The sequence below is a fragment of the Pongo pygmaeus genome, chromosome 3 (assembly GCF_028885625.2).
Source record: "Pongo pygmaeus isolate AG05252 chromosome 3, NHGRI_mPonPyg2-v2.0_pri, whole genome shotgun sequence".
Taxonomy (NCBI): domain Eukaryota; kingdom Metazoa; phylum Chordata; class Mammalia; order Primates; family Hominidae; genus Pongo; species Pongo pygmaeus.
In genome coordinates this window covers 151,037,450-151,325,807 of record NC_072376.2, presented here as the reverse complement: position 1 = coordinate 151,325,807, position 288,358 = coordinate 151,037,450, and the positions used below count along the sequence as shown (strand labels likewise).

Sequence of the window (288,358 nt, the reverse complement as noted above, 5' to 3'; positions counted from 1 at the left end):
AATGCTCTCCCTCCCCTTGGCCCCCAGCCTCCGACAGGCCCCGATGTGTGATGTTCCCCTCCGTGTGTCCATGTGTTCTCATTGTTCAGTTCCAACTTATGAGTGAGAACATGCAGTGTTTGGTTTTCTGTTCCTGTGCTAGTTTGCTGAGAATGATGGTTTCCAGCTTTATCCATGTCCCTGCAAAGGACACAAACTCATTCTTTTTTATAGCTGCACAGTATTCCATGGTGTATATGTGCCACATTTTCTTTATCCAGTCTATCATCGATGAGCATTTGGGTTGGTTCCAAATCTTTGCTATTGTAAATAGTGCTGCAATAAACATACATGTGCACATGTCTTTATAGCAGAATGATTTATAATCCTTTGGGTATATAGCCAGTAATGGGATTGCTGGTCAAATGGTAGTTCTGGTTCTAGATCCTTGAGGAATCGCTACACTGTCTTCCACAATGGTTGAACTAATCTGCACTTCCACCAACAGTGTAAAAGTGTTCCTATTTCTCCACAGCCTTGCCAGCATTTGTTATTTCCTGACTTTTTAATAATCGCCATTCTAACTGGCATGTGATGGTATCTCATTGTGGTTTTGATTTGCATTTATCTAATGACCAGTGATGATAAGCTTTTTTTCATATGTTTCTTGGCCACATAAATGTCTTCTTTTGAAAAGTGTCTGTTCATATCCTTTGCCCACTTTTTGATGGGGTTTTTTTTTTCTTATAATTTTTTAAAGTTTCTTTTAGACTCTGGATATTAAATCTTTGTTAGATGGATAGATTGCAAAAAATTTCTCCCATTCTGTAGGTTGCCTGTTCACTTTGATGATAGTTTCACAATTGCTACAAAGACAATAAAATTCTTAGAAATACAACTTACAAGGGGTGTGAAGGACCTCTTCAAGGAGAACTATAAACCACTGCTCAAGGAAATAAGAGAGGACACAAACAAATGGAAAAACATCCCATGCTTATGGATAGGAAGAGTCAATATCATGAAAATGGCCATACTGCCCAAAGTAATTTATAGATTCCATGCTATTCCCATCAAGTTACCTTTGACTTTCTTTGCAAAATTAGAAAAAACAACTTTAAATTTCATATGGAACCAAAAAAGAGCCTGTATAGTCAAGACAATCCTTAGCAAAAACAACGAAGCTGGAGGCATCATGCTACCTGACTTCAGACTATATTACAAGGCGACAGTAACCAAAACAGCATGGTACTAGTACCAAAACAGATATATAGACCAATGGAACAGAACAGAGGCCTCAGAAATAATGTCACACATCTACAACCAACTGATCTTTGACAAACCTGACAAAAACAAGCAATGGGGAAAGGATTCCCTATTTAATACATGGTGCTGGGAAAACTGGCTAGCCATATGCAGAAAACTGATACTGGATCCCTTCCTTACACCTTATACAAAAATTAACTCAAGATGGATTAAAGACTTAAATGTAAAACCTAAAACCATAAGAACCCTAGAAGAAAACCTAGGCAATACCATTCAGGACATAGGCATGGGCAAAGACTTCATGACTAAAACACCAAAAGTAATTGCAACGAAACCAAAATTGACAAATGGGATCTAATTAAACTAAAGAGCTTCCACACAGCAAAAGAAACTATCATCAGACTGTGAATTAGTTTATATATAATTTAGAGAAATTAGTTATTCTTTTTGGGCTTTAATTTTAAATCTTGAAAATTGGGGATGGTGTTCAATGATTTTAAATGCCTTTAAAATGTCATAACACCTTATGCAAATATTAATATAGTGGTCAGGAAACTGATCTCTCTCTACATATGTATATATCTATACATCATTCATATAATGAATATGTGAATAAATCCCAAGTGGAACTAATAACATTATTGCTACCTTGGGGTGCACTTAAAAAGAAAGCATTTTTCTTGCTTTTTCTTTTGTAATAGGTATTTAGATGTGTTTACATATGAAAGCAAAAATATATTTTCTATGGGCAACTTGCTTGATTTGTTAGGAATACTTAATCTAAGTTTAATTTTTTGTACAGAAGTTTTGGTATACCTACACTAGTCTACTTTGCAGACATTTATATTAATATTATAAAGAGATTATGTAAAAATCATATTAATACTTCTTTTAATCTTCATTTTTGTTGCCTAGATGGTTGTCTATATTCTCTATAAGTCTTTCTTAATTTAAAATTTAATGGTTGGCTGATTCAATCACAGAAATTTTTAAATGTTCATGAAAAACATATTTATCCTTGTTGCCATAGTTCAAGGACCTTTCTTCTTCTTGCATAATATGTTATCACAACAGTCTTGGGCCTTATTTCTTTTTATGCTCCCAAGGGTTTTTTATTTTCTTCTTCTTTTTAAAAATCATTTAAACAATACTTTCTCATCCTAAGACAACAAAGCCTACCCACTATTTTCTCCAACTTTCTTTCTAATGTAGTGTTCAAATGCCAATTTAGGTACGACTAATACTTGTAAAGCACTCACTATGTTACATATACTTTTCCAAGTTTATCACTTTTATTAAATACTTGTGAGGGAGGTACATTATCATCATCTCCTCTCCACTTCATAGATAAGAATGAAGCTCCAAGGGGTTAAATAATGTACATAGAGTCACATAATATTGAATGGGTGAGCTAGGATTCCAAGCCCAGCAGTGCACCTCCAAAACCATGCTCTGAACCACTAACCCACAGTGGTTCTTACTGTGTGAGGGACTGTCTACACTTAATGGATATTGACCTGCTATGCTAATGGAACTGAACATCAAGACCTGAAAATCTTGGCAAGGCTCTCCTGCATAAGGGGTTTTTTGGAAGTTTTCTCTTTGGTCATTGAGTAACTGTGCTTTATGTGTATGTGTGTGTACTAAAAGTAGAGAAAATGTTAATCCTATGAGCTCTGCTTAGTTTTCTGACATTATAGAAATCTGCAAATAAATCAAGCACCAACAGATCTGAGTTTTCCAAGATATTAAGTCATAAGAATAACCACATTTTTATCTTGCCTCTCCACTCATCCTTCACTCAGGCTTTGGAGTACCTTATTGAATGCTTCCAAGGGTTCATGGAAATTCAGGTTAAGAACAGGCCAGTTTTTCATCTTTCCAGTTTTCACCTCAACTAGAGGAGGTGCCATTCCCATGATAGAGGTGAGCTGCCCTGCATGTGACGTTTCCAGGGAGAAAGGTTTTAAAGAAAAGCAAATTTTCAGCTGATGCCAGTAAGTGTTCTGCAAATAGGGATTGTCAAGCTTCAGATAAAGATTGTTTTGTTCTGGACTATTGAGCCTTTGCAGTCTGTGTCCTAAGTAAAGCTGGAAGCATGGTAGCTCTTCTCTTCAATGACCTCCCCCCATGTGCTTCCCAGCGCTGCTTACCTGGACATGAAGTGATCAAAATCAGAAGCTGCCTCTGCCTTCCAAGAGAGGAGAAACTGGGCAAAGGACAGGGAATTAATGCAGGCAAAGTGAGATCCTACACCTTTGTGGGACTTTTTTTTTTTTTTTATTGGGGCTGAAAGAAAGGAAGATGAAGAAAATTGTGCTCTGAAAATCATATCACAGAATCTTTTGCACATTTGCTCTACTTTTGAATCGGCTAGTGGAATGGAAGAAATGGGATCCTGGGCACAATTATAGCTATCCAGGATTTAATAGTACAGGTATTTTCCCATGTTGGTCAGAAATTTATTCTCATCATTAATTCAGCTTTTATTTTTGACAAGTGCCCAAAGCCCCCATTATTCCTTTAGCAGTCAGTCACTTAACATCTGTTGAGTACCTACTATGAACACACCCTTGAAGGAGACTAATGAAGTTTTCTAGTGTTTATGTTGCTCCCAAACTATAGGCTAATGTGCATGTTCACGTTCTTAACTATGTCTAAAGCCCTAACACTTGTCTTTCCTTGGGGTGTTCACTCACATCTATGTAATAAGTGAAATAAAAGGTACATAAAAGTAAAGCTATGTTAGGATCAATCTTGTGACACAGTGTATGATGTTACCATAAGTATGTGCTTTATACCTCATTATTCACAGTTTCTAGGGACTAGGAAATACCTATGCTAAGGAAGACAGACATTAAACAATTGAGGGACATTAAAAAATCCAAATTAATAAACACTTCTCTGGCACCCACTGTCTGCCAAATATTATGCTAGATTCTGGGCATGCAAAAGTGAATATGTCCCTCCCTCACAGAGTTTATCATCTACCAAAGAAGCTCACATGCTAGTTTTGTATGAACTAATTCTAGTATCTTCATAATAGTGTCTTTATTATTTTTTATTTCAATAGCTTTTGGGGTACATGTGTTTTTTTGTAACATGGATGAATTATATAGTGGTGAATTCTGAGATTTTAGTGTTCCCGTCACCTGAGTAGTAAACATTGTACTTAATGTGTAGTTTTTTTTATCCCTAGCCCCCCTCCCACCCTCCTCCTTCTGTGTCTGTAAAGTCTATTATATCACTCTGTATGTCTTTGTGTACTCATAGCTTAGCTCCCACTTATGAGTGAGAACACAGGATTTTTGGTTTTCCACTCCCGTGTTACTTCATTTGGAATAATGGTCTCCAGCTCCATCCAAGTTGCTGCAAAAGACATTATGTTGTTCCTTTTAATGGCTGAGTAGTGTTCCATGGTGTATATATACCACATTTTCTTTATCCACTCATTATAACTGTCTTTATTAAAACAGTTGTGCCACATGCAGGGTTAGGGATATTACTATATAACAATAAGGGGTAAAAATTAAAATATTGGGATCCAAAAGGCACCAAGGGCACTATACCTCCCTGTGACATCTGCCATCCTGCTAACGTGCACTGATGTGCATGTGGCTGGCTTGTGAGTCATTTTCTGTTACTTCCTCACAGATTTCCTTTCAAACCATGTTCTTAGAGAGGCTGCTTTTCCAGCCACATCCTGACCTTGAATGAAGTCTTTGTAATGAGCTGAATTCCCTCCTTTAACCTGTAAAACAATCTTAAGGTCCATTTATGAAGAACAGAGTCCTCATTGTTCCGAGTCCCACCAATGATATGAAGTTTTTTAAATGGCCAATGAAAAGCTGGAAACTTCTTAGGAGCCCTTGGTAATCCTGTGCCCTTTCCTTTAGCTAGATTCTCATGAGGTAGAGAGGATCTGGGTTGTATCTACTAACGGAACTTATGCTAAGGTTACTTCAGAGGTATACCTGGGTGTGGTCCACAGCTAACTACTTGGAATTGCAACTCTTATTCATTAAGGCAAGAACCAGAAATCAAACTCTCTTGATGACACTTGGTGGAAAGTCAATTCACCCAGGAAAACTCAGGGACAAACCAACTACTCTCAGATTAAGGAAGTGGAGAAGAAACTACAAAGCTTCCATACAGCATAGGCTATGAAAGTTTGCAAGTATCTCATATTGCACTAGAGTCTGTAAGATGATTGGAACACCCATCCATACATAGGCATAAAACAATATTCTTTTGAATAACAAAATACTTTGGTTTCAATATTTGATAGAGGCAGTTAATGTGAACAGGAAGATGATGTGTTTCAGGATGTTTACTTATTGCAAACACACATTTAAATCAACATTCCCACCCAGGATTCACTGTGTATATGGGTTCAGGTGCATTTTGCTTATGGTGTTGAAAAATTAGTCAAAAATTACATTGTCAAAAAGTGGTGAAATTCCATACATTTGGACTATCCATTTCAAGGCCTGCTTCTAACATAGAATAAGCATTTGTGAGCTATTTTAGTGTGGTAGAAATAGAATTATAATCCAGAATTCTGCACTTTTATTCTGAAAGAAAAATATCCTAAGCTCTGCTAGTTGAAAATAACTTGTTGTATAGTTCCATGTGTCAGATCTTCTTCAATTACACAGCTGCAGATTATACCTTAGTTCTCCAGAGATGCTATACAGGTTTTGCTGCACAAACAGACTTGCCACGGAGACTGCAATTACCCTGCCTTTTGAGATTTATAGCATATTACTCAATTTTAAGAAATACAAGCAATTTTCAAATATTTTAAATATTTACTATTTCACATGTAATTAATAACTATAGTACCTCAGCCTTAATTAAATTACAGCTTCTGGTATCATTTTATATTGAAGGCTTTGGTATCTTTATGGATTAATAGCATAAGCTAGGGTACAAAATTCTTGAATTTTATAGTAGTAAATTATAGCTAGCTTGCTTTGTACCTGGAGATGTGTTTCAGTTTTCTTTACTTATATAATTCATGCATTTCTTCTTGACCCACTTTATATTCTTGTCCTTTTAGGTTGCAGGGTTATAATTAAGGATTACTTGGAGGCCAGATTCTTTGTTCTTTTGCCTGTCTGGCTGTTACTTTGTTTGAAGAATACAATGTTCTCATCATTCCTAGTCTTACCAAGTATATAATTCAGTCCTTGTCTTTGCAAGCCCCATTGCTGTTTTCTGTTAACCTCTAGGATCATTTGGCAGTGGTGCAGGGAATATAAAGCACTCTTCCAATTGCGACCCATCTTCTAGCAGGGAGACTCACAATCTAAACTCCATGACAGACTATTTGCGACCTTAAAACAGAATCAAAATAGTCTTTGTTTACCTGTATTTGGAAATATATTTTGGACTGTACATATAATATTCTCATTGCCCCAAGCACACAATTTGGACAGAGTCTTGCATTCCTCTTCCAGAATTTTAAAGTTATATAAAAGTTGTAGTGGCTGCATAGTCATTTTGAAATCTGCCAGTCAAAAATCATTCACATCTGTGTTTCATGAGTGTGGGGCCAAGCTAGGATGGAGAGATATTATCTTCATCATTTCAAGTTCTGAATTTTATATGCAGGTTACAGATAAAGTCATAAGGACAAATAATGTTAACCCATCATTACCACTTATGGTCCACAGCATTTTCTGTTGCATGGACTTAAGTTTCAGGTTATGTACTTACTATAAATAAGAAGAGGATAAGAGCTAACATTTACACGGCATTTCCCAAACATTAATTAATTCAGCAGCAAAATAAATATATCTTGTGACAGAAAGCTGCCCAAATTTTATAACTAAATTATTTATTACTTGGGAAATGTTTTAGTTGTGTGGCGATCAGATAAGCAGAAAAAAAGAGACTGCAACACAAGGTGTTCTTATTGTTCATGTTTGCACTGAGATAATTTGATGGGCCTAACTGTTCATAGGAAATACACCTGGTAGTTTAACTTACTCCAGTGATAGTTACACAGCAGTAGGCACACAATGACTAGCCTTATAATACTGTTTAAATAAGTTGCAAATAACAAGTCAAGAAAACTATAAATAAAGCATTAGTTAGAGGTAAACAAGTTAGAAATGTGGATGAATCTGAGAGTAGGGATTTGCTGAGAAAGGATAAATGATAAGTGTATTTGTTTCCCAGGGCAGCTGTATCAAATTCCCACAAACTCAGTGGACTCAAACAACACAGATTTATCATCTTACCATTCTGGAGGTCAGAAGTCTGCAGTGGGTCTCACTGGGACAAAATCAAGGTATTGGCTTGACTATATTCTTTTCTGAAGGTTCTAGGGAAAAATGTGATTTTTTTTTTTTCCAGCTTTGAAGCCTGCCTATGTTCTTCCATTTCTGGCTCCCTTCCATTTTCAAATTCAGCAAAGGCTGTTCAAGTCTCACATTGTATCACCATGACACTGACTCTTCGGCCTCCCTCTTTCAAGTTTAAGGGCCTTTTTATTACATTGGGCCCACCTGAATAAATCCAGGATACGACCCCTATTTTTAGCTGGTTAGCAACCTAATTTCACGTGCAACCTTAATTCCCTTTGCTAGGTATCCTAACATATTTAGTTTCCAGGATTAGAACATAGACATCTTTGTGGGACCCTTATTCTGCTTATCACAGGAAGGTAATATGATACAGTGATGTGATATAGCAGAGCGCCCACCTCGTAAAGTCAGGACTGGCTCTAACTTGATAAGTATAAGGACCACCTTGATCCAAGCCACAGCTCATGCCTCTGGAGTTTCTACTATAATACAGCTAGAGAGAATTACCCGTCAGAAACCTGAACATCGTCCTCACAGCCTCTCTTTCCCATCACCTACATCTGATTTTGTTATCAAGATCTGTTAATTTTGCCTCTTAAATATCTCCTGAAATTCTTCCCTTTGTTGCATTTCTTACCTTATCTTCTTAGCTCAGGTTCTCATCAACTTTCACCGGAACAATTGCATTTATCTCCCAGCAGGTGTTTCTGTTTAAAGTCTGAAGTTAGCCCATCTCTATTTCCCACATAAGTATCAAGGTGGGCTTTCTAAAACACAAGGCTGTTTATGTTATTTTCCTTTAATAATCACGTAACGGCTCCCCAACCTTCATAGGAGAGATTCTCATCTTGAAAGAATCACAATCTTTCTAAAAAGGCATTTTGAGCTACTGAAATGTAAATTTTCACTTACCTAGCCCAAGTTTCTAAGATGTTGCTTTAGGGATCATACCCCTTCCACCTCATTGATCAACCATTTGAATACCATTGTGTAAGTATCTGGTACACAAATAAGCACAACTGTTAGATACAGAGTGATTTTTTTTCTCTCCATGGTCCCTTAATGCTTTGCTCTATGAGGCTAGTTTTTTCTCTGCTCTTGATGAAAACTCCACCATACCACTGACCTTTGTAATTAATCTTAGGTAACACAAAGTCATGGGATCATCAAATATATATAGCTGGGGAGAATTACACAAGGAGAAACCCAAGCATAATATTCAAAACCCTGTCTTCCTCACTACCTACATGAAATATGTTCATCAAAAGCCTTCAGTTATGCCTCTTAGACATCTCTTGGATTTGTCTAGTTTCATATTACAGGTAAAATGTCCAACTGCACTCAGATTACAGCTATTGTTCTTTTCCTAACTAAGGCCGACTGGTAGCAAAGCTTGCAGTTGGGGAAGTGAATGTGATCAGCCTTTTCGTTTTGGACAAGCTCTTCTCTCAAGTTGCAAAGTGTGGTTTCTAATTGTTTTAAGTGTAGTGGAGGAAGTGATATGTGGGCTAGAAATATCCTACTTGACAGGTATATTCAAAAGTTGATTTCATACTCTCAGGACATGGCTGAAGTTAAAAGCCTTCTTCTTCTTGGGTGCTGAAATTGTGTTTCTCTTTAGAAGCCTCAACACTGGGACTTCTAAAGAGTACATGTAGATGTCGAGCGCTCATCTACATTTCCCTTGATGCAGGTCATATACTTTTCTCTGACTCTAGGAATGCTGTATTTTAAGCATCGTTGTGCTGAGGCCTGTTTGCCCCTATGGGTGACCCTGTAATAAAGGAGTTCACATGTAGCCCAAATCTAGTTACGGCAAACACTCTTGCATGCTTTGTGTCAACCAAAGTTGGGAGTCAGGCAACTGAAATATGCTGCCTCCCCTTCCTTCCTCCTGCTTGGAACAGCTAACCAGCCCCACTCTGCTTTTTGAATTTTTCCTGTGGGAATCAGACTTCAATCCACTGTGTCACTCCAACAGCAAGGACACCTACCAAGCTCTCGGTCAAAGCTCTCTCATTAGGGTTGAGGTGAGAGGTGAACAGATCCTTTCCCTTGGAGCTGGTGTTTCTCACAGCAGACTAACCCATGAGTAGCTCTTTCTAGAGTCCCCACTAATTCTCTCCAGAACTGCTGTATAAACTCTTATATTCTTAACATGCGTGAGAGGTTTAAGTCTCTAATAAGTACTCTTGTTAGTTTTCACTTGGTGTGATGGTTAATATTATGAGTTAACTTGTCTGGGCTACAGGTGCCCAGATATTTGGTCAAACATTCTAGGTGTTCCTGTGTGGGTGTTCTGCAATGAGATCAGCACTGAAAACAATAGGCGGAGGAAAGCAGACTGCCCTCCCTAATGTGGATGGGTTCATCCAGTCAGTGGGAGGTCTAAATAGAACAAAAACACCAACCCTCCCCTGTGTAAGACAGAATTCCTCCTGCCTTGCTTCCTTTGAAACTGGGACATCAGCTTTTTCTTGCCTTTAGACTCAAACTGAAACATTAGTTCTTCTTGGATCTCGAGCCTGCTGGCTCTTGCACAGGCGCTCCACCTTCAGCTCTCCTGCATCTCCAGCTTGCTGGCTCTGTCTCTATCCACACACACATCCTATTGGTTCTGTTTTTCTGAAGAATCCTGACTTGGTGATCTATTCCGCAACTCATTTTGGTTTCTAATACTTGTTGCCATATATTCACAGCCAAATTTCCACTTAAACATCCTGCTACACGTCTCACATGTAATGAAAAATGTATCTGATTGGAGTGTATTGTGCATGTGGACAGTATAGATGAAGAAAAAAGATAAAAAACCCTTTCTAAATCTACACTGTCAAATACAGTAGTCATGAGTCATGTTGGCTATCTACATTTAAATTTAAAACAATTTAAATAAAATTTAAAAAAAATTGGGTTACTCTGTGGCACAAGACACATTTCAAATTCTCAATAGTTGCATGTGGCTAGTGGCTACCATACTGCACGGCACAGACATGTTGTCAGTGGGCCAGTTAAGGTTCCTGATTTCACCACACAAAGGAATTTGAGAGTGAGTCCAAATAAAAGTAGACAAAGGAAGCCAGGTGTGGTGACTCACACCTGTAATCCCAGCATTTTGGGAGGCCGAGGTGGGTGGATCACCTGAGACCAGGATTTCGAGACCAGCCTGACCAACATGGAGATAGCCCATCTCTACTAAAAATACAAAAATTAGCCGGGCGTGGTGGTGCATACCTGTAATCTCAGCTACTCAGGAGGCTGAGGCAGGAGAATCACTTGAACCCAGGAGGCAGAGGTTGCGGTGAGCAGAGATCGCACCATTGCACTCCAGCCTGGGCAAAAAGAGTGAAACTCTGTCTCAAAAAAGTAAAAAATAAAAAATAAATAAAGGAGTTTATTGGAAAGTAAAAGTGCACTCTGACAGCTGATCAGAGCAGGCTGCTCAAAAGTGAGACAGCACCAACTGATGCTGGGGAAACTCCTTTTATGACAGTCTTACATGATTTTCATGAAGGGATGGGAATGGGCATTGTTGCTTTGCATGTTGTGGGTGGTCTTCTGGACACATGCGCTATTGCTGCCATCCTAATACATATATCGCATGCCTCCTTAGCATCTTAATTCTCTACACAGCAGTGTTTCTAACTATTATGATGAGCATAAGTTAGCCCAAAGACACTGATCATGGGCTTCTGTGCTTGCAAAAATTTGGAGACTTTCTCCCCTTCTCTTTTACCAGCTTGTGGCAGGATATTCTAACCATGAGCCCAGGATGTGGTTTGTGCACTGTTGGGTGGTTTGTTCCTCTTTAAGAGAGGCTATGACCACCTTATCTAACCCACCTCAGACATAGAAGATTTCCCTCATTGCAGAATGTTCTATTTGGCAGCATTACTAGATATGTCCAAGTGCATTAGAAAGTACACCAGGCCCTTCCTTCTTCTGACCAAATCATCATTATTCTCTAGCTTACATCTTCATCTAGGCATACAGAAGAATTTGCCACTTTTTAAACTTCACCCAGGTTGCTTCCTGTCTCTGAAATGCACTTTCTTCGTTTTTCTTCTTCTTGCTCAGCTTCTTATTTCACTGAAGTGTCCTTTACACTGTGGAAATTTCCTTCTTTCCGGGAAGAATGAGATAGTTGCCTTTGCTCTTCTAATGCCCTGTCTATTCTTCTATGGTTGTGCTTATTTATTATTACATTACATTTTTATTGATCATGTCTTTTCCTGGGTGTTCACTGGGTTCTGAGCTTCTTTAAGACAGGTACTGTTGCTGACATGTACAGCTCCTGCCACAATATCTGGCCTGAAGAAGACAATCAGCATATTCTTAAATGACTTAGCCAGTGGCAAAGACCCCCACTGGATTAAAAACCACCATGGATTAAAAACCACCATGGGATGCATCTACTTCTGGATCAACCGGGAATCTGTTTCTAATATAATTTCCCCTAAAGTCCATGATTATTCTATTATATTCCCCTATATTATTTAATTCATGATATAGTGTTAGGGGTTGAATTGTGTATTCTCAAAATTCATATGTTAAAGCTCTAACTTCCAGTACCTCAGACTGACTGTATTTGGAGAGTCTTTAAAAAGATGATTAAGTTAAAATGGGGCCATTAGGGTGGATCCCAACTCCAATCTAACTGGTGTACTTACAAAAAAAGGACATCTGGATACACAGAGAGATGCCAGGGATATACGTGCAGAGGAAAAAACCACGTGAAAACACTGCAAGAGGTGGCCAAGGAGAGAGGCCACAGAAGAAGCCACCCTGCTGCTACCTGGTCGCAGCCCTCCAGCCTCCAGGACTGTGAGAAAATACATTTCTGCCGTACAAGCCACTCAGCTTTTGATATTTTGTTATGGTATTCCTACAAAACTATATGCATAGGAATATATCTGATACAGTCAAGTAATTTTTCAAAATATTAGTATGTATATTAAGATAACATATTTTAAAAATAGAATAATTTTATAAAATTTTAGTACTCAAGAAAATTATTTAACAAAACTATTCTGGTATTTTTTGTGATCTGATGTAATATGTTACAAAGAACATCAACTCTTCCTGGGTCTTGGGCCTCCTAACTTTTGGATAGGAACTATATAACTCATATGTACACATTTCTATATTCAACACTGTAACTAGTATCTATTGCACATGTAAACAATGCATTAAGTGAATTGGTGGCATTAAGTGAATGTTGTACTGAGTATACACATTTTTCCTTTCTTTTTAACGAGCTGGAGAAAAGTGAAAAATGTTGGGTTCCTGTGATAGGATTACCTAAATAGCCCCGGTATTTGTGTATACCCAATGTCCAAGCTCCCCAGATTGCCTCAAGATAAGCTAAATTTTAGAAAATTTTTTTGGTTAACTATTTCTTCTGTTTATTGGCAATGTGTATTTTATTTGTGCTAATTAACTGCCTAGTGTACTTTGTCCATCTTTCTTTTTTTTAATTTTTAATTTTATTTTACTTTAAGTTCCAGAATACATGTTTATTTAAGCAAAAAAAAAAAAAAAAAAAAAAGCAAATCCAAAAGACATATTTTTACTTCTGAAAACCTATAGGTATAACTGATTTTTACCCATGCTAGTCATTCTGAAGATTTCTGTAACTTCTAGTGAGAAAGTGTTGGGATCTTTTCTAAAATTGTGGTCCTCATTTTCTACCACCTAATGCAGAAATAACCACTGTTAGGAAGAGTTCTTTGGCTATCTAATTCAGTTGCTTATAGAGGGGCTTCTAAAAGTCCCAGAAATCAGTCACAATAGTTTTCTATCTTGGGAAAAGCTCACAGTTGCTTTATAATAACATGCAGAGGCTATCATATTGGGACACAAACCTGAATTCTCTATTTCTCGGCTTTTGATATAAAGAGCTATATTGAGTTCATTCACCCTGTGGGCTTGCCATTCTATGAGTCTACATGATTGAATTTTCTGTTCCATTGATCTGGTGTGGAAAGATGCTGGTAGGAGTCTGGCATAATCACCGAAAGACTGTCCTGAAATTTATATTTTATTACCTTCTTTTTCTATGTCTGGTAACCACCAAATAGCCACCCTAAAGACTGCTTGCTTTCTATACATTTCTATTCACAGTGGAGGAATATATGGACTGAGTGAGGTGTATGTTTACAAACATATATATATGCTTGTCTGTGTATGTGTGTGTATATATATAATTGCATGTATATTTATTTTTAGAGGCATATATCATAAAACACATAACTTATAGTTTTTATACTACAGACTCAAACTCATGTAAAGAAGGAGTTGCTTTACATTTGAGTTCATTATCTTATTCCATCCTCACAGAGACTTTATGAAGTAGATACTAGTAATATCTAAGTAATATTCTGGATCCAAGGTCACTGTAAAATCAGGCTGACTGCAATTAAAACAATTCTCTATGGCTTAGCCTGACAAAGGTTAATACTCAACTGCAAATACTAATGCTGAATTTCTAGTTGGACAGCTTGGCTCCGAGAGGCTAGATCTGGGCCCCTTCCATTAAGTGACTTTGCCCTTTCTAAAACTTTCACCTCCAGTTGCACGGACTAAAGAGAGTGGGTTTGGAAAATTTCTTGGAATATTTTAGGAGCATGGTGTGAAAGAGGCTTCTATCACTTCTGGCTGCATTCCAGGGCTTGCTGTCAGTCATATGGCCAACTCAGCTGCAAGGGAGCCTGGGAAGTAGAGAGACACACACTGTTATGTGCACACTCTAGTAGTTCCTGGGCCTCTCATGCAGTCAGTAAGTAGAAAATCCCCAGAGACTATAAAACCTACATAAGATAACATGTCTGGCAGATTACTTTGAAATCCTGTAGGTGCTTTAGTACAATTCAAGAATATTTCCAAACTTCTTCCTGGAACTTTTTGTTTATCAATTTGTAGATCTTAAGGTATTTCATATAAATATAAATTATATATATATATATATATATTTTTTTTTTTTGAGATGGAATTTCACTCTTTTCGCCCAGGCTGGAGTGCAATGGCGTGATCTCGGCTCACTGCAACCTCCGCCTCCTGGGTTCAAGTGATTCTCCTGCCTCAGACTCCCTAGTAGCTGGGAGTACAGGTGTGTGCCACCAGGCCTGGCTAATTTTTGTATTTTCAGTAGAGACGGGGTTTCACCACATTGGCCAGGCTGGTCTCAAACTCCTGACCTCAGGTGATCCACCTGCCTTGGCCTCCCAAAGTGCTGGGATTACAGGCGTGAGCCACCGTGCCCGGCCGGTATTTCATAATTTTGCTGAGACAGCAATAATCAAAAAAACAAATGTAACCTTGGCTATCAAAATCTTCAAGGGTCCCCAGTCTTGAAATCGAGAACAACCTTTAATCATGAAGTCAATAGTTAATTGTGCTTTTATAAGATGCAGTTTAACTGATGAGGATAAACGAGCTATGAATGTATTTATTGGTGTTCAAAGCAATGTTGGTATCACCATGAATTTTTTGGTAAGAAGTTCATGGAAGTTGTTTATTTGCTATACTAATGCAGGGACTAAAAACTGTAATACTCCTGCTGAGTATATCACTGACTAGACCACGAATACCTGACACTAGATTTTATGCTTTATTTATTTATTTATTTTTGATAGGGTCTCACTCTGCTGCCCAGGCTGGAGTGCAGTGGCACAATCATAGGTCACTGCAACCTCCAACTCTCGGGCTCAAATCATCTTTCTTCCCTAGTGGCTAGGACTACAGGTGTCTGCCACCATGCCCAACTAAGTTTTTGGTTTTTTTTGCAGAGACAGGGTCTCACTATGTTGCCCAGGCTGGTCTCAAACTCCTGGCCTCAAGCAATCAACTCCCAAAGGGTTGCGATTACAAGTGTGAGCCACTGGGCCTGGTCCAGGTTTCATATTTTAAATATTGCCTTTATTTTCCTAGTGAATACCATACACTTTCAATTATTGCACTTGTTACTGGTAATTTACAGAGGACCATCACATTTCACATTACCAGTAACTTGAAAAATTATCAGATTTATAGCAAGTAAAGCATATCATATCTGTCCCAATTGGTGGTAGAAGTGACTGGGATTTTGTTGTTGTTGTTTGGTTTTATTTTTGTGGGAGGTTTTCTGGTAAAAACTAGAAATCCTGCTAGACAAATTCTGAAAGAGCTGCTCTTGACTGTGGTATTAATCTTGGTATTATTGTTTTTGCTGTGTAATCTTGGGCAAATTATTCTAACTCTGCAAGCCTCAATTTCTTCATCTATAAATTGAGGATGAAAATATCAACCTTTTCTGGAAAGGTTCCTGTAAGATAATACAGTTAAAGGACTTAGTATGGTTAACTGACATATTGTTCCTCCAAATGTTAACTCTAATAGTAATAAAAACAATCGTTGTGTTATTACTATTATCTTGGTCCCAATTTATTTTTCTTTAAAATGGAGACAATAAGATCTGCACTGCCATGAGAAGTAAATGAGCTATATAAAAAATGTGAGATACGCAATAGTCAACCAATTGAAATTGTTTCACTATCCCTTTCTAGCCAGAACAGAACCCAGACTTCTCTCTACATTAGGTTACAGGACCTTTGACACTGATCTGGTAGGTCCTTTAGGCTCATTAACAATCCTTTAGATTCTGAATGTTAAAGACTATTTTTGTAAATTTTCGGTGTTGAATGCGAGATACTTGGTGTTTAGTATTTCTTTGATCAATTTCCACAACTTTCTCCATTTGTGAGTTACTGAGTTGGTTGTATCTGTTATAAACCACTCAAATTGTGAATAAATGGATTATCCAGAAGGCAGTATAGACTCTTCATGTGTTTACATGGAGTTAGGTTTAGCTGACCCTAAAGCTATGACTTCTCTACTTCTAGAGATAGATTTGCTTCTTGTTTTTTATTGCTTGTACATAGAAGATCTATTGTCTGAGAGCCATATATACAAATAGGTTCTAATTTGTTGAGAATCTTAGATTTTCTCTGTACTGTATTCAAATTTAGCATTCATGTTATGCTGCCCTGGGTAATGGCCATTGCCATTGCCTAGGGATATAATTAATAAGCATTCAATCATTTGACAACAGTATTAGACACCCAAGTCAGCAGACTATCAATTACAGCAAGTCACAGGACTACAGGCATTGACAGTTCCTATATCAATTTTAAATCTTCAAAAAGAAGATTTAACTAATGATTTGAAGTAAAGAAAAGAAGTAATGCCTTGGGGAAAATGTTTTCAGACCTTCTGAATTTAAATATAGTTAATGCAATAGTAAACTGATTTTCCCTTCAGAATTGGTGGTGTTTTCTACTGAACTGCTGGTTTTGCAGCACTAGATTAAATTGAAATCTTCAACCGTACTGAATAAAGAAGTAGAGGATCTGAGTAAGTTCAGCTGCATCTCTGCTTTATTCTTGGAGTAGAGACTGCTCTTGAAAGCAATTCCTGCTGCCTTGACAATTTCCCTTTCTCTTTTGGATTATGGAAATCACTACTACAGTAGACTTGTTATTCTTGTTCTGCATTGCAGTCTTTCTCCCCATCTGTGTTTCTTTCTTAATTAGAATTATCTGCCATCTCTCACTACTAAAAGTTAGGTAAAAGTCATGATTCTCCAGGCTTCTAAGCAGCAACATGATCAGTAAGACCAGCTTCTGGCAGGAAAATGAAATTATTTTTAATGTTAAACAAGGTAACTGCAGGATTCCACCTGCAGCCCAAGTATCACTGGGAACTGATAAAAGATGAAGTCAAGATATTACTCTCTGATCAAATGGATTGCCTTTCAACATAGCTTTTTGAAAAGAATCTCATCCCAAAAGCCACACAGCTGTAAGCCCAAGAGGTAGTAAGAAATGAGCCGCTTACAGGAATTGGAGATTAGCAGAGCCTCATTAGGGATCCAGGCAGGGTAAGCCACAGAGAGGCAGCTGTATTTTTCTGTGGATGGGCCTGAACCTTGGAACAGATGCATTTTGGGGAAATGCAATTTTATTTTGGGCCACATTTGCCTAAGGAATAAAATGTTCCAAGAGACTCCAAATACCATTTCAGGGAATTTTAATGTGCTAACCTAAATTAGCTAACTTATTGGGAAAGAGGCTCTGTTCATATTTACTGAGATGTCCAGCCTCAACTCTCAGAAGTGTCTGGAGGAGATGTGTATTACTGTAGTGAACTGGGAAGTTGTGGAAGGCTGGATGAATGAGGGCAATCTGGGGAAGATTACATCATGATTCATATCTCTCAGGTCAGGCTGATGCTTACTCTCCTTAAATTGCTACAGTGCAGGAATCAGCATGGTTGTGCCCTTGTAAAGTGAATGAAGACATGCAGAACTATTAATTTTCAAAGGGCTTTCATTTTCTCAACATAAAGACTAGCTTCCTAGGCCAAAATTATGGTCTCTTAACCACATGAAGACCCGTGCTTTCCTTAGTAAAGGCAGTATTTAAGGAATGTTGACGAAGGTTCATGTCATGTGCTTGTGTTTATTTTGCAAAACATCAATTTAAATATATAGAGCAGTAATATCTGTCCTAAGCAGTATGCACATAGCCCTCATGAACGTCATTTTGCAACCTTACAAGAACATTCCTTCTATGGATCAATAATACACTTGGAGAGATGATTTTGATTCAAGTCATTTTCTTGCCTTTGGTTCCTCCTTTTCCAATGTGGTTCAAAGGTACTGCAGCAATGTTGTTAATTACACACACACCCACACACACCACACACATCGACACCCACACCCACACACACTCAGAGTCAGTGAGAAAGTCTATGGGTAATCTTGACCTGCAGTGCACTTCTTTCATTCCCTGTAAAAGTTGCCAGGTGATCATACACAGCAGGAAAACATTAGAATGTGTAAATTGTAGAGAAAATCCACAGGGTAATCATTAACCTCAGGCAAGCAGCAGGCCTGTCCCTCACATTCTCACATGCAATGCTGATGGAACAGGTGGCGTAAGGCAGTTACTGCCATGGTGGGAAGTGGGGAGCACATCTTAGAAGAAACCGTGGTCTGTAATTATTTGGGAGCTGACAGTTGCTGAACAACTTCTCTAACGATACCTGACGCACGTCTTAATGCTTTACTCAAGCAGAAAGTAAACTACTTTACAACCAGAGTAAGCACCATAACTCACTGCCAGCTTCCTATTTCATAATTCCTGGTGTCAGGTTATGGGTGGAACATGCCAGGACTCTGTATTTATGGTTAATTCTTTAAAAAGTATTTAAATTCTTGAAATAAGTCTTCATGTATAGGTGTAATCACTACTTTTTGGATTATGGTAGTTAGGGAGGAGAAGTGATGGGGAGACTTCTAGCCTTAGAAGAATTTGGAGTCCCTCAGAAAAGTGCCCTATAAATTCAAAGGATAATCATCTGGGTCATTTTTGTCATTATTTCCATCTAAACAAGTTTCTAGATGTATGGTTGAACATTAAAATAATCTTGTGGAATGTAGTTCTTGGAGCCATGAGAAATATGGGCAGACCCTGGGAAGAAATAGCGTCCTATTGGCGATGTCTTCAGGGCTTGCTGACTCAGAAATTTTCCAAATGCAGAGCACAGGAAAGCTGTGCCAGGTCCAAGAACCCTCTTCACTTTGCGCAACTGCTTCCTCATATATTTGTACCATCTGGTTGAATGTGATTACTGTGACTACTGAGGAAAATAATACCCCAAATTATCCACTCAGCTTCAGTTGGCAGAACAGAGAAACAAAGCATAAAGAAAATTTGCATTATTTCATTGAGATTACATGTATCAATGCAAGGTGATATGGTTTGGCTGTGTCCCCACATGTTGTGGGAGGGACCTGCTGGAAGGTAATTGAATCATGGGGGCAGGTCTTTCCCAGGCTGTTCTTGTGATAGTGAATAAGTCTTACAAGAGCTGATGGTTTTAAAAAGGGGAATTTCCCTGCACAAGCTCTCTTCTCTTGTCTGCCACCATGTAAGACATGCCTTTCACCTTCCACCATGACTGACAGGCCTCCCCAGCCATGTGGAACTGAAAAGTCCATTACCACCTCTTTTTCTTCCCAGTCTCAGGTATGTATCAGCAGCATGAAAACTGATGAATACAGTAAATTGGTACCAGTAGAGTGGGGCACTGCTGTGTGAAGCCCTTGGTGCCCTGCATCCCAGCTGCTCTAGCTGTGACTAAAAGGGGCCAAGGTATAGCTCAAGCTGTTGCTTCAGAGGGTGGAAACCCCAAACCTTGGCAGCTTCTATTGGTGTTGAGCCTGCAGGTGCACAGAAGTCAAGAATTAAGGTTTGGGAACCTCCGCCTAGATATCAGATGTACAGAAACGCCTGGATGCCCAGGCAGAAGTCTGCTGCAGGGGCAGGCCCTCATGGAGAGCCTCTGCTAGGGCAGCACAGAAGGGAAATGTGGGTTTGGAGTCCCCACACAGAATCCCTACTGAGGCACTACCTAGTGGAGCTGTGAGAAGAGGGCCACCATTCTCCAGACCCCAGAATGGTAGATCCACCGACAGCTTGCACTGTGTGCCTGGAAAAGCCACAGACACTCAATGCCAGCCTGCGAAAAAAGCCAGGAGGGGGGCTATGCCCTGCAAAGCTACAGAGGTGGAGCTGCCCAAGGCCGTGGGAGCCCACCTCTTGCATTAGCGTGACCTGGATGTGAGACATGGAGTCAAAGGAGATCATTTTGGAGCTTTAAGATGCGACTGCCCCACTGGATTTTGGACTTGCATGGGGCCTGTAGCCCCTTTGTTTTGGCCAATTTCTCCCATTTGGAATGGCTGTATTTACCAAATGCCTGTACCCCCATTGTATCTAGGAAGTAACTAACTTGCTTTTGGTTTTACAGGCTTGTAGGTGCAAGGGACTTGCCTTGTCTTGGATGAGACTTTGGACTATAGACTTTTGAGTTAATGCTGAAATGAGTTAAGACTTTGGGGAACTGTTGGGAAGGCATGATTGGTTTTGAAATGTGAAGACATGAGATTTGGGTGGGGCCAGGGACAGGATGATATGGTTTGGCTGTGTCCCCACCAAATCTTATCTTGAATTCCCATGTGTTGTGGGAGTAATGCAGTGGGAGGTAATTGAATTATGGGGGCAGGGCTTTCCTGTGCTCTTCTTCTGATAGTAAATAAGTCTCATGAGATCTGGTGGTTTTACAAAGGGGAGTTTCCCTGCACAAGCTCTCTTCTCTTTTCTGCTGCCATGTGAGATGTGCATTTCACCTTCTGCCATGATTGTGAGGCCTCCCCATCCATGTGGAACTGTGAGTCCATTAAACCTCTTTTTCTTCCCAGTCTTGGGTATGTCTTTATCAGCAGCATGAAAACTGAGTAATACAGAAGGAGAACATCTCATTCAGAAGACTACCTTGATAAACCTTAGGGATGAGGAGGATAAACTGTGGTCAGTGTGTTTTAGTAGCCAAAGGTCTTGGCTAAATTGTATTCTCAGGATGGCAGGAGCTGTTTGAGGCTCTTTTTGTTTGCTGAACATGACTGGAATGTGTTTGAATATAAAAAATGTGCAATAGGTGCTGAGGTAGTAAATTGACTCCTCATGTAAAGGAAAGTGAGAAATTTCTGAGGAAAACCTGGGGGAGAGGAGAAAAGGATCCAAAGTCAAGATATTGCAGTAAGAAAGTGAAAAGTCAAAAGAAAAAAAAAATCTTCCATGGAGGTTTAGCTGAAGAGGGGTTTTAGAGGCAAGAATATCTGAGAAATTTTAAATTATTTGATATAGGGTGCAAAATGTTAACCTTCTTCTCCATTTTCTTTATGCAAATGTTAGAAAATCTGTCAGAGGCATTTAAACCAGAGCAACTCCATGTTGAATAGGGGCTAGGTAAAATAAGGCTAAGACCCCCCTCGGCTGCATTGCCAGATAGATAAGGCATTCTTAGCCACAGGATGAGATAGGAGGTCAGCACAAGATACAGATCATGAAGACCTTGCTGATAAAACAGTTTGCAGTAAAGAAGCCGGCTAAAACCTACTGAAACCAAGATGGCTACTTGAGTGACCTCTGGTCGTCCTCACTGTTATACTTTGACCTGCGACATGACAGTTTAGAAATGCCATGACAATGTCAGGAATTTACTTACATGGTCTAAAAAGAGAGGCATGAATAATTCACCCCTTGTTTAGCATATAATCAAGAAATAACCATAAAAATCATCAACCAGCTGCCCTCGTGGCTGCTCTATTTCTGGAGTAGCCGTTATTTTATTCCTTTACTCTCTTAATAAACTTGCTTTCACTTTACTCTATGGACTCACCGCAAATTCTTTCTTGAGCAAGATCCAAGAACTCTCTCTTGGGGTCTGGATCAGGACCCCTTTCTGGTGACAAATCTACATTTCACACTTATGGGTGTGTGTGTGTGTGTGTGTGTGTGTATTCCATAGGACCACTCAGAGAAGTAACAAGTTCTGCACCCAAGTTCTCTCAGAGAGAGCAAAAAGTGCGTTTACTGATCACCTCAGTATCAAGAAGATTAGGAAAAGGCTAACCTAATTCTTTCAGTTACTGGAGAGAAATCAAACCAAAGCAAGTTATAGGGGGCAGGGAGGATACTAACTTTGGCCTGAGAAAGAAAATGCCTAAGTGCAATTAAAATGAAAGACCCTGAAGGAAACGAAAAAGATAATAAAATTATTTTAATTATCATTATTGTAATTATTTTTAAATAGAGTTGAAGATTTCCACATTGCTAAATTGTTCCAATGTTGTTACTATTTTCTTTTCTAAGCCTCTACTGATTATCTTAATAATTAATACATCTGAACTCAGAACTCTCCTTTTATCCCTCTAGAGATTTGATTTTAGAGTTGAAATAACAATCTTGGTGCTATCATGATTTGCCAACTCAAACAAAATGAGAAGAGATCAAATACATAATGGCCAAGTAGGATATGTGGAGGTGTTTATTGAGTTGCATCACATTCTGGTTTTCTGTTGATGTTCTTCCTTTTGTTTGTTTTTGAAGACTAGGAGACCACTCGGCTCATCTGACAGAGGCAGCCTGTGGATCAGCAAATCCTAGGAGCTAAAAGGAACTTAGAGATTATCACCTTCTCAATCCATGCTGGAGACTTATCTGTTCTCTCACAGTCTAAAATAGAGATTTAGCACTGACTTAAATTATTTAGGGGTTCACAAGGCTGATAGTTAAATTTTCTGAACCTCTGAATTATTGAAACATTTTTAGGTAAGCCAAAGGATGTTCACTAAAATTATTTTCTGTTGTCTCCAGAGGCCCAAAGTTGGAGAACAAAACATTCTCAGCCGTGGAGCTAGACTTGCAAAGGGGGTGATCCTAAATTTGACCTGCCTGCATTAGTTATCACACATTCACAGGCATCTATAAAAGGCCAGGGTTGAAAGCCTTCTAGAAAGACATTTCTTTGGGGAACATTTTCTGTGTCACTGGGATAAGGGGAGAAGAAGGTACTTTCCACCCCACTCTAAGTGAGAAACCTTCAAGGAAGAATCAGGCTAAAACCGTGAAATAACGTTTTGGTCAAGCTCTTGATGTGCAAAGATGTGATACTTGAGTTACTCTTGGTCTAATAGGAGAGGCTGTGGCTGGAGCTGTGCTTTGCTGGTGTCAAAAGGAAGAAAAATGACTTTGAGAGTGAGCTATAGAATGAGCTGCACTTGCTCCAGCTGTAGGCAAATGCATGTCCTCACTATTATCTAGATTTGAATCGCACCGAAAGGAATTGGCTGTAGGTCAGCTTGAAAAGGATTCCACCCAAAAGGACTGCCTGAAGGGACAAGGAGAGCACAGCAGAGGGACCCAGCAGAAGCCCAGATTAGTCCTAAGCAGCTGGCTGGAGGAGCCATCTTGCCCAGGTTGACCGGCAGTGGAGGAATACCCAGTAGAAGAGTTTGTAGGAATCTGCAGAAACACTGTTGAGAAACACTGTCAACAAAAAAGCCCTGAAAGTAACTAAACCAACCACATACAACTGAGCCCCTTTTGCCTAGTCTTCTCTCACTACCTGGGTCTGACCTGGGAGCAATCAAAGAGTAGCTAGGGAGCGAGGGGAAGAAGTGGAGCTGGGAAGAGAGAGGAGGCCAATCTCTCATGCTCTTCAGATTTCCAGCCAGATACAGGGGAAGGGAGAAGCTTCAAATAGGGTAAGATTCAAAGCTTTTTATATTATTGGGTGGCGCTTTGAAAAGTACTGAAATGAGACTGTTCTTGTGACTAAATGTGGGCAGAGAGGCTTGTCCTAGATGCCAATAAATGATGGGGAAAGAGAAACACCCTAGGGGTGTATATGAAAGGTCAGAGGGCAAAACCTTGCTTGCTTGCTTTTTCTTTACCTCTCTTTCTTTCCCTCCCTTCCTTCCTCCCTCCCTCCCTTCTTTCCTTCCTCCCTCCCTCCCTTCCTTCGTTCCTTTCCTTTCCCTTTCCCTTTCCCTTTTTCTTTTTCTCTTTCTTTCTTTCTTTTTCTTTCTTTCTCTCTCTTTCTTTCTCTTTCTCTTTCCTTCCCCTTCCTTCATTCCTTCCTCTTTCTCTCTCTCTTTCTTCCTTTTTTCTTTCTCTCTCTCTCTTATTCACTCACTCTCTTGCTCTTCCTTTTTGTATCCTACTGAGTCCAACTGATTCAATAAATTAGTTATAGTTAAACTGATAGCAATTGATTTTCTTTTTCTTCAGCTTTGGTTTTATTTCTGTCTCTGAAAACACACATAAATCATTTATTCATTTACTAAATTCAACACCTTCAAAGATTTGAAAATAGCATTAATGGGACCCCTGAAATTCTTGATATTCAAGGTCCAAAATCCTCTGATTCCTTTGCCATTTTTCATTTAACTGTATTTTCATCCTACATCTGGTCACCATTCTCCCCTGTCATTCTAGGTTTATATCACTCCTCTTAAAACTGAGGCTTTTCGAGCCTGCATCGCCAAGTCAATCCTAAGCCAAAAGAACAAAGCTGGAGGCATCACGCTACCTGACTTCAAACTATACTGCAAGGCTACAGTAACCAAAACAGCATGATACTGGTACCAAAACAGAGATATAGATCAATGGAACAGAACAGAGCCCTCAGAAATAATGCCGCATATCTACAACTATCCGGTCTTTGACAGACCTGAGAAAAACAAGCGATGGGGAAAGGATTCCCTATTTAATAAATGGTGCTGGGAAAACTGGCTAGCCATATGTAGAAAGCTGAAACTGGATCCCTTCCTTACACCTTATACAAAAATTAATTCAAGATGGATTAAAGACTTAAACGTTAGAACTAAAACCATAAAAACCCTAGAAGAAAACCTAGGCATTACCATTCAGGACATAGGCATGGGCAAGGACTTCATGTCTAAAACACCAAAAGCAATGGCAACAAAAGCCAAAATTGACAAATGGGATCTGCACAGCAAAAGAAACTACCATCAGAGTGAACAGGCAACCTACAAAATGGGAGAAAATTTTCGCAACCTACTCATCTGACAAAGGGCTAATATCCAGAATCTACAATGAACTCAAACAAATTTACAAGAAAAAAACAACCCCATCAAAAAGTGGGCAAAGGACATGAACAGACGCTTCTCAAAAGAAGACATTTATGCAGCCAACAGACACATGAAAACATGCTTATCATCACTGGCCATCAGAGAAATGCAAATCAAAACCACAGTGAGATACCATCTCACACCAGCTAGAATGGAAGTCATTAAAAAGTCAGGAAACAACAGGTGCTGGAGAGGATGTGGAGAAATAGGAACACTTTTACACTGTTGGTGGGACTGGAAACTAGTTCAACCATTGTGGAAGTCAGTGTGGTGATTCCTCAGGGATCTAGAACTAGAAATACCATTTGACCCAGTCATCTCATTACTGGGTATATACCCAAAGGACTATAAACCATGCTGCTATAAAGACACATGCACACGTATGTTTATTGCGGCACTATTCACAATAGCAAAGACTTGGAACCAACCCAAATGTCCAACAATGATAGACTGGATTAAGAAAATGTGGCACATATACACCATGGAATACTATGCAGCCATAAAAAATGATGAGTTCATGTCCTTTGTAGGGACAGGATGAAATTGGAGGTCATCATTCTCAGTAAACTATCGCAAGGACAAAAAACCAAACACCACATATTCTCACTCATAGGTGGGAATTGAACAATGAGAACACATGGACAGAGGAAGGGGAACATCACACTCTGGGGACTGTTGCGGGGTGGGGGGAGGGGGGAGGGATAGCATTAGGAGATATACCTAATGCTAAATGACGAGTTAATGGGTGCAGCACACCAGCATGGCACATGTATACATATGTAACTAACCTGCACATTGTACACATGTACCCTGAAACTTGAAGTATAATAATAATAAAAGAAAAAAAAAACTGAGGCTTTTCTTACGAATGCACTCTGAGCATAGTGAGGCTGTTCCTGCCATAGATCCTGTCAGGCCACACTGCATAGTGATCATAAAACTCTATAATGCATCAGGACCAACCAGGAATAGTTAGCTTAATAGTTATGAGAACATAAAAGTTAAAAGTATAATTTTCAAATAAATTGGTGCTAAAGATTCAAATTTGAATCAGACGTTGCCAATACGGTATGATTTGATTGTTAACATTATGCAAAAAGTGTTTTTCTATACTGGCACCTAAAATGCTAGTGAATTATTTTGTTTTTCACTGACCAGATGTAGAACATTGGAAAAGTCCCTTAAGATTACAATGCACTTTTTTTCCAAAGGGGAACTAGATGAGAATGAATTAAATTCCTCATTTATTGAGTGAGTATTATATATAAGGCACTACTGTATCATATAATTAGCTCGATTTGTTCTTGAAACTAGTCCACAAGTGAGAGGCAAGCTAGACAAATGTCCAGCTAACACTGGTACAGAACAAATTGAAATAAGATAAAAGAATTCAAGCACCATGAAGGTATATATTGGCTCTTAAAAAATATTTGTTGAAAAATTGGATGAATAAGCCACCACACACAATGAAACCCAAGGAAGAAGAATTTGCGTCCTTTCCTGTTTTATAACGCAGTGATTTTTGTACTGGTCCCCCTTTTAAAGAGTTTCTTCCCTTTGTCTGGTATTATTTAGAAATTTAAATATTCCTAAGATGTAACTTATTAGACACATAACACTTTTTTTGTAAATGAATTATTGTGGCAGTCACAGAGAGCTGAAGAATACAAAGCATCTTGCTGTCAGGGAAGAACAGACAAGAAAAGGGGGAAAATAAGGTTTACAAAAGGTGACTGTGGACAGACAGGAGTGCCAACTCTATTCCCTTCTCAAATATCCTAAGGTTATTCATTCAGTCCCACATACCTGAACCCTGAATTGCTTGGAGTGTTTGTTCCTCAAGCACTGTATTTGTTTTGAAATTTCATTGTAAGTCACAGAAAGTTTGGGATAATGAAGCTGGAGCTGAGATCAAAGTTTGAAAATTTTTATTCATAAAATGGAAACTAAACAGAGCCTGTTGGTAGCAGATTCTGTGCGAGAATGGAAGGTCTCTAAGAGCCAGACATTTGACTGGGGTGAAATAAAGGAGAATGTCACAGCTGGGTTTTCCCCAAAACCCTTTGTAATTCTAACCACATAGGTGTAACAGGAAGTCACTGATGCTGGTCTGAATTGCACGGAAGTACTAAGTAGCGAATAATGTGAGCTGATATGGTTGAGTAAAGCACACATTAGGGAATCAATTTAAGTCTAGCATGTAACTGGAGGGGTTGAGATTGAGGAGGACTGCTATTGTACATGTATGTAAAATATTTTTAATAGTACGAAATAGCATTTTGACTCAATGGTTTGGACATACGCAATTACATAAGCTCAAATAAAGTTATAGTAGTATATTGGCAGGAAAAAGAAAAGATGTTATCTGATGAAATTTAAAAAGGATAAAGTAACTATTATTCCTCTTCTCTTAAGAGGAGTTCACATAGCTCTTGGCATGTAATGGATGGAAATTATGATCAATGGGACCATGAGCTATGCAGTGGGTGGTAGTGCATGTTATAGGGATGTGATCATGAACATTCCACATCTCAAGAATGATTGCAAATTGTTCTCATTTAATCTTAGCTTTTATGTGTGCAGCTAATTATTTTCCTGTAAGAAATAGGTGCTAAGAAAGTTAGTTGTCTGCATGAGTCATGTGCAGTAAAACCACTTTCTCCTTTTTACCTTTTATCATTTTAAATGTATTCAACATTTCTTAACACAATTATTGCATTCTTTAAGTTTTTTAGCCTTCCATGTTTGCTATTTTATGCTTGTTTTTGGTCATTTTATTCTCATCTGAATTCACCTGCAAAACAATTTGGTGAAGGATATCAAATTGGTCTGGTGCGGTGGCTCACGCCTGTAATCCCAGCACTTTGGGAGGCCGAGGTGAGCAGATCACGAGGTCAGGAGATAGAGACCATCCTGGCTAACACGGTGAAACCCCGTCTCTACTAAAAATACAAAAAATTAGCCGTGCATGGTGGCGGGCGTCTGTAGTCCCAGCTACTCGGGAGGCTGAGGCAGGAGAATGGCATGAACCCGGGAGGCGGAGCTTGCAGTGAGCCAAGATCGCGCCACTGCACTCCAGACTGGGCGACAGAGCAAGACTCCATCTCAAAAAAAAAAAAAAAAACAAAGATATCAAATTAACCACTTTTATTATGTATCTCCAAAAATTATCTGGAGAGATAGCTATTTATACTACAGCCTAATTTTAGTTTTCTGAATGACTTATTTATTTCAGTGATTATGCTTTTGGGTTGATTACTCATGGTCACACTATATATTAATGAGCCAATAATAGCATATGACTTGTAATAAAGCTCATCTGGCTTCCCTCACCAAGAAAACAACAGAGAAGATAGAAGAAAACAACACAGAAGAAAGAAGAAGTAATGTATGCTTCTTATTTTAACCCTTAAGAATAAAATTTCTGATTATAGATGTGGTTGGTATGCATTTGCTTTAATAGAACTATTGTCATTCTACTCTCACAATTATGTATGTAAATAAATATGGAGCTATTTCAGCTTAAGTCTTGACTGAGGCCCTAATATAATAGATGCTAACAATACCCGTCTTCCAAAAGGAGGTGCTGTTAATTGCATTTTAATAAAACTGATGAAAAATGTGATGAAAAAATACTTATTGCATTTAAAAAGCCTGTAATAGTTAGTCTGTAGTCCCTCAAGAAGACTCCAGAAATTAACAATTGGAAACATACAATTCCAATCTTGGAAAATGATCATGAAAAGAGCCTTAAACCAGAAAGTGAAAATCCCTCAAGTTTAATGACATTGTAGATCTTCTAGAAGTATTCTTTTCCTTTCTTGGGTGAAAGGTGATTATTTGAATTTCTAATAAAAACTCACCGAAGTCAGAGAGGAATAATGCCTCAGGTGTCAGCTTGAGGGTCCAGTGGCAGTAGAGCACAGGGCTGCCATTGGGTTGGTCGACATATGTGATGGATGAAATTGTGAGAGTCAAGATAAGAGACAAAGACACATAGGAAAAAAATGGACACGTGATGGCAGAAGCAGAGGTTGGCATGATGCACCTGTAAGGCAAGGAATGCCGACAAGCACCAGAAGCTAGGGGAGGCAAAGATTCTCCCCTACAGGGTTCAGAGGGAGCATGGCCCTGACATCCTCTTGATTTTGGATTACCAGACTCCAGAACCATGAGACAATAAATAACTTTCCGTTGTTTGAAGCCACCCAGTTTGTGCTACTTTGTTACAGCAGCCCTAGGAAAGTAATACAGAATGTAGTTAGGCTCCAAGTGATATAAAACATAGGAGGTTTTCTTTGGTCAGATTGTGAGATATATGAGAGGAAGAAATAGTGCTCGAGGGTCATTTCAGATCTCCTTCAAATGGACTACTTGGCGGTACAAGGAAAACTCAACAAAAAGGTGTTGAAAGTATACAGCTAGATACCCAAGAAGAGAAGAGTTCTGACTAATGCTCTAGGTAGTGCTTCCATTGAGGGCTGCTAGTTAAAGATTTTCATGATTTTCTCAGAACTTCAAGTATAATAAAATAATAAAAAAAAACGATTTTCATGATTTTCTATGATGAGGTTTTCCCAAGAACCCATGAATATTTTCATAAGAGGAAGGATCTGCTTTAAACCTCAACACAACCATATCAGGGCCCAAGTAAAAACTCTCCTGCCTTTTTGTGTACTTTACATCCTCTGTTTAGATCCTGGAGAGGTAACAAATCCACAGTAGCAAGCTGAAGGAGGAGATGCTGAAGCACAAAGAGGATAAAAGGGAAGAAGGCAATCAATTCCTTCTCTCTTCCCACACTGTAGGTGGTCAATGTTAATCAGGAGTGAAGCTTTAACACTGAATTATATCCAGGGTTGGTATTACATTGGGCAGAACATACTCAGTGTTCCAGAATAGCTTGGGAGAGTAAAGACTTCTTACTTTTTTGAGTTTGACCAGAAAAATCATGGGACCTTCCCTAGATTCCGTATAAACTGGGGATGTGGGAGGCAGTGAAGGGTGGAATAATCACCTGTGAATTGATATGTAAAGGCAGATTTGATAAATGAATAAAATTATTTTCCATTCCACCTTATGAGTCTTGTTCATTCAAAATATTAGAAACACTAAACATTTTATACAAAAAGCTCCTTTTAGACATTATTTTATTCTATTCTTATGAGAGGCCTATGAAGTGCACAGATACTGTTGATGAATAGAAAGAGGTGTGGACAGACTTGCACACACTTTGACATGGGGATATTATTCCTCTCTGATTTCAGTCATAGTGATTATAGGTATTTTCTCCTTGCCATTAGTAAACATGTTATCTTTGAAAATGTTAGATTTTTTATTAGAAATTCAAATAATCACCTTTCATCCAAGAAAGGAAAAAAACACTTCTAGAAGATCTACAATGTCATTAAACTTGAGGGATTCTCACTTTCTGGTTTAAGGTTCTTTTTGTGATCATTTTCTAAGATTGGAATTGTATGTTTCTGATTAATTTTTGGAGTCCTCTTGAGCGAATACAAACTACCAACTACCACATGCTTTTTAAATGCGGTATTTTTTTCATCACAGTTTTAATCAGCATTATTGAAATGCAATTGACAGCACATATTGAAAACGTACAATTTGATGAATCTTGACATAGACAGTCATCTTTGAAACCATCATCACAATAATAAACATAGCCATTAATTTTCAAAAATTTTCTCATGCCCCTTTGTAATCTCCTCCCCACCCCCAAACACAACACTTCTCTCTGTGAGAAGGTTTTTTAAATTTCAGCTTTCATTTCTTTAGTATATATGAGGCTATATACTAAAGTATATGAGACTATGCAAGCTATTTCTTCTTCAGTAAGTGTTGTTTGTTTTTCAAGGAAATTGTTCATTTTGTCTGTCATCAAATTTATTACCATAAGGTTATTAATAATATCCCTTTATAATTCTTTTAATATCTGTACAATCTGTAATGATGTCACCTCTCTCATTTCAGATATTAGTAATTTCTGTGTTTTCTCTTTTTTTGTGATCAGTGTGGTTAGTAGTTTATTGATTTTATTGATCAATAATAACCGCATTTTGGTTTTCATAATTTATGTTCTTCGTTGTTTCTTTGTTTACTATTTTCTTAATTTTCACTCTGATCTTTGTTATTTCCCTTTCTATACTTAAAGACTTAATTTTCTTTTCTTTTTTTTAAGGTGAAACCTAAGACCTTTCTTCTTTTCTAATGTAGGCATATTCATGCTATAAGTTTCTCTCATACATTTCTTTGGCCATATTTGACAATTTTTGATATGTGTATTTTCATTTTCATTTATTACAAAATACTTTCTAACTTTACTTTGATTTCTTCTTTGATCAATAGGTTATTTAGTAGAGGGTTATTCAGTTTCCAAATATTTGGGGATTTTCTAGGGATCTTTCTGTTTTTGATTTTGAATTTAATTTTATTGTGGCCAGAAACAATACGTGGTATGATTTGAACCTTTTTTAGTTCTGTCAGTCTGTTCTCTTCCTACACCATGACCTGCAAATTCACTTTAGGAAGTGAGCTGGAGCATGGGAGGCATTGTTTCCCACATTTTAGCGATCACTGTCCTTTGTTGCCTGATGGCCAATGTCTTAAGCACTGTTGTTTTCTATATTTGGTTCAGATTTTCAGTTGTTTCAGGTAGGAAGGTAAATCTGGTCCCTGCTGCTCTATCTTGTTTAGAAGCACAAGTTTATATTTAGGTGAAATGTTATTTTTATGTGCTTTCAGTGAAGCTGCTATATAGGAATTCTTGATTCAGGTCTGTGTTTGTAAACAAAACAGTGGCAAAGTAACAGGAAGAATCCATAGAAAGTGGGCAAAGTATATGCTTGGTTATCGTCTGCCAGGAGGAGTCTGGAGTTTGGGGAAAAAAAGACATAGTGAGATTTACCAAGTGTACAAAATCAGACCGCAAAATGGTTAATAATAATAATTAGACTTCTAAGGACACCATGAATACAAGACTGTAGTTGATTGCAGAAATACAGTAATATAATAGGCAAGCTCAAATGGAGACAAAGGAAGCCTAGGGTTCTAGTTTTTGCATGGACACTGTGAGATATTGGCAAGTGACCTAACCCATCTAAGTATTATTATTACAAATAACATGGTGAATTGGAATTAGATTTCTGGACAGCATTCACAGAAATTCTGATCTAACAAATTTGAAGTGGGGCCTTCAAATCTCTATTTTTGTTAAGTTTTATACAGGTTATATTGATGCAAAACTAGTTTGGGAGTCTGCTGATAAGATGAGCTCTTACATGGCTTTTCAGCCCTAGCCTTACCCATATTTAACTTTTAGTAATGATAATACTAGCTAGCGTTTGTTGGACACTGCATATGTACTGTCTTGGGTGCCTTACATACATGTCCTCTAGTCCCCTAGTCTTACATAGCAGATCTTATTATCCTCATTTTCTGAAAGAAGATTGATATTTCTTTTTTAGGATGGCCTAGGAATGTGCCCAAGGCCACATATAGAGTCTGCCTAAAAACATAAATTTTATTTGTGACCTGGCACCAAAACTGTGCTTTTTCTATTTAATCATGTTACCTATCAAAAGACTAGTCTGTATATCCTTAATTTTTTAATATTATTGGTTCATGTCAGTCCAGTTTGTCAAAAGTAAAATATTATTTTGTAAGAAAGGGTCTTAAATATTGTAGAGAAGCATAAACAGAAGTGTTCTACAGATAATGGAAAAATAATTTAAAAATACTAGTACTTTATTGAACACTTATTTACACTAGGCTAAGGGCTGTATTACATTATTTATTTCAGTGATTTTTATGTGTTTCTTGGGGACAATTTCTATATATTATCTATATATGTCCATTATCTATATATTATAAATCGAATGTATTGACTTAAGCCCTTTATAATACCTTTAAAATATGATACTTCATGTCCATAGATGTCCATTATCTATATATTATAAATCAAATGAATGTATTGACTTAAGCCCTTTATAATACCTTTAAAATATGATACTTCATGTCCATAGGTAATTTATATGTGCTTACTATTTTCATGTATATCTTCCCTTTGAGCCTCTTCCACTTATCATCTCTTTATTTTTTTTCTATTAGTTTCTTTCATTCTATTGTCATTTTTTCCCTTTTTATAATTCAAGGCAGTGCTTAAGAGAAGTCCCCTCTATGTGTTTTTTTCTTGTTTTCAATTTTAAAACACTTGATATTGTTATTTCATATCAGAAATGGGTAGAGACATTCATACCATCCAGGTGTGAAGAAATTGAGAGAAAGTTATATGGATCAGGCATAAAGACATTGCTGTGAACCCTGCGATTCAGGTGAAATAGAAAATATTTATATTTCAGAAGTTTTACCAAGATTTGAAGGAAGAATAAAACTAATAAAAATGAAAACTTTTTATGTCCTGGCCAGATCTTTCATAAATATTTGTAATATTTATTTGTAAAGTACTTTGAGTATTTGGGGCAATGCTTTGGATTGAGGTCACCGATTTAAATTCTGTCCATTCCCTCTCTTTCCTACCAGTTGCCTTTGTCTCCCCTCTCCCTCTATTTAATTGGAGCTTTTCCCAAACTTGAGCTGATCTGAATGGAGTTACAAAGTGAAATTAACTAATTCCCCTGAAAGAAGTAGGGGTAGCAATACTTTAGAAAGCTTATTAATTCCTCTTTTCACTCTGCCTCCCTGCTCTGCTCTCAGACCTCACTTGGAACCCCTGGAGAAGGAAAATTAACAAGCCCCCTGAAGCTGAACCACTACAGCCTTTCAAGGGAATTGGCTAATTTCACTTTGCTGCTCCATTTGGAGCAGCTGGGGGTACTGGTCTTGAGGGAAATAATAGGACCTAGTGCTTGACATCCTTTACATTTTTAAATAAAATTCTACTAAGTTTTCTCAACAAACTAAAAAATGGTGTTCACCATATGCCTACATCACTGGTTTATATACTGAAACAAGCTATTCATACATCTTCCTCTACTTTCATTTCTTAATCCCGTTCGAACCTTCCAAATTCTTTTTGATCCCTGATACTAAATAACTTCTTTCCTAATGTCCAATGATTGTGTTTATCAGTAAGCAACAAATAGTTAAGTCATTTCTTTTTCTAGTGGAGTTCTGACTAGAATGCCCTCTGCCCCCACTTCCTTTTCAGAATCCAAGATACTTTCTTTGGTCCTTGTTTAGGATATTCAGTCCTGGTCTTTTAAAGCAGAAGTATTCTACATCATGCCTATTTCTATGCTTCACCCAGAGAGCATCACAGAAAAAATCAGATGGCCCCTGGTAGCTCTTGCAATCCTCTCATTCCTAAATTCTGTTAATGCTTCTGTAACATGACCACACTTTCAAATTTACAACCCATTCTTTTTCTAGGTTAACAAATTCATAGGACATTAACAGTTCCACACTGTACTCTGGGGGCATTTTAGCATTAATCTCTTTACATTCTGAGCCTTACCCATTTGAGTCTTCTCAGTTCCTCTCAAAGATATTTTAATGATGGAGCTTCATCTTTTGCCCTATGGTGACTAAATTTCTTCAGTTCCCATTTGTGTAGAAGTTTCATAAAAATCCTGCTCATAGTCTGAAATGAATTGCTTTTTGTAGAATGGCCCTTCAAGTAGTTCCAGACTAATGAGAGCAAACAAGATGGACTTGCAAAAGTTAACATTCAAAAATATATAATGTTTAAAGTAACTATCATATCACCCACAGGCACTCTGGACAATCAGAGGTAGATGCTTCTTTTTGATATTAATCACATATATTTCTGTGGATCATCAATTGCTGTTGCATGCTTTTGTGTTGTGAATGTATTAAAAAGTATTCTTTTTGAAAATAATGGAAAACTCCAGTTTTGACATCAGAGCCTCTGACAAGTGAATCTGTTCTCATTATCTCAACGTCTATCTTGGCTTGTAAAAATCCTGCGGGTTTATGATGCATCACGGTATCCTTCACTACCTCCTCTTGTTCTTAAACATAAAGCTGCCACTTATGCTAGAACAAGCTTGATAAAATTGTCTTATAGATCCAATCCATTTAAAGGGAACATTGCTGCCGACACTAACATCCTTTTGCCGCAGCTCTTCTCTGCCTGAGTTAGAATATTATGCTCGAGAGTTAGAAGGATGAAGTGCAGATATACTATATGCACAAAATTACCACTCACTCCTAAAGGGTTAGAGCCTTAAATATCAAGATATTCATTCTAATATGAACAGAGAAAAAGTGCTGTTTTTGCACTTTCTTAAATGAGGCCATAGACTTCAACCATCTACTATACTATCCTTAGTAAGTGGACAATAAGAAGAATAATAAACCGTGGTTCATTTTAGATGTTAACCCACATCCAAATACCTGAATGACCTTCTCTCAAAGCTGTTTTAAATAAATGGTGTATAAAATACACACCAAGAGAGTCATAACTGGCCAAGGTGATATTCGAGGCCTTATGGGAGGTACTCATTTCAAAAATTCCATGGTCTGTCACCTCTAATGATCTTTGGCTCTTCATTTAGCTGAGAGTTGGCTTTTTAATGAACAAATGCCCTAAGCAGTCTAGATGGCATTCTTATTATGGTCATATATTTTGGAAGTGTGATGGGGAAGAAATTGATATAAGAAAAAGGTGTCAGAGAAGGAAAAGAATACCCGAGAAATGGAGGGCATACATGTCCCCAACAAAGTGATAATAAATGTGGTGGGGTGGCAATGCCTGTGGTGGTGAATGCCGGCTGATGAATGAAGCCTCATATTTTGTACCCCCAAAATTTAAGGATTCTGGATGTATCCAAGTGTTTGTTGTATATAAGTCTGATAGGCACAGTCTAGCCCATAATCAGTGTGCATGTATTTTTTTTATATTATAGAAATTTGGATGTTCCCTGGGGTTATAAAATAATTCTGGGGTCTTCTGAGGTATTCCAGGGAGTGTGGGACCAAGTAAACTGCCCCTAAACCTCTTGGAATGTCTTGAATTCTTGTAGTTAAGAAAGGAAGAGGAAAAACTGTATAAATAATTTGCCAGATTTCCACTAGTTATCTTGGCCTGAGAATTGTCCCCTTGGAGGTAGTCCTGGTGGAGTTTAGAGCACCCTTTTTTTTCCAACCTCAACAGTCTCAGAAGCTTCTGGACCATAATGGAATCCTGTTAAGAGTTAAATATAAGTATCTCAGCCAGTGTCATGGGCTTCTAAATCAGGCAACAAGAGGATATTCAAGTATCATTACCTCTAACTCAATTAACCTGGGTCATGAAGCTCAGGGACATTTGATTATCTTCGGTGATTGATTGTGGCTCCTAAATGGCTCTATTCTATATGGAAGCAACTGTTCCTTACATTTGAAACAAAATATTTGAAACTAAGGTTTATATTAGCTCCTGTAAGCACACTTGCAAAATTATATTTGATAAATCTTTGGGTTTTGAAGCCACGTACCATTTTAAAGCATATTGTGTCAAATGACATGGTTCCAGTTATACCTGGAGGAATTATTGGCTTTTTGTCATCAAACAAAGATATTTGCTTTTGTACTATATAGGGACTCTGGACTAATCAAGAAGCACAAATGACATGTAATAATTGCTTTAATATAATTCTATGTGACTTACTTGTCACCCATGTATAGAGTAGACTTGCGTGTATATTTTCAGCATATTAAACTTGCTTCCAGTATCTTTTAGATTTTTTTTAAATTGCAGAATGTTTTTATTAATTTAGATGACTGGGAGCTAAAGAAAGGTAGCTTCTGGAAATTCCTTTCCGTATATAAGTCTCTAGATTCAAATAGTATTTATCAAGTTAATGTTATATATCAACTTCAGAACCTTGCCATTTCATTTATTTACAGTGAGACATGAGTAGATAGAAATAGCCATATACTTTGTTTTTCATTCTGATATGTGTTTAAAACCTGATGTCAGAAAGATGAAATCAGTTTCTGACAAGGGTATTGACCAGGGTATCTGTAATTCACAAGTGATGAGAAGGGAAGAGTTAATGGGATTTTTTAATATGCTGAATAGGGCTTTTCTGCTGAATAGCACTACATTGTCTGAGAGAAACAGCTCTTGAATATTAAAAGAGAAGCCTTTGGTCTTGTCCTGTTGCCATGGAAGGAGAGAAAGTGATTTTAGAAAAACAAACAGGAAAAGTCTTGAAGAAATTAGATAGATTTGAAAACAATTTGCCTGGTGGTATTCCTTTTGCCCAAACTGTATATATGTGTAGGAGGAGGACAGGGCAAATAATGCATCCTTCCATTGTTTTGAAGACAGAGTAAAGCTCTATTGCTGTCCTTGAGACAGTGCAGGATGGGGGTGCTAAGGCAGGATGAAACTAGTATGTAGCTAGTATACACATTGGGACTGTCCTTTCGTTGGGCATTCGTAGGTGCACTTACTGCACCACCTTAGAGGCAGCACAAGCTACTTTTTGCTTTTACGTGGCCATATTTTTGTCATAGGAAAGTAAATTTTAAAAATTATTTTATCTCCATGGATTGGAAATCTTTCTTTATGTTATGCTCCATTAAAAAATAAAAACAAGTTCAAAGTCTCAGTGCTTTACAACAGTAACAGTTTATTTCCTACTCTGTCAATGTAGGTTCTAGGAGAGCTGTGGGTCTGCCTCACATATCTTCCTTATTTGGTGATTGAGACTGGAGGAAAGAGCCTTATCTTAGTCTTGTGGCAAAAGGAAAGAATAGTGACAGAGCCATGAGATGGCTCTTGAAGCCATCTACCCAGAGGCAGCAGATATCACTTTTACTCACATTGCATTGGCCATAGCAATTTACATGGCCAAGTGTGATGTAAATGACCTCCTCAGATCATGGAGTATGCCTTTCCCAAAGAGAAGCATTTCAAGTCACATGTCAACAGATAGAGGCATATAATCTTCTTTTAGGAAGGAGAATGAAAATACATAATTGAGATAAATAATGCCATCCTCATCACCCTTGATAGGTTTTGAAGGCTTATGGAAATAAAATGTGATACATTGGAGGCTGTAGATCTTGCTTCTTAAGTGTATAAGGAGATGGGCTAGCAGTGATTCCCATGGTTTAGAGTTCCTGAGGATCACCTAAATAAGTTGTTAAAAATGTAGGTTCTCTCAGCCCAATGCTCATCATTCATCATTCAAAGAGTAGACAAAGAAATTATTTTATACACACACACACACACACACACACACACACCATGGGATACTATTCAGTCATAAAAATGAATGAAATAATGGCATTTGAAGCAACCTGGTTGGAACTGAAGACCGTTACTCTAAGTGAAGTAACTCAGGAATGGAAAACCAAACATCACATGTTCTCACTTACAAGTGGGAGCTAAGCTATGAGGATGCAAAGGCATAAGAATGATACAATGTACTTTGGGGACTCGAGGGAAAGGGTGGGAGGGGGTGAGAGATAAAAGACTACACATTGGGTACAGGGTACACTGCTTGGGTGATGGTTGTACCATAATCTTAGAAATCACCACTAGAGAACCTAGTCATGTAACCAAATACCACATGTTCCCAAAACCCCATTGGAAAAAAAAAGAAATAAAAGGAGGAAAAATTTAAAACAAAACAGTCCTGTTCTAGAAGAAGGAATATGAAGCATAACTAAACTAGTGCTTACGCATGAACATTTGGGTGATAAAATTACAAAGAAAATAAAGACTTGATTACCATAAAGATCAGGACTGTGATTACTTTTGAAAAGAGGGAAGGGACTGTGATTAGGATAGATGGATGGAAAAATTATATTTTTTAAACCTAGCTGTGGTTATAAGGGTATTTGATTTGTTTTATGTAGTCTTCTATATCTGTTAGATTTTACAAAAAAAATTTTTTTTAAACACTGAGAAAAAAACAGCAGGTTCTCTGACACAAGACAAGGATGCTCTCGCTCACCACTTCTATTCAACATCGTATTGGAAGTCTAAGCTAGAGCAATAAGGCAAGACAAAGAAATAAAGCGCATCCAAATAAGAAGAGAGGAAGTCAAACTATCCCTGTTAGTAGACGACATGATGCTATATCTATAAAACTCCATAGTCTTCAGCTGATAAACAATTTCACCAAAGTTTCATGACACAAATTCGATGTACTAAAATCACTAGCATTCTTATACACCAACAACAGCCAAACTGAGAACTAATTCAGGAAGGCAATTCCATTCACAACTGACAACTGCCATAAAAAAAAAATACCTAGGACTACAGATAACCATGGAGATAAAAGGTCTCTACAATAAGAATTACAAAACACTGTCAAATAAATCAGAGGAGACACAAACAAATGGAAAAACATCCCATGCTCGTGGATAGGAAGAATCAATATCCTTAAAATGGCCATACTGCCCAAAGCAATTTATAGATTCAATGCTATTCTTATCAAACTACCAACAACATTCTTCAGAGAACTAGAAAAAAAATTTTAATTCATATGGAACCAAAAAAGAACCCTAATAGCCAATGCAATCCTAAGCAAGAAGAACAAAGCTGGATGCATCACACTACCTGACTTCAAACTATACTACAGGGCTACAGTAACCAGAACAGCATGATACTGGTACAAAAACAGGCACATAGACCAATGGAGCAGAATAGAGAGCCCCAAAACAAGGCCACAGATCTACAGCCATCTGATTTTCAACAAAGCTGGCAAAAACAAGCGATGGAGAAAAGACTCCATATTCAATAAATGGTGCTGGGATAACTGGCTAGCCATATGCAGAAAATTGAAACTGGATCCCTTCCTTAAACCATATGCAAAAATTCACTCAAGATGGATTAAAGACTTAAATGTAAAACCCAAAACTCTAAAAACCCTAGTGTCTTCTAGGGTTTTCTTATAGTTTCTTCTAGATTTTCTTATCTAGGCAATACCAATCAGGACACAAGCATGGGCAAAGATTTCATGACAAAGGCACCAAAAGCAATCCCAACAAAAGCAAAAATTTAAAAATGGGATCTAATTAAATTTAAGAGCTTCTGCACAGGAAGAGAAACTGTTAACAAACAGACAACCTACAGAATGGGAAGAAAATACTTGTAAACTATGCATCTGACAAAGGTCTAATATCCAGCATCTATAAGGAACTAAGACAAATTTACCAAAGAAAAACAACCCCATTAAAAAGTGGGCAAAGGATATGAACAGACACTTTTTTTTTTTTAATAAAAAACACACATGTGGTCAACAAGCACTGAAAAAAGGCTCAATATCACTGATCATTAGAGAAATGCAAATCAAAACCACCTCACACAAGTCAGAATGCTGTTGATAAAAAGTCAAAAAGTTACTGTTGCTGACAAGGTTACAGAGAAAAGGAAACACTTGTACACTGTTGGTGGGAATGTAAGTTACTTTCTTTAACCATTGTGGAAAGCAGTATGGTGATTTCTCAAAGGGCTAAAATCATTCTACCGTAAAGACACATGCACATGAATGTTTTTTTTTTTTTTTTTTTTCTTTTTGAGGTGGAGTCTTGCTTCATCACCAGGCTGGAGTGCAGTGGCGCAATCTTGGCTCACTGCAACCTCTGCTTCCCGGGTTCAAGAAATTCTACTGCCTCAGCCTCCAGAGTAGCTGGGACTACAAGCACACACCACCATGCCCAGCTAACTTTTGTATTTTTAGTAGAGACGGGGTTTCACCATGTTGGCCAGGATGGTCTCAATTTCTTGACCTCGTGATCCACCCGCCTCGGCCTCCCAAAGTGCTGGGATTACAGGTGTGAGCCGCTGCGCCCGGTCACGAATGTTTATTTAAGCATGATTCACAGCAGCAAAAATACAGAATCAACCTAAATGCTCATCAGTGACAGATTGGATAAAGAAAATGTGGTAGATATACACCATGGAATATGACGCAGCTATAAAAAAAACAACAACAACAAGATCATGTGTTTTTGTGGGAACATGGACGGAGCTGGAGGCTATTTGCCTTAGCAAACTAACAGAGGAACAGAAAACCAAATACTACATGTTCTCACTTATAAGTGAGAGATAATGATGAGAACTCATGAACATAAAGGGAACAACAGACACTGGGGTCTGCTTGAGCATGGAGGGTTGAAGGAGGGAGAGGAGCAGAAAAAGTAACTATTGGGTACTAGGCTTAATATATGGGTGATGAAATAATCTGTACAACAAACCCCTGTGACATGCATGAGCTTACCTATATAACAAACCTTCACATGTACCCCTGAAACTAAAATAAAAGTTATAAAAATGCAGATTCTCAATATCACCTCTCTTCCATCTCACCCCGACTCTCACTTCTAATATGGTAGTTTGCACTGAGGTCCAGGAATCTGCATTTGAAGAAGTTTCTTGGCAACAGTTTCTGAAACACTGATCCAGATAAGCTCTGTCTTCAGTCATGTGGTTGTGCTGTAAGAAAAATAGTATCCAGAGAAATAGTTTCTATGAATTCCCAATCCTCAGCTTTCAATATTTCATAGTCCATATATTTTGGTATCCATTTTATTCTTCTCTCTTCTCACTCATGGTAAAAGGAGAATAGAAAAGTAACACAAGTCCAGATATGTTATAAAAGAGGATTAATATTATCAAGAGGGGAGTTTATTTGTCCTCCTGTAAACATTCTACCCTAGAGAATTAGAAACACACTGGGGAGTAGATTCCTTCCAAAGACCGTAAGATCAGTTATCTGTGCATTCGTTTTCACCGTTTCAGGATGCAAAGTAATCAAAAAAGACAACCTCTCTGGTCTCAAGCCAGCTGGGACACTACCAGGATGTGACTGGAATTCTTTAAGGAGGACAGATAGGTATCAAAGGAGAAAAGAAGAAGAAGGGGAGGAAGAAGAGGAGGAGGGGGAGGAAAGAGGAGGAGGAGAAAGGGGCAGCGAAGGGAGATGGGGAGGAACAATGTAGAACAGTTCTCTGGGTGGCCTTGGACCAGCCCTATTGTCCTCCCTTTTCTCATTTCTAGTTCTCAAGAACAGCTGTAGAATGTTCTGGGAATGCAACATTCTGAGATAAGGAGGGCTGGCTGGAACAGCCTGAGCTGTGTTCTGGGACCCCGCTTTACTGAAATAAGATAACCTTCAATATTTTAGCCCAGCAAATCTCATTGCCCCACGGCATAAAACCCAGGGTGAGAGGCTTTCTGGGGTCCCTCAGCTGATACAAGTGGGGTATGCATGGAGGGCACTCCATCTATCCTGGATGCCCTTGCATCCAGGAGCCTTGCAGACTGGCTTACAATTTCTTGAGCCTTGCAGACTGGCTTACAATGTGTCACAGGCTTCTGTTGTCTTGCTGCCTATCTGTAAGTAGTAAAAAGTCTCTTCATGCAGCTTGTTGTATGCACAGGTGTTTTCTCTCACTGGACTCAAACAAGTTGGTAACCAGCGCACAGTGAACCAGCTTCACAGCAAGAGGAGAAGGAATTCCAGGTAGATCGACCTTCTATTCCTCTGGGTATAACTGTGATCCGCTGTGAGGAATATTATTATATTATTTTTGGCAGTGGGCCACACTGGTACACCATTTGGGATGTGGTTGGGGGTAGGCTTAGAAATTCAGAGTGGAGCATAGTATTAAACTTATGTTAAGAATCAGGATGGGAATTGTCTACTATTTTGATTCTATTAATACCAGGAACCTGAAGATAACAGGACCTTGCCATGCCAGTTACTATTTCTCATTGTAGTGTTTCTTCTGAGCAGTAACTCTAAGGAATTGGCCAAGCATCACCTTGTTCCTTGTGCTGGGAGGGAGAGGGGCTGGGAGGGAGAGAGCAATGGCATTCCTGCTGTGAGGAAAGGGGCAGAAGCATCAACTCCCTTGCATTGTTGTCTTACGTGGAAAGTATTCTGTTTCCTACTTTTTTCACTTCACATTGTGTCTTTTGCATTTTTTCTTCTTGCTACAATGTATTTAAAACTAACATTTACATTCACTAAATTTATGCAATACTCCACCTAGTTAGTATATTTTTTCTGCCATTTCCCCATTATTTCGTATTTAAAATATTCACAATACTTGATATTAAAAAATAAACCTAAAATAAACGTTTTCACGAAAGCTTTTGTCTCCCCAAACCCAGTTCTCTAACATAAATTCTTATTTAATTCCTATGTTTAATGGAAAAATCCTTTTAAAATATGTGATTTTTTTATTTTTAACATTTTAATTTACATGGGGCTAGATTTCTGTTCTTTCTCACTCACACTATCTCCCCTTACTTTTATTCTTAATTCTGTTTCTTGAGATGGAAAGAGGGAAAAGGGGCGAAGTGAGATCTAGGGGCACACCCTGAAAAGTCAAAGGTAATTTAAATTTTTCTCAGAGCCATTTCTTTACAATGAAATGAGCAAATGGAAATGAAATAAGCAAAAACAAAATAAGAAGAAATCATTAAAAGCAAAGACACAAAAATTCTAAATTAATAGCTTTCTTAACGATTTTTTTTAAGTAGAAAAATTCAAAGCTAGAGTGACTGAACTTTCAATTATGTGGAAGGCTTTAGAGCAGTGGTTCTCAGCCTGGGTGTGTGCCACACTGATATGTTTGGAATGGTGTGGGAAACAGGATCACGCAGAGAGTGGGGTTAGGAACTAAGCCTAATTTTGAAACTCTTACTCAAATTGCAGCTTAACCATCAAAACCTGGGGATCCTCATCACAATAGTGTGCATAAAAACATAAGTCTTACTGATTAAAAAGAAATTAAGAACACTGAAAGGATGAAATTAAAAATACTGGCAGCTCTCGATTTGCTAATTCATATGTATCAATTTCAGTTACCATGGTTTAGTTGAATAACACCAGTCCCTGAATAACATGGTTCACGTTTCATTAACTATGGTATATTAACTGCAATTTCATGAAGTTCTAACCTCACTGAGAGCACTTCAGTTCAGAAATCACTAAATAAATATCAGATGCACATCATGATGAGTGACGGATCACCTCAGTATGGCTACTGCACATCTGTTACTCAGTTACCACCCAGCAAAGCATGTAATTGTGTTGCCTCCATGTCTTCCCATGATAAACTCACGTGACATTTTACAAAACGGATGATTAAAAGAAGGAATTGTGCAACAGACGAAAGTGCAGCCAAGAAGCCAAAAGCAATAATGCTGGATGTGAAATTAGATCCAATAAGAAGACAGCTGACTATGGAATATTGACACTGCTGTCATTTCAGTTTCTAGGTATGAGGCCACAGAAATTTACTAAAAGAGAACATAAATGAGAAAGGTAGTTGTGATGAACAGAATGAAGATGTCCTAGAGGAAGTAATGCTGGCAGAAAATTTTCACATTAGAAAAAACTCTTGGAGGTGTTTCAAGACACTGAAAGAATGAAGAATACAATGCGGGAAGCTGATCTGAACTTAGAAAAGCGTATGATAATTCGCCAGTGCGTAAAGAAAGATGGTGCTCCACATTGTTAGTTACATGACAAGGAGGCAAGCATGGTTTAAACTACTTTTGATAAGTTTTTATGAAAAGTAACTTTAGTTTTAAACATTTCTCATGTTTTAAGTTATATTGTACTAGGTATTAGTTTTACTATTTTTATTTGCTTGTACCTTTGTCAGTGACAGCAAGAAAGATTTTGATGTTTTGGCAAAACTTTTTAAAGGCCAAGTCCCAATCATTAGTTTTCTCATTGATTGTTAAAATTGCTTTGCACAATCATCTTTGCAGTCCCACACTATTGTGCTTGTACTGAGGATTATCTGTACCTTATTTACTGTTACATAGTAACTTCAATACTGTCTCATTTAGTCTTCACAATAACTTGCTGAATGAAGCATGCATTATTATTTGTATTTAACAGAAAAGAGAGACTTTAGAGAAATCAAGAAATATGTTTAAGTTTACACTTACTCTTGGCTGAGCTGTGGTCCTGCAGTTGTCCCGTATTCTCTCTTCACTACAACGCTGCAGAGACTTATTCCCCTAAGCTGCCCTGTCTGTCAGACAAGCATACCATGCACGTTACATTCCCAGAGTTCCAGTTATATCCCCTCCCACCCAGGGGCTCCTCTATTTTGCAGGGTTCACTGTGGTCTCAATCTGGGTCTTGCCTTTGTAGATCAATCGCTCTTCTGTTTCTCTACTATTCAGGGCATATTGTTCTTGTTGTTTTAAAAACAACTGACTCTCTCTTTTCTAATGAAACTGATTTTGTGTTTTTCCACAAGGCCAGACTCTCCTTTCCTATGATCAAATAATTAAAAGTAATGAATTAATGGAAGAAGCTTGCTGACCCCTTCCAGTGACCATTAGAATCCCAAGACTTCATCCCAGTCCTTTTTCTTCCTCAATCATCAAGCCCATCACTTTTTTCTTCTTACATCTTGTGGATTTGTCTCTGCTCTCAATCTCTGTTTCTAGATATAAATTTAAACATTCATCATCTCTGCTGTAGTATATTCGTTTATTTTATAAATGCTGATAACACTATGTTCCAGACATTCTTTTAAGTGCTTTACAGCTTTACAAATATTAGTTTATTTAAAACCTCTTAACAGCTATATGAGGCAGATACTATATTATCATTCCCATTTATAATTGAGAAACTGAGACAGAGGCTTAAAGTAACTTTCCTAAATTCGCACACCTGGTAAGTGATAGACAAAGGATTTGAAACCAGGCAGTCTAACTGCAGAATCCATGCTTTAAGCACTGTTTTAGAATGTATCTCATTCATTCATACATTCATGCGTTTAACCATTTAGCAAACATTTATTAAGTGCTTATCGTATCAAATACTGTAATAGAGAAGAAAGAAATGTATAAAAAATAAGTGGAGAAATGTTTTATAGATTACATCACAGGTCAGGGTTAAAGTAAAGACACTAAGAAGTGAGCGGTCAAGTCTAAACAAGAAAGGCAGAGAAGAAATTTAAAATAGATGAGTCTTGAAATATGTGTGGGCAGTTACCTGGGAAACAGAACACTGCATTTTAAGGGCAAAAACATTTTAAAATAGAGGGAGGGCTGATAACAAAGGCATGGAGGCATGAATAAACTGGTATGTTTGAGCCACTTCCACGTGGTTGAAGCAAGCATTGAGGTAGGGTTTAAAGTGAGACGAAAGGTTGAAAACACAGGAAAGATCCAATGTGAGGGGCAAGGACTTGGTTCTGGCAATGAAACTTGAGTGTACATCTGACTCATGTGCTTCTGCCTGGGGCAACACAATTAGACTGTAGGAAGCTAAAACAAGGGAACTTGTATTCTAAACAAATCACCAAGTTTATTTTGTGGTAAAATAGTTTGAGAGCCACTGCTGCAGGTACGCCAGGCCTCCGTGATCTGGCTTCTGATTTGAGTACTCTGCAGAGCACTTCACAGAGAGCTTCATTTTGCACTATGGGAGATTGAGCTTTCCTCTTAACAGAACGAGTCCATTCTTATTCATTTCTCCATTGGAAAAACCAGTACTTGTGATGTGACTCCATGTTAAATTCCTTCTGTATAGAGAAGCATATCTTGGTTCGATTTTACATAATTTCACCATGCTAGGCGCTTTGAGTTATTGCAAAGATGAGAAAAAAATAGATTTGGCTTTTAGCAGCTTAACATCTAGTCATCCCCAATCTATTTTTCATATCTCATTATAAGAGTGTGATCATTTTAAAAATTTGCATAAGAGATCTTAAATAATATATGAACACTAAAGCTGACTAGCATTCTTAACGTTATACAGCGCATCCTGCATTCATGGATGGGAAAGGGGCATCACTATTTAATGGCTACAGAAGGTCTCCTGACTCTGGGCTCATGCAGTTTTCCACCACATCGTGTTCCTTCTCACCCCAGGTTAATTCCTTCTTTGATGCATATTCTTTCTTGAACATTCACATACAGTTTTCTATTTTCCAGAGCACTCTTTCCTCCTCCTTTTTACCTGTGAACTCCTACTAACCATTATAGCCTAAGCTTAGAAACACTTCTTCTGCCAAGCCCTTCCTGACCATCAAAGTTGTGGCTAAGTGCCCATTTTAGTAACCTGCTGTACTAGTACATTTTTACACTGCTATGAAGAACTACCTGAGACTGGGTAATTTATGAAGAAAAGAGGCTTAATAGACTCACAGTTCCACAGGCTTAACAAGAAGCATGACTAAGAGGCCTCGGGAAACTTAAAATCATGGCAGAAGGCAAAGAGGAAGTAAGTCCGTCTTACCACGGCAGAGCAGGAGAGAGACAGAGAGCAAATGTGGAAGTGCCACACACTTTCAAACAACCATAATTCCCGAAAACTCACTTACGAACATGAGAATAGCAAGGGGGAAGTCCGCCCTTGTGATCCAATCACCTCCCACCAGGTCCTTCCTCCAACACATGGGGATTACAATTTGAGATGAGACTTGGGTGGGGACACAGCCAAACCGTATCACCTGCAGTAACACTTTAATAAACAAATGTCTACCTGGATGTTTTCTCTACTAAACTGAAAACTCCTGCAAGATGGTGCTTTCCCTGATGTATACCCTGTTGTGTGCCCTGAGACTGCTAAGCATTTGTATTCCCAATGCCTAGCAGTCTCAGGACGCACAACAGGGTATACCTTGATGACTTAGGAATTAACGAATGGATGGATGATGGATCCTCTCTATTTCCTTTTATGAGGAAGAGATTAATTTGTACTTATTCCAATAAACCCACAACAGACTTGTATTTAGGGGCATTCATTCAGTTTCAAGGAGCTGCAACAGTTGAATATTCAGTGCTGCTTTTTGTGATAATATTTGACATTGAAGATTACATTCAAATTGATGTTGGTGTTTGTACAGGCATTTTTGAACATTAATCAAACAATGACAGGGGAAATATTGCTACAAGTTATGAAATTAAGTAGTTTAGGAATGATACAACCAAAGTAAGCAATAGAAACTCTAGTTTTTGTCCAGTGGGGGTGGGGGTTTGGGGAAGATATGAAACCTAGGCTACTCAATCTACTTTCAGCTTCTCATCTACTTCTAGAACCATAAAATACTAATGTATCTCATCTACTACATTTTATGTATAATATACTACATTTTATGTATCTCATCTACTTCTAGAACCATAAAATACTAATGTATAAGTCACTTTTAGAAATCCTTTATTTGACCTCCAAACAATTTAAGAATTGCTGTAATATCTGTGAAAAGTGGCCCTCTACCCAGTATTTTAATTCTTTGAAATAGTCTCTTTACTTTAGAATAATTAGAAAACTCAAAATAGTAATAGTAATATTAATAATCTTCTCTAAGGTTGTAATCTGGGCTGAGCACAGTGCTAGATGTCAAATATACATAATCTCATATAGCTTTCACAGCAATCGTATGAAAACAGTTATTACCCCCATTTTACTAAAAGGGAATAGCCAAGACTGAGAGAAGGCAAAAACATAAGTCCTCATCTGCTAGCAATGATTGGTGATGTGATTTTATATTATTGTCTCAATGACTGCAAAATCCAAAGCCTTTCTTATGAAATATACAAGTTCTCAAATAATGTATTGTTTATATTAAAATTTTTACTTCCCTAATTTTGTGTATTCATTTTAGTTTTGTCTTTTAGAGCAGCCCAGAAAAATCTCATCCCTCTTTTTCAGCACAGTCTTTCAGAAATTTGAAAATCGTTATTATATACCCTCTAAAACATTTTTACACGAATGGAATTAGTGCCTGTATAAAAGAGACCGCAGAGAAGTCTCCTGTTTCTTCTGCCATGTGAGGACACAGTGAAAAGACAGCCATCCATGAAGAGGACCCTCACCAGACACCAGATCTAGTGGCACTTTGGTCTTGGTCTTTTAAGACTCCAGGAGTGTGAGGAATAAAACACCCAGTCTGTGATATTTTGTTATGTGAGACTGAATGGAATAAGACAATGTTATGGACTGAATTGTTTCCCCTAAAAATTTATGTGTTGAAGACTTCACACTTGAGTACCTTAGAATGTGACCTTACTTGGTGATAGGGTGTTTACAGAGGTAATCAAGCTCAAGTAAGGTTATAAGGTGGAATTTAATCCTGCATGACAAATTTCCTTATAAAAAGGGGGAATTTCAACACAGAAACATGCATATAGGGAAGGTGATATGAAATTGCAGGGAGGACACCATCTACAAGCCTAGGAGACAGGCCTGGAACAGACAAAAGACCCTCCCCTCACAGCCTTCAGAAGGAACCAATCTTGTCAACATCTTGATTTCAGATAGCTAGCCTCCAGAACTGTGAGAAAAAACATTTCTGTTGTTTAAGTGAGCCGGTTTGTGATGGAACTTAGTTATGGCAGCCTTAGCAAATGAATACAACTACAGATTCTTCAGCTATCTTTTACAATACTTTGTTTCCCATTGGGTTTTCGCCACAGGCATTTTAATGTAGCAATACCCCATTTGAAATTTAATGTCAAGGCTAAACAGATGTAGTCTAACAAGTGAAAAGAAGAGAGAAATGGTTAGCTTAATTTCTCCTTTTTTCTAGTTACTGTTCGTCAACACACTATGAGTTGCATTGAGTTCAAACAGCTGAAACTTTGGATTCAGAGTGAGCTTCTGCTTTTCGGATTCACAAACAATGCTTTGAAACCCTTGTGGAGAGGGGAATCCTTCTCCACAAAGTCAGCAGCTCATTAATCATAGACACAAAATTTGGAGAAAAAAATGAACTTTCTATTTTTCTCCATTTTCTCTCTTTGATGACGCAGAAATGGAAATACATTTTTGTAATACATCTTATCTCAGATCACTAAACTGAAAGCAATCTACATAGCCATAAATTTGGAAATAACAAGTATAAAACATTTCAGAGTGAAGGAAAAATTTTTTTAAAAAAGAAGAATTTACTGGCAAGTAAAAGTATCTGTCACAACTGTAACAGGACTCTTAGCAAACATATTAAAAGTAGCATTTCTAATCAAATTCATATTCACCAATATCAGAAAAAAAGTAGAATGGGTATTCTCAGATAACCACTTTCTTTGCCAACAAATGATGACTGTTGAGGAGGAATATATAAATCATGATGTTGACCGTCTTTTTGAAGGTAATGTACCTTGAGTTGTTTTCATAAGGGTGGTGATAAATTCTCCCCATCTATCCACAATCTTTATATGCCCACAAATATACATATGTTGTATAAATATGTATGTGTTTAGGTATATATATGTGTGTGTGTGTGTGTGTGTGTGTGTATATATGTGTGTGTGTGTGTGTGTGTGTATATATATATATATATATATATATATATATATATATATATATATATATATAAAACCAACCTAGAGGAGGATAAGACTTTTAGCAACAATGTTTTCTGTTGCAAAACTAGAAAACTTACATGAACATCAAGCATATGACTTTGAATTAACACCATGGTCCAAATGAGCTAATGGATTAAATTTCAAAAACATTTCATACAGTGACATATATGGAATATAAGCCTTATTTTTATAAGCATTCACATGGTCACTATTTACACAGTCACAGAGACATAGAATGTGGTCATATTTTACATGAACTTGAGATAATGTGACATAGCACGTTAGTAAAAATCTCACTTTATGGGCATGAACTAATGCTTTAAAAGAAATCTAAGCTTTTTCCCCCCGAATTTTTAAGAATTGCATTATGTGAGAGCCGTTGAATCAATCTGAAGGAATTATAAAACAAGTTGTTGCTCTTGTCACAGGATAATGCTGCCTTATCCTTTACACAGACCCCCTAGACTGTTAGTGACACATCTCTGAATGATTTGCTTAACTCTTGTCCTGTTTTTTTTTTTTTTAACATATACTGTTATCTTTAAGAGTTTTTAAACATCTTATAGCAATGTCATACAAGTATTTACTGGGAAGTAAAGCATATGCTGATACTAAAAAACATTCTTGACTCTCAGGAATGTTGGAAAGAAAGTTAGGTGTACTATACAGTATGCAGAAGTCAGCCATAGGTAGCCTTTTAAGATGGCCTCCAATGATCACCTCCGCCTTCTGGTATTTATAGCCTTGTGTAATCTCCTTCCCTTGAGTGTGAGCTGGAGCTAGCAACTCACTTCTATCAATAGACTATGGCAAATGGGATGGGATGTCGCGTCTGATATTAATTTACAAGAGACTGACTTCAGCCTTGTTGGCATATTCCATCTCTCCCTCTCTCTTCAGCACTTTTTGCTTGTGTGTTTTGATGAGTTGCTATGTTATGGGTGCCCTATGGAAAGACCCATGTGGCAAGGAGCTGAGAGTGGCCTCAGGCCAATAGCTGGTGAGGAACTGAGTCCCAGTCCAACAGCCTATGAAGAACTGTATCCTGCCAGCAACCAAGTTCCAAGTGAGCGGGGAAGCTGACCCCCAGTTGAGGTTTGAGATGATTGCAACTTCTTTAACACCTTGATTGCATCATGACTGTGCAAGACGCTGGGCCAGAGGACCCAGTTATACCGTGCCCAGATTTCTGACCAATAGATATGTGAGATAGTAAATATTATTGTTTTAAGCCACTAAGTTCTAGGGTAGTTTGTTACACAGAATAGATACTAATTCAAAGACAAATACTGACCATGTTCTATTTTATTGTTAATTTAGGACAGACTGGGGTTTTTTTTGTCACCCCAGCTGGAGTGCAGTGGCGTGATCTCAGCTCACTGCAACCTCCGCCTCTTGGGTTCAAGCAATTCTCCTGCTTCAGCCTCCCAAGTAGCTGGGACTACAGGCACATGCCACCACGCCCAGCTAATTTTTTTGTATTTTAGTAGAGACAGGGTTTCACCGTGTTGCCCAGGCTGGTCTCAAACTCCTGAGCTCAGGCAATCTGCCCACCTTGGCCTCCCAAAGTGCTAGGATTACAGGCGTGAGCCACCACACCCAGCTGACTCTGTGTTTTATGAGAGAGACATAATGCTAACAAAAGAAAAAGCAGCAGGAATGTAAGGATACATTCTGCTGGTTTTGGAGTCAACCTTTCCAAGAATGCATTTCCCTCTTTTACATTTTTTTCATTTGGAAATATTAATCTTAATCTGCATGAATTTGGAATTGTATATGATGTTCTAGAACACATTCCTCACTTACTCTAAAAGTAACTTTAATCTATACATATTTAATTGTATTGCTAAAATAACAGAATCTTACTTTTCTATATATATATATATATTTTTTTTTTCAAAACAGAATCTTGCTTTCAACCCAGGTTGGAGTGCAGTGGTGCGATCATGGCTCACTGCAGCCTCAACTTCCCAGACTTAAGCGATCCTCCCACTTCAGCCTCCTGAGTAGCTGGGACTATAGGTGCATGTTGCCACACCTGGCTAATTTTTTTTTTTCAGAGACACAGTCTCATTTTGTTGCCCAGGCTGGTCTCGAATTCCTGGGCTCAAATGATCTGCCCACCTAGGCTTTTGAAAGTGCTGGGAATACAGGCACACACCACCATGCCCAGCTAATTTTTGTATAAAATATTACTTTTTTTTAATACAAAAACTTAATATTAAAAGTTTATACCTTTGATAGAACTTCCAGGTATCAAAAAGTCTTGTCCTTGAACTGTTAGTGATCATAGTTTGAATCTTTCTCCAACTAAATATATCTTCAAACTATTGAAATAAACAACATAAATATACTGTTAAGGCTTACCTTGGGAGAGCAGTGCTCAGGAAAGCTAACTACCATCCCAATGCTCAGGAAGGCCAAACTCAAAAGCTGTCTTGTTACAGCAAAAGAACCAACCAGGCATGGTGGTTTGGGGTAAAATCAACATTTTGTTAATGTTTTGTTTTCAGCCTCAAGTTTTTTTCATTTATGAGTCTGATTTCCTTTTGAGGCTGTATCAACAAATTCAGGCTGGTTAGATACCAGAATCAGCCACCTTTTGCTTCTTTAGCAGAAATAGTTCTTATTAAATTGAGTTGCAAGAGTTATTATATTGCAAGAATAAGATGCTTCATTCGCCTCTCGTTAAGATCAGGTCTTGCAGATGTTTAATTCATATGCTAGCCTTCTGAGGTCAGGATTATTATCCCTATTTAGGGGATCTGGAAACCAAGGCAAAAAGGTTGAGTAATGTATCCTAGGTCACAGGAGGGATCAGTGTCTGAGCTAGGATTACAGTTCAGAAAGCCCCAAATTCCAAGACCTATGATCAGACTGCACTTATTTCAAGCCGACTTGGCCTACTTAAAATGAGTCCTTCCTCCCTTACTCCTGCCCCCAGGGCACTCTGTTGAGTATTTGAACTGCTGTCAGCAAATGTGAAAGAGGTCTGGAGACACAGCCTAGAAATATACCAGAGATTGGCCAGTTGCGATTGGGCTTCATTATAGCTTGACAGGCAGTTTCTCCTCCAAAATTGGTTTTCATATAAGAATTTTCAAAAGGTTTTTTTCAAATGTAGGAATATTAAAGCAATGTATTCAGCCTTCATTAGTCTTTATCTCGTTCATCAGAACTTAAACTATTTAGGAGTAGGAAATAACAGCAAAAGAGGCTGCCTAATCATGGTAAATACTACGACAGAAGTTTGCATAACTTTGGGAATATATGCTGGTACCTGGTTTTCCATTCAGAATTTTCCCTAATAAGGGTCTCTGCATTTACCAACTACATTTATTTGTTTCCAGAGTTTTATGAGACATGTATTTGAAAAGAAGATACAAAGAAAAATATATGTGTATGTATGTGTGTATTTGTATATGAGTAAAAGTAATAAAATTCTTAAGCCAGTGTGAAAGAGAGAGATGTTCAGAAGAAATATTTTTAGAGTACTGGATTTGGAGGCAAAATTCCTGGGTTTGCCTGCGTTTTTTTGTTTTTTTTTTGTTTTTTTTTTTTGCCGGTTTTACAATATTAAGCAAATTATTTAATCTCCTTGAAGGTACAAAGATAAACCAAATGGCTCTTGGTCATTAAAGAAAGGGTTCAGTGTGGCAGGAAAGATAGATAGATCACCAGCCAGGATACAATGTAATCTGTGCTAAATTAGTGTTATGATCAAAATGCTCAGGGAACATAGAGGCAGCAACATTTAAGCCTAACCTTGATTTTCACTGCATACAAAACAGAAAACATTTTAACTAGAATGACCAGGGCAGACTTGTGGTGTAAGACTACAAGGCTTAAGTGAGAAAGGTTAAGTCCTGGATGACTGGACTACTTGAATAACCAGGGCAACTTGAGAAAAGTTACAGGAGATGAAGATGAAAAGGAAGAAGGGGGCAAATCTGGGGACCAGGCTAAGAAGCCTAGACTGTGAGACAAAGGGAGATAGCTGTTCATGAATACAGGTATTCATTCATGCCTTCCTTCAAATTTTTATTCATTCATTCATTCAAATTTATATTATCAGGCACCCTAATGCTTTCTAGCAGAGACACAGATGTTAAAGACATCTCTAAGTATACACTTAGAGGGAACTCTCAATGTGGGTGACAGAATGCTTTGAAAGATAGACAAGTAAACAGGCAATTACCGAGGTAATGAGTACCATGACAGATGCACAGGACACAGAGGCAGAGAGACAGAAGAGCAAGCCTAGCCTGGGAGGTCAGCAGAGACTTTCTGCAAAAGAAGGTGTCTCAGGGGAGTCTTAACAGGGAAACAGGTGGAAGCAAAGGAACAAGAAGGGACAGGATTGGGGGCATGGAAAACAGCATGCATAGAATCAAGAGACATGGACGTGAGACTCGCCCTTTTGATTATTCATAAAGCTTTGTGGAAATGTCACTGACTTTTCCAACTTATTTCAGTGCTGTGGAAAACATAAAGCACCACAGGCCTATGAGGTACTGGAAGGGGTGCCAGTAAAGAACAGATTCAACTAGAGCAACAAGAAGCAGTGATGACTGTGAGTCACAGAGAGACACCATCAGAATTCACACAGCATGTTATTATGCCTAGGACTCATCGCTGCTTAGGGTCAACACAGTTGAACACTAATTTGTTAAATTAAGCTCTAATGATGTTTGCCTCATTCAGTTTCTTTACTAGCCAGGAAATAATTTATTATTCTCATCAAATTAATTGTAAATTGAGAAACTAAGAGATAAAGAGTTGAGGGGGGCCATAAGAGAGCTGATGCTGAAGGATAGAGGAGACTCTTACAAAGGAAAGGGGATTGGGCTGGCAACTGAAAAGCATGCCTGTTACAACACAGTCTCTCTCTGTCTCTCTCTCTCTGTCTTCCCCACCCCTTCTCCAAGTCACTGAGTCCCAGCCTCTCAGAAGGCTGAGGTGAGAGGATCACTTGAGCCCAAGACGTCAAGCCTGCAGTGACCTATGATCTTGACACTGTACTCCAGCCTGGGTGACTGAGTGAGACCTTGTCTAAGAAAAAGAAAATAAATAAATAAATAAATAAATGAAGATACCCAAAGAAGAGACTCTGTCTCAAAAAAAAAAAAAAAAAAGTGTGGTAGAAAACACTGAAGAATAGTGTGAGGCAATGATGTTTAAGAACATGCTAGCATCATTGAAATCACGACTGTGGAAGGGGAAAGCACTACTCACAGGTGTATCACAGAGACTTCCTGGAAGAGGCTGGATTTAAGGATGGATTTTAATGAAATGTTACTTTTGGATTGATCAAGAGGAAAGGAAAGAGCATTTGCATATCAGGTTCAGAAATATAAATCAGAACATAAAAGGAAGTAAAACACACTAAGAGAATAACAAATGATGAAACATGCTCAAAGTGAAACATACAATAACATCAGAGGATCATTTAATATTCACCCAGTAGTCAGTTTATGGGCACTTATTGAGTATAATACATGTGCCTAGCTCATTGCTAGTTGCAGTGAGGAAATATAGGAAGGAGACATTTCTGCATTCAAGAGGCTCAGCTTCTTGGGCAAGAGATGAGAATGACACATGACATTATCTGCCTTACAATGTAAAATAAGTTTGTGTTACATGTTTGTTTCTGTGGTACAATCCTATGTTTAACAGAGCTCAAAATGGAAAAAGGAACAGAGTAAGAACAATGGCTTCAGGAGGAAAATGCAATGATAGAAGCTTTGAAAGAAAGACGACTAGAATTCAGGTAGATACCAAAGAGCATGGAGGGCATTTCCTGAAATTAGCGGAATGTGATATTTTGCAGCTGTTATTATGAGAGACTACATATATAGGTGATCCTAATTTAATTCTGTTTGGATAGATGAATTCCTTTTGACAAGTTGAGACCAAGTTCTCATGGCAATTTTGTTTCTCTTTCATTTTCCTTTAGGTCATAGTAGATGATGATACCTGCCTGTCTGACCTTTGAGGAAGGGGAATTTCTGAAACCTAAGGCTTCCTTGTATTGCTCAATTCAGTGAGAAAGAAATCACTAATCATAGTAAGCATTCTGTCATTTTTCTAACACTTATTAATTATTAAAACTTGTTAAGTAATAAACTAGTTTATGACAGCAGTTGCTTTAGTTTTATTATAATTATTATCATCATTATTACCTTAAAGATGTGTTTTTTAGTAAAATTTGATTGTAAAATTTAAATAATGTCAATAGAACTCAGGAGTATTTTGAACAGAATCTGAAATACAAACATAAACTCAGGCATTCAATTTTAAAAGTATGGAACAACTAACTGTTCACAGCATGCTGGAAAACACTTGGTAGAGAAAGTGAGATTGGGGTCACTGGGAGCATAGACGGTAAAAGTGTGGCTTCATTATGACTAAACAAACATTCCATTCCTGAGAAAATCTCATATCCTGGTAAGCAGTTGGTCTTCTAGTAGAAGAGAATTAAAAAAAAAAAAAAAAAAGGACACATTGCAGTTGGGAACTCTAAAGCATACCGAGTTACCTCTCTGATTTTATTTAGCCTAAAGTGAACATATTTCATGATGAAGGCTAGAATTGCTCATGCTAAGCTGAAAGTGATAGAAAGAAATTAGAACTGTCTCTTTCAACCTCTCAGGAGAGCTAAGGGGTTAGTGCAGTGGGGAAGGCTGGTGACGTGACCAAGTTTATGAGCTGATGATGGTGAAAGCCTGATTCTTTCCTTTCATCACAGATTTGACTGGCCAGTAATGCAGGGCAATGGCTGGATTTTCTTTCAAATCAGTGACTTGGGAAATGCTATTATCCCGTGGTTTCCCACCTGTTGACAAACTGCTAAATAATATGGGTGATTAGTTGAAGTGTTACATAAATAAACACATCATTGCTTTGATATGATCATTTGCAAAGCAACAAGAAGAGTTTCATACCCTATTTAAAGATATATTTAGGAACAGAATGGAAAAACTACAAGCTTAAGAATCAGAAAGGTCAGGAATGAAATTGTCAATCTACTACTTGTAATATTGGAGAAAGTGATTTTGCCTCTCTTAGCCTCAAATTTCTGGTCTAAAATTGAGGTTAATAAGCTTAATTACATAGGCTTGTTTAGATAATTACATAAGATAACCATTGCAAAATTAATCTATTTTGGTGAATGCTCAATAAATATTAGCTGTCTTCCCTTACTCAACAAAGAATAGGTTATCAAAAATTGGGATTGTGAGTAGAAACTGGAAGTTACTGCCAGCAAGTTCCATTCTAAGAATCCCATGTCATAAAAATGAGAGATGAAAGAGGCTATATTTCAGCTACATTTGTCACTTGTTTTTATTAATCACACACATACACCAAACATTTTTATATTTAATTGAAAGATGAAAAGTTGTAATTAAATGGGAGGAGTAGTACTTTTAGAGTCGAGTATGGGTAAAGTCTGTAAGAGCACAGATGGATGAGTGTTAAGAATCCTATTTACTAAGTGGCTTCACTTCTTGAGCTTTGGGGAAATGGCTCTTTCATAATTTTAAACAGTTTGTGAATTCTCCTTCAAGTCAGGATTGTCAAGGGGAACTGAATATAACCTCTGTCTAATTTCACTTGGTATTTCATTTCTTTTCTGTTTGCAAGGTATTAATTATTAAATGTGCTTCATATTGATAATTATACTGCATCTTATTTATTAATGACTCACTATTAAGCTTAAACTTAATATCTCCAGAGGTTCTCAGGTCTCTACCTTTGCAGGTCATTGCTCTTTTTCTCTTTACCGGACTGACAGCTGAGAGGGTTTCAAGCTTTGGGGTTTAAGGTAGATAGGTTTTAATGGTGTGATTACTCACAACACAGTTCATTACCACTAATGGAGTCACCCATGCAACCAAACGCAGAAAAGTGATCCTGCACAATAGTGAACTAATAGGCAATAAATTATTACACCTGAGAAAGGCAATCATACGTAAGAGCAGTAAATGGCCAGTGCCCAAAAGAAAGGTACATATTTTTATTTTGCCTGAAGTGTGTGTCTCTTTTTCAGAAGGACAAAGTTTATTTTGAAAGCAAAAAGAAAAAAAAAATTCCACTTCTTCTTTTGATCAGTGTAGACATGGCAAGAGACACAAAATAATCAAGGCAAAAATTGAATTTACTCTTTATAATACAGCTTTGCATAACCCATTTCCATGTTTGGGCTTCTCTCAAATTGAGAATTATATATGAATCTTTACATTAAAGGTTTCAGGAACATAGATTGCACATTTATATTATGAGGGGATAAAAATTCACTGGCTTGTTCCACAAAGGGAAAAACATACACTAACTAGCAAACATTCTTCATACGTTTTTTGATATTTAATTACAACAGCAAAACCTCTTAAACCTGAGGCCTGCAATGCTCATATGGCACTTTGGAGACCAGAGCCTTTGGTGCCTTGGTCTCCCCAGTCAGGAATCAATCCCTCAGATTACTCAATCACATTCCACTGAGCAGATAAGCTTTTCTGCCCCTGCACCCTAAAGGCATCTCTGGCAATTGTTTTCCTGTGGTTTACTGCTCCCATAGATGGCCTATTTTGTAGACTACTCCCAATATCTCCAAAGTAAACCCTTCTGATTTTCACCTCCAGTAACAGAAATTCTTAATGAGCCTTTTCTCATGCACAAGAAAGAAAGCTTCCCTGACATTCTAATGTTAAGCTGAGATTTTGAAGCTCCCATCCATCCCTGAAATTAGAAAACTCAAAATCTTTCGTCCAGGTGATTATACTCTACAGTCTCTCTCTTATGCTTAGCCGGTAAAGCCATCCTCACTCATCCAAGGTAAAACACTATCCTCCATGGTGGTTCCAGTTTGAATATCTTGGGGTCCATTTTGCCTCATTTTTTTTGTTAGGAGAGTAGTAAATATGCTTGGTCAGAAATGGGGGCATGTCCTCTTTGCATTTTTGTTTAAGAGGCTGAATGTGTGTGTGTGTGTGTGTGTATGTGTGTGTAAGTATATATTTTTAAAAAGCATTTAATTTTAAATAGTTTTAGATTCACAGAAAAGTTGCTAGATATTACAGAGAGTTCCTGTCTACTCCTTTCCCAGTTTCTCCTATTGTTAATATTTTATGTTACTATGGTGCATTTTTACAACTAACATACATTATTATTAACTCAACTCCATACTTTATTTAGATTTTCCTAATTATTCCCTAATGCCATTTCTTCTGTTCAAGGATCCGATCCAGCATACCACACTACATTTAGCTGTCAAATCTCCTTTGTTTCCTGTGTGACAGTTTCTCTGGCTTTCCTTGTTTTTGATGACCTTGACAGTGTTGAGTACTGGACAAGTATTTTGTACACTGTCCTTCAATTTGGATTTATCTGAAGCTTTTCTCATAATTAGACCAGGGTTGTGTATTTTGAGGAGGAAGATCACAAAGGTGAGATGCCATTCTCATCTCACCATGTCAAGCACACTTGTTATTGGCATGACATCACTAATAATGTTGACCTTGATCACCTAGCTGAGTTAGTGTTGCCAGGTTTCTCCACTGTAAAGTTACTCTTTCTCCTCTCTTCACTTTCCACACTCAACTCCTTAGAAGCAAATCAATAAGCCAATACACTTAGTCTACAGTCAATGAATAAGAGTTAAGATTCAAATCCTTAGAGAGAATATTTACATAGATAATTCAGAATTTTTCTGTAAAGGATATTTGGCACTTCTCCGCCCATTTGTTTATTTATTCAATCAATCACTTCTTTGTATCAGGATCATTACCTGTTTTATTCATTGCTAAGTCCCTAAGCAATGTCTGCATGTAATGGTCTCTCAATTAATAAATCTTAAATGAATTAATGTAACCACAAGGTCAGAAGGTACCCAAATGCCCTCTGATAACTTCAATATTAATTCAGCCCTAAAATTCTAGTAGCTTTCTCTTTTTTTTAATCTATAAAAATGGGAAAGTAATATCTATTTTGTAGAATTGTTTTGGGACAGTGGCCAGTGCAAGCACAGCTCCTGGAACATAGACAGTGCTCCAGTAATCATGATTATTCTTATCTCATAGAGATGTTTATTATCCAATTCAGAAGTTCAGGTCAGTGAAAAGCAAAAATTCCCAGTGATTACTGTGGGCTACATATATAGGTGATCTGCCTTTAAATTATGGAGTCTCAAACTATAAATTGGTGTATAATTTTCACTTGTAAAATAATAATTTCTTTGCTAATATAAAAATAAATTTAATATTTATAACATTCTGTTGATTTACCTATTTACTTTCTCCACCTTGGTAAAGTTTTGGTCATAGAGCTTTTTGTTCTCTTACAGTTTGCATTCTTTGGGGAATAAAATTGTAAATGGCTTTCCTTTGGTGCTATAACAACCCTTTTTTCTTTATATAGAATGATACAATTATATAGATTCCATAACAGGATTGTGCAGAAAACGTGTTTACTGTATTTAAACAGAAGAATTTTTTGGTACTAATTCTGGTTATGGTTGTGATTTTGCCATTAAGTAATGCTGAAGCTATCAGAGAACATTCGAGTTCCTTCTGACCCTATTAAGATTCATTAACTGAGCTATCACTACATGTGGGCATCACTTTAGGTGCTCAAGATTTAGTGGCAAATAAAACAGCTAATAATCCTGCCTTTATGACAATAGAATTTTAAAAAGCATATATATATGTCTGTGTGTATAAAATTTTAAAAGTATATGTGTGTGTGTGTATATGTTGGTAGTAAGTGCTGTGGAGAAATGATAAGAGAAATATGAAATGTGGATGGAGGAAGCAAGCATAATTTGCTCTTTCACATTGGAAGGATTCACTAACAGTGTGATACTTAAGAAAAGGCATAGGGGAAGTGAGGGAATAAACCATCCTGATGTCAGAGAGAACATTCCAGACAGAGAAAATAGTAGATGCAAGCACCCTGAGGTGGGAGAATAATCCAAGTATTTAAGGAACAGCAAAGAAATGAATACATATTAGAGCAGACTTTCAAATATGGATATTTAGCATTCATGACCAAACTAAAATTGAGTTAGATTAAATATATTCATTGTTTAAAAGTAATCCATAGTTAAAAGGAAAACTGAAATAGAGATATATTATCCACAGTTACTTTTATCTTCAATGCCATCATTTATTTCTATAAATAAATAACAAAATAAATGTATTGAAATATATTTGAGTTCCTGGTGAGCAGGCATTCTCATTGCTTATGCTTAGCAAAACAATTTTGCTTTAAGTTGCTACTAATATTTGATTCAAGAGTCTTAAGCTTGGCTGGGTGTGGTGGCTCACGCCTGTAATCCCAGGACTTTGGGAGGCCAAGTCGGGTGACTCATGAGGTCAGGAGTTTGAGACCAGCCTGGCCAACATAGTGAAACTCCATCTCTACTAAAAATACAAAAAAAAAAAAAAAAATTAGCTGGGTGTGGTGGCAGTCACCTGTTATCCCAGCTACAGGAGGCTGAGGCAGGAGAATCGTTTGAACCCAGGAGGTGGAGGTTGCAGTGAACCGAGGTCATGCCACTGCACTCCAGCCCAGGCAACAGTGCGAGACTCCGTCTCAAAAAAAGAGTCTTAAGCTTTATAAAGGCTTTTTCTCCCTATAGAACATACACTAAGTTTATATTCCATTTATCTAATGTTGTTGGCTGTAGTCTTCTCCTGATACAGTGCATAGATTGACTTGACATACCAGATTAACTGAGATCAAGTTAATTACTAATATGAGAAATGATTGTATAAAAATCATTATGTTCCTAAGATTTGTATTCTTTAATATTTATAAAAATTATAAACGTAAACTGTGATATTCATGACCTATTTCTTTCTATATTTGGACTCAATTCAATGCTTTAAAATATTTTTGTTTAAAAAAACTTTATAATTTTGTCTGAAAACATCCACGTATAAAAATATAATAAACTTAAACATTTTGTCCTTTATCCTCAATTCAGTGTTCACAGAGGCCTGTGTTTTCATTGCAGCAGGCAGTCAGATTTCAACAGTGAGGCAATATTGTTTTGTACCTGTGGTATTTGTAGGAAGACATCTTCAGATGGGTTATGCCTGCTGGGAGCTCAGCTGTCTTCCCTGTAAATTTCAGACACCCCAAGGGGTGTCTTCTTTGTGGATGATAATCACTGTATTTGGATTGGAACAATGTGGCCTTTAGTGCCTGCATGCACACCCATGTGTGTGTATGCGTGTGTGTGTGTATGTAATTTAATTTTAAATTTAGGCCAATAGTTTGGTTTAGGGAAAGAATACTCTCTGTGTCCCTGGAAATACTGAAAAGCAAATATTTTCAAATGACATTGGGTTGATTGGGCTAGGTTAAAATTAGGTCAATTTATTTTTTAATCCCAAATATTACTTTAAAGATAATTAATACTTTCTCATTAATAGAGTTGCAAGTGTTTTCTAGATCATTTCTAAAAATGAAGACATAGGTTTATGAATTTTGAAAAAGAGAAACAGTTGCCTAAAAGTAAAACTTTTTCAACAAAATAGTTATTTTTACATCTTTTAAAAATGTAAACAGTCTACCATGATATATTTTTGTATGTGCTGGGTAAATAAATAGGCCCTCAGGGGGAATGAAAGGCCCTGATTTGTAGCATTCTCTGCTTTCTGTTTTGCGCATACTCCCAATATGGCCAATTACAAATGACCAACAATGTAATACCTGGCTCATAAAATTCCTGAACATTTATTAATAGGCTCTAGTGAGTCCACAAGAGCAGGCTCCAGCACCTCTAGAAAGTAGTTATCCTCTTTCTCTGGGAAAATGGCAATACGGGGCCTACTGGTAACTTTTAGAACTGTCTGAATTATCTTCTTTCAACTTATTACTTTTCTGATCTTAGTCGGTTTTCATTAATCTAGCAAGGACAGGGCAGTATCCTTTTGACTGTATGGGAACTGCAAGAAGTAATGGAACAGCTGTGACCTTCAGATTGTCTAATAACTTGCTAAATTAATGGCACCTGGTGTAAGTGCACAGTAGACATAATCTCGATCTCACTTTCCCCTAGTTCTTTTCTTGACTTCCACGGAACTTCCTTTCTCTCTAGATCTAAGCTTACAGCATAAACTAAAATTTGGGGGCATAAATGCAATATGTTCTCAAGTTTAATATGCCCTCATTTGCAAAATATACCTTTGATTTTATAGTGGTTTTCATGGAAAGCAAACTACAGTTATGAAATACGTTCTTTTTCCAGAACCAGAAGTGTGTGTGTGTGTGTGTGTGTGAAAACTAAGAGTGTACAATGTGTAATAAGGAAACCAGGTGATGATATATGAACAATTTTGAAAGCTTTGGGGTAGTGTCAGCACACCTATCCTAGGATTGTGCTCTTTCAATGGGAGAAGGGGGAGGGATAGATTTTTTCTCCCTCTTAATAGTTTCAAATAATCGGCACCCTTAAGTCACAACATTTGTAGGTAGCGAGTGGACTCCAAACTTCTATGCTACCTCCTATAAGAAAAGCAGCTTTGCAATAATTTTTATGTCTTCTTAACTGTCTTTGAAAGTGTACTGTTACCAATCAACAAGAAAAAAACAAATAACTGTTAAAAAGTGGGCAAAGGACATGAACAAACACTTCTCAAAAGAAGGCATACAGGTTGCCAACAAAATGAAAAACAGCTCAACATCACTAATCATTAGGGAAATGCAAGTTAAAACCACAATGAAATACCATTTCACACCAATCAGAATGTCTATTATTAAAAAGTCAAAAAATAAAGACATTGACAACAATGACTAGAAAAGGGAACACTTATACACTGTTGGTGGGAATGTAAAATAGTTCAACCCCTTTGGAAAACAGTGTGGTGATTTCTCAAAGAACTAAAAACAGAGCTACCATTTGACCCAGCAATCTGACTGCTAGACATCCACCTAAAAGAAAATGATTTTTTGTTATCTAAAAGACAGTTACACTCATATGTTTATCAAAGCACTATTCACAATAGCAAAGTTATGGAGTCAACCTATGCACTCATCAATGGTGGACTGGATAAAGAAAATGTGGTACATATTCACCACGGAGTACTTAAAAAAGAATGAAATCATGTCCTTTGCAATAACATGGCTGGACTGGAGGCCATTATCCTAAGTGAAATAACACAGAAAATCAAATACCACATGTTCTCACTTATAAGTGGGAGCTAAATAGTGGGTACACATGGTCATAAAGATGGAAATAATAGTCAATGGGAACTCCAAAAGGGGGAGTGAATTGAAATAGGGGGATGATAGTTGAAAAACTACCTATTGTGTACTAGGTTCACTATCTGGGTGATGGCCTCACTAGAAGCCCAAACCCTACCCATGTAACAAATCTGCACATGTACCCCCTGAATCTATAATACGATTTTAAAAAGGTATTGTTACACTCTCAGTTTGAACTGCTTAATACATCTGATACCTGAAATTAGGACAGATGAATGACAATACTGAAACCAACTTCATGATATAATCACATGACGATGTGACAGAAATTGACATTATTATTTTTAAGGTAAAACAGCAAATAAAAAATTTACATTGAAAGAAATCTTTATTTCCCTTTCTCTTTTGTATTTTTGTGTGGCATTTCTTAAATTCCAAGATTTCTTACTTTCAAAAAAAAAAACTCCATCTTTATCTCCAGTCGTCTGTCTATGTTTATACTTCTACCTATTATTGAACTATTATCTATGTCTCATCTATGAATCTGTATGTCTATCTATCTATATCTATCTATCTATCTGTCATCCATCCATCCATCTATCATAGTATTCAAAGTAAGTGCAAGAACATGACTGTAGATTGGAAATCTGAAGCATGAAAATAATATTTTCTGTTACATGTGCTTTCAATATCATCTTGGCCATTGATAACATAATAAAAACATGTTTATTCAGTACTCTTTTTTTCTTTTTCTTTTTTTTTTTTTTTTTGCTATGTCTTTTTCCTAGCCTAGAGCCTTATTTTAGCCATTCTCTAAGTTTTCTACTTATTGAGCAGAATGAGAAGTGTATTTGATATATATAGTATCTGGTATTATGAGAATTCATTTAAAGCAAAACAAAGTGAGAAATAGGTTGCATTAAAATATTTTTATTGACAAATTTCTAATTTATGAAGGCAAGAGAGAAATTTTGCATGGTGAACACATTGTTAATTAATTCAGTAAACATGCCAGACCTCAAGTTAGAAAGACCAACAGGAGTAGGAAATTTCCTCTAGAATTTTAATGGGTTGTGGTAAATACAGTAAAAGTATAGATTTTAGTCTTTCACCCAGACCAAGGATATCAGAATCCCATGAGGCTGAACATGAGCATATGCTTTTAATAAACCTAAAAAAATCTGTTTTTAGTGATTTTTATTGTATTGCTATGTTTAGAAGTTTCTGGCCCATATTGTGTGTGATCCACAGAATAAATCAAATTTACATTAGGGACACCTTTTTTCTCTTTACCTAACGGGCAAATACATTCTCCTCTTAAAAACATTTGTTTTCCTAGCTTGAGATTTTGCTACAGAAAAGTCCTATCTAACTTCTTCTCTCCAACATTCACACTTCCCAAACTTCTCCAGTCTTAACTCTAGAGTCACTATTTTAGTTGGGGACACCCAACTAGACAAAAGTAGTTTAGCCCTCAGTCAATTCTATATTGCTTCTATGGTGAAGCTAAGATCATCTCTTCTTTCTGATTTGAAATTCTTTTTCTGCTTAATTTAATGAGCCCCTACTCTATAATGCACTAAGCTTGGTACAGGAGGAATATAAAGATAAATATGACATGTGCTTGCATCCCACTGAAGGAGGTTGATGTGATGTAACATCAACATAACATCAAATAAGCATAACATAAAACAAAAATCAGGTTTATGATAATGAGCTGAACGTTTCCAAGTCTCCAAGTCTTCTTTTATGTCCAATAAAATAATTCAAGGCTCCATCCCACACAATCTGAGGAGTCCAGTGCCATTTCTGGTGTTTATGATGATTCCTGCCTGGTGGTGCTTACAATTGACTAGTAAGCGCATTTTTCACTCCACGGTCAGTCCTGGATCACTTATCACCACTCCTGCCTGTCTCTTCCTGGTTCTCAGGGCTCTATCCCAAGTGTGGACATGTCTCATTTTCTGAAAGAAGCACACATATGAGGCTATTGTGTTGGGTAACAGGCTTTAGAGACAATGGAGGTTCATTATAGTGTAGACACCAACTACACTTGGGTACCAAGTTATTTTGAAATTCCTCACTTAGGTCAGACTGCATATGGAAATCACTCACTCATGATGTATTTCTTTTGGTTCCAGACCCCCAACATACTGCCAGAGTTCATCGTCACACTAACCAAAATCCACTTCCATCTCCATTTCACAAGTTTTAGAAATAACTTCCCAAGTCACCAGGTAGAATCAAAAGTTAAATATACTTAGTTATGCAGAATAAATTTGCTCCTTTCAATTTCAACCTCTTTTTTCCACGCCATCCTGGGAGCAATTCTGGGTACAAGCAATAGACTCTGATAAATATTTTTACAAACCAAACCACATTTTCTCAGTATCAATTGTAACAGTAGCCATTTTTATTTCTTTGTCCATTTCATTATAGAGACATAAGCTAATTGCCCTAGGAATGTGTACTTTTTGGAATGCGTCCTACAACATATAACAATGGTCAGGGAGGGAGTGGGGGAGAGACATTCTTTTTGAGGTCAAGGACCATCTTTCTTTACTATATTCCTAAATACTAATATAGTTCCCAATACAAAATTGTCATTTATTATGTTTATAGAATGAATAGATAATTGAATGTTAAAAATATGTGTCTGGCTTTTTTAGCCATGGCATATGAATGCCAAATCATTTGAGAAGTCTGGGAGACATGGAACACCTGTGTGGGCTGAGACAGGATATGTGGTTTTGTGTGGTTGTCCACTTAAGCAGGCAATTAATTTTTCACATAATCAGTTATTGAATTGTCCATTCACATAATGTTAATGCATTTGAATTTGTAATTAATCTCCATTTTATTTAGAGCATTTTATATCTATCTTCCAATTCTAATAGTACATGGCCTTGACTTTTTAAGTGGATTTACCACTAAGCACACATGTGCACACACACACACATTCACATAAAGGACTGGGGAAGTTAGAGAAGTAAAGTCAGACATTTTGGCTTTTCAGAAGACATTTTCTAATGATTAGATAGATCTAATTTCACAGAATTTTTTTTAAAAAACATGGAATATTTAAATTTTGAACTTTCTTTTCTAGATCAAGTGTTGCCAAACTTTTTCTGTAGGGGGTCAGATAGTACATATTATAGGCTTTGTGGATCATACGTTCTCTGTCTTAACTGCTCAGTATACAAATTTGTGGACATGATTGTGTTCCAAAAAGCTTTATTTAAAAAAATAGGCAATGGGATAAATTTGCTCCATTGGCCATAGTTTGCCAACCTCTAGATCTCTTAAGGTGATTTAGATTAATCTCTTGACAAATTATGGGGGCTCTTGCTTTGAACTTTGTCTTTCTTCATGAACTAGTTCTTTCTATTATTTTCTGTCCTTATATATGGTCTTTCAATCTTAAAAAAAGTTTTGTGGTTAAGGAAATGCTATTCTAACTTAAGTATCATCTTGCATACCTTCTTTCCCCTGTGTTCCTTCTCTTCTTCCACCACTTGTTATTCCCTAATTGTTTCAGGTCTTATTTTCCCATAATCTTCTCAAGCCAGCAACCCTGGTTTTATACTTCTCTCATACCTAGCACAATTAAAGTTCTTATGCTCATTCAAGTAGATTATATTAGAACAAATCTGGGAAATGTAGAAAAGTAGCAGAAAATATTCAAGATTAATAAATATTTTTCGAATATTTCCTAGGTGCTGGGCTATGAAGGAATGAAAAAATTGCACCCAAACCCGTTATTATTAATATACTATCACTTCTTTTTTCTATGTACAGGTTTTAAAAAGGAATTGTGTTCATACCACATATAATCACTTTTTCTTGTCTTTTAAATTCAATTGTATAAATAAAGCATCGTCCCTGTTATTTCATACCTTTTATAAACATGCTTTTGATGATGGCTATTACACTGTAGATGTGTTATACTTACTTATTATTTAATTATTAACATTATCATAATTATTATGACAGCAAACAACTATTTGTGTAAAGTTAAAAAATTATTTGAAGTTATTTAGGATAGATTCTGGATATAAGATTACTGAGTTAAAATGCCATAAATGGTTTCAAGGCAAATGAAACATATTGCCAAGTTGTTGTTACAAAAGATTTACCTAATTCATCTTTCTTCAAGGAGTACACACAATCAGAGGTGTGCTGGAGTCTACTCAGATTGGCTCACGAAAGCCTATCGTAAGCCTGGCTTCACAATCTAGTGTTTAGTGACATGTATTTGGTAGCTTGCAATCAGCCATGGTGAGAGTATTTACATAACAGAAATCAGCAAATGCTACAAATAGGTGGTGTTATTTTACTTCCCTCCAGAGAGCAAGTCCTTAAGCATTTATCAGCACAGCTCCGCAGCATAGCTTTGTATCATACCATTGGACGACATAATTTAAAATTTTGGCCAATTTAAAAAATAGTGTATTTAAACATATTTTCCATTTGGTTGATTGCAAGTGGGGTTAAATATTTTTATATTAACCAGCTGCTTTATTTTAATTAAATTAATTAATTAATTAATTTATTTATTTATTTATTTTTGAGGCAGGGTTTTGCTCTGTCACCCAGGCTGGAGCGCAGTGGCACAAACAGAGTACATTGCTGTCTATCTTCTGGACTCAAGTGATCTTCCCTCCTCAGCCTTCTGAGTAGCTGGGACTACAGGTATGTACCACTACACCTAGATAATTGTTTTTAAAATTGTTTTGTAGAGACAAGGTCTCCCTTTGTTGCCCAGGTGTTGGTCTTGAACTTCTGGGCTCAAGGTATCCTCCTGCCTTGGCCTTCCAAAGTGCTGGAATTACAAGCATGAGCCACTGCACTCGGCCATTTTTATTTATTTTTAAATAGGCTATCTATGTTCATGCCTGTTTGTCATCAAGAAAGTCTTTGTGTTTTATGAGTAACTGTCCTCATCTCTTTATTGTCCTACCTTTACTATAGTTATTTCTATAAATTTATAATCTACTCTACCAAACATCTGTAACCATAAATATTAGGAGGATTCAAACATACACGACTCCATAATGCCTAGCATCATGCTAAATATATAACAAATACTCAATAAATACTTTAAAATTAGGTGATAATATGTATTAAACCTTAGTTCATTCTTGTTCTTGCTTGCATTAATATTTTTCTTATTATAATATGTTTTTAAGAAAATAGGAGCTGAACATCAAATAATTACATTTTGTTTCACAGTTTAATAGTCTGAAAATTTGATTATTTTCACAGATGCAGATAGAAATATTAGTTTTATGAGAAATTATTTCTTAAAGGATGAAACATTCCACAAAATATATTTTATCACAGACTATGGGTGAGTACTAAAGTTTTTTGATATTTGATTTATTAAAATCTAGTGACATTTATTCATATAAGAGTAAAAGAATAAGGATATACCTGAAGCAAACAAAACACCACTACTTTTTAAAATCAAATCAAAATGTATGGTAAATGCAATTATGTATATGCATGTTATGAGTAGGATAGGCACAGAGCTGATGGAGAAGAGTGTGGGTTGGGAAGAAATTACCCGAAAGACAGATTATTGGGCATGTGTAGAATGAGAATTTCCAGTCTCACTTGACAGTGGTGCTTTTAGACTCAATGCACTTTTTTAGCATCAGCTTGTGCAGCCAAAACCTCACTTGGAGCTTTAACCAGGGATTGTAAGTGGAAGAACAGATTAAATTAGAGTCTACCCAGACGTACAGGATAAGTCAAATGCTCGATGCACATACTTGGAAATTGATCCTAAGAAAAGATATTCTTATGTGAGTCCAACTTTAGGTGGAAAACCACGACACTAATACTTGAAAGTAAAATAGCAGAGATCTGTGGATGTTGGGACAACTACAGATGGAAGAGGTGAGGATGAAAGGGGTTTAGGGCAGAAATAAGCCACTGAGCTCTCAATGGAATGTCTAAAAGGGAGCTCTTTTAAGGTCTAGGAGCACCTCCTAAGGTGCCATAACCATCACTCAGCAATAGTAACTCAACATGCCTTTCCTAGATTATGCCTTGACTAAGGAAATTTTCCCTTGGTTTATTACTCTCACGAATTCTGATGACATTTCACTCTAAACTCATGATTACTCAGTCATTTTTTCCTCTCTGGTTCCTACTTCTGTGGACAGACCACTTACACTTACCTTGAAGTCCTGTTCCTCCACTACTCCGTATCGTGGTCTCTGTCCTGTTTAGTCAATACCCACATGTACCAAACACTATAGACACATCCTCCTTTTTAATTCCACTTTAGTTTTTATATTTCCTTAAAATATAAAAATGTTTTTCATAGAAACTATATCATGTTTAACCTGTCTGGTAATAGTCTATGCCTGAATGTAGTAAAGATTTGTTTGTGTACATGTCCCAATAGCCTTATCTATTACCATTCTACATCTCTTCAATCTTCATTTTAAGTAAAAACACATCCAGCAGATATTGCCTCAACCTTGGGGCATTCTAGGAATAAGACTACTTTTTATGGCTCAGTTTCATTCAAGAATTGTTACTGAGCACCATATTGTATAAGGTCCTGGGGATTTAAATAAGATATTGCTCCTACATATGGAGTGCTTACATGCACTAGAAGAATAAAGAAATAAACAATTTTAAGATGATGTGATAAACCCATTGACAGAGGTTCAACTGGCTGTCTAAGCACTTGCTCATTCATTGATTTATTTATATGGAAAAACTTACAGTGATGTACATTTAAATTTTATTTTCTTGCAAGTTATCTTTCTCTAAAAGAATAAGATTACATAAAAGGTACATTTTTGGTGTATTTATCCATCATTATTTTAAAACAGATATTTTCAAATTGTCAAAACAAATATGATAATTTAGTTACCAAGCATGAAAAAGAAATTTCTGTGACTCAAAGAACTGTGGAGGCTAATCAAAAATGCCAAGGATATAAGGAAAACACTACCGCCATTCTATGAAACCAATTACAAATAAATTTGATTTTTCAAAAATAATTTGGTACATGTATAACCAGAGAAATGGTACAGAAAATAGAAACTATCCCTCCAATTCTCCCAGTAATATTTGTAGAGAAACAATAGCATGTGGATAAACTTTTGTTTTAAACCAAGGAGTGACCTCTATAAGTCTTTTATTATTATGGGTGGTGTTCTACCTATGAGTGATTTATAAAGTGGAATTTGTTTGTTTCTCCGAATTCTTTTGAGGATTGATTTGCTTCTAAAAAGTAAATTTTTAAAGAATGCAGAGATACATAGATTAATTCTTATAACTTTTCTCTTGGCAGTTTCAACATTAATTTATTATTGAGGATGATAGGTATTGTTTTTCATACACTCGATTGAAGAAATGCCTTTTCAGACCTCTCTCTGCAAGTGTCAGAGTAATTCATGTCTTACATAATCAACAGTTATTTACAGTTTCAATTATAAATGATTAAGTGTCCTGTTCCCAAGAGTTTGTTAAACAGTGAAATGTCCCCTTGATTTTAGCATTCACACCCAATAATGTGAAGATAATTTTATGCATTTACTTATATTTGGCATGCTGATGTTTTCTTATGAAAATTATCAAATAGTTTCAACTCTTTGTGACTGCATATACTTTCTTCAAGCCTCATTAAAATATGATTTAAGGTCACAGATATCATCACAAAGATTATTATACAACAATGATACTATATCAAGCAAGCAATCAGGATTCAACTTAATCAGATAATTTAACATGAACACTTCTTGTTACTTACTGCCTTATATCCAAACTGAGTAAATATTGTGACTAGAAGTTTTTTCCTGCAAGTATTACCATTTAAAAGAGGGTCATGATTCTGAAAGATTCTGAAAAAGTGAAGACATTCACATGTAGTTTTTATTATTCACATATTCTATCTATTTTGGAAATCAGAAAAATGGAAAGTAGAAGAGAAATTGTATATGCACCACCATAGTTTCTTTTTTCTAAAGTAAGGTGTTTTAGACCATTTTATAAAATCATGAAAGTCCTAAATTATAGAAATTATAGAAAGACTAGAAAATTGGAAAAATCCATAGTCTTATTAATAATTAAATATTTCTCTATTTTATTTTTTGAGATGGAGTTTTGCTCTTGTTGCCCAGGCTGGAGTGCAGTGGTGTGATCTTGGCTCACTGCAACCTCCGCCTCCCAGGTTCAAGCAATTCTCCTGCCTCAGCCTCCTAAGTAGCTGGGATTACAGGCATGCGCCACCACGCCTGGCTAATTTTGTATTTTTAGAAGAGATGGGGTATCTGTATTTCACTATGTTAGTTAGCCAGGCTGGTTTCAAACTCCTGACCTCAGGTGATCCACCTCAGCCTCCCAAAATGCTGGGATTACAGGTGTGAGCTGCCACGCCCAGCCAACAATCAAATATTTAAAATATGAATCTTAAAATGTAATTCTTGATTTAAGAATGAAAAAATATTGTTTCTTGAATTAATAATTTTTCTCCCACTAACACATAATAATTATTTTCATTTTGTTTTTACACTTTTATGTAAAATATAACATATATACAATAAAGTAAACAAAAAATATGTGAATTATTACGAAGTAAATATGCTTGGGTATCCAGTGCTGAGACCAAGAAATAGATCATTATCAACACTCAGAAGACTGCCTCATGATCCACCAAATCAGTATTCCTTCCCTCTGTCCAACATGTAACCACTGTTCTGACTTCTCAAATTGCAATATAATTTTGTCTGTATTTACATTTTATGTTAACATAATCATATGTACTCTTTGTGTTTGGCTTCCTTGCCTCAATATTACATGAAGGAGATTAACCCACGTTGTTCTGATGTACCTGGAGGCCATTCATTTTCGCTGTTTTATAGTATCCCGATATATGACTGAAACAATCAGTGAAAATTCTAGGCCATTATCTCTTCAAGTATTACTTCTGCCCTGTTATCTCCCTTTTCTCCAATTACACATATAATAGACCCTTTTACCTCTTTACCATATCTTGTATGTCTTCTATATTCTTTTCTATATGTTCTATTCATTTGTCCCTCCATGCTTTAGGTTGCTTATTTTCTTCTCACTTATCTTCTAGTTTACCAATTCGTTCTTTAGTCATGTCTAATTTGCTGTTGAATCTATCCATTGAGTTTTCTTTTTTGACTAGTGTACCTTTTAGTTAGAGTTCCTAAATTTTTTTATAGTGTCTAGTTTTCTGACAAAATTCTTAATCCTGTCGTTTATTTTTTTTGAGCTTAGGCAGCATATTTCTTTTGAATTCTCTTTTTCTTATCTGGATTCTCTGAGGATCTGTTTCTACTATTTATTGCTTATTTTGTTAATTTATCAAAAGTGATCAAGTTAATTTATCACTTCATGTGTTTATTTCCTTGTAATTGAGTGTTGTATATTAGCTCTTAAGATTAGTAGAAATAGTTTGAGGCTTAAGATACAATTATCTTTATTCAGAGAAGATTTGCCTTGGCATCTGGTAGGTAGATAAAAATTCTAGCAATCTTAGATCATTTAAATACATTTATTTCATTTTTAGGTAGATTCCACTAGGAGAAAAGAGGATCTAAATGCCAGGCTCACCCCTCACATTCTATTCAACTGCACAGGATAGAATGATGTAAGTGCTTCAGAATGATGTGATTGCTGTGAATCCAAAATCTCTCACATAACGTTGGTCAAACGTATAACTGTCTTAGCCACTCTAGGTTTTCTCCTTATCCTCTAGTTCTTTGCCCTAAAATTCATGACTGCTTTGCTAGCAATTTGAGATCTTCAACAGATTAAAAGAAAAATTGTTTAGCCTCAAATTTTCTGGCTGTTCTTAAGAGTTAATACAAGTTACCTGATATGCTTTTACTGAAATCAGAACCTGTATTTTTGTAACAATAATATCTATAAATGAGGCAGAATTTTATATTATAAATTTATAACACACAGATGTTTAATAACAAGGAAACACTAATAGATTGATATTAAAAACTATTAAAGTAAACACTGACAATGTTTTGGAAAAGGCTATTTCTCCATTTATCTGTATACTTTGAGGTAATGTAGAATAACAATTAAGAAGTTGGGCTCTGGATCATATTTTCTGGATTCAAATCTCACACCTGCAACTCACTAGTTTTTGTGACCTCAAGCATGTAATTTATTTAGACTTCACTTTCTTCATCTGTGAAATGGGGATAATAAATGTTTTTACTTCAAGGTTTTTACTTCAACGTTAATAATAATAAATTAAATTATTTATTTTAATTAAATAATTAATTAAAAGCACTTACAATGATTCCTGCATTTATCCAACATGATAGAGTGTTGAATATTATTATTACATTCTATAATGTATTATTATTATACATCAAAAATTGGTAGATAATTTTGTAATGTATTGTTATCATATTGACTTCTTTCTGTAATTATTATTTAATTAGTAAACAGATCGTGGTTACTGAACAGAGAAAATGATCATTCAATGATAATATCCAATTGAATGGGATGGGAACGTGTAATAGTTTTTGGAATTGTGGCATATTCATATCTCTTATATAATGCCATTCAAATTTGTAAATTACTCTCTAAGCCACGTGATTCAAGTCAGTGTACTTGCCAACTGGGTGGTTTCTATGTCTTCCATATAGCCAAACTAATATGTGATAATCCTGAGGAACTTCTTGTCAATTTACTTGTAAATCTTACTTATTTCTAATAGGGACGGTTTACTTGTGAGATTTATCTTCTATACATAGAATATAATACAATTTACACTAACTTGAATTTTTCACATGTTAAATTGCAGATGATATTATCCTTGCCTGCTAATTTACTTGGGTCTTAGACTAGTAACCTATCTCTGTATTTATTCATTTGTTTGCAGGCCAAACAATACATGGACCCACATACATTTATGAGTTTACTTATTAATTTATCTGTGTAATTAATTTATTTCCTCTTGTTTTTCAGGTGAAACATTTTATACTGATAATGACAGAATACTCTGAACATTGGAAGAAAGGATTAGCCAGTAAGGATACTACAACATCAGTAAATATTAACTATAAACGATCAAATATAAATATATTGACCAGGCGTGGTTGCTCATGACTGTAATCGCAGCACTTTGGGGAGGCCAAGGCAGGCTGATCACTTGAGGCCAGGAGTTTGAGACCAGCCTGGCCAGCATGGGGAAACCCCATCTCTACTAAAAAATACAAAAATTAGCTGGGTGTGGTGGTGCACATCTGTAATCCTAGCTACTCAAGAGGCTGAGGCATGAGAATTACTTGAACCCGGGAGGTGGACGTGGCAGTTAGCCAAGATTGCACCACTGCACTCCAGCCAATGCAACAGAGTGATACTCTGTCTCGAAAAGAAAAGAAAAGAAAAAAGAAGAGAAGAGGAGAGGAGAGGAGAGAAAAGAAAAGAACAAGAACACAAATATATACATACCTTCTCAAAATTCAAATTTTACAGAAGCATGCAATTTAAAAAATGATTTAAGAATATTTTAAGCAGAAGTACTGTATTTTGAAAATAATATTCATTGAACTATAATGTTAGAAAGTTTGGTATATAAACAAGCAAGTTTTGGAACACTTATTTTTATTTTTTTTTATACACATAGTAGATTTTTATTTATTTATTTATTTTTGAAATTTTCTTTTCTTTTTCTTTTTTTTTTTAATTAAGTATTTATTGATCATTCTTGGGTGTTTCTCAGAGAGGGGGATATGGGAGGGTCATAGGATAATAGTGGAGAGAAGGTCAGGAGATAAACACATGAACAAAGGTCTCTGGTTTTCCTAGGCAGAGGTCCCTGCGGCCTTCTGCAGTGTTTGTGTCCCTGGGTACTTGAGATTAGGGAGTGGTGATGACTCTTAAAGAGCATGCTGCCTTTAAGCATCTGTTTAACAAAGCACATCTTGCACTGCCCTTAATCCATTTAACCCTGAGTTGACACAGCACATGTTTCAGAGAGCACAGGGCTGGGGGAAAGGCCATAGATCAACAGCATCCCAAGGCAGAAGAATTTCTCCTAGTCAGAACAAAATGGAGTCTCCTATGCCCACCTCTTTCTACACAGACACAGCAACAATCTGATCTCTCCTTCCTTTCCCCACACTTCCCCCACTTCTCTTCAACAAAACCGCCATCATCCTCATGGCCCGCTCCCGATGGTCGCTGTCTCTTCGGAGCTGTTGGGTACACTTCCCAGACACGGCGGCTGGGCAGAGGTGCTCCTCACCTCCCAGACAGGGCGGCCGGGCAGAGGCGCTCCTCACATCCCAGATGGGGCTGCCGGGCAGCGGCGCTCCTCACTTCCTCCCAGACGGGGTGGCGGCCTGGCAGAGGCGCTCCTCACCTCCCAGACGGGGCGGCCATGCAGAGGCGCTCCTCACTTCCCAGACAGGACGGCCGGGCAGAGGCGCTCCTCACTTCCTCCCAGACGGGGTGGCAGCCAGGCAGAGGCTGTAATCTTAGCACTTTAGGAGGCCAAGGCAGGTGGCTGGGAGGTGAAGGTTGTAGCCAGCCGAGATCACGCCACTGCACTCCAGCCTGAGCAACATTGAGCATTGAGTGAGCGAGACTCCGTCTGCAATCCCAGCACCTCGGGAGGCCGAGGTGGGCAGATCACTCCAGGCCAGGAGCTGGAGACCAGCTGGGTCAACACGGCGAAACCCCGTCTCCACCAAAAAACACAAAAACCAGTCAGGTGTGGCGGCGCGTGCCTGCAATCCCAGGCACTGAGGAGGCCAAGGCAGGAGAATCACAGGAGCCCGAGGCAGGGAGGTTGCAGTGAGCCGAGATCACGGCAGTACAGTCAAGCTTCAGCAACAGAGGGAGACCAAAAAAAGAAGTAGAGGGAGACCGAAGAAAGGGGAGAGGGAGAGGGAGAGGGAGAGGGAGAGGGAGAGGGAGAGGGAGCTGGAACACTTTTAGTATTGAATTTAGTGAAGTAAAAAATGAATGGAATGCTAGCAGGATCAATTCAGTGCTTAATGAGTATTTTTCTATTAATAAAAAAAGGGTACCTCAGAAGTAGAAAAGACTGTATAACATTGACAAATTTCAGTCTACAAAAATTAAAATTGTCTACATGGCAAAAGATACCATAAAACATTAAAATATAGAAAATCATTTGTGAGACAATATTTGCAAGTCATATGGTACAGTAAATGTAATCAACCCTGAAAACAAAAAGCTCTTGTAAGTTAAGAAGACAATACAAGGAAAAACTATTTAGTACAAGATTGAACAAAAGACAAAGCAAGCCACTGACAACAGAAATGCAAATAGAAAATAAATGTACAAAAAATTAATCTGAAAGAACTATATATTGAAAGATCAATGATATTTCATTTCCACCTATTAGATAGTTAAAACTTAGAAGACTGAAAACATTCAGTTATTTAGAGGGTGGAAGAATGGATATTTTCATGCATTGTTCTTAGAAGTTAAATTGCCACAGTTTTTGGAATATAATCCAACAATATCAACTAAAATTAAGAGTATTTGTTCCCTTTGACATAGCAGTATATTTTGGGAAATCTATTTTAAGAACATCAACCATAAATATGTGAGAGTATATATGAAGCAATCTGTGAATCAGCATTGTATTCTATGACAAAACTTGCAAACAAACTAAAATATTTATTAAGTGAGAAATGTTAAAGAAATTATAGTATAGTTAATATTCAATCTAAGGAATACCATGCATCTGGTAATCATATCGATATGCACAAGGTATTAGTAAGAGGAAAATAAAAGCAAGACAAAGACTAATTTGTATAGCCAAAAAAAACCACTCTAATTCTCAGGAATTTCTTTTTTTTCTGTTTGTATTAATACAGGAAAAAGTTAGAAAAAACATGTGCCTAGATATAAATATTGGGTATTTTAAAGGGAAGAAAGAAGGCTGGGAGAAGATAAGATTTGTTATTTTTTACTTTACCATACTTATGTCATTCTGTGTTAAAATTAGCATGTAGTGCTGTTGTAATTTGAAAGTAAGTTCTATTCTGTTCCATTGATCTATATCTCTGTTTTGGTACCAGTACCATGCTGTTTTGGTTACTGTAGCCTTGTAGTATAGTTTGAAGTCAGGTAGTGTGATGCCTCCAGCTTTGTTCCTTTGGCTTAGGATTGACTTGGCGATGTGGGCTCTTCTTTGGTTCCATATGAACTTGAAAATAGTTTTTTCCAATTCTGTGAAGAAAGTCATTGGTAGCTTGATGGGGATGGCATTGAATCTATAAATTACCTTGGGCAGTATGGCCATTTTCACAATATTGATTCTTCCTACCCATGAGCATGGAATGTTCTTCCATTTGTTTGTATCCTCTTTTATTTCCTTGAGCAGTGGTTTATAGTTCTCCTTGAAGAGGTCCTTCACGTCCCTTGTAAGTTGGATTCCTAAGTATTTTATTCTCTTTGAAGCAATTGTGAATGGGAGTTCACTCATGATTTGGCTCTCTGTTTGTCATTATTGGTGTATAAGAATGCTTGTGATTTTTGTACATTGATTTTGTATCCTGAGACTTTGCTGAAGTTGCTTATCAGCTTAAGGAGATTTTGGGCTGAGACAATGGGGTTTTCTAGATATACAATCATGTCGTCTGCAAACAAGGGCAATTTCACTTCCTCTTTTCCTAATTGAATACCCTTTATTTCCTTCTCCTGCCTAATTGCCCTGACCAGACTTCCAACACTATGTTGAATAGGAGTGGTGAGAGAGGGCATCCCTGTCTTGTGCCAGTTTTCAAAGGGAATGCTTCCAGTTTTTGCCCATTCAGTATGATATTGGCTGTGGGTTTGTCATAGATAGCTCTTATTATTTTGAGATACGTCCCATCAATACCTAATTTATTGAGAGTTTTTAGCATGAAGGGTTGTTGAATTTTGTCAAAGGCCTTTTCTGCATCTATTGAGATAATCATGTGGTTTTTGTCTTTGGTTCTGTTTATATGCTGGATTACATTTATTGATTTGTGTATATTGAACCAGCCTTGCATCCCAGGGATGAAGCCCACTTGATCATGGTGGATAAGCTTTTTGATGTGCTGCTGGATTCTGTTTGCCAGTATTTTATTGAGGATTTTTGCATCAATGTTCATCAGGGATATTTGTCTAAAATTATCTTTTTTGGTTGTGTCTCTGCCCGGCTTTGGTATCAGGATGATGCTGGCCTCATGAAATGAGTTAGGGAGGATTCCCTCCTTTTCTATTGATTGGAATAGTTTCAGAAGGAATGGTACCAGTTCCTCCTTTTACCTCTGGTAGAATTTGGCTGTGAACCCATCTGGTCCTGGACTCTTTTTGGTTGGTAAGCTATTGATTATTGCCACAACTTCAGATCCTGTTATTGGTCTATTCAGAGATGCAATTTCTTCCTGGTTTAGTTTTGGGAGAGTGTATGTGTCGAGGAATTTATCCATTTCTTCTAGATTTTCTAGTTTATTTGCATAGAGGTGTTTGTAGTATTCTCTGATGGTAGTTTGTATTTCTGTGGGATCAGTGGTGATATCCCCTTTATCATTTTTTATTGCGTCTATTTGATTCTTCTCTCTTTTTTTCTTTATTAATCTTGCTAGCGGTCTATCAATTTTGCTGATCCTTTCAAAAAACCAGCTCCTGGATTCATTAATTTTTTGAAGGGTTTTTTGTGTGTCTGTTTCCTTCAGTTCTGCTCTGATTTTAGTTATTTCTTGCCTTCTGCTAGCTTTTGAATGTGTTTGCTCTTGCTTTTCTAGTTCTTTTAATTGTGATGTTAGGGTGTCAATTTTGGATCTTTCCTGCTTTCTCTTGTGGGCATTTAGTGCTATAAATTTCCCTCTACACACTGCTTTGAATGTGTCCCAGAGATTCCGGTACATTGTGTCTTTGTTCTCATTGGTTTCAAAATAAATGTTAGACCTAAAACCATAAAAACCCTAGAAGAAAACCTAGGCATTACCATTCAGGACATAGGCATGGGCAAGGACTTCATGTCTAAAACACCAAAAACAATGGCAACAAAAGCCAAAATTGACAAATGGGATCTAATTAAACTCAAGAGCTTCTGCACAGCAAAAGAAACTACCATCAGAGTGAACAGGCAACCTACAAAATAGGAGAAAATTTTCACAACCTACTCATCTCACAAAGGGCTAATATCCAGAATCTACAATGAACTCCAACAAATTTACAAGAAAAAAACAAACAACCCCATCAAAAAGTGGGCGAAGGAAATGAACAGACACTTCTCAAAAGAAGACATTTATGCAGCCAAAAAACACATGAAAAAATGCTCACCATCACTGGCCATCAGAGAAATGCAAATCAAAACCACAATGAGATACCATCTCACACCAGTTAGAATGGCAATCATTCAAAAGTCAGGAAACAACAGGTGCTGGAGAGGATGTGGAGAAATAGGAACACTTTTACACTGTTGGTGGGACTGTAAACTAGTTCAACCCTTGTGGAAGTCAGTGTGGCGATTCCTCAGGGATCTAGAACTAGAAATACCATTTGACCCAGCCATCCCATTACTGGGTATATACCCAAAGGACTATAAATCATGCTGCTATAAAGACACATGCACACGTATGTTTATTGCGGCACTATTCACAATAGCAAAGACTTGGAACCAACCCAAATGTCCAACAATGATAGACTGGATTAAGAAAATGTGGCACATATACACCATGGAATACTATGCAGCCATAAAAAATGATGAGTTCATGTCCTTTGTAGGGACATGGATGAAATTAGAAATCATCATTCTCAGTAAACTATCGCAAGGACAAAAAACCAAACACCGCATGTTCTCACTCATAGGTGGGAATTGAACAATGAGAACACATGGACACAGGAAGAGGAACATCACACTGTGGGGACTGTTGTGGGGTGGGGGGACGGGGGGAGGGATAGCATTAGGAGATATACCTAATGCTAAATGGCGGGTTAATGGGTGCAGCACACCAGCATGGCACATGTATACATATGTAACTAACCTGCACATTGTGCACATGTACCCTAAAAGTTAAAGTATAACAATAATAATAATAAAAGAAAGTAAGTTCTAATAGAGCATAAAAAATAAACACAACAAATGTGAAAGCAAAAATTTCCTACTAATAAAAGATTTTGTAATGGTAGTTTTCTCTTATATGGATAAGATTATTCAAATTGTCAGCTATATTTGTTAATTAATTATAGTTGACATTCATTATTATGTAATATAATTCAAATTATTTTTCTAAAAAACAAGCACTTATATTTTTATCATGCATCAAAAAGAATTATCATTTTATTTCTGGCTTTTGAAGGCTTGCAAATATATCAGACTAATCTTAATCCTGTTCCTTAGAATCTTCAGTAAAAACATCATTTTATTAACCTTTCCTTGAAAATTTATTAGAATCCTCTCAAATCACTCCATCTGATTTGGTTGTACAACTTTTATTTTTATTGTACCACTCTTTTATGTTTAAAGATAAAATATTAATCTCTAAACTTATACTGTAAGTACTATGAGAATAGCTGGGCAGAGAGAAATCAAGAAATATTGAGTGAATTATTAGGATACCTAACTACAAGGGTACAGATCAGTTTTTCTTCTTAAATGTATAATAGATGACTAGAGGTGTAAAATAAATAATCGTTCCAAAGAATAGAGGATGTGGTAAGGTAAAATAACATTAAACAAGTTGCATGTTCTGTGGATACAGTATCACTTCTCTCATACTGTTTCAGAAGCTGAATTTGTTGATTTACTTTTGGGATGTGTGGCACGAAATTTCTGAGAAGTTAATTCCCAAATTTAATTACTTTTTCTCAATTCCAATTTATTTAATATTGTTGGCAAACTTGGATGATTTTATATTCCCATGTCTGGTGTGTTAGTTATCTATGGCTCCTGTAACAAATTCTCCCACTTGGTAGCTTAACACAACATAATTTGATCATTTTACAGTTCTAGAGGTCAGAAGTCCAAAACAGTTTCACTGGGCTAAAGTCAAAAGGTTGGCAGGGCTATATTCTTTTCTGGAGGTTCTAGGAGAGAATGTATTTTCTTTCCTTTTCCAGATTCTAAAGGCTGCCCATGCTCCTTGGCTCTCGGCTTCCTTCCATCTTTAAAGCCAGCAATGCCCATTCAAGTCTGTTTCACATTGTATCATTCCGACATTGAGTTTTGCCTTAATTTTCCACATTTGCGGACCCTTGTGGTTAATTGGGCCTATTTAGGTAATCCAGGAAAATCTTCATATTTTAAAGTCAGCTAATTATCTGACTGGCAACCTTAATTCCATGTGTACACCTGATTCCCCTATGCCAAATAATCTGACATATTCATAGGTTCTAGGATTAAGCTGCAGAATCTGTTTGGGGTCATTACTCTGTCTACCACATTGTTTTGTTGTATAACAATGCAATAGGTTAGGAAGAATCAGAAATAATAAATCTTTTAAGAAAAATTTTATATATTACTGTTTTTAATTTCACCTTCAAGGAAGAAAAATGTGTAGGTATACTTTGAGATAGAGTATTTTAAAATTTTTTCTTTGAAATTTGGATATCCCAAAATTCACGTAGTCCCAAACTCTGGAGTTATTCATTTTACTAATTATTCCTGAATTACTGCACCTTCTAAAATAATTTGTATTGTAAAAATAGATCCATTTCTTTTACTGTTTATACTTTAAAAGTAGATATGTTCGTCATTTAAATGAAATAATTATTTAATTCAAAATTAACAATTACTTTTGCTGAAGTACATTTTGCTGGCAAAAAAAATTGTTACAGACTCATGTCTCTGAGACCAGTGTATTGTTTATCTTCTCTTCTGATCACTGGTTACTTTTGCAGCAAGATTATTGAGTTAGCTAAGGCATGGCTCCTTAGGCAACAACACAAGCATGATTTAGAGGTCATCATTTCTAAAAACGACTGTGTACGTGCAAAGAAGGAAATGTCAAGTCCCCCAAATTTTTCTCTTGCAAGAAATAAATAGATAAAAACCTTCATTCCATTCTATTTATTTAATTTAGTAATGAAAATATTGTGCTTATATACCACTTACACTCTCCTGAGTTCTTAGAAATCTTGTTTATGCTAACTTTGGGGACAAAAGAAGAACAATGGGAAGTGTACACGAAACTAGTCGATATTAAATGCATTATTGCTATTCTTAAATTAATGCATCTTTGTTTCACTTTCCTAATTTGCAAAATAGAGAGAGAATGGTGTTTGCTTCAAGTTACTTTCTAGCTCCAAACTTTAATAATTTAAAAACCTCTTTTCTTGAAGACTAAATTCTACTTGACATCAAGAAATTGACAGTTATAGTTATCTAGATAGTTCTTCTCACTATTAACTATATCATATTTAATAATTATCAATGAGAGTAACCACCATTTTCTCAAAAATGAGCTTTACAAGCTATTCTTTGCTAACTAAGAAAATTATAAGTACACAGGATACCACTAAACACCTGTCTTGAGGGATGATCTTCTTGCAATTTCATGGAAAGCAACAAGCTTTTGCACTGGAGCTTTTCTTTGCACTGGCACTTTTCAAATGTGGGGTCATGGGGGAGGAATCTCTGCTCCATCAGTTTTCTTGGCACATCAAGAAAAGTGTTTCTCTCTTACCATTTGTTGCTTCCTGGGCCTTTGGACCACAGAGCTCCATGTCCGCTGACATACATGTCATTTTCCCCCAAGATTTCAAATGCTATTCTTTCTGTAGGTCTTAGAAATTCATTTTGCTTTCTTTCCTCTGTAAAATTGCCATGACTCACTGTGTACCTAGAGAATCCCTCCTTCACAACTCTGTCTAATAAGTGGAATGCAGTCATTCTTCAGAGTAATCATTTATTTATTCACTCATTTATTTTCCTGTTCAACTTACAACTTACCTCTTTAAATTCTTTTGAGTGACTTGCTCTCTCACTATGCTCTAGTTAAACTGACTTCTGTTCGATACTTCAGACATGCCAAGATTTTTTTCCCCTTGAAATGATCGCATGCACTGTCCCATCAGTCTGGACTGCTCTTCTCTTCTGCCTTCCGCTGTTCAAGTCTGGCTCCTTCTCATCTTAAATGCTGCATTCTCAGAGGGGGCTTCTTTAAGCATCTTATGCAGAACAGTTTATCGCTTCGCCTGCCACAAGTTAGGCTTTCTGTATATTTTTAACTTTCTGGTAGAATCCTATCAGTTCATGAGCAGAAGACCTACCAAGTTGGTATTGAATACTTAAGCACTCATTCAAGGAAACAGGGTCAGTCTGTCTGGTTTACTCCCAAGCCTCTGAAGTCATCCCATGAACAATGTTCCAAGAAGTCATCATCTGTTCCCTTAAAGCCCTGGCAGGGGTCTTCATGATTGTACATAGTTTGGTCTTTTCTCTCTTTCTCTCTTCCGTGACTTTGACCTCTCTATCCTTCTTTTCCAAAATTAACTTCATTAGCTTCAGGAGAATGGTACATGTCTTAATCAGCTTGTGCTTCCATAACAAAATACTACAGACAGGGTGGCTTAAACAACAGACATTTATTTCTCATAGTTCTGTAGGCTAGAAAGTCCAAGATCAAGGTGCTGGCAGATTTGGTCCTTGTATAGGGCCCTCTTCCTGGCTTGCAGATGGCTGCCTTCTTAGTATGTCCTCATGCAATTAAAACAGGAAACTTTGGTGTCTCTTTCTCTTCTTATGAGGATACTAATATCACAGGGCTCCATCCTCATGACCTCATCTAATTCTGATTACCTCCCAAAGGCCTCATCTTCTAATGCCATTACATTGGGCATTAAGACTTCAACATATAAATTTTGGGGAGACACAAACTGTATTAGTCCATTTCGTGCTGCTAGAACAGAATGCCACAGACTGGATAATTTATAATGAATAGAAATGTGTTGGCTCACAGTTTCAAATGTTGAGAAGTCCCAGATCAAGGGGCTGGCACCTGGAAAAGGCCTTCTTGCTGCATCATCTCATGGTAGATGGTGAGAAGGTAAGAAAGGATGAGAGAGAACAAGAGAGACAGAGAAAGAGACAGAGAGAAGGGGACCGAACTCCCCTTTTTATAACATATCCACTCTTGCAATAACAATATGAATTCATTCATGAGGACACAACCGTTATGGCCTAATTACCTCCCAGTAGGTCTCACCTCATTGTTGCATTGGGGATTAAGTTTCCAACACACTTTTGGAAGATATATTCAAACCACGGCACAGACATTTAGTTTATAACAGTAGGCTTCCTTTGTTATTCCTGCAGCTTGTGCCTGCCTTCAAAGATGTTAACTATGGCCACAACAACAACTTTTGCCAATTGAACCTGGTTACCATTTCTGCTATCTTTAATCGCTTTTTGGACATTGTTTTAGAGCAAAGTTTATAACCATGACATATATGTGGAGAATTTATTTTCCTTTCCTTCTGATATATCTTTAAACATTTTATTCCTACAGCTCTCTCATGATATTTCTTATATCTTTTCATGTAAAGGCATTTTTTGGCACATCGCAGTCCCCAGGACAGAGAGGAAAAGGTGTTTTCTTTTTCATATCAGCTATCAGTCTTCTAAGCATCTCAATGACCTATTCTAATCTAGGCTGAAAAGTGTCTCCGTGGGACAGGTCCAGAATTCCCTGTATTTTTGTGCCTTCTGAGTTTCCCCAAGTAGCTGGATAGCATACATTGTTCTGCGCATTCTATTAGATGAGCCTGCTTCTTTTATGGCATGCACAAACACTTTAGGGAGGGATGTCAAAATGTAAGACTTCGGCCACTTTTGTACATTTTTTTCTCCTTATTTCTATAGGTAGAGGCTCAATTTTTTAAAGAAAAATCAGTATCTGAGTTTGCGTTTAAATGTCACTTTCTAGACATCCCTCTTTCACAAGAGCTCCCTGGAAACTGCAGAGGAATCACCATCTTCAGCAAGCTTTATCAAGAATGCATTCATGAGATTCCCACTTTAAACATCCAGCCAAGCACTTTTATGTCTGTCACAGGGGGTTTAAAGGAGAGGCTGGAGAGTTCTCATTTTCAGCACCATCTCGGCTGTCGGTATTTCCCAAACCTGCACTGATGTCTAAGAATCCACATCAAAACTTTTGCATTTGTCTTCAAAGAATGTCACAACTATTATTCTAAAATGCTCATTGCATCTATTTCTATGGATGGTAATGATGACTCTGTACGGACTAAGATAGGATTAATAACAATGCAGAGTTGAACTCAATTATCAAGCTCTGCATATTTAATTGTCTTATTGAGAAAATCTGAAATTGGAGGGGCATAAAACCATGAAACTCTTTTACTTTTTTTCTCCTTGTCACCCTTTAATGAGAGTTATGGGAGACTTAAAACTTTCTTGTCACTTTTGTATTGAAAAAAGTCCAGTCTGGCCTAGATTAGTTTAGAATTTCAGTTTCATTTTTCATCTAAAATTCTTTTTTTTTTTTTTAAGATGGAGTCTTGCTCTGTCACCTGGGCCGCAGTGCAGTGGTGCAATCATGGCTCACTGCAGCCTCAACCTCCTGGGCTCAAGCAATCTTCCTGCTTCAGCCTCCCAAGTAGCTGGAACTACAGGCATTTGCCACCATAACCAGCTAATTTGTTTTTTTGTAGAGATGGTTCTTGCTATATTCCCCATGCAAGATTCCCCAGGTCTCAAACTGCTGGTCTTAAGCAATTTTCCCACCTCAGCCTCCCAAAGTGCTGGAACTACAGGCATGAGCCACCATACCTAGCCTCTTGTCTAAAACTCTTATCCTTCCCTCACTGATCAGCCTTGAATTGTTTGTGGAGGTAAAGATGTTCCTAGATTTATCAACATAACAAAACAAAAACGAAAATAAAAATTGCCGAGTTAAATTTGAATTTCAGATAAACAACTTTTTTTTAGTATAAGTATACTCCAAATAGTGCCTGTAGCATACTTTAAATTTTTTTGTTTGTGTATCTGAAATTCAAATTTAATGGGTCATCTTGTATTTCCTTTGGTAACCTATTCTATTATTATAGCCTCTGGATCCTCTGGGGTCTTTGGTGGGTGGTAGTGAAAAGAAATGAGTATCTTTTGTGTAACCAAGCACAAGAGTATAAGCAATTCCTTCTTGATTGTTTCTCAGGGTTCTGCTGTGTTGCCCTGAGTCACCGATTTGCTACAAATATTTGAGCCTCAGGCTTCTGTTGGCCTGGAAACTTAAATACTTGATGAATCAGAGGAAACTTCAGGATAACTGGGACCAGGATTTCTGGGACAGTCTCTTTTCTTACGTGAAAACCTTCAGAGATGTTCCTTAAAATAATATTGGCCAATATTGTTAAGAAAACAACACATTTGAATGTTAATATTAATTTTATTTTTAATCATGTGACGAATAATTAAATCTTGAAATCACTTTTGGACTACTGACAATTTTATTATCAAAACACTTGAATGAGCTGATGATGCTTGTAATTTTAAATGAAGCCAGCACCTGAAGGCCTCAGATAAAATCTGTATTTCTTCACTCTGTCCAATGATGGGTAGTATACCAAAGTCACAAAGACATTTTTCTGCGTCCAGAAATAAAACATTCTTCATCACATTGATTTCTGGTGCTGCTTATTTTGCACTTTTGAACTTGTAATTTAAATAGTTATCACATGTACAGATATATACAGAGGTATGCTATATATATAAAATGCATATAAAGTATTCCTATTTTCTGAGGCATTTTAACAAACACAAACAAAGACAAAGACAATATCATCTCTCTACCAACAGTGAATGGGCTTTCCCTGTAACTGGACATACTGGTGTTCAGATATTTAAAATAGGGATTAATGTTAGATTGTTAATACTTCAGCTGGGATTTGAAATACAGATGCATATGAGATGGATTCTTTATGACCTACCTACCAGGTTGAGCTCAGCTGGTTTTTTTGTTATTGTTGTTGTTGCCATGGGAAGGGTACAAAAGACAATGGTAGGATGAAATCAGGGAGATGAAGCTTAGGCCATGTAATAATAACTAAGTACCTATGATATAGAGTTGTTTCAACTAAATAAGTTTGAATGTATTAAAACACTTTGGAGAATGTTAACTATTATAGCCAAACATAATTATTTCATGTTTTACAATTCTGTTTCTCTCTATTTTAATATAAATATTGACCTAATAATCTGTGCATGGCAGGAATTCTTATTTGAAAAATTTGCAAAATTTAAGGGGACTTTCTAAAAAGTTCTTGGAAGCCTTATGGTTCTAATTATGCCCACTGAATAGAATGCAGTTTTCTAAAAATTTTCTTTGGAGCAATGCAGATTTTAGTGAATAATATGTTTTAGTGAAAAGTTTGAAGACTTTTTTATTGAGAAACAATATTACAAAGGTAAATAAAGACATATTCCTGGGCACCCTTAAATAAATATAGTGGAATAAAGTACAAGATAAAAATCTACTTAAACATGTAATTAGCTTGGCTAATCTTTCTTCTCCCTATTCTTTCTTCTCCCTATTCTTTCCTTCCTAATTGTTATAATATTGACAATGTTATTTTTTCATAAATTTCTATTAAAGCTTTTTTTCCCATATCATAGAGATAATGGTCACAGATGTTAGTAGTTCCTGATTCCTTATCTCTCCAAACTTTACCTTGATATTGTGAATAAATTTCACAGAATTAATTTCAGAATAAAAAAGAAAAAAATCATAATTTCTGGTCATGTTTATGCCTGTTTGTGGTTTGTAACCCCATAAGTTGTCAAACTTTGTGTTCAGTTTACAGATTTTGAATACAAATAAAAAATTACACATACTGTATGATTTTTAGTTCTGTGACTTATAATTGATGCACATTCAAGTGTTGGTGGATATATATAAGTATGTAATAAGTAAATATATATGTGTGTGTATAAGTGCATTTTAAAAACATAGAACCATAAGACTAGATTTCTATTTTACTCATGATGTCATATCTCAGTGGTTACAGTAAGATGTAGTTTATAGACAAGGTATTTTATATATAAGATTATTTGAATTGTGAAGAAATAATCCCTTTGTTGAAAAAAATTGGGGTCTCACACCTGTGAATACTTTGTAAACCATAAAAAACATAACATCCAAAGTTGGTCTGACAGTTGAAGATCAAGGGCACATATCAAACTAAAAAACAGACATAACATCTGATTTTTCATTCTAGCAAGACATAGCTCATATTTCAGTTTATGTCTTTTCTAATTGATTCAGCAGGCCTGACATTGAACTGCACATAATATAACCAGTTTGATGAGGTGCAACCCATCCTAAGGTTACCAGGTAACTTAAAAAAAATTACACATATGTTCCTAAGTCTAGGGCTTCAAAATTGGACACAGTTACTTGCAAATATATTTGAAAATAAAGTTGTCAATTTCTGTGCAATTTTAAGAGTTACTCTGCTGAAAAGGATGTTCTTTGGAATAAACAGCATACTAGAGACAGAATCAAAGTATGTTCATATTAGGAAATATTGTATCATCATAGTACAGAAGTGATTTTTGCATTTCATTAATGAAACAAAAATTTGTTTATTTAAAATAGGGAGGTGAGCTAGATAATTGTGTCATTTCCTTTCTAGCTTTAAAAGTCTGTAAGTAAATAATAAAGGTCAATATCATAAAACAAAAACGGTAAAGCCAAATGGAGATTTTCTTCTTATCTCTACTACTTGGATCTTTGCTCTGCCTTTTCCTTTCAAATGATGTTTTCCTTAATATATCCTAACAGGAATAATCAAGCTTTTGTGAAGCAAAGAACTGAGTGATGAGATAAATAAGGACAAATCCAGAAAGGTAGCTGATGTATTTATAGTCATACCATCTTTGTTCATTTTACTTTGAAAATGGATTTATTTGTATGTTGCTAGCAAATTTCTTAGCAAGGCAACCTCTGAATCTACTTTAAAGTTGTTGGAAGGGAGGAGCATACAATAATCTGATTTCCGTTCTCTCTGATATTTTCCTTTCCATTACAAAAAGCCATTTGAAAAAAAAAGTTTAGAAGCTGTTACTTTTGACAGCCACTGCAGAAAGTAGCTACCATTTCTGTACCTCACACAGCTGTCAGGCATGAGAACCCAGGAGCATCTACTTGAAAAATCCCTAGTGTTATCTAAAATGAATTATTTCTAATAAGTCATTATTTGCCTCTGGCATCCTGGTCTTCAGTGTTGAATGTCTCTCCTGTCTGAATATGTTTTCTACAACGATTGATAATCAGAGCTGATGTGGACAGAGATCACTGTAAAGAAATATACTCTTCAGAAAAACTGTGCCAATGTTCATGCTTGGAAAATGGGTGTGATTTACTAAGATGATATATTTGTGTTTGCTTTTTGATATGTCCCCTAGTTCTCTTTGCATTTATAAGTTGAGAGTAGAAAAATAGAGGTTCAGAAGCAAAGGAGAGAGGGAGAAGCTGGCAAGAATATTTACATCCTAATAATGTAACAAGCTACCGTAAAATACCACCATCCTTACCTCTCCCTCTCTGAAAATATATTTAATTTTTATAATTACTTTAATGAATTAGTTAATTTTTTTAAAAGCACCCAATTGAAAATTTATGTGCAATATTTGTATTTTACCAGTTTTTCTCTGAAAGCTTTCTTAATAGAGAAATTATTTTCCTATAATCATTAAGACAATATTCATTACAGAAACGTTCTAAGTAGAATAAATTATAAAACTGCTCAGAGTAGCACAGCTTATAATATAATTCCATCAGCAGTGTAGCACTATAGTATGGATTTTCAATAGTGAAGTATGAATGCCATAGATATTTAATATAGAATATGATGACTAATTATTTTTATTAATAATTTCTAATCATTAAAAAATTAAATGAAATATTTAGAAATTTTTGGTAGAATTTAGAAACAAGTCAGGATTGTGTGAATCCATCCATTTTGCAGATGAGAAAATTGAGACCTAGATAAGATAAATCATTTGTTTATTGTTCCATTAATACCTGGTACAGAATAGACATGCAGAACCATTCTTAATCTATCAGACTCACTCCCAAGTGTTAAGAATGCTTTTAGAATACAAGACTGTCATACTTAATTTATCAGACTCACTCCCAAGTCTAAGAATGCTTTTAGAATACAAGACTGTCATATTAATATGTATCATGTGTAAATCTCATATCAGAAAAATTTTACATAACTTCATACCGAAAAACCTGTGTAATATTTCATAGTCACTTTGATGTAACATAAGTAAAATATCTTATGATTCTAATAAAGGTTTTGATTCATGGCACAATACTTTCTAAATACCAAGGTGATTTATTATTTGAACATTGTGGGTTCTTTGTGTAACTGTATACTCCAGTTCTTAGATATACAGCATACAATTTATTAATGGATAGAAGGTTTTGCTTTTGAACTTCAGACCTGTTAAATGGAGGAAAAGCAGTAGTTTGAATCTTTGGAATATACATCACAATAGTGCAATATTTAGTATATTAAAAATTTGAATTTCATAATCAAATTTTTCTTATAGTTTTGTTTGATCATTGATGATGTATTATCATTCTTTGGGACATGTTGGCAAAGATGCAGTCTTCTTCATGCAGATGTCCTTAGAAGGTTACAATTTATAATACATTGGAACTTTGTATGGAACAACAACAGAGACTTCAGATAAAGTTGCTACTTCCTAAGAATTCAGAATCCAAAAGAGAGAATAACAGGTGTATTCCTAAGCATACTTCTCTATACAAAGAAAAGAAATGAAGAATATTAAGAGGTCAGGGTATATACAGATAAGTTAGAAGTCGAAAAGAGATGGAATCAACCTGAGAAAGCTTCAGAAAATAGGTATACCTGAAACAAACATTTAGACATAAGATACAATATGCTTTCCTGGAAATTGGTCCAGAAGTAAGAAGTAGCACTGGGATTTAAAGGTCACTCTGAAGCAAGGAAAGCATATTGCTAGAGAGAGTAGTGAGAAATGAGACTGATGATGTAGAACTGTATAGGAAGAGAATTAGGCATTAAAGAGATGTGTGTGCACATGACTTCTAACTGTATACAGTCCACACTGTATGAAACACAGAATTGTGGGCAAGAGCATGACCCTGGAAGCTCAGCTCTATATTTAAAAGTTCTCTCTAATTGTAAAATGTGGAAAATAATTCTACTTGCCAAATGTTTAGCACTTATTAAATTCATATTTTGTGCCAGGAACAAAGCACTTTACATATATAAATTCATTAGACATCAGGATAACCCATTGGAGTAAGTTTTAATGCTTTTGTTATGAGGATTAAATGGACAAATAAATGCCAAGAACTTAAGTGAACTTCAAAAGTTAGCAATTAGGATGATCATAATGAAACGCTCTTCAAATGAAAATAAACATAAGTTTAATCAAGATCTAGTTATACCATTGCTGGTAGTGATATCACCAATATCAAGAGAGTAAATGAACCATTACAGCTGAAGCTATTTGTGAATTCAAGCTTCATTTTAGTATCTGGAGATCAGAATAAATCATCTTGTAAGTGTTCTGATGCTTCACATTTGTAGATCAACTATTTTTATCTGTTCATTGTCTTTCAGGAGGTGCCTATTTTCACTGTACATAGATATGCCTTGAAAATGGGTTTCTAATGAACACATGTTTGGTTTTGGCTGCCTGTTTCTGTTTAAAATAAATGTAATAAAACAAAATCCATTGAGTGCAGCAAAATTTCAGATTCCGATTGAATTTAGTTAAATTTCCACCCCTTGTCTACAGCAGATTTGAATGTTTTTCTCACGTGCCAAGGATTACCCAAAATTTCAGCCTTCTTAACAGAGCTTTGTAGAAGTAGTTGGGCCCAAGTTTCTTCAACATGTTGGAGCAGGCACTGCTTCTAAGAGACTAGAAATTAATGACTTTAGCCAAAGCTGAAACTTGCCTTCATGTCTCCCTCCCTGATCTGTGACAGAGCAATTAGAGTTAAATAAGATTGGTATATTGACGCCTATAACATGCAAAACTGGTGCCTGTATCAATTGCAACTAAAGAAAAGAGCAAAAGACTGATGCCTCCTGATTATTCACCCTAGGTAATAAGGAAACAGAACTGTATTTTTTATTAGATTTTGTGGGTTTTGATTTAAATATAATGTAACCTTAAAAGTTTTAGCTTTTCCTAATTTTCAAGTATTTTATTTGTATATTTTAATTTAGTCATTTAAAATAATTTTTAATCACCAAAGCAATATGAAGTACATGATGAAGTCATATGTCAACTAGGCACATGATCATGTTTCTTAAGAACCTACGGCTGGGCAAACATTAAGGATATATTTTCAATGTATTTTTTTAAAAGAATAGAACGACGTAAGTCCTCAACTACAAAATATTCTTGAATATCATTAGGAATTATTTATGCAATACATTCATCTCAACATGGTGGTATTTTGTCTGTTACAATTAGGTTGCAATTTTTAGACATAACTGTTAATATGCTAAACTGAAAAGCATATTGCAAAAGTGGAAAGTTGAGCTCTGATGCTTTTCAGATAGGCTAAAAAACAAAAAAGGTGGGAATACATTTTGAAAAATATTTGTGAGACTAAAATAATGATTGCAATAAAAATGTAGGAATAAAATATAGACTGTGTTCCCGTAAACTGGTAAACCTCCTTGGCTGAGCTCCAGGTAATGTCCTTTCTGTGTGAGCATTTGTTGTTTAGGAAGATGCAATATGCACATTGAGATGTCAGGAAAACGAGCCCCTCTAGAATCTGTTGACAGCAATTCAACTCTAACTCTGAGGGCACATATGCGATCTGATATTACTCATCCAGAAGACTTTTTTTTTCATACTCAGGATGTTTTCTCCATTTTTATTTTTGATTTATTTCTTACTACAGATAATTTGTATTGACTTATTTTTTTCCCTCCATTCTCCTTTTGTTTTCAATGTTTATTTCTTTTGAGCATGGCTCTCTGCTTTATTACTTAGTCAGCTTTATAAATCAGATTCTTCTCTGGTCTGACTTAAATCTCATGTGAATATCCTGATTATTCTTATACCATCCTTTATGAGCAGAAGTGATGACTGCCTTTTACAACAACACAGAGGATGTTTTGTTGCTAAGCTACATCTGGAATTCACACATATTTAAAAAACATAAAAAGAAACCATTTATCTTTATTGGAATTTGTATGGAGTAGAAATACATTGATATATATTTCAACTACTAATTTTTCTCTGGGGATGCCAGAAAATAATGCAGTTTTAGGTTTCAAGACTTTAAAAATGGTGTCAGATTTTCCACAGTTGAAGCGACAGTGTAACAGAATGCTGAGAACATAGACTTCGGAGAGAGACATCTTTAAGTCCAAGTCACTTCTCATGGGACTTACTCACCATCTTCAGATTTCCTTAAACTCCTTGAGACTCTGTTCCTTCATCTGTAAAATAGGGACTGTAGTATGTACTTCACAGGATTACCATGAACATTAAGTGGAATCATGTGTGATTAGCAAAGTAAAACATCAACAGTGGAAGATGACTGTTATAAAGAGGGTGGAAATTTTATCAAATGGCAATAAGGAGTTTGGAGCTGTTCCCATTATATCATATATTCCAGTCATACTTGCTCTTGCCACATGAAATGTGAGAGGTAAAGCAAATGAGCCAGGAATATGTAAAAATTATTAGACAGGAAGCCCCATCAACAACCTGGTCCTGATAATGGAGAACAGTAGAGGGGAGCATGCTGTTCAAAGGATGGTATTAGGGTTTTACAGTGAATGAGGGGCCCTGGTCTGGCTCTCCCTCATTTGAAAGAAAATGAAAGCATCAATTTCAACAAAGGCACCAAAATATCTTATATCTCTATGGCATTGTTCTAGGCAAAGGGGATGCAGTAATGAAGAAAAGAGGCAAAATTTTCTGATTTCTTAGAGTTTATAAATGCATGGGAAACACAGGCAATAGATAAGAAAAACAGGTAATTTATAACATATGATAGAAAAGGAATAAGTGCTCTGGAGAAAAATCAACCAGAAAGTTAATTGAGAATGTTGTGAGGAGCAAAGGGCTATTTTATGCTGGATGGGCAGGGAGGGCATCAGTGTTCATGATTTGGAAGAGGTAGGAAGCCAGCAGATCTCTGGGACTAAAATGTTCCATACAGAAAGAAGAGCAAGGGTAAATGCATTTAGGCAGGAAGAAAGATGGCATTCCCTCAAGAACAGCACAAAAGGCACTATGGGGAGTGGACTGAGGAGATGGCAGGGAGCAGCGGCTATCAAAGAACTGAGGGAGCTTGCAGGCCATTGTAAGGACTTCTGTGTTCACTTAGCCTGAGTTGGTAAGCCAGAGGAGAGACCTCATAAGACTTACTTTAGAGCAACATTCACTCTGGCTTCTGTGTTGCAAGTTCTCAGTGATCTGTAAAGGAGATTAGGAAGATAGTTTGTTTAAAATCTTAACATGTGAAATGGTAAAATAAATGGTAAGAATAGTAACATATATTTATTCAGACTTTTACTATACACCAAATATAGATCTATCTTGTATAGATTTAATATTATATAATCTCATTAAATTCCTCCAATAATATGACATATAGTACATATATTATCCTTATCTTATGGGTAGGAAAAAGAGTTCACGGAGTTAAGGAACTTTTCTAAGATCACAGAGCTAGTGAGTTGCATTGAGAAGATCTGGTTCTAGAGTTGAGACTCTAATATGTCTTCCCCTACAGGACATTAAATGAGATCTAACTATTTTACACCTATGTGTGTATATAAATTTTTTTTTATTCAGTTCTTTCCACTATGTAGTTTAATTATTAGTGTTTAACCAAATACATTGCCTTTTGTATTAATGACCATGAGTGAATGAAAATATCTCCACAGATCCACATACTGTATTTTGTAAAAGGGACTGAAAGTCACCAGTTTTCTGTAAATCATATCAAATATTACTTAAATTAGCAAATGAATTATCAGCTATGGTAGAGTATTTAAAACACTGATTCATAAATGTAGGCTCTGTATATTTTGACAGAGTTTAGTTGGTATAGATGAATGGTAAATATGCTTTTTAAATGTGCACTATATTCCTTTTTTCATTTTGATTCATGATTTGGAATCCTGATTAAGTCTCTCCAGGAAAACAACAGATTTTAAAGCAGATTAGAGTGAATAGATATTTGCTTTAAATCTAAACCCTCTTTGAAATGTCTTCCGCTTGGGTTCCACTGATATGGTTAAAGTTCAAAGTGCAGTGATTGTTTTCAAAACTAAACATTCTTCAGGAGCCCTAAAAAACTAGTTTAAAATGGTGGCGGACATATGCACATAGTAACAAACCACAGCTTTAAGTAAGTAGAAGACACATCTCACTTCGCATTTCATATAGAGAGGCTCATCTTAGCTTATTATTGACTCAATAATACCACCCTAAAGATGTCCATATCCTAATCCCTGAAACCTGTGAGCATGTTACCTTGTATTGCAAAAACAACTTTACAGATGTGGTCAAATTAAGAATATTGAGATGGAGAGATTATCCTGGATTATCTGGGTAGGCTCAATGTAATCATAAGCATCCTTTTAAGAGAGAGGCAGAAGATCAGGGAGGGAGAGAAATAGAAGATCTATGCTTCTTCTTTTTTTTTTGAGGCAGAGTCTCGTTCTTTCTCCCAGGCTGGAGTGCAGTGGCGCGATCTCGGCTCACTGCAAGCTCCGCCTCCCGGGTTCACGCCATTCTCCTGCCTCAGCCTCCCGAGTAGCTGGGACTACAAGCGCCCGCCACCATGCCTGGCTATTTTGTATTTTTAGTAGAGACGGGGTTTCACCGTGTTAGCCAGGATGGTTTCGATATCCTGACCTCGTGATCCGCCCGCCTCGGCCTCCCAAAGTGTTGGGATTACAGGCGTGAGCCACTGCGTCCGGCCTAGGAGATCTATGCTTCTGTTGTCTCTTTTTGCAAAAATAGTCAAAGCTATTTTACTTAACTTTTCCTGTTAGGCACTGGGCTGAGTAATTTATGTTCTTCACGTTATGTATTTCTCAGAGCCTTATGAAGATGTGTTAGCTCCATGTAACAGATAAGAAGACCTGGGCTGAGTGAGTGTGTGTGAGTGACCTGAGGTGGTAAAGGAGAATGTTTATGGGACCCTGGCTCCAGAGGGTGATGAAGGGTCCAGGTCTCAGAAAAGAGATGCAGTCATGGTAGGGCTCTAGTCCCAGAAGAGAGAATGTGTGGAGAAATTGAGACAGAAACTTATTAACATGGACTAGGCTAGCATGTGGTGGGCTTGGAACAGTAGTAACAGGCTGGGCATGTGGGTGAGCAGGGGTATCTGAGGACCTGACCACTGGGGAAACGGTGAGAAGGCTTTCTAATCATAGCTGCCCACTGAATGAGGCTGATCATTCACTACCTGCTCTCATCATCACCCTGGTGTAGCACTTGAGAGAAATAAACCCTCCAATGACAGTGAATCTAGAAATAGAGGGAGGAGTCAAGAAGATGCCACAAGGCTACAAACAAAAGGATAAGTTGTCAGTTTTTACCAAAGGTCCCCGACTTATTAGAAAGGCTACTGAATAGTTATGTAATTATTCTAAAAACACATGGAATAAAAGGCTACTCTGAGTAAGCAAGGTATACTTTGAAAGCTTCCATGCCAAAACAATTAACAAACCAAAACAAACAAAAAACCATCCTACATATACCTCTAATTGATTTTAATTAGAAAATAACCTCTTTGAGGTTAAGGCTTATAGCAACCACTCACATTTTGCATGAAGTTCTCCAACAAAAATTGCTTTTTCTTTTTTGTTATAAGTAAAGAAAAGTAAGTTATCAGTGAAGAAGGAATTATTTTGTGTCATGGGGCACTTTAGTGAAAATTGGATACAATTAGGGAAGTGGAATAGAGCAAGATATAACAAAAATATTCAGCTAAAAAGGGAGGAGGGAAGGATGATCAAAGGATATTAACAACAAATTTTTCCTAATTTTCCATTTTAAGTGTGCCACTGAAAATTTTCTCTTTGGAAGACTTTGTATGACACAGATTGCCTGTACGTTATCTTTTAAAACAGGAAAAATGTTTTGGTTCTGTCAAATCCGTAAAATAGTTGGCTCCAATTTCTTTCTCATATTTGAAAATGTGTCATAGAAACATGAGTTATTGTAATTGGATGTTTTTCTCATGGCACTCTATCTTAGTCCATTTGGGCTGCTATAACAAAATACCATAGACTGAGTAGCTTATAAACAGCAGAAATTTATTTTTCACAGTTCTGGAGGCTGAGAAGTCCAAGATCAAGGTGCAGGCATTTTTGGTGTCTGGTGAGAGTGCATTTCCTCATTCATACGTGGCACCTTCTTGCTGTGCCCTCACATGGTGGAAAAGGCAAGGCAGCTTCCTGGGGCTTCTTTTATAAGAACACGAATCCCACTGAGCCCTCATGATTTATTCACCTCTCTAAGGCCCCACCTTTTAATACTGTCACATAGTGATTAGTCTTTCAACATATGAATTTTAGGAGGACGTATACTTCAGAACACAGCATACTCTCGATTAAAATGACCATAAAACACTCAGCCATGCACATCTATTTTATTAGTGGCTCCTTTCTGTTGCTCCCTCCTTACCTATATATCTTATTTTCTCTCTTCCTTCCTTCTCTGCCTCCTTACCTTCTGATCTGGTCAGGCTTTGTGTCTTCACCCAAATCTCATCTTGAATTGTAATCTCTAGGTGTTGAGGGAGAGACCTGGTGGGGGGAGATCAGATCATGGGGCAGTTTCCCCCATGCTGTTCTGATGGTTTTATGAGTGTTTGGCAGTTCCTCTCTTGTTCGCTTCTTCTTCTCCTGCCACCCTGTGAAGAGGTACCTTCTGCCATGATTGTAAGTCTCCTGAGGCATTCCCAGTCATGTGGAACTGTGAGTCAATTAAATCTCTTTTCTTTATAAATTACCCCCTCTCAGGCGTTCTTTATAGCAGTGTGAGATCAGGCTAATACACCTTCCTTCTTTCCTTTTCTTAACTGGAGGCCATTACCTTAAGTGAAACAAATCAGAAACAGAAAGTCAAATACTGCATGTTCTTACATATAAGTGGGGGCTAAATAATGTGTACACATGGACATGCAGTGTGAAATAACAGACATTGGAGCTTGGAAGGGCAGGGATGGGAGAGGGGGTGAGGGGTAAGAAGTTACTCTAAGGATGCAATGTACACTATTCAGGTGACAGTCAACACTAAAAGCCCAGACTTCAACACTATATAATATATCCATGTAACAAAACTGTACTTGTACCCGTTACGTTTATAACTCTTTTAAAAATGGAAACCAGTGTTGTCTCAGCTTGCTAGGAAAAGATATGTGATACTAATAGGTACAAGATGAACCCTTATTCCATTGTTGAATATGAAGACTTCAAAACAAAAACTGGTCCAATTTACTACTATTCTTATCAAGAAATATAAGTCACAAAAATATGGTCAAATAACTAGCTATGATAAATGCACTGAATGTTGCAGCTGGGCATTCAACTGAAATGGCTGCACTCTGACTTGACACTAGTGGAAGGAAAAGGCCTCATTGCCAAATTCAAAACTTGCTTTTAACATGGAGGTTTGAAAAATTAAATTATTGCCTGTCGTGCTGTATTTGAGGGTGTAATCACCAAGCATTGCATAACTACCTGCTGTACTTCAAAACTGTACCCATGTGCTCTCTGAGTCAGCTTTACTTATCATCTGCCCCCTCCTTCTCAGCCTTCTCATGAACAACTGTCGTCTTTTTTTCTTTTCATTTCTTTTTCAAAAAAAAAAATTAGTTCCATATTCATTGACACTTTCCTACCACATGATATATGTTGTTGGCTAGCTCCAGCCTGGCTCTCCTTTTTGGTTCTTTCACAAGCTGTCGTGCATTTAATCGTTGTAGGGCTGGATAGGACACACGGCTAAGTTTCAGTTTGTTCATTTATTTGGCAGAATGATCAGTTCAAAGTTTTAGAAAAAGACAGAACAAATGCACCATACTGATGTATTTTGTCATTTGAGTGGCTGCTTTAGAGGTTCTCATCTTCACCAATCACATTCATTTTTCCCATTTCTTTCAACTCAGCCCCACTCCTCCTCACCCTGATTCCCCGCACAGACATGCACGATCGATTTGACTTTCAGGGGTCATAATTATGCTTGCAGTTTTGAGGTTTCTGCTAATGGATTTTACCACTTAGCCAAAGTCTTAACATTCTTTTTCCTTCATCCTCACATTGCATTACACCATATATTTAGATTTTTACCACAATTCTGGAAACTGATGGATACACACACATACATGCACATACAAACTGAATAAAAGATGCACTGTGCTATTTGCTGGAGAGAATTCCATTATGACGGTTTCAACAAAGCACTGTTACTGGAAGTCACTAGTCAGGACTTTTAACCCATTTATTCTAGCATATTTTACCTTTCAATATTATTCTTTGTAGACTTTGTTCTGTTTGCTTGTGCTTTTTTTAATGTTTACTTTTTTTTTACAACTCTGCTTTCAAATTGTAAGAAAGAAGAAAAAAAACCTGTTAATTTAAGAACTGAGAAGGAATTCGTCTTAGTTGAAATGAATATGTTTCTTGAGACCAGCACCATGGTAGACCATCCGTTTGGTTGAACAATGAATGTCTCTCAGCATAGGAATAGGCTGAGTAAGAAGTGAGGCAAAGGGAAACATATTTCTATGAATGGTCATGTGAGAAGCATTTTGAGCTTCTCTAGGCAGCCTGAGAATAAGAAAGAAGATGAAAGTAGGTGGGGAACGACAGATCTAGAAACTTAGGCAATGGTCGACATTCTATATTAAAGAAGGGTGAAGTCTCCAAAGTCAGAAATGGCTAAGAGGCTTTAAAATCAGATACAACTAATTCTTAATTCCAAGTTGTTCCCTATGTCACTATAATATGGAAACGGCCCTTCTCCAATTCGCTTTGCACCAAAACTTCACACTAGTCTCCTAGTCATAGATAAATATACAACTCCGAGTGGTTGCTATTTGGGGGTGTGAAATGATTGGGGGCAGTGTACAGTGGGTGAAGAGGTGAGGAAAATCAAAGGCATAAGCAAGAAGCAAAGGCAGGGTGTAGTGATATAAACTTCAGCAAAAGTAACATTTCAGTGCCAATGGTGGCTGGCAGAAATTTAAGTGCCATCACTTCTCACTCTAAATCTGTGGCAAATATGAGAAGTGAGATTTGTCAGCTTTATTTAAAGTGTCTCCAATACTGTGGAATGCTTATTGCATCCAGGAGCTGATTTTTGCATTACAATATAAACTGCATTTAGAAAAGAGCTCTGAGTATATCCCATGATAGCAGTTTTAAATTGTGCATTTCTGTGTATTGTTAGACAAAGGAGATAAGAAGAAACAGGAGGAGGGAGGTAAAGAAGCGAAGAGGAAGAAGAAGGAAAAACGAAGACAGGAAAAAGATGTGCCAAAGTTCTTTTCATGTGGAGAGCATGAATTTTCTGCTACTGCCCCTCACTCCTCCTCCCTTCCTTCTTATCCTCTCTTCTTTTCTTTATTTTCTTTTTCCCTTCTAATATGGTTTGGATTTATGTCCCCATCCAAATCTCATGTTGAATTGGAGGAGGGGCCTGGTGAGAGGTGATTGCATCATGGGGATGGATTTTCCCCGTGCTGTTCTCACGAGAGTGAGTGAGTTCTCATGAGACTTGATGGTTTAAAAGTGTGTGGCACATTCCCCCTTTGCACTCTGTCTCTTCTGCCACCATGTGAAGAAGGTCCTTGCTTCCCCTTCGCCTTCTGCCGTGATTATAAGTTTCCTGAGGTCTCCCCGTCATGCTTCCTGTTAAGATTGCAGAACTGTAAGTCAATGAAGCCTCTTTTCTGCATCAATTACCCAGTCTTAGGTAGTTCTATACAGCAGTGTGAAAACAGACTAATACACCTTCTTTTATTCCTCCCTTCTTTTCTGCCCTCCTGCTCTCATTGTCTTCCTGGCAATGAAAGAGAACAGATTGCAGTAGAAATGGTATGTAACAATTTTGGAGAAAGGCAGCTTTTAATCAGCAATACCTGCATTCTCTTTGGTTTTACTAACATCATGCAGGAAATTAATTGTGAATTAGTCCTCATATGAGTCTCTGAATCTTCAGTGGGATGAAGTATATTTACCTAAATATGGAGGGCAAGTATAGGTTTCTTAGGGAAGAGCTCATCAGACATGGGAGAAAAGTGGGTAAGAATGAGGAAAGGGCTTAATAAAGTTTTTAGAAATACAGCATTGGTTTTCAGAGAAAAGCTGTATGGGGCAACTGGGGCAAAATAATAAGCAATTGGTGGAAAATGGTAGTGTTCTTGTCCTTTCTCAAGGATACCAACCCTGCCTTTCAGACCATTTCTCTGTTATTTAGACTCCTATTGGTCTTCTTGTTGGCTCTTATTACAATTGAAATCAATTTATTAGTTGCGTCTTCTCTACTACATTGTGAATTTCATGATGGCAGGGACAGTAAATTGCTTATACAGTGATAGGCACTTACACACTCTTATTAGTACTATTATTAACCTCTATGTATCCCCACCTAGTATAATGCCTGGAACATGGTAAATAGTCATTAAATGTTTACCTAAAGCAGGAATAAAATGACAGATGCAGAGGGGAGACACTCAAACTGAGGAGGTCAATGAACTGACCCAGTTTGTCGAGCTAATTGTCAGTCAGATATATATGACTTTGTATATCATTTATATACCTCCTAAGGGTGTTTAAGTATAAGGAGAATTTGCTTAGTAAAATTAATTCAAATATTTATTAACACAAACAGATTTTAAAAACAATCTAATTTTAGCAAAATTATTTTGCATTTTTTAAAACTTTAAAAATGCATTGAGACTTCTTTGTGACAACTCATGGTGAGTTAGTCATTTTAATAGACATCGTTTTACTGAATTCTGGCCCTGAATTTCAAATTGAGATTTTCATGTAACTCTGAATTTAACTAGATTTGAACTAATTGCTTATTACTTGTTTTATTTAAGAGATTAAAATGTATGGATTTGTTTATGTTATGGACTAAGATTCTTGCCCACCCCCCCCCCCAACTTCAGTAATGTTTTTCTCTTATTTGTAACTATTTCCTGTGGCAAATTCCTTTAATAATCACTTTCCCCACTGCAAAGTGTGAAGTACAAGGTCTCTAACAAATTATTCAAGTGAATGTTGACGTAAATTACACTGTAGATAGGCTGTCATTAATGATGATGGGTGTGTCCTTTTCAGAGATTATGATTTCCTGCTTCTTAAAAGAACAAGGAGTGGAAATCCAAGTGGAGACTTGCTTGTGGTTACATTTTGATGACTCAGTATCATGACTGTAATCAAGGACCACATTTTTTTGATAGGCTGAATTTTTGAAATGGAAACAGCACCATAATTATGGTATTTCAGATGTTCATATGACCTAAATTTATACATGTATTTATAATTTTCTTACATTACTTCTATATATTTTCTCAGGAGTTTACACATTTCTATAAAAGAAACATACTACAAAAAATTAAAGATTTTAAGGACCTTGTTTAAGGTGTTTTGAAATTGCTTATTTATGAATGATTTTAGTTCATCTAGGTTTAATATAACCTCAACAATCTGTTACAAAACAGCACTTTCAGCATTCTCTGATAATTGATAAAAATTTATATTACAGAAAGCTAAGTAGTCTTCCCAAAATCTCTTTCCTTTTTCGTGTTGGAATTTAGGCTTAGTTGAGTGAAATAATTACAGGCAAGACTGGACACATCAAACCATTCCAAGGATTCCAATGATTCTGTTGTGCTGTGGAACGGATGGTGTTCTCTGGCATTTAAGGTAGTTTGAGATGGCAGACTATTTTGTTGCATAATTCAATAGAATTTAATTCAATTCATTTTTATTGATGAAATAATTAAAACCTACAGAAAAAAAGAAAGTAACAAACACACGATGCACGATTTAGGTTTAACAGATGCTATTTTGCCATGTTCCTTGAGTTCACAGCTTATTTTCACTTTAAAGAAATAATACATTGAGGATCCCAGCAAAGCTTTATCCCTGGAACCCTCCCTTCTCTTGCCTGATAGGCAAACTACTCGCTATTCAGGAATTGGTAATAACCTAATGTTCTTTTACTAAGTATTGAATGAATTCATAAACAGTATGCAAAATTGTATTGTGTACTTTTAAACTTTACTTAAATAGTATCATACCCTGTGTATCCGACTGCAATTTCCTTTTCTCACTTAACTTGATGGTTTTAAGTTGTTAATACACTTTACCAGTAGGAATACACCACAGTTTGTTCATTTCTCTGTGATGTTTCTGCATTTTTGCCGTGATAAACAATATTGCAATGAAGAATCCTTGTACTTGTCTCCATTGAGCACTTGTAAAGAAATTTATTTAACGTAGATGTATGGAAGTGTAATTCCTAACTCATAGGGCAAGTGCGACTTTAACTTTTCTAGATATTTCTAAATTGCTCCCTAAAGTCTTTGTATAAATTTACATTTAAAGGTCAATATTTAGGTTTCCTTTCCCATATCCTCACTAACATGTGGATGTTAATCATCCTAAATATTTGCCAACTGGAGAGAGGTGAAACCTTAACTTTTATTTCCCTGTGTAAAGTAGCTGGTTAAGATTTGTTACTCTGAGACCAGAAGATACAATTACTTCTTTTTCTTTTCTGTAAGACCTCTGGCATGAGGAATGACGTTCATTATATTCCTAGGTTTATGACACAACATTATTAGTCCAGGCATGGCCATATTTTTGCTTATCTGTTTGCTTATAAATAATGCCGTGGACACCCATGACCTCTTAAACCCCTCTCCCTTTGCATCCCTTAGCCCTAAAGTGTAGTTTGCCTTTTAGGAATTTGTGTGTGTGTGTGTGTGTGTGTGTGTGTGGTTTGCATTTGCTTGTTGCTAAACTTTATAAAGAGAGTATCATATTGAATTTCTTTGGGGGTTTTATTATGTTAAGATTTTCCCATGTTTTTGCAGGCAGTTGTAGTTTCGTCTTTTTCATGCTCCATTGTGTGAATAAAACACAATTCATTTAACATTCTCCAGTTAAAGGCAATTAGGGTTGTTTGTAATTTTTTGCTTTTTGATTGTTCTTGTCAACATCTCTTGGTGCACATGGATAAAGTTTTCTCTTAGTTAAATTGCTATGAGTAGAATTGGTGGGTTTGGGGTATTCAAATTTCTACTATACTGATCTTTGAAAGGTTTTGTAAGATCGCCTGTAAACTCACCCAGACCTTGTGTTAATTCTGTGTGAGATTTTAGCAACACTTCAATTTCTTTACTAATGATAGTGCCATTCAGGTGTTCTATATTCTCACAAGTTAGTTTTCTTGGGTTAACTTTTAACAAAAATATGTTCATTTCACCTAGGTTTTCAATCTAATTTGAACAAAGTTATTGATAATATTTGCTTGTTCTCTTTATAATTTCAGTTGTATCATTAGTACTGTCTCCTTTGTCATTCATAATATTATATTTGCATTTTCTGTCTCTATCTTTTTATTCATCAATATTACCAGAAGTTTGCTTTTATTTTCCTACTCTTAAAATACCTAGAATTTGTTGAATTTTTCTACTTTATCTTCATCTATTTTGTTATCATAATTATGTCCTTTACTTAACTTTCTTTGGCCCTATTGCTTGCTTTTAATTTTTTATGTTGGACAGTTACTCTTTAATTTTTAGTCTTTCTTCTTTTCTAATTTGAGCAGTTAAGGCTGTAAATACCCCTCTCAATGTGGCCTAAGGTATTCCACACACATTTAGATATACTATTATTATTATTATTCACCTCTAAGAATTGTAACATTTCTTACCATTTATTTTTCTTTTAGACCAATGAGTTTTAATGAGGATTTTAATTTTCCTGTTTCTAACTTTTAACTTAATTGTGTTGCAGTCAAAGTACATGAATTGTATAATAGGTCTTATCTGAAATATTTTGAGATTTCTTAAATGTCATAGGATGTAGGCAACTGTGATAACTCTTCCATATGTGTTTGAGAGGAATGTGTTTTTTCTACCAGTGTTTTCTTTGATGAGACTATATTAGCCTGGGAAAGTGGAAGGAAACAGATGAGGAGCTATGTTAGTATCTAGGTATAAAGCCATATAACTTGTAATTGAATTTGTGGATTGTACAATTTTGAGATTGATAAGGTAAACCTGACTCAGATGAGATACTGATATATACCAGATTTGCTTACATGTAGATTGCTTTCAGATCTAGAAAGAGAACGTCATGGTAACAGAAAGCCTGGGCCACCTCACTCAGCTTTCTTGTATGTTATGGTCTGCAAGTGGTGAAAGGAAAACACCATCTGTGCTGAAGAATGTAGCTAAGATCTCTGTGGTATACCTTGACTGCATTTGCTTTCTTCTCTCTGTGCTTTAGGTAAGTAAACACTACGTGATTTTTACAAGCAGTGCCAGTCAATGTTTATTATTGACAAATGTCAACAAAGTGGTTGTGTACCTGACACACAATTTTTTGAATGCTGCTTCACCAGCCGGAATTCTCCACGGCCGGTGGTGCCTCTGCCCAGGCTTTGCTAGGGCCACTGGGCCCTGGCATCTGGACGAGAGGGAGACAGTGGCATCCCAAAACTCAGAGATGCCAGCAACCGTGGAGTCCCAAGGGGTGTTACAGCTTTTGCTCAGGGAGTCCCGAGGTCTGAGCCCCAAGGAAGTGTTACAGCTGTCTTTCGTTCCTGCTGCCTGAGCTTGGTGAAGGGGGGTGTGTCACACATCTCGTTTGGTCCCACTGCCTGCAGCTCAATGAATGGGGCTGTGTGGTGCCCAGCGGTTTTTTCACTACTGTAGCTTGATGAGCAGGAGTGTGTGTACACAGCACCTTTTGCACCTGCTGTTCCACGGTTTCCAGGTTCTTGTCTCATGACCAAGAGGAATGAGGTATGGTGGACATCAGAGGGCAAGCAAGGCAGAGAAGAATTTTATTGAGTGACAGAAAAGCTCTCAACAGCAAGAGGGGACCCAAAGTGGGTAGCCCTCTGTGAGGGTGAGTCCAGGATTTTTATGGGCTCAGAATGGGGAAGTGCATGCTGATTGGTCCACGGGCAGGCCTGGAAAAGCAGCATTCAATTGGCTAAAAGGCATGGGGGAAGTTTTCACTCCAGTTGTGGGCTCCACCCAGAACTGGCAGCCCAGGTTCTCAGGCTTCAGGCTGTCTTTGGTTTGAAGGTTAGGTTTCATCGGGGAACCTTTCCTGTCTGCCCAGGGATGCATCTGTCTCCTGTTGCTATCATACCTAAGGTCACTTTTTCATGTGTTCTGCCAATTAAGTTTTCTCTTCTTTGAATAATCTGATTAAATCCTTTGTCCTTTCTATCTTGAATTGTTTGCTTTTCTTATACATTTCCACACACACACACACACACACACACATATTCGGGACTTTACAACTTTCTCTTAGATACAAAACTAATATGGTCTCTTGGATATGGACTATTTCTATATTTATAGTAATTTTAATGTACAGAAAATTTTTAATGTCATACACTTACAAATACTTTCCTTTATAGTTTCACTTTCTTTTTTCATTTTCACAATTCTTTAAATATTCTATTCAGAGAATACTATGTGCCAGATAACCAGATCTAGGGGTACAGCAGCAAACACAATAGACGAAGTGCCTATTCCCTTCTCAGCACCGATAATAATTGATATAAAGAAAAGTAAAACAGGGTAATGATATAGCAAATAGTAAGTATTAAGTGTGGACGTTCGTGTTTTATATCTGATGGCCAAAAAAAAGCCCTTCTGAGTAGAGCAGAGAACTTGTTAGGCAAGGGAGGGAGCAACCCATGTAGATATTTGTCTTGTTTAAAATTTTTTTTTCACTGTTCTGATGACATAACATTTACTCCTAAACATTCTTGTAAAATATTTTTAAAATTAGCTTTTCATATTCAGGTCTTTAATCTGTTTAAAATATTTTTGTGTATACTTTGAGGTAAGAATCTAATCTGAACTTTTTCTATGCAGAAAGCCAACCATTTTAACACCATGGATTACATAGGCCACTCTGTCACCACTGTTTTGTAATGCTGCCTGTTGTATACCTTTGACTTCATATATAATTGAGCCTTTTAAAGTAAGCTTTCTATTCTGTTCAATTGGTCTACTTATTTGTTTCTGTACCAGGATCACTAGTTTAATTACCGTGTTTTTGCAATAAGTCTTGATTTCCAGTTGACTCTTTCCTCCTCTTACTGGTTTTTATTTTTAATTTGTGCTGATTATTCTTGGCCTTTCATCCTGGAATATATATATTTGAGTATGAACTTATCTAGTTTTATAAAAATTTTTAAAAATATTTTATTTTCACATGTCAATTCATTTAATGAGGATTGCCATCTTCAAGCTATTGAGTTTTGTCATCCAGGAGAGGGCATATATCTCTATGAATTTAAGTCTGCTTATAAATCCTTCAGTGAAGATTTTAATATTTTATAAACTTTTTATTTATTTCTAGGTCATCTACATTTCTCAACTTTTAATACTTTTTAAAGGATATTTTGTATTTTTTTGCTTTTGGAAAATAAATTTTTTTGGTATAATGATCTGATATTCAGCAACCTTACAGGGCATCCTCATTATTTTAAATATATTTGTTGGTAGAGTCTCTTGAACTTTCTATTTAGACAATAATACTATCTGTGAATAACAAAAACTCTTTATATACTTTTTTTTTTACAATACTTAGCCATTTTATTTATTTTCTTTCTTGTCTGTTTTTGTTGGTTAAAATCCTTTTTGTTTTGTTTTGTTTTTTGTTTTTTTTTGGGACAGAGTCTTGCTGGAGTGCAGTGGTGGGATCTCAGCTCACTGCAACCTCCACCTCCCATGTTCAAGCAATTCTCCTGCCTCAGCCTCCCAAGTAGCTGAGATTACAGGAGTCTGCCACCATGCCCTGCTAATTTTTGTATTTTTAGTAGAGACGGGGTTTTGCCATGTTGGCCAGGCTGGTCTTTAACTCCTGACCTCAGATGATTAGCCCACCTCAGCCTTTCAAAGAGCGGAGATTACAGGAGTGAGCCACCATGCCTGGCCAATTTCTAATAAAATGTTTAATAACATATGTTAATATATATATTTATATATGCATATATAATAAGATATATATGCATATATAATAATATATTACACATAAAATATATTAAATTTATAATTTTACCATCTTTTAGTTATACAATTACACAATAAAAGGATTCGAAAAAATTGTGAATTCCATATTATGTATATTCCAGTATATGAATTGTAAATTCTATACTTATACAAGTAAATTGCGTATAAATAATACACAAAGGACTATGCTTATTTTCTATTGTTCAATTATCTTTCTATTCTAAGATATCATATTAGATTATTATGAATTTTTAAATACATTATTAAATATGATTTGCCAATATTTTAAGTATTTTTGTTAACACTTTAGCATGCGTTTATCTACATTTTAGGTAAGGCTGGACTTTCTTTTTCCATGTTTTTACTGTCTTTTTCTATTATTTGATATCAAAATTGCAATAGCTTAATAAAAAAGAATTGGGAGTTTTTCTACTTTTACTACTTTGGCAATAGTTTGCAAAAGTTAGGAATTATGTGTCCTTTAAATGTTTGTGGACATCTCCTATAAAATACCTGTCTACTTTTTGTTGATTATTTTGTTAAATGTAGCTTTTTAACGTTGATTAATTTCTAACTATTTAAAAATATATTCCAATTTTCTATTTATTTTTGAGTCATTTTGGTAGTATTGGTTTTTCTAGAAAATTGCCCATTTAATCTGGCTTTTAAAATAAATTGTTCTGAATTTGGGCCCTTTATTAAGGTTGTTAAACCTGTACTTTGTTACTAGTTATTACCTGTATTTTTTTCTTAAGATTTGCTTATGACTGTCTCCCTTTATCTTGAGCCATCTTGCCAAAAACATGCTTAAATTTATTAGCTTTTCAGAAAAACAGTTGTCACATTTTTTTATTTCTCATCATTATGTTTAAATCTATTACTGTTACCACATTATCTACCTTTTCTCTACATTCTTGGCACTTGCCTCATTGTTACATTTTTGTGGTTATTAAAATCGGCATTCATTCACAAAGGTTAGATATCAGCGTTAAAGAGAAGTATAAACTAAAAAGATTACTCCTACTTTTACCTCCGTCTGCTCAATTTCTATGCAGAGATTTTACATAATTATCTTTATGCACACACACACACACGATTATTGCCCTTCTTTTGTTACTTAATATCAGATATGTTATATTTTAGAAATTTACCTATACCACTACATTATGAGATTAAAACAAATTGTTAAAGCTGGTTAGTATTTCATTTTATATTTGATAATTATTTAACTATTCCCTTTTGATGGATATTGATGTTTTTTCCAAACTTTTGCTATCATAAACTCTGATGCAACGGTAATAGTTTACTGCATCTGACTTATCTTTACATATATTTTTGCTGAATCATTTGGCAACAAATTACATACACTATGGCACCTCACCTATATATATTTCACATGCATCTCTGAAAGATAATGACATTCTCCTGTGCAGTCACAATTTTATTGTCACATCTAAGAAAATTAATAATTCCATATATAAATTAAAACACAATTCTTATTCATATTTTTTCAATTTTCCAAAATATATTGTATATATGTAAAAATCTGGGGTTCAATCAAGTTTGACAAACTGCATTAGGTTGTTGTATCCCTTTAGTTATTTTCAATCTAGAACACTCTCTCTCCCTTTTTATTTTTTATTACACTGAGTTTTTGAAAATTCCAGGCCAGGCCGGGCACAGAGGTTCACGCCTGTAATCCCAGCACTTTGGGAGGCCAAGGCAGGCAGATCACCTGAGGTCAGGAGTTCGAGACCAGCCTGAACAACATGGCAAAACTCCATCTCTACTAAAAATACAAAAATGAGTCGGGCATTGTGCCAGGCTCCTGTGATCCCAGCTACTCGGGATATGGAGGTTGAAGTAAGCAGAGATCATGCCAGCCTGGGTGACAGTGAGACTCTGTCTCAAACAGAAAGAAGGAAAAAAGAAAGAAAGAGAAAGAGAGAGAGAGAGGAAAATTCCAGGCCAACTGCGGCATAGATTTTATCATATTCTGGATTTTTTGGATTGTTTTGTTTTCTCCTCACTGGATTCAGGGTAAGCATTTTTGGCAAGAATTTTACAAAAACTATATTGCGTTATCAATATTGGTTATGTTAACTGGCATTATTGGTGATGTTTGCTTTGCTCATTTAATTAAGGCAGTGACAACCAGATCTCCCTTTTACAAAGGTACACTTTCTTTTGAAACGTATAAGTGTTCTTTGGATGAATAATTCAAAAATATGTGAATATTTTCTATTTTAATAAGATTTCACTCAGAGGTTTCCACACTCATTATGATGCTTGTCTGAATCAATTATTGAATAGAATTGCAAAATCATTGATTTTCTAATTCTTTCATTCTTTTTACATTTATTAGCTGTGATTCTTTAAAGAACATCCTTTCTTTTTTCCCTTCTCTCTTCTTATAAAACTATACTCATCATTTAAAAAAAGTATAATAATTCGTTGCAATCATTATCTTTCTTAGTGCTCAAATTAGTCCAAGTTTGGCCAGAATATGCTGCTTCAAGAAAGCTTCTCCTTTTGACCAACTCTTTTTTTTTTTTTTTTTTATTATTATACTTTAGGTTTTATGGTACATGTGCGCAATGTGCAGGTAAGTTACATATGTATACGTGTGCCATGCTGGTGCGCTGCACCCACTAACTCGTCATCTAGCATTAGGTATATCTCCCAGTGCTATCCCTCCCCCCTCCCCCCACCCCACAACAGTCCCCACAGTGTGATGTTCCCCTTCCTGTGTCCATGTGTTCTCACTGTTCAATTCCCACATATGAGTGAGAATATGCAGTGTTTGGTTTTTTGTTCTTGCGATAGTTTACTGAGAATGATGATTTCCAATTTCATCCATGTCACTACAAAGGACATGAACTCATCATTTTTTATGGCTGCATAGTATTCCATGGTGTATATGTGCCACATTTTCTTAATCCAGTCTATCATTGTTGGACATTTGGGTTGGTTCCAAGTCTTTGCTATTGTGAATAATGCCACAATAAACATATGTGTGCATGTGTCTTTATAGCAGCATGATTTATAGTCCTTTGGGTATATACCCAGTAATGGGATGGCTGGGTCGAATGGAATTTCTAGTTCTAGATCCCTGAGGAATCGCCACACTGACTTCCACAAGGGTTGAACTAGTTTACAGTCCCACCAACAGTGTAAAAGTGTTCCTATTTCTCCACATCCTCTCCAGCACCTGTTGTTTCCTGACTTTTTAATGATTGCCATTCTAACTGGTGTGAGATGGTATCTCATTGTGGTTTTGATTTGCATTTCTCTGATGGCCAGTGATGGTGAGCATTTTTTCATGTGTTTTTTGGCTGCATAAATGTCTTCTTTTGAGAAGTGTCTGTTCATGTCCTTTGCCTACTTTTTGATGGGGTTGTTTGTTTTTTTCTTGTAAATTTGTTGGAGTTCATTGTAGATTCTGGATATTAGCCCTTTGTGAGATGAGTAGGTTGCGAAAATTTTCTCCCATTTTGTAGGTTGCCTGTTCACTCTGATGGTAGTTTCTTTTGCTGTGCAGAAGCTCTTGAGTTTAATTAGATCCCATTTGTCAATTTTGGCTTTTGTTGCCATTGCTTTTGGTGTTTTAGACATGAAGTCCTTGCCCATGCCTATGTCCTGAATGGTAATGCCTAGGTTTTCTTCTAGGGTTTTTATGGTTTTAGGTCTAACATTTAAGTCTTTAATCCATCTTGAATTGATTTTTGTATAAGGTGTAAGGAAGGGATCCAGTTTCAGCTTTCTACATATGGCTAGCCAGTTTTCCCAGCACCATTTATTAAATAGGGAATCCTTTCCCCATTTCTTGTTTTTGTCAGGTTTGTCAAAGATCAGATAGTTGTAGATATGTGGCATTATTTTTGAGGGCTCTGTTCTGTTCCATTGAGCTATATCTCTGTTTTGGTACCAGTACCATGCTGTTTTGGTTACTGTAGCCTTGTAGTATAGTTTGGAGTCAGGTAGTGTGATGCCTCCAGCTTTGTTCTTTTGGCTTAGGATTGACTTGGCGATGCGGGCTCTTTTTTGGTTCCATGTGAACTTTAAAGTAGTTTTTTCCAATTCTGTGAAGAAAGTCATTGGTAGCTTCATGGGGATGGCATTGAATCTGTAAATTACCTTGGGAAGGATGGCCATTTTCATGATATTGATTCTTCCTACCCATGAGCACGGAATGTTCTTCCATTTGTTTGTATCCTCTTTTATTTCATTGAGCAGTGGTTTGTAGTTCTCCTTGAAGAGGTCCTTCACATCCCTTGTAAGTTGGATTCCTAGGTATTTTATTCTCTTTGAAGCAATTGTGAATGGGAGTTCACTCATGATTTGGCTCTCTGTTTGTCTGTTATTGGTGTATAAGAATGCTTGTGATTTTTGTACATTGATTTTGTATCCTGAGACTTTGCTGAAGTTGCTTATCAGCTTAAGGAGATTTTGGGCTGAGACAATGGGGTTTTCTAGATATACAGTCATGTCATCTGCAAACAGGGACAATTTGACTTCCTCTTTTCCTAATTGAATACCCTTTATTTCCTTGTCCTGCCTAATTGCCATGGCCAGAACTTCCAACACTATGTTAAATAGAAGTGGTGAGAGAGGGCATTCCTGTCTTGTGCCAGTTTTCAAAGGGAATGCTTCCAGTTTTTGCCATTCAGTATGATATTGGCTGTGGGTTTGTCATAAATAGCTCTTATTATTTTGAGATAGGTCCCATCAATACCTAATTTATTGAGAGTTTTTAGCATGAAGGGTTGTTGAATTTTGTCAAAGGCCTTTTCTGCATCTATTGAGATAATCATGTGGTTTTTGTCTTTGGTTCTGTTTATATGCTGGATTACATTTATTGATTTGCGTATATTGAACCAGCCTTGCATCCCAGGGATGAAGCCCACTTGATCATGGTGGATAAGCTTTTTGATGTGCTGCTGGATTCTGTTTGCCAGTATTTTATTGAGGATTTTTGCATCAATGTTCATCAAGGATATTGGTCTAAAATTCTCTTTTTTTGTTGTGTCTCTGCCAGGCTTTGGTATCAGGATGATGCTGGCCTCATAAAATGAGTTAGGGAGGATTCCCTCTTTTTCTATTGATTGGAATAGTTTCAGAAGGAATGGTACCAGCTCCTCCTTGTACCTCTGGTAGAATTTGGCTGTGAACCCATCTGGTCCTGGACTTTTTTTGGTTGGTAAGCTATTGATTATTGCCACAATTTCAGCTCCTGTTATTGGTTTATTCAGAGATTCAACTTCTTCCTGGTTTAGTCTTGGGAGGGTGTATGTGTTGAGGAATTTATCCATTTCTTCTAGATTTTCTAGTTTATTTGCGTAGAGGTGTTTGTAGTATTCTCTGATGGTAGTTTGTATTTCTGTGGGATCGGTGGTGATATCCCCTTTATCATTTTTTATTGCATCTATTTGATTCTTCTCTCTTTTTTTCTTTATTAATCTTGTTAGCGGTCTATCAATTTTGTTGATCCTTTCACAAAACCAGCTCCTGGATTCATTAATTTTTTGAAGGGTTTTTTGTGTCTCTATTTCCTTCAGTTCTGCTCTGATTTTAGTTATTTCTTGCCTTCTGCTAGCTTTTGTATGTGTTTGCTCTTGCTTTTCCAGTTCTTTTAATTGTGATGTTAGGGTGTCAATTTTGGATCTTTCCTGCTTTCTCTTGTGGGCATTTAGTGCTATAAATTTCCCTCTACACACTGCTTTGAATGCATCCCAGAGATTCTGGTATGTTGTGTCTTGGTTCTCGTTGGTTTCAAAGAACATCTTTATTTCTGCCTTCATTTCGTTATGTACCCAGTAGTCATTCAGGAGCAGGCTGTTCAGTTTCCATGTAGTTGAGCGGTTTTGAGTGAGATTCTTAATCCTAAGTTCTAGCTTGATTGCAGTGTGATCTGTGAGATAGTTTGTTATAATTTCTGTTCTTTTACATTTACTGAGGAGAGCTTTACTTCCAAGTATGTGGTCAATTTTGGAATAGGTGTGGTGTGGTGCTGAAAAAAATGTATATTCTGTTGATTTGGGGTGGAGAGTTCTGTAGATGTCTATTAGGTCCACTTGGTGCAGACCTGAGTTCAATTCCTGGGTATCCTTGTTGACTTTCTGTCTTGTTGATCTGTCTAATGTTGACAGTCGGGTGTTAAAGTCTCCCATTATTAATGTGTGGGAGTTTAAGTCTCTTTGTAGGTCACTCAGGACCTGCTTTATGAATCTGGGTGCTCCTGTATTGGGTGCATATATATTTAGGATAGTTAGCTCTTCTTGTTGAATTAATCCCTTTACCATTATGTAATGGCCTTCTTTGTCTCTTTTGATCTTTGTTGGTTTAAAGTCTGTTGTATCAGAGACTAGGATTGCAACCCCTGCCTTTTTTTGTTTTCCATTTGCTTGGTAGATCTTCCTCCATCCTTTTATTTTGAGCCTATGTGTGTCTCTGCACGTGAGATGGCTTTTCTGAATAGAGCACACTGATGGGTCTTGAGTCTTTATCCAATTTGCCAGTCTGTGTCTTTTAATTGGAGCATTTAGTCCATTTACATTTAAAGTTAATATTGTTATGTGTGAATTTGATCCTGTCATTATGATGTTAGCTGGTTATTTTGCTCGTTAGTTGATACAGTCTCTTCCTAGTCTCGATGGTCTTTACATTTTGGCATGATTTTGCAGTGGCTGGTACCGGTTGTGCCTTTCCATGTTTAGCGCTTCCTTCAGGAGCTCTTTTAGGGCAGGACTGGTGGTGACAAAATCTCTCAGCATTTGCTTGTCTGTAAAGTATTTTATTTCTCCTTCACTTATGAAGCTTAGTTTGGCTGGATATGAAATTCTGGGTTGAAAATTCTTTTCTTTAAGAATGTTGAATATTGGCCCCCACTCTCTTCTGGCTTGTAGGGTTTCTGCCAAGAGATCCGCTGTTAGTCTGATGGGCTTCCCCTTTGATGGTAACCCGACCTTTCTCTCTGGCTGCCCTTAACATTTTTTCCTTCATTTCAACTTTGGTGAATCTGACAATTATGTGTCTTGGAGTTGCTCTTCTCGATGAGTATCTTTGTGGCGTTCTCTGTATTTCCTGAATCTGAATGTTGGCCTGCCTTGCTAGATTGGGGAAGTTCTCCTGGATAATATCCTGCAGAGTGTTTTCCAACTTGTTTCCATTCTCCCCGTCACTTTCAGGTACACCAATCAGACATAGATTTGGTCTTTTCACATAGTTCCACATTCCTTGGAGGCTTTGCTCATTTCTTTTTATTCTTTTTTCTCTAAACTTCCCTTCTCACTTCATTTCATTCATTTCATCTTCCATTGCTGATACCCTTTCTTCCATTTGATCGCATCAGCTCCTGAGGCTTCTGCATTCTTCACGTAGTTTTCGATCCTTGGTTTTCAGCTCCATCAGCTCCTTTAAGCACTTCTCTATATTGGTTATTCTAGTTATACATTCTTCTAAATTTTTTTCAAAGTTTTCAACTTCTTTGCCTTTGGTTTGAATATCCTCCCGTAGCTCGGAGTAATTTGATCGTCTGAAGCCTTCTTCTCTCAGCTCGTCAAAGTCATTCTCCGTCCATCTTTATTCCGTTGCTGGTGAGGAACTGCGTTCCTTTGGAGGAGGAGAGGTACTCTGCTTTTTAGAGTTTCCAGTTTTTCTGCTCTGTTTTTTTCCCCATCTTTGTGGTTTTATCTACTTTTGGTCTTTGATGATGGTGATGTACAGATGGGTTTTTGGTGTGGATGTCCTTTCTGTTAGTTTTCCTTCTAACAGACAGGACCCTCAGCTGCAGGTCTGTTGGAGTACCTGGCCAGCCATGTGAGGTGTCAATCTGCCCCTGCTGGGGGGTGCCTCTCAGTTAGGCTGCTCGGGGGTCAGGGGTCAGGGACCCACTTGAGGAGGCAGTCTGCCCGTTCTCAGATCTCCAGCTGCGTGCTGGGAGAACCACTGCTCTCCTCAAAGCTGTCAGACAGGGACATTTCTGACCAACTCTTATTTGTTAATGAGAACATTCTTGATTTTTGAAATTGCATTTCAATGTGATTAAGATTGAGCATCTTTGCATATGTATAAAAGCCATATGTATTTTTTTCTGTGAAGAATTTATTAACATCCTTTGCTCATTTTCAGTTAGGTTGCTCATCTTTTTGTTATCAATTTGTATGAACTTTGTTAAATTTAAAATGACTAGAACTTTGGCTGTGGTTTTAAATATATCACATTTTTGTGACATTATGATTTTATGTTTTGACTTTATGAATTTTTTCTTTTTGCCAGAAAGATTTCAACAATTTATCTTGTTAAAATGATTTTTTTTTTCGTGGCTTCTAGAGTTTGTGTCAGTTAGATAAACCTTTTGCACTCTAGATTCTAAAGGAATTCTACCATGTTTTATTATAGGACTTTCTACCATGGGACTAAGATGTAGTTGTCCGGGTCGCCTAGGAGGTCTGGTGAGAATAATACTAGTGTTATTAGGGTGAGAAGGAAGAGGAGTAGGCCTAGGATGTCTTTGGTTGTGTAATAGGGGTGGAAAGTGATTTTGTCGGAGTGGGAGGAGATTCCTAGGGGGTTATTTGATCCTGTTTCGTGTAGAAATAGAAGGTGTAGGGTTGTTAGAGCTGTAATGATAAAAGGTAACATGAAGTGGAGAGTGAAGAATTGCATTAGAGTGGGGCTACTTACTGAGTAGCCGCCTCAGACTCATTGGACTAGATCTGTTCCGATATATGGGATGGCGGACAGTAAGTTTGTAATTACTGTGGCTCCTCAGAAAGATATTTGGCCTCATGGGAGGATGTAGCCCATGAAGGCTGTTGCTATGGTCATGAATAAGAGGATAATACCAATGTTTCAGGTTTCTAAGTGGGTGAATGAGCCGTAGTACAGACCCCGGCCGATATGTCGGAAGAGGCAGATAAAGAATATTGAGGCGCCGTTAGCGTAGAGGTAGCGAATGATTCAGCCATAGTTTACATCTCGGGTGATGTGGGCAATTGATGAGAAAGTGGTGGAGGCGTCTGGTGAATAGTGTATGGCTAGGAGTAATCCTGTGACGATCTGAATGGTTAAGCAGGCGCCAAGAAGTGAGCCGAAGTTTCATCATGTGGAAATGTTTGATGGAGTAGGGAGGTCGATGAATGAGTGGTTAATTAATTTTATTAGTGGGTTGGTTTTGCGTGTTGGGGTCATTAGTGTTCTTGTAGTTGAAATACAACGATGTTTTTTCATATCATTAGCCATAGTTATAGTCTATGCAAGAATAATGACATACGCTCTGTTTTTGTTAGGTGTAATTTTAGTAATGGGGTTTGTGGGGTTTTCTTCCAAACCTTCTCCTATTTATGGGGGTTTAGTGTTGATTATTAGTGGTGTGGTTGGGTGTGCAATTATCTTAAATTGTGGGGGACGTTGTATGGGTTTAATGGTTTTTTTAAATTTATTTAGGGGGCATGATGGTTGCTTTTGGATACACTACGGCGATGGCTATTGAGGAATATCCTGAGCCATGGGGATCAGGGGTTGAGGTTTTGGTAAGTGTTTTGGTAGGGTTAGCAATGGAAGTGGGGTTAGTGTTATGGGTGAAGGAATATGATGGGGTGGTAGTGGTGGTAAATTTTAATAGTGTGGGAAGTTGGGTAATTTATGAGGGGGAAGGGCCAGGGTTGATTCGGGAAGATCCTATTGGTGCAGGGGCTTTATATGATTATGGGCGCTGATTGGTGGTAGTTACTGGTTGGACGTTGTTTGTTGCTGTGTACATTGTGATTGAGATTGCTCGGGGTAATAGGTTATGTAATTAGAAGGAGGATTAGGAAGAGTGGGATGAGGAAGGAGAGGAAATAGAGTTTAATTATGCCTTTTTGGGTTGAAATAATGGTGGAGGCTGTGGTTTGGTGTTGTGAGATTGTCTTGGGTATTAGTTTTTCTAGTCAGATTAGGTCTAGTAGAAGTAGGGACAGGTTTTGGCTTATGAGAAGACCTAGATGGGGGATCATGCGGTGGATGATGTTGGGGTAGAATCCAAGTATGATGGAGAAATAAAATGTAGGTAGTGGGGCTTTTGGTTTGAGTTTGTTGGTTAAGTAGTTTAGGTCTAGGGCTACTAGGAGGCCCAAGAAGGTGACACTTAGGGCTACGAGTTTTAGGTAGGGTGGGGTTGTTATTTGGGGGAGGGATGTAGGGAGAATGTTGTTGGTAATGAGGAATCCTGCGAATAGGCTTCCCATTGTGAGGTGTTTGATGGGATTAAGTAGGGCGGGGTTGTTTTCGTTGATGGTGACTGGGGTTGGGAAGCGAGATTGGCCTGTAAGGGCGTAGAGAATTATTCGAGTGCTGTAGGTGCTTGTTAGGGAAGTGGCGATAAGAGTAATAGATAGGGCTCAGGCGTTGGTATACGACATGTTTGCGGTTTCGATGACAAGATCTTTGGAGTAGAAACCTGAGAGGAAGGGTATTCCTGCGAGGGCTAGGCTGCTAATGGTGAGGGAGGTTGAGGTTAGGGGCATGGTTTTAAGTAGTCCTCCTATTTTTCGAATATCTTGCTCATTGTTGAGATTATGAATGATGGATCCAGAGCATATAAATAACAGGGCTTTAAAGAAGGCGTGAGTGCAGATATGAAGGAATGCTAGGTATGGTTGGTTAATACCAATTGTGACTACTATAAGTCCTAGCTGACTTGAAGTGGAGAAGGCTACAATTTTCTTAATGTCATTTTGTGTGAAGGCACAGATTGCTGCGAATAGGGTAGTAATGGCGCCTAGGCATAGTGTGAGGGTTTGGATTAGTGGGTTGTTTTCTGCTAAGGGGTGAAAGCGGATGAGTAGGAAGACTCCGGCTACGACTATAGTACTTGAGTGGAGTAAAGTTGAGACGGGGGTTGGACCTTCTATGGCTGAGGGGAGTCAGGGGTGGAGGCCTAGTTGAGCTGATTTGCCTGCTGCTGCTAGAAGGAAGCCTAATAGTGGTAGGAAATTGGGGTTATTATTTAGGAGGAGTATTTGTTGTGGCTCTCATGAGTTGGAGTGTAAGAGAAATCATGCTAGGATTAGGATGAAACCAATATCGCCGATACGGTTATATAGGATTGCTTGGATAGCTGCTGTGATGGCGTCTGTTCGGGCATATCACCAACCGATAAGCAGGAAAGATATAATTCCTACGCCCTCTCAGCCGACGAAGAGCTGAAATAGGTTGTTAGCGGTGACTAGAATAAGTATGGTGATTAGGAAAATAAGGAGGTATTTGAAGAATTGATTAATGTTTGGGTCTGAGGCTATATATCATAGTGAAAATTCTATGATAGACCAAGTGACGAATAGTGCTACGGGAATAAATATTATGGGGAAGTAGTCTAGTTTAAAGCTTAGTGAGAGTTGTAGTGTTTGGGTTGTTGTTCAGCATCAGTTTGTGATAATGGTTTCTTGGCCCAGGCATATAAATATTGTTGTTGGGATTAGACTGATGGTAAAGGCGGATGCGATAGTTGTTTTTACGTAGTGGGGATATGAGCTTTTTTTGTCAGGGTTGATGAAGGTAACGGTGATGGGGGGAATTAGAGAGGTCAAGATGAGGATAGTTATGGTAGTAAACATGGTTATTATTATTTTATTTGGAGTTGCACCAAAATTTTTGGGTCCTAAGACCAATGGATAGCTGTTATCCTTTAAAAGTTGAGAAAGCCATGCTGTTAGACATAGGGTGAGAGTTAGCAGTTCTTGTGAGCTTTCTCGGTAAATAAGGGGCTGTGAAACCCTATTATTAGATTCACAATCTAATGTTTTGATTAAACTATATTTACAGCAGGTGAACCCAGTAATGATGCTAGGGTTGAGAGATAAAAGGAGGATGGGGGATAGGTGTATGAGCATGAGAGTGTTTTCATGTGTAAGGGAAGGTTTTATATTGTTGATGTGGTGTGTGGGTGTGCCTCGTTGCATTGTGATAAATATGTAGAGAGAGTACAGGGCTGTGATCAGCATATTAAGTCCTACTAGTAGAAGGGTGATGTTTGATCAGGGAAATATAGCTATTAGCATGGAGAGCTCTCCTAGTAGATTAATAGTGGGTGGTAAGGCAAGGTTAGTGAGGCTTGCTAGAAGTCATCAAAAGGCTATTAGTGGGAGTAGAGTTTGAAGGCCTTGAGAGAGGATTATGATGCAGCTGTGGGTTCGCTCGTAGTTTGAGTTTGCTAGGCAGAATAGTAAGGAGGATGTAAGTCCATGGGCAATTATGAGGGTGGTCGCACCGGTGAAGCTTCATGGGGTTTGGATGAGAATAGCTGCTACGACAAGAGCTATGTGGCTGATTGAGGAGTATGCGATGAGTGATTTTAGATCTGTTTGTCGTAAGCAGATGGAGCTTGTTATAATTATACCTCATAGGGATAATATAAGGAAGGGGTAGGCTATGTGTTTAGTTAAGGGGTTAAGAATGAGGATGAGACGTATCATTCCGTAGCCACCTAGCTTTAAGAGTACTGCAGCGAGTACCATTGAACCGGCAATAGGGGCTTCAACATGGGCTTTGGGGAGTCATAGGTGTAATCCATAGAGGGGTATTTTTACTATGAAGGCCATTGTATATGCCAATCATATTAGGTTGTTAGATCAGGAATTTGTTAGTTCTCGGGCAGTAAGAGTTAGTAGTATAATATTAAGTGAGCCCAGAGTGTTGTGAGTATGGATTAGGGCAATGAGTAGAGGGAGGGAGCCTACTAGTGTGCAGAATAAGAAGTATGTGCCTGCGTTTAGGCGTTCTGGTTGATTACCTCGGCGGGTAATAATAACTAGGGTGGGAATAAGGGTGGTTTCGAAGAGGATATAAAATATAATTAATTCTGTAGCTGTAAATGTTATAATTAAGGAGGCTTGAAGGGAAATTAGTATGGTGAGGTATAATTTTTTTCGTGATGGGGGTTCGTTGGATAGGTGATGCTGGCTTGCTATAATTATGAGAGGTAGAAGTCAGGTTGTTAATATTAGAAGGGGGGTTGTTAGGGGGTCGGAGGAGAAGAGAAGGGAGTAGCTGAATAGATTGCTGTTGGTTTGATTGAGGAATAGCAGGGGGGTGGAGCTGATAATTAGGCTATGGGTGGTGGTGTTAATTCAGATTATGTGTGTTTTAGAGAACTATGTTAGTGGTAGCAGTATGATTGTTGGGATAACTAGCCTTAGCATTGAAGCAGGTTCAGGTTATTGACGTAGTCTAGGCCACATGTGTTGGAAATTGAGATTAGTAGGGCAAGGCCTACTGCTGCCTCGCAGGCAGCGAAGACTAGTATGGTGATGGGTATGATGTTAGCTAGGAGGGAGTGGGTGTTGAGAGTTATGAGGGTGATTATAATAAATAATGATAATATTATTCCTTCTAGGCAGAGTAGAGAGGATATTAGATGTGAGCGGTAAATCAGTATTCCTGAGAGTGAAATAGTAAATGCTAGTATGATGTTTATGTAAATAAGGGGCATTTGGTAAATATGACTATCATAATTTAATGAGTCGAAATCATTTGTTTTGTTTAAACTATTTACCAATTCGGCTCAGTCTAATCCTTTTTGCAATCATTCATAAGTTAGGCTTAGGGCCAGGATGATAACTAATAGAAGTGATGATATGGTTATTAGCGGTAAGTTGGCTGTTTGTAGGGCTTATGGTAGGGGTAGTAGTAGAGCAATTTCTAGGTCGAATAATAGGAAGGTGATAGCTACTAAGAAAAATTTTATGGAAAAAGGAATGCGGGCGGGGGATGTTGGGTCAAATCCACATTCGTATGGGTCGGATTTTTCTATGTAAAGGTTAAGTTGTGGTAGTCAGAATGTGATAATTATTAATAGTAAGGCTAAGAGGGTGTTAACTACTAGGATTAAGGCGAAGTTAATTACTCTTTTTTGAGTGCTATCAAAACTAGTTAATTGGAAGTTAACAGTACTGCTTATACTAAAAGAGTAGGATCCTCATCAGTAAATGGAGATGTACAGAAATAGTCAGATTACATCTATAAAGTGCCAATACCAAGCGGCAGCCTCGAAGCCAAAGTGGTGTTTGGATGTGAAGTGGAATAGTAGTTGGCGAGCTAGGCAGACAGTGAGGAAAGTTGATCCAATAATAACGTGGAGACCATGGAAACCTGTAGCTACAAAAAATGTTGAGCCATAAATGCCATCAGAGATGGTGAAGGGGGCTTCAAAGTATTCTGAGGCCTGGAGAAGGGTGAAATAGATGCCCAGTAAGATTGTGATAAGTAATGCTTGAATCGTTTGGGTTCAGTTATTTTCTATTGGGCTGTGATGGGCTCAAGTAATTGAGACTCCTGATGCGAGCAGTACGGATGTATTCAGGAGTGGGACTTCTAGGGCGTTGAGAGGGGTAATACCTGTTGGGGGCCAGTGCCCCCCAAGTCAAGGGGTAGGGGCTAGGCTGGAGTGGTAGAATGCTCAGAAGAACTCAGCGAAGAAAAAGACTTCCAAGGTGATGAATAAGACTATCCCATATCGGAGGCCTTTTTGGACGGGTAGTGTGTGGTGGCCTTGGTATGTGCTTTCTCACACTACATCACGCCATCATTGATATATGGTTAGTGTATTGATTAGTAGGCCTAGTGATAATAGGGTTGTGGAGTAGAAGTGAAACCATATGGTCAGGCCGGATGTTATTAGGAGGGCCGAGAGGGCCCCTGTTGGGGCCATGGGCTGGGTTTTTCTATGTGATAATCATGTGATTGGTGGGCCATTATGAGTTGTCATGTAAGTAGAGGCTCACTAGAAGTGTAAAAACACAGGCTTGAATTAGGGCGATGGCAATTTCTAGAATAGTTAATAAAATTAAAATTATGAAGGTGATGAGGGTTAAGGGGAAGCTGATGGTTAATATTGCTAGCGTAGCGCTTCCAATTAAGTGTATGAGTAGGTGGCCTGCAGTGATGTTGGCGGTTAAGCGTACGGCTAAGGCTAATGGTTGAATAAATAGGCTGATGGTCTCGATAATAATTAGTATGGGGATGAGGGGTGTGGGCGTGCCTTGTGGTAGGAGGTGGGTTAGGATGATTTTGGCTTTGAAGCAGAAGCCTGTAATCACCGTACCTGCTCACAGGGGGATTGCTATGGCTAGGTTTATAGATAGTTGGGTAGTTGGTGTAAATGAGTAGGGTAGGAGTCCTAGGAGGTTAGTTGAGGCAATGAAAATAATTAGGTATATTAGTATGAGGGATCAGGTTCGTCCTTTAATGTTATGGATAGTTATTATTTGTTTTAAGGTGAGTTGGATTAGTCGCTGTTGAGTGGCGATTAGTCGATTGCTGATGAAGTATTTGGAGGTGGGAACCAGTAAGGGGGGAAATAGAATGATTGGTACTGCAGTGGGTAGGCCTAGTACTGTAGGGGTAATGAATGAAGTGAATAAATTTTCATTCATTTTAGTTCTCAGGGTTTGGCATGGTTTTCTGTTTTAGTGAATTTTGGCTAAGCGGGTGAATGGAAGTGTGTATTTAATAGTTTTAGTTGAGTAATGAGAAATAGTGTGAGAAGTACGGGGGTGATGACAGTAGGCCATGTGGTGGTGTTTAGTTGTGGCATTTCACTGCAAAGAGAAAATAGCTCTCTTAGTCTTTAACTTAAAAGGTTAATGCTAGGTTAGCTTTACAGTGAGCCTTGAAGGGGGAGTGGGGCAGGCTGCAGGGTGAGTAGGAGGGCTATAAAGTGAATACAGGCCCTATTTCGAAGATTTTTAGGGGAATTAGTTCTAGGACGATGGGTATAAAGCTGTGATTAGCTCCGCAGATTTCTGAACATTGGCCATAATATACTCCTGGCCGTGTGGCAGTGAATGTAGTTTGGTTTAGGCGTCCGGGGATTGCGTCTGTTTTTAGGCCTAATGAGGGGACGGTTCATGAGTGTAAAACGTCTTGGGATGTGATTATTATGTGAACGGGGGCTTCAACTGGGAGGACTACTCGGTTGTCGACGTCAAGAAGTCGAAGGTCCCCTGGTTCTAGGAATAATGGTGGGAACATGTAGGAATTGAAGATTAATCCGCCATAGTCAGTATATTCGTAAGTTCGATATCACTGATGGCCAATTGATTTGATGGTAAAGGAGGGATCGTTGATTTCGTCTGTCAAATAAAGAATGTGTAGAGATGGGAGGGCGATTAGGACTAGGATAATAGCTGGTAAGATAGTTCAAACAGTCTCTATTTCTTGGGCGTCTGAGATGCTAGTGTTGGTCAATTTTGTTGTGAGTGTTAGGAAAAGGGCGTATAGGGCTAGGAAGCAGATTAGGAAAATGATTATACGGGCATAGTCATGAAAGATGACTAGTTCTTCTATGATAGGGGAGGTAGCGTCTTGCAGACCTACCTGTGCTGTGTGCGCCATTAAGATACACAGGGCTTAACCTGTAATTTAACTTTGACAAGGTTATGAAATGGTTTTTCTAGTATCTTTTTGAAAAAGTCATGGAGGTTATGGGGCTGGCTTGAAATCAGCTTTAGGAGGTTCGAGTCCTTCCTTTTTTGTTCAGGTTTCATATAGACTGGCTCTTCAAACATATGGTAGGGTGGAGGGCATCCGTACAATCACTCCAGGTTTGTAGAGGGTTGTTCAACTATTAGGACTTTTCGCTTTGAGGGGAAAGCTTCTCAGATTATAAAAATTATTAGTATTACCGCTGTCAGGGAAATAAATGAGCCTGCGAATGATAGAATGTTTCATGTGGTATATGCGTCGGGGTAATCGGAGTAACGTCGGGGTATTCCAGACAGGCCAAGGAAGTGTTGTGGGAAGAGGGTTAGATTTACGCCAACAAATATGATAACGAAGTGGATTTTGGCATAGGTCTGGTCTAAGGTGTAGCCTGAGAATAGTGGGAATCAGTGGACGAAGCCTCCTATGATGGCGAATACAGCCCTCATTGACAAGACGTAATGAAAATGAGCTACAACGTAGTATGTATCGTGTAGTACAATGTCTAATGATGAGTTTGCTAGTACGATGCCTGTTAGGCCGCCTACGGTGAAGAGGAAAATAAATCGTAGGGCTCAGAGGACTGCAGCGGATCATTTAGTATTGCTTCCGTGGAGTGTAGCGAGTCAACTAAATACTTTGACGCCAGTGGGGATGGTGATAATTATAGTAGCAGAGGTGAAGTAGGCCCGTGTATCTACGTCTATTCCTACTGTAAATATATGGTGGGCCCATACAATAAATCCTAGAAAACCAATTGACATTATGGCTCAGACTATACCTATATATCCGAATGGCTCTTTTTTTTCCAGAGTAGTACGTTACAATGTGGGAAATTATACCGAAGCCTGGTAGGATGAGAATATAAATTTCGGGGTGGCCAAAAAATCAGAATAAGTGCTGGTATAGGATAGGATCCCCTCCTCCAGCTGGATCAAAGAACGTAGTATTTAGGTTGCGGTCTGTTAGTAGCATGGTGATGCCAGCAGCTAGGACTGGAAGGGAAAGGAGTAGCAAGACTGCTGTGATTAGGACGGATCAGACGAAAAGGGGCGTCTGGTACTGAGATATTGCAGGGGGTTTTGTATTAATAATTGTTGTGATGGAATTGATGGCTCCTAGAGTAGAGGAAATGCCTGCTAGATGTAAAGAGAAGATTGTCAAGTCTACAGAGGCTCCTGGGTGGGAGTAGTTTCCTGCTAAGGGAGGGTAGACTGTTCAGCCTGTTCCTGCACCGGCCTCCACTATAGCAGATGCGAGTAGTAGTAGGAAGGAGGGAGGGAGGAGTCAGAAGCTTATGTTGTTTATGCGCGGGAACGCTATGTCGGGAGCGCCAATTATTAGGGGTACTAGTCAGTTGCCAAAGCCCCCAATTATAATGGGCATCACTATGAAAAAAATTATTACGAATGCATGGGCCGTGACGATGACGTTATGGTCATTACCTAGGAGGTTGCCGGGTTGACCTAGCTCAGCCCTGATAAGGAGGCTTAGGGCTTTGCCCAGGACTCCAGCTCATGCGCCGAATAAGTATAATGTTCCAATATCCTTGTGGTTTGTGGAGAACAGTCAGCGGTCGGCGGCGAACATCAGTTGGTGGGGGGGGGGGGGGGTAAAATTGCTGAGTAAGACATTAGACTGTAAATCTAAAAACAGGGGCTAAACCTCTTTTTACCAGCCCTGAGGTGATTATCATGTTGAATTGCAAATTCGAAGGAGCAGCTTCAAACCTGCCGGGGCTTCTCCCGCCTTTTTTCCCTGTGGCGGGAGAAGTGGACTGAAGCCAATTGATTAGGGTGTTTAGCTGTTAACTAAATGTTTGTGGGTTTAAGTCCCATCGGTCTAGTAAGGGCTTAGTTTAATTAAAGTGGCTGGTTTGCGTTCAGTTGATGCAAAGTAGGGTTTTGGAGTCCTTAGTTGTTACAGAAATTAAGTATTGTAACTTACTGAGGGCTTTGAAGGCTCTTGGTCTGTGTTAACCTAAATTTCTATGAGATAGTCAGTATAAGGGGGGAGATGGGTAGAAGTAAGGTGGTGAGGATGATGAGTGCGGGGACGAGGGGAGTGGGCTTTGTGTTTTCGAACTGTCATTTTATTTTTACGTTGTTGGACATGGGGAGTAGTGTGATTGAGGTGGAGTAAATTAGGCGCATGTTAAAATAGAGGTTAAGGAGGGTGATGATGGCTATGATGGTAGGGGTAACGAGGCTATCATTTTTTGTGAACTCTTTGATGATAGCTCATTTGGGTAGGAAGCCAGTTAGTGAGGGTCGGCCTCCTAGGGATAGTAGGGTAGATGGAATTAGGAGCATTAGCCACGTAAGTTTGTTTCAGGTGTGAGATAATAGCAGGATTGTGGTGCTAGAATTTAAGTTGAGAATTAGGAATGCGGTAGTTGTCAGAATAATGTAGATGACTAGGTTGAGGATGGTGACGTTTGGGTTGTATGGCAATACTGCTATTATTCGGCCTACGTGGGTAATTGAGGAGTATGCCAGGATTTTACGTAGTTGGGTTTGGTTTAGTCCGCCCCAGCTGCCTGCTAGGATAGATACAATTGAGAGGGTAAGGAGGACGTTGACGTTTACTGATGGGGAGATTTGGTATATAATTGAAATGGGGGCTAATTTTTGTCATGTAAGGAGGAGTAGGCCGGACATTAGGGGGACTCCTTGGGTGACTTCTGGGACTCAGAAGTGAAAGGGGGCTATTCCCAGTTTTATTGCCACGGCTGTTACAATTATTAGTGACGAGTATTGGTTGGTGGTGTTGGCTGTGGTTCATTGCCCGGAGAGTACGTTGTTGGAGAGGATGGCTATTAGAAGGATTATGGATGCTGTTGCTTGTGTAAGGAAATATTTAATAGCAGCTTCTGTAGAGCGGGGGTTTATTTTTTTGGTTAGGATTGGGATGAAGGCTAGTATATTTATTTCTAAGCCTACTCAGGTAAAGAATCAGTGCGAGCTTAGTGCTGCAATGAATGTACCTGTGAAGACGGTGAGGTAGATGATAGGTTGGGCTAGGGGGTTAATTAGTACGGGAAGGATATAACCAACATTTTCGGGGTATGGGCCCGATAGCTTATTTAGCTGACCTTACTTTAGGATAGGGTGTGATAGGTGGCACGGAGAATTTTGGATTCTCAGGGATGGGTTCGATTCCCATTGTCCTAGAAATAAGGGGATTTAAACCCCTATAATTTACTCTATCGAAGTAACTCCTTTGTCAGACATATTTCTTAAGTTTGGGGAGGAATGCCGGAGATTGTAATGGGCACGGAGATGTGTCATATGAGTAGTGCTAGGGTGAGTGGTAGGAAATTTTTTCATAGGAAATGCATGAGCTGGTCGTAGCGGAATCGGGGGTATGTTGATCGAATTCATAAAAATAGGGAAGTCAGGAGTAGGGACTAAGATGTGACTTTATTTTTACATTTATACCTTTGATCTATTATAATTTTATTTCTGTTGTATGGTATGAACAATTAATTCAACTTTATGTTTTTCTAACAGTTTATCTAGGTTTCCCCACTTCATTTATTAAAAAATAATTTTAGCTTTTGTTTTAGATTCAGAGGGCACATGTGCATGTTTGCTACATGGGTAAATTATGGGTATATTGTGATGCTGGTGTTTGGGGTATTAATGATCCTGTCACCCAGGTAGTAACTGTCACCGATAGTAGCCAATGGGTAGTTTTTCAGTCCCCATCTCCTCCATCCCTCTCCGCCAAAGTAGTCCCCAGTACCTGTTGTTGCCATCTTTATGTCTATGTGTCCTCAGTGTTTAGCTTCCACTTATAAGTGAGAACATGTGGTATTTACTTTTCTGTTTCTGCATTAATTTGCTTAAGATAATGGCCTGCAGCCACATCCATGTTTCTACAAAGGACATGATTTTGTTCTTTTTTATACAGCTGCATAGTAGCCCATGGTGTATAACCAAGCCTCACATCATTTTTAAATAGTTCATGTTTTTCCCTCTGGTTTGAGATGATACTTTTATCATTTGATAAAATTCCAAATTTATCTGGGCCAATTTCTGGTCTTTAGATTCTGTTTTTAATGTACCTGCACCACCGGGTTTTAATTACTGAAGAATCGTAGTATATTTTGATGACTTTGTATTTTCTCAATCTTTGTTTTTTAGTCACAAAAAGTTAATATTTTCATATAATTGTAGAATTACTTTTCCTAGTTAAAAATGTTCTTGGCATTTTTATTTGTATTATGTTCCATTTATAAATTAACTTTAAAAATTGACAACTTATTAGTATTCCTATCTAAAAGCATGACATATCTTTCTATCTGGTCAAGCTGTTTTTAAAAAATATACAATTTACAGGCCAGGCGCGGTGGCTCACGCCTGTAATCCCAGCACTTTGGGAGGCTGAGGCGGGCGGATCACGAGGTCAGGAGATCGAGACCATCCTGGCTAACATGGTGAAACCCCGTCTCTACTAAAAATGCAAAAAATTAGCCGGGCGTGGTGGCGGGCCCCTCTAGTCCCAGCTACTCAGGAGGCTGAGGCAGGAGAATGGCGTGAACCCAGGAGGCGGAGCTTGCAGTGAGCCGAAATCGAGCCACTGCACTCCAGCCTGGGCGACAGAGCAAGACTCTGTCTCGAAAAAAAAAAAAAAAGCATGACATATCTTTCTATCTGGTCAAGCTGTTTTTAAAAAATACACAATTTACAAATGTCTTGTTAATTTTATTCTTAGCTTTTAAATTCTTTGTTGCTATTGTAAATGGTATGATGTCTTTCATTATTTCATGTAACTTGTTTGTATATACAAAGTGTACTGATTTGGAAATTTATTTATTTGTAACCATTATCTTAAAATAGTTTAATTCATTGTAGGAGAGATTTTTGTTGTTGTTGTTGAATGTTTTATTTTTTCCAGGTAATTAATCATAAAATAATGAGTTTTTGTGTTCTTTTTTCGTTATTCATGCCTTTTCTTGTCTAATTCTAGCAGTTAAGGCATAGAAAATGATAAATGATAGAGGTGACAATATATTTCTTTGTCTTATCTCCAAGATTAAGAAAAGTACTGTAATATTCCCAAATACTAGAGGTTGCACAAAGCAGTTCATCCCTATTCAACTGTACCCTATCCCAGTTCATCCCAGGTGAAAGTCTTAGTAACTGCAATACAGCAGCCTGACAGGAGCTATCCATACTCTGCTGGTCACTTGAGTTGGGCTCGTTACTGCCATTTGGCAGGTGAGTGAGTAAATCTGTAGTAAACTACAGATTTTTTTGAGTCTGCACTCTAGACTACGTTCAATATCAACTGTCTGAATTCAAGTTCTCTAGAAAAATACCACAAAATAAGGAAATGCTTCTATGAATACTGTGGAGGGAGTGCAGGAAGCAGAACACGGAGGGGAAAGACAAAGAAAGGTAAAATTTCAGGTAAACACCTAGCCTGATCCTGCAGATTGGGAAAATAACTCTGGAGGGCAAAATATACTTTAGAGATCGTCTCAACTAAAGGCAAGTATGTTGGACTGTCATATTCTCAAATCAAGGAGTGATCGGTTAACATCCCTTAACATTCCATAAGGGATGTAAACTCCCAGGCATCCCTACTCTGTCCCCATGGGAAAAGTGGCTCCGATAATCTAAGCGCCGTCCTCTGAGGAGAGTCGCAGGTATGACTTTTTAAGCAAAAACAGAAGCTAAGGAACAAATACCCAAGAAAAGTGATATGAGAAAATCTCTATAGAACATCAACTATCACCTACAATTGATAATATTTTTTCCTATTGATTTAATATTGAGAGAAGTGTGTTGAATTTTCAACATTTGCTTATCAAATTTTCTGTTATTTTATTGTATCTGCTTCACATATTTTGTGCTGTGTTCTTAGATGCATAAAGACATTTTATCAGTACAATGACTGTCTTCATAATAGTTTTTGCTTTACAGTTTTTTTGTTTTAACTCCTATCTTGTAGGAATAGCAAGCACTGAATATGCGAGGAGAGTTGCTAGTAAGAGAGAACATCAAAGTGGAAATAAATAGTCAATTTCTGTATCTTCTCTTAAGCCAGAGTCAGCGAACTTTTTCTGTAAAAAGGCAAATTATAAACATTTCTTATTTGGCAGGCCATTCAGTCTCTTTCGCAGTTACTCTACTCTACTGTTGTAATATGAAAGCAGCCATAGAAAATATATAAATGAGTGGGCATGGCTATGTTCTAATAAAACTTTATTTATAAAACTTCCTGTCATTAGCCAATTGCACTGACCTTGTAATGCCTTATTTGCAGTTAAGATATTGTTAAACAAAGAGTTGGCAAACTACACAGGAGTTAAGAAAAATATTTATATTTTTAAAGGGCTGTAACACACACACACACAGATACACAGAACATGGACAGAGACAATGGGTAGCCTTAAAGCCTAAAATATTTACTACTTGGCCTTTTACAGGAAGTAGGCCAATGTCTGCACTAAACTCACAAAAATGAGTCTCGCAGTTTTTCCTCCTGTTTTCACTTTCTGAAATAATTTCTCTAAGGAGGAGATTATTTATTTCATAAAAATTTGGTAGGCCTTACCTGTAACACAAGTAGAACCTAGTTTTGTTTGGTTTTGTTTTTTTGAGCCAGGGATATCCTTGATTAGCACCATAAATAGTTGTCCTTCCATTCAGTTTTTCTGTTTTTTCTAATGACATAAGAGAATCGATTCATTTTCCAGAAATGTGTCCATTTTATTCTGAGTTTCATATTATTTTCCATATAGTAGATCACTGTACTCTTTTATTATTTAAAAATTCTCTTTAGCTCTCTAAGATATTTTCTCTTTTTTTAAACTCACATTTAATACATTTCCTAATTTTTTATTGCTTACATTTGCCAAACCTGTACCTAAATTATTATTCTTTCTAAATAATTAGATTTTCAATTGGGAATGTTTTCTATTCCCCTTTTGTTCTTAATTTTTTTATTTATGTAATTATCTTTTTTCTTCTTTGACTATATTCTTTTTACTTAAATTTTTCTGTTGAATATTGAGCTCATTTCCTCTTATTTTCTGATGAATGTATCTCGAAGCTTTAAGTTTTCCTTAATCTACTCTAACAAATTTGAACATATGGTTTTCATTGTTATTCAGTTTAAAGTATTTTGTGAATTTTTTCTCAGGGCCTATTTTCTAATTTAAAGATAAGTTGGTAGTATGATTTTTTTTTTTTTTTTTTTTTTTTGAGACAGAGTCCCCCTGTGTTACAATCTCAGCTCACTATAACCTCTGCCTCCCAGGCTCAAGCGATTCTCCTGCCTCAGCCTCATGCTGGGATTATAGGCATGAGTCACTGCACCCAGCTGGTAGTATGATTTTTAATTTCCAGACATATAAGATTTATTTTATTAGTTTTATAACTATTAATTTCTAATTTTGTTGCATGTTTATGGTAAGAGTGTATAGGTTACACAATGTTGATTCTTTGGAACTTACTGGGGTTTCATTTTTGTCTTCGATACGGATATTTTTGTTAATGTTTCATATATGCTTGAAAATAATCTTTATTTTGTATTTGGTGGATGGGAAATTCTCTATAAAGTAACTGTACTGAGTTGATTAATTATGCTGTCCAAATTTTCTACAGTTTTGCTTATTTGCTTGAGCAATCTGTTTCTGAAAGAATATCACAAATTTTCAACTAATGTGCTTTTTTTTAATAACTGAGTTATGACATAAATACAGAAAGGTATAACAATACAAATGTAGGCCAGGCGCAGTGGCTCATGCCTGTAATCCCAGCACTTTGGGAGGCCGTGGTGGGTGGATCAGTTGATGTCAGGAGTTCAAAACCAGCCTGACCAACATGACAAAATCTCATCTCTACTAAAAATACAAAAATTAGCTGGGCATGGTGGCGCATGCCTGTAATCCCAGCTACCCGGGAGTCTGAGGCAGGAGAATCACTTGAACCCGGCAGGCAGAGGTTGCAGTGAACCGAGATTATACCACTGCACTCCAGCCTGGGCAACAGAGTGAGTAAGACTCCGTTTCAAAACAAAAATAATAAAATAAAACAAAATAAATGTAAAGCTCAGTGAATTGTCAGAAAGTTAAAATATTCAGATAATTACTACCCAGGTTATAAAATAGTACAATACCAGGACTCTAGAACTGTTTTTGTTCCCCCTTGCAATCACTAGAAATGCTTATCTCCAAAGATAACCAGAGAGTTCTCAGACTATAGAATCATTTCACCTGTTTTTAAACTTTATATAAATTGAACCATACAGTATATGCGTTTTTCTTCTATCTTCTAACATTATGTGAGAGTCATCCATATTGTTTTTTTATATCACTATTGTTTGTCCTTTTTTTATTGCATTGCAGTATTTCACTGAATAAATACAATGATACATATATCCATTGTACTGTTAATGGACATTTGGGTTATTTTCAAATGAATAAAAGTACTAGGAATGTTCTCATCCATGCTTTTTGGCATATAGATGCCCTGCATTTTTATTGGGCATATTCCCAGGAGTGGGGTTTTTTTGTTCAAAGGGTATGTGTCTGTTTAACTTTAAAAGATACCACCAAACAGCTTTCCATAATGGATGCACCAATTTGTGTCCCCCCACCAGCAGTGTAAGAATTCTGGTTGCTCCATGCTGTCAGTACTCCTGGTATTGCCAGTCTGTCTCATGTGAGCCACTCTCAGTGGGAATTGATGGCTTATTGTGGTTTCGGTTTTAATTGCCCCAATAACTAATACTGTTGAGCAGTTTTTCACAAATGAATTGACTATTTTATTGAGCATCGGTTTAAATTTCTTGGCCATTTTTTATTGGCCATTTTATTGTCATTTTCCTATTGACTTATACAAACATTATTTATTCTGGATATGAGACCTTTGAAAATTGCAAATATTTTGTCCCATTTTAAGATTCACTTTTATAATCAAATAATATATTTCGATAAACTCAAAATCTTAATTTTAATGTATTACACTGTATTTTTCTCTTTTTTATATTAGGGCTTTGTGTGTCCCTTTTAAGAAATCCCTGATTACACAAAGTTTAGTAATATATTCTGCATTTTCCTCTAGATCAGCAATGTCCATTAGAATTATAATGTAAGCCACAACTTTGAACCACAGATATGATTTTAATTTTTAGTAGCCATAATAAAAAATAAAATAGGTAAAACTAATATGAATAATACAAATTATTAATAACTTTTTTTGTTATTTTTCTTTAAGACTTCAAGTTCTAGTCAGATTTCAAGGGCTGATAACCACATGTGACTAGTTACTATCATATCGGGTGACCCATTTCTAGAAGCATTCATGATGCGCCATTCAAATTTAGCTCCATGATCCACGTGCAATTGACTTTTGTGTGTGTTATTAGGTAGCATAGCTAGCAAGGAAACTAGGTAGCTTACAGAAGCAAATGAAGATCTTCAGGATCCCGAGCCAATCTGGGTCCCTTAGGAACTAAGATAGGGCATGATAGTACTAGGACTTTCTGAATATCTCTAATTTCTGCATATTCTCTCTTATTCCATGAGGATATTTGCAACACGTCAGGGAACATGGCCACCAGTTGTTCTCAGGTCACATCTTTACAATCTCCAACAACAGATGAAAAAAGCTAATTCTAATTCTGTTTAGAAATATCCCAGCTCAGGTAATATTCCAATACTCTGCAGCCAGAGCAATGAATTATTTTTGGCCAGGCCTAGATTATATGCCTGTATTTATAACCATGGGACAGAAATTGTTACTAGAAAATGGTAACTACCACTATACATTATTTCTGTTTCTATTATGAGATGCTGTGAGGAAGCTAGGACTATTTCTTGTGCACAATAAGCAGTAAATAAGTATTTGCGAATAGCACTAGGATAGTCTCATAATTTGACAGCTATGCTTAAAATAAGGCCTAATACAGGATCAAAAATATGTATTCATTTGGTTTGAACACATTTTTATGATGCACAAGTATTTGAGGACCATCCAAACTCTTAGTTTACAAGCTTAAAACTGGCAATGTTAAGAGTTCAAGGCAATTCAACATTTTCTTTATAAACTGCATTTTCTACAGATTTTGGGGAGCTTAGAAGAGGTACACTGGTGCCCTTAGTAGCAATGTGCAGCTTTGCAAACATTCTGAGTGGTGGCCTCTATCTTACATGAAAGTACAATCCTTTTGGTTTTTAGTCTAACATCAGCCATTTTTCTTTGCAATTTAAAAAAAATACTGTGAGGAGGAAAATGTTATTTAATATTGAAAGAATAATCGTCCTTTATAATTCATTCAGTTTCCTATCTGAGTGGGGTCTTTGGCTCAACTTATGAGTTCAGTTATTTATAACAAAATTTAAAATTAAAGTGTGACACTGTGTTAATTAGAGAAAGTTGCTGTTCCCTGAGATTCCTAGTGTCCTACTTTTACCTCATATTTCTTCAGAGCTAATATGTTTCTCTTATTGGGAAACAAAAGCTGCTCCCCCTTAGGTACATTAATCAGGAAAATTGTGTGAGTGAAAGGAGATGTAGGAGGAGGAAGAGAATTGGAAAGAAAAGAATCTCTATTTAGCGTCCTTCTTTGGGAGTTTTAGCAAGATTGCATGAGGAAAATGATCCATTTTTGTTTTTTGAAAGACATAACAACTGAGAAAAAGTATTTATTTTGGCTTTATAAAAACGTTAACTTGGTGTAGCCGAAACCAATTATATAGAATTTAGATAGATAATTTAAAAAGGAGAAAATGTAGCCTCAATTATTTGGGTGGCAAAGCATTGAGGTGGTGTCATTTTCTCAGGTGTCAACATAACAGAAAATTGTTCTGACCTTTTCCATGCTACTTTCCTAATGGCGATTTCTCATTTCTTTCTTTGATCATCCTCACCATACTTGACTCCCTTCTTTCCCTGCCAACCTCTCGCACACAGGCTTTTTGTTTGTGGTTTTTGTTCAGAGGTTCAGAAGCTTATTTAATGGTGCGTATAAAGGTAGCTTCAGGGTAATGATAACATTCAATTCTTCTCACTGAATCCAAAACCACATGTAACTATAGCCAAAAATGATATCTAGGATTTCTTTTCTTTTCATATTTGTTTTTTCTTGACACTTGGTTGAGAAAGTTAGAAGGGTTTAAAAATGTTTTGCCTTTTCGACTATTGCAAAGTAAATATTTTAATTTAGCTTACATTTTTAATGCATTTTAAATTTATAATCATAATATAACAATAGTTTATATAATGTGGAAAAAAGTCATACATAATATCATTACTTTCTATAACTACTATTCTGTTTTCCTTTACGGGCTTTTGCTATATGCGTTTTTTATGTAATCGTAATTGTGTAATTTTGAACTTAGAAATTTTTTTTGGTAATTCAAAGGAACAACATGACAATGAAGAATGTGTATCTTTTACATAGTTCAAAAAAATCACCTAGTGCTAATGAGAATCAGAAAATGACTATTTTCTGGAGTCATGGTGAATTTTATATTTGTCACACTCAGATGGTGATTTAAAATGCTGGTTTATTATGAGTAGTAAGAAATAATTTTATCTTTTAATGTTGAGGAAGGCTTATAGTTGTGCGTATGTGACAGCAGTATAAAGTGTAGAATCTTTTTAATTTTGTAAATATTGGATTTGACTGTATTGCCTTATTAAAAAACTCAAAATAAAAAAATAAAAATAAGCATTACACAAATTATGAAATTCAAACTGTGTTGTTATAAACAATGTAGCTTTAGGATACATTCTACTCACAAAACAGTCGCGTGTAAAATGTTTTTATACATGCATTAAAGAAAAAGAAACTCCTTAAAATGAAGTAACCATTTCCTGTTTCATTTTGTTTGAACAGCTTTTGTTGCTCACTACGAGTTGCTTTAAATCTCTGGGAAGGTCTGTTCCGAATTTACTACTTCTGGATTGGCTAAAATCTCTTTAAAGTGTGTGCTTTGTTCTCTAAAAAGCTTAGGTCAGTTGAGCAACAAGCTCCTCCTGTTTTTTTTTTTTTTTTTTTTTTTTTTGTAAAGAGCTGAGTAATGCTGGAGCCTTCTCATGTGGCTGATGCAAACCTGGAGAATTTGCATCATCATTTAGCTGTAGTAAGTTGGTGTGACAGGCAGGCGCTTAAATACAAGCCCATGAGGAAGCTGAGCTGGTTTGTAATGATAGGGCGGCAGCAGCAGCAGCAGCAGCAGTGGTGGAACGAGGAGGTGGAGAATTGAGAGCACGATGCATACACAGGTGTTTCTGAGTAGTAATTAGATCGCTGTGAAGGAAAAAGCACACCTTTGAGTTTTTACCTGTGAACACTATAGCGCTGAGAGAGACAGTCTGAAAGCAAAGAAAGCAAAGAGGAAGACATCGATCAGTAACACCAAGAGACACCAAAGTTGAAAGTTTTGTTTTCTTTCACTCTGTTTTATTTTTCCCCCGTGTGTCCCTACTATGGTCAGAAAGCCTGTTGTGTCCACCATCTCCAAAGGAGGTTACCTGCAGGGAAATGTTAACGGGAGGCTGCCTTCCCTGGGCAACAAGGAGCCACCTGGGCAGGAGAAAGTGCAGCTGAAGAGGAAAGTCACTTTACTGAGGGGAGTCTCCATTATCATTGGTACCATCATTGGAGCAGGAATCTTCATCTCTCCTAAGGGCGTGCTCCAGAACACAGGCAGCGTGGGCATGTCTCTGACCATCTGGACGGTGTGTGGGGTCCTGTCACTATTTGGTGAGTGCGACTTTTTCTTTTGGGGGGGCGTGGCTGTGGGGCTGGAAAGCTTGCTTTCTGGGAAAGCAAATTGTAGTTTTTGAGGAGTGAATGGATGGCAAAGGCCACACCAAATTTTTAAAATTTTTGTTCAGGTACGTGAACTACCCAGACGCAGCATCCACTGTTGGTGTGATCTGGAACACCCTCAAATTGCTTCCTACAGGCTGTACTTTCTTTTCCTGACTAAGACAGGCTGTTTTCTGACTTTTCTCTGTGGTGATGAGAGCAAAGGCTAACTTTCATGACCCAGTAAAAAACATGTACACTTTCTGTGCCGGGCAGTTGTACACTTAGCTTGGGCATTCTGGCAGCTGGCATGCTGAATGAGACACCTGTGAAGTGGAACCTGGCATGGCCTATTTAGACATAGAACGGAGTGTTCAACAGAAGTCTTACTGACTTTTCATTAGCCAAACAAATGGGTGGCAATCTTTATAAAAATATTTTTTAAGTTCATGTGCTTGTCACCTCTTAATATCCTTTCAAAAGTCTTTGACATTGGAGAGATGTATGATGGCGCATAACTCGATCCCTATCATAATGGGGTATATTGCAATGGCCTGAGCATATTTCAAATTACTTTTCAACCTTTTATCTCTTCTCAATACCCATATACTTTTGCAATATAAGTTTTAAAACTTCAGTTGGGTGTTAGTTTTCTGTGCTTGCCCAGATCTGTTTTTTTCATTATATTTCACTTGTTCTCCAGGGACACAGAGAATTTGTCCACCTGTTCACTAAATTAATCTGAAGGGAACTGGCAGAAGTATAATTATGAATTTTTCTTCAAAATTTATGTCTCTTCTATTGATTTGAGAATTAATAGTAAAGAGGTAAATAAATACCCCCGTATGAAATAGGCAAATTACTAGAGAGCTACCTGAGTTTGTTGTAAAGATGATAAAAACTGGTGAACTGTCAAACATTAAATTTGATTTATGCTATGAGGATTTATTTACTTTTCTTGGGAAAGATTCTGTACTTTAAAGTTGCTCTTTGTCTTAACTCTAGGACTAACACTAACTAACAAGTACTAACACTAACTCTAGGACTAATTAACAAGTACTAACTCCTGTTCCCATGTGTACCAATCCATTCATTCTTTCTACTCAGGCCTTGTGATGTTTTAAATCATTGGTTTGACACTCATCTAGAGACCCCAAATTCCATTTTTTTTTTTTTGAGACAGAGTCTCGCTCTGTTGCCCAGGCTGGAGTGCAGTGGTGTGATCTCAGCTCACTGCAACCTCTGCCTCCCGGGTTCAAGCAATTCTCCTGCCTAAGCTTCCCGAGTAGCTGGGACTACAGGTGTGTGCCACCACGTTTGGCTTATTTTTTGTATTTTTAGTAGAGATGGGGTTTCACCGGGTTAGCCAGGATGGTCTTGATCTCCTGACCTCGTGATCCACCCACCTCAGTCTCCCAAAGTTCTGGGATTACAGACATGAGCCACCGTGCCCGGTCCTCAAATTCCATTTTTAGGAAGAAGTTATTTTAAATAAAACTTGTTAAAACAAGGTCATAGTATAGAAAGATTTATAGAGGAATTATTTGGGGTTTTTAGAGAGAATTTGTGGTATTATTTATAACTAACTTGTGCTTTATTAAATATTCAGTAACAATTGTGTATCATTATTTCCCAGTATTACTTCCCAACTTTATAAAATAATTTGGAGTAATATCATTATGAAAAACTCTAATAGTGCCCTTAGCCACTATTAATATTAAAATAGCTCTGGTATATGCACTTATAGATAAAGAGAAACCTAATTGTTGATCATCTTAAATGATTTTGTGCACCCTTAGCCTTTAAATCTTCCTACAGCACTTTATATATTCAGAATAAATTAATATCTAATCAGAAAAACCACAACCAGTTTACTGGACTTTGCATACTTATGTGCATGCAGCTTCCACTATGTGATTCAATTTTTGCACATAATAAAAGGTTATTCAGATGTAACAAAATAGATCAGTATGAGTATTGAACTAGTTAAAGTGATGTTGACTTGCACTATGAAAATATGCTTATGCATAAGTATTACATATCATCTTAAGCAAAAGCTCAAAAAAAAATAAAAAGAAACAGCTAAGGAGACTAGCTAACATTACACTTGAGTTGGTATTCTTTGATTAGTAATTGCAGGGAGTGTGCTCTTGTATTAATCTACTTATCTTTATTTGCATTGCATTTGTCACTTAAGTTACCAGAAGCTTTTGGACAGGAGTGCCTCTCTAACAGCAAGCAAAGCAAAATGTGAAGAAAAAATAATCCTTCTTTTTAAAAAGACTCTAGAACTCTGGGACCAACTGTAAAGAATCTGTACATTTGGTTTAATACATATATATACTTTTTTTTAAGTGAAGGGTCAATACATGGATTTTTACATCTTGTTTTGAACTTTTTTCATCTGGGCAAAATGGTTATGAAGCTTGAGACCTTTAAATGAAAATCATTCCCCCAGAACTCAGTTTAAACCTAGGGCAACCATCCTGGAGTTTCAGTAAAGCATACAGAGGTCTAGGTATTGATTCTCTGACAATAAATTCTGAGGTACTTAAGACTCTTTCAAATAACATTTTATATTGGATCCTTTTCTGGACAGCCTACCAACATGGCGAGTGGTATGTTTCCCCATGGAGAGTGAGTTGCAACTAGTTAAAATTAGTTATAGGTAGATGAAATACACCAGTGTTCCCCAAATATTAGTCTGCAGACTAGTTACTTTAGAATTATTTGTGCAAATTTTAAAATGATAGAGATTCTTGAATTTCTCTTGTGGACAATCTATACTGTCTTGATTAGAGACTATTTTTCATTTGAGTGTTTTCGAATTAAAAATTATTCCCAGACTGAGCACGGTGGCTCATGCCTATAATCTCAGCACATTGGGAGGCTGAGGCAGACAGACCCCTTGAGCCCAGGAGTTCCAGACCAGCCTGGGCAACATGGCGAAACCCTGTCTCTACAAAAAATACACAAAAATTTAGCTGGGCATGGTGGTGTGTACCTGTGGTCCCAGCTACTTGGGAGGCTGACGTGGAAGGATCACTTGAGCTCAGGAGGCGGAGGCTGCCGTGAGGTGAGATTGTGCCACTGCACTCCAGCCTAAGTGCCAGAGTGATACCCTATCTCAAAAATTAAAAAAAAAAAAATTATTCCTAGGTGACTTTGATGTCATGATAAGTTTAGAAATCAGATATAAAATATGTGACACTAAGATTTCACTGAATATCCAAATTATATTTATATTGGACAGTTCTGTCTAAATTATTACTAATCAGTAGTACTTTTCTACACTTTTATTCTCAGAAGTAGATTGGAAAAAAATTATGTTCTTACATTTGAGCACTTGGCAGTACAGATAGAACTTTTCACATAATGACAGGATTTTTTTTTTTATTTTCTTGTTAGTTACTCAAATTAATAAGTATAGCTATATTTCATGTGGTGCTTGCCATGTGTCAGGCCATGTACTGTCCTAGGTACCCACTGCCACATTTATACACACAACTCCTTTATGAGGTAGAAACTGAGATCTCCATTTCACAGAGAGTGAAACTGAGGTTTTGGGGAGTTGCATATTTGTCCAATTTTATGTGAATTGTATCGTTAAATGTTAAAAATGTAGCTTATAGTTAATTTGATCTAAAGTTCACAAATATAAATTATAGCACCTCATTTTAAAAAGTATATTCTGGGCCGGGCGCAGTGGCTCACGCCTGTAATCCCAACACTTTGGGAGGCCAAGGCGAGCAGATCACCTGAGGTCGGGAGTTCGAGACCAGCCCGACCAACATGGAGAAACCCTGTCTCTACTAAAAATACAAAAAATTAGCTGGGCGTGCTGGCAGGCACCTCTAATCCCAATTACTTGGGAGGCTGAGGCAGGAGAATCACTTGAACCCTGGAGGCAGAGGTTGCAGTGAGCAGAGATCGTGCCACTGCACTCCAGCCTGGGGGACAGAGTGAGACTCCATCTCAAAAAAAAAAAAAAAAGTATATTCTGGCCGGGCGCAGTGGCTCACACCTGTAATCCCAGCACTTCGGGAGGCCGAGGTGGATGGATCTTCTGAGGTCAGGAGTTCAAGACCAGCTTGGCCAACATGGTGAAACCCCGTCTCTACTAAAAATATGAAATACGAAATTAGCCGGATGTGGTGGCAGCCACCTGTAATCCCAGCTATTCGGGACCCTGAGGCAGGAGAATTGCTTGAACCTAGGAGGCAGAGGTTGCAATGAGCTGACAGTGCCATTGCACTCCAGCCTGGGTGACCAAAAACTCCGTCTCAAAAAAAGAACACCCAGAGTGTACACTTCAAAAAACATCCAAGATAGCCTTTTATAGAAACAGACTGAGTCAGAATTCATTTTGTTGACAAAATATATCCTACAAATTAAATGAAATCTTGGCCGAGCGCAGTGGCTCACGCCTGTAATCCCAGCACTTTGGGAGGCCGAGGCGGGCAGATCACGAGGTCAGGAGATCAAGACCATCCTGGCTAACACCGTGAAACCCCGTCTCTACTAAAAATACAAAAAAAATTAGCGAGGCGTGGTGGCGGGCGCCTGTAGTCCCAGCTACTCAGGAGGCTGAGGCAGGAGAATGGTGTGAACCCAGGAGGCAGAGCTTGCAGTGAGCCGAGATCGCACCACTGCACTCCAGCTTGGGTGACAGAGTGAGACTCCATCTCAAAAAAAAAAAAAAAAAAGAAATCTTGCAAGGCATAGAGTCCATGGTTTTCTAAAGAGTGGATACAGCTTGTTCATTTTGATTTTCCACAGAAACATAATTTATTAAAAGGGTTCTCAAAAAATAACTCAAAAAACTTAAAAGCTAACTCAGACATTTGGACTAATGCCTTGTCTTGGTGTGAGATTGTGTTCTTCTAAAAATAGGTCAATATTATTGACATCTCTCTCCTCTTTTTCCCCTATTTCCAGGTTTTCAGCTCAAAATTCTGGAACACATGATATTGTAGACATGTATCTTTGTCATTTCAAGTAAAATTATAGTGTTCAAATAGAATAAACTAAATCTCAACTGTGAGGATGTTAGAAAAGGAACTTGGTGGGTCTTAGCAATTAGATGATGGTTATTTGTCTTGAGTAAGGATGCCATTCAGACCAAAGGAGGTAGTTACATCTTGGGCAACATATAAACATTATTGTATCTATTCTAATGCTGGGTGTCTTGAAAATGTATTAATATTGTGACAAATATTTCACAGGAGCCTTGTCTTATGCTGAATTGGGAACAACTATAAAGAAATCTGGAGGTCATTACACATATATTTTGGAAGTCTTTGGTCCATTACCAGCTTTTGTACGAGTCTGGGTGGAACTCCTCATAATACGGTAAGAGCATAGTAGAAAGAATTAAGAAAAAATAAACCAATTCATTCTTATGAATCACCTTGATTATTTTTAACTGGTTAGACATATGCATGTCATGTGACTACATGATAAACATGTCTACCTCAGGATATAAAGCCTGTGATAAAATACCTTTCTGAATTAAGATATTTTTAATGCAATTTTATCACTGACAAGCAGTTCACCAGCAATGCCAAACTTTTAAAAGTATCTACCTTTCTTTAACCCTCAGCTATTCTCTTTGACACTTCTAGGAGAAAGATGCTTTCTTGAAAGAATATGAACATGAAAATTCACCTGGATACCTTTTGACCAACTAGACAAAATTAAATATTGAAGTTTTCTCTTATTGTAGATTATATCATTAAGGCATTTAACTTTACTTAGTCATTGTGATGAAGACACTTCTGTGCCTAACAACTTAGTTGGTCACCAAGTCTTATACTTCATAAAAAATAGAGTTTGCATGACAGAGTCAAATGACTCATTTCCTTATATTAAACAAATCAGGAACTACAGTTCCAAAAGTCTTTTTTGATTTTATCGTTGTAACAATGTGTTTACATTCCTGCTTGTCTTGGTTTAAAATCACACTGAATAGTGCTAAGTCACTCTGAATAGCAACTTTCCTTCAACTTTGTGGGAAGCTTATGATGTCATATGAGCATTTCAGAGTATCACAGTTCCTTAAGGCTAACTACTTCAATAAAATGTGATGTGCACATTCTGATTACAGAATTTAATGGATATTACTAGGGAAACTTGCTCTTATCAAACTTATCAAACATATGTGATTGAGAGTTCATGTGAGCTTTTATGGCTAAGTGCCAAATACAGTGCTAGTAAGTATTGACAACACTAATCATGAGTTTTACAGTGTTATAAGTCTTTTTTTTAACAAAAAAAAGATCTTCAAAGTAGTATATGCTTCATGAAGTCTTTTTCATTTTAAACAACTCTGCATTATTTAAAATTGTTATAATGAAATAATAATAAGTATTTTTTTCCTTTCCTGAAATTCCTGTATCGAGAATGTACTTTCTGTTCCTTTTGGTTATCTCAATCTTATCTGCTCTTCAAAGGTCATCTTAAATCCTTTCTTTCCCACAATTAATTTCCTGTTTATTTTAATTTATGTTATTTCTTTCATCTCTAAATTCTTCTGAAAATGCTATCTCTGCTTCACATTTGGCATTGAACATGATACCTTCTATTCTTCCTTAATATTTTAGGTGTCTATATTTTGTTTCCCTTTTAAAACTGCCAACATTTCAAGCATATAAAGATAAGATCTTTTTGTAACCCGCATACTACTTAGGTCAGTGCCCTTTTTTTGGCGTATATTAAATTATTTTTGAATAAGTAATTGAAAGTTTAAAGTTATAATATGTTGTGTACAACATACTCAGCATTCAAATGCATGTACTACTTATTTAGACTTCTGGCCTGTCAGACTGGTGGGCTTTGGAGCTTAATACAGTTGGACTTGACTCCGTCTTCAGCCATGTATTAGTTGTATAACTTTGGCTCATTGCTTGGCATTATGATGAACATGATCATTCCATATAAATATAGCTTATATCTTACAGTAGCACAGATAAAATATTCATATATTAATTTATTTACTCCACAAACTGCTACTGAATGGTAAATGGCAATAAAAAGAGATCCAAAATGAAATCAGCTACAATTTCTGCTCCCAGGTAGCTGATAATCAAATGTTACTTTAATTAAAAAAAAAAAAAAAACTACTTTTCTCTGTGTGTGTGTGTCTGTTGACAGAGGAAAGTACCTTTGTATTCTAGAAGCTTTTAAAATATGTCCATATATCTCTTTGTCATAACATACTCATATTGCTGAGTTGGCCTTTTAAATAGGCAGAATAACAAATGACATGAGGAGGGACAAAATATCTAAGTATGTAAACATTTCTCTTCTTTTACTAATACCCATAGTTCCTAAGTACTTCCCATTAAAATTATACCTTTAGATTAAGTTAGTATTGCCAGAAATCATCTGTAAAACACCGATTTCAAGGAGAGAAATATTATCTATCTGTACACAGCAGGGGTCATTAAACCGAATTTGCGTGTTCACTATATATTCAATATATATTGGGTTTCCGCTATATGATAGACACTGTACTAAACACTGGAGATAAAATTGTGATTAAGATAGATATGATTTTGTACCCTTAGAACTCAGAGTTAAGTGGGAGGAAATCATTATCAATCGAGAAATCACATAGGTAAATATAAAATTGCTACTGTGATAAGCACTGTGGAAGACAGGCCAAGGGCTTCAGTATGAATATACTCCAAGAGATCTGGCCCAGTCAGAGGTTGGAGAAGCTTTCCCTGGGAAAGGAAAATTGAACCAAGATCTGAAGTATAAAACATAGTCAATGAGTTGCAGAGGCTGCAGGCAGAGAAGATTCATATCCTTCTAGTGGGAGGAAGCTAACTGAAGAAGTAGGGAGAGCTTAGACCAGATGGAGCCTTGAATGCAATGTGAAGGCTTTTTGCGTATCCTGAACATATTTTGAAAGCTCTAAAATGACATGATCAGATTTTAAATTATACATCAAAAATTGTATAAATGATGGAGAGTAGGATAAACAGTTTTGTTTGGGGAAGATGGGAGGGTGTCTAGGAAAAGAAGAAAATGAAAAACCTCATGCCGCTCTCCAGTATCAGCCGGCCAAAGTTGGGAACATGTAACGGTGGTTGGTTTTCTGATAATCTGTGGATCAGGCATGAATGTTGGGTAACCACGAGAAGAAAGAGAAGCTAAAAAGGAAGTTTGGCATAAGAAATTAGATAATTGCCGCTGGGCACGGTGGCTCACGCCTGTAATCCCAGCACTTTGGGAGGCTGAGGCAGGTGGATCATCAGGTCAGGAGTTTGAGACCAGCCTGACCAATATGGTGAGACCCCGTCTCTACTAAAAATACAAAAAATTAGCCAGGCATGGTGGCATGCACCTGTAATCCCAGCTACTCAGGAGGCTGAGGCAGGAGAATTGCTTGAACACGGAAGGCAGAGGTTGCAGTGAGCTGAGATCGTGCCACTACACTCCAGCCTGGGGGACAGAGTGAGACTCCATTTAAAAAAAAAAAGAAATTAGATAATTGCATAGACTTGCATGTTTATGGAAAAAATATGCATTCATATATACATACATCTAAAATGAAAAGGTCTGTGCAATTTTCTCATAAAAATATGTGAAGAATTAAAATAGAAAGATGTATTACCTATATTTCTATATACCTGAATTTATTTTGTATTCTTGTCTCATTTATATTTCCTTAATTGTATAAGATTATAATAAATCTATTATTTTTAAATTTATATTTTATATCTGAATGTTACTATAGGATTAAGAATAATCACTTGACTTTGAGTTTTTGTCTGTACAGAAAAAATAAGAGTAAAACAATGTCAAGTACTTAGGCATGTATTTGCAGGGAACACTTAATAGTAATTTTTTAGGTTGAGTGTTGTGTTCATTCTTTTGACTATGCCCTGACACATTAGATCTGTACAGCATTAACTAATTCATAATATGGCTGAAGTTTACTTACTGACTTTTTGAGAAAGAAGATGGCTTCCTGTAAGCCTAGCTCTGTTAAGATCTCATGTAATAAACCAGATTTTTAAGGAAAAGTCAAATATGGGAGAGCAGGGGAAAAGTTGATGGTACTTACCCTTGTTCCCAAGAATATGTGAAGTTTAAAATCTAGCCAACAATGTTACAGGAAGTATCTCATTTGGAATGTCTATGGCAACCTAATCAAGTACGGAATTCTGAAAACTATGGACTTTGATATTTAACATGTTCCATATGCTAAATACACTCAAGGTAGAAAAAATTAATGAAAATGCTATTTTTTCCCCTGTGGTTAACCTAAATATATACATTTTTTTTAGCCCTGCAGCTACTGCTGTGATATCCCTGGCATTTGGACGCTACATTCTGGAACCATTTTTTATTCAATGTGAAATCCCTGAACTTGCGATCAAGCTCATTACAGCTGTGGGCATAAGTGAGTATTATAGCTATATATGTGAAAAAGGAAAAACAACACAAAAATGATTGAAGACAAAGTGTCTTTAGACTTTTTGCATTGCGGAATTGCCTCTCAAATCATGTTCTTTTTGCTTACAGTTCCAAATTTCTACTGGAAGGATTTGGAGTGGGATCCAATATTGTATTCCATGCCAGTTTTGTATTTGGTCAATAGATATGATGGCTAATCTTTTTAAATGGTAAAAATCACCTTACTAGTAAAATATTAAGTCTATTATACATGAACAAGACTTTTAAAGAGAAAACCCCAATTATTTTAGAGATTATTTGAATTGGAAATTAGCTATATATTGAATTATATCTCATGTGTAATCATGGAGTTACCTTTATGTAGTGGGTGTGTAAGTTGTGTTTATACATTTTGCAGTGTTAGCAGCTGTCACTCCCAGTGTTATAATGTCAGCTGCCTGTTGTTGGTCATGAAAAGAGTTTTCTTTTGAGATTGATTATTAGTAGTATTTTCTAACTAGATTTCTTTATGGTCTCCAAATTAAGAAGTTGTTCATCTTTTATCAATGGGCACAAATATTCATTGATTAAAAAAAGAAACAAAAAGAAGAACATGTACAAAATTGCATGAGTGATGTGAAGCCATATATGACTCTAATTCCCCAAAAGATGCCAGGTACCAAATACTTAAATATGGGAAAGGATAACTTAATTCTAGGTGCCATTTGAATCACTGTCTTAAGAATCAATATGATCACATTTAACCGAGTTTAAGCTACTCATAAAGAGAAAGTTACATGGGAATAACTGAACTGCATAATCATGGAAGAATTTTTAGTTTGTATGGCTAAGGTGTTTCAATGGGACAATGCCTGGGGTATTGCCTGTAATTTACTTATTGCCTGTAATTCATTTATTTATTTTTAATTAAAATTTAAAAAATAGATTTAGGGGGTACAATGCAGTTGTGTTACGTGGATATACTGTGTAGTGGTGGAGTCTGGGCTTTTAGTGTAACCATCACCCAAATAGTGTACATCATAGATATTAAGTAATTTTCATCCCTTATCCTCCTCCTGCCCTCTCATCTCTCTGAGTCTCCGATGTCTATTATTTCACACTCTACGTCTATGTGTATACATTATTTAGCTCTCTCTTATAAGTGAGAACCTATGGTATTTGAGTTTCTTTTTCTTTAATTCCACTTAAAATAGTGACTTCCAGTTCCATCCATGTTACTTGCAGCAAAGACATTATTTTATTCAATTTACTAAGAACACATTAAAAAATGGTAGCTATTTATACTTTTGGAAAAACATCATTTGAAGTTCCATGAGACTAGAGACCTATTCATTGCTGTATTTCCAGCCCCTCACTTAGCTCCTACCATGTTGTTGGTGCTCAGTAAGTATTTGTTGACTTGATTTTCTAAGAAGTCTAAGAATTTTTTCTCCAGCAGAAAAGTCTACAGTCTGTTTACTTGTTAAACTTGGAGGATTAGGTATCTTTAATATATTTCCAGGCAGTGGGAAAATGATAAAAATGAAATAGAGTTTGCTTCATATTATGTTCAGATCTAGCAGTCTAAGTTTTTGTGGGTTGAACCATTTGAGCATAGTGGTTACAGTTTAGGCTTTGGAGGGAAACAACCTGGAATTGAAACTTGGTGTTACAATTCTTAGTTTTGTGATCTTGTGCTAATTTTTAAACCTATTTAAGCCCCAGTTTTATTTATTAGGAAAATGCCTATGAAAAGATAATCTATTAATATCTTGAATGGCTGAAGGAAGATGAAATTAAGCCAGATTTTTTGTTTAGGTCACATTCTTTTTCATTATTTTTTCTTTTTTTTTTTTTAGCTTTTATTTTGAGTTCAGGGGTACATGTGCAGTTTGTTACATAGATAAACTCGTGTCATGGGGGTTTGGTATACAGATTGTCTCATCACCCAGGTACTAAACCTGGTACCCAAGCTATTTTTTTCTGATTCTCTCCCTCCTTCCAAACACCCTCAAGCAGGCCCAGTGTCTGTTGTTCCCCTTTGTGTTAATGAGTTGTCATCATTTAGCTCCCATTATACATGAAAACATGCAGTATTTGGTTTTCTGTTCCTGTGTTAGTTTGCTAAGGATAATGGCCTCTAGCTCCATCCGTGTTCCCGCAAAAGACATGATCAAAGTCAGATTTTTAAGACCTTTAACAGACTGCCTTGCCTATAGAAAGTTCTTGGTAAGTCCACTGTTCCACTAAGGGACTGGACTAACAGCCATTGTTATATTCACCATTTTCTTGTCACTTGAATGACTGAGGCAGAATCATATCACAATTATTATATTTAAAAAAGAGAAGAGCAGGGGTGGCATTTTTGAGAGCTCTGTAAATTAACAATAATAGTTATTAATTAAAAGCCATAACCAGAAGACTAAGTAGATTGCATGTAAACATTTATAAATCCACAAATTTTACCCACTTTGGAGTTAAAATTATATGAATAATAGTGCTATATTTATGTTTTTATAAGTCTAGATAACTCTCTTCTTGTTTATCCCAATTCAATTAAACATTTTAAAGGGAAAATTTGTATCTCTGAGGATTAAATGAAAACTGCTCAAACTAAACTTTAAAACAGTTCTAGGAAAGGATAACCATGTTGGGATTTACAAAACCTCTGTAGTAGACATTGGTGACGGAATAGTTAACAACGAGCCTGAGTAAATCTTAGATGAACCCAGACATTTCCTTCTATGTTTGCCATGAGTTATTACATTCATTTTTAAATTTTGATGTTCCTTTTGCAAGCTTGAAATTCGGAGAAAGAAATGTGTTCTCATAATCAGCAACAGTTAAAAAACAAACTGGATATCCTTATGACTCAGTGGTAGGTAATGTAAATCAGTGCCCTAATTGGGAAAGTCAAACTGTCTCTAAGAAAAATTTAGCTTTAATGGAGCAACAGTGGGTGGAGATGGAGATAGAGAAGGAGAAATTTATCTAGGGGCAAGTCTCTCACATCCTGCTTTCTTCAAAGTGAGTCTAGGTGATTTTCTACCTGTTAGGGGTGGAAGGTTACGAAGGTGCAGAAAATAGAGTTTAATTGCATGAATTGCTTCCCTGTGATCCCTGGGGAAGGAAACAGTTTGTGGTCATTTGAAATCTCTAGTTAAGCATAGAAAAAGGGCAAACCTGAAGGGTCTTGCTACATCATAGAAAAAAAGAATTTCAAATTTTGTGAAATGTTAGCCAACCATTTGAGAGATGATAATGGGATAAGGGTGGGGGGTTAAGTAAATACTAATTCACCTCCATTTTTTTAAGTACTGTATTTCATTTCTGTCAAATTTAATGAAGATAAAAACGTTTTTGCTTATACAAATTTCATCCATTCCAGTAAACATGTCAGGTGCATGGAAGTTTAGGTGGAAAATCTTATAGATTCACATTTGGCTGCTCCCTTATAGCCCAATATTTAATTACTTTCTTTTATTCTTTTTTTTTTTTTTTTTTTTTTTCCGAGACGGAGTCTTGCTCTGTCGCCCAGGCTGGAGTGCAGTGGCGTGATCTTGGCTCACTGCCAGCTCCGCCTCCTGGTTTCTCGCCATTCTCCTGCCTCAGCCTCCAGAGTAGCTGGGACTACAGGCGCCCGCCATCACGCCCTGCTAATTTTTTTGTATTTTTAGTAGAGACGGAGTTTCACCATGTTAGCCAGGATGGTCTCGATCTCCTGACCTCGTGATCCGCCCGCCTCGGCCTCGCAAAGTGCTAGGATTACAGGCATGAGCCACCGCGCCCGGCCTGTAATTACTTTTTTCACCTTCTGTAGAAGTTCATGAATTTTCACTGCTTTTATAGATTCAATAAGCATTGAAGTATGCTCAATATTTAAAATATTTATCTGTTCTGTATTCCTGAAATTGGACCCTATATAATTATACACTTGAATGTCAGAATATTATAATAAAAATATTCTCCTTAAGATATGAGATCTAGTCCCAGATCCATCCCTAACACCATCAATTGTTGGATGTCAATTTCCTTGCCAGTTTATTTTATCTATATAAAATAAAGATAAGTTAAGAACCCCATCCTAATTCTCAAACTTTTGAAAGTAATTGGGAGGAACAAGCAAAATAACATTTGTGATTGTATTGTGAAAAAAATTAGCCAGTTCTACAAACGTATTACTTTATATTCTTTTTGAAATCTATATTTTCCTGGCACCATTAAATTACATAAAAGAAAATCTAGGACTATTTCTGTGTTAACACTTCAAATACAGCATATGAAGTGGCTCTGTTTAAATCTTTGAAATCTGGCTATACCTACTTCTTTTCTACCATAAGTAACGTACCAACACAACCAATTCTTAGGTAAATATACGTAGTATTAAAATATACAAGTACTGCAGAATGACTATCATATACTTTAGGAGGATGATATGTAAAATGTGGAAACAAAGGGTCCTGAAATCCCAGCTAACATAAATATGAACTTTTGCAGAGAGAAAGAGCCATCGCGAGTTTAAAAGAACTAGGTACACTAAGGGGATCATGTATGTCTTTTGAACTACTTTCTCATTGTTACCTGGGAACTAATGGTAAAAGTGTGGGCTCCAGAGTTAGATTACCTGGGCTCCAGACCCATCTTCACTGTTACTACCTATGCAAACATAGGCAAGTTAAACAATATCTCGAGTCTCAGCTGCTCATCTGAAAAATAAAGCCAATAAAATGACTATGTCATAGAGATATGAGGATTAAATAACATTATTCATGTAAAGTCTTTGTACAATGTCTGCCATAAAATAAGTTTGTATTTATATATCACTTAACATTTTTATTCCCAATAGTGAGATCCTAGATACAAACTGTCACTCTGCTTTTTAAAGTGTTTGTTGCTACGTGTCTTCTCTAAAATTAATGCATCCAGGAGACGAATGCTAATAAAAAGATAAAAGGAATCCAGGCAGCCATTACAAAACAGTAGTGAAGCAACCCACTTTATCTCAACATGTAACATACATACACAGTATCCATATATTTTATCAGTTAAGAACAAAGTACTCAGAATTCAGAAGCCAAGAAGAACCTGAACCTGGGAGAAAACCCAGTATATCTAGACTCTGTAATCTCACTCTCCAAAACCCAAAGACGGACTTGAATTACATAGTGCAGAAAGAAATACTTGCCAGTCCTTAAATCACAGCTTCAGTCCTTAGCATTCCCCTAAACATCCTCTTCAAATATAGCTTCCTTCAAATACATATTTCTTATCTCCAGGATTTATAGATACAACTTCCATTGCCACATTTCAGTTCTTAGGAAACTGCATCATAAATAAGTAAATAAAAACTATATGTCCCTGTATTTTTATTTTGGTAAAATTTAAGGTGAGCATACAAAAAATGCCCAAACTGATATAATTATTTCCTCATGTGTGAAATTAGCAAATTGTTATTCAAAGGAAGTAAAACTAGGACCAGAGAGCTGGCCCAGATTTCTTTCATTACTGCAATGTGGGTAGGTAGTATTTTTTAAAAGTATATATTATTTGTTTCAGAAACTTAGAAAGCTCTTGCATTTAGTGAATCCCAAGTCCCTTTTCAATATTGTTGGATAAGCAACATACATAGACACAAATTTCACTGTAAAGACACGTGATGAAACAGCAGTTATAGCCACTGGAGAAGCTTCACTGTGCCTCTCACTGGCTGCCTTGTTACTTGTTAAACTGTGCCTTCAGGGTAATTCAGGTGCATCTCAGCTGGAATTTGGTGTACTAATAATGAGAACAATGTCTGGATGCTCGGATAAAGCAGGGTTTTGAGAACCCTTTGAAAAAAATTCATCTTTTTTTTTCTTAAAAGGTTTTATTGAGGTGTAATTGACATACAATAAACCATACATGCTTTAAATGTACAGTTTGATGAAGTGTGATGTATGTATTCCTTGTGAAACTATCACCACAATCAAGTACCCAGCAATGGGATTGCTGGATCATATGACAGATTTATTTTTAGTTTTTTGAGGCACTTCCATACTGTTTTCTATAGTGGCTATACTAATTTACATTCCCACCAGCAGTGTACTAGCATCTTAATGAGAATTTTTGTTAAGCTATCTGAGAGGGAAGCAGGGTGAGATGATCAATTCATAGTATCTGTTTAATTTTGTCTTCCATTTGCCTGAGAAAACTTTACAAAGTATTTTTTAAAATCCCAAATACCCAGGTTTTTTGATATTTCAATAGGCATTAGGTACTTATACTCTTTATGAAAGTAACAAAACCTCTTTCTTATTTTCAAACATATAGATAGTTGTTCCAAAAATAAGAATGCCTCTGTCTCTCTCTCCTTCCTTCCTCCCTGCCTGCCTCTTTTCCTTTTTATCCTTCTCCTTTCCTCTCCTTTCTTTTTCTCTCTTTCTCTCTGTATAATAGTTTGTTTCTACTGTGGAAAGAACTTTCATAAATACAGAGTGCTTTGGGTTTTAGGAGTCCTATTTGAAAGAAAACACTGCCCTTTTGTTGCTGGTGGCCACATGAGACAATTTTTTCACTTTTACACCAAGGTTGAACCTCCTTAATTAAAACAATAATCATTATTGTGTAATGACTCATCACACAGTCATTTGCATAGAAAAGGAAAGGAATCACTGGATGATGGAGCAGGGAGCAGAGTTACACTAACTTATTTTCCATATATAAGTGCCTTATATTGGGGAGAGATAAATAATTTTATTTTTGTGATTCCTCTGATAAAATAATGCACTTTGTCATTGACAACAGACCTGTCTATCCCTTCATGTTTTCAGCTTCCAACACAGATGAAATATCCCCCTTTAGATGCCCCTGTAGCTTATTCAGGGGTTTGGTCTTTTTGATCATTCTCATAATTACTCCTTTGAAATATTTCTTCATTAGTAACCCCGTATTTCACTTTGTATGAGATCTTCTGATCCCTTATTTTTTTCCCATCTTGGAGTTTTTTCCAAAAACAAAATGTATTTTATTGCTTCATTTACTTTTGAAATTTTTTTCGTCTTTATTGAGGTATATACAACAAATAAAATTGTAATTTTAGGGTGTACAATGTAATGATTTTATTTTTATATATATATATATATATATAGTGAAATGATTGTCACAACCAAGTGAGTTAACACCTCTATCACGTCATTTAGTTACCCCTCTTTTTTTTGTTTTGTTTTGTGGTGAGAACATTTAAGTATATTTCAAGTATACAATTCAGTATTTGAAACTATAGTCACCAAAATGCTATATGTTCATCATAAAATTTATTAAAATAAATTTTTTATAAAAATAAATTTAAAAAATTGAAAATTATTTAGTGTTCTATCACTTATAAACACCTGCTGTTGATGTTTTGGTAAATATGTTTCCGGATCTTTCTATTTCTCCTTCCTTCCTTCCTGCCTTCCATCCTTCCTTCCTTCCTTCCTTCCATCCTTCCTTCCTTCCTTTCATCCTTCCTTCCTTTCCTTCTTCCTTCCTTCCTTCTTTCCATCCATTCCTCTAACTTGCTGTATTGATCGGTAATATATCATGAATATCCTTTCTTGCAATAAATATTTAACTGCCTCATAATTTTAAGTGGCTGCATATAAACTATTAAAATGATATACCTTAATTAGCCTTCCTTTAGGAGGTTTAGGCTATTTCCATTTTTTTGCCTTTAAAGATTATGTGTTGCTAACATTTGCATTGATTGTTAAATTCTGAAGTGAGCTAGTAACTATATCAGGCAGTGAAAACTGTGAGGTGGACTCATTACTATATATAAGGAAAACTTCCAATTGCAATTTGAATAATAAGAATTCTGTAGGAGTTTTGTTTCATTCTTTGAGAAATATCTTTACATTTTAAATGTTTGTTTAGGGAGAATATACCTTTATAAATATAAAGGTTATAGTTAATAACTGTAAATGTCAGGAATAAAGTAGTGTTTTGGGTTGTTCTAAGTATAAGGTTGTGGAAAGAGTATAAAGTTGAAATCCACTGTCTAGAATAACCTCAGCCATCCCAGCAGAGTAGGGGAGAAAGGTCTTAAAGCATCACCATTTCCCTTGTGCCTTAGATTTTCTAACTGAGGATCCAGTTCATTCATTCAACAAAAATGTATTAAGCTACCTGGGCCAGTCATGGAGCTGGATACTAGCAATACAGCGATGAATAACCCTTGCTCTATCCTTGAGGTTTTCACGGTCCACAAGGTGTCGAAGGTGGATAGTTATTGCTGCTTGGGAAATTGTAGACAGCATCAGTAAGAACGAGAAATTCTGCTGGCTTTAAACCCAATGTGCATCCTAGCCTGGTTAATCTTTTGCACTCATCACTTAGAATATTGTGCTCAAGCCCTAAAACATATCTTGAAAAACTATACTTGTACAGTAGGTTGAAAGTCGCCCCTTGACATGCTAATTAGAAATAAGACAACCAAAAGAAAAGTGCTGCCTGAGGCTAGTCCTGAGAGTGAAAAATAAGATCTGAGCCAACTTCTACACTTCTTGCTCCTTCTTGAGTGTGATCCACATTGGCAGGCATACCATCATGGAGACAGAAAAGAGTTGTCACATCAAGCTAGAGAGTCAAATTCAGCCATCTGATTGGATGCTGGGTTTGGTTAGAAGACATTTTTATATGATTGTTAGAGTACTACAATATATGTCCACTCTTACATACAGAGAACAAGAGAAGAATTCTTATTGTCCAGAGGTTTTATCCATGTTTCTCAAACTTTCATGTGCATAAAAACCAGCTGGAGAACCTGTTGAAATGTAGATTTGTATTCGTTAGGCCTGGGGCAGGGCCTGAGATTCTGCATTTCTAAAACACTTCTAAGTAATGTCAACACTGCTGCCTCATAGATTGCCCTTTGAGTAACAAGGACCTAAAATGTCTTTGTGCCAGTGAGAATTCACCTTTTGTAACTTCATCTATTTGTTTGCAGCTGTAGTGATGGTCCTAAATAGCATGAGTGTCAGCTGGAGCGCCCGGATCCAGATTTTCTTAACCTTTTGCAAGCTCACAGCAATTCTGATAATTATAGTCCCTGGAGTTATTCAGCTAATTAAAGGTATGGACTGAAAAGTAAATGCTTTTTAAAATACGTATCTGCTTTTGGTCTTTTTTAACACTAACTTTTGCTTGTACTAACAGAATCCTTAATTAGTCTCTGCTTGTGGAACTTAAACTCTATATTGTCATCTAATTGATTTGAAAGGCTGCTACATTGTGAGTGAGTTGGTTTTTACAGTTGAATGGCAGAAAGAGGATTAAGACTGGGCCAAGCAACAAAATAAGGCATCAGTGAATTTTCTAGGTTTAATGGTTTGGAGTGAAAACTCGAAGTGGAAAAAAAAAACCTGCCATTTAGTTTTAATTAAAGATAAATATGTCTTTTTTTTACTTTAAAATTGTCCAATAATAGTAATAAAAATTAAAGAGAAGAAGGTATCTGGAAAATGGTAAAAGATGATCAATAATTCTTTGACTTTCTGGTTATTATTCCTTTTAAATTGAGAGTGGTATCCTCAACAGAGCAGTCAATATGGGAACAGCATTCCTAAACACCAAAATTATATCACAGTAAAATAGTTGTAAAAACTTAATTTTTATTGTTACATTATTTTTAATATAAAATTTGCATTTCTGCGATTACTTGCTTTATAGAGTTTAACATTTAATTTAAAAAAGAAATTGAGAGGTGACATTTAGAGTTTTCGTTTTAGGAAAGAAGGCACATGCAGTTGCTTGGATTCAGTGGAAATTGTTGGAGGACAGAGATTCACATGTGGTATTTAATTAGCAACAGGAATATAGCAGGAAATAAGAAAGTGAGAAGAAATTGTAAAGGAATGACATAACTTGGGCATGTTAAGTATTTAATGTTTACATTGATATTGTCTGTTCCAAGAAAGGGAATCTATAGAGAAATTTAATGACGTTGCAGAAGAATTACACAAGGCAAAAGGAAATGCCAACGTTTGGTAAAATCTTCACTTTTGGTAGAAGCATTAAATAATGACAAACACTGAAAGATCAGCCACTCTGGAGCTGGGAAAGGGAGCTGCTGTTGCCCATTTAATAAGCCTAGTGGGAGATTTTAGAGCCCTGCTGGTGGAAATGCTTTTATGAAATCCAGCAACCGCAGCCAATGCAGAATAAACACAATGAAGATTTTGACCGTTGGAGCTTGCACTGAAGACAGGAGCTTGCTCTTCTAATACACCTTGGCCTTCACAGAGCTAGCCTGCTCATTTCTATCTTATTCGTTAGGAATGTAGGCACAATAATCTGTTTTGTTAGTGCTTTATTTTTCTGAGCTAACTCTTCAGTCTTCTGTAAGGAGTTTCTTCAGTATTTGAAAAGTGCAGAATCTCTGGGTCATTGGCTGTTCTTTAATACTAGTTTAGATTCCAAAAGATTATATGCTATCCCTTGAAACTAAGATTTATTTTCTTTTTCTTTTTGGTGTAATGTAAGATACTATAGGTAGCATTATAGACTTTATTCCATTTTTACCAGGTATTTATATATGTATATGACAAAGGGTTTGGTTGCCCAAATGTTGCTGTATTGCAAATTCCTTGAGAGCAGAGGTCATGATATATCTTGAGGTCTTTTTGGTGGCTACAATACAGAGATACTTTAATCTATAATCATGATATCAATGCTTAATGTGACAGGCTTATTCAGAGATCTCACGCAACAGAGAAATTCCCTGAGAATATTACCACATTTAATGTAAATTTAACATTTTAGAGATCATTGTTAGCAGGTATATTTGCTCGATTACTATAAAATTGTGATTTTCTTCATCTCTAACATGATCACACATTTTTCACATTAATCTGAAACTCTAGTAGGAGATTTTGTTAATACAGATTGTGCTTTTATTTCTATTCTAATCATATCCTGAAAGTAGTCGTATGTTATGTATTCACTTATGAGAGTTTGTTGAACTTTCCTTTGAATATTGACTTTAATCTTCATGAGACCTCTGTTATATAGCCAAAATATTCCTGAATTCTAGAAACAAAATGCCCCTCTTTTGTAATATTCTCGAAATGGCACTTTTGAAGATCTGTGCTTGTGACCCAGTCTTTATAGAATTTGGTTTTTCTTATTGATTATTTGGTTCTGCACTCTAAGAAATATTGTGCCTTTTTGCCAAAGAGACCACAGATTATGATAAAAGAATATTCAACAGATGCTTCTATCTGAATTCCACTGTTTATATTTTTCTCCTGGAAGGATACAATGATGTTTTAGTAAAATGGGCATTTCTGAATTTATCGTGTCATTTAAAAAGTGAGCTATGTTTGGGAATCATTTGAGGGAAAAATTGTTTAGTATATAATTCAACATTCTCCATTTTTGGTCTTCATACTCACACATATTATATTTATATATATGTTACGCCTGGGCAATGAATGCAGGAAAAACTGAGATTTGACTTGGAAGACAGAGTGCCTCATACACATCATCCATGCCCTGTCCCCCTTCTGTTTATTTACATGAACTTTTATTTTAAAACAAAGTCTCACTTCCCATTTGGGTCATCTCATTTGCTATTTTCTTTGAGTAATAGAAACATTTTTTCTGCTTAAGCTTGAATATTGACTAACTAAAGTAAATCTGAATTTCTAACTTTTAAAACTATTCAAAAGATATAAAAGAAAAAGTTCCATTGTGATTCACAAAATAGAGAAAAAGGTGATGAATAAAAGTGTTCAATTGACATGCTGCTGCAAAATTTGTTGAAACCTATTTATTTTAGAGTTCATTATAATATCTTTTCAATATTTCTAGGAAAAAAAACATGTCATTTTCTAGGACAGGGTCACAGGGTGAGTGGACTTTCTCTGTAAAGGACAAGAGAGTAAATATTTTCAATTTTTCAAGCTGTATGGTCTCAACTCTGCTATCATAGGTTGAAATCAGCCACAGGCAATACTTCATGAATGGGCAATACTTCATGAATGGGCATTTTTAACTTATAGATAAAGAAAACTTTATCTATAAGAAATGCTTGCAGCCGGACGCAGTGGCTCACACCTGTAATCCTAACACTTTGGGAGGCCGAGGCGGGCGGATCACAAGATCAGGAGTTCGAGACCAGCCTGGCCAACATGGTGAAACCCCATCTCTACTAAAAATACGAAAATTAGTTGCGCATGGTGGCACGCTCCTGTAATCCCAGCTACTCAGGAGGCTGAGGCTGGAGAATTGCTTGAACCCAGGAGGTGGAGGTTGCAGTGAGCCAAGATTGTGCCACTGCACTCCAGCCTGGGCCACAGAGTGAGACTCCATCTCAAAAAAAAAAAAAAAAAAAGAAAGGCTTGCAGTTTGGGTTGGCACACATGGTCCTCAGGATTTTCCAACTTCTCTTCTAGGAGGTAGGCATCTAATGAACAACATGGGGTAAACAGAAAGCAGAAAGGTAAATTGTGTAGGAAAGTAGTCCTGGGATTTATTTCCATCTCCTCATTAAGCGTAAAACCTTGGATACCTCTCCGCATTTTTTTGCCAAGCAAAACATTATCTTTACTTTTAAGAATTCTATCGTATTCATAAAGATTATAATTTACAGAAAACCCTTTAGTCTTCTTTTATGGTCACAATAGAGGCATACTCAAACAGAGGATTATTTTTCAATGCCATTTTCATCTTTGTTATAAATTTATTAAAAGAGAAACGTGAAATAGTGTTAATGATCAATATACTTTGGGACCCCTTCTATAGAATGGGTACAGTATTGATAAAGATGGTAATCGACAGAAAGTAAGAAATCTAGACTTAAAACAGTATGGTTCTCCGCACCCCCATGTTTCTGGTTAAGAGTGAATAAGAACCAATTCTTTGAAAAATCCTAAAATCAGTCTATTCTAATTACAGGTCAAACACAGAACTTTAAAGACGCCTTTTCAGGAAGAGATTCAAGTATTACGCGGTTGCCGCTGGCTTTTTATTATGGAATGTATGCATATGCTGGCTGGTAAGTTGATAGCTCCAGATCTGGTGGTTTGTATAGTTCATTAATCCCATTATGCACTCAGATTAAGTGCCAAGCAAGGTGCCAGGCAAATGTGAATAGCCATAATCCAGTGTGATAGGCTTTACTTGAAATGAGAAATAAGGTATTATCCCCTCCACCAGGCCAATTACTTCGCACATGACAACCAAACATAACAGGTTTCCAGTCAAGGTGACTGCTAGATTTAGCCTGATGACGTAAAAAACAAACAAATGCTGGGTCTTAAGATCCAATAAAAATTACTTATAAGTATGCACAAGTAAGGACATAATAATGCCGTAAGGTACTAAAGAATAATACTTCACTTATCAAAAGGCCTTTCAGCTAAAGCTCCAAGGTTGTTTACAAATAGTGATCAATTGATTTTCTTTTCCAGCTTCTCGTGAGAGAAGTAACTCAGATGTAGAAATAAGTATGACATTCCCAGAAGGTAAATGGTAATCTAAAGGCAGAGAAAGAGAAACCAAGATAATGCAGTCAACTCTGCTAGACAGTCTGTTACATTTAAAAGGACCTTACATGTTCCTTAAAATGTCCCCAACATCTGAAAATTTTAAAAAGTAAAGATGATTAAAATCATGATGCCACAGATATATTTCCTTTGACGTATGTCCACCTGTGATACCTACCTTTCTAGTTAAGTCATTAAAACTTTGTATTTGTACCTTGTTTGTTCAGATACTTGAAAAACAGTAATCATGTAATCATGGATAAGAGTGGGACTTTCTCTTCAGTAAATTTTATTGACCTTGTAAGATTTAGTTGAGATGATGGTTGCAAGAAAGCCTACAAGGTATTATTTAATTTTCAAAATCATTGTAGTAAGATTAAATTTCATTGTTTTGGGGTAAATCATGGCAATATTTATTTTTTAATTATCTATAAATCTCATTGTTATACAGCTTTAGCTGTGAGAATGATCTATGAGCCTGGAAGTAATATTAGGAAACTGCACTAGCTAAAAAATTATATGAATGCATTTCCAACACAAATATAATTCCTTTTGTTTCTTTAGTTTTTAAGATCTTACCTTCTAGCCAATGCATGGAATATGGATATATTTCAAAATGAATGGAGTGTTTACCCTATTAATCTCATTGAATTATGAAAATATGGTATTAGAGGATAATTAGGGAGTATGGGAACTTAAAATCTTAACATGGCCTTTGAGGCAAAATATGCTTGAAGATTGTTAGAAGATTATAGCTCTAAGGAAATCAGTGTAAAATATTTGTATATTCCCAGAATATTTTTATAACCATTATATGTAAGCATTAGTTTTGAATCACTCAGTATTTTTGAAGTCTTTTTGCTTTTGTCTGAAGCACAATGTGGTGCTAGACATCAAAAGAACTGAGTGTGATCACAGGGTTAAAGCAGAATCAACTGTTCTATGGCTATTCAGCCTGGATCAGAGCTCTGTGCCCTGGGGCTGAAGCCAAGCTACTGGGAGGGTCACTGGGAGACACCAGAGCAAAGCGGGGAGGTAGAGAAAGCTTTCAGCTACAGCCAAGTGTTGGGAGCCCGGCAATAGGCAATCACGAGTGTGGAATGTGAAGATAGTCACAAGGGAGATTTGATTAATTCTGTTGAATGAAATTTCTTTTGCCTGCAAGTACCATAGATCTGTTCCCATGCAATCTTAAAATATTCTTTTACCCTCCTCACTTTTCTAATACCCAGAACTAAAAATTCAGGTCACTTGCTTTATGTAGAGCAAACTTTCTCCGCTTATGTAGGCTTTTGAGGGCTGATGAATTTCTCCATGGATGAAGACCCTTTTCATTTTGAATTATTGTATTAATATTTAACTTTATTGATGCTGACCCCAAAATGTTTCTCTGATTACAAGGTAAAAGGGGTTTACATGAATCCTTTTAAATACTTTTACCCATATAATCCTCATGTCTACTCCCTATTTGAAAGACCAAAAACCATTGATTTCTTTATATCCTTGAGGGTTCAATCACAGTATCGGAAAATAAGTCCAGGATTTAAAATGGAATGTTATCTGATACAAGTGGCTTATGTAGGGGACAGATAAGTAACTGTGTTTCTATAACAGGTTGTTGTGCTACCTGAATGCTGCTTTGTGAAGACGCAGAAATAATCTGGCTGTTAATCTATGGTCATCAGTCTTAGAAAAAGGAAGCTGTGTTTAGAAAAAATAGAGTCTGTTGGTGTGGACTTCTAGAGGAAAAGTTATTATCTGGATGTAAATGAAACAAGATGGAGGCTAAAAGAATTCCAAAGAGAGGGGCATTTATTCACTTGCCAAATGCGATCTTGCCTTTCTGACCTTTCTCTCGCTTTCAAGATATAATCATAAGACTGGGTTGTAGAATTATCAGTGGGGAAGTGTAAATGATTCCCCGCTCCCTATGCTGCTGCTATGACAATGTTTGAAGCCCCCCTAATAAAAGGGCATTGAAAATGAGTAAGTCAGAAGCAAAACAGCTATTGTCATCAGCGCTTACCGCCCAACCTGTTAGCCTGTAAGTAAAAGCAGCAAGACCATTGTTGTCCTGGAGACCTTGCTCTGCTAGCAAGGAAAAAGATACCACCAAGCCCAGGGTGGGGATATGAATAGAGGAGGTTTTTGTCTCTGAGGAATGCAGAACCTTTCTAGAATGATAAAGCTACTTCGCAGAAACTTGAGTAGGGGAAAAAAAATCATTAACCCAGTCGGGTCACACAGTTGGGTCAGAACAATGTTAATAACATTGCCAATGTCTGCGTTCAGAGAAATACATCTGCCAGTCCCCCTTGTGGCCCTGGGGAACTCAGTCCCATATCCTGATCCAGAGCTAAACATTGCTTGGTAGGGTTTTCTTTTTTTTCAATTGTGTGATAGAAAATCATTTTTAGTGTCTTTTTCTCTTTCTTTTAAATCCTATCCTCAATGGATTTAGTCTTTCTAAAGCACTTGCTGGGATTATTTTGTACTATTGTGTCAAATCTAATCTAAAGAATAAGCTTCTTTTAAAAATAATTCACATAGTTGGGTATTGGAATGCATTGCTAGCATTGCAGTACCTTTTATGCACAATCATGGAAAAGCTGGAACAATAGATCTTATGAGCATTCTCTAGAGTCCTTGAAGTGTTGTAAACCAAAGAGAATATCATGGACTCATTCCTGGAGACTAGAATGTAAAGGTGGATTTCCCACAGGATGTGTGAATGTTTGGACTAAAACAAGAAGCTTTCTCCTTCCTACCCACCATCCTGCTCCAAGCCCTTTCCTTTTCTCTACTCCCTGGAGCTATGGCAAATATTTGAAATTGTGTTCTATTTTTCATAAATATTTTCTTTCTTGCTTTAACATTGTGGGAAAAGACTACTTCCTAAAACAACTGTTAGGAAGGAACTGGCTATTTTTGACATGAGAAGCCTAAAAATATTTCTTGGGGTGTGTGATTTTTCATTGGTGGTGGTGTTTGTTTTTTTGTGTGTGTGTGTGTTTTTTTCTTTTTTCTTTGCCTAGTTCCCATTGCCTCAGGCTTATAGCAAAGACATCAAACCCCTCTTGGAGTGCATATTCCAGATATAAGTACTGATTATTGCTTGCTTTCATGGTGTAACTACAATCTCTATTTATTGAAACTTATTTTCTAGTCATTAGAAAAATCTTTGGCTGCTGACTTTTTAGATCACCGTTACTGCTACTGTTCTGTCAGCTCCTCAATTGTTTCTACTTAAAACAGTCCTAAAATTGTAGACACTTTACCCTTGAACATCAACTGACTACTTGTGAATTTGGATGAATTTAGATGGTTTTATAAAGATGGAGCAAGACAGGTTTCTTCATCTTTGTTTTAGCTGGTGAGATACTTAAAGTATATTAAGAGCTGATGGACTTATATTCCAGCCACTTGATTTTAGATTTTAGAGAATTTGTACCTATGAATCTGTGCTCCTGCATACCTATGTAAAAGGTTACTTTTAATAATAATAAGATAACGGAAGATTATATTGAATATATGATTTTTTTTTTCACAAAAATTTTCTAAGCATATAAAAGGAAAAGGTAGAAAAGTCTTTGCCTTCGTATGTTTGGCTCTTTCTATAGTAATCCCTCTGTCACACTTGTACTGCAGAATACTAAACGGGTGCTCCTTTTCCTGTGCCTAACCCCTCTGCCACACTTTTGTGCTCGTGTGCTATTCTCAGTCTGGAATGGCCTCACACCACCTCACCAGGGTAAGATAAAGCAATTCTTAAAGGTTCAAGTTGGGTGATGCCTCCTCTAGAAAACCCCCTTTGACCTACCAGGTTGGGCTAGACCTGCCCTCTGGCTCCCACGTGCTTGATCCAGTATTGGACCTGCACTGTATCACACTATTCTGTGGGACATTCTATGAACTATGAGCTCCTTGAGACTATGGGCTTACCACTTGTATATCCCTGACACATGATAAAAACTCCACAAATATGGCTTAATAGAAAAATGATTTATGGGAGTATTTAGTTGTTAGATATTTTCATCTTACTGTAAGTATTGTTATAGTTTTCGTAATTCTGGGTTCAACATTAAATATTTAAAATTTGAGACTTTGGATAATGGTAAAATATATTAATAGTTTATAATTTATTTATCTATTTTTAGGTTTTACCTCAACTTTGTTACTGAAGAAGTAGAAAACCCTGAAAAGTAAGTAGCCAGATGTACCCTGAAATTTTTATGAAGAATAAAATTTAAGATTACATAGTTTAGAAAGCAGACTTGAAGAAGGAATTCAGTGTGGGCTAGTCAACCTTAACATCGTCATCATCATCACTATAATTCTCTTAGACAGATAAGATTTATTTCACTTTATCACAAATTATATACATAATTATATTTATAATTATATACAAATAGCTTAATTATATAGTCTACATTCAATACTAAGTTGTCTTTTAACCTGAAAATAGGAAATAATAAAGTTATATTTTAGGTAGCCTATCCCATATAAACACACACATATAACTTAATATGGACTCTAAACTACCCACAGGATAGCTTGAACTCAAAAAGTTAATTATTTCTAACAATTCACGTAATTTTTTTTCATAACTATCGAATTAAAGTGAGTAATGTAATTAATGGACGATTAGTTACAAAAGCCTAGAAATACCTGCAGAATGTTATAGGACCTTATAAATTTGGGGAGCTGGATAAGTTTTACTCTTTCTTTCTAGGTAACAACTTGAGAAGTAGATGATTTGATGGCGATTTATGTAATATTTTCAAAATGAACTAACTTAGAGAAAAATGAATTATTCTTATAATTTGTTCATAAACATTGGATTTTCTACAGGAAAAAATAATTCATGGGCAAAAGAGGGAAAATGTAGGAACTATAAATGTAGACTAAATTATAAAGTTATTTAATTCATTTTACTTTATTGAACATCTGTTATGTTCCAATCACTGTGCTGGAAACAGCTTTCATGATGCATAAGACTTGTCTTGAAGTGTTTTATTGACTAGTCAATGAGTCAAATGTGTAAACAAATAGATGTAACAGTGTGATTGGTACCAAAATAGATTATTTATCCAGTTTGGCAAAAAGGAAAGAAGGAAATACTTGTGTATCTAGGGAGATGTTGTTTATAATAGTGTCTCAAATGATGAGTAGGTGTTCCTTAGGTAAATATAAATGAGAGAGAAGAGGGGTATGGGGGGAGAGAGAGAGAGAGAGAGAGAGAGAGGAGAAACACACACAAACACAAACAAACACACACTGATTTCTAGGAAAAAGAACAAGTACAAAGGTGCATCAGTATGAAATAGCCTGGACATCAAAGAATATGCCTAAGGGTTGACAATTCACACTAAGATAGACTAAGAAATTCTGGCACCTGGTATCTTGGGAAATGGTAAACTGATGAGATCTGGCCAAGTACCAGGAATGTCAGAGTTTAGAACACACAAGCCAGCAATTGGTATCTGATTCAACTGCTATGCAAATCAATATGTAATTTAAACATGTGAAAGGCCGTTTTATTAAGAAATATGACCAATTTATGCCAATATTGTCATATCTATAACTGGAATTGTAGGTCGAGAACACATATTTACCAAGAGCTAGTTCTTTCTAAGCATTACTTGGAAATGACAAGCTACCTTATGACTGTAAACCCATTGATTACAGAGATAAATAGGTTGGCCTGCCTTTTTAGTTTTTGAGAATAACTTGTATGTAAGCAGCAGCATAGAGAAAAGACAGTTATTACTGGATATAATATAAAATATGTATTGAATTTCTATTACGGGAAATAAATTACTGTGGTTCGTAACTATGTCTGTTAAGTCTACAGACATTTTAAATACATCAATTACTAGAATTTAACATAAGAGAATATTTTTATAAGCAAATGGCAAATTGTAGGGTTGCAGACAAGACCTATAACATAACGTTTATTATATGATACATCAGTGGTGTAGATATAATTCATATTATCTTTAATATTATTTAACAGTTTAAGTGTGATTTTTGCTTGACACATATACAGTAATACTATTGTGTATATTAAGCATATCTTGAAGCTACTTATGCCATTATTACCTCAACCCAAATTTCTGATGTATTCCACTAAACTGTGTTCCAGTTAAGGATTGTCTCCTTCTCTTCTTTAATTGAAGGGCCTTAGTTGCACACCACTGATAATGTCCATGATTTAGTGCACACAGATACTAAGGAACAGTGATGGTGATGTATTGATTCAGTGTTTTGTTTTTTTTTTCTGTTGCAAAGAAATTCCCTTATCTCAAAAATGGAAATAATAATAGCACATACTTCACTGGGTTGTATTGATGAATTAATATGCATAAAGTGCTGTAGATTAGTGACTGTCACTTTTTAATTTCTACATAATTGTTTGGTTGTCATTACTACTATTATTGTTATATACTTTATTAGAGCAAGGTAAATGTTATTTGCAGAATAGTGTTTTCTAGAATTCAATATTCCAAGCAATTATTTTTCTTCAGAGCTTTTGAAAGAAATGTGAAAAATTACACCATTTTGAAGCTTACTCTCTAAACTTTTAGGGTCAAACCTCATATACATTCTTGATCTCTATTATGCATTCTTGATCCATAAAATATCTTTATGGGATATCTACGCTATCTTGATGCATGCATATGATGTGTAATGATCAAATCAGGATAATTGGGTACTCATCACCTCAAACATGTATCTTTTTTTGTGTTGAGATTATTCCAAATTTTCTCTTTTAGCTAATTTAAAATATACTATGTTTTTGATAACTACGGTTACTTTACTATGCCACTGAACACTAGAACATGTTTTATCTAACTGCATTTTTGTTTTCAATAACCAACTTATCTTCATTACTTTCTCCTTATACTTTATAACCTAGGTAACCATCATTTTACTCTACCTCCATAGGGTCAACTTTTTTTTAGCTCACACATGAGTGAAAACATACAATATTTGTCTTTCTGTGCATGGCTTACTTCGCTTAATATAATGTCCTCCAGGTTAATCTATGTTGCTTCAAATAACTGAGGATTTCATTCTTTTATTGGATGAATAGTATTCTAGTGTGTGTTTATATATATTTTCTATATCCATTTATCCATGGATGGACTCTTAGATTGATTCCATATTTTGGCTATTTTGAATAGTGCTGCAATAAACATGAGAATGCAGATATCTCTTTGGTATACCGATTTCCTTTCTTCTGGATATATACCCAGCAGTAGGATTGCTGGATCATATGGAAGTTCTATTTTTAGTGGTCTGAGAGCCTCCATATTGTTCTCCATATTGTCTGTACTAATTTACATTCCCACTAACAGTGAATTTTAGATTCAGGGGGTACATGTGTAGCCCCTGAATTTAAAATAAAAGTTTTTTTTATTTGTTATATGGATATATTGCATCATACTGAGGTTTGGGGTATGAATTATCCTGTTACTATTGGGTATGGGGCATAGTACCCAGTAGGTAGTTTTTCAGCTTTTGCCCTGCCTCTTGCCTTCCTTAGTCTAGTAGTCCCCAGTATTTATTGTTCCCATCTATGTGTTCATGAGTACCCAATGTTTACCTCCCAATTATAAGTGAGAACATGCAGTATTTGGTTTTCTGTTTCTCTGTTAATTTGCATAGGATAATGGCCACCAGCTGCATCCATGTTGCTGTAAAGCACATGCTATCATTCATTCTTTTTTATGGCTGCATAGTACATGTATATGTACCACATTTTCTTTATCCAACCCACTTTTGATGGGCACTTAAGTTGATTCGATGTCTTTGCTATTGTGAATAGTGCTGCAATAAACTTATGAGTGCATGTGTCTTTTTCATTGAATTACTTATTTTCCTTTGGATATATACCCAATAATGGAATTGCTGAGTCAAATAGTAGTTCTGCTATAAGTTCTTTGAAAAATCTCCCAACTTCTTTCCACAGAGGCTGAACTAATTTACATTCCCACCAACAGTGTATAAGCATTCCCTTTTCTCCACAGCCTTGCCAGCATCTGATATTTTTTGACTTTCTAATAATAGCCCTTCTCATTGTAGTTTGAGATGTGAGATGCTATCTCATTGTAGTTTTGATTTGCATTTTTCTGATGATTAGTGATGTTGAACATTTTTTCATATGTTTGCTGGCCATTTGTATGTCTTTTTTTGAGAAGTGTCTCTTCATGTCCTTCATCCACTTTTTAATAGGATTACTTGGTTTTTGTTTGTTGAATTGTTTAAGTTCTTTATAGATTTTGGATATTAAACTTTTGTCAGATGCAGTTTGTGACAACCTACAGGTTGTCTGTTTACTCTATTGATAGTTTCTTTTCCTGTGCAGAAGCTCTTTAGTTTAATTAGGTCCCACTTGTCAATTTTTGTTTTTGTTGCAATGGCTTCTGAGAACTTAGTCATAAATTCTTTCCCAAGGTCAATGTCCGTAGTGGTACTTCCTAGGTTTTCTTCTTGGGTTTTTAGAGTTTGAGGTTTTACATTGAAATATTTAATTCATCTTGAGTTAAGTTTTGTATATGATCAAAGATAGGGGTCCAGTTTCATCCTTCTGCATAAGGCTGGCTGGCTATCCAAGTATACCATTTATTGAATAGGGAATCCTTTCCCTGTTGCTTATTGTTGTTGACTTTGTTGAAGATCATATGGTTGTAGGTGTGTGACTTTATTTCTGGGTTCTTTAACCTGTTCCATTGGTCTATTTGTCTGTTTTTTGTACCTGTATCATTCTGTTTGGGTTACTGTAACCCTATAGTATGGTTTGAAGTCAAGTAATGTGATGCCTCTGGCTTTGTTCTTTTTGTTTGGGGTTGCTTTGCCTATTTAGGCTCTTTTTTGGTTTCATATGAGTTTTAGAATAGTTTTATCTAATTATGTGAACAATGGTGTTGGTAGTCTGATAGGAATAGCATTGAACCTGTATATTGCTTTGGGCAATACCGCCATTTTAATAAGATTCAGTCTTTTAATCCATAAGCATGAGATATTTTTTCATTTGTTTGTGTTATCCACATTTTCTTTCAACAATGTTTTATAGTTCTCCTTGCAGAGATCTTTCACTTCCTTGGTTAGACGTATTTCTAGGTATTTTTTGTTGTTGTTTGTGTGGCTGTTGTAAATGGGATTGCATTCTTGATTTGGCCCTCAGCTTGAATGTTATCAGTGTATAGATATGCTACTGATTTTTGTACATTGATTTTTGTATCTTGAAACTTTACTGAAGTTGTTTTAAACACAGAATGCTTCCAGAAATATTTATGGGTGAATATCAAGCACAGATGGTAAAATTATGTGGACTTAGCCCAGATGTGTAATTTGCATTATTTTTTTAGGTAGATACAGCTTCAAAATACCTTTAGTTACAAGGGGGAATAATTATGATTCCATCTCCTTTGTGATGTGCCAAGATAAATGTGTTTCCCAATCAGTCATGGATGCATGTGTCCAGGTGTGCTGCAACATGCAACTTTCTGGCAGCTGGTGAAATGAATCATCTGCTGAAGATACAACACCTTTTATGGTCTTCCTCCACCTAGACGATAAAATTTTCCTAAATTTGTGACCTAATAGAAAGATGATAATTAATTTAGATTAGTGAAAATACCAATGTGTATTAAAATATATAGAATGCAGAGTAAGTTTCCATGATCTCAATTGACTACACTTTAGGTGTAATTTCATTTTGAGACATCTTTCAAATTATCTACCATTACTTCATGAAATAACTTTTGAGCTGCTATTATAAGTAGGTGGTATAGGACAGTTCCTTAAGCGTTGTATCGAATGAGAGACAAAGGTGGGCAAAATTCCTGTTTGTGTAATTACATTTATAGTGTTAAGAAATTTTGCCATGATCTTTCTTACAATGTTTTCTTCTCCAAGAATAGCTTTGAATTTATGGAAGTAGCAATCTTTCAAATACAACAATTGCTGTTGAACTTTTGTAATAACATAAGAGTATTGCCTTTACCGATTATCTATAACATGATGGCTGACTCCACAAATTAATATATTAGAGTAAGGATTGTATTTTGAGGGACATGAATGTCCAAAGTTTGGACCATGAAGATGATAGAATCCCAAGGAATAACTGAATTTTAAAAGGCTTCCCCCCCCCCCAAAATGGCATATATATATATAGCAATAATAATTGCTACTGTGTACATTTGTTTTAAAAAATCATAGTGCTTGCGCAAGTGTAATGAATTTTGCCTTATGATATGACTTTTGTGGTGACTATGCAATCTATCATTGTTCAAAAAGTTACACAGTGCAGAGAACATATCATTGAGATGTATAATGTTTGTAATCCTGCTCTTAGATTGATAAATCATATCTTGTGTTGATGAAAGCCAAGAAACGAATTGCTTTTCTTTGACCTTGGGGATCTGAGATTAGCCAGTTTGTCTATTAGTCTTGTTCCAGTGTTCTTCTCACTTCATTTATTCCTTCTGTTTTGAAGAGCTGGAAATAGCAGACTTAGAGGAAGTCAGTAAACCTTGATATCATCAGTCATTTTTGAAAAACAGGCTATCAACACGCTCTGAATAATCAACTTTAATAGAAGGTTTAAATAATCAGAGTGTCATGTTTAATTAATACTTTGCCTACTTCCAATTTATATTAATTGATGCCTCAAAGTCATCACACCTTGTATCAATGAAAACTTCGAAGAAGTGAAACTTGGTTTGGGAAAAATGCCCAAAGACCTTTAAGGCAGTGTGATCAACCAGATTGGTCTACAAATGGTCCTCAATCATGTTATTTGCATTCAGTTCAGATGCTGCCATCTTAAATTCTTAGTGTATCTGTATTAATTCCTTATTGACTGTGTAATTATTTATGATACTGTTTTATAAGGCCTATTGCTTGTAGGACAGTTTTATAACTGTTACCTGAGTAAAAAACATAAGAAAACAAAATAGGCAAAATATCTTGCCCAAATGTGTTGTAGCAAAGTTGCATGACTAAAGACTAAAGGTTAATTGAAGCCTTTTATCTTGCATTTTGACAACTTAGGAATGCAGCTTGCTTTCTTTCTCTTTTTATTTTTTGAGAGAGTCTCACTTACTCTGCTGCCCAGGCTGGAGTGCAGTGATGTGATCTTGGCTCACTGCAACCTCCGCCTCCCAGGTTCAAGCGATTCTCATGCCTCAGCCTCCCAAGTAGCTGGAATTACAGGCATGCGCCACTATGCCCAGCTAATTTTTGTATTTTTAGTAGAAGTGGGGTTTCACTGTGTTGATCAGGCTGTTCTTGAACTCCTGATCTCAAGTGATCCACCTGCCTCAGCCTCCCAAAGTGCTGGGATTACAGGCATGAGCCACCACACCTAGCCAAGAATGCATCTTTCCATGAGAGACAAATATTCTTCTTTATATGCATTTAGTTTTCTAACTTAATAGTTGCTAGAAAACAACATATAATATTGTAACTGTATATGTGCAGATTACAGCAATATTGTATTTTGTAATCTTTTTATTACAAGTCAATGTTATCTACATTCTTAGACAACATTAAATATTATTTTAAAGAATATTTCCAAAGTTTCTACTACAAGTACTCAAGTTAAATGTTTTTAAGATATGTATTAATTTATTTACAAGTTTATAAAGGTATTCCCTGTGGCAAAATGAGGCATCTCTTTACTAATGACAATATGACATCATTCGAATTATCTTAAAATGTGACACTGCTTTTCTTCAATTGTTGAAATAATTGATACCTAAATTAGAATCCTTCTGGGTTTTTTTTTTTTTTTTTGCTTTTCTTTAGAAAATATACATAAAGCTTGGTGAATCCATTTTTAAATATGTTTCACAGTAGAAATAGAATTGTGCTAGTTGAGCCACTGAGGCAGACAAAAGATTGGTATTTGGCCAGATGTCACAGAGAAGAGATGATTCTGTGTTCAAAGAACAAGGTCACCAAATTGCTCTTCCTTGCTTTTGTTCACTCTAAAAATTTCTCACTAATAGAACATGTGGTTGATGTACCTTGGGATCAAAATTCGTGCATTTCTCAGCATCACATGTGCATAAAAAATACATTTTGCCCAAAGACAGTTTGTTCATATAAGGCTGAAGTGTCAAATAAGTGGTGCAGAAATTATAGGATTATATTATAATATTTTATCATGGGGTAATCAAAGAAGACAGATATTAATCCTTCAAGTGCTTTGTGGGAGCCATTTAGCTTTTCTTTCTTTTTTTTAATTGTAAGGATCCCAATTCCACTATGAGGCAAAATTTGAAGGGCAATGCTTTACTTTCTTTCATAATAGTTGTTTCAAAGTTCTAATTTTAATCTCATCGAGTTTTATATTTTGAGGCTAGAACAATAAACTCTTGTTTTAGGAGCAACAACAGTGGCTGGTTTAATTTTATCCTATGTTTTTGTTCCCTTTAACTAGCTGAGAGAGAGGGAGGGAAGGAGGGAGGGAGAGAGAGAGAGAGAGAGAGTGAGAGAGAATACAAGTGGTACGATGAGTAGAACGATAGAATCACAGAATTTCAAAATTAGAGGGGAAATTGAAGACCATCTAATCCTTTTTAACCAGATGCAGAGATCTTCTCTATAATACCTTTACACAGCAATAATTCATGTATGATAAATTGAGAAACTAACTATTAATATAACTTCCTTGAACTGGGCTATCAGCCTTTTTTACTTCCTTATGCTAGTTAGCAACCTGCTAATTGCTATGACTATTTCAAGCCTAGATAAATTTTTGGTTAGCTGGCATAAACGATGGGTCAAATATTTTGACTGCAATAGATACAACCAAAATGAGAGTTAAATAAAATACACCAGAGATTCCAGAGTTAGAACCCTGTTATCTGAAAAGAAATACCTTCCATAATCAGAAGCATTAAGTCAGCCATTATATTGTCTCCAGCTTTTGAGTCCACACTTACATAGCCCCCCCTCATCCATATTCTTATTTATGCACAGAAGCTACCTTTGTTCTTTTCTTTATGTCTGGATTTGAAAGTTAGGTGATTGTGACCAAAATGAGGTTCACAAGTAAAGCTTACATTCTGTGTCATACTTGGTGAAAAACTTCTTAGACAACTAAAATCTAGTCCAAGGCCTGCTGCTCTCTGGGCACTCATGCAGATGCAATGTTGTTTAAGATTCTCACTGAAATAGAATAATGTCACATGTAGTTCACTAAGGGTAGAGACAAGATGCGTTCAGGTTATTATGTTTACACACACCATGCACTGAAATCATTTTGATAACTTTATTCTAGTCACATTCAAACACTGACTTAGATTATTGATCTACTCAGGAAAATGAGCAACTTTTGAATTTGGATAGGCACAAGCTAAAACTGTATTACCAATGTAAACATCTAAAATGAACCAAATGAAGTTGAGACTTTCCAGTGAAAAAAATATTTTCTTTACTTCTATGAACTGTAAAAACATCTACTTGCTGAGTCTTTGAAAATAGCACTAGTTCAGGAAATCAAATTCTAATCCTGTCTCTTTTTAACTAGCTGTTTGACCTTGGACAGACTTCTAAATTGCTTCCGAATCTTTGTTTACCAGTTTTAAATGGAAAATGATAATCCCTATATTATAGTTCTCATGGGGTTGTGAGGATAAAATATGTGAAATTCAAAAATGTTAATGAGCTCTGCAAGTAATATACAAACACCATCTGCAACCAAAACCTATATTCTTCAAAGATTAGAATATTTTATAATCTTTGAAAAAATTAGAGGATTAGCATAATTGTTTTATGAATGGGGAGTGCCTTTTCACATACATGACCTATTAATCAGCTTGAAAAGTTGTTCTGCATCATCAGCAAAATGCCCAATTATTAGTAGTTAAAAGGTTCAGAAGATGATGAGAATCGCTATTTATTTTATAGTCTACTAACCTCCCTCAGGTGACAATATGCTCACACATCGTAATCAGAATGACTTCCTGGCAGATTTTTTTTTCTTCTTAAGCAAATATTTGTATGCTCACACCCCTATTGTCATTGTCACTGTTGCCTGGTTGTGCTGATATAATGGATGGACTGTTTGTGTTTCTACTGAAGTCACCTATTTTTAGGTTTACTATCTTACCAAGAAACTCCTTTATGAAATCTGACAAACAAGATCTTGATCTGAGTGGCTGGCATCATGTATTTTAATATTTTATTTTTACTTTTTCTAGAAAAGGAGCTATTCTGTTGATACAAAACAGAAGAATACAAGTTCACTTCCAGATAATTTTTATGAATTTTTGCTTAATTTAAAAATATAAGCCCATTATTAAAAATACAAACAGTATCTGCTTTCTGACAAGTAGATTGATTGCAGCATAAAAGTAGCACCTCAGATTACTTTTAATAACATGATGTATATTATCTTCATTCTGTGGCATAGAAAGCTGAAGGTCAGAGTAGTGAAGTAATTTCTCATGCCCATGTAGTTAGCCAACGAGAAGACCAGAATTGCAATCTACGTTTGCCTGGTTCTAGAGCTGATGCTCTTTCTAACATGACAGCTGGTTTTTGGGAAAACAAATCTGATCCATGAGGGTACAAGGTGAATGGCTAAGGAAGTAATTTTGCTATGGAAGAGAAAGTTGGAGGAAGAGTAGAACCTAGAAGAGTAGAACAGAGAAGTGAAGATGTCTCAGGCAGCGGGTGAGCATACATACAGCCATAGAAGAATTCTTGGTTTTACGGAATAGTATGTAGACTGTTTTGACTAAAGGAAAGGATTGTGAAGAGGAGTCAAAATCAAGATAGTAGTAGGATGTGGATAAGGGGATACAGCAACTTTTAGCCTCTACTATAAGAATTTTGCATCTTATCCAGTAGCCAATGGTGGGATGGAGGGTGGGAAAACTGTTGCAAGTTTTGAATGTGTGGGAAGCAGTGCTTAGAGACAATTAACTTTATCACAATTTTAGTGGATTTTCCTCTTGTGACACATATGCAGTTTTTAAAAAGTTATAGTCTGTGAAGATATGTTTTAGTTTTATTTTGCATGTTTGTTTTTAATAAAAGCAAGTAACTCTGTTAATTGCCTCATACACCTGCATCATTGCTAAAGTCAGACAATATGATAAATTATGTGGCAGAAATTATGGCAAACAGCACCATAATCTCCACACTGTCCAAGTCCAAAGATATGGATTAAACTGCTTAGAGAAAAAGGATGCATCAGCATAGTGTTTACATACTATGCAAAAATATAGAGCTATCTTTTTTTAATGAAAAAGATACTATCATTTATTTTCCCTGACAATGGAAGAACAAATGGGATTTAATTAAATGAGAATATAGTTCATTTTAAAATTAAATTTATATTTCAAAAGCATTGAAATGAGAATTTGGTTAGGCATTGGAATTCTCAAAATAGAGATAAAAAGGATTATTGTTTAGCCACAATTTAGGGGATATTCAGGTTGAAAAAATGACGCACTATTGCCTAAATGTGTTTCTAGTTCAAAAATATTATAGTTATCTTTTTAGATTACTGAATATATGGGAACAAATGTAGGGAAGCACATCTTACACCACAGACCTATTTTATTGGGGTGGGGAGGGAAGAAGGTTTCACGTACTTGTAAGGTAAAGGAAATCCTTAGTTAGATTTTCCTTTTTCTTATAAGTATGGTAAGGTCAAATAGAAATCTTAGGTCAGAGTTTCTAAATATTTTAAATAAGGTGTATTAAAGATTTGATTTTACTCATTTTGTATTCTAAGTGAAGGGCAGGTATAAGGAAGAGAGTAAAATAGCAATGCCAGTGCACGATATGAGTCAGCCTGGGGACAACTGGCACTTCCAGGCACAATTAGCATCACACTGGTGTTGTGAAGGTAGCTCTGCACTTGGAGTCAGGTGCCTACAGTTTTAGCTCTTGTTTTGTAAATATTTGATTTTATGTCCTTAGCTACATCTTTTGTCCTCTCTGAGCCTCTGGGTTATTGGCTGCAAAAAAGAAATGGTAGAGTGGCAAATTCTGAGTCTCCCTTCAACTCTAGCATGTTCTATGATTCTTGTCGATGACACACGAGTACCTAGTTTGACAAGGAGAGTATATCACTATGGGAGCATGGCTGAAGGGTGGAAATGTAAACAGAATATCTGTCTTAGGGACACTTAAGATAAAGTGTCAAGAACATGAATCAAGAGAAAGGGATGCTATGGCCATTTTCCAGATCCCATGATGGTTAGGAGATTAGGCAGGACCAAAGTTTCCTCAGTTATCTCAGAAAATGTTAAGAAGTTTGAATGGGTAAATGGAGGAAATGAGTCCAAACTGGCACCCCTTCAAAATGGAAACTTAGTTATTAGATCTAAAGATCTAGGATCATATCCAACCTATAGAATTGAATTCTACTTAAGGGATCACCTGAAGTAGAGTGTCTTGTGATATATGGAGGGTACCAGGAAAAATAAAGATTTTAAAAATGCTCGTTGAGGGCACCATTAATGTGGTATAATGACGAATCCCTAATCCTATTTACTATTTTTACTATATATGCCCACAGAAGATATAAAATGGTCTGTAGCCTCCGTGGTCCAGAAGGTTTATATTAGTCTCTTATTATGTGATTCATTATTTTTCTCAAGAGCATAGACATATGGGATTGCCCATAAGTATCCATAGATGCAATTATATGAGAGGAATCTTTTCTGATGGGTCTGCTACATTTCAGTATTAGACATTCCCCATTATTTAGTTAGGATTGCATTTATATATTTCTAATATGCTACGTACATAAAGAGAGGGAGCAATCCTTGACATGACTTTCAAAAGTCTGCATTAATTCATTCCTTTTCCCAACTAAGTGGGTATTCTAATGCTTACCTTAAGATCATTGTGAGAATTAGATATAATTTATGGCTGTGTCTGACAATGCTTTGCTCATAGTAGATACTTATTTAATGGTAGATGGTTTGCTTTTTATTGGTATTAAACATCATGTCATTAGTTCATTTGTCACCCATAGGGACTATCAGATCAGGATTTGTGGACATGGGGAAGCTGTTTCTTTTCTTCTGTACTGCTTGACTGTTGGCTTTGACAAAACCCATTCTCACGAGGGAAAAGACACTCTTACTTGAAACACCCAGCCATGGGAAATGACAATTATCTCAGTCTCAGAGTTGAAGCATTTCTAATCTCCAAAGCTGGAGGTTGTTTTTCAAGAACATATAATATTTTTATAATTGGTTTTCTAAGGAGACAGGCTCATAGTTTTTTAAATCACATGGTTTTCCTGGCTATTTAGTGCTGTACCATATTATCTTTCTTTCCCTTTCTTATATGCTTTCTCTTAAAATTATAGAAGTGGAAGAAGTACATCTTTCTGTGACAAAAGCTTAAACAATAACCCGTACTGATACATATTATTGAGAATGCAGTGATCAAATACAAAGGCCACTGTTTTATATATCAAGCTGTACAATACTGTATGAAAAATAGTTCATGATATCAAGTTCATGGCATAGCACTAAAATAGGCCATAATATGTAAAAACTAGAGCTTATAATACATAGCCATATAACACAAAATGAGATATTGAAGAATAGAATGTATGATTTTATGAGCAAAGTCATTTCTAGGTCCTGGGAGACTGCCCCTCGCACAATGCTTTTCTTGGCATCCCAAGTCCCACCTCTTCCGAAGAATCTCTTCTATTGGCTTTTCATGATGCTATTTCTTCTTCCTCCCTGATATTCTATGGTCATGGCTGTTCTCTAAGAGATAGATAGCAAAGGATTTATTGTAGTAATGTCTCTAAATTTCAAAATGGTTTCAATTATCATATTACCTGTGTGTACAAATAGTTCTCTACTTGGTTACCTTCTTCTATTCACACATTGACTTGGCTTAGTGTATTGGACTCATTGTCATAATTAAAACCACAATTAATTTGACCTTGAGAAAATAAATTATCAAAGCCTGTGATGTTAGAGTTAGAAGGAGAGGAACCATCAAAATTCACAACCCTTTTATTGTGAAGCTAATGAAATAGAAGCCACAGAGATGGATTAATTTGTCTATATTTATAAGTTAAAATCCTGATCCTTTTCTAGTAATCTTTCCAAATGCTTAGTGTTGTTGAATAGAAATCTAAGAAAGATGGCTATGGCAAGATTTTAGCCTTGAAATTAGCTGAGGGAAATGTAATCATTAGAAGTGACCTCTATGTCATTTGAGAATAGAACAAAACTGCTTTTAAAAATGTGTAAGAGCATTAAAATTTGCCTGCGTTCGACTTTCTAAAGCTGTTAGTCAAATAGATAATGAAAGAGGGTGCTAGGCTGGTTGAAGTAAGTTAATCCATTTCAGGTCGTTTACTGAAGGTCATTTGGTTAGAAGATTAAAATAGAAAGTTTATGATTAGGAAATGCTGAAATGTTAGAATATTATAAGGAAATAGCTGCTTTTTATTGTCTTTAACATCTTTACAGATACACTGGCTCTTAAAATAGGTTAAATCTCATTTGTGGAGGCAATATTTAATTTTTCTGTTATTGATATTGTCAAACAAAGTCTCACTTTCTATATTCTGGCCTGAGGCAAGTAAAAGAGAATTTGAAATAGAAAACAAGATTAACTTTGTTTTCAGCCAGAAAATGACAAAAAGAAATGAGGGAGATAGACAGCAAGTAGAGGTCATGATTTTAAGGTACTATTCTCTAGCTGCTCTGGGTCTTGTGGAAAAAGGTTAAATGTGTTTTAAATGTATGTAAGTGTTTAGCTATTTAATCCTCATAGTGCAGTGTCCTCTTGCCAAGGAGAAGTGATCAAGTGGCAAATGTTGGGGGAAAGCCACTAGAAATTGAACTCAATGATGTCTTTCTCTGAGCCGCGGAATTGTTTGTCTTTATGCCAAGTCACAACGTGGACTCTGAACTGCAGCAAGGGAGAAAGCTTCAGTTTGAATACATAGGTGCTTTTCAAACCATTGAGTTTATGATGCAAGTCTGTGACTAGGCAGAGCAGGTATTTCCTGTTCTCTAAAAGACAGTGCTAGTTCTGCTCTATTGTTGCCATTTCTATAGCAATACCTGGGTGGAATTCCCTCCCTGCTTAACCCTGCCTCCTCCACTCCCTGCCTCTGATCTATGCACACTTAGAAACACAGGATATCCTGATTATCCTGTTCCAGTATTTCTCAAAATGGACACATATTGTTTATTCTATTTTTGCATGACGGGAACACAAATCTCTACCCAGTAGTTGTGGTCGATGATCCATTTAGTCAAATGAAGAAAGGAAAATTTATATGTATTCTGTACCTTATTGGAAGTCAAAGTAAAACTTTATGATTGTGGTAAGTATTTTCAGTAACAGTATGTAGCATTTCCTCCTTTCTTTTAATAATAATAGATAAACAAATTTAAAATGCCAAAAAATTATGATGAAATTAAAAATCACCTGTAATATCTTAATCACATCAAATAAAAGTACTCACTGTTATTATTTTGATATTTCGTTTTCCCCCACCATTTGTGTGTGCGTGTGCATATATGTAGTGCATTATGTTGCTTGAGATAAATGTAAATGTATATTTTTCTTCCTAACTTTGGTGTTATATAATGTATTTACTTGTTTGTTTATTGTCTGATTCCCAAGGCCAGGGCTTTGTCTGTATCATTACTGCTGTATCCCTGACAGCTGGAAGGTTCTTTCAAGTGTGCCCTGCCATTTAGATTTGCTGCATCTCAAGCTCAACTCCAGCTCTTTCTACTTATGTGCTATAGATCTGTCTCACCGTCTTCATTTCATGTCATTTTATTATATTTTCCTATATCACCTAGATCTTAGTTAAGAACATTTTTAATGCTAGTATGATATTTCTTTGCGGGGATGTGCCAGTATTCTTGTGCTCATTTTCTTGTTGGACATTGCAAACATTCCTAATGTTTCTTAATGTATTAGGTTGGTGCAAAAATAATAATAATTCTGGATTATATATTTCATATATAAATCCTTACATATCCAATTATTCTCTTAGAATAGATTGCTAGAAGAGAGTTGCTGTGTCAAAGGCAACAAACTTTAAAACAGTTTTTCTATTACCAAGTTGCTTTCCAAAGTGGGTATATTAATTTCCTCTCCCAATAGCAATAGCTAAGAATACTTACAGTGTTGGGTGTCGTTATTTTTAAAAATCCTGGTTAATTGAAAGGCAAAAATTACACCTCATGGTTTGAAAATACATTCATTTGATCACCAGTGAGGCTCAATAGTTCCAGCATTTTTAGCAGCTACATGTGGTTACCATTTTGGAGCATGAATATTGGTGATTCATCAGAATTCTTTATATGTTATGGCTATTGATTCTTTATCTATTATATTATTTGTAAAAAGTTTGTCCCAGTTTTTCACATTACTCAATTTTCTTTATGATCCCAGCTTACAAAACTTGTGGTTTTGTTTCTATAATTTGTAGTTAGATATAATAATCATTTTTTATTTCTGTATTGCTATTATGATCCACAAATCTTTATGTCCCTAGATCATTTTCATCTCACCTATATTTTCTGTTTGTTTGTTTTTCCTGGTTTCTTTTTTACAGCCCACTCTTTACCTTATCTGGAATGGATCTTTTTTTTAAACCTGATATAATATAGGCTCTTGACTTTCCCCCAATTTTCTCAATATCCCAATATTAGCAAATAGTCCTATTACTCCTTAGTTTATGATACTTACATTATATTATATTGATGATACTTTTTATTTATTATATTATATTTATGATACTTACAATATATTACATTGATACTTGTCATTATATTATATTAATATATTTTTATGTTATATACTAAGTTGTATTTCAAGGCAATCTATTCCGCTTGCCTTTTTATAGATATATCAACCAATTACTATATAATTTTATTAAAAGTTTGTAATACTCTTTTTTAATCTGAAGGGAAAGGTAGCCTCAATTATTATTATTTTTCTCTGAATAAGTCGACATTGAATATAACTTATATTTGCATAGAGATAGTTTTTACTCTTAGCTGTTCACGTGGATGAAGAGAATCTGTATAGTGCTTTTAAATTTAAAGCTCATGGTGTTTCAAATTATCTTGGTAGTGTTATCTCTCATAATTAAATCTGCTCTATATAAAGATATAGTCCATGTATATGGCTGAGTCTTTTATAGTCCAAAAATTTATTTTTCTGTGTACTATGGTTTATTAACTTGTCTTATTTTTCTTCTTTCAGATTTAAAAAATGTTAACTAATTAAAGTAACTTCCCAAGTACCTACCAATGACATTAATCTTCCTCTTTCTGTCTTTTGTTCTTTTTACGCCCTAAATCCTATTAATACAGCAACTTTTTAATATGATTTTCTACTTTTCAGAATACTTCTTAACAACATAGCAAATGCCAAAATGTTAATGGAAGTATTAATGAAAACATGCAAAAAATATTTATGATTCTGATAATTATTTAAATTGCCTTAGATTTAACATGAATAAATTTAATTATTATATATGTATTCAAATAGTTGGATATATAATCCTGAGAAAGAATACTTCACTACATATGTTATAAAAATGGTAATGAACACATTACCTAAGAAGTCTACACTAGAAATAATAAGATACCTTTTCATTCTTGACATCTTTCTTCTTTTAGAACCAAGTATCTGTAGAAAAATATTTGAATCAAATTTTAATGAAATTCTTATTAGAGCTTTGCTACTTTTCTTACAAAATGGCAATATTGCCAGGCATGGTGGCTCACGCCTGTAATTCCAGCACTTTGGGAGGCCAAGGTGGGCGGATCACCAGAGGTCAAGAGTTTGAGACCAACCTGGCCAACATGGTGAAACCCTGTCTCTACTAAAAATACAAAAATTAGCTGAGTGTGGTGGCAGTTGCCTGTAATCCCAGCTACTCGGGAGGCTGAGGCAGAAGAATCGCTTGAACCCAGGAGGTGAAGGTTGCAGTGAGCCGAGATTGTGCCATTGCACTCCCGCCCAGATGACAAGAGCGAGGCTCTGTCTAAAAAATAATAATAAAATAAAATAATAAAAATAAAATTAAATTAAATTTAAAAAAGGCAATATCAATGTAAGCCTATTTCATAACAAGTCTTTTTTTCCCCATGGTGCTTCATCCTCACTTGGTATATTCTAAATATGCATACACAAAACACAATTGTGTTGCTCTTTCAACTTCAGTAGTCACGGAGGGAGCTCAGTATTTTGACAAGGAATGTGAGCTGGCCGTTGTATATTTAGAAGTGAGTCTTCCTTGTGCTCCTTTCCCTTCCGAGTGTTGACATCATTTCAGTCTGTGCCTATTTTTCATTGACTGGTTTCTCTAGATTAGTGAGGCCTGGTCCTTTCCATGGCACTCACACCCTGTTTGTTTGTACCCAACTCCCCACTGGTGGCTGCTGGCTGATCACACCATGCTGTTTTCGTGTTTTATGGAGAAATGTTCATGTGTGGCTGCTGTGTTTGATATTAAATCTGAGATGAACTTCAGGAGATTTCCTGCTTTTTATTACAAATAATTTTGGCTAGGGGCAGTGTTATCCTGTTCATAAATCAGGTGTTCTCAGAGACTTAATAATTTAGAATTCACATGAGGATTTGGTGGAATAAACATTTCCTTTCTCTGTTAAGCTGCCTCTTAACTTTCTTCCTATCTTCCCCTTTCTCTTCACTGCTTCCATTTTTTTAAGTCTTCTTTAAGTCTTTGCCAAAAATAAAAATAATAAAAAATAAATAAAACAACAACAAAAGAGGCCAAAGAAGCCAGAAACCCTTTCTGCATGTGGTTACAAGCCACATAAAAAGCAGAGTTATCCTTGAGGATGACAAACAGTCCTGACAACCCTTCTCAAAAATGTTTGCACTAGAGATTTAGAGGAAACACTTCAAGGGCCCTTAATAATGCTCATTGAATAGTCTTAATATTTTTATGGAATTGGTGAGTATGAATACATAAATAAAGATATTTGAAGAGACTATAAGGAGTCAGAAGATGTTTTAGTTTATCCTCATATTAAAAGCAGTAGGTAATGGAGCGTCCCGGGGTGGGAGACCAACTTAGAAGAAGGAGGTAAGGTTCCTCTGAGGAGGGAGACTTTGATCTGAGAAAAATAGGGCAACCATGTGAAGATCTAGGGGGAGCAGCACGCCAGGGAGAGGGTCCTCCATGTCTTGTCCTGTTTGAATTTTAGATTCCATGAGAGGATGAATTTTTGTGTGTAGCTGATGTCTTTATCCCTTTGCTTATTATAATGTCTAGCATATAGAAGATATTTAACAAACATTGATTAAATGAATGAACTCGATATAAAGAATGTTAATAAATGCAATGGGAAATATCCTCCTGAAATTCAGATGGTTTTAAAAACATTTCTTGCAATAAGGTTTTGATAAAAGCTAAGGTTGTAAGATACAGTGACTTACGAAGACATTACGTGAGATAATACAGTCAATGTATGTGACCTTCCAGAGGTCTGACCTGATCCCACAGACAGCCTTTTTAGAATGCAGAAGAGTGAACAGATCACTTATCCTTTAAATGATCTTCTGTAATGATCATTATTTTTCAGCCAGGCTGACACTTTGAAGTTATAGTGATGGAAGGTACTTTGATGTGCTGTGCTGCTGCTTGAGGACAGAATCACATCTTCAGATGACAGGAGAAGAGATTGTAAAGTTGGCATCCTATTCTCTCCTGTGAATGACAGAGCAAAACAAATGCAGAAACTTCCTTAGGATGCTCTGTTACTTGAGCAAGTGGGCTTAACTGAGTTTTCAAAGAATTCTATTAAACAATCTTTACGGATTAGCTTTATGTGCTAAAATTATTAAATAATGAACTTTCAAGAAAACAAACTTTAGATTTCATTAATTCAACACCCTTGTCAACTCATGGGGAAGTGTAAGTCCAGAGAGATTTGGTGATCTGTGTTTCTGCTAGTGATGGGAACTAGTGATAGTGATAGTGATATCTGCTAGTGATAGTGACTAGACTCAGACTTTTCCATAATTCTGTGAAATCAAGTGAATACAAATATCAGAGACAGAACTCCAGAGAAAAGATGTCACCAAAAGACAATTTACATTTCGGATGGTATATATAGACATTTTTCTTGGTTGTAGGAGTTTAGAGTATAAAGCTGAGGGAAATGATGGAAGCAAAGAGAAATTAGGAGATGGACAATTGTATGAACCACTTTTGTTTCCCTTGGGCAGAGAGTCCCTGAGCCATTAGATAGCGGCACTTGACTTGAGAAAAATGTTCCTAAAGAGAGGGACATGAATCTTTGTAGTCTAAGAAAAGGCATTAGTAAATATAAAATGAATGCACAAAAGCTTATTTTTCAAAAATTGTAACATTTGAGCTGAAAGATAAAAGATCACAACATTTCCATTTCTGCGGGGAATATGAATCTTTATAAATGGACAGCCTGAGGAGAGGAGAGGGAGGGCTTACAGGAGGTTCTGCCATTCTGAGAGCCTTTGTGACCTTTTCAGGAAGCTGTCAACTGTTCCAACCAGGAGTCTTCATCACCACTTTCTTGACAGTGACATATTATCTCTCTGAACTGGCAGGGTGCTTAGCCCATCAACTCTGTTTTTTTCTCTTTCCCACCTTTCCCTCTGCTCCATTCAGCTGCTATGTCATGTCCTCTGTGGCCTTGGCATGTGGATTTACCACTTTAACTAAAGCCAGGCCATTTCTATTGGCTTCCCTATCAACTTTATACTTTTCCTACTAACATTAGCTTCATTTGCTAAGGTTATGTTTCCCTTAATTACCCTAAGAGTATGAATAGAGATTTATTGCAGTGAAAAATTAGTTTCAATTTTAGGGTCAAATATGTACATACATACCTATATAATCATTCATATTTAGGCATTTTATAAAACCAACTCATCTATATTCTATTTATTTATTTAAGATGAAGTCTCACTCTTGTTGCCCAGGCTGGAGTGCAGTGGCACAGTCTTGGCTCACTGCAACCTCTGCCTCCCGGGTTCAAGCGATTCTCCTGCCTCAGCTTCTGAAGTAGCTGGAATTACAGGTGCCCGCCACCATGCCTGGCTAATTTTTCTATTTTTAGTAGAGATGGGATTTCACCATGTTGGCCAAGCTGGTCTCGAACTCCTGACCTCAGGTGATCCACCCGCCTCAGCCTCCCAAAGTGCCGGGATTACAGGTATGAACCACCACGCCAAGCCCAATTCCTGTATATTTTAAACTATAGGAAGCCAGCATTGGGTCCACAAAGTGATGTAAAGACATGACTTAGAGCATCTAGAACAGTGATTTTAAAACCTACCTCAACTACTGGAACACATCTTTCTTTGATAGAATGTCAATACGTAAAACTAGTAAGAGTTTTATGTTGAAAACTGGTCATTTCTGGTTGAAATGAGTGAGAACAGGATAGTCTATAATCCTATTGCTTATCTTATATTCTAATTCCCAGAGCACCCTACTTGAAAGCCAGTTGTTTAGTTGATCACCAGATATCAAAGTGAAATGATCAATATTAGTTGCACTTGCCTTTGTTGGTCAGAAATGTTGGAGGCAATTTTGGGTGGTAGAAGCAGTAGTTCGTTTGGTGGGATTGAATGTCTCCATGTTTACTTGTTTCATTTCTTATTGTGCAGCAGAAATGTGATGGGACCTGGTTGTGTGTGTATAGTATAAGTATTGTCAGTTCCTTCTAAGACATGTGTTTACTGTCTAAGGGAATTTTGAACCTCATTCCCATTTACCATGCCAAAGCATATATATCTATTTTATGTTGCCTTGTTTTTAGCACAAGAGTATATTTTCTTAACGTTGCTTGTCTTATTATGAGTCCTTGGGCAAAACAAGGGGCAACTGTAGTTTGTTCTTTGTTGGATGGGTGGCAATTTTCAGAAGTGCAAGAGATTTTTAAATTTCAGAATAGCGAACAATGGGGTCTATCTTTCCTCTGTTTTGGGGAAGTAAGAATAATAATTTTTCTCTCTCCTCGCTTTTAAAGATGAAAATCAGTTTTTATTTGATATTGTAATTTAGGACATCATTTTAATAATTTTATATCATATACTTGTCTCTTATAAAACAAATAATATACTATAAAATAAAATTTAATGAGGACCCATTTTAAGTCTTGTATAGACTAATTAACTAAAAGCTACAAAAAAGTCTTGATATAATGAGGTCCTTCATTCTTTTGTTAGTTAGAATAATGCTAGCTGTTACAACAGACAACCCACAAAATTTCAATGGCTTTAAACAATCAAAAGTTCATTTTTAAAAATTATATAACACTCCATTGTTGGTGTCCCTGGCCACCAGTAGGCTTTCACATGTTTATTCTGTGACCCATATTCCTTTCATCATGTAGCTTTGTCATGCTATAGGTCCTTTGCAACTAGCTCACTCAGGAAAAGAATGTCACAGGGTGACACACTTAACCACCTTGGTCTTCAATGACACATCTACTCACATTCTGTTTGCAAGAATGAGTCACTTTCCCCTCCTAGATAAAAGGGGCTGGGAAATGTGGTGTCTCTTTTGGTAGCTGCTACTCATAAATAGCTTATACTTTGGAAAGAGAAAACAGACTTTTGGTGAGTAGTTGGTTGTCTGAGCTGTAAATCTGAATCTTAGAAACACTATTATAAAAATCATTTACCAAAATGTTGCATTATCTTAGTGTTGTGTAGACCAAATCCTGAGGAAAATAATAAGTTTTTTAAAAAAATTAAAAACAATATAAGAGATACAAGAATTGAACATCAGTATAAAATTTAATTTATTACTATTAAAATATTTTGTCTTCTTAGTTTTTTAATTGCTAGTATTTTATTTAAAACCAATTTTGTTTTTGTACACTAGAACTTCCCTACAAATATGTTTGTGTTTATCCATGATAAATATGGATAACTGTAATATATCTGGAAGACACACTCTAAGTCTTTAGAAAATGAGAAAAAATGAGATGCAGACAATGCAAATTTTTTGTGTGTATGAAATGCAAGCAAATGAAAATTTACTCTCAAGCTACAATTTGCTGAATAATTTTATTTAGTCATGAATTTATTCTAATAATAGAACAAAAATAATGAATAGATAAAACTGCTTATATTTATGTTTCTGATTGCTTATTATTCCATATTTCTGAGTTGTGAGTTTTCATTTTAGTTCTTTTTTCTGTGTGGTGGTGGCTAAGAGTGACCCTTCTGGCCATTTTTCTATGTGGCTTTGCTGCACTTTTCTCCTTGCTTTATGCATCTCTGCACATTTTTCCATGAGCTTCCTTTAGCCCTGTAGTCTTTTAATCTTTGTCTGTTCATTTCTTACATCTCCCTACAGGTCTCTCTGTCCTCTCTTCTTTTATGGAGTTCTTCATCTGTGGACAATGGAGAATGGTGAGATTTAGATTAGACATCAGTGGTATTGAAATTTAAAATGTCTCAGTGAAAACACCCATAGCCTTGCCATGGTTCAGTAAGAAGCAGAGGGCAGGTGTTTGATGCTGGAAATCAGTGAGATCACTGTGCACATTTATGTAACAATATGCTCAGCCCATCACTTTGTTCAGCCTTGGCCCAGAATCATCATTAAGCATGAACATGAACCATAGACCTTTAAAAAATGTTCATAAATAGGCTTATTGAATGTTTTCTTCCTCTTGCTATATTTTTTTCAGTGACCACCTATGCCTTCCCTGCAACTATGTGCTATGTCTCTTCAAATACATTTCATTTATAATGTTTTTAATAGCCAAATTCCCACTCAGTAGAAAACTAGAGTTACCGCCATAGCACTAAATGACAACGAGGCAAAATCACTGAAAACACACAAAGAAATGTGTGTTCTTCTACAGATGCTCTCAGTCATCTGTAGTCCATTTTTTTTCATGTCTGGAAAACTATTTGTTTTCTTGAACGCTTACTTGTACTTCAATCCCTGCTAGAAATGTCAGAAATCAGAGAGGCAGATAGGACAGTTCCATGTCAAGGGGTCTCTGGAGAGTTTAGTGTGAGCAAGAGTCAGGGAAAGTATGTCAAAATGTATGGAAGAAAACTCATGTGAATGAAAAATACAGATAGCTTTTCTTTAAAATGTACTCATTTACTTTTTCTGTCTGCAACACATGACTGAAGTTTGAAGGGCAGAATAAAATGAACAGCTGTGGTAATAAGATAGAGTACTTCTGCAAAAAAGTAAATTGGTGGGTTGAAAAGAGAAGTGAGAGATGTTTGCGTCATTTCTGGGTCAGACCTACAGAAAAGCTTTCCAGGTCTTTACAGGGTCACTATAAAGAAAATGTGAAACAAGTATGATTCAAAAATAAATGCTGTGAATCAAAAGGTACTTAATATAATTATAAGTACTTTATGTTGAGATAAATTACAGCTCCATTTCAATTGTATGTAAAGAAATAGTCCCGTTTCCCTTTGTTTTAAATCTTACATTTTAAGGTATTTGCCATTTTTTGTTCTTAATTTTTTCTCTTTCCCTCCTTTCTTTTTTTCTGAATGCCAAGTACATATGTTAAAATATTTAGAATTTTTAAATAGAAATGTGAAGCATCAACCATTTCTCTCCAGAACACACAAATGTAGGTTTTGACAGAACTGCCTATCCTCATGCCCAGCCCCATAGCACAAAGACAAGTTTAGATGCCCCAGGATCCATGAGTTCTGTAGTCACCATTCTATGTGTCCAGCAGAGGGGAGTGTATATGATCTATTTGGACTTGCACAAATCTCAGAAGACTGTATTCATGTTATAAAATAATCTGAAATATCCTAAATTCAGGTGATCAGAGAATTACTCATGTAATTCAGACCACTCATGTGGGCTGAATGTCAGAAATCCTTCTAACCTTCAGGTCTCCTTGACTTCTCTGGAGAATCAAGCTAGGTTTACTCATTACTCATTTCATTTTCAGAGCAAGGATCACTTTTAGCAAAAATGATGCAATGGGAACAACAGTCATTTCTGATGCTCCATGATAGAGTTGCAAAGCATGCTTTAAAAAACGCACCTTATTCTGCATTATTTACAAATTTATTTGTGGTGTGAATGTTTTTTCTACTGTTTCTACCATTAGGTGTGAAGAAAAATATACTTGGCTTCAAATGTGTCACACCATGACAATTAGTCTTCTAATATTTGCCTCATTTATATAAAATATAATACATGTTTGTCAGCATGTAAAGGTCCTGGGGCCTTGTACCTAGAGTTAAAGCAGGCACAAAGCAGCCATGACATTGTGACAAGATATACCATGTGTGTGGAACTTAGGGTCAGAAGATGTGGGTTCTTGTTCCAGCCCTCCCACTTACTACTTTTGTGACCTTGGTTATGTCACTCAACCTCTCTGAGACTTTTTTCTTGTTAAAAAATTGTGGGTATTACTTCCTGTTTCCATGGGTTGTTGTAAATAATGTTTGCACATGCTCCTTCTCATTCCACAAATGATTTAAAATGACATGCATATATTTAAAGATAAAATAAGATGTATTTGCCAGTGCTTTGTAGATTATACAAACATAAGTCGCCTGCCATCATTATAGGGCCATTTTCATTTCTGGGGAAGCCTATCACTCAGAACAAAAATGCTTCTAAGCACATGTTTTGGAGACTTCCATTTAACAATTTCAAATAAAGCAAATATGTGTGACATAGACTGGTTATAAGTGCCAATTTAAAATAAGCCTATAAGAAAAGAAGACTATCCAAGACCTTTTTGACTGAAGACCATTTACAACTAATAAAAATAGCAAACTCTCACATACTTAATGCCTGTTAATTGAAAAGAGCATATATGACAAAAAGCTGTTAGGATTAAGTAACTCTTGTAAATGGTATTTTGTTAGTCATAACAAACATGTACTAACATTTGAGAAAGAATAGAACTTAATTTTGTTAAGAGTGAGTCATTTTTACTCAGCTTAAAAATAATGCTTTTGTTGCATTTAGGATTGGTGGATACCTCACAAGAACACAGAGGCTTTGAAATATCCGTGGCCTACCGGTTCCTTCCTCTAATTCCCTTCATTATCAAGTGCCATTTGCCTTAATCTTGGGTTACTAGCAATGCTATCTGCTCTCTGCATCTAAAGCCTCCAGAAAGATTGCTCTGGCATGGCCTAATAGCTTTTATCAGCTCACCCAGTGGCTTTTACACTTTGATACTTGAAACCTAGAGTTAACTGTGTAGGGCCAGGTCCTTCTGAAGGAGTCAACTGCTCTCCTCTATCAATAATGGCTGTTTATGCCAAAACAGCCAAGACAGCCTCCTCACCCCCTTCCCTCTGTTAAAGTGAAATGGAACCTAAGAATGGAAGCTAGTGGCTATTTTGCCATACCCCATCCAACTTGCCATTGCTTAATTCCATCTAATTATCAGCTGGGTGTCATGGCTCACACCTGTAATCCCAGCACTTTGGGAGGCCGAGGCGGGAGGATCACTTGAGGTCAGGAGTTTGAGAACAGCCTGGCCAACATGGTGAAACCCTGTCTCTAATAAAGATGAAAAAATTAGCTGGATATAGTGATGGGTGCCTATAATCCCAGCTACTGGAAGGCTGAGGCAGGAGAGTTGCTTGAACTTGGGAGGCAGCAGTTGCAGTGAGATGAGATTGTGCCCCTGCACTCAAGTCTGGGCGACAGAGTGAGACTCTATCTTAAAAAAAAAAAAGAAAATTTTTTTCAAAAAGAAAAATTATAGAGAAATTACTGGATATGCTGTGCATTGCAGCAAGATTAGACTCTTTCTCTTTTGTTTATATTTTAAGCTGTTATTTTTCTCACTAATATCTGTATAGTATATTTGGCTGATAGTAAGATTGTTAGTCTGTTTCTGCTTATCTGAGGCATGCTTGCCTTCTGTCGTTCTCTATAAAAAAGTTTTTTTAGGGAAATTTATTGTGAGCTTCTGTTTTCTTTTAAATAATATATAATTTTAAAATTCTATTTCCTAAACAGTGAAACTATTTGAAAACATTCATTTGACCTTACAATTCATGTTACACAGAAAAGTGATAAAAGTCATGAAATGTTTGTCCCGTTCTTTATAATAGATAAAACTGTAGTGTCAAAGAATACATGAGAAATACTAGTTTGATAAAAGCTCTAATAAACTTTATATTAAACAACTATCATTTTCCTTAAAAGTAATAGAATTGAGGGACCCACATGCTTGAAAGTGAATACACTTTGGTGGTCCAAATGCCCGAATTTCAAGGTAGGGTGTGTATGCACCTGAATTCTGGGGCTTCCACTTACCAACTGTGTATCCTTAAATAGTTATTTAAGTACTTGAAGACTTTATTTTCTCATGTATAAAATGTGCTGATGTTCCTAACTCACAGAATTTTCTAAGGACAAAAGGAGACACATATGTAAAGTGCCTAATAAAATGTTGGGCACATAGCAGCCCAATGCTAGCAGCTGCTCCTGTTGTTTTTTTTTATTAACAAACAGAATGAAGGGAAACCAACCTAGAAGGTTAGATTTTCTAGGATCCCTTCTGCTTAGATCAATTTAGGAAACGGCCCTCAGAGAGACTGTAATGTCTAGGCAGGAAACAGGCAGGGGGCTGACTTGGAGGAGCTGGACTGGGAAGATAAATTCTATGCTGGGAGAGCCACAGTCCCAAATTTCAGACTTATTTCTTTCTGCTATTTTGCAGCATCATGTGACGTGACAGTACTCTCTGTTTTGGACAGGTTACTTCACTGCAATTAATAATGTCACTTCATTTTTTATTAATGGAACCTTTATATACCTTAATCATATGCTTGCAAGGAACAGAGAGTCTTTTTCTCTTCTTTTCCTCTCTTCCCCTCTCCTCCATAGAAAGAATTTACTCCCCATATGGGGATGTTATAAAAGCTGAAAGGATGCAAGGTCAAAATAATACACTGAGTGGTTGAAAAGCTGTGTATACACCTTCATGTTCTCCTTCTTACCCTTTTGCATTTACAATAGCCCTTCTTACAGAGAAACAGAATTCATCTTTAATTTGCTTTATGCCATTCATCCTTTTATATTTGATTGGCGCAGTGATTTTCTTTACTTAAATTTAGCATTTATCAATCACAACTAGCAGTGCATGTTATAGTGTTAACAGAAAATTCCACAGGACCCTCTTCACACTGGGGAAGGGGACCATCTGCTACTTTCATATTAGGATGTCAGGATTTAGAGGTCAATGTATTTCCTCATCAAGGCTGAAGGCTTTGGGAATTGGGGGAAGTGTCAGGCTCCAAGCAGCATAATGAATGACAGTTGCTGACTGGCTAGGCGCGCATGTTTCCAACAGGGGATATTGCTGTTCAGTATAATGTGCTGGGACTTACTGTGCTAAACACACCCAGCTTGGGTAGTGAGGCAGGCTGTGCCTTTTCCCCCCTGATTCTGAACTGCATTTTCATCTTGGAAGAAATTATATTGAGGTCTTCATTAGTGGCACCCAGCAGGGTGAAGGCTCCATGAGGGCTGATAAGCACTATGGCTGAAAAACGATCAGCCTTTGTGCAGGCAGTTGAAGGTTTAAGTTGCCTGAACTGGAGAGAGTCTGAAGAGGCGATTATGTTAAGCAAGTAATGTGTATTGGTAACATGGAATCAAATTATTAGGGTCAGTAACTTCCTGGCTTTCCCAGTGCATTAAATGAAGACATAATATTGCATTTGTGTCGGGTACTTCTTGATGCCACATAGTGTCAGCACTGTCCGGTCGTCTGTACTTCACAGCATGTCACCTCTAATTTCATGGGATTATCTGCGCTGTTGCATTATTAGATACTCACGATCTTGAGCTTCCTTTGAACTCACAGCAGGGCAGTGCAAAGCCATTATTGTGAACACTTCTGTGCTTTCTTGTGTTATATACAAAATTATGGCCACATTTAGAAAGGTAGATATATCCCACTATCATACTTCCAGAAGTGTGCGTTTATTTGGTGGGAATGAAAGCTATTGATGGAAAAAACATTGAATGTGAAAAATGTTTTTAAGGACTAGTGTTAGAAAGGTGTCAAGGCAGTGAATTAGTGTTAGAAATGTTTACAGGACAGTGGTTCTCAAAGTGTGGCCTGATCAGCAGCCTCAGAATCACCTAGGAACATATAAGGAATGCAAATCCTACTGAATTGGAAACTGTGGGGTGGAGCTCAGCAGTCTGTGTTTTAACAAGCCCTGCAGGTGATTCTGATGCATCTTAAGTTTGAGAAACACTGCAGTAGCATTTACGGAGTGCATGAATGACATAAATCCATATGTTCTGGGGTATAGCAATAGACAAGACAGACGAAGTATCTGCCCCCATGGACCTTATTAAGTTACAAAGGAATATGTGGTTCTTTGCCCTGATGAAATGTTTATACATACCCAACAGAGCCTATAATTATTGTAGATACCATTATATTCTTCATTTGAATTAGCCTGTTATTTTCTTTGGTATCAGAGAATGACTAACAAAAGATAATGAATAAGTGATTCCTTTGTGCATTTCAGAACCATTCCCCTTGCAATATGTATATCCATGGCCATTGTCACCATTGGCTATGTGCTGACAAATGTGGCCTACTTTACGACCATTAATGCTGAGGAGCTGCTGCTTTCAAATGCAGTGGCAGTGGTAAGTCCAAGTTGGGAAAATGCCAATTGGAATTTAGGTTAATGAGTTGATGCAATTTTATAGTAGTTCCCTCTAGCAGAAAGTGTTTTGAAATTCAGTAATCTTTTCTTGACCTGAATAATAATGAATATTTAAAAAATTTAGAGCATACCTTAGCATATTCCATTTAACTGATATATCTAAATTCCTATATGATTTCCCATTATTTCTAGTTTCTTATAAAACAGTTTCACACATACATGCTTGAAAATGTGTCAAAGCTTATTCTCCCAGCACGTCTTTAAAGATAGGCGGACAGTTATTGAATCTAAATAAATGCATTTTTTTGTATGCAAATTACAATTTATTCTGTACACTTTCCTGTTTGTAAACTTTTCATATGCGAACTCAAAATCCTTTCCCCAAGTGTCACTTAAGAATTTTGATGTGGACCATAAAAATTTGATTTTCCTAGTATATCCTTTTGAATACTAGTCCTGGGATATTAATAAATTTAGGAAATACTGGGTTATTCAAAGTTGTTGTATAATACTGAGAAGTATTATAACAAACAGATGTTGTTATAATACTTCTCAGAATATTAAAGATACCAACGTGCATTTTAACTCCCTAAGAAGTGGATACACATAATTTTATAGATTTTCCAAAATTTATTTGACACCAGGACCATCTTTGTCCCCAAAGATCATGTTATAAGACTGTTATTCTGTGATACATATTTTATTTTGCATAAAACTTAGCTAGTAAGAGACCATTCACTCTTGACCTCCTAACAATGAATGGTGAAAAGTTAAGTTCCCATTACTTGATGTCAGTTCCTTTTAAAATGGTTAGTATTACCTCATATCAGCAGCATCTACAGGGAATAAATTATCTCATTTCATTTGAACCTGTGTATGAGTTCACTATATTGAAAAAGACTTTGACCACTGTTCTAAGTCCCACCAGACAATCAAATATACAAAGCTTATTGAAGTTAGGTCAGTCATCTCATCCTTTGAGACAAAGGGCAGCACTTATTCTTTGGGCATAATGTGGCCCACTAATTGCATAGCACCAGCTGCATCAAGGACAACTAATGAATCCAACACATTTTCTTTTTTTGGAAAATACAGCCTTCATGGAAATTAGCAATATTGCACATATCATGGCATAAAAGAACATTTTAGGAGTTGTGTTTATCTTTTAAGTTTCTGTGGCTTATTGGACTTATATTTGTGTTCTAGCCTTTTTATAGGAAACCACAAAAGAAATTGACAGATACATGAGGGGGAGGGAGGGACTTTATAAACAGAGATTTAGCTAGTGTGATTTTCTGGGAAAAAGATTTTCAGAGCTACTCATGTATATGCTATAAATTATTAAGTCATCAATTATTTTATTTACCTCCTAAGAATGGGATTGGCATATGAAACACATATCTGTAATACTTCTCAGCGTATTTCAATATAAAATATGGTTTTCTAGGCTAAAGAGAACGTATTATACAGAAAGATTTCTATCTCCATTAGAACTTCTGATTTGAGCTTTTATCACTTGTCAGAGTCAGAGACAATACACACCATAGTTGATAAAGATTCGATAAATGGATCATTGCTTTTTGAAAGTAGAGAGAAGGTGCTTGTTTAGACCTTTGACTATAGTTTTGCAACAAGCAATGCCATGGTCCTTGCTTTTGATTATTGTCTACGGAGTTAGTCTGACCCTAACCAAAGAGAGAAATTATAAAACATACAAGTATCACCAGGCTAATAGAAAGTCATAGAGCAAGTTTGGTCTAAATTGTTTCATTTTATTCCACTTTCTGGCAACGCATTAATTTGCTTCGTTCTTTCTTTCACTAGACCTTTTCTGAGCGGCTACTGGGAAATTTCTCATTAGCAGTTCCGATCTTTGTTGCCCTCTCCTGCTTTGGCTCCATGAATGGTGGTGTGTTTGCTGTCTCCAGGTGAGTGAGTTCATGTATTTCCAGAAACACATTTCTGTTTTTGAGATTGGATGTGATAAGGATAACTTTAAAAAGAAAAGAAACAGTGCCTCCAAACCTGTTGTTTTTAAAGGGACATGCAAGATTGAAATGTTGGTCCAAGTATCAACAGCACGTTTTATTCTGTCCATTAGAGGGCACTGCTTGCCTATTAATAGCTTATTTGGAAGACGGACATGTGGCTTTTTTAAAAATAGTATTTCCACAGTCTAACAATGGCATTTCATTTCTGGTGATATAATTTTCTGTTTCTCTGAAGATGCCAAGAAAAAAGTAAAGTAAGAGACATCAGAAATCACCACCCCTACCATCAGTATTTCCTTTTAGTTTGATGCAATAATCTTTTTGTTTTAGTGTAAGATTAAAACCCAATCGGATAAATGTGAATGCTACATATATGTGTGTGTACCTGTGGATGTGCATGTGCGTGTGTTTGTTGAATTGGATTGACAACACACATATAATACTAGGAATCTAGAACTAGATTTCCCATCAGCTATTTATATGTAGAGAGAGCTATGCCGAGTCAGATATTGCTATTCTTTCTCTTCAAAGAATAATATAATGTTGGCAGATTTTGCATAATTCAAATTTAGATTTCCTATGATATTTCTCCACCTTATTTGAAAAGTGAACTTAAGCAATCACCTAAGGAATGCCTCACCATTTGGTATGAAAAGATGCACGTTTTCTCTGGGATTTTTGGATTTTCCCTTTGAAATGATCAATCATACAGTCAACTCCACCCACATTTCTCTCCCATCAGGTTATTCTATGTTGCGTCTCGAGAGGGTCACCTTCCAGAAATCCTCTCCATGATTCATGTCCGCAAGCACACTCCTCTGCCAGCTGTTATTGTTTTGGTAATGCATATTAACAAGTATATCTAGATATAACCTTGAATAATAGGTTAGCAAAAAGGAATTCCAACCAGACATTAGATAGCACTTTACTTTCTCATTCATTGCTAATGTATGTCATGGTGGAATTTGGGAGGCAGGATATCTTCCATCTCTTCCCTTTACTCCATGTTTCTGATGCCTATTTTTTTTTGATGCTTTGGGGCAAAAAATCACATCACCTCTCTTTCATCTTTGCAGAAATGTGTAAGGTCTAAGGAAAATGATTAGCTTGGCTCCTCTCATCGACATAGCACCTCACAGAAAAGAATGTACAGTATTAAGTCCCAACGACTTAAGGAAAGTAGAGCAAAAAGCTACAGTCCAAAAAGTACCCAGATGTATCATCTAGGCACCTAATAATGAAATGCACACAAAATTATTGAAAGAATTGATAAAATCCTAGACAGTGCCATGATTCATTTGAGACATTTGAGAGCAAGTCTCTTTTATCCTGCAGGATAAAAATAAAAGCACCATGAGGTAAATTTGAGTTGTAAAATTCTTTCTGCAGAGCAAAGTGTTGTGAAATGTGAGCTACAAAAGACTGTATGAGGTGTAAAAGTCCTCAAATACCCATTGGCAATGTTATATTCATTTTTACTGATGATTTTGTAACATTTCTCTGAACTGGAATCTGTTGTCAGGAGCACCATAGAATGCACTGAACATTTTTTTCATGCATTTAATTTGTTTCAGAACGTTTCCTTGAAATTTCTTTTTAAAGTATGTGTACTCTCTGTGCAGAATCTGGACGTTAACGTCACTTGTGGGAACAGAATGTATTGTTCCGTGAAGAGGGCTTTCATTTTAAGCCTCTGCTATCAGTCATGCTGTCCTTGGCATGTGCAGCTGCAGAGACTTGCTAAGCCGATCTCTGCACTTCATTCTTCTCCGTGGTCTTGAGGGTCACACAGAGCAAGCACACCAGGAGAGTAAATGTGGAGGAAAAAAGGTCAATGTTTTGCAATCAAGAGCCAACAGAATCACCTATGAGTGTCTGTGTGGTCTTGAGGGTCACACACAGCAAGCACACCAGGAGAGTAAATGTGGAGGAAAAAAGGTCAATGTTTTGCAATCAAGAGCCAACAGAATCACCTATGAGTGTCTGTGTTTCCTGGGTGTGGATAGCCAAGAGCTCACCAGAGAGCATTTGCAGAGCTTTCTGTAAATCTTCCAGTTGGGTCTCTTTTACTGTTCATTATCGGTTATTTACTAATCATCTCAATCTTTGAGTCTTTCAATTTTGAGTCATTGAGTACCCTTTCTTTTACTCTTTGAAAACATACTATCTTCTCTCAAATGCAAAAGGAACTAAAAACAAAACACAACATTCATATAGAATTCCACTTGAATAAAGTATAATGGCCATATCACTCTCATACTGTTACTGGTGTGTAAATGGATTATGACAACAGAATACAGAAAAGAGATTAGTCAAATCCAAGTTTTAACTATGATGATAATTTATCGGTATAAATAATTGTTTGAAAAAGGTCATAATGCGTAGTGAGGTTTTTGTTGTTAATCATCTGTGTTTTCACTGAATTCACCAAGCTTGCTTCCCTTTCCCCCCTCAGCACCCTTTGACAATGATAATGCTCTTCTCTGGAGACCTCGACAGTCTTTTGAATTTCCTCAGTTTTGCCAGGTGGCTTTTTATTGGGCTGGCAGTTGCTGGGCTGATTTATCTTCGATACAAATGCCCAGATATGCATCGTCCTTTCAAGGTAACCTCAGCAATCTTGATGGGTTTACATAAATCTTTCTCCTAATACCTAGTCCTCCCTTTGTCATAACTTGCTGATGGGGAGGTTGGGCTGGGGGCAGCATCTGTGGAATAAAAATGTTTAACTCTTGCAGGCAGTGCTGTCCTGTTGGATTTATTTTAAGTTAGAAAAAAAACAGTTCATCCAATTTTTTATGTGATGGGCTTGAACTTTGTATGTCACATTTTTGAAAAATGACTGTATGGATGAATGTTTGGTATGTTGATTTTTCATAAATGTGTTCAATGACCTGATATACTCAAAGTATGGGCTACTTCTGTCTGTCTTTATGCTGGAGTTGTAGACAGCCATGGTGAGAAAGAGTAAGGGAGTTACTTTGTAGGGAGATAGTTTGTTAATGCTAATTCCAAAAAGGAATTTGCCTTTACAAAATAGGCATTTTAAGTACTTAAATGCTGTGACTTGTTACATTGCTCTTTCTCCATATTATACACTCTAAAAGGAATAGAAATGTAAAACATACAGGGAAAGAGAAGCTCTACGAATTTGCCACTTAATACCCATTTACCATAAGTAAGCATCTCCGTTTTGGAGGACTGGAGAAAAAGCTTGTCATCTTCTTCAGACTTGACTCATGGATTGATTTGACCTCACCATTTATTTGTTTTTAAAAATGGCATAGATAAGGTTGTCAGTCACATTGTCAGGGTTTGTTTCTAGTAATATTCATTGCCTAATGCTGGCGGCATCTTTATTAGCAGTTGAATAGGAGTTGGCTTGTTTTATTCCTGTCAGTTATTATTGTGGATCTCAACAGAAAAATCAATATGCACTGAAAGACTTTAACATGTAACAAGCAGCCGGTGCTCTTGACTCCACATTAAAGTGGGTTCTAATCATAATTATCAAAGAGCCAGTCTTTTAAAATCAAAACCATAAATCATCGTGGCATTTAACTAGTAAAATAATTCCAACAGAACATCTCTAATAAAGTATCCTTTTTTGTCCTTAGAGTTTGTTCTATCCAAAGATTTTAAAACAATTTAAATTAAGTTGAATTACATTTAAGGGAGTATGTTTAATATATTATCTGTGCACCATGAAAGAGATTTTGCTACTAAGGCATGCTGGTGCCTGTCACCTGATCGCATGACTACAGCATATCACTAAAGTATATGTCATGACTGACACGCTCATCTCAAACCCAGCTTCTGTTGCTTGAAGATGTTTGAAGTGACTTTTTTGTGTTCTGTGTTCCAGGTGCCACTGTTCATCCCAGCTTTGTTTTCCTTCACATGCCTCTTCATGGTTGCCCTTTCCCTCTATTCGGACCCATTTAGTACAGGGATTGGCTTCGTCATCACTCTGACTGGAGTTCCTGCATATTATCTCTTTATTATATGGGACAAGAAACCCAGGTGGTTTAGAATAATGTCAGGTAAGAATTTTAAATACTTTCAGGACATTGTGCAACACCATGTAGAAAACCCGTAAAGGTATACATACATAATATACTTAACAAACAGTTAAAAATGTAAGTGGCACAATTGATGATTTGAGAACATTATGGCATTTTAATTGGAACTGCTTTTTGGCAGGAAGGACATTTAGGGTACAGCCATTGAATCCTTTCGGATATTAGTCTGGGCTGCTGTAATCACTTCTTAGGAGAAACAGCTTTGTTTTAAATGAAATTTTATCAGTAGTTCTCTAAACGACCTAATCTCTCTTTGAATCCCTTACTAACCTAATTATTTTCCTTCTAGTTTGAATGCAGTTTAGTGATTCTGTATCATAACATGTAACTTGATGAGTGACATGAGATTTGTTGGGGAGTTAGGCAGTGGCCTGCAAATGCCTTAAACATTATGCTACCTTAAAAGGAAGGGTGACTCATGAAGGATTATAATAACAAGAACAATGGAGAGAACAATAGCAGCTTCCACATATGTGTGCACATGTATGACTTCATTTAATTTTTTTTTAATTTTACTTTAAGTTCTGGAGTAAATGTGCAGAACATGCAGGTTTGTTACATAGGTATACATGTGCTATGGTGGGAATGTAAATTAGTTCAACCATTGTGGAAAACAGTGTGGCAATTCTTCAAGAATCTAGAACCAGAAATATCATTTGACCCAGTAATCCCATTACTGGGTATATACCCAAAGGTTTATAAATCATTCTACTATAAAGACACATGCACACGTATGTTTACTACAGCACTATTTACAATAGCAAAAACTTAGAACCAACCCAAATGCCCATCAATGATAGACTGGATAAGGAAAATGTGGCACATATATATGATTGAATACTATGCAGCCATAAAAAATGATGAGTTCATGTCCTTTGTAGGGACATGGATGAAATTAGAAATCATCATTCTCAGTAAACTAACACAGGAACAGAAAAGCAAACAGCACATGTCCTCACTCATAAGTGGGAGTAGAACAATGAGGACACATGGACACAGGGAGAGGAACAAGACTTTATTTAATTCATATAATATCCTACTGAGGTAGGAAAATTATTATCCCCAGTTAATAGGCTTTGAATTATAGCATGAGAGAATTCAGGTCGCTTGTTCCAAGTCATACAGATATAAAGTAGAATAGCTGAAAGTCAAACTCAGGCAGTTTTATATTTTAGGAGAATCACCCTGGGGGTTGTGAGGATGGATTAAGATAGGTTGGGGCTGAAGACAGAATATTGACTTTGGTGGTTACTGCAGCAATCCTGATGAGAATTGAGGGGGATTCTGAAGACAGGCAGTATCAGCAGGGTCTGAGAGAAAGTGACACATACTAAAAGGAAAAATCAGCAAGACTTGGTGACCAGTTAAATTGGGGAAGGAGAAAACATAGTAGATCACTAGGTAGGAAGGGTGCTTATGAACAGTCTGTGTTAAAAGCATATCTCTCTGTCAGAGGCTCTCCTGAGTCCTTTCCCCTACATGATCATCTCAAGTAATCCTCAACAAGGTTGATGGGTGAAGTGCTATTATTCCCAAGTCCAGATGAGAAAACCACGGCTCAGGAAAATGGAGAATTTATTTTTGAGTGTACGTATTTTAAACCATATAACTAGGAATTGAACCCACATCTGCTGGACTTCTAAGTTCATGCTCATTCTAGACTGGATCCCTTGTGGAAGGTGGGGGAGAGAGAGAGAGAGATAGAGAGAGAGAGAGATAGGTAGGTAACAAATATAGCCAGAAGGGCAGATCTATTCTCGCTGGTCAATGTGGTGAGCTTAGAACATAGCTTTCATACTTTTTGTTTTAATTTACTTAGTTTACCATAATTAATTTTTTAAATTCCAGTTAAAAGTTTAGGGAGATTTCTGGTTAAATTATTAATAAATAATGCCATACTAAAAAACAAACAACCAAAAACCTTGATATGCATATTGAATCTCTAGTGTGCTGTGCAGACTCATTGAGAAGTCAGTCCTTTAAAGCAGAGTTTTGTTAATACCTTTTATTAGCATTCAATTGGAATTTTGCATCTTTAGATCTTATACTACTATTTATATCTGGATTTTGTTTCCCCAAAGAAATGTTACTATACAAATGAGGTGCTTTATGGCTGACACAGGCACACTGATTGCCTTAACTGAGTATTTAATCTCTATTTCTTCTCAGATCACACTAGCCTTCTGTGGAATATTTTTAAGTTTTCTGTGTTCTAGACACTAAATATACAGCCTGTTCTGAGGGAAAAGGGATCTTATTAAATACCATTTACCATTAGGGTTGCTTTATTCATTGCTAACATTTAGGATAGATTAGCACTCATCGCCGTGAAATCTATGTCTGTCTCCCATACTAACCGAGACAGTTAAAACCCCTGAACAGCACAGAAAATTAAGAGAATTGAGTTAGAAAGAGCTGGTGGTGCTAGAGTTAGACTAGAAGAGAGGGAGCATGATGAAAGAGCAAAGCCATTGTTCCATCCCACTTTAGCAGGCATTTTGTTCCTCCTGTTTGGAGTCAGCCAACTCTAATAGTTCTTTCCTCTTGCTAACAAACACGTGTGTACTTTGTATTATTTCTTTGTCAGTTCATCCCAATAAGCAGTTTTCATGCTTGATCCTTCATTGATGTCTTTTGGTGTTCATGTGATTTTAAAGTTTTTTGCTATTTTTCTATCTCTAATGATGTTTTGAACATTTCCAAGGCCTCCAAATTTAGTGTTAGCCATTTGTGAAACTAGCAGCAATGGAGTAGTCCCATAATGGTTATTTGGTTCTCAAAAATGCCATTAAGTCTTACCAGGGAGCATGGCAATTCTGCTTTCAAACTGCAATCATTGTAACTCTTTATCTTTATAGCTGCCTTGAAAGTGAGTAGCAAAAAGCAACAGTCCTCTGTAATTTTGTTTGATTTTTCTCTGAGGCAGCATTCTTGTAGTAAAATAAAGAAAATTCATAATACTTATTGCTGCAATAGGAAGTATTTTCTTAGCCTTTGGCCAAAACAAAACACTCACACACAGACACACAAACAACAGAAACCTGAAGCAGCGCCCTGACCCTTCTCCCAACTACTCTATGATCTTGTTGTTAGAGAGAAACTCAATGTGAACTTAGAGACGAAGAGCCTTTGCTTGGAGCAGTTTGTTCAATGATTTACTATCATGTTCTTTCATTAGGTAAAAATCCATAACCTTTATATTATCATTTATTTTTACCCTGATAATGCATGAGTAGATTAGCCCTGTGAAAATGATAGTCTATCAAAATACATTTTACCTAGGTTGTTTCCATGAAAAATGAGAGGTAACCAAATAGCACTCGGAAAATAGTGAAAGGCTGCTGAGAACTGACAGCCAGGGAATGTTCAGAATCCAAGGAGCTGAGATTTTCAGAGATTTGATAAATCTCTCCAGCCACAGGATGCCAGTATTGAACCACTTTTTGTTTGATAGCATTTCTAGGGAGAAAAGAAAACATGCTCTTAAGGGAATGGTGACATACACGGAAAGCTTTTTTCTGCCATCTGTGACAGAGTGGTTTATTCTTCTGGTGGGTTAGTTATATTATTTATTTACTTATAGAAACACAAGCCTCTCACGCGAGGAAAAAGGGGCAGATACCCCAATGACATATGCAAATACACAAAGATAGCAAGACCTGGCAAACCTGGGCCAGGACTCACAGCAGCCGTTTTACTTGGCTGTCTCTATTGATCAGCCAAACCTTGTCACGGGGTTGAGTGGGGTGACTGGAAGTGGGGTCCCTCCTGCTCAGGGAGAGAGATAGAGGACAGCCTTATTTAAACAAAATCTTTGATTATAAAAAATCAGACTGGGAAACACCAGCAGAATGACTGTAATGCATCTTTGTGGACAGTGAGTTTGCAACTCCAGAGTCCTAAAAGCATATGCTGCATACAGTGGGTCAAAAGAACTTCATTTATGTTAAATCACTGACAGCTGAATAATGCATTTAACAGACTGTTCACAAAGACTGCAGTGCAATATATAAGTTAATTAAGCTTGCCTACATTTCTTAGGGGTCCAAACTATCTTCATTGTAAGAATAAAATGAGAACATGCTTGTGAAAATATTTGTAGCCTTAAAAAAATACTATTATTCTTATGAAGACTTCCAGAAGAAAAAATGGCCTTGTGCTACATCACAAACGTGGCAATTTTTGCTGTAGTTCCCCTATTGGTACCAGGTATGGTTGGGTAAATCAAATTTTGCAGGGTCAGTTGTTGTTTCAAATTATTTCAAGAATAACTACTGAACATGAAAGGTAAAGCTAAAAATACTACAACTGTTATTTGGTCCTGTACCTTACAGTTACTGAAAATACCAAATGCAGACTCATTAACACACCTTTATTTAAAGAAAGAGTACCACGGATTGATTATCCTTAAAGCTGAAAGACTGTTTTTGAACATGGATGTAGACATGACAGTTGAATGCCACATACTCTGCAGCTTTCCCAGGCAAGCAAGAAGCTTCCTTAAAGACATACTTGCCTCTCTTGAGCACTGCTGTCTGGTCCACTGCTGTAAGATAATCTAGAAGGAAAAGTTGCTGTGACTCCAACAGGTACTCATGGTCAAAATCAATTACTCTGCAGAAGCCTTCATTATGATGAAAGTCATTCAAATCCTAAGATTCCAAGAGAGATCACATAAGAAAGACACATTGGATATTGTCAACAGGGCTGATTAAACACAAAGGAAGAGGAAAGATAGCAGAAAGTGTGCAAAACCGGAAGAGAGATTCTATGGCCATGTGCTACCGAATAACGGACCCAAACCAAACTTTTAGGAAGGAGAATGGCACATTAGGGAAGCAGCAGGATCTAAGTTGCTCCTCATTTGTCTGAATGGAGGCAATGTTATGACATGGGGAAGCAAGATGTCTAAGATAGCAGACATCTGGAGGTCCCTGAATATAGAGAAACATTTTTGGAAAAGGCTTTCATGTTGGGTGTGTAGGGCAGTCATGGAGATTAGTTCAGGAGGCTATGGGCAGGAGGATCTCTTTAGGGAGACAGGGCTGTAGATGATGTCTCTTTAACATCACTGCTTTTCATTTGGCCATTGCAGATGCCTGAGATCTCTTGTTTTTCTGTTTGTTTTAAACTACTGTCACATATCCCTAGCCCCTTCTCTGTCTAAGCTACATTTTCTTTACTATTTATTAATATTTCCTTTTCCCACAAATGCCTATTTTTATAGAATAAAAGTTTGTCATTTCCCTTTTCTGAAAATATGGGCTTTAATTGCTCTTGAGTGCTCCCTTAGCTGCACTTACATCTCAATGTAAAGAGTGGGCTGTGTAAAATACAGTTTATTTAGGAAACATTCACATAGAGTTTATAATTTACCGAGACTGTGCTGGGCCCTTTACAATTAATGTAGACTGTAAAATTAGTGGGCTGAGGACAGTATCTTTGACAAACACAGAAAGAAAAGGATGAAAAAATACTTTTTTTTTTTTTTTTTTTGAGATGGAGTTTTGTTCTTGTTGCCCACGCTGGAGTGTAATGGCGCAATCTCGGCTTACAGCAACCTCTGCCTCCTGGGTTCAAGTGATTCTCCTGCCTCAGCCTCCTGAGTAGCTGGGAGTACAGGCATGCACCATCACACCCAGCTACTTTTGTATTTTTAGTAGAGACGAGGTTTCTCCATGTTAGTGGGGCTGGTCTCGAACTCCCGACCCCAGGTGATCCACCCACCTCAGCCTCCCAAAGTGCTGGGATTACAGGCATGAGCCACTGCACCTGGCCTGAAAAAAATACCTTTTAAAATGTCATTAAATATGGCTTGAAAGGAGCTATTACAGATAACAAGCCATGAATGAGGAGAAAGATTCTATGTCCAGTTGAAAGACTATCTGGGTCTGAAACCATCAAAAGGTCAGGCTCTAAACAGCTCCAGGACTAGCAGGACATTGAAAAGGTTCTGTAGGAATTCATTACAAAGATAAGAAGCAAACTGACTGGGCATGGTGGCTCACACCTGTAATCCCAGCACTTTGGGAGGTCGAGGCAGGCAAATCACTTGAGGCCAGGAGTTCAAGACCACCCAGACCAACATGGTGAAACCCCGTCTCTACTAAAAATACAAAATTAGCCGGGTGTGGTGGTGCATACCTGTAATCCCAGATACTTGGGAGGCTGAGGCAGGAGAATCGCTTGAATCTGGGAGGTGGAGGTTTCAGTGAGCCGAGATCGTACCATTGTGCGCTAACCTGGGCAACAAGAGTGAAACTCTGCCTCAAAAAAAAAAAAAAAAAGAAAAAAAGAGGCAAACAAGAACTAATGTCACCAGCAACCAAGGTCATAGAGTTCTAGAACTGCTGAGATAAAATGACCTTGGGAATCATCTAGCTCAATGGTTCTGAAGGAAAAAAGGTAGACCTCTTTCTGAACACTGGAGCCAGCCTTTCTCGGGATGCCCTCAGTTCCTACATTTTTGTGTCTATCAGAATTACAGACTGCTAGGCCCCATCTTCAGTTTCTAATTTAGTAGGTCTAGGATTGAGCTTGAAAAGATGCATTTCTAATATGGTAGTTGATGCTAATTTTGTTGGTCCAGGGACTGCACTTTGAGAATCACTGATTTAGTCTCTCATTCTACAGATTAGGCAAATTAGGCCCTAGGAGATACGACAATATTCTCAATAACATGTTACCAGTTAGAGAATGAAAATTATATTCTGATTCTCCTCCAGATTCTTCTGAGGAACTGATTGTAATCTCATAGGTGCAAAAAGAATAAACCAATTTTAAACTGAATATGAAGTGTATTTTTAAACATTTATTTATATATTGGTCCTACTGTTTCAAAATATTTTCACCCTTCTGGTCCATGAATAAAAATCCTTATTTGAATGCAAAATATTAATGTATTCTTGCTGAGAAGCCATCATGGGAAGTTACAGAAGTGACAAATAAATTAATTGAGCATGATAGAATTCTAATGAAGTAAATAATTCTTGAAAGTGCTCTATGAAGTAGATAGTTGTGTGTTTTTGGTATTCAACCCAAAATAATTCATATTTTGCTGTTTTTATGCATTTCTGATTTCCATGCATTTTTAATTTATTTTTATTTCTTTGTAGAGAGAATAACCAGAACATTACAAATAATACTGGAAGTTGTACCAGAAGAAGATAAGTTATGAACTAATGGACTTGAGATCTTGACAATCTGCCCAAGGGGAGACAAAAAATAGGGATTGTTACTTCATTTTCTGAAAGTCCAGAGAATTACAACTTTGGTGATAAACAAAAGGAGTCAGTTATTTTTATTCATATATTTTAGAATATTCAGACTAATTTCTAAGAAATTTAGTTATAACTCTATGTAGTTATAGAAAGCGAATATGCAGTTATTCTATGAGTTGCACAATTCTTGAGTCTCTGATACCTACCTATTGGGGTTAGGAGAAAAGACTAGACAATTACTATGTGGTCATTCTCTACAACATATGTTAGCACGGCAAAGAACCTTCAAATTGAAGACTGAGATTTTTCTGTATATATGGGTTTTGTAAAGATGGTTTTACACACTATAGATGACTATACTGTGAAAAGTGTTTTCAATTCTGAAAAAAAGCATACATCATGATTATGGCCAAGAGGAGAGAAAGAAATTTATTTTACATTGACATTGCATTGCTTCCCCTTAGATACCAATTTAGATAACACTCATGCTTTAGTGGATTATACCCAGAGCATTTTGAACAAAGGTCAGTGGGGATTGTTGAATACATTAAAGAAGAGTTTCTAGGAGCTACTGTTTATGAGACACATCCAGGAGTTATGTTTGAGTAAAAATCCTTGGGAATTTATTATGTCAGATGTTTTTTCATTCATTATCAGGAAGTTTTAGTTATCTGTCATTTTTTTTCACATCAGTTTGATCAGGAAAGTGTATAACACATCTTTATACACTGAGTCAGTTTGGTATTAAATCCTCGTTAGAGCAACCACCTGTTTCACTAATAACTTACCCCTGACGAGTATATCTAAACATATGCATTTTAAGCCTTCAAATTACATTATCAACATGAAAGAAATCGCCGACAAAGAAGATGTTCAAAATAATAGTCCCATATCTGTAATCATATCTCCATGCAATGTTAGTAATTCTGAACAGTTTTTTAAATTTATGGCTATTTTTACATGATGATGAATTTTTACAGTTTGTGCATTTTCTTTATATATTTTATATTCTGTTAAAATATCTCTTCAGATGAAACTGTCCAGCTTAATTAGGAAAAGGCATATATTAACATAAAAATTGAAAAAGAAATGTCACTGCTAAATAAGATTTACAACTGATGTTTCTAGAAAATTTCCACTTCTATATCTAGGCTTTGTCAGTAATTTCCACACCTTAATTATCATTCAACTTGCAAAAGAGATAACTGATAAGAAGAAAATTGAAAGAATGAGAATCTGTGGATAAGTGTTTGTGTTCAGAAGATGTTGTTTTGCCAGAATTAGAAAATATTGTGGGCCGGGCATGGTGGCTTACATCTGTAATCCCAGCACTTTGGGAGGCCGAGGTGGGTGGATCACCTGAGGTCGGGAGTTCTAGACCAGCCTGACCAACATGGAGAAACCCTGTCTCTACTAAAAATACAAAATTAGCTGGGCATGGTGGCGCATGCTGGTAATCTCAGCTATTCAGGAGGCTGAGGCAGGAGAACTGCTTGAACCCGCGAGGCGGAGGTTGCAGTGAGCCAAGATTGCACCACTGCACTCTAGCCTGGGTGACAAAGTGAGACTCCATCTCTAAAAAAAAAAAAAAAAAAAAAAAAATATATATATATATATATACACACACACATATATATGTGTGTGTGTGTGTGTATATATACAAATATATATATATAGTAGAACTTACAAATGAGAGCAATATAATGATGAAATTTTGAACTGTTATTTATAAACATCTAAGGTAAAATGGTTAGTCATGGCCAGAGTATGTTGTTTCATCCTTTAATTTTTGTCCATTTGAAAATAAGGATTCTTGAAAGAATTATACCAATTAAAATTATTAAAGGCAAACATAGAGTTCATAGAAAATTGTCCAAAGTAGAAATAGAAATGATGACCTATAATTTGGAGCATTCCCAATTCAGTAATTTCAATTTTGCTCTTGAAAACATTTAATATATATCCAAGAGTGACATTTCTTTAGCTGAACCTAATGTTTGGGTCTCTAAGTGAATTTATAAAAACTCCTTCCTTCCTTAGCATAGGGTTTTCAAAATTTGATTTATAATTCCTATTTCCAGTAAATATTGTTCATTTGTCCACATCTCTCCCTATCATATGTTGCTGGAGGTAAAATTTTCTTTTATACTCCTATTTTTTTTCCCCATAGACTAGGCTCATAGAATTTAAACAAGCAAATTTTCCTGAGCTTTCTCTTGCCAAATGAAAGAAGACTGGTAAATTCTCACAGAGAGGTTTGCGTAGTTCTTGGCTCTTCCTGGGGTTAATGTGCTTATATTCACAGTGGCAAATTGGTCTCAGAATTTATTTATTTTTGATTTGAATTTCTCTTTAAAAGTATCAATTTAAAAGGTAACTAGAATTATTCTTTCTCATTTTCAAAAGTGATTTTTGCATTATTAAATTTCCCTGCCATTGTAATGCCATTTTAAGCAGAAAAAAAGTCAGCCGGTAATTAAGAAAAAAAGTGATGGAGATTAAGTAGTATTTTGGCTTATTTTTAGGACTCATCATGAGAAGACACAGAGTTCCTTTAATCAGGAAATTAATATCCATAATTTTCATTCAAAATTGTAGTACGTACAGCAGATTCCCATTCAAAAACTCTCCTGAACACTTATTTATATATATGTTTTTATATAAGTAAAATTTTTCTCATATTTTTATATGATATACACAGACACACACACACGCACATACTACTTACTACATATGCTGTACTTGTACTTTGTACCATGCATATTCAAATGTTTATATACATAAGTTTTTTATAACATAAAAAGTAAAAGTAATGAATACTGTTTAAAATAACTAATATAGTATTTTTTAATTTTTGTGGGGATGGATTCTCAAATACTTAATTGTGATTTTAAAAGATCCAGTAAAGACTTCTAAAGCTAAAGCACAATTTGATTTTAAAAAGAATGATTCTCCTTACACAATTATAAATATTTGCAGTAAATATTTTCCTCATAATACTGTGTGACCCCATTTAAAAAGTATTAGATTATATTCCTTTGATCCAATGAAAAACTGAACCTTATAAATGGTTAGCTGAAAGCAGACCTTATTCTTGTCCTTCTTTAGAAGAGTAAAGATTTGTCCTAGGGAAGATGGCTGACTTCGGTTCCAAACATGCATATGCATTTAGACTGTAGCTCCTCAGCCCTGTGGACACAAAATTTGGACAGCTTATTAGGTTACATTAGCAATGCATGGCAGTTTCTCCAACACTAAGATATTCACGTTGAAACAGATTTCCTGTTCGTCTTATGTGTCTGGTAAAATTGTTTCCCCAATTATAATTTGACATATCAATAGAGGGTTAACAAGAGTATAATTACATAACAGAATTCCTCATGAACTGTAATCAGTCTACAGGAAAATCATTATTTTATCTTGATTTGCAGATGAATATACTGCTAAGAAAGGGAGCAACTCTGACCTTTGTTAAAGTTGATCTTTTGTAATTGAGGTATAAGGTATGAAAAGATAAAAAACTGAAGGCCAGAGAATCAGGAAATGAAAGATAGTATGTGACTGAAGGTAACAATATTTTAATGTTATGCAATATAGTCAGAGAAATATTAAAAATTAGTTGTTTGCTGTGCATAGGTGGATCTCGCAGGAAGCTAATGAAACCTAAGCTTCAGTGCCTGTCACTTAGACATGTTCCATTCGAGGTCCTGAACCTAACTTTGCATTAGGAATTCTGTACTAATTTTGTTGAAGAAGACCAGCAAAGTTGTGTATACTTCTACCCCCACAAAATCTGCATTGTCCATGTGAGTAAAGTAAAATAATTCCTGTTATTTTTTTCTATTAGAAATAAGTATGGAGGATATATTTTTAAAAATTTATGAGTTAATTGAAATATCCATATATAACAAGTGGCTTTCTCACTATATATATGATGTGATATATAGGGAGATAGTTTCACTTTCATATTTTATACGTTGATTCTGAACTATAGAAAAATAATAAATGGGATTTTAATTATAGCTCTTTTTCTTAGTTTGGAAAGAAATATAGAGAGATGTGGGATTTGAATGCCCATGAAAGACATTTTATTTTACTTGAATATATTCTTGCTTCATTTTACCCTCCATAATATGTTGTACATTAGTGCTGATCAAGTTTACAGAGTTACATTTTGCTTTCCTAACCATTCAAAGTCAGGAATTAAAATATGGCATTGTATAACTGGGAAGAAGCTCATAGTGGATATAAATTAGAGTAGATAATGGGTCACCTTGATAGCTTCTGTTTACATTACTTGTATATGGGCAAAATAATTATTACCTATACATGTATTTAAGCTTAATTTTCATATAAACAGTATTTTTAATCTATGTTAAAATAGATAATATCTAAAAGTGTGATCTCTAGGTAGTCCTTAGTTTATTAGTACTGTACTTTAAAAAGATTTTTAAATAGGTCCGGCACCGTGGCTCATGCCTGTAATCCCAGCACTTTGGGAGGCTGAGGCAGGCGAATCACCTGAGGTCAGGAGTTCGAGATCAGCCTGGCCAACATGGTGAAACCCTGTCTCTACTAAAAATACAAAAATTAGCTGGGTGTGGTGGCGGGCGCCTGTAATCCCAGCTACTCGGGAGGCTAAGGCAGGAGAATCATTTGAACCCGAGGGGCAGAAGTTGCAATGAGCCAAGATCGCATCATTGCACTCCAGCCTGGGGGACAAGAGCGAGACTTCGTCTCAAAAGAAAAAAAGATTTTTAAATAATAGCTAAAAGTATGATCTCTAGGTCGTCCTTAGTTTATTAGTACTGTACTTAAAAATTATTTTTTAATAGTCAATTTTGGGAGATAATTATTTCTTTCCTTGTATTTTCCAATTAGTTGGTCTAAAAATAAATGTTTTGTCTAATTTTAGATCAGGTATACATTCACAAAAGCATAAGTCATAATCTCACAGGAAATTCACCAATTTTCCATATGTTGTGAGATAATTGTCCTTTCTACAACCTCATAACAATGAATTTATATAATTACCTAGATTTTCTTAGTGTGAATCCACCAATTAGTTTTATTTTCTTGGTAGTTATTTTTTTCCCTCCTCTCTGTTACTATTGGCCTTAAAATACACAGAGGATTGTTACAGTGTCCTAATAGCTATCTGTTACATGTGTGTGTTTCAGCGTACTTGAATCAAGTGTACATTTATAGTACCAATAACCGCCTTTACAGCTTTACAGTTAACAATTCTCTCACAAAACTGTAGAGCATTAGGCATCTGAGAGCCATACAGAGGGCCACACTTGTTCTAAAGTGAACATGTTTTTTTTCCTCAACATATATACTACTGATTTTTTTTAAAAGTATGACTTTCAAGTGAATTAATGTATTGGTTAGGAGAACTGCTTGCTAAGTCCTTATTACCTCTTGTTGAAGCCTCAAAAGGCCGTGCTGAAAGCCAGAGGGGGAAAAAAGAGTAATGCACAGGTATCTTCTTTTGCAGTGGTGACTGTATTTTGAGTACCTTGTGTGACAGGGTATTATTACAGCATCTTGTGGGAAAACCTATTAGGCCTTTGCATGTTAAAGCTGTATAATTTGTTGGGTTGTGAATGATCTGACTTAAATGTGTATTATAAAATTTAGACATCAAATACTCCTACTAATTAACTTTATTAGATGCATACTTGGAAGCACAATCATATCACACTGGGAGGCAATGCAATGTGGTTACCTGGTCCTAGGTTTGAACTGTCTTATTTCAAAAGATTTCTGAATTAATTTTTCCCTAGAATTTCTCCTTCACTCCAAAGTAGAAACATACTTTGAAGAATGAAACAGATTGTTCCCATGAATGTATGCTTATACTCGACTAGAAACAATCTATGTTAAATGACTGTGTATATGAATTATTTCAAGTACTACCCCAAAGAACTTTCTTATTGCTCTGAAAGAAGAAAAGCAATGTAAATCACTATGATTATCACACAAACAACCAGAATTCTCCAACAATTTTAAGTAATCTGATCCTCTTCTTGGAGAAAATTGTTACCTAATAGTTTTTCCTTATGAATGTTATTACTACTGGTATAAATCAAATTTCTACAAATTTCCTACTTAAGTCTTAAGAACTGGGTTCTTCCTTTGATGTTATTCATGTTCAGAAAGGAAATAACACTTTACTCTTTTAGGACAATTCCTAGAATCTATAGTAGTATCAGGATATATTTTGCTTTAAAATATATTTTGGTTATTTTGAATACAGATATTGGCTCCAAATTTTCATCTTTGCACAATAGTATGACTTTTCACTAGAACTTCTCAACATTTGTGAACTTTGCAAATATAAGCATCATATGTGTTAAGACTGTATCATTTAATGCTATGAGATACATTGTTTTCTCCCTATGCCAAACAGGTGAACAAATGTAGTTGTTTTTTACTGATACTAAATGTTGGCTACCTGTGATTTTATAGTATGCACATGTCAGAAAAAGGCAAGACAAATGGCCTCTTGTACTGAATACTTCGGCAAACTTATTGGGTCTTAATTTTCTGACAGGATTTGACTCAATATTTGTAGAGCTTGCATAGAATGGATTACATGGTAGTGATGCACTGGTAGAAATGGTTTTTAGTTATTGACTCAGAATTCATCTCAGGATGAATCTTTTATGTCTTTTTATTGTAAGCATATCTGAATTTACTTTATAAAGATGGTTTTAGAAAGCTTTGTCTAAAAATTTGGCCTAGGAATGGTAACTTCATTTTCAGTTGCCAAGGGGTAGAAAAATAATATGTGTGTTATGTTTATGTTAACATATTATTAGGTACTATCTATGAATGTATTTAAATATCTTTCATATTCTCTGACAAGCATTTATAATCTGCAACAAGTGGAATCCATTTAACCCAGTGGGAAAGTCTTGGAACTCAGGTTACCCTTGAAGGATATGCTGGCAGCCATCTCTTTGATCTGTGCTTAAACTGTAATTTATAGACCAGCTAAATCCCTAACTTGGATCTGGAATGCATTAGTTACGACCTTGTACCATTCCCAGAATTTCAGGGGCATTGTGAGTTTGGTCTAGTGATTGAAAACACAAGAACAGAGAGATCCAGCTGATAAAAAGTGATCCTCAATATCCTAACCAGTCCTCAACTCAAGCAGAGTTTCTTCACTCTGGCACTGTGATCATGAAACTTAGTAAAGAGGATTGTGTGTATTTTATACAAGTTTAATACAATGTCTTACACTGATTGATAAATTCTTAAAGAGCAAAACTGCATTTTATTTCTGCATCCACATTCCAATCATATTAGGAGAACTAAGATATTTATCTATGAAGATATAAATGGTGCAGAGAGACTTTCATCTGTAGATTGCGTTGTTTCTTAGGGTTCCTAGCACTGATGCCTGCACAAGCATGTGATATGTGAAATAAAATGGATTCTTCTATAGCTAAATGATTTCCCTCTGGGGAGAGTTCTGGTACTGCAATCACAATGCCAGATGGTGTTTATGGGCTATTTGTGTAAGTGGTAAGATGCTATGAAGTAAGTGTGTTTTCATCTTATGGAAACTCTTGATGCATGTGCTTTTGTATGGAATAAATTTTGGTGCAATATGATGTCATTCAACTTTGCATTGAATTGAATTTTGGTTGTATTTATATGTATTATGCCTGTCATGCTTCTAGTTGCTTCAACCATTTTATAACCATTTTTGTACATATTTTACTTGAAAATATTTTAAATGGAAATTTAAATAAACATTTGATAGTTTACATAATAAATGTCATGTTTTGCTTTCTTTTTAAGCAGTGTATATTCATTTAAATTGAAGGCCTTAGTTTTAATGATTGAATTTATCTATTACTGATTCCACAAATTTGTTGGAGCATCCCACTTCACACCAGTTTCCTGTATTAAAAACTGGAAGTGTTGGCAGACCCAGTCTCCTGGAAACACTCTTCTTTCTAATGGTCTACATCCATCTGTCCTCTGGTCTGAAATATCTAGCTCCTGTTCTATTTCCACCTGTACAAGTTCAAAATCTTTTCACTTCATGCCTTTAACAAGAATTTTGTCTTTTATCTCTTTACACTCTCAGCTGTTTCCCCAGAATGTTCTTCCTGAAACTCAAATGAGGTCAAAATTTTCAATGGTTTCACATTTATATATATATATATATTTTGTGGATGGATAAAATTCAAACTCCTCCATATAACACAGAGGGCTTTCCATCACCTGTCACCTTTCTTTCTCCAGCTTTCCACATTCTCGGCAGCCATATTAAATGTGTTCTCAGTGGTTCAATAGCAACAAAATATGATGCCATTATTTCTTTTTACACACTGAAGACTCTTACAGGAATTATATTTTCCTCCCCAACTCCCATCTCCTTATTCCACACACAGATAACTTCTACCCAACATTTAAGTTCAAAAGTAACCTCTTCCAGAAGCCTTCCCCAAGTTGCTTTAAGACCTGACACCTGAACTCATTCATCATCTGGAGCACATCTTTTTTGTAGAACTCATTGAATACTGCTGTAATTGATTTACTGGACTCACTTTTCTGCCTGAATTTGCTGATTTTGTCTTTCGCCAACTGAAGCATAGTAGGTGCTCAATTAATGTTTATTAAATGTATAAATTCAGTAAGTGCATGCATGAATAAATGACATTCATTAGGTTGCAGGGTAAGCTTTTTTATGATTAGCATAGAAGCAGGTTTTGTTACTCCGAAATTTAAGCAATCCATTAGTTTCTATGGAAATAGATTTTCTGTAAAACCTACCTGCCGAACAAAAGCAAGCTGACTGGGAAGTTTGAGTCAGTCTCTCTTTTTCTCTACTACCACAGGTAGGTAGGTCCTGATGAGGGAAATACTCAGACAAATAGCCTATTATGAATTATTTAGGTGTCTACATTCTTGATACAGTATCTTTTTCATATATCTTGACAAAAAATAATGGTCTGATATGAAGAGCAGAAAAAAATCTACATTTTTGATGACCAAATTTTACTTGGAAATAGATATGGGAGATTAAATAGCACTTTTCCCGGGGTAAAATGTTTTGGGAGAACAAGGAAGAAAGAAACCAACAACTTTGGCACCTATTAAATTTATACAGTTTTGAAAATAAATGCAATCCATGAGATATGTAGATATATTTATTTAAAAATTAATAAATATGACATGTATTGAATTAAAATATATAATGTCTAGTAATTTGTTTTTAAATTGTCATTAGGCTTTTAAACATGCTGGTTCAGGTTCAGATAGACTTTTGTAACTGGAATACATCTAAACATTTTTTCTTAAATTTTTTGGCAATGTCTAATTTATAAGGATTTGAGATGATTACGCATGCTGAGACAAGCAGGCTTTGGGTGGGTAAGTGTACTGTTGCTTTTGTCTCCACATGCCCTAACAATTACATTTGCAGACTCCCTAGAGATCTGACTTTGAAAGTCAGGCCTGTTTTTTTTGTTGTTTTTTTTTTTTTTTTTTTTTTTTAATGTTCTTAAGCTTAAGAACACCTGGTCACCAGTGGGCAGTGGCTAAAACTATGATCTAAAAAACATTTGATGTTTGAAAGAATTCAGAAGTAAAAATATAATTAGGATTCAATTCTTTACAAATTTTAGCTTCTAACATTTATTAATCTCTGAAAGGCATAAAACAGGATTTTGGAGGTGTTAATGCAGGCTAAACACTACAAACATTGAAATAACTCTCCAGCTACGATAAAATAACTTAGTAAGTGTAAATGAAGATAACCCTAAGAGACATATGGGAAAGTTATTTTCCACTAGTTTTCATTTTTATTGAAAATAAGATAAACTAATTTTACTTTTGTTGTGTAATTAACATTGTAACTGTATAACATATCATGATCATATGTTTTGTTTCCTAAAATCTAAGGACACCATAAAAATTTATTTCATGTTCTGAATGCTGCCTTCAGCTTACTTAATGTTCTCTTTTTAATTCTCACATTGCCATGTTCCTTTAATAATTTGTTACTCAATGATCTACAGTCAAAGTTTAGTTCTTCGTTCATTAATTCAGCAAAAATTCACTAAGCACTTCCCCTATGACAAATCAATATTGTAAGTGCAACAACTAACAGTTTACATAGTGCCTCTGCCTCATGAACCTACCGTCTAGTTGGGGGGAGAGATGCTTTTTCTTAATCAGTCAAATGTGTAGTCACAAATTAGGATTAGTCTCAGGTGCTGTAAGACAGTACAGCCAGGTGGATGTGATCTGGTCTGGGATGTTGGCAAAGGCTTTCCTGAAGATGTAGTATGAGTTGCTATTGAAGGATGAGTGTACATTAACGAGATAAGAGGAGGCAGGGTGAGGAGTGTTACAGGCCAAGTGAATGATGTGACAATAGCTCTAAGCCAGAATAAAATAAGCAAGGCTTGTTTAAGAAAACAAATGAAAGACCAGCACAACTAGAGTATAGGAGCAAAGTAAAGAATTCACTCTAGGAGAAGCAAGTGTAGAGCACTTATTAGGCAATATTCTAGATTTCAGTATTTACCAATATAATGGAGATAGCATAGGCAAGTGAAATGCACATATAATATAAACAGTGAACTTTATCAAAATTTCAAATATTTCCTTCTCACATGTACATAGAATTTTTTTAAATAGTAAAAAAAAAAAGATTTGAGTTTATTTTTTAAAAAATCTTATAGTTTACCTTTGTAAACTGCAATGGGCTTAAGACACATATTTGGAAAGAGAAAATAATTGGAGGAATTATATAATTAAGAAATGTGGGAAATTTTATTTCTAGGAATTTTACCATCGTCTCTCCTTAGCATGTTTCCCTCCTCTCTTCCAAGTTAGATTATATCTGATCTACATTGTTAAATACTCACTGATTATTATCTCTAACATTTGTGATTTTTAAAAAATAAATACTCTTCTGGTGTTTTGATTTTTTAACCTGATTTTAACTTCTAAAATTTATTTATTTATTGAGACACAGTCTCACTCTATTGGCCAGGCTAGAGTTAAGTGTCACAATCTTGGATCACTGCAACCTCTACCTCCCAGGTCCAAGGGATTCTCGTGCCTCAGCTTTCTAAGTAGCTGGGATTACACGTGTGTGCCACCATGCCTGGCTAATTTTTGAATTTTTAATAGAGACAGGGTTTCACCATGTTGGTCAGGCTGGTCTCGAACTTCTGATCCCAAGTGATCCACCTGTCTCAGCCTCCCACAATGCTGGGATTACAGGCATGAGTCACCATGCCCAGCCTAAAATGTATATTTTGCCCACATGAAAACACTAAACAAAATCTAATTAACATGATGTGTTATTAACAAAGTTATTGTCTCTCAAGTCAAGGCATTTATTTGATTTTAATGGTTTACTATGAAAATCTTCAATATAATAAAATTATTTGAAGCTTTTTCTGATTCTTTAGAGACCCAGAGAATGATTTTTTTTTCATTTTTTTCTACTCTTCATAATTCACAATAAAAGAAAAGTGGCTCTTGTAGCAAAAGAACAGTAATTTTGCTTAAGGAATTAAAAAATAGAGAAAATATTATTTTAAATTATTTAAAGAAAGTTTCCATGGAAAACAGGGAATTCTATGATATAGTTTTCTCATACTCAAATTTCCCTTACCTGAAATGTTATTGCCAGATGTTTTTCTATGCATTTTTCGTGATATATTGATTTCCTTAAAAGAATAATTTGATATCATCCAGGTGTGCCTAATGACAAGAAAAAGCTAATGTAGAAAGTCTACAACTATTAGTAAAACACTTTTTAAAATTAAAGCTCTCGGATTTCAGTGAAAGAATATTGAATCAAAGAACTGAAAGGGCAGAAGAAATTGAACAATGGTTCAATTTTGTAATAGATGTTATTTATCATTTTTATTAAACTTTGTATTAGCTATGTGCCTTGTATTGACTAGGATACTCCTCACCTGTGACTATGAATAAGACAGATGACAAGCCTTACTTCCATTTTTGGATTAAGAAAATGAGTCCAAAGTAAGTAAAATGGCTTGCCTAGAGCAACAGAGAAAATCAGAGATCAGAGTAGATTTTGATTATCAAATGACTCAAGTTTCAAACTGTTGAATCAAGCCATCTCTTAGGTGAAGGCAATTACTTCGTTTTATTTATAAGGCAATCAGTTATTAAATATTTTTTATCTACTATATGATTAATAATGAATTTTATGATGTGGGAAATGTACCATGATTCTTCAGCCCTAGGAACTCACAGTAATTCAGCTTGGATAAAGATGAATCTATAAAACCACAGGAATACACAATTTAATACAGTGTATGATTAACTGGAAACTGTGTGTTATAATTGTAAATAAGTTAACCGATAAAAGATGCCGGGCTCTGCTTTAGTCCTTAAATATTTGGAGGTGATTGACAGTGGGGTAGAAGTTGATTTCAGATGATGATATATGTGTGGTTTACAATTTCAGTAAAGACATATAGTAAAAGTGGACCATGCTTTTGGTTTATAAAACAGTTAAGTCCAAGTAGACTAGAGAATAACAAATAAGAAGAAGTTGGTTGTATTATATTCACTTATGACAGAGCCTTTAAAACATGAAAAAGAATTTGATCTGAAGACGGAAGTCACTGAAGGTATTTTGGGCAGGAATAATGTGGTCAAAGTGGCAACTAAACAAGATTATGTTGTCAGCTCTGCTGGAGAGATTATAAGGAAAAAATCTAGAATCAGCAAAATATAGCTGATGAGCTTTTGCAATGAGCAGGCATGAAGAAGTCTAGATTGAGATTAGTGATGAAAGCAGATAAATAAAACACTTGTGAAGAAAAAACCAACAGGACTCTATGCTTAACTTACTAGAATAAGAGGAGGATGAGTCATTCTGACTCTGAGGTTTCAGCTGAATGAGCTGATGATTAGGGAAGTATGTGACTGAAACAGGCATGCTTGGTGATAAACTTCTGATTTCCCTTTATGGAATGGTTGGAGATTGTCACACATTTCCATTTGTGAAGTCCTGAATTTGGGGTGGTGAAAATTCCATCGGGGGCCGGGCACAGTGGCTCATGCCTATAATCCCAGCACTTTGGGAGGACAAGATGGGTGGATCACTTGAGGTCAGGAATTCGAGACCAACCTGAACAACATGGTGAAACCCCATCACTACTAAAAATACGAAAAATTAGCCAGGCGTGGTGGTGGGTGCCTGTAATCCCAGCTACTCAGGAGGCTGAGGCAGGAGAATCGCTTGAACCCAGGAGGCAAAAGTTGCAGTGAGCCGAGATCATGCCATTGCACTCCAGCCTGGGCAACAGAGACAGACTCCATCTCAAAAAAAAAAAAAAAAAAATCCATCTGGATATTTCCCCTGATTATTAGATTACAGGGCAAAAGCCCAGGTGAGAGGACAGGATTCTAGATACACATTGTTAATGTTCTTGAGGAGGCTAGTAACACTCTTTTCCACTGGGTCTATTAATCAGTTAAGACATACATCTAAATTATAAGGCAGATAGAAGAACAAAATATCACCATCATGCAGATACAGCTAACACAGGAGAATATGACTCATAGCTATGGACAAGTGGATTTTCTAACATTGAACTCTAGGGTTAAAAAAATGTGCCCATCTAACTGTAGGCAGCCTTGTACCATTCAAGCTTTTTTCCCACAGATCCTTGACCCTATAAAACTTATAGTGTGAATTAATGCCCAGTAGAATTGATGTCCTCTGTGGTCAGGCTGCTTCCCAAGAAGAAAATACATATAATCAGTTGTTGTTTTTTTTTTTTTCCACCAAACTCACCTATAAGATTAAGATACTACTGTTCTAGAAAGAGGCTAAGAGTATTTCCTTAATGTAGCTCTTAATGAAAACAACAGGCATGCGAAAGAACCATCTCCTCTTCCCCACCTTATCACACCTAGGCATACTCTGAGAGAGATGATACTTTGGGTTTAGAAACCATGTCTATTGCACTTTGTAGCTACAACCTAACTCAAGTAGGCTGTCTGGAAAATATTAGTCTCAACATACACTTTTTGATGAAATGAAATTGCCAGTTGAAGATGATGTGAACTGATGGCTTTCCATCAGTGAGAATGTAAAAATGGAAGCGCATAGCCCCATGGAATAAGCTTGCATGAGCTGGGTAGGAAATGAAATGAGGCAGGAGAACTAAAAGGGAAAGGAGCAGTGGGCATCTACTAAGAATCTTTGGATCTAAGATGAATGTCTATTTTAGATGATGAAACAATTTATTGTAGTTTCAGAATACCTTCATTGATGTCATCTTTTATTTCTCAAATTTGTTCAAGTTGGATGGATGGCAGACATCCTGAGCTTTGTGTTTCAGATATGTGGTGAGTGAAAAGATGTCAAACAATGATCGCTGTATTATCTTCGGATCCCAGAAGCAGTCAAGGACACAATTTTCAGCCTTACCAAGCTTGTTATGGTCTATTAGATTATATTGTTTGATACTCTTTTAGATGCAAATAACAGAAACCAATTCAAGTAATTGAAACAAAAGAGGAGTTATGATAAGAATATGGTAATGTCTTGAAAAACCCTTTGTCAGGAATGCCATCTGGCCTCAGCAGGGCTGAAAATCTGGAAATGGAAAGTGATATGAAACCAGGCATTATTCTCTCTCCATTTCTTATCTCTATGTCTCTGGGCGACTGTATTATAGCTCTATTCCTCCATGTACTGGCTTTCTCTCTGCAATGCCTTAGGCTATACATCTTCCCCAATCAAGAGAACAACTCAAAGACTCAAATCTTTAGTCACAATAACAGATACTAAGTTCTAACCCCAAATAGAGTATAAAAATTGTTCTAAGGTCCCTGCACAAGTAGATGGGTGAATGATTTTGAAGAAGTGAAATTCCCAGAGAATATAATGCCTATAACAGGTTTCCTCTACATATACACACACCACATACACAGTTACACAAAGTATGAATAAATCAAGAAAGTGGAAAGAATATGAAAAGTGAAATGCAGCCAATAATATCTAATGACTATCAAATGCATATTATACGACTTTAGTACATTCTAAGTGCTAACAGTATGCTAACTTGTTCAATCCTCTTGCCACTTTGTGAGGTCGACACTACTGTGAAGCAAGGTGGAGTTAAGTAGTTTGTCCAAAGGCACATGGTAAGTGTCTGGCACATTTTAGACACCTTTACATAAAAGCCTCTTAAAATTATCCATGTTCTTTGATCACCAATTGTTTTATTGTTCATCTATTCATAAATATGGAAATTTTTTTGCTTATCGGACAAAAGCAGAAGAAACTGCTGTCATGGGAGAATTGATGATGAATATTATTTGGTTCTTCAGGCTATCCATTGGCCACAGGGCATACTGGCATTTGCCTCACCTAGCTGTAGGGGGATGTTAAGGGTGAATTACAATTTGGGAAGTTTTCTCACCAAGGGAAAATCCAGCAAATAGTAAAGCAATTCAAGTCATATAATAGGCTTCATTTCGACAATCCTGCCATGAGGGTCATAGCTAGTAAAAATGATTACTAGCTACTATTTACTTCTAATTAACAATTCCCCTCTCCCCTTGGTTTCAGAAGTTTCTGTTTTGTCAGGAGAGGAGTGGCATGAGCAGCGGGCAGAACAATAGGGAGATGTGGATGCATTTCCAATTTCAGTTAGAGATTTTATCACTTCCTCAAAAATGGTTTAGATCAAACTGACAAAACATGAAAGTACAGAATTTTTTAACATGTATAGACACATTTAAAATTAAGCTTACTAATATACATATTTATATATATTTACCTAATATATTAGTATATATATTTAATACCTAATAAGCAAATAGAGTTTTTGAATATCCATGGACCATTCACAAAAATTGAATTTCTCCTGGGACTCAGTGAAAACTAATTAAATTCCAAGAATTCAATATCTGAGAGAATGAAGCAATAATACAGCAAAATCAAATCAACAACAAAAGGATAGCTTAAAATCCTACATATCTGCCATCTTAAAAATACATCATTCGCTGGGGGCGGTGGCTCATGCCTGTAATCCCAGCACTTTGAAAGACAGAAGCTGGCAGATCACCTGAGGTCAGAAGTTTGAGACCAGCCTGGCCAACATGGCCAAACCTCATCTCTACTAAAAATACAAAAATTATTGGGAGGCCAAGGCAGGTGGATAACAAGGTCAGGAGTTCAAGACCAGTGTGGCCAAGATGGTGACATCCCATCTCTACTAAAAATACTAAAAAATTAGCCAGGCATGGTGGCTGGTGCCTGTAATCCCAGCTACTCGGGAGGCTGAGGGCAGAGAATTGCTTGAACCTGGGAGGTGGAGGTTGCAGTGAGCCGAGATCGCGCCGCTGCACTCCAGCCTGGACGACAGAGCAAGACTCTGTTTCCAAAAAAAAAAAAAAATTAGCTGGATGTTACATACCCGGCTAGGTAGCACACGCCTGTAATCCCAGCTACTAGGGAGGCTGAGCCAAGATAATTGCTTGAACCCAGGGGACAGAGGTTGTAGTGAGCCGAGATCGCACCACTGCACTCCAGCCTGGCGACAGAGCAAGACACCGTCAAAAAAAAAAAAAAAAGGTTAAAACTTTAGGTTAGGAAAAAATAGTTTCAAAATACTTAGAAGAGGATGATAATGAAAAAACAGCAAGCCAGCGTTTTTAGCTTCTAGCTAACGCAGTTCTTAGAGGGACATTTAGAAGGCAGGTGGAATGGAGCTGTGGTCACAGGAAGGAAAATAACGACGACAAAAACAAAGCAGCAACAAAATCAGGCGAGGGGCTGCACAGGTTCAGCAAGAAGAAGGATCATGAACTGAGGAAATGCTTAATAGTATTAAAAAATAATAATTTTGAACAAATTAAATGCAATAATGTATTCCATTAATATCAGTTTTTAGAAAGGGGAGTTATTAAACAGCAAATTACAATGATACTAAATGGCTGTGATAGAAATGTACGTACCAATGAAAAATCATCAGTGGATGTTTTAAAATAGCACAGCTTCTTCAGTTATTTATACATCTGAGGTCTAAACGAGAGAGAGGAAAAAATGAAGAAAAAGAAGAAGGATGGTTAGTTTTCCATGTTAGCAAGAAAAATCTGTCTCACCTATACAGTACTGCAATTCCCTGCTTCACTGTCCAGAGAATTTACTACTATTTTTTAGGTCTGAGAAAAAACAAGTATAAAACAGATTCTCTCACTTCTGAGCTTTTCTAGCAGAATCTATAACCTAATAATCTGCAGTGTCCAGGCAGTGTAATTTTCAAATAAGATACTCTCCACAATTTACCTTTAACTCTTTTTTTTTTTTTTTTCTTTTTTTGGAGACAGAGTCTCACTCTGTCGTCCAGACTTGAGTGGAGTGGTGTGATCTCGGCTCACTGCAACCTCCGCCTCCCAGGTTCAAGTGATTTTCCTGCCTCAGCCTCCTGAGTAGCTGGGACTACAGGCACATGCCACCACGCCCAGCTAATTTTTGTATTTTTAGTAGAGATGGGGTTTCACCATGTTGGTCAGGCTGATCTCCATCTCTTGACTTCCTGATCCGCCTGCCTCGGCCTCCCAAACTGCTGGGATTACAAGCGTGAGCCACTGCACCCGGCCACCTTTATTACAGGCATGAGCCACTGCGCCTGGCCACCTTTATTACAGGCATGAGCCACTGCGCCCGGCCACCTTTAACCCTTTAGTAAATAGAGCTACAACAAGAAGCCTTGAGATGAGCCTATTAGCTTTTTAGCTATATAACAAAACGAATGTGGCAATGAAAGACCCTTCCAGGGATGTTCATTTAATCTCAATATGAATATAGATTTTAAATCATTGGTTTATCCTATAAAATTGTTTTCCCTCATTTATCAAAACTGATTCTTATCTGCATTATACAAACGCAACGATAATTTGTATTTTTAAACTGGAAATTTACCATTGAAACCCTGATTTGCTTTATACAACATTTCCTGTTATAAATGGATTTTCCAGATTATCAATAGCTAAATAAGTTGTGATGTTTTATAACATGCATTAACTTTTCTTTTACTGATGACATGTTTTTCTCACTGTTTCTTAACATTATAATTTACTGTTAAAGAATTTCCTTCTTTTTCCTAGAAACTGAACTTTTTTATAGATGTACTATATTACATACTTTAATTCAATAATTTAACTCGTTCAACAAACAAAAAACAACTACTGTGTCCCAGATTGAGTGTTACGCATTCAAACATAAAGCAGTTTTTCTCAAGTAATTAACAGCCTGATGAAAGAGACCAGTAAACAGATATAAGACAGTGCTTTAAGGGCCTGATAGCGGCATGAATGGGGCATTGCGGCAGCATGATAGTAATACCTAATCCTACCTAGGGAGCACAGAGATGAGATTCTAGAGGGATGATTTATAAACAAGGCATTAAAAGCTAACCAGGCAAAGGGGTATAGGAGGGTTGGGATTGTGAAAAGTATTCCAGCTGTTGTACGTGCTGGGCACAACACGTGCAAATTTAGAATGAAAATATCATACAAAGTGCACAGGGATCTTAAGCAGTGTTTGAGGCAGAGGAGAGAGACACATGCTGCAGATGTAGGCGAAGACCAGGTCAGATGGCGCCATATAAGACTTGGTGAGGAAGCTGTGTATGATTCCTTTGGGTGACAAGCAAGGAAAATCTCTACAAAAACCCTGAGTATTTGAACAGAGTAGATTATAGAGAATCAACACATAAGAAGGGCGACAATAAAGAGGTTTGTGGCAATTGTTCTAGGCAAGACATTGAAACTAGCATTGCAAAATTATAACCGAGACAGTGAAAGAGAGCGGACCTAACCTACTCCATCTTGCTTCTAACATCCAAACTGTCCTTGTTCATTCCTGGGTGTAGGTTGAACTAACTTTGGGAGGAACTTAGTTTATAGTTTAAAACAAAGAAAATAACAGGCCTTACCCAAAACCTCCTTCTTGCCTGCAGACTAGACTGCCTTTGTAGTACTAACAAATTAGCCACAAGATTAAAAATTATAGTTTAGAAGTCATGCAGCTAGAGGCTACAAGACTCTGACTCTCCCTAAACTGCTCCTGAAATCAGCGTTTGAGATATTTTGCAGACTCTGCACTTCATGGATAAGGTGGCACCACCCAGATTGATAAACTGGCTCATCTGATCTGTGGCCCCCACTCAGGAACTGACTCAGTGCAAGAGGACAGCTTCAATTCCCTATGATTTCATCTCCTACCCAAACAATCAGCACCCTCAACTCACTGGCCTTCCTCTACCCACCAAATTATTTTTAAAAACTCTGATCCCCTAATGCTCAGATAAACTAATTTGAGTAATAATAATGAAACTCCAGTCTCCTGTACAGCCAGCTCTGAGTGAATTACTCTTTCTGTATTGTAATTCTACTGTCTTGATAAATCGGTTCTCCATAGGCAGTGGGCAAGGTGAACCCATTGGGTGGTTACAACATGATAAGCACCAAACCCAGTCTGTGGACACAGAGACTGTAATGAGGGGACATATTGGTTGCCTATAGCTACTAAAATAAATTACCACACACTTAGTGGCTTTAAACAGCATAAACTTATATCTTACAGTTCTGGAAGTCAGAAGTCTGAAATGGATCTATGGGGCTAAAATCAAGGATCAGCAGAGCTGTGTTTCTTCTTATTACTCTGGGGAAGGGAATTGTTTCTTTGCCTTTTCTGGTTTTCCTGCATTCCTTGGCTTAAGGCCTCTTCCTTGAGTCCCTCTGGCTTCTTTCTCTGTTGTCACATCCCCTTCTCTGACTGTAATCCTTCTACCTTCCTTTTACGAAGATCCTTGTGATTATATTGGGTTTGGCTCATTGAGATAATCCAGAATAATCTTCTTATCCCAAGAGCTTCAATTTAATCACATCTGCAAAGTGTTTTTTGTCACCTAAGAAAACACTTTCACAGGCTTGAGGTATTAGGATGTGGACATCTTTGGTGGGCCATTATTGTGTCTATCACAGGGAGTAAATGCAAAAAGTATTTGGGAGAATTTATTAATTTATGAAGATGGTGTGGGATGAGGGAGGGAGACAGTAAAATATTCCCAGGTATTTAATTTACTTAATTTTAAGAATAGAGGTGTTCCATAGACACAGGGAGGGGAACGTCACATGCTGCGGCCTGTCGGGGGTTAGGGGGCAAAGGGAGGGAGAGCATTAGGAAAAATACCTAATGCATGCAGGGCTTAAAACCTAGATGACGGGTTGATAGGTGCAGCAAACCACCATGGCACATGTATACCTATGTAACAAACCTGCATGTTCAGCACATGTATCCCAGAACTTAAAGAAAAATAAAATAAAATAAAAATAAAAAAGTAAACAAACAAGAAAAAAAATAGTGGTGTTTATCCACTAAGACAAAGCATATTAGAAAGAAACTCATTCAAGTGTGAAGACTATAACGCTGAGTCATGTAGACAACTATATGTGACAACTACAACATTTAAAATTACATATGTGGCTTGCATTTTGTGGTTCACATTAGTTTTTTACTAGCCAGTGGTAGTCTAAAAAGTCCTATTCCAAATACCTTTGGCCTACGAAAGTTCAAAGCCTCTTCATGATCTCTTCGAATTCCCAGATAGTCCATTTTCATGGGACTTCCTCCAAATATCTGCCCTATACACATTGTCTGTGTTTTGCTCTACATTAGCACAATATAAAATTTAGAAGCTTTATCAGTTATTTAAAGAAAAGGATTTGTATGTGTAGAAACATTATTGACAATGTATGAGTCACAGAATCACATCATAAGCCCTGCCTTCTCTTTCACCACCCATTTTCTCCCTTAATTCTTTATTCATTCTTCCTTTTCTTCTTTCTTCTGAGAAACAAAGCAAACTATCTCTTTTTCTCCTGCTAAGTAGTTCAGTAAGCGTCTTATTCTGTTTGAGCATGCTTTTGAGATTTGTCTCTCTTCCTGAAATCAGGCAGTTTTCTCCTTAAGATCAGGTCTAGTGAATAAAGTTTTCTTCATCTTTTTACACTTGCAATACAAAGATGAAAGTCACTGGAGAGATTTTTTGTGTATTCACAGTCTAGAGGGGGATACAGGGAAGGTAAATAAAAATGAAGATAGATATGCGAAGCACCACCACATAGCAATGTATAGAGGCTATGGGACCACAGAGAACAAAAATGCATATCATTAATTATGTGAATTGATGAACGTAATTAGTAGCTGAATCTTTTTTTTTTTTTTTTTTTTGAGACAGATTCTCACTCTGTCGCCCAGGCTGGAGTGCAGTGGTGCAATCTCGGCTCTCTGCAACCTCCACCTCCCAGGTTCAAGCGATTATCCTGCCTCAGCCTCCTGAATAGCTGGGATTACAGGTGCATGCCATCATACCTGGCTAATTTTTAATATTTTTTGTAGAGATGGGGTTTCACTATTTTGGCCAGGCTGGTCTTGAGCTCCTGACCTCAAGCAATCTGCTTGCCTTGGCCTCCCAAAGTGCTGAGATTACAGGCGTGAGCCGCCGTGCCCAGCCTAGTAGCTGCATCTTCTTGGCTACATTCACAGTATGCTCCAGCCAAGTGACCAGGTGACATTCATCATTCACTCTACATCCAATTTTCTACTCAAAATTTAAATGTAATTTTATCACAAAACTGCTTATTTAAATAAAATTCTATGGAAAAGTGGAAACTGATCAATAAAAGCACCCTTACTCTGATTTTGGTAAGAGATGTGGAGCCACATCTATTCACCTATTCACTCCTCTCTGCTGTAACAAATCGTAGTAACCCCCAGTGGGACTTTGGGGAGCATAGTGTAAAAAACATTGTTCTGTTTTCCTGGCCCTTGAGACACTCCTCTAACTCTCCCAATTTTTCATTTCTGATAAGTCTTCTTCAGTGAATGTAGAAGGCTTCTCAACTTCCAAATATCTCTAAAATGCTGGTTTCCTGTTGCTCTCCTCCCTCTCAATCTTCCTTGTGTGTTTTTATCCAACGTGGTTTCAACTCTGCTCCTTAAAGGCTACGTTCATCCAAATTTAAACTGCCAACAGCATTCTCACGTGGGCTTCAGGTTCCAATAGCAGCATACCTGCTAGATATATCCTGTTGGCTTGAGCTTCCACAAGCACCTCAACTTCTACATGTCACATTTAAAAAGTAAAGTAGGCTGGGTGCAGTGGCTCACACCTGTAATCCCAGCACTTTGGGAGGCTGAGGCAGGCAGATCACCTGAGGTCAGGAGTTCGAGAGCTCCTGGCCAACATGGTGAAACCCCAGCTCTACCAAAAAAAAAAAAAAAAAATGAGCCGGGAGTGGTGGTGGCATGCCTATAATCCCAGCTACTAGGGAGGCTGAGGCTGGAGAATCACATGAACCCAGGAGGCAGAGGTTGCAGTGAGCAGAGATCATGCCATTGCACTCTAGCCTGGGTAACAAGAGTGAAACTTGGTCTCAAGAAGTAAAAATAAATAGGTAAAATTATTTTGATAGCATATTTTATTTAACACAATATATCCAAAATACTGTTTTCTTAGTAATCAACATAGAAATTATTAACAAAATATTCTACTTTTCTTTTGTTGTACTGGTTTACATTTTATAGTTACAGCACATCTTATTTTGAATTAGCCACATTTCGGGTGCTTAATAGACACATGTGGCTACTGGCTACCATACTGGACACCTGTGAAGCAGGTTCACTGTGTACTGGCATCAATCTTAGGGGAGGGCTCTAAACACTTTGTTAATAACATGCACTGGTATCAATCCACATGATTCCAGTGAAACACTCACACAAGTGAATTTTATTACTCAGAGATGGGCAGCAAGGGACAATAGCAGCCTAAAATCCATGGTGAGCCAGTCTCCTAAGGCTCAGGAACACTGCCTAGGGTGGACGGAGCCTCATATGCATGGGCCCTATGTCACACCACAGCTGAGGGATCCTGTAAAGCACTCTACCCTGGGTTTTATACCCAGGGGTAATTTGACTAGCTGAGCTAAAGCATTGCAAGCATCCATCCTGTTCTAGGAGGGTGAGAACAGAGTCCAAGCTATTCTAGTCAATTCCTCCTTATTCCAAGATGTTATATTCCCAGGACATTCTATAGTTATTCTAAAGTGAGAAAGGGAGGAAGAGCTGGGTTGTAAGGCCACCAGAGGCCTTGCTCTGCAACATCAAAAATCTAGATGCGCATAATGTAGGTAACCTGCATTTAATATTAATATTTTATTTTTAGTGTTTCTCTGGAATTGATGACCTTAGCACAAACATGGAGTTGCATTTTGAATGACACTTAACCAGGAATACATTCTCACCACAGCTGCCTAACTATTAGATATATAACTTAGCATAAATGAACACACACTTTCTTGAGCAGGAAAAAAATGGTTAAGCAGCAGTATAATCTATTTTCTTTCTTTGCCTGGAAAATGACCCCAAGAAAGAACAAAAGCCACCAAGTTGAGTCTTCTTATACACATTCAAATTACAGATCTATTGAAAAACATACTAACTCTATTTAGTAATGGGAAAGTCTTTATTTAGGGAATGCTTTGAGCAGATGCACCTGGTCTGTCAACGATTGCTTACGGCAAACTGTCAACTGTTAGGAATGAAATCTATGGATGTGTGGCCAAGACTTTCTAGGAAATTTTATGAAAGCTATTTCAGTATAAAATGGAGACAATGCATGATAAAAGATATGTCTTCTATGTAAGTAGTGTTGTTGCCTATGTTATTAGAGATTACCTAAGTTAATCAGGGCCAGGAAGTATTCTGATCTGGTGAGAAGACACCAGGACAGCTAAACTAGGGGATCTGGACTTCTCTTTGCTTTGCCTGTGCCATGGATTACTTTAAACTCAAAATTATTAGGAAAGCCTGATACTGGGTAAAATCTCTGATTCACGTGAGTTTGGTTTGATAATTCAGTTCTTTGTGGTATTTGTTAAAAGATTGAAATATTTAATATGAAGAAAATGAGGTCTATGAAGATACGCTTGGTGACATGATTGCAAATAAGCTCTGATTATTAAGGAAGTACTTGTAGGTCTAGTAGAAATTACTTTGTATGAAGTGGTGTTGTCCTAAATAGTAACCACTGGCCACATGCAGCTGTTTAAATTTAAATTAATTAAAATTTTAGAAACTTAAAAAGTCAGTCCTCAGGTACACTAGCCACATTTCAAATGCTCAGTAGCCACAAATGATCAGTGGCTAGTCTATGGACAATATGAATATAGAATGCTTCCGTTATTACAGAAAATTCTGTTGAACAATCCTTTTCTAGCAACTGGAGATATTATTGGGTACCATGAACCAGAAAGAGGACTTAGTTTTGAGTTAGAACATTCCAATGAAATATTACACAGATGTCTAAAAGTAGGAAATAATTTGGTATAAAAGTAGGAAAAAATTTGTTTTGGCTTTGAGACATGAGAGAGATTGGAGAAGAGGAAAGAGGTATAAGCGGAGACCTAGAGAAATGGGAGAAGGTTATGCATTTTGCCATATAATTCTATATTTGTGAGTACTACATTTTTAATGGCATTACTGAACTTGAGAACAGGCAGGAGTATGTGTGTATGTGTGTGTGTTACTATTAAAGGAACTAAACTTTCTTTATTAATAGGTCTGGAAGTAGATGGCACCAAGAAAAAGTAAGGCTATACAAGAAGGCTTTGGCTTTTCTACTATTTTAGAATTTATGATTCAAGCCATATACCTAGGTCCCTAAGACAGAGAGGGAAGGAAGATGCACTTCATATTTGGATTATAGTAGTACATGACGTGGTGTCTGACATGAAATATATTGTCAATAAAATGGTTAAATGAATGGATTAATCCAATACCAATTGGCTTTCTTGAAGCAACTTTTGTTCACAGACAGCTATCAGTGTGTGGAAGATTAACACAGCACAATCTTTGACTTGTTTTGATTTTGCAATGACAATGTAAATTTTGGTCAACTGCAGTTCAGATATAAGTATCTTTAGAAGCTAAAAGGTAGACTAGCTTGTACTGGAGGCCTCTTAACCTTTGAAGGTTCATAGTTTTTTTTTTAATTTTAGATTTATTGCTGTGCTCAATACTCTGCAGTGACTAAGTAGTCACTAATCTACAGTACATCTTCAATTACAGAGTAAACCTTATAATTCTACAGAGATTTTGCAGGCACCACCAAGTTGAAAAAATGCAAAAATTAGATGACATGAACACATTAACCTTTTTAACTCACTCTACAACAATTCCAGAAGCGCATCTCAGTTTTGATTCTGGCAAACCAGTCCTGGGGTCTGACTTAAGTGCTGAAATTTTCTTGTCTGGTTTAGATTCAGTGTTGCTGAACTGTATAAAAAAGACTTCATTAAGTTGGCTTTCATTCTATTTATGCCTTTGTCATTTCCTTCAGTGTTTAAGTGAAAATAACACATAAGAAATCATTGCTGACAGGCCTAGAATTTATCTTCTATTATTTATTGTGATACTCCTCTCTCCGCCCACCATTACACTCTAACAAGTCAAATATCAGTGAAGGAGATGTTTAAGACCCTGTAATTCACAGCATGGTATCTGTTTTGACTATATTTAATAGCCAGCACTTACTCCAAATGAGTTAAAGCATGTTATTGTGTAAGCATTTATTTTGACTACTTTACTGCCTTGATAAACATTTTCCTACTTCTCCACTGCTTTTCTGTTCTTTTGTAAGTTTATGTCACAGGATATAACTAGCTAATGAGTAGGATTAGATACTGCACCAACCAGGCTGTTAAGTGTAGCAAGTTACCACCACATTAGCAAATGGAGAAACACATATTAAACACTCTAAATACTCCGGCCTCACATTTTTTTCACATGTCCATGTCTACAAGAGGCTTTCCTCTTGACTCAGTACCTACCTTGGTTTTCTCTGTCTGAGGGATTGGCATTACCATTTTACTTATGGCTCAAGTCAGAGATGTGGTTATCAGTTTCAACTCCCCCCACTATATCCTGTACATCCATTATATTTGATAAATTTTCTAACTGTATTGCATACAAGATAATTTGAGTGAAACTGAGTTCTCTCTCTTCACCTCCTTTCAGAATTATCTAGATTGTGTATCATCTATGGATGACTAATTAGAAAGACTTTAGTTTTTCTTTCATTCCCAGTAATGTCCTGTTTTATAACTAAATCAGTCACAATTTTGATTTTACAAAATCCTATTGTATTTAATAGCTTTTACTTCTTCAATAAGGAAGAAAATAGGAATCTGGATATATTAAAATATTGACTTTTGCCCTTTTCCTTAAATTGTCTTCTAAACTCTGATGACAGCCTAGCCATCTATATCAAATGTACCATAAAACTCAGTTCGCATGCTAGAATTAGCCCTCCTCTAAATACAAAGTAATGCTGATAGTTAGATCACCTGTGCTGCAAGTACAGTCCAGAAATCATTCCACAATTCTTTCAGTTTTCTTTATAAGAGTTAAAGTTTGTTCATAGCACACTTTGGTTTGTTGACTAGTTATAATTATTATGTATTAGCTTTGTGTAATTTACTGGAGTAAATATCAAGGGATATTAAGGGGAAATAATAAACATGATATGTGCATAAAAGGAGCTATATAGTAATGCAAAGGAGAATACAAAAAAGATTTTAAAAACATGAATAGCCAACTAAGGTTGTAAAATTTTGTACTCAAAATTTGAATATTAGAATGAAGATAATTTTTACAGTTTCATTGACAATGACAAATAGGAGACAAGCTAACTGCCAATGATACGATAAGTAAATAAACGGGATAGCATATAGACACTGAAAATGATACTTTCCAAAAATATTTAAAACATGAAAAATGTTCACAGTATTATGTTAAGTAAAAATAAAGAATGTATAAATCAAAATCATACACATAGTAAAAAAAATCTGAATTTATGCAGCTTTAAGAAGTTTACCTTTCACCCTTTCATAAAAACAAATCTCTTTTGTGGCTCAGTCTTTATAGCTGTAGTATGCTCGCCACTACTTGCTGGTGTCATCTGTTATGTCCTCCATCAGTTTGTGAAAGCTTTGGCATCTGGCTTATATCCATCAGAATAGGCTATGTCACACTACAACAACAAATGACTCAAAAATTCTATTGATTTATAATGATAACTATTTATTTCTCTCATGCTAATGTCCTTACTTATCAGCTCTGACTCTACTCCTTGTTGCTTTCCCTGTAGAATTCAGGGTAATGGAGCCTTCTCTCTCTGGAACTGTGTCACTGAAGAGAGAAAAGAGACATGAAAGACCACACATAGGCTCTTAAAACTTTTGCCTCTCATCAATTCACATCACTTCATGAACATTTCATGGGCCCAAACAGGTAGCATACCTACTCCCAAGTTCAACAGCGTGAGGATGTGGAAACATCACTCTCAGAGGGACATTACAAGACCTTACAGTAAATAACAACACTCATCTCTCATTCCCTCAGCTATCTCAGATTAAGTAAGTTCCACCACTACTCCATTTGAACCATCTATACTCATGTCATATCTTATATATTATGGTGTTAGCCCCTTAAGAGAGTTGAAATTCTGTCTCCTCACACAACCTCTTGAATCCTTACTCAAGGAGTGATGGAAATATTTCACTTAAATGAGACTGTAGGAGATGTATATTGTTCAAAGGCAAAAACGCATTGTCATCCACCTGTAAATGGGCAGGGCTTTCTCTGTGCTGAGCTAGAGTGTTCTGGTACTATTGGTGGCCTGGATCATGCTCTTTCTTAGAGATGCTAGGGCCATTTATATTTACTTTCTCTCTCCCTTTTGGATTCCTTCCCACATAGCCAGGTAGGATAGGTGAATGAAAGGAGGGTAAGATCAGTTATAGCTTAATAAAATTGGAGATAACTATTCTGTTAAATCTCTTGAATCTTTTGTCTGCTCCTTTTGGAAAAGGTGGCCTTATCTTGGTTTGAATAGACAGAACATGTGACTATTATTTGGCCTTTGGTCTAGAAGTAGAAAGAGATTTCCTATTTAACTATTTAGTTCCTGAACTTTTGGACTTGAATATACAGTAGGTTCTTTCTAAAACATAAATAATGATTGTTTTTGGCTTATGAGATTATACATGAGTTTTAAATTTTATTTTTGTAGTTTTTCAGATCTTCCAAATATTTATTTCACAATAACAACATAATTACTTTTATAGTAATAATAATAGAATAAAATTATTTTGGAAAACAACATAAGAAAAAGTAAAGAGTAAAGAGAAAAACTATGGGAGAATGACATCGGGGAAGACAGGGATAATTCCAAGTCCTTTGAGTGTCTATATAATACCTTGTTTACTTATATATTTAGTATAGTTCTCATGTTGAAAGATGTTAATTTGACCTTATGGTGGTATGGTCCTAGTGATCCACAAATATCCAAAATGGTATGGTCCTAGTGATCCACAAAAATCCAAAATCTACACCAGACAAATCAGCTATTTTTGTAGTTCTTGGTAAAAATGAACAGAAAAGGTAACACAAGGGAAAAGATACTACAGGAATTTCTAGGTCTTTAGGAATACTCCAATGCATAACTCTTATGAGTTATCCTGAAACATAAAGATGGAGACCATTTTAGATGGAGTCCAGAAATCTGGACTCAGCACACCTAAGAAACTGGAAGCAAACAAGTCTGCCTATGTGTCCTACGTTGTTATTCCCTTACTGAAGTATGAATATGTTTGAGGATTTCTAATTGAGAGTACACCAACCAGTTATGAAAGGAGAGTGCAAAACAAGATGCCTTTTCTCCAAGCCTTGGCTGCTTATTTTGAACATTTTCTTAGGCACAGAGAAGATATTTGCTTTTGGGTCTGTTTATCTAACGGAAGGAAAATGAAGAGAGAGATTGACTCAGCAGAGTAAAGGACTTCAAGAGGGAGATACAGGATAGAGAAAGAGAGAGAGACACACATAGAGAGAGAGATTGCATGATCTTAGGAAGGAAAGGTCCAGAAAAAGTATGCATTCACTAGCAAAATGTTAATAAGATATCCTAGGATCAAAACATTTTATAGAAACAATCTCTTTGTTGGAGAAAAGTGAAACTTGTTCTGAGCATTCTGTAGCCAACACTGGAGAGAAATGCAGAAGCTAGTCACTCCATGTTGAAATGAAGAGATGGATGTTAGGATAAACGAGTCTTCTAATAGTTCAAGTGGATTGGAAGGTAGATAAGGGCTTTTGTTTCTTAGAGAAATATAATCTTCAGTCTTTATTCATCACTGTGTTAAGTTTCTAAACCAATCCAGTGGAAGATTTATCAGCAAACTTTTATGCATAAATTTTATGAGGAATTTTAATAAATTCTAACATGTGACAGATCTCCTAAGTATCATGTATCTAAATTATCAAATTAATAGTCACAGAATGGACAAAGCAAACATTTCAAACAGGCAATTCTCTGTCACATTGACAGATTTACTAACTATTATTTGCATTATTTTACAAACAGCTTTTAGAGATGTTATGGTTTATTGGAGCAGTACATTGTATTATAATGGCTTTTCTGGCTATTAACAAACTGTTCTTTTGGAAACACTTCAGAAGATATTTCTGACTTAAAAAAGAAGATAAAATTACAAAAATTAAAACGTTTCTAAAGTCAAGCCTGTAAGTCAAACCATGTAAGAAGCAAATACAATTCGGTATAAGAATAAAAGTTAAAGCAATCTCCAAGAGTTTAAAAAAAAAAGCACTTTTGTATTAAAAAAAAGAATTCTTTACCTCCTTAATCCATTATTAAAGGTGACCATTCATCCTTAGTAATCAGATCAATTTGTGCTGAAAATTTAGTTCTATATGTGTGAATTGGAAGTGATCTTATTAGTGTACTACTACATCAAGTTTGATAAAATCCCCAATCCATTTCAGTTAAGTTTCTATTGATCCACTTAAGAGATCAATTTGGACTTGTTCGATTCCTTTGTCAAGGGATTTCATCTGGCTTGAGTTTAACGTTATGAAATAAATGTGATTTAGAAATGTAAGATGGAATAAAAAAGAGTCCGGATGAGTGCTGACAATTATTTGAACTCTAGATTTTGCATCCGAGCATTTGATAGGGCATTGCCATTTAGAAATGGGCTAAAAAAAACCAGTAGGACACAGGGGTCAAAGAGTGCCTTTCAAAGCAGTTAACAGTCAGATCGTCCCTCACAGTTACCAGTGATTATGTCTTCTGTGTCATTCAACAATTTGAAATCTATTTTCAATCAAAAATCAAAATATAGATTTAGTTTTATTCTTAAATGTGTTTTATATATATTTGTACTGATTTTCAGTAGCAAAATATTCCCTTCATGCCTACTTTTTAGTTTTTTTAAAATTATTTTCTGCATTTCATCTTAATTTTCCTTAGAAAAGAAAGGATCAATGTAAAAATGTGTAGAGATCTCAAAGACAATTGCTGGAGTTGCACCTCATAGCCATTTTTTTTTCTGCCTCTTTCCTCTCCTTAGGGACAGTTTTGGAAATGGTCTTAGAATGAGATCAGCCCAGAAACATTTCTATTTCTCCCCTAATTCTATTTTCTTATTTGTAGAATGGACAAAGAACTCTTTTCAGCAGGAAGCAGTTGTCAAGACTCTGTGTTCTGCCTGGTAAAGAATAGGTATATGGATCTGCAGTCATCCTGCATTTATTCTGCATTTATTCAGTATATCAAGGAAGTTCAAAGTCAAATAGCAATAAAGAGATTGAAGTTAGAGACTAAAGACAATGCAAAAAAAGTTAAAGACTGTAATTGCTGGTTAACATGTTACCTATTGCCATTGTATCCTCCAGTTTTCAGCAAAGAGAAGAGAGCCATGGAGTAAGGGATTTTTCAGAATTTATGAAAGAAATTACACTACAGATACATGTAGGAGCTTACTGGGGAAATCAAGCTCTGGAAGGAAGACGTTGGAAGATTAGAAGAAATCGTCACTAAGAAATAACAAAAGCACTGGTGCAAGCAAACACATTGGATCTTGTGAAGAAATCCAAGAAGCCAAGCACGCCTGTCAGCCGAAGTGGGACCACACACAGGCGTGCACATACACACACGTTCTAACAGCATCAAAGCAGAGAAAAAAGAATAATGAAGAAAGACAAGGCCCTAGTCAAGGAGCCAAATATGATGACCCATTTCTGCCATGATTTTATTTCAATTATTATTATTAAATAATTATTAAAGGTTCATTTTAAAGACTTCTGTTATATTTCTCATATATGTTGGTTTACAAAATAAAAGGCAATAGGCTAGTAAAAAGGAAATTCACCTTGACATACATAGAAGATTTCTAGGTTCAATTTGCTTTACTTTACAGATGAGTAAATTGAGATCTAGTAAGCTTAAGAGATTTATCCAGTGTACAATTACGTGACACTGTGTGACATAAGACAGAATTCTTGTTAGTCAACTCCCACTGTAGTGTTTTTTCTACTATGCTTTGTTCCCCTTTGAAGAGACAATTTCACTTAAACTGCTGGCCAGGTCTCATACTCTAAAACACTTTGATCCTGTAACTGGCCTTATTGACACTTACCTTAGCAAATCTACTTTTCAAGCCTTAATTCTGAGAGGCTGGATGGCCTCTTGCTTCCCTAGAGACTATGTTGTAAGAAGTGGGTGACAAATATAATTTACTGTTTCTGTATAACACAAGAATATTCATATTTATCCAATTTTACCAAGAAATTCTGAGAACCTGTTATATTCCATGTACTGAATTAGGCAATAAGAAGAAGTGTAAAAAAGATAGGAACTGACCTCTCTGCTTTAGAATGACATAAATTTTAGGTAATTCTACTGATTCATTCTGTTTTTCCATATCACATTCAGCTACCTTCACATCAGCTTTTTGATGATTGAAAATGCTTGGTAAAGTGGGTAGATTAAATATTCAGCTCAAATTTATCCTAGTAGACAGAAAAATAAAGGGTGTGAAAAGTGGTGAAATTAAGTGTTTTTTTTCAAAGTTACAATAAAAGATAGAAAAATATTACAGCAATTGCAGGCAGGTTTCCACATAAGAAAATTCTGTCTTTTAAAACTGGAACACACAATGAACCAAACTCTATCCTACAATGTTACAATCTGAAATTAAACTCTGATGGTACAGGAACAATTAAAATGGGAATACCTAGATTTCTGTACTATCTAATACCTGCTTTGTCTTCCATTTTCATGAGATTTCTAAGATCACCCGAACAAATTATAACCACATGTAGTTGTGCCTGTTGATCTTTCACTATTACTCTGTTTATGACATGTAAAGTAGAGTAGTAAGTTGCTGATGCTATTGGTTAATAATCATAGCAACACTTGGGAGCTTAATCAATCTTCAATTTATTGTCTGTGCAGCTTACAGTTAATGCTGCAATTGATATTTTTTTCTTTTTATACATTTAAAATCACAGAAAAATTGCCTCTCTTTCTTCTTCTAGGTGGTGGGCTGTTCCTTCTATGACTTTCTGGAAGAGATCAGTAAGAATAAATTATTATCAGCCTTTCCATAAGCTACTGAAGATGGAATCTACTTTTCCTGGGGATACTAGTCATTCTACAATCCTGTTTCTTATGCCAAGAGAGGGTTGAGAACAATTAGACAAATGAAAGTATAACTAATGAAAGTGATACAGTGTCAATTTCTAGGGTGTGGTTATTGAAGAATGAGTGAGCTGAGAGGGAGAGGGTGATGAATGTTTGCTGAACATACAGAGGCAATTCTCTTCCAGATTGTCACATTTGTGCTCTGCTAGATTCCTTCTGCTTCCTGTTTGCTGAAAGCTCTCCATAAACACTCATGCTTCCTTGTCTATTCTGTACCTCCACTTCTACACATCCTTGTTTCCACATGACAACTAAATTAGCCTCCTTTGTTCTACCTGAAGGGAGGACATTGTCAAGTGCATGAATGTAACTTGAATACAGGTGATGCCAAAGGTTTGGCCACATTATAGAACATGAAAACACAAGGGACAAATAGTGGGAGAGATGCCCAGTATTCAGAGTTCCTGCTTTTTCTTCTATGATAGTATTCCCTCAACAATCTGAAGAAACAGGGCCTACACTTCAAGTCATTTTAGGCGGTTTTGTGAGGTCTCCTTTTGTTGACTTTCTCATAGTTTTGTTTTTGTTTTGTTTTGTTTTGTTTTTTGAGACAGAATCTCGCTCTGTCAACCAGGCTGGAGTGCAGTGGCAGGATCTCAGCTGACTGTAACCTCAACATCCCGGGTTTAAGCGATTCTTCCACCTCAACCTCCCAAGTAGCTGAGACTACAGGTACACGCCACCATGCCTGGCTAATTTTTGTATTTTTAGTAGACACAGGGTTTCACCATATTGGCCAGGCTGGTCTCGAACTCCTGACCTTCTGATCTCCCCGCTTCGGCCTCCCAAAGTGCTGGGATTACAGGCATGAGCCACCGTGCCCTGCTGGATTTTTTTTTTTTAATGTTATATCATAGAGGAAAAGAGAAACCAATTTTGATTTGCTCCAGGTCTGATATCTTTGTTGTTTTGCTTTGGAGAGCACCATTTCACTGAATTTAGAGAACTTACAAATTGTCAAGGAAGGGACTAAAATATGACAAAATGATAGAAAAAGAGACATATGTGAAAAGATGTTTATAGAAATTGAGTCTTTTGTCACAAAGAAATGAAAGAAGGGCAGGGATGATGGATTCATGGCAACAAAAATTCTAACCAGCCTGCTAGCAATGCATGGAATGGAAACATATATCAACTGAAAGTGCATGGGATGGAAGGATAAACTCTGACCCTTATTATTGTACCTTTAGTTGGTGAGGCAAAGGCAGTGACTGCTAGATCTCACCTGTCAAATTCACATTATATTTTGCAATCACAATTTTTTGAAATTATATTTTAATTGACAAATGGCAATTATGTATATTTGAAAGATACAATGTGATACTTTGATGTACATAAACATTTCAGGAAGATTAAGTCAAGTTGATTAACATGTCCATCTCTTCATCAACGGTTTTTTGTTTGTGGTGAAAAGATGAAAAATCTACTCTTCTAGCAATTTTGAAATATACAACAAATTTTTATTAACTGTGGTCACCATGGAGTGTAATAGATCACTAAAACTTATTCCTCCAGTCTAACTAAAATTTTGCACTTGTTGATCAACATCTCCCCTGTACCTATCCCTTCTCTACCTATGGTAACCACCTTTTTACCTTGTTTCTCAAAGGTTGACTTTCTTACACTCCAGTGTAAGTGAGATGGTATATAATATCTGTCATTATGTACCTGGTTTATTTTACTTAGCAGAATGCTCTCCAATTTCATCTGTGTTGTTGTAAATGACAGAATTTCCTTTTATTTTGTCTGTGTGTGTATATATATATCACGTTTTTCTTTATCCATTAATCTATTGATGGACTCTTGGGTTGCTTCTATACCTTGGCTATTTTGAATAATGAACATGGGAGTGCAGGTATCTCTTTTGCATACCAACATCTATTCCTTTAGATACATACTAAGAAGAGGGTACAATCACAATTTTTAAGGCTCCCCTCCCATGTCACTTCTTTTAGAAAGTATTTTGTTTTTCTTGCTATTTAACCCTTCTGTCCCAAACCTCCTTAGACACGTTTATCTTTTCCACATATAACATGCCACCAGTTACAGTAGCTTTTATTTAAGTGTATTGATTTAATGGTGATTTTCCCAAGGATCCTAACTCCTTGAAAACATTAATTACATTCTTTCAATATTTTTTATTAAAAAAACCTATCAGAGTGCTTCATAGATAACTGGTACTCAATGAGTATTTAAAAAAATTAATCTGAAAGAAAGTTGTTAAAGAAGTAGTTTGATTTGAAACAAAGACTGGCAGAAAAGGTCGAATGTACATAGATCTCTGTGGAGCATTAGAAAATGGGCAACCCAGGTGGTCAAATCTCGTCACGCCAGCTGTGCGGTTTGAGTCAGCTTCCTGCCTTTTTCCACCATATTCTCAGCTCCTATAATTCTCATCCATTCTAAGCAGATACAGATACTTAATATTCAGCAATCAAAATGAACTCAAACCAAATAATAGAAAAGAAAATGAGGGCATCAAGTGGTCCACTGTCATTCACCAACATAATTCGTTGACTTTTCAATAGAATCTAGGGCACCATATGGGTACACTGAATGAGCTTATTTCCTGAACAACAAAACCAAAGTATAACTCTGTGCAACTGTGGGAACAAAACAGTACCAAGAATATGTATACTGTTGGAAATTGGCCCACAAGGATAGGAAAAGTCCATTTGTTCAATATTCATTTAATTGTTATGACCAATCATAATTTCTATAAGTAGCAATCATTAATCTAAATCTTCAGAACTAGCTCTTTAAACATTACCATAAGTACATGTAGTATTTTATTACCTTCCACAAAAAGAGAATCAGAAACAAAATGTTGACCACTTGAAGTTTGCTTTAGACACTGCCAGTGCCTCCTTACGTCTGATATTCTTCACTTACTGCCCTCACTTTTTTTTTTCTTTTTGTGAGCATGGCCACCATGCTTAATATGGCACCCCTTCTGAGTAAAAAAATTTTAGTTATTAAGTCTAATTGAGCAGAGAAATGTCATGTACCTTTTAAAAGGATTTTGGAAAAAAATAAAAGAAAAGAAAGCAGGATTCAATAAACACGAGGAAGGAAACAATTTATTGAGTGGGAGTGAGGAGCCGTGACAGTGCTGAAACTTAAGTCTGTAGATGTATATGTAGTCTAGTCATGGCATTCCCTAACTGACGACAGCAAGCAGGATTTTGAAATATTTGTTTAAGTTTAATGGCTGATATAGTATCTTGAATAATTGATTTCTTAAAGAAGTTTTTAACCTGAGTCTTATTGTGTCCTGACTACATGAAGAAATATGAGTCCCACAGTGGATAAATAGGCCCTGTGTGTTCTAAATGAGTAGAATATTGACCTCTACTCTTTCCAGCAGTGTGGTAGAGCAGAGTGGTGGAGATGACTTATGAGGCGAGTGTACCACATTAATTTAGGTGACATACTCTTTCCTTCAGAAATATCTTCAACATTTTCTGCTCACACAGCAAGTGCCTTTGCCTTCTTTTGAATCAGCAATAACATTTGCTCACTTCCACATATTTAAATAACCAGTTCACAAAAAGCATCATAGAGCGTTTGTTTACACACATTATACAAAAGAAAATGGAGTTTGTGTTTGTAAAACTTCACTTTTAGTACAAGGCTTTCAATACTTGTTTTTAGTTAAAATATTAATTTCTGGAACATTCTCATTGGAAATGACAATACAAAAATAAAATATACGATTAAAAGTAAATATATATGTTATATATATGTTAACATATATGTTATATATTAATATATATAATATATATAAATAACTAAGAGTATTAAAGCTGTGGAACCAGGAAAGAAATAATATGACAAAATTTCATTAATTGACATTGATTTTCCTGTTCATCAGCTTCAAATTCTAAGTTCATTTTATTTTAGTAGAAAAACTGTATATTTTTAAAGTATAGTCCTCGAAGACAGTCTTTTGAGTGCTGAATGATCAACAATGTATCATATTTATGGTTTATTTTCTTGATGCATTCCTGTAGCCTTGGAGAGCAAAGTTCTTAATGAATATGGCCACTCTGAATTTTTTACAATCTTCCAGCTCTGTAAATATTAGAAGGTATTTTGAAAGCCAAGATTTCTCACCTTTATACTTTATGATAGAATTATAAAAGTGAGGCAGGTGGACAGGTAAGAGTTTTATTTACTTTACCATTTAGAGTAGAAAGTAAGAGATAAAAATAAACAAAAGGTAGGAGACATCAGCAAGATGGTGAAAGTCTTGGGCTTCAATCCCCCATCACAGAAAGTTCAGCAAACAACTATTCACAGATTAGAACATCCTTTTGAAAACCCCAACACTTAGAAACAAGCCTTTGACACCTATGTGGTCCATAGAACTCAATGAAATCTGAATTAGAAGGATAAGAAGAATGGTCTCACTCTGACTGTGCTGCCCCTTTTCCTCCCCCAAGTTAGCACAATGCCAGAGGGAGAGGATTTCCCTGGGCTCACAGTTTCTACAGGGGGAAAAGAGAACTAGAGGTAGTTATCCAGCTTTCCTAGCATTCTGAGTTGTTTCCTACAAGCCCACTCTAGTCTCACAGGGAACACTGGGGAAAATGACATGGCTAGAATGCCTGGTGTCAGGTAGAAATAAAGAAAGGAGGCATAAGTCATAGTTACCAGCACATGGATCTTGGTAATGCCTCTGTGCTGTTGCCAGCTATGGAGCCTGATCAGAGACATCAGTCAACCTTATAGCCCATCCACAAAGCTGAGCTGGTTGCCTTGAGAAGCATGGTGGGAAGTTCAAGCTAGTTTGAGTTTCTAGACTTTTATTCTCCTTGCCTGCCTCAGAGCCTACTCCAGTGGTCCCACCCAGTCAGGGAGATGCTTGCCTCCTCCCATTTTAGAGAAGCAAAGAGACTAGACTGTCTTGATCCAGAAAGTCAAGCAGCAGCTCCATCTAGCCATAAAAACCACCCAGCGACCCTGCATAGGGAAAAAGACTTCGGCCTCAGTGGATTTCAGAGAAGTGAAGGGGCTAGACTGGCTTGACCTTGGAAGTCAAGCATCAACTCCACTCAGCAGCAATTTCACTCAATGACCTTACCCAGGCAGGAAGACTCCCATTTTCACGTATTTTAGAGAAACACAGAGACTAGTTCTGCTTGGCCTAGGAAGTTAAGCAGAGCTCCATTTAACCAAAAAGAAATCTACACAATGACCTTTCCCAAGCAGGGAGACTCCCACCTCCATGGATTTAAGAAAAGCAAAGGAGCTTAATGGGCTTGACTTGGGAGTGGTCAGCTACTCAGCTCATAGAAAAGCCCACCCCATGGCTCCACCCAGACAAGGAGGCAATCCTTAGTCACACATCTGTAAGGAGGGTAGCCTCTGGTCCTACCTGTCCTGAGTAGCACTGACACCTAACCTTGAAGCCCATCCTACAGACCCACTCAAATATAGATCCCAAATAACTGAATTGCCTGTCCAGGGAATATATCTTGTAACTTACCTGACCAAAAGCCATTGTAGTACCCAGCCAGTAGCTTTGCCTCATAGCAGAGCCCAGGTAGTGGTCTCACCAGATAGCAGCAGCCCCATCCAACATTAGAGTGAAGGCAGCATCCTAGTCAACTAAAGAACTCAAAACAAGCTCTGCCTGCCTGGGATTGTTACAGTTGGTCCTTGCAGAATCAGAGACTAGACTAAATAGTGAAGGTCTATTCCTGCCAAAGAACACCTGAAAGGGCCAGAGGGGAAGCTGTCTCCTCAAATGCATGGACAACAGCACAAGAATGCAAGAATTACCAAGAATCATGTAATCATGACACTTTCAAAAGAAACTAGTAAAGCTTCAGTAATGGCCGAGCACGGTGGCTCGTGCCTGTAATCCCAGCACTTGGGAGGCTGAGGCAGATGGATCACTTGAGGTTGGGAGATTGAGACCAGCCTGGCCAACATGGTGAAACCCTGTCTCTACTAAAAATACAAAAATTAGCCAGGTGTGGTGGTGGGATCCTGTAGTCCTAGCTACTTGGGAGACTGAAGCAGGAGAATTGCTTGAATCTGGGAGGCAGAGGTTGCAGTGAGTCGAGATCGCACCACTGCACTCCTGCCTGGGTGACAGAGCAAGACTCCGTCTATAAATAAATAAATAAAGGACTGCAACAAAATGGAGATCTATGAAATGATTTGCAAATAATTCAGAACAATACTCATAAATAAGTTCAGTGAACTACAAGAATATATGAAGAGGAAATTTAACGAAATTTAGAAAACATTTCATGGAAACAGCAATAAGATTGACAAAGAAATAGAGACAATAAAAAAGAACCAGATAGAAATTGTAGAGATGAAGAATGCAATGACTGAACAACAACAAAAAAATTAAGAGAAAACTTCAATAGCAGATTCAAACAAGCAGAAGAAAAAAATCAGCTGAAAGAAAGAACATCTGAAATTATTCATTTAGAAGAGCAAACAGACAAAAGAATAAAAAAGAATGGAGAAAGCCTACAGGAATTATTGGACGATCAAGAGACCAAACCTTTGCATAAGGAGGAGAAGAAAGAGAAAAAAGGCCAGAAATCATATTTAAATAAATAATGACTTTCCTAATATGGGGATAGATGCCAACACCCAGGTACAGGAAGCAGAGGGAGCTCCAATTAAATTCATCTCAAATTGAGTATATTAAAACACATAATAATCAAACTATCAAAAATTAAACACATATAAGAATTGTGGGAGCAGCAAGATGTAAGAGATGCATCAAATATAAAAGTGTCAATATGACTATCAGTAGATCGGTGGATTTCTCAGCAGAAATCCTGAAGGTCAGGAGAGAATGGAATGATATAGCCAAAGTTTTGAAGGGGGTGGGGGAAACTGCTAACCAAAAATACTTTATCCAGTAAAACTATTTTTCCATATTCAGACAGTAATAAAAATTTTCTTACACAAACACCCAACCTTAGAGAGTTCATCATCACTATACTTGCCTTATAGGAATTGCTAAATGGAGTTCTTTAAACTGAAGCAAAAGGCTGCTAATTAATAACATGAAGCATAGTAAATCACAAAACTCAATGGTATACGTAGAGCAGAGCCATATTCAAAATACTATAGTTCTGTAATGATGGTGTGTAAAACTATTAATAAAAATTGTAGGTAAGATAAATTGCCAAGAGATATACATTATAAAATGATGTAAATTTTGACATCAAAAACATAAAATATGTGTGTGGAGGGTGGAGAGTGTAGAGTGCGTATAACTTTCTGTTGCCTTAGCATCCATTTTTAAATGTAAGTTTAACTTTTTATTACCAGAAATAGGGCCCAGTCACACTTGGCACAGTTTCCTATGCTATACTCACCTAAATGGTTCCAGACAGTGACCAGAGATAAAAACTTAGAGGCATCTCTCCCATGTAGTAGGCTGGGCTCCCAGCTTTTCTCTCACTTATTTTGAATAGACCATTCAGACATTTGCCTGTGAATTCTAAGTGTCTACCTTCCAGTCACAGCGTAACCTCTTGGAAATAATGACTGCTTGCTTTAAAACCACCAGTTATAGCTGGTGGTTTCCCTACAGGAAAACTGTTTGGATAATGCCCTGGACCCAATAAAGGCATTGACACATGGGTCCCTTCTCTTTCTCTCTACCAGAACCCCCTGACCTCTATGTGGGTACTAAAATCTCTTAAACTATTATATGGTGGTTGTGTCACTGAAGCCACACTTGCAATCTGACCCCTGACTGTGAAGCCACCGAAAGGAGACTCATGCAGGTGAATCCCTGAGTGATGCTCTTCTGTCTGGACATCTGGTAGCTGCTGAAAACAATAGCCATCAACTCAAAGAGTTTTATCCAAAACAATTGATGTAGAAGGTATGATTATAGCCAAAGCTTGGATACAATATCATTGTCTGCCCACTGGGAATGGATGACTTATTTTCCATATCAGATGGTCCAGTTGGTATCTGATGGCACTACTACTTGCCAGTAGTCAATCAAGCTATTTTGCACTGGTGCCTACTTCTGCTCTCAGGTGTTGCCTTGGGGATTTGCTTGAAATTGTGGTGGCTGTAGACAGATTGATGAGCCCTTAAAGTTCTTTTGAAGCTGTCAGAGAGCAAGTCTCAATATAATCAGGGTGTGTTTTCCTTTGTGACATCATCAGCTTTTCTTGGGATCTCAAAGGACCCTGTGCAGCAGGCCACTATTTGAATGTGTGTTGCTCCTTGTGGCAGGTATACGGTTCCAATGCCCTGGGATCTCTGTAGTGGTCAGTACTGTATTGATTATAAATGGTGAAGTCCTAGTATCTTGCTAGAGTGAGCTGGCCAGGATGGCGGAGCTCTACCACCATTTCACAGGTTATAGACAGGGGCCACCAGGTTTCAGGAAAGCAGCAATGACCCCTCAGTAATAGTTGGAAAGTGTGATATGACACTGAGCTTCACTGTGTTGGTGAAGAAGAGGTGAGGAAAATAAAAGGTAATTAATTTAATTACCTTTATATATAGAACATTAATACATATATATGCAAACACAATATTTCAATATAAATATATAATAAATTGTATATATATTTTCCATAATTTGATTTCATTGGAAAGTCAAAATTCATATACTAAAGAATTTTTGTTAATAACAAAAACGATAAAGGGCACTGATTGGCTTTTGCATCTCCACAACAGAGATTCTAACTTAACTTTTAACATTTGCTAAAATGCACTAATTGACCAAAATGCATGGGCTTAATTAATACCGGGACTCAAACTATAGTTACATCTGGGGTCCCACTAAATTTAAATATTCTACTTCTATATTTTGCCTGTATAAGATACAAAAATGAGTATTCCTCAATTTAACTATGGCCATGCCTACACTTCCCGTAATCATATACCCCATTGCTATAAAATATTCTATGTTGGACTTAGATTCTCTGACACAGTAAGTAATAAATTTAAATTAAAGTAAGTTTTTGGTACTTACAAATTGGATTGATAAAATGGGACCCCATAACCCCCCCAGTTAATAGTTAATATGGCCCAGTATAAGTTGAAACGGGCTCCTCAAGGATTAAAACTAAGTATATAAAACCTAATTATTAAAGGGATAATTCTCCCTCCTGCTTTTCCATTTAGCAGCCAATCTTTCTCTGTTCCAAAATCTGAAAAAAAAGAAAAAATATATATATATATGTACACATATAAAAGGTGCCATACTACAGACTACTACAACCTTAATACTGTGATCCTATTCATCAGGACCCCTATACTCAATAACTAATATTATTAACATTGTTGATTCAACCCAATTAACATCTGGTACATAGTTTGCTCTTATAGATTTGGCTAACCTGTTCCATTCAGTTTCTATTTCTACATCCTTTCACAGCTGTAGTTTGCCTCCACCTCTGAAGAAGCACAATATACCTTTCTGGGTTACCCATGGGATACTTCCCAACGGCTTTGTCATCACATACAATATTCGCAAACAAGATCTTAATGGCATCCACTTTCTCCAGGAACACAGGTATGATACTACATTAATATCCTCTTCCAAGGAGATTCAGTGTTTACAACCATTAAGGTCAGTTAAGTCCAATATTTCTTAGTACTTCTGAGTTCTGGTGGCAACATATTCCTCATTTACAAATTTTACTTCTAAATTAAAATCAATAGGCACTCCTGTGAGTGCCCTCAGAAAACTCCTTCACTGTAGAGGCTTTGAAAACCTTTTGGCCTGGCACAGTGGCTCATGTCTGTAACCCCAGCACTTTGGGAAGCTGAGGCGGGGGGATCATTTGAGGTCAGGAGTTTGAGACCAGCCTGGCCAACATGGCGAAACCCGATCTCTACGAAAAGCACAAAAATTAGCCAGGTGTGGTGGCATGCACCAGTAGTCCCAGCTACTTGGGAGGCTGAGGCAGGAGAATTGCTTGAACCTGGGAGACAGAGGCTGCAGTGAGCCAAGATCACGCCACTGCACTCCAGCCTGGGTGACAGGGCGAAAATCCGTCTCAAAAAAGAAAAAGAAAAAAAAAATGAAAACCTGCTTCCAGGAGTCCTTGGACCACTGATAAATGCCATTGGTTGCCCCAGGGCTTCTTATGCAAGATATTGCCCCTCTTGGCTTTATGCTATACACCATTAAAACAACAAGTGCCTGGCTACCAACAGGGATCTCTTGAAAATAAAGACTTTCACAAACCCTAAATCTGTGATTCTCCATACCCAACCACTCACTATGCTTTAAGTAATAGAAACGGCACCCTACAAGCTTGGCATAGCTACAAAGGCCTCTCTAAGAAAAGCCAAACCTGGGCCTTCTGGTGTATGCTACCTGAAGGAGGGGTGGCTTCCCTGGTCCTCAGTCCCTTAAAAGATGCCAGGGTGCTGGAGGAGGTCATCCTTACCCTATACCCCTTCTCTAGGCCTGGGAAGCCCTTTGGGAATAACTGAGTAAATGATAATGAGTTGGCAAACTATGTAGACAGCACTGCTAACCATCATACATCATGGTACTTAGTGGAATGTTGCTTCTTTCCATCCCTTAGCCACAATGTCCCTGTGTTAGGCCATTTTTTTTAATTGCTATAAAGACTGGGTAATTTATAAAGAAAAGAGATTTTATTTTGGCCTATAGTTCTGCAGGCTGTACACGAAGCATGGTGTTAGCACCTGCTTCTGCTGAAGCTCAGGAAGCTTACACTCATGGCAGAAAGCAATGGGGAACAAGCATGTCACATGGCAAGAGAGAGAAGGGGGAGGTCCCAGACTCTTTTAAGAACCAGATCTTGCATGAACTAACTGAGGGAGAACTCAGTTATCACCAATGGGATGATGCTAAGCTACTCATGAGGGATCCACTCCCATGATCCAGCCACCTTCCACCAGATCCCACCTCCAACACTGGAAACCACATTTCAACATGAAATTTGGAGGGGACATGCATCCAAGCCAAGTCATTATGACCCTGGCCCCCCAGATCTCATGCCCTTCTTACACTGCAAAATACAATCATCCCTTTTCAACAGTCTCCCAAGGCCTTACTTATTCCAACATTAACTCAATCAAAGGTCCAAAGTTTTATCTAAGACTCAAGGCCAAGCTCTTTCCACCTCTGAGCCTATTAAATCAAAAAATAAGTTATTTACTTCCCAAATGCAATTGTGGTACAGGTGTTGGTTATACATACCTGTTTCGAAAGGGAAAAACCAGCCAAAAAAAAAAGGAACGGGTGGCAGCAGGCTCCAAGTAATTCCAAAACCCAGCAGGGCAGTCATTGAATCTTACAGTTTCAAAATAATCAACTTGGACTCCATGTCCCACATCCAGGGCACACTGGTACAACAGGTGGGCTCGCAAATCCTTGGGCAACTCTGTGTTGCAGGGTGCAGCCTCTGTGGCTGCTCTCACAGGTTGGAATTAATGACCTATAGTTTTTCCAGGCTCAGGATGCAAGCTGCAAGTGGCTCTATTATTCTGAGGTCTGCAGGATGGTGGCCCTCTTACCACAGGTCCACTAAGCAGTGGCCTGGTGGGGACTCTGTGCGGGGACTCTAACCTCACATTTCCCTCTGGGAACTGCCACAGTAGGGATTCTCTGTGGAGAATGCCCCTGCAGCATGCTTCTGCCTGGACACCCAGGCATTCCAAAACATCCTTTGAAACCTAGAGGGAAGTTGCTGCACCTCTTTCACATGGGCATTCTGAGCACCCGCAGACTTAATACCATGTGGAAACAGCCAAGGCTTATGGCTTGCACCCTCTGGAGCTTCATTCTGAGCTACACTTGGGCTCCCTTGAGCCAAGGCTGGAGCTGGAGTGGCCAGGATGAGGCGAGCTGTGTCCTGGGGCTAAGCAGGGCAGCAGTGCCCTGGCCCTAGCCCCTGAAACCGTTATTCTCCTAGGCATCTGAATCTGTGGTGGCAGAAGCCATCCTGAAGACTTCTGAAATGCCTTTGAGGCCTTTTTACCATTATCTTGAATATTAGCACTTGGCTCCTTTTTACTCATGGTAATCTCTCTAGCCAGTGGTTGCTCCACAGCCTGCTTGCATTCTTTTGTTACCATAGGACCAGGCTGCAAATTTTTCAGACTTTTACACTCTGCTTCCCTTTTAAATATGTTTCAACTTTAAGTCATTTCTTTATTACTATATCTGATTGTAGGCTGTTAGAAACAGCTAGGCCACATCTTAAACACTTTGTTGCTTACACATTTCTTCCACCAGATATGCTAGGTTATCACTCTTAAGTTCAGCCTTCCACAGATCCCTAGGATGTGAACACAATGTAGCCAAGCTCTTTGTTAGGGCATAACATGGGTTGGGCATAACATGCCCAATAAATTCCTCATTTCCATCTGAGACCTTGTCAGCCTGGTCTTCACTGTCCATATTTCTATCAGCATTTTGGTCACAACCAAAGTTCCACATTTTAATTCGTCTTTCTGTCTTCTTCTGAGCCCTCCAAACTCTTGTAACCTCTGCCTCTTACCCAATTCCAAAGCCACTTACACATCTTTCCTTGTCTTTATAGTAACATCCCGCTTCTGGTACCAATTTTCCGTGTTAGGCTATTTTTGCATTGCTATAAAGGAATACCTGATGCTAGGTAATTTACAAAGAAAGGAGGTTTTATTTTAGTTCATGGTTTTGGAGGCTGTACATTAAGCATGGTGCTGGCATCTACTCTGGTGAGGCATCAGGAAGCTTACAATAATGGCAGAGGTGATGGGGAGCCAAAATGTCACATGGAGAGAGCAGGAGCAAGAGAGACAAGGGGGAGGTCCCAAACTCTTTTAAACAACCAGATTTCATGTGAACTAACTAGGGGGAGAACTCAGTCATTACCAAGGGGATTATGCTAAGCTATTCATGAGGGATCTGCTCCCATGATACAATCATCTTCCACCAGGCCCCACCTCCAACATTGGGAATCACATTTCAACATGAGATTTGGAGGGGACAAGCATTCAAACCATATCAGTCCCTAATAAATGATGGAGACCAAGAAACAACGCACTCAGCCAAACTTCAGGCCATTGTGTTTGCACTACATGCCCTGGTCAACAAATGGTTTCATCTTTATATTTATTATAAGCTGTTAGGCCATTGCTTAAAAATTGTACCCTTTAAGGCAAAAAACAAAGACAAACCAAACAAAACCTCTGGGAATTTCTTGATTTATAGACACCCAAAGAATAAATCAAAATTACGAATCTCCGTATGTTCTGAGGCCACAGTCTAAGGCTTTGCTGGGATATTTCTTATTCCCTTCAAAGTTACAAGCATTACTACTACTTAAAAAAAGCACAAATTTCACTTATTAAAATATATCTTGCTAGGTTCTTGAAAAAGACATTCAATAGAACTTTCACATCCTTGATAGCTCCCAAATAACTGCTTTAATTGAGAGACACAATGATGCCCTCAAAAAACTTTTCAAATTCCAAGACAACAAATAAACTAAGGTTCTCCAGTTTGTCCCAGGCCTTAACTACTTTTATATACATTTTTAATCTTGCCCCCATCCCACTAACACTGGAAGCCAGATGAAGGACTCATATTCTCCTAGAATTCATTACAATAGATTGTCCCACAGACCAGGTATCTATTCATATAACCAGGAACCCATTTAAACCTAAACTTTCACCCTGAACAAAACCATGTCAGGGGCAGCTGCACATTATTCTATTGATTATTGGTCTTATTACTATTACTGGTTTGGGTACTTTTATTGGTTTACAATCAGACATCCAAATCCTTCAGCAAATGATTGTTTCAACCAATTATGCTAAATACTATGTCCTACATTAACACAAATGGGTACCCACTTGAAAAGGATACCCAGTCAAACATTCCAGATGTCATTGACCTGACCCAAAATCTCTGCACTGAGATGACATTACCTCAGATGACATCATCCTAACCCAAAACCTCGATGTTGTAGATGACTTCACTCTTTACACTAAACCTCCACCAAGGGATGCTCACAGACTGCCTTTCCTAAGGCAGAAAATGGACCCAGCACATTTTTACATATCCTTCTAAATTCACTATCTGCTTATCCTGTGATCCTGGTATACTACTTCTTCTCTGGTCAAATATATACCCTCACACTTATATACCTAAAGAGAATTCTGGTACAGGTTACTAAAATTAATGGAGATTATTGCTTTCCCCAAGAGGCACCAATTTTATGTCATTAAACCCTTTAACTCCCTGAGGAGAGGACTTACCCACTCTCTGATGTCTTTTTCTACCACCTATCTCCAACTTTTCACTCTAATCTCTTGCCTTGTGTCTCCACACACAACCACCACAACTACTCTCTTCCCTTACAGTCAATAGATCTCCACCACTCAACTCCAATTGCCTTACTTTTGAGTATGATTCTAAGACATCATGAGATAAATTGCATTGAATGTTAATAATTTTATATTGCTTCAGTATTGCTTTTAAAATATAAATTTATTAATACTAGAAGCAGGGTTTAGGCCACCTTGACCCTGTTTCCAATACTGTATCCCACTTGAATGGCTCTAGTCAATGACAAGATATAAAAACATAGAAGCATCTCTCCCATCTAGCAGGCTAGGCTCCCTGCTTTTCTCCCACTTCCTTTAAATGGACCATTTAGACATTTGCTCAGGAACTTAAAGTGATCACCTCTTATTCACAATATGACCTCCTGAAATTAGTGCCTATTTGTTTTAAACCTACTGATTAAAGCTCTCCACAGGAAATTTGGATAATTCTGTAGGTCCAATAAAGGAATTGACCCAAAAGTCCCTTCTGTCTCTCTCTTCTTGCAGCCCCTGACCTGTGTGTGTTTAAGTAGAGACAGCATGCTATGTACCCCCCAGGATATGTGAGTATGAAAAACTTTTAAACTATTGCATTCTGATTGTGTCATTAAACTGCACCTGCAATCCAATCCCTAACAGTGAGACCACCTAGAGGAGACTCATGCAGGTGGATCCCCTGCTGGTGCTCTCCTGTATGGGCCTCTGGTGGCTGCTGAAAACAGTAGCTACCAATGAGTTATTAAAGAAATTCAAAGAGTTTAAATGAAAACAGGGAGTAAAATGTACTATTGTTGTATCAAAGTTAGTTAAGCCATCAAAGTTAAGTTGTTACCAGCTTGAGATAGGCTGTCATACATATGAGATGTTCCATGTAGGCCTCATGGTAATTACAAAGCAAAAATCTTCAATAGAAGCACAAAACAAAACTAGAAAATATTCAAAGCATACTACTATTGAAAACCATCAAATCACAAAGAAAGACAGAAAGAGAGAAAGAAACAAATTCTTTTTTTTTTTTTTTTTTTTTTTGAGATGGAGTCTGGCTCTGTCGCCCAGGCTGGAGTGCAGCAGCACAATCTCGGCTCACTGCAAGCTCCGCCTCCCGGGTTCACGCCATTCTCCTGCCTCAGCCTCCCGAGTAGCTGGGACTAGAGGCGCCCGCCACTACACTGGGCTAATTTTTTGTATTTTTAGTAGAGACAGGGTTTCACTGTGTTAGCCAGGATGGTCTTGATCTCCTGACCTCGTGATCCGCCTGCCCCGGCCTCCCAAAGTGCTGGGAAGAAACAAATTCTTAATAAAACAACCAGAAAACAAGAAAATGGCAGTAATAAGTTCTTACCTATCAATAATTATCTTAAATGTAAATAAGTTAAATTCTCCAATACAAAGAAAGAGAGACAGAATGAATAAGAAACAGGACCCAGTTATATGCTGACTACAAGAGACTCACCTCAATTTCAAGGACACACATAGAGTAAAAGTGAAGGGATGGCAAAAGATATTCCATGTAAATAGAAACCACAAGAAAGCAAGGGTAGCAACCAAATAAAACAGACTTTACGTCAAAAACCATCAAAAGAAGGGCATTATATAATGATAAATAAGCCAAATCCTTAGAGAATATAGCAATTGTAAAAATACCTTCATTCAACATTAGCACACATAAATATATAAAACAAATAGTAAAAAATCTGAATAAAGAGACAGATTGCAATACAATAATAGAAAGAGACTTCAATACCTCTTTTTCAACAATGAAAAGACGATCTGAACAGAAAAATGTTAACTAAATATTAGTTAAATTATTAAACTTTAAATTAAATGGATGTAATAGACCTATATGAAACAGTCCATGCGGTAACAACAGAATAGGTATTATTCTCAAGAACAAACAGAACATTCTCCAGAAAAGAACACATGTGAGGGCACGAAAACAGCCTCAACAAATTCAAGAAGACTGAAATTATATTGAGTATCGTTTTTGACCACAATAGCCTAAAACTAAAAATCAGTAAGAGGAATTTTGGAAAAACTAAAAATACGTGGAAGTTAAACAAAATACTCCAGAACAATCAATGGGTCAACAAAAAAATTAAAAGAAAAATTTTAAATATCTTGAGATAAACAAAAATGGAAACAAAACCAAATTTATGGGATACAGGAAAAGCAGTTATAAGAGGAAAGTTTATAGCAATAAATATCTAGATAAAAAACAAAACAAACTAAAGCAAAACAGAAAGATCTCAAATAAACAACCGAATATTATACCTCAAGAAACTAGAAAAAGAAGAACAAAGCTCAAAATTAGCATGAGGAAGGCTGTAATAAATAAATAACATGGAGAGAAGAAATAAATAACATGGAGACTAGTAAAACAATACATCCATGAAACTAAACTTTTTTAACTTTTAGGTTTAGGAGTACATGTGCAGATTGTTATACAGGTAAACTGCATGTCGCAGGAGTTTAGTGTGCAGATTATTTAGTCACACAGGTAATAAGTATAGTACCTGATAGGTATTTTTAAAATCCTCTCTTTCTTCCTATCCTCCAACCTCAAGTAGGCCCCAGTGTCTGCTGTTTCCCTATTTGTACCTGTGTGTCCTAATTTTTTAGTTCCCACTTGATAAGTTAGAACATACGGTATTTGGTTTTCTGTTCCTGTGTTAGTTTGTTCAGAATAATGGTGTCCAGCTCCATCCATGTTGCTGCAAAGAAAATGATCTCCTTCTTTTATATGGCTGCATAGTATTCCACAGTTTATATGTGTGAGATTTTCTTTATCCAATCTACCATTGATGGGAATTTAGATTGATTCCATGTCTTTGCTATTGTAAATACTGCCCTGATGAACATATGCATGCATGTGCCTTTATAGCAGAAGTAATTATATTCCTTTGGGTATATAACCAATAATGAGATTCCTGGGTCAAATGGTAAATCTGGTTTAAGTTCTTTGAGAAATGGCCACACTGCTTTCCACAATGACTGAGCTAGTTTACACTCCTACTAGCAGTGTATAAGTGTTCACTTTTCTCCACAACCTCGCCCTCGCCACCATCTCTTATATTTTTTCTTTTTTTTTTGAGATGGAGTCTTGCTCTGTCACCCAGGCTGGAGGGCAGTGGTGCGATCTCGGCTCACTGCAAGCTCTGCCTCCTGGGTTCACACCATTCTCCTTCCTCAGCCTCCTGGTAGCTGGGGCTACAGGTGCCCACCACCATGCCCAGCTAATTTTTTGTATTTTTAGTAGAGACGGGGTTTCACAGTATTAGCCAGGACAGTCTCGATCTCCTGACCTCGTGATCCGCCCACCTCGGCCTCCCAAAGTGCTGGGATTACAGGCATGAGCCACCATGCCCAGTCATTTTTTTTCTTTTTTATAATAGACATTCTGACAGATGTGAGATGGTATCTCATTGTGATTTGGATTTGCATTTCTCTAATTTTGATGTTGAGAATTTTTTAACATGCTTGTTGGCCACGTGTATGTCTTCTTTTGAAAAGTGTCCGTTTATGTCTTTTGACTACTTTTTAATGAGGTTGTTTCTTTTCTGCTTGTAAATTTCTTTAAGTTCCTTATAGATTCTAGATATCAAACCCGTGTCAGAAATATAGTTTGCAAAATTTTTTTCCCATTTTATAGGTTGTCTAATTATTCTGTTGATAAGTTTCTTTTGTTATGCAGAAGCTCTTTAATTTGATTAGGTCTCATTTGTCAAATTTTTATTTTTGTTGCAACTTCTTTTGGTGTCCTTATCATTAAATCATTGCCAGGTCCTTGCCCCAGAATGAAATTTTCTAGGTTATCTTCTAGAAGTTTTATAGTTTTAGTATTACATTTAAGTCTTTAATCCATCTTGAGTTGATTTTTGTATATAGTGTAAGGAAGGTGTCCATTTTCAATCTTCCACATATAACTAGCCAGTTATCCCAGCAGCATTTATTGAATAGGGAGTCCTTTCTCCACTGCTTGTTTTGGTCAGCTTTGTGGATGGATGCATGTGTGTGGCATTCTTTCTAGAATCTCTAATATGTTCTTCTGGTCTATGTGCCTGTTTTTGTACCAGTACCATGCTGTTTTGGTTACTGTTGCCTTGTCATACAGTTTGAAGTCAGTTAACATGATGTCTCCAGCTTTGTTCTTTTTGCTTAGGATTGCCTTGGCTATTTGGGCTCTTTTTGGTTCCATATGAATTTTGACCCAGTTTTTCTAAGTTTTTTTTTTTTTGACAGAGTCTTGCTATCTCACCAGGCTGGAATGCAGTGGCATGATCTCAGCTCACTGCAACCTCTGCTTCCCGGGTTCAAGAAATTCTCCTGCCTCAGCCTCCCGAGTAGCCACCATGCCCAGCTAATCTTTGTATTTTTAGTAGAGACGGGGTTTCACCATGTTGGCCAGGATGGTCTCAATCTCCCGACCTCATGATCCTCCCGCCTTGGCCTCCCAAAGTGCTGGGATTACAGGCATGAGCCACCGCGCCCAGCCAGAATTTTTTTTTCTTTTAAATAAACGAAATTGACAAAACTTTGGCTAGACTAAGAAAAAAATGAGAGAAGCCTCAAATAAATTAAATCAGATATGAAAAAGAAAACACTACAGCTGATACCACAGAAATACAAAGGATCAACAGAGACTATTACAAACAATTATATGCAACAAATTTGATAATTTAGAAGAAACAAACAAATCCCTAGACACATATAACCTACCAAGACTGATTCATAAAGAAATAGAAAATCTGAGCAGAAAATAACAAGTATGGAGATTGTGTCAGTAATAAGAAAGTCTTCCATCAAAGAAAATCACAAGATCTGATGGCCACATGGCTGAATTCTACCAAATGTTTAATGAAGAACTAATACCAATCCTTCTGAAACTCTTCCAAAAAACTGAAGAGAAGGGAACATTTCCAAGCTCTTCATGAAGTCAGCATTACCCTGATACCAGAGCCAGACAAGGACATTACAAGAAAAGAAAATTGCAGGCCAGTATCCTTGATGAACATCATTGCAAAAACCCTCAATAAAATGTTAGCAAACCAAATTGAACAATATATTTAAAGGACCATCCATTATGATCAAATGGGATTTAACCCTGATATACAAGAATGGCTCAACACACTCAAGCCAATGAATATGATATATTACATTAACAGAATGAAGGCCAAAACACCATGTAATCATCTCATTAGATATAGAAAAGGCATCTGATAAAATTCAACATCTTTTTTATGATAAAAACACTCATCAAATTAGGTACAAAAGGAAAGTACCGCAACACAATAAAGGCCATGTAGGAGAAGCCCACAGTTAACATCATACTTAATGGAGAAAAAGTGAAAGTCTTGCCTCTAAGATCTGGAACAAGACAAGGATGCTCATTCTTGGCACTACGTCCAACATAGTATTGGAAGTCCTTGCCAGAGCAATTAGACAAGAGACGAAAATAAAATACATATAATTAGGAAAGTAAGAAGTAAAATAGTCACTGTTTGCTGATGACATAATCGTATATATAGGAAACCCTACAGACTAAATTAAAAAAAAAACACCTGTTGGAATTAATGAACAAATACATTAAAGTGGTAAAATATAAAAATCAACATGCAAAAACTAGTCAAATTTTTGAATGCTAATAACAAACTATCTGAAAAAGAAAGAAAACAATCCCATTTATAATAGTGACAAAAATTAATATACTTAGGAATAAATTTAATCAAGGAAGTAAAAGATGTGTACACTGAAAAGTTTAAAACATTGATGAAAGAAATTGAAGAAGACCCAAATAGATGGAAAGATATCCTACGTTTGTGGATTGAAGTAATTAATATTGTTAAAATATTCATTCTACCCAAAGTGATTTACAGATTCAATGTAATTACTGTAAAAATTTCTATTTTATTTTTCATAGAAATAGAAAAAAACAATGCTAAAATTCATACAGAATGACAACAAACCTTGAATAGCAAAGGCAATCATGAGCAAAAAGAACAAAGCTGGAGGTGTCACACTAGCTGATTTTAAACAATACTAGGGAGTTCTCTAGTAATTAAAACAGCATGATGCTAGGAAAAAAAAAGACGTATCAACCAGCAGACTGGTTGAAGAGAGCCCAGAAATAAACCAATGCATGCACAGTTGATTGATTTTCAACAAACCTGCCAATAATACATGGTGGAAAAAGGATAGTCTCTTCAACATATGGTGGTGAAAAAACTAGATATCCACATGAACAATATTGGACCCTTATCTCACAGCATAAATGAACTAAAAATGGATTAAAAACTTAAACTGAAGACCAGAAACTGTAAAACTACTAGACAAAACACAGGGGGAAAACTATACAACATTTGTCTTAGCAATGATTTTTTGGATTTGACACCAAAAGAACATGCAACAAAAGCAAAATAGACAAATGGAGTTATATCAAACTAAGAAGCTTCTGCACAGCAAAGGAAACAATATAGGGAAACAACCTATGGATTGGAAGAAAATAATTGCAAGCCATATCTGATAAAATGTCAATATTCAAAATATATAAGGAGATCAAACAACTCAATAGCAAGAAGACAAAAAGCCCAATTTAAAAATGGGCAAGGGGCCTAAATAAGCACTTCTTAAAGGAAGACATACAAATGGCCAACAGATATATGAAAAAATACTCAACATCACTAATCATCAGGGAAGCGCAAATTAAAATCAGAATGAAATATCATCTCACATCTGTCAGAATGGCTATTATCAAAAAGATAAATAATAACAAGGGTAAGTAAGAATGTGGAGAAAAGGAAACCCTTGTACACTGTTGTTGGGAACGTAAACTGGTATAACCATTTTGAAAAACTATATGGAAATTCCTTAAAAAAACTAAAAAGAGAATTATATGAGGCAAAAATCATATTTCTAGGTATTTACCCAAAGATTTGAAATAAGTTTGTTGAGGAGGTGTGTGCACTCCTATGTTCACTGAAGCAGCCAAGTCATAGAATCAATCTAATTGTCCATCAACAGATAAATGGATAAGGAAAATGTGGTTTATATACACAATGGAATATTCTTCAGCCTTATGAAAGAAGGAAATGTTGTTATGTGCATGTATGCAATTGGAGAACATTACGCTAATTGAAATATGACAGGCCCAGAAAGACAAATACTGCGTGTTCTCGACTATATATGGTATCTTAAAAGAGTTGAACACATAGAAGAGACTAGAAAGTGGTTATGGAGGTTGAGGGATGGGGAAATGATGATCAATATGGGTTTTTTTAAATATCTATTGCACAGTGTGGTGGATATATTAATAGTTGATAATGGAGTATTCTACATTTCAAAATTGCTGAGAGTAAATGTCAAACATTCTCACTACCAAAAAATGTTAAGTATTTGAGGAAATGGATGATTTAACTAGTTTGATTTAATTATTCCACATTGTATTCATGAATCATAACATCATATTGTACTCCAAAATTTTCTACAATTATAAATTGTGAATTTACAATTCTAAATAATGAGAAAAATGAATAAATGGCTTGTCTTAGTGTTAGGAACAAATTAGGAGATTTGTCTTAGTGTTAGGAGCAAATTAGACAGATTTTTCCTAAAACCTCCATCTACTTTTGAAATCTTTGTATTTTCAAAAAAAATGCAACTATAATAGTCATTTCCTTTTCATTTAATAATATACTATACTTCTATGTAACATTTTGACTTTAGGATACTAAAGTATAAATAAGATTAGATAACTTTAATTTTATGTGTTATTATTTATATTCTGCATTATTAAAAATGTATAAAGGGGCTGACTTATAAGATTAAGACACCATTTTTTTAAGCAAGAAATTAAAAGAAAATAAGTAGGAAAACTGAGATAAATATTAAAACATAAAATGCATCACATAATATCCAATATACTTGATTGAGAATCTGACCTCAATTTTCCTGTTAATACAGAAAACATTTAAGAAGGATTTTATTCCTTATACTGTAAGATTTTTCCTACACATCTTACTATGAGCTTATAAGAAATATATATTTCCAACATGGTATATTTAACAAAAGAACAGAATAGTGAGAAAAGATTGTTAAATCAAGTATGAAAGCAAACTAAATTTTAATCAAAGCATAACCTAAATTAGTTTTGGGGTCCAACTTTTAGGTGGTATGATATGTCTCCTGGTTGTATGAAGAACAAATGAAGAGAATATTAAAGTGGACATTTGTATATTTTTGTGGTAATATTTATTCAGCATCCCTCGTATGCCCTGAGATTATAGTAAATACTTTTATTACGATAAATTTTTCAGATTGATTGACTAGGTTCATGACGAATTATAAGTAAATATTCAATATAAGCTGAATGTATCTAGTTATCTCTATAAAACATATGGTAATGCCAATGATACTGGCCAATTGGGAGAACATCCAGAGGTATATTTGGATACTGATGCCCCTTTTCTTTTTCCATAAGTCATGCAAATATTCTCTGTTCTCAGATGTTAATTAAAAAATGTTAACAATATTTATTGAGTAACAGTTATGTGTCACAGTATGTAGTTGCTACAGTTGATATTAAGAAAGAGTAAATCCATAACTTAAGGTGCATATAATACAGTAAAGGTATAAGACAAACTTAAGAATGTAATACACAATCTAGTAAGGAAGGCTGTCAAGAAGTATCAACAATGTCTGATACAGTGCAGATGAGGGAAGGATGGCTTCTTTTGAGGGACAGAAAAAAAGGTTTCATGGAAGAGGTGATATTTGAAATGGGTCTGAAAGAATTGATATGATTTGAACCAGAGGATAAAGGTGTTCCATGCAGAAAGAATGCCATCATTCTAAGAGCCCAGGTGGCATTCAGTTCTGTTCACATCCATAACTCTCTGTCCCCAGACCCCAAAGAAGCAGTCACAATAGGAAAAGTCATTTCATTTCTACTCTTATTTACAGAGCTTTAGCCTGCATCTCACACTCTCCAGTTTGAAGCATGTGTCCTGTCCTCTCTCGGTGTTCCTGGCTTCATTAAGGAATCCTCATTTTTGTAGCACTCATTAAATTGACAACTTATTTGGATGGTCTGCATGACTTTTCTCATCAGCAACTCTGAGAGTTGCTCTGACTCAAATCACTTCCTAGTGCCCCAGCAGCTGCCTATTGATAATATTACAAGGGATACCTCTTCTCTATTCCTCTCCCTCCTTTCCCCCTGAACCAGGCATATAACATCCCACACTCCAGACTAGTTGACCCCAGAGCCCTGATTTTCTGCCTGTCTGGGGTCAGGATAAGATAATAGGAAAGCACCATATAACACAGGAACTGTGAGTAATCTAGTTTACTAGGAACAGGAGATACACTCAGGAGATTGGTAAATTGTCGGCTGGAAAGATAATTTCCATATTATCTCATATTGTAGAAGTCTCATATTAGGCTCATATTGTAGAAGTCTTTGAGTGACAAGCTGAGAAAATTGTATTTGATTTGATAAGAAACGAGAATCCAATGGAGGATTTTGAGCAGAGCTTACTGTTTGCATTTAGCTCTCTCTCTCTCTAAGTACTGGGTATGTGTATGAGTGTGTGTGTTCTCCATGATATATTCTTATAGGAAAAAGAATAGGGTCTATTAGATTTTCTTTGCATAGAGCCACTCACAACTGTGTGCATATAAGAAAGGCTTTGTGGAGATGAGGATGATGAGGAAATTTGGGAAAGTTTATTAGACCACAGTGCTTTGCAAAATGTCACATTCATAAAGGGCTCAAGCATTCCTGAGAGGGAAACATAAAGATTATCAAAGAGAAAGTAGGCAATGCCAGTAAAAATGGAATAGGTATTTACCCTGTGGAAGTCTTTAGTTTTAACTGGCAGAGACTAGATGGAAACTGAAACAAATCTCAGAGTTTCATGCTCTGCTGACAGCAGAGATGTGGTTCAGTTAGCTTCTTGCCGAGTGTTTAAAGGATGCTGAAACTCTTCCAGTCTACAGTACATTTGGCAGCTCCCTGTTGGATGATCTTTTTTATGTGTATTTTGTTTAGAAGTGAATTCTACACCAGTTATTTTAAGTATTATTTTTTAAATCTGTTGCTGTGTTAATTATAGCAAGGACAGTAGCAACACAATAATAGGCTGATAGGAATGTTTTATTTAATGAACCAAGGAAATATCCACCAGGGCTGTATAGAAATGGCAGTGGACTGAAAATAATCAAATACGAATGGGTTTAGGTAGCCAATGGCACCGACAGCTTATGAAGCTGAACACCAGATTTTTTTTTCCTGCTGTAGTTTATGTGAGAGTCACTGAAGAAAAGAACCCTTGGCATGATTATATTTTCTTGTGGAATGTAACTAATTTCACAGTGGAATAATTTTGACAAGAGTTCTTAGTTTCCTTCCATATGTTTTATTTCATTTTTTTAAAAAAGAGGTCTTTTCCCTGGCACATTTGAGTGCTATTGAGCACCACAGAAAAACTGTTTATTTTTTGTGCCAAAAAAAAAAAGAAAGGTGAGTCACGGTAAATTGCTCTTACACAATTGCACGCTAGCATGAAGACCTCAAAACCAAACAAAGCAAGAGGCCATCTTGAATCCTCATCAAGGTCTGAAGCAAAGTGAAAATTATGGATGAACATTTAATATTAAGTTCCACACTTTCCCTCTGCCCCTGCAGACCAGGTGTATAACCACCTTTGTTTTAAAGACAGGTGGAGGAGTTACTGTGTTTTCATTCAAATATGTAAACATTTGAAAAGCAATAGCATGAGAATAAGTGGCTGAAGTTATAGAAAATTAAATAATTTTTACTCTTTTCCTGTAAAAAGATATCCTACAACTTGTATGTACAATATGTAAGGAGGAAAATAAAGAATACCTAGCAGTAGTACTGATTGATGTTGGATTTTTTGAAGGGCAGGCCTTTCATTTCCTTGAATTTTCCATTGATTTACTTCAAAGTATCATTTCTAAATAGCTTTCTGGGACTAGGGATCTTGGCATGAAATCTTCAGTATGTTCTAGGATACTTTATTCTGGCACTTATTTATCTTATAGATTAAAAAGAAACTTAGAGCCTTAAATGGTTGGTTATGTAATCTTGCCTCTTCCACCTCCACCCCATACACATGAACACACACACACAGGCACACACACACACACACACACACACACACACAATCTTTTCCTGCTGATATTTTTAAATTGTATGCCAAATAAAAACCAATTGTCAGGCCTCTGAGCCCAAGCCTGCACGTATACAGCCAGATGGCCTGAAACAACTGAAGAACCACAGAAGAAGTAAAAATAGTCAGTTCCTGCCTTAACTGATGACATTCCACCATTGTGATTTGTTCCTGCCCCACCCTAACTGATCAATTGACCTTGTGACATTCCTTCTCCTGGAAAATGAGTCTCAGAAGCTCCCCACCAAGCACCTTGTGACTCCCGCCCCTGCCCGCAAGTGAACAACCTTCTTTAACTGTAATTTTTCACTACCTACCCACATCCTATAAAACTGCCCCACCCCTATCTGCCTTTGCTGACTCCTTTTTTTGGACACAGCCCGCCTGCACCCAGGTGATTAAAAAGCTTTATTGCACACACAAAGCCTGTTTGGTGGTCTCTTCACCCGTACGCACGTAACACCAATCTGCTGAATAAATTCTGCTTGTTGTAAAGGTAGAAAATAATTTTTTCTCTACTTTTTCTGAGTTCTTAACTAGTCCCTCCAGTAACAAAAGATAGATTAAGAGGAGAAAAACAAATAGAAGTTTATTAACATTTATTCCTTAGATAGACATTCATTCTAGATATTCAGAGAAATTAGTCAATCTCAAAGATGTGGGCTTAGTTCAGGCTTAAATATCGTCCTCTACTGAAAAAAAGAAAAAAGATAGTTGGAGGACCAGTAATGTGGCGGTAACCAGGGAAAACATGGAAAACAAGGAAAACAAGGGTAAGGTTTGTTATGCAGATTTAAGTCAGTGCCTTGTCTATTGATAAGAATCTCTAATGATTTAAAGTCACTCGCTCCTGGTACAGAGAGGAAGACAACCTTACCACTGGAGATTTTCTTTATAACTGTACATTTCCCTTTACAAAAGGGTAACCTCTATTCTATTTTTAGGGCTTCTCATGTATCTGTAGTACCTTCAAATAACCAGCTCAAAATAATCCTTATGCTAGGCAGCCATATTTCAGGGTGGCATATTCTGGTCTCCTACGTAATTGTTCAACTAAATATCAGTAGAATAGGAAAAAGAAGTAGGGCCACAACAAAACAATGCTGTAAATGCTGTTAAATGTAGCTAATACCAACGTAATTATTAAAATTTAACATGCATTTAAGCCCAAAAGAAAAAATAAGCACACAATAATTCATTAAAAAAATTTGTGATTGATGTTCAGTACCTGGTAAGCTAATGTACAAGAGGCATGAAAAGTTGAATAAGATATCTGCTCTTGAGATCCTCAAAGTCTGATAGCAAATGTAGAAAGAATTATGACGTAGTATGGTGAGTTCTATAATAAATTACACCTGCCTTTGCAAAAATTATAACAGTGAGAAAATTATGACAGTGAAAGAGATCTGACCTACCCAACTTCATCTTGCTTTTAGCTTCTAAGCTGCCCTTGTTCATTCCTGGGAGTAGGCCAAGCTAACTTTTGGAGGAATTTCATTTATACTTTAACTTTGAAACAAAGATGACAACAGTTTCTCCTGACACAAAATCCCTCCTGGCCTGGGAACCAGACTGCCTTTGAAAAACTAACAAATTAGCCACAAGATTAGAAATTACGGCTCAGGAGTCATGCAGCCAGAGACCACAAGATCACCAACCTCCCCAGTTGCTCCTACAGACAACATTACTATTGTAAAACCTAAGCTTGGTGTTTGTGGTATTTCTTAGGAAGTACATTCTGACGGATCAGCTGGCGCCACCTAGACTGGTGAACTGGCTCATCTGGTCTTGTCCCCACCCAAGAACTTACTCAGTGCAAGAGAACAGCTTCAACCCTCATAAATTAGCTTTAAAAAACCCTAGCCTCCAAATTTTCGGGAGGCTGCTTTGAGTAATAATAAAACTCTTGTCTCTTGTTTAGCTGGCTCTATGTGTATTAAACTCTGTCTTGTATTTCCCTTCTCTTGATAAATCAGCTTTATCTGGGCAGCAGGCAAGAAGAACCAGTTGGGTGGTTACAAAATGAATAGTTCACAGGCAGTGATGGGGCTCATATCATCCCAAAATATGATTGTAGGAGACCAGTATATACAATCCTAAAATATGCCTCTTTGGCATATCATTTTGAGAAACTGCAGACATAGAAGCAGCTCTGAAAAGTTGATCCTTTGTAAGAGAAATTGACATCTATAATGAAAATCTCTATTTGTAAGGGTGTCTCCCTCTCTGCACCCTGAAGAGAGAGATGAGTAATTGGAGAAGATATTGACTTAAATCTGCATAACAAACCTTATCTTTGTTTAAGGTGCTTTTCCAGGTCATATCATATCCCCACATCCTTCTTTCTTTGTTTCAGAGAACAATGGTATGTAAGCCTGAAGTTTAAATGCTTTTCTTTGAGATCTACTCTAGAGAATTACTCATTTCCTAGCTGTCTCATATAAAAATATACATGTTAATAAACTTGTTTATTTTCCTGCTATTAATGTATCTTTTGTTAGAGAGAGTCCCACATGAGAAATACGAATGGTAGGGAAAATTATTTTTTCTCCCCTACAGCAACTAGAAAGTAAGGAGGGTTATTAGTAGCAGAGTCAAAAAGAAGAAAGCATACACTAGAAAAAATTGTGACTCATATAAAAACAAAACAGATCTAATTTTCTTAATATGTAAAAGGTTTCCATAAATAAGACTAATTACCTACTAGAAAAATGTGAAAATTATATAAGCAGATAATTCATTAAAAAGAGATACACATAACCCTTAAAATATGAAAAGGTGCTGAACTTGAATCATAATGAAAGAAATAAAACATAAAATTACACTGCAATAACATCTCTTACCTATAAAGATGGATAAAGATATGTAAGTTTGATACACAGTCTTATCAAGAATGTGGGAGAAATGTGAACTTCACATATTGCTTGAGAAAGTATAAATTGGTACAACACATATGGAGAATAACCGAAAATATTTACCATAATTTTATACTGTCTGATGGAACAATTCCAATTTATTCTGTGAGTATACTAGTATGTTTTTGCAAAATGACATATGTGTTACAGGAAAGGGGTCCCAGTCCAGACCCCAAGAGCAGGTTCTTGGATCTCATGCAAGAAAGAATTCAGGACAAGTCCACAGTGCAAAGCAAAAGCAAGTTTATTAAGAAAGTAAAGTTGGCTGGACATGGTGGCTCACGCCTGTAATCCTAGCACTTTGGGAGGCCAAGGTGACAGATCACTTGAAGTCAGGAGTTCGAAACTAGCCTGGCATGGAAAACCCCATGTCTACTAAAAAAACAAAAATTAGCCAGGCATGGTGGTGTGCACCTGTAATCCCAGCTACTCAGAAGGCTGAGGCAGGAGAATTGCTTGAACAAGGAGGCGAAGGTTACAGTGAGCCGAGATCATGCCACTGCACTCCAGCCTGGGCAACAGAGCTAGACTCTGTCTCAAACAAACAAACAAACAAACAAACAAAACAAAACAAAATTAAGTTAAATAAATGAAAGTAAAGTGGTGAAAGGACAGCTACTCCATAGACAGAATAGGACGTTCCTGAAAGTAAGAGGAGGAACGTGTCCACCTCCACCCTAGGTATAATGCTTGTGTGTATATATATATATATATGATAAAAATAGATCTTGGGGAGATGTGCTCTGCTACAAGAGTTTATCAATTACTATATTTTGCAATAATTGATATTATTATCTTTAAAGCAAAATTACGAATGCCTTTGTTCTCCAGATAGCAGGATATCTGGACACTCCCAAGTCTGGGTCTGTTTCGTAAGCATTATTAATTTGTTCCCTTAACCATAAACCTCTAGAGGCTAAGGATGCCTCATTTTCTGGAAATGCAGCCCAGCAAGTCCCAGACTCATTTTCCTAGCCCTCATTCAAAATGGAGTCGCTCTGGTTCAAATGCCTCTGACATATGTACAGGACTATTAATTCCATCATTGCTCATAATAACAGAAGTTAAAAATCATTTAGAGTTTCATAAATAGGAGAGTGATTAAATATACTATGCTATAACCCTGACATAAAATACTATACAGCTATATGGGAATGATGCTATACTCTCTATACTAATATGAAAACACCTCTCTCCAAAACACAATCATTTAGTGGAAAAAAGCAGTGTTCAGAACACACTGCATAGCACCGTACTATTTGTGTAAAACCAGAGCAAACTTGTCTTTGCTAATTTATGCATAAATATTTTTGGAAACACAAAGTCAGCCAATGAGAAGTGAAAGGCAACAGCATGAAACAATAGTGCAAAGGAGACTTTTCACCACCTGCCTCTAAATATGTTTGGATTTTGGACTATGTGAATGCAATATCTTTTTAATTGCCTGATAGGATTTTTTCTGCCAACTGCACACACAAAATCAATTCACTGAGACCACAGTATTGCACTAAAGAAAGAGTTTCTTTGATGCAAGAGGAGCTATGCTGAAGATGGGGTTATTACTCAAACCAATCTCCCCAAAGGCTTGGAGGTTAGGGTGTTTCAAGTATAGTTTGGTGGGCATGGGGCTAGGGAATGGGTGCTACTGATTGGTTGGGGATGAAATCATAAGGGTATGGAAAATGGTTCTCTTGTGCTGAGTCTGCCTCTGGGTGGGAGCCACATGACTGGTTGAATCAAGAATCACAGATCTGGGTGAAATCAGCCAGCCATCAGAAATGCAAAAATCTGAAAAAACATCTCAAAAGACCAATCTTAGGTTCTATAACAGTGATGTCATCTACAGGAGTAACTGGGGAAATTATAAATTATGTGACCTCCTGAACAATGGCTGGGTATATTTTAGCAGATTTAGGCTCCCTTCATAATGCTAGCCTTATGGCCTTTCATTAGTTTTACAAAGGCAGTTTAGTTTTGGGGAAGGGCAATTATCATCCTTGCTTTAAGGTTAAACTATAAAATAAATTCTTCCCAAAGTTAGCTTGGCCTATGCCCAGGAATGACCAAGTACAGCTTGGAGGTTAGAAGCAAGATGGAGTCAACTATGTCAGATTTCTCTCACTGTCACAATTTTTCAAAGGTGGCTTCACTGTTTGAAAAAATGAAATTTTTTTTTAAAAAAGAAAAAGAGGAGGGAATAAATACTTCCAATTTTGGCAGTCAGGAAAGCCTTTAGAAAGGAAGTGTTAGTTGAGCTGAATTTTGGAAGATGAGCAGTTCAAGCATAGAGGAAAGAGAAATGAATGGCATGAGGAAATACTCAGAAATATGAAAATATGTGGAGGGTCAGAAAAACCATAAAAAGACACTTGGAAGGAAGCTTCAAAGAGCGAAAAAGAGAGCAGTGATATATAAAACAAAGGAAGTGGAAAGCTCCAGGAAGGAGGGCATGATCATTAGCATCAAAAGCTGCCAGGAGGTCACTTAAGGCTGCAGCACTCCCGCCGTTTATCTGCAGCTTATCTGCAGTTGATCTCCACTTTCTGCTCTTGACTTTTTGCCATTGGACACTGTGGTTAAAGGTGTTGGTTTTGTTTCTAGTTTTGCTAACCAGTGATTTGCAGATTCTTTGCTATCAATGTGTTTCTTTGTTAGGCACTTGGATAATGAAAAAGGTAACAGATATAACAGATGACTTTAAAAATTTTTAAATCTATTTTGTGAGAAAAATTGCATCAGCTAAAGAGCTTATGGACAGTTAGAACTCAGTATACCTAAAAATGCAAAATAGTACAAACAAATTTATGATTTTCATAGCACTTAGTTTGTTAAGATACATTACAGGGCTTACTGAGTGGTAATCAAATGAGGTAACACATATAATAATAAACCATCATGGAGTATGGTATGAATAGAAGGAATGCTGATGAAGACAATAATGACGATGCAAACATAATGATAATCTTGTGACAAAGGGAACATTTCACCCTAGCTCTGTGTTTTCCTTTGTGCTTAAGCCTGTTCCTCCCCGTGCTTTTTCTTCAGAATGTTCCATAACTGTGTGGTTAAATGGATAAAACTGGCCAGAATTCCAAAAAAAGCTTCATGAATTTATGTTGGGAAAAGGAGCAGGACATTCAGGAAATAAAAGGAGACTGGATGACGTTGACAGAAGGAATAGCAGCACAACTCTAGTCTCCTGAAAGGGTGTGGCTTGTTCTAGCCCCAGGGAATGGGAAGAGTCTGCAGTTCTGACCTGATCATAAACTAGGGGTGTGATAGCGGCCTGATCATCTCACCTTTCTCAATTTCAGCTTGATTACCTTTAAAATGACAAGATCAGTGGTTTCAAATTTTTCTTTTAGAAGTGCAATTTTATTTTTCTCAGGTAAACTGTGCTTAAAAGACCAGTAGATAGAACAGTGGTAGGAGCTGCTCTGGCTGGAGCAGGTATGGGCAACCAGCTGCCCTCTTTTCTCACTGCCTTTTGAGATGGCCTCTGAATGAAGCACCATAATCCAGTAAATGAGGGAATTGGACCATCTTATGGCCCATTCAAGTTCTAGGTTTTTTTTGTTTTTGTTTTTGTTTTGAGACAGAGTCTCATGTCACCAGGCTGGAGTGCAGTGGTGCGATCTTGGCTCACTGCAACCTCTGCCTCCCGGGTTCAAGTGGTTCTTCTGCCTCAGCCTCCTGAGTAGCTGGGACTACAGGCACATGCCACCACACCTGGCTAGTTTTTTATTTTTTCTTTTGTATTTTTAGTAGATACGAGGTTTCACTATGTTGGCCAAGCTGGTCTCGAACTCCTGACCTCGCGATCTGCCCACCTCGGCCTCCCAAAGTGCTGGAATTACAGACATGAGCCACTGTGCCCGGCCTCTAGTTTTTAAAATTGTCCATGGCTTTAGTATTCTGAGAGCACTGAAAAGGTGATTAGTCAAAGGATGAGATTATTCTAAAAAGCATTTCTCAATGTCTTCTTTGATCATTTCAGTAGTATTTCAACTTTGGATTATAAAAAAGCTATTTCCTTGGGCATCATGGTGGTCTAGGAACCCCAAAAACCTTACTGAGAAACTTATATACCAACCTCAGAATCTTATAACTGAAAGATACATGGGTTGGCAGTTACATATTATATAAACCTCAAAGGCAAATACAATGCGAGCTGTTTAAAAGTCTCAACTTAATATCAAACTATGCTTATTGCCATTATATTATTCTCCTATAATATATGCACAGGAAAATAAATTATTTTATAACAGAGAGCAATGTATCAAAAAGCTAATTTTCCTCACAGCATAGATAGTTCTCTATATTTCATTATGTCACATGCACAGTGAAAGGTTATTGTGTTAGTGTGTTAGGGTTCTCCAGAGAAACAGAGTCAATAGGAGATATATATATTATTTCCTATTATATATGTAAGTATATATATAAATACCTAGGTTGGTGCAAAAGTAATTGTTATGGACATTACTTTCACTGGCAGTAAGGGTTTTGGACATTACTTTCAATGGAAAAACCTCAATTACATTTGCATCAACCTTATACACACACACACACATTCACACATATATATGAGATTTATATATACATATATAATTATATATATGTGAGATTTATTATAATAAATTGGCTTACTTGGTTATGGAGTCTGAGAAGTCCCATGAAGTCCCACGATCTGCCATCTGCAAGCTGGAGACTCAGGAAAGCCAGAGGTGTAATTTGAAGGCCTGAGAACTGGAGAGCTGATAGTGTACATTCCAGTCTGAGTCTGGAAGAGCACTGAGAGCAGGAGAAGATTGATGTCTCAGCCCCAGCAGTCAGGCAGAGATTGAATTCAACCTTCCTCAGTCTTTGTTTCATTTAAGCCCTCAATGGATAGGACAATTCCCACCCACACTGACGAGGGGCCATCTGCTTTACTCAGTCCACCCATTCAAATGCTAATCTATCTCTCTTTCTTCTTCTTCTTTTTTTTTTGTTTTTTGTTTTTTTGTTTTTTATGAGATAGGGTCTTACTTTATTGCCCAGGCTGGAGTACGATCTTGGCTTACTGCAACCTCTGCCTCCCAGGTTCAGGCAATTCTCACGCCTCAGCCTCCCTAGTAGCTGGGACTACAGGTGTGGGCCACCACATCCGGCTAAGCTTTGTATTTTTTAATACAGACGGTGTTTCGCCATGTTGCCCAGGCTGGTCTCAGACTCCTGAGCTCAGGCAATCTGCCCACCTCGGCCTCCCAAAGTGCTAGGATTACAGGCATGAGCCACCACACCCGGCTTTCAGATGCTAATCTCCTATAGAAACACCCTCACAGACACCTCCAGAAATAACGTTTAATCAGATATCTGGGCATCCTATAAGCTCAGTCAAGTTGACATGCAAAATTAATCACTAGTCATGAAATTCAAAGCTTAAATGTAGTTATGATTTGTGGTAAACTTTTAGGCTATACTTAATCAATCTACATTGGTTTATTATAAAGAGATGGTACCACCCTAATAGTTTGTTGATTCATATTTCTAACCCTTACATGGTGTTTAACTGAATGTTGGTAAGCCAGCTTCTTGCTTTCCAAAAAAATAAAATACGTCGATGCTGCCTAACTGCAATTAACCAACATTCTTAAAGCATTTGCCAAAATGGATTGTTTATGAGAACTCATGGTGCTCAGCACTCACTTTCTTCAATAAAATCAATTGAAAAGTTCTAACTGTTGGTGAGTGAAGACTGTGGTGGCTTTAGCTGCCTTCTGATTGCTTGGGCAGATGTGTGTCAGCATGCTTTCTCTTCTTCTGCGGAGTGAAGGAAGTCCCCTTATGTGTGTGCCCAGGACTGGCTCCTGTTCCTGGAATAAATACCATCATGTTGTGCAGTCTTGCAGTTTCTAGTAAGTGCTGTGCATGATTGGCATGTCCTTCAGAAAGCAGCGAGCCTGGATAGGAGACAGAAGGGAAAGCGAGAATGATATCAATAGCCTCCAAGGGGATTTATTTTAAAGCCTGCCATGTTGTCAACATTGTTTCAATACGACAGCTGAGGCTTTTGCCAAGTATTGAACATCTGACCCCATTTGGCTCATCACTTTAAGCTGTGCCTTTTTCTAAATGGAAGGGCTGACCCTCCGAGAAACCGTAGTCTGTGTTTGGTTCATCACCGAGTTCAAGATGATTATCTGAAGTTTGTTTGAACCTCAAGGGAGAATAAAATTGAACTGAAAATCTCACCCCAGCAAATTTCCCCAGTGATGTTTGGCCCTTCGGCTTTTGCTTAGAAATGACATAAAAGCAGCTTTTGTCCCCTGGTCATTTGGGACTGGATGGTAGATTCCAGACATATCATATGCCATTCTGGTGATAATCCAGCAGGGAAAGAAATGTATTTAATCATTTTTGAAATAAGAAATAGGACATGCAGTTTAACTTCAGCTTAAACATTGTTTAAGTTGTGTTTATTTTGCTGATAGATATTGTCATATACAACAGTTTATGCATTTCAACTTCCAGAGACTGAGAATTTTCCTACTAAAAATTCAACAGCTAGCATAAGTGAAATCTAAGCTTTCAGAAATAGTCAATAAGAATGCAAACTTTGAAGTTAGACTTGGGTTTAAATTTTGACTCTACCACTTCTTAGAGATGAAACCAAGAGCAAATTATTAACCTCTCTGAACTTTGCTCTACTTATCTTTAAAACAAGGTCAACAGTGCTCCCTTTATAGGCCTGAAATAACGATTATATAACCTCTAAGTATAGTGTCTGGATCTTAGTAAATTCTTTATAAATGGTGACAATTTTTATGCAATAAACAGAGAACACAGTAGATATGTAAAATATGCAATAAGCCTGTAAATTTGTTTTATTCATATTTGCCACTAATCCTTCCAAGGTAATAGATCTTATTAAAAACAATAATTACAGTAATGCAATGATACCTTTGGAGGGATATTATTTTACCAAACATTGCCATTTTACTTTATAAATGTTTAAAAGAAAGGAATTGTGTGTTTATACTTCACTGCATATTGTAGGTACTTGCTATGTTTTGCTCTAAAAAACTGACATACCACACTATCAAGCAATATTTTAACAATTTTTAAATAACAGAACTTTATGTATAATATTAAGAAATGAAAGGCATTTTTATCTTGGAGATTATAATTTAACAAGTTTTGATCTTCAAATTTTTGTCTTCCTAAACGAAGAAACATTATCATTCTTTGAATTGTAAACAATTACACCAGGAATGAGGAATAGTCCCAAGCTGGCTGTGGAATTTGCAGTAGTATTGAGATGGCTTCATGTGACAGTTGAGGACCAAAATGTGTTAACTAGCTTTGTGGCATTTCAGCTGGACTATGTGGATAACGTTCCTTTCTAAACATTTATCTGGTGATATCATGTATCCTCATATAATCAAATCAATAATAAAATAGGAGTGGATTAGTGGGTTGCTTCATGACTATTCACATCGTTTATTTAGCACAGTAAGATGCCATATATATATATATATATATATATATATATATATATATTTGTTGTTGTTGTTTGTGTTTTAGACAAGGTCTTGTTCTGTCACCCAGACTGGAGTGCAGTGGCATGATCATGGCTCACTGCAGCCTTGACGTCCTGGGCTCAAGTGATCCTCCCACCTCAACCTCCTGAGTAGCTGGAACCACAGGCATGTGCCACCATGTCCGACTGATTTTAAAATTTCTTGTAGAGAGGGGATGTCACTATGTTACTCAGTTTGGTCTTGAACTCCTGGGCTCAAGTGATCCTCCCACTTCAGCCTCCCAAAGCACTGGGATTACAGGTGTATGCCACTGCACCCAGCCAAGACGCAAAATTTTAAGTATTTAAAATTTTCTGTATTTAAATTGGTAGTTCTAGCCCAGGCATGGCAGCTCACACCTGTAATCCCAACACTTTGGGAGGTATAGGCAGAAGGATCACCTGAGCCCAGGAGTTTAGGGCTGCAGTGAATTAGGATCCTAGGACTGTGCCACTGTACTCGAGGCTGGATGACAGAGTGAGACCCTGTCTCATAATAACAACAACAAAAATACATTTGTACTTCTAACCATAATTTTTTTTCTTTTTAAATTCTTTAGTTTAATTATATGGTTCTATCAATGAAATGGGGAAGGGGTAAAAATTGAGTTAAAAATATTAATTTTAGGGCTGGGGACCATGGCTCACACCTGTAATCCCAGCTCTTTGGGAGGCCGAGGCAGGCAGATCACCTGATGTCAGGAGTTGGAGACCAGACTGGCCAACATGGTGAAACTTTGTCTCTATTAAAAATACAAAAATTAGCCAGGTGTGGTGGTGTGTGCCTGTAATTCCAGCTATTCAGGAGGTTGAGGCATGAGTATTGCTTGCACCAGGGAGGAGGAGGTTGCAGTGAGCTGAAATCATGCCACTGTAATCCAGCCTGGGCAACAGAGTAATATTCTGCCTAAAAGAAAAAAAAAGATATTAATTTTGACATATTAGGGGAGGTAGCAGACTTTGAGCTATTATACAGGGTACAGCAAAGCTAAACTGCCTGATTTATCGTATGGCTAGAAATGCAAAGTCAATTCCAAAAGTGGTGTTTTCAAAATACTTAGAACAAAGCTATCAATGAAATAATAGCTTATTGGGGAGGCTCCTTTTAAGAAAAATATCCATTAGAATGGCAGGTAGTTTTAATGCATAAACAATTTTATTCCTTTATAGTCACACACCATGTTGTTTTATTTAAGAACTTGGTCTTTTCCTGAATACTAGCCCTATGCTACTCACTTTCACTATGTCACTCCAATAGAAAACGGAAAATTATAAAATAAAGCATTAGAAACTCTTAAATTTTTTATCAAAAGAAAACTATTTGTTATTAGCAGCCAGTGATTATGTCTTCCTAGTCAACCTTAAACATGAGTCGACATGGATAGGAAAATAACACAGTAGATGCCTTGATTGCTTTTAGCTCTCTGAAAACAGGCACTTAATTTCCTTCATAGAAAAAAAAATCTTTTTCTTTAAAGTTGACTAGTTAAGTGTAGGAGTAATCAAAGCAGCCAACTCTGGAGCAAAAGGCAGTGACTTACGATTTGGTCCATTTACTTAGTGCACGAATTTGTTTTCTAAACTGTATCATGGGGTAATAATAGGACTGATAATCATAAGTAGGCCTGTAAGAAGGATGGCATGAAAATATTTTAAACAAATGATGGTGCGTGTGTTTAGAAAGACTAGAAGAAAGGCTGGTGTCTTTCAGGTTCTGTGCATGTTTCCCTGGATTTAACTTCAACCTCTCATATTACATTTTTTATTTTTAAAAAATTGTATGTTCTTAGCAATTCAGAAACTAGACAGTCAACATTTCTGGCTGAAGTAAGTTACATGGCAGACATTCTCTGAGCTCATGCCAAGATATTTTTCTTTTCTTTTTAAAATATATTATGTCTTAATCCATTTTCTCCTCTGACATTTGTATTTCTATCACCTTAATGACTTAAGGAATATAAACTGGACTTATATTCCAGTTTTGCTGAATGGACATTTTGCTGAATGTCTAATCATTCTAATGGCACCTGACTTATCCAAATTTCCCCAGAGAAATGACTAAATTCAGTAGGAAAATTATTTCATTGGTCTTATGCATCACACATAAGACAGTAATATTCTTTCTCTTTTTAATAATAGCATTACTTTGTTGGTAATTACTTCTGTTAATTTCACTGAAGGCATTTTAAAAAATGAATTATACTCTACCTATCTCTTCATAACTGTGTTCTATTAGTTTCTGAGCACTTCTCCATTTAATCAGGGCTGTTTTGAATACCTTTTCTATTCTTATTCTACTAAGAATGCCTGGGTACTTGAAAGATTAAAAAATAAATAAATAAAACAAATTTAATCATAACTAAAACCTCACTGAATTTTTTTTATACTCTTTATTAGTGGGTGTGATCTCAAAGGGGTCTTGTTTTATCTCTCATAGAAAGATGGAGTTGATAAAGAAAGTTGTAATTCAAATTCTGCTAAAGTTAATCTTAAAACAATTAAAGTATTGTATATTGCACAATTAACTGTAGTCTAAATCTCTGCCATATTTTCTAGCTTACTCTCATAGTGTAATCAGCACAAGCAATATAGATCATGCCCACTATGGGTTATTATAAAATACATGAAATGGCCAGAGAGTATACAATACCACTAGGATGCATTTTTTTTTTTAAGATGGAGTCTTGCTCTTGTCACCCAGGCTGAAGTGCAATGGCATGATCTTGGCTCACTGCAACCTCCGCCTCCCGGGTTCAAGCAATTCTCTCTGCTTCACCCTCTCAAGTAGCTGGGATTACCAGTGCCTGCCACATGCCGGGCTAATTTTGTATTTTTAGTAGAGACGAGGTTTTGCCATGTTGGTCAGGCTGGTCTCGAACTCCTGACCTAAGGTGCCCTGCCCACCTCGGCCTCCCAAAGTGTTGGGATTACAGGCATAAACCACAGTGCTGGACTGCATTTTTATAAAATTACTTCTCCTAAATACATCCTGTTAATAGCATGAGGATGCTTCATACCAATTTTTCTTTCTCTGTGCTTCAGTATTTTTTTTCATTGTACTATTATTAATGTGTACTAAGGAGTAGCTCTTTCAAATAGAGTGGTTTTTTTTTTCAGCTAGAAATCTTGCTATCTCCTGTTCTCCCCTTGATCCTCTCTCCTTGTATGTCTGCTGTTTCTTAACTACCTCATACAAGGATAAAGAGGTGGTGGCCTCCTTGAGCTTTTAAGAGTCTTTGAATGAATCCTAAATTGTTTAGAGGCTTTTCTCTCCTATCTAGAGTCTTTCGAAACTGTGACTCAATTTTTTTCTTGTTTGTACAATCAGCCCTTTGTCTTTGGGGGTTCCACATCTGTAGAGTCAACAAATCAGATTGAAAATATTTGGGAAAAAATTTGCATCTGTACCAAACATGTTCAGACTTTTTCTTCTCATTCCTTAAGCAAAACAGTATAACAACTATTTACAGAGCATTCATATTGTTATGTATTATAAGTAATCTAGATACAATTTAAAGTGTATGGTAGTATGTGAGTAGGTTATATGCAAATACCACACCATTTTATATCAGAGACTTGAGCATCTGTGGATTTTGGGATCTGCAAGAGCTTCTGGAATCAATGCCCCAAAGCCCATGGATATTGAGGGACAACTGTACTTGGAACTGATATGTGTTGCTTGGAAATTAAAATTCCTAGTCTAAAGCTTTAAAAGTGGCTAGCCTAATACAAATTTCAAGGTGACTTTTTTTTTTTTTTTTTTTAAGAAAACATACCATTACCTAACATGGAAGAAGAATTAGTTTACAAAGAAAACATAGACAAATTTGGTCAAAGATATTGAGGCAAGGAAATAAAAAGGAACCATGAAAAGCTGAGTTAAAAGGATGTTTTCCAATTTAGAAAAAGAGATTCATCTTCTAAAATCCTTTTGAAAATAGTGCAGAAGCCATAAAGTATATAATTATTTCTCTACTCTAAAAATAGTACATGATTGAAACAACGTAATATTCTGGGGGGAAAAAAACCCAAATCACTTCAGTTATATTTGTGCTTTGTTCTTATAAGCCATTTCAATTTGCTGAAGCCAGAGGACTATTAACCTAGTCTCTGAAATTTTGAAGTGTCCTGAATCCTGTTTTCTGTGAACAACTAAAACTCGATTATATACATAAAGTGAAATTTCAATAACTGAACATATGATCGTAAGATCTTATGAAGGGATGATAATCAACAAAATTAATGAGAGTGTTTAATTTCATGCAGCAATTTTCACAAAAGGTAGAGCACAACAGTAAACTCCATGAGTTGCATTGTAATCAAGCTCCTCTTGTAATGAATGCAGGCCCTTAATTTATTGAAACTAATTTTGAAATCATGGTACCATACATGCTGTCTACTGTAGAAATAATTTATAAACATTAATTGCAGGAAAGAGAGGATCCATTTGCTTCAAAGAGCCCATCAGCAAGCTGTCCTTCCCGTTTTATCAGTAAGGAAAGCTGAGAGCAAATAACAGATGGGACTGTCCCTTGGTGGTGGCGCACAGCACGCATGAAATATAGCACAATCTTCCTCCAGTGTGTTATGCTTTTAACAGTGGAAGATCAGAGCAGGAGAGGTGTGGGCCAGGATGAATAACTGTCTCTGATGAAACATTCTTTTCTTCTAGCAAGATTCCTGTAGCAGATTGAGCTCTGGCAGTTGATCTCAGTGGTTTGATAGAGTGTCATTATAAAAATGCACCTGGAAGATTCTGTGGAAAAGAGACAAACCTCAGAAGACCAAGGTGAATCCAAGGCCTGATCTGGACTCTTAATGGGTGGTTAAATTCTAGTTCCTTTAAATAAGCATCAAAGACACCACAAAACCACAGATAAAGCTGCCATAGACAGCTATATTTGGTACTCATTTATCATTTGTCATAAGCATTTCATCCTCTTGCAATATTTTTTTCTACTTACTACTTCTACAAGAAGGTGAGTAGTTGTGCATTTGATGTGTGTTGAGGGGTATGAGGCTAAAATCTTCTGCCTCTGTTGTTTGTATAACCACACTGAAGGCTGTTACTAGGGCTGTGGAAGCTGGATTTAGTATATGTTATTCCTAATGGAAAAATCTATCAGCCCCACTTCAGTGGCTATTATTAAACTGCTTTTAGTCAGTCAGATAGGAAGTGATCCCCAATTCCACTAGTAGATTCATGCTCCGTTCATTACCACTGTTCACAGTAGCTTTTCTAAATGTTTTTCACTTATCCTGGATTTCTAAGTCTGCCTCACTCCTTCAGGTTTGGACGCTGCTCTTATGTCCTGTTGAAGTGAAAAGATCAAGGCTGCCTGATCTCCTTTAACGAACAACTGTAACCTGCCCCTCTTTGATTTACGATATCATTGTCATCATTAGTCCTTTTCCTCTCTCCTATTTTAGGGAAAATATTATCCTCTTCTTTTAAAAAGTTAATCCATACATATGCTCTTAATTTTACCCATTTCCATTCATTCTTCAATTATCCCCGTGATTACTGAAATATTCAGTCTTTTTCTCTTAAGTGCATTCTCTGACTTGATGAATTTACCTCTTATAAAGAAAAGAAACAAAGCATTACTTCCAAATCTGCATTGCCCTTCAAGCTACTATCTCCTCTATTTCTATGAAATTTCTTAAAAGATTAGTCTGTCATCATTAGTTCCTGTAATTGTTCTTCTTTACCTAATTTGCTCCTCTCTTTATTGCAGTCTCACTTTCTGCTCCCCAGTCACTTGAAACTATTCTATCATAGCATCTAATTCCTAATCTATCAAACAGTCGTAATCACTTCAGACTATTAGGCATATGAACACTCTTTCTACATTGAGTTTTCAAGTCTTGGCAGAAGGCAGGGCTTCATGTCCAAGGATGAAGAGGTAATATGCTTTGTCTTTCTATACTCAGGCAGAGAGGACAAAGGCACATAGCCTTGGTTTGACAAGTCAGATGGTCCCATCTGGGGACAGAGGAAAAACGATCCACAGTGCCACAGTAGCAGCAGCAGCAGAGACTGGAACAGAGGTGATAGTGCTAGCTGGAGACTCTGTGGTGTCCCAATCTAGCCTTTTCCTATGCAGTGTTTCTTGTTGACAAATCTCCCTTGGTTTCCACTGACTTTCTGAGCCTTCCTGGCTAAGTTTCATATAATTCTGTGAGCTAACTAATATCTTTGCCATAAATTACTTGCTTGCCTTAATTGAAACATATTTGGTTTATCTTCCTTTGAACTAAAGACCTCATTAGTACAGAAAGTCATACTTTGGAATCAGTTTAATGTAATAGAGTTTTAGGGAAAGTGGAGTGAAAAGTCAGCAAGTGGAATTGATTTTCAGACTGGGGCCAAAAGGGGCAAAATTCCATTTGTCATCACAGACACGATCCTGGTAGCCCATCCTATGCCACGGTGAAAGAGCTAACTAAACAGTGCCTTTGGTCCCTGTAATGAAAGGCTCTCTTAGAATGAAATGCCTATTCAAGGCGAGGTTTTGCGGAAACCAAGTTGACACTGTCATTGAAAAGATGAAAGACTGTAGGGATGCAGCTGATGTTTGCAGGGCACCTAAAAGCTAAAAAAAAAAAAAAAAAAAGATAGGCTGGGCGCGGTAGCTCACTCCTGTAATCCCAGCACTTTGGGAGGCCGAGGCAGGCAGATCACGAGGTCAGGAGATGGAGACCATCCTGGCTAACACGGTGAAACCCTGTCTCTACTAAAAATACACAAAATTAGCTGGGCGTGGTGGCGGGCGCCTGTAGTCCCAGCTACTCAGGAGGCTGAGGCAGGAGAATGGCGTGAACCCAAGAGGCGGACCTTGCAATGAGCCGAGATGCGCCACTGCACTCCAGCCTGGGTGACAAAGTGAGACTCCGTCTCAAAAAAAAAATAATAATAAATAATAATAATAATAATAAAAGATAAATGATAAGTTAATCTTCTTAAATTATTGATTATGGCAAAGACTGAGTTCCTGGAACTCTCACAATCCTAACAGAGTCTCAATTCTCTCTAATTCTTTCAACTTTCATGTAGGTGAAAATCAAACTCCAAGTTTGATATTATGATCGCCAAATTGTACTATCAGTTGATTTTAGAGTCTTGCCAGTCCTTGTATGAGAAAGTGAGAGACAGCAATGCTCAGAAAACTATAGGACTGGAGGATCCTAAGCATAAGAATTAGACAATGTGGGGTGATTCCAAAGCCTTGAACTCATAGCCTTTTCCCCCTCTGTAGTTGTGTGCTGGAGCCAGCTCTTGCCAGCTCCTGAGATTAACTGCATTTATCTCATCTCTACTCTGTGTCCATGATATGTTGGCAATTTGAAGTCAGTTACAAGTATTTGAAATGCCACAATCAGGGCTGTCCCTAACCCCCTTGCTGGGGAATGGATTGTTAAACATTTGCCAGTGCAGTACTGTTAATGGCATCACAGAAGTGCATCCTCCCTTCTTAGATGGAGGCAGTTATTCTTGCTTGGAGACTGTATTCCCTTTCTTTTTCAGAGGCTGACTTTGCAAGAGAGAATCCATTTACCACTTAGAACAGTGAACACCACCCCCACCCCCATTTATCTCCAGACTTGAACTAGTAGTTAAATCCCAACATGTCCCAGAGAAGTAAAATGCATTGTAAAATCTGGGTGAAAAGATTTCTTTCTTTTATCTTATGACAACAAAACTTGGGACTATGTGTACTAATAATTGACCTTGGACAGGTAACGTGTAATTTTTCAAAAGAATAAATGTATCACTCAGAGCTTCTATATTGGAAGAGTTACCCAGAGTGGCTACAGTGGGTCTGATTCTTGGCTCATTTGCTTGGTTATAATCTGGGTTTCATGGAGGCTTGGGATAGTGAAGTTGAGATTCTAGAAATCTCTTACATAATGCAGGGAAGGGTAGCAAGTACTCTGGGTTGGAATTATACATAAATCACCTTCATCCTAATTTATTACCCAAGATGTCTAGAAGATAATTTCTTTACCAATATCTTGAGGAATGTATTGGTGAAGGGAGTTTTGAGGAGAGTTTGTTCTACTGTTCTTCCTAAGCTGAGGATGTTGATGGCAGATGCTTAGTTGACATGGTTTCCCTGATTGAAATGAGAAGGAAACTATTCTAGGGCAGCAGAGGCCAAGTAGCAGCATTCAAAGGAAGGACGCAAAATCATTGTGGTTGTCATAAAAGGCAGCAGGGCAAGCTCACCAGCAGAGTGTTATGTATTACAGAAATCTTTGGTAGTGGTTCACCAGTCACTGGGTCTCTTGACTGAAATAGATGATAGTACTTTAGTCCTTCTTGATTTGTGTTATGGAAAGCACCCCACACCTGGGAAGTATAGGTCTGACCTGGGTCATCATTATGGGAAGTTGGTCATTCTCTCCCAATTCTCAGACCCGAGTTAATGCCATAATCAAGAATTCTTTGAAGATGGACTCAGCAATAATATCACTTGTTTGTGCAATAAATCTCCCCAGCCTTCAGCAAAGGATCTTTGGCTATTGCAGATATTGCAGATAAATAGCTTTTAATCTGGTTTGCCTATTCTTTGTTCAGGGGTTTATTCAGAACGGCTAGAAAATGCTGTCCTTTTGGAGAAAAAAATTCCAAAGAGCTACTGCTCTTTTACACCAATGATCTAGCAAACAGCATGAATAGTGATATTACATTCTAAGGGTAATGTGTGCTTTTAGGGGTCAACATTCACATAAACATTTTCAGGTAGCAAATGTTACTGTTTTAACTTTGTGACAAAAATAGACTGCTTGCATTTTAGGTCATGCTGATAAAATATTTCCTAGAATCTGGCTACACAGACATTTCATGCCAGGTATTATTTATATGTGAATAGAATGCAATGGAATGTGAATAGAATGCAAAGGAGCTATAAAATTCCATATAGTAAAAATACATACAGTAAACATGCCCTGGAAAACAGAAATAACCAGAGCTTTGGGATACTGTTAAACACCAACTCGGAGCTATCCTGATTCCCGGAGACTGAGAATAACACTGTCTCTACTGATGAGAATGACAAATTGTACTTCAGGTTATAAATTGAGTTTTGATCTCAGTTGGCCTCTAGGTAGTCCAGTCTTGTGGTTATTTTTCTGAGGATATGACTGGAATAGGTTTCTTAAGCAATTGGCAGAATCCCCAACTGGGTCTCTGCACCATGGAGTAGGGCCATTGTGATAGAAAATGCCAAGCTTCTGGAATTGCCCTTACCTCCTAAAGCACTAAAATCCAAAGCAGTATTGCATTCATAGATGAATTACAGAAATTAAAAATATCATTAAAAACCTGAAAGATGTTGGGTTGATGATTCTTTTTGTGTCTCTATTTTGTCCTGTGCTTAGAAGATGTAGTGATACTGAGCAATCACAAATTGTACCCCTGGATGGTCATTTAACAAACATTTATTCAGTAGCAACCAAGATTCATGCTTTGTGCTAGGTGTCAGGGATACAATGATGAGCAAATCTTGACATGTTCTTTGCTTTTATAGCACTAATAATTTAATGGTACAAACTGGACAGTCACTGCTCAAGATAATTCTATAAGCTTGTGTTACAGGGGAACCCTCTGTTGTCCTGGGGTGTGTGTGTATCTGTGTGTCTGTGTGTGCAGGGAGTTTTGGAGGAGAAAATGGGAAAGGCAGGAAAAGTCTTACTTCAGCAAGTGATATTTCAGATGAGCTCTAAGGCAGAGGTAGGTGTCAAAGAGCACAGACAAAGGCGTCCGTGCAGTGATTCCACAGCAGGAGAGAAAAGTGTGCTTGAGAAGTGAATGGAAGACAGTACACCCGGAGTGAGGAATACGAGGTTCAGAGTGACCAAGAGGAGCCTGAAAAGTAGACAGGGACCTGAACTTGCAGGATTTTCTCTGATCTGAATAGCAATGAGAAATCAAATGTGTAGCTTTAAGCAGGGACGATATAATATCATGATTAGACATGTAAAAGAATTCTCTGGGTGCAGTATGGGTATGAACAGAGAGTGGCAAGGTATGTTATTGAATTGTTGCAGTGAGAGTTTGTTGTATGGATGTAGAAATAGGTAGAGTTATGAGACATTTAGGAATTAATATTAATAGGACTCATGATTGACTGTTGGTGATGGATTGAATACTGGGTGTGAGACAGTAGAAAATGTAAAACTGTTCTTATATTTCTGGTTTGCATAGCAGGATATACATAAATATGTATATATATTCATCGTGTATATACTGAATGAGAATAAGATTGGGGCCAATGATCTTAGACCTATAATATTTGAGGGGCCTGACACACATTTATATGAAGATGTTGAGTGAGAAATTAGATATGAGGATAAATAAAAGGAACTGGTTTGGTGATGAAATAAATACAGAAGTCGTTGGTCCATAGATGGGAAATGAGGCCCATTATGTGGAGAAAGTGCAGACGGAGGAGAGAAGAGCCCGAGGCTGTGCACGGACAGACATCAGCACATGGGGTAAAAGTGCCCTTTGAGAAACAAAAATAAAATCCTAAGTCCCTAAACCAACTGAATAGACCCCTTCTTGGCCAAGGGGACCTCAGAGAAACCTTAAAAATGGAGTTCACAGCCATGACACGATGGGAGGTCAGATGTGCCTCGTATACCTCCTCCCTTGCTAACCGCCACTAGGCTCTCTTCCCTAGGTGTTTAACAGAAACCAGCCCTTTTGAAAGAT

General features: G+C 36.7%; 2 protein-coding genes, 3 long non-coding RNA genes, 1 other non-coding gene and 3 pseudogenes across 11 annotated transcripts in view; 3 read left to right on the top strand and 6 right to left on the bottom strand.

Annotated features, from left to right (window-relative positions):
• Nucleotides 1–45,141, bottom strand: part of LOC129035676 (uncharacterized) — a 120,056-nt gene extending 74,915 nt beyond the window's left edge. The window contains exon 1 of the long non-coding RNA XR_008502278.1: nucleotides 45,005–45,141. This is a non-coding gene — a long non-coding RNA (uncharacterized LOC129035676). The remainder of the gene's footprint in view (nucleotides 1–45,004) is intronic.
• On the bottom strand, nucleotides 15,667–15,725 carry LOC129035948 (U7 small nuclear RNA). Its single transcript, XR_008502427.1, has one exon. It is a non-coding gene; the product is annotated as a U7 small nuclear RNA (small nuclear RNA).
• LOC129035675 (uncharacterized) lies at nucleotides 42,225–89,411 on the top strand. 6 transcript variants are annotated; one of them, XR_008502276.1, is made up of 8 exons: nucleotides 42,225–42,557; nucleotides 56,060–56,153; nucleotides 56,340–56,450; nucleotides 69,168–69,283; nucleotides 69,857–69,941; nucleotides 74,154–74,234; nucleotides 75,578–75,658; nucleotides 87,742–89,411. It is a non-coding gene; the product is annotated as an uncharacterized LOC129035675 (long non-coding RNA). The 6 variants fall into 6 exon arrangements; XR_008502274.1 differs by having other exon boundaries at nucleotides 42,274–42,557; nucleotides 69,164–69,283; XR_008502271.2 differs by lacking the exons at nucleotides 56,060–56,153; nucleotides 87,742–89,411 and having other exon boundaries at nucleotides 69,164–69,283; nucleotides 75,578–76,307.
• A 29,726-nt stretch (nucleotides 89,412–119,137) lies between these two features.
• Nucleotides 119,138–119,591, top strand: LOC129034756 (NADH-ubiquinone oxidoreductase chain 6). Its single transcript, XM_063664132.1, has 2 exons — nucleotides 119,138–119,285; nucleotides 119,320–119,591. Exons 1-2 carry the CDS (start codon nucleotides 119,138–119,140, stop codon nucleotides 119,589–119,591), a joined length of 420 nt encoding a protein of 139 aa, XP_063520202.1.
• Nucleotides 119,592–119,663: 72 nt separating this feature from the next.
• Nucleotides 119,664–121,469, bottom strand: LOC129034755 (NADH-ubiquinone oxidoreductase chain 5-like; annotated as a pseudogene).
• A 3,135-nt stretch (nucleotides 121,470–124,604) lies between these two features.
• LOC129034754 (ATP synthase subunit a-like) lies at nucleotides 124,605–125,285 on the bottom strand (annotated as a pseudogene).
• A 277-nt stretch (nucleotides 125,286–125,562) lies between these two features.
• LOC129034604 (cytochrome c oxidase subunit 2-like) lies at nucleotides 125,563–126,246 on the bottom strand (annotated as a pseudogene).
• Nucleotides 126,247–138,361: 12,115 nt separating this feature from the next.
• Nucleotides 138,362–216,787, top strand: SLC7A11 (solute carrier family 7 member 11). Its single transcript, XM_054484380.2, has 12 exons — nucleotides 138,362–139,062; nucleotides 144,336–144,462; nucleotides 148,410–148,525; nucleotides 157,484–157,609; nucleotides 161,434–161,533; nucleotides 166,181–166,225; nucleotides 195,558–195,681; nucleotides 197,526–197,629; nucleotides 198,435–198,531; nucleotides 200,148–200,297; nucleotides 201,558–201,735; nucleotides 208,890–216,787. The coding sequence occupies exons 1-12, from the start codon at nucleotides 138,786–138,788 to the stop codon at nucleotides 208,949–208,951; spliced, it is 1,506 nt and encodes a 501-aa protein (XP_054340355.1). The 5' UTR covers nucleotides 138,362–138,785; the 3' UTR covers nucleotides 208,952–216,787.
• On the bottom strand, nucleotides 212,091–274,850 carry LOC134739468 (uncharacterized). The gene is made up of 3 exons (XR_010126141.1): nucleotides 274,725–274,850; nucleotides 225,993–226,059; nucleotides 212,091–212,183 (listed from the first exon to the last, which is right to left on the bottom strand). It is a non-coding gene; the product is annotated as an uncharacterized LOC134739468 (long non-coding RNA).
• Nucleotides 274,851–288,358: the final 13,508 nt, after the last annotated feature.

Coding starts and splice junctions, on each gene's coding strand:
- LOC129034756 (XM_063664132.1), top strand. CDS start 119,138: ATGACATACGCTCTGTTTTTGTTAGGTGTAATTTTAGTAATGGGGTTT. Junction 119,286..119,319: donor CTTAAATTGTGGGGGACGTT/GTATGGGTTTAA, acceptor AAATTTATTTAG/GGGGCATGATGGTTGCTTTT.
- SLC7A11 (XM_054484380.2), top strand. CDS start 138,786: ATGGTCAGAAAGCCTGTTGTGTCCACCATCTCCAAAGGAGGTTACCTG. Junction 144,463..148,409: donor GTGGAACTCCTCATAATACG/GTAAGAGCATAG, acceptor CATTTTTTTTAG/CCCTGCAGCTACTGCTGTGA. Junction 161,534..166,180: donor ATGTATGCATATGCTGGCTG/GTAAGTTGATAG, acceptor ATCTATTTTTAG/GTTTTACCTCAACTTTGTTA.